Genomic DNA, 284,276 nt, shown 5'->3' with positions numbered 1-284,276 from the left:
GGAGGTATTATGTAGTCGATCGCGTGTGTTTGTTACTTGGCAAATTTATCATTCTGAATTTTTTGGTGTAGATAGGTATATACTTTCAGACCATGCCTTTTGAAAATCAAGAAAATTGATTTATTAATAACTTCACAAATAACAAAAACAAAAATTATTTTCTGACCGGCTAGTGTTAAAAGAGACAATTTTCAAAAGCCGGCGAGCAGTCTTAAAGTAACAAGTGTACTGAAATTGCATTTTCTCGAGAACTACTTATCCAAAAAACATTTTTGGACAAGAGGCAATTAGGGTTATAAAGTGATACGAGTAGTATCTATTTCTTTTAAAATCCACCCGCTTGTTTTTCGCGTTGCTGATCCATTGTTAGTCAAATTAAACTATTGTTATTTGGTAATTAGTTTTTTGACACATGTGAGTCCAACAAACAAATACAAGGAAACCAGTATTGGTTAGCACTAGAAACCATCATTTGACCACAGAGAAATGGGGTTTGCCCAGAAGCAGAAGTTTTTTTTTTTCAGGACGAACGTGGGCAGAAATCATGAATAATTAATGAATAATTATGACATAATAGGAAATATTATAGAGGGCGCTATATCATCATGCAGAGAGATTAAATAATTAGTGTAAACAGCGTTTGCCAACCGAAATGTTTGGTCTAGTGGTAAAGGAGTAACCTATTACACTGGAGCCCTCGGTTCAAGGTCTTTCATGAACATGTTTTTTTTTTATAGTTGAGAGAGATTATTTAGAGGGTTAGGTAGTCCAGTAAAATATCACCTTCACCATTGCACAACGTTAGTAGTTAGACATTCTCACCGTAGGTTCTATTCTGTTGCGTCGCGTAAAAGTTGGGATTTGCGGAGAAAATGAAGTTTTTATACGCAGTTTTTGCTTCCTTTCGTCGTTTACATCGAAAATGACGTCATGAGCCAAAAGTGAATGACACGCCATTGTCGATATTTGCGTTCGTATTAAAAAGTGAATTTTAAATGTACAAATATGGTATTAATTATCTGTATTACATTGTATTATTATGTATCACATATATAACAAGTCATTTTGATAAAAAATAAGTCAAATAAATATGAAAAACAAAAGAAAATTGTGATTTTTGCATGTCATCTAAAATGACCTTCCATACAATGTGATAGCGCCCTCTATAAGTATTGATACACTCGCACTTCACACTGCAAGCTTTCTGTTGTTATTCATTCATTCAGAAATACAATTTAGGGAAGGAATTGAATGTGTTGTACATCAAAGGGCATTATTACTTGTTTACTATATTATATTTATGATGTTTTCCCCAAAAATAATTACTAGTATGTACATTTTGCGAATTGTAGATGTAGGCCTACCTGTATGGTATGAAATTTAAAAAAGCTGTCTGCGCGGTCTGTTTTCGGTAATTAATCGTCTTCTTCGCTCTCACTATCTGATTCGTCACTGTTCTCATCATCCGAGTTAAAGGAGTCGTTCTCAGCAATCACATCGATCAGTTCTGTTGGAAGAATCTCGCTTTCACACCACAAAGGCCCCATTAAATCGTTATCGCCAACACACCATCCGTTATTGTCTTGGGGTTGCGGTGTTAGTGCTGGTCGTGTCGCACTAAATCGGTGTTAGCGAGCTTCCAGATCCTGACTCGATAGTTCGATCGTGCGTCGTATATGTTGATGCAAGCATCTACGCGACGGTGGAAAGTTAGCTAAATCAATGTTTTTTTTAACACTGATTATTCCGTCTTTTTCCTTGCATTTCCTGCGAAGAAAGTCAAATCTAAGTTCATCGGTACTCCTTGCTTTCGATCGGGATCCATATAACAGGCACGTGAACTCTTCCAGTTCCAACATTAACTCTTCTTCTACTTTCTCCTACTTTCTTGAAAACCTCTTCAAATGTTGGATATTTTTCGACAAGTTTAATGGCCTTTAAATTTCCTTTTCCCTTGAACGCGCTGGTCGTGTCGCACTTTGTGAACGCATGCAGCCCTAGAATGGCATTACATCGACTTGGGGTGATTTCAGTGGTTAAACTGGTGAGATCGGTTATTCGTCGATTCCTGCCACTGCCTGTATCGAATAGGACCTTTGCATTAATGGACGAAACAAAATGTAACAATATAAGAAAAACATCGCTGTCTGGAGATCGAACAATAATGCGATCATGTCCGTTGTCTGATGGTAATCTGTTGACAGCGTGAGGTGAAGAGGATGAGATGCTCACGCGCGCTGTCAAAAGATGATTACGCCCCACGATCACGTGATTTTAGTACCAGCGCGCGTGTGTCCTTCCTTATTTCATTCTGTAGGCCTACATACGTATATTATACTTACAGAACATGCCTATTGATTTTCAGGAAAATTGATATTGGTCATGTCACAAAAGCTTATCTTCCATCGATGTATTAAATAGCACACTCTGTATTCTTTTAACATGGACATATTCTTTGACATGGACCAAAATATTAGTCGACTGGCCGAGCGTTTATAAGCCATAAGTGCCATTAAAACATTTGAACACTCAAAATGACATCGCAAACATTTCTTCTTATTTGAAATGTTTTCTAAAATAAATTGTCGTCACCACGTGTTGTTTTATAATTTAAATTGTTTGTAACAATGCGTCTAATTTGTGTATTTTCATTTGATTCTCTATGCTACAATTACCCCAAACTTAGATACCATAGTCCATACATGGTTGTATTGTGGCTAGGTATAATTTTATCAATAAATGTTTATTTAAATTGTATGAAATCCTAGATAGTAAATTTAATTTTGCACGGACAGCTTTTGTTACCGTTGTAATATAGTGCTTCCAAGATAGCTTGTCCTTAATTTCGAGTCCTAGGCACCTGACATGTGAAACATTTTCAATACACTGGTTTTCTAAAAGAACTTCAAGTTTACAATATGGAATATTTTTATTTTTAATTAACATGCATTTAGTTTTTTATTTATTTTTAATTTATTCTTTAACATTAACTGTCCTTTGTAGAATATATTTAATAATATCAATTGATTTTTCCGAAAAATATATAACAACATCATCAGCATATATACAGTACAGCAAGAAGCATTTGTTACAGATTGTGATATGTCGTTAATGAAGATCAAAAAGAGAACTGGGCCGACACCACAATTTCAATGTTTCTTTTTTTCTGATATCTTATTATCATATTTAAAAACCTGTTTTCTTTCACTGAGGTAAACTATTTAATATCATTATTCATAATACCGTAGTTACGTAATTTTTCCAAAAGAAGGGCGTGATCAACAGTATCAAAACATGTGGAGATATCTAAAAAACATGTTCCGATTATTTTATGCTCATTTAAAGATTCAATCCATTTATCAATAAACCTATGCAAGCAAGTCATTGTTGAGTGATCTTTTCTAAATGCATATTGGTCTATATTTATTATTATTATAAATGAAAGTAAATTGTAATACTAGAAAACGATAGCTTTACTCATTCGAATGCTTGTCTGTGTCTTTGAGTGGATTTCCAGGCAATGATCTCGTTTTCGGGTCGTAGTACGCCGAGTTTGGGTCGAGATTACACAAATACTTTGGTATATCTTCCCGAATACGCAGTTTTCTCTTCGTGACACGTCTGAAATTAAGCAAAAAGTAATTTTATTTTACATTTTTTGAAAACTTATCTTCCTCTTGGTATAGACTATTTGATCAAACGAGTGTTTTTTTTTACTTACTACTAATGCTGTACTAATAGTAGGCACGGGTTAGATTTTTCTTTATTTGACTAGTGGATCCTCCTCTTTATATCCTTGCAATTTAATTACCTTTTTGGTAAATTATGTGCGTCGCCTCGTTAACATAAATCAAGTCAATCTTTAATTGAATAAAATGTTCTTACCATCCAACTCATAAACATTCATTATTTGTATACTTACTGACTGTACTCTTAACATTACAATCAAATAATTAATCATCTATAATTTACGTACAATTTTCAGTAAGGTACCAACAATAAATTATTAGGCCTATCGTTGCTTAATTTAAAAGTTTGAACGAACCTTTTGCTTTGAAAGTTTGTACCAGCCACATCATCCGAATTGTCATTATCTTCACTATTTCCAATGTCTGTCTTAAAAAATCAAAATGTATGTGTCAATGAAAATCTGAAACTGTCTACAAAGTCATGAGGCTTATTATAGTCATTTATCATCAAAACAAAGATGCAAAATGTTTTTCTAATTTTAATAATTACTTTTTCTTTTGTTTGCATTTTTGTTATCATTTCATCTTCAAATTGAGCAGCTTTCAGTTCTTTATTGGCCTGCGACAAAAAAGACAATACATGAAACTGGGTCTGGTGTAAAGCCTTGTCTACACTTTCAAACTTTTGTGACAAAAAAATGTGATGTTCCCATACATGGACACGATGTCATATCAGTATATATTACTATAACCCATATTTGGGCATACCACTACCATATTTGGGCACATCACACTTTATTATCACTAGTTTGATAGTAGCCTAGGCATAGCTTAAGTGAAGTATATGTACAAAAATGTAAATGTACAACAACAAGAGAAATGAAGGGTACATTAAAAACGTGTACAAGACGGCGACTACAAGTAGGTCGGCTTCTTGAAAGGCGGATACAACTGCCGGTAAGGTTTTATATTTGATGGTGCGTGGGCAGAAGGAAAAGTTATAGTAGTAAATAAGTACAACAGGAAGATAGTATTTCAGTATTGGTAATTATTCTAAAACGTATGAAGTCCATACTGTATCTTGTAAAACATACAACATTATCGTCAGTAGGTCCAGATGTTGTTGGGGAATATAAGCGTTTGTGAACAGGATCTCTCTACAAATAATTCTGTCATCTGCACACATTTCGCTTTTGGATATTTCTCGGATTATGCTATGCAGAGAAGGAATAGTGTTAGCCCAACATCGCGTGGCACCCCAGACGTATGTTCTGACCAAAACAGAATGTGTCGATCCCCTAAAAATGAAATAGTGGTACGAGTGGTGCCACTGAGGCCATAGTAGCTGAGCTAGTGGATAACCGTGTGTTTAATCTAATTTAAGAATAATGCGTTGCACAGTGCTGTAGGAAAAACTGTAGCAACACTGGACCGTAATAAATAGGAGTTGAGTGTATATATAATTAATTGAAAAAGAAAGAGTAATTTCGGGTACAACAACCTCATGTATTCAATACATTAAACCAGTATCAGTATTTTGTAATACTGTACTGATTTAATATACTGAAAACATGAGGTTGGTATATACTCAGTACCAATACGACATGCAGAGTTTGAACTGAATATAATAATGCAAAATAAATAATGTAAAATATTTTGTGAAATTGTGCAGATATTAATCCTGTTTTTACCCCCTTTTTGTACCACTGATCAACACCACTGTAAACATCCTTTTTCTCTTCCTTCACCTGATTTAAGGTCAGATGATCTACACCGGTAACATAACATTGTACTGCTGATATATTCTGTGGAATATGTGGATTGATATCTCTGAAAAATAGTTTTTAAAATATTAAGCTTTGTAATAGTAAATAAGCAGTATTGAACGCACTTTAATTGTTCTTTATTGAAATATTAAACGTTTGTTTATGGAAAAGGAAATTATTATGAAATTATCAATTCCAATTTTAGTACAGTACTACATTTGATAAATTATTTAATTCATAAAATTAGAAGTTTTGCATACTGTCCCTCTTCATCCACAAAAGCAGAAGTAGTTCCTGTTTCTTTTGCTTCTTCTAATTCTCTTACTTTTCTCCATTCTTCTCGTTTGTACTCAGAAGATGGTTTGACATGCTGCTCATCAGAACTTTGATTTGCCCTTGAAGGCTGTATATGAATATGATGAGACTTTGACATTTAAGCCTACTGTTTGTTTACAAAACTATATAACAAAAAATATATTTTAAATTGAAAGTAGACCTGGACAGCTTGGCTCATGACTTTTCTTGGTGACTGAATATGCACATCGCGCTTTTTGATGATGTTCCAGTTTAGTCGGGCACGAATTGGACAAAGGCACGTTTTCAATCATTTATACGGGCAAAGTACAGTTACCTAATTCGTTCGATGTTGGGAGTACTAATTAGTAACGGCCACAGATTTGGCCTATATTATACCTACAGTAGGTGCCTCTATGCCAGGAACACGCAAGGTATACAGTTAACAAATTCCAGTTATAATTTCATTCATACCATGACCCTCCAGAATAAGCAACTGAAATGATCGCTTCGCCAAAAACATTGACTACTACTACTGTACTATATTTACCTACCTGTGAGCTCAAGGTTGCAGGTAAATGTCGGTCGCGTTTCGTATCGGTCACATGTCGATGGCACACTATTTATGCCCACCATTATAGCGTATTCAATACGTTATCTGATTGGAAGATAAAAAGCGTTCCTTGTTTACACGAGATTACACATCGTGGCAAAAGGTCTATAATGTTTCATAAAATGACTCATAGTCTATAGGTCTAGTTGCGTTGGAATCAAAATGTTATAGCGATTATACCATACGGTACTCCTTTCCCAGTTTACAATAATAATTTATTTGGTAGCAGAATCTGGTCGAATTATGCACTCACTCCATATATAGGCCTACAGTTAAACCAAGTAAATCCAACAATAGTGGACGCTGAGCCCACCTTGCCAAGATAGGATATTGTAACATTCGTTAGTTTTTATGTCTGGCTGCGACAAATACCGACAGTACAGTACATATTCTCCACGGCGTCTATTAAGGGGCGCGCAGCAGCAGATCGTGTCGCAGCCACAGAGTAATATTTTGATCTCTGGAGCTCAGGATCCTGTTATTAGATTGCCTTAGTTAAACAAACAGCAAAACAATATACAAAATACAGGCGCTAACTACTGTATACTCATCGTGCAATAAGTGTTTCGTCAGAGCAGCCATGTATTGAAAATTAATGGACTTTCTGTGTAACTTGGTATCACTCCATAGTATAGGGAAGAAAACATAAATAGTTACCAAGACATTTAAAATACCTGAGACGTCTCAGAAAATACTGAATACGAAATATTATTTACAATGTCATTATAATGGTCTATTAATATCCACAATATAAAGGGATCCAAACCTGACACTCCTGAATAAATTCTGTACACTGTGTTGATCTTTATTTATGTCTATTTATAGTATACAAATTGTATATTAAAGGATTCCAACACCTTGCAAATAACATATGAGTAATCTCTATGGCTAAGCATGGAGTAACCATGTGCTAAGTAACAGAATATAATGTCAACCCAGAATTGTGTTATAGCTTTGTATTAATTTAAAAATCTCGATGTTGATTGCTGAGTAATTTATTTTTTAAACATTCTCTAGGCTACTATAATGAATAATTTGTTTTCTTCAGGTACTACATTCTTGGCCCATTTATATTTTCTTTGTACAAAGATATTTTTATTTCTGGTGTTATCCAGAAAAAAAAGCGCCTTTTTACATTTCTTAATTGGTACAGATTTTAAAGTAGCAGAATTGATATTTTAGACTTAACTTAAATTCAAAATTACAGTTTCTTTTTTTGGATTGGATTGTTTTTTTACAAAGACATTAACATGGTTTAAAAAAAGGGCAGTATTTATACGGACGTGTTATAAACGTAATTTCAACCAATCAGAAGTCTTCAAAATCAATTCTATGACTTAATTAATTATATGCAGTATTAATAATAATTGTTCTAAATAAATGTTAATGTTTAAATTGAGGAATACAGTAAGTGATTACCGCGGAAATATTGTTGCCATGTAATATGAGTATACTCTAATTTTGTTTTATTTACATCCTGTATAATGTAATATTTTATTACAAAGAGCAAGATCTAGAGGAATATTATACAGTTGTTAAACTATGTACCGGTACGGTACAAAAATGTTCTTTCACTAGAAAGAAAAGGATAATTCAAGGTAGATATATTTGAGAAAATGGTAAGAATACAGATTACAGACAAAAATATATTGAAACATAATAAATATCTAATTAAAATAACATTTAGATCATCTTTTGTTTATGGTTTCTGTTATAGGTTCCACATGAATACACACCCTTCTTCATCTTCATGACAAGTGAATACCGATGCAGCTGCACCAGGCAGCAAACTTCATTTCCAAACTTTTCTTTTTAAACAATTATTTACGAATCCTCATTTTATGATGGACGTGCACTGGTTAAATACATTACTCAGTCGTACCTGTGCGATGCGTGCTTCGAGAAAGGAACGCGAACAGTGTGCGCTCACAGGCGACATTTGGTACCGGAACACATTGATGGAAACGACGGTAATGTCGTTCAGCAGATGATGAACCTCATAGCCACCGGAAGCTATGAACTAGAGTGTATGGGCATTCCGGTCTGTTCACCGTCTTCACTCGCCGAGCGACTTTTTTCCGGTAAACTGCTAACCAAACTGTTTTCAGACGAAAGAAGATCGACTACAAGATCTGGCTTCTCATCGGGTCTGTTAATTGCCGTCGATCCAACTCCATCGGACGTGTCCGGCATTGGATTGGTTGCCGGTGTGTTAACGACGTCGGACGTTAGACAGGTAAGTCGAACGGGTGGTATTTTGCACGCGGTGCTTCTTCTCTCCATAATTCTTCGAAGCGCGTACGTAGCGTGCCCTGGGAGCCCGGCCCGAATCGTAGACAGACCACGACAACTGGTATTCTGTACTCGATTTCGAATCGTTGCAACGGCCACGGCCAACGGTGATCCGCATCCGACAGAATGCCACATTGGCTGATCGTACGTGTTGGTCAACAGCTGTACGATGATCTTGCGAACGCTATCTATTATCCAATGTTTATCGGTTGGCGTTGATGCTCTGTACTCACGTTCTACATCTGGTAAAAATGTCAAATTGAACATTTCTATTGCCTGTAAGAGAAACGTGTTCAATTGCGATATCTCTCGTTGTCGACCCATTTCAAATTGCGTGGCGGCCATCATTGCCGTTCTTGTGTAAGCAAGAATCGATTGTTTTTGTCGTTGTTCGACCATATCTTGTACGGTTGCATCATTCATTTCCACCAACAACACTGTCTCTCTACCACACGTTCTCACAATCTTTTCGACAATAGGTAATGCGGATGCATTAATCTCGTCCGTTATAGCCGCCTTGTCTATAGCGCTCTTCCATTCGAAAAACATTCTTTGTCGTTCTTGTAGAAATTCCAGATTGCAATACACGGGATGAAATGCATTCGTCAACAATACGCTACCAATTGATTCTCTTTTTCCTTTTCTTTTTCTTTTATATATGTAGCAGGATAGCGAGTTTCTGATGGTCTAAGTCCTCGGCTAGCGTAAGCAAGGACGTGTTGTACCCCGTCATGCATTTGAGACAACACTGCTCCCAACCCCGTTCCCGATGCATCCGTTTCCAGGATAAATGGTTGCGAATAATCTGGATAAGCAAGTATCGGAGCAGTAGTTAAACGGGTCTTTAGTAATGTAAATGCTCGGTCACAATCAGAAGTCCAATTAAATACAGTAGGCGATTTACGGGCATAACTACGTTTATGTTTCTTTGTGTTACAATCCCCTGATGTAAGTGAATATAAGGGTGCTGCTAATGAAGAAAAATTTGAAATAAAACGACGATAGTAACCACAAAATCCCAAGAAACGTTGAACCTCCTTGCGATTCGTAGGTTTAGGCCAAGTTGAAACTTTAGATATTTTTTCTGGGTCGGTTGATATACCATCTGCAGACACGATATGTCCCAAATAGTTAACTTTAGGTTTTAAAAATGAACACTTACTAGGTTTTACTTTCAATCCATGCAGACGAAGACGCTGGAATACCATTTCCAGTCGCATAAGATGTTGTTCAAAAGTTTTAGAAAAAACAATAATATCGTCCAAATAAATAAGTAATGAAGAAAAATTTTGATCACCAAAACATGACATCATCAATCGCTGAAAAGTGGCTGGTGCATTTTGCAACCCGAAAGGCATTCTGTTGAATTGAAAAAGTCCCATTGGCGTTGTAAAGGCAGTCTTTTGCTTATCAGCATCGGCTACCTCAACTTGCCAATAGCCACTTGTTAAGTCTAAAGTTGAAAAATATTTTGAAGAACCCAAAGCGTCCAGTGCTTCATCAATTCTAGGAATGGGGAAAGCATCCCTAATTGTTTTAGAATTTAATTTTCGAAAGTCAACGCAAAGTCTCAACGAACCATCCTTTTTATACACAATAACCATAGGTGAAGCATATGGACTGTCGCTAGGTGTAATAACGTCCGCGTCTAACATTTTGTTGATTTCCTCACGAACTGCAGAGTATTGGGCTGGGGGTATGCGTCGAAATGGTAATCGGAAGGGTTGATTGTCAATTAATGGAATATGGTGTTTAACAGATTTAGTATGTCCAAAGTCTTTATCCGAAGTTGAAAAAACATCGGCATACTGTTCCAAAAGGTTTTTAAGTGCAGAGTGTTGTTCATTTGACGTATCAGAATTTGTTAAATCAATATTCGGTGCTTGGCTTATAACTTGCTGACTACATAAATTATCAACACAGGCAATCTGTGTTAAATTTGCAATTGGTGTATTTTGTTTAATAAAAATAGGGGAATCAGAAACATTTAAAATTCGAACAGTTACCTTGTTTCCTTCAAAAATATGTGAAATAGAGCGTCCAATTAATAGTCCGTCAGGAGTACCGGAACACATTGGCTCAACTAAAACTGTCCCACAGGAATTGCTATACCACTGCACAGAACATCCTACATTAATTTGTTCCCCTGGTCGTAAACGGGTAGTTTTCCGATATCTGTAGACAGCTTTTCCTAACAATGATGAATTTTCTTTTTGCGTATGATTAAAATTAGAATGTAAGCGAAGAATATTAGTTCCAATAAGAACGGGTACATTTTTTCGAAAGTCAGTTGAAGGTACAATAAAAACAGGAACAGAACAATATTTCTCACCGCTCAATTCAATATCCACAGCTGCGGTTCCCAAATGAGGCATTGATTCTCCGCTTGCAGTTAAAATTTCCAAAGAAGATGGTTGAATTTGTACTTTGTAATCAGTGTGTCCAAAAATAGATTTTAAAGTATCGACAGTAATAGTTGTGATTTGGGAGCCAGTATCAAGTAAGGACATTTTCTCAGCTCCATTGATCTTTACCACCATGGTATTCGTTGGACCTACCAATGGTGGTATTCGCTTTACGCTGCCTACTGTTGCGGCAGCGGTCCCTCGTTTTTTGGAATCTGGGGGCAAAACCTCTTTATATGTCCGGGTTGATTACAGCCATAGCACAACCGGACCTCACGCCGGTTATCCTTTCTGACGTTTGTCAGAGCAGAAATTTGGTTTTGTAGTGTTGCAATTGACTGTTGCATTTCTACGAACTCAGATGACGGTTGGCGCACATTTTGCGCTTGGGTTCGGGCCACTATCATGGTATTTTCTTTCTCAAATACCCGAACCTCACCAATTAGTTGACGGAATGTCGTTAACATAGGTCTCATCGGCGCAATTCTATTGCGAAGTTCAATGCTCCCTATGCCTCGCAAAAACTGGTTTATTAAAATTCGGTCCCTGTCTGGCATTGGACCTCTGCCCATGATCGTTTCGGCTCGCCTTAGTTTGGAATCCAATTCAATTGCGAATATGGATCCGCTTTCATTGGGTCCTTGGAACCGAGCATAGAAATTAGCGAGTGGGTCCCCACTGCAAATATCGCCAAACTGCTGCTTTAATTCGGCAAATGCTGTCTGGGGATTTTGCCATTCTACCGGGATGTTCAAAACCAATTTTCTTGCTGAGCCCCCTAAGTTCCTTACGATTGTTGCAAATTGTAATGTCACTGTAATGGTACTACAGAACGTTGGAATCGTACATTGTTAAGCATGTTAGGCTCTTTACCAGCAGAGAAGAAACTAAACTGGAAGGATTATGTAGGTCCCATGGCTCATGCGTATAATTGCACAAAACACGAAACCACTGGTTATGCCCCTTTTTATCTTATGTTTGGACGACATGCGAGATTACCTGTTGATATTCTATTTGGTATAGTAAATAATAATGGTCCAACAGATGGGGAACAATATGACGATTATGTAATTAAGTTACTTGAACAACTGAATCATGCTTATGTCACATCCCAAAATTCAGCTAGTGAAGCCAAGGCTAGGCAAAAACATAATTATGATAAACGAACTACCACCAATTCAGTACTTAAAATAGGTGACAGGGTACTTGTTCAAAAGAAAGCTATAGTTGGTAAACAGAAACTCGCTGACCAATGGGAAGAGAAACCATATGTTATTGTTAATAAACACCCCACTCTACCTGTGTATACAGTTGAGAATGATACACATAAGCGTACCCTTCATAGGAATCTCCTCACCCCTTGTATGTTTCTGCCTATTGAAGACCCTATCGATGTTAATGTAAACCAACACATTATTAAGTCACGTAGTTGGAAAATTAAGAAGGGTCGTGAACTTTTTGAATCTTGGAAAAGAAAACAAGCTCATCTTACTGATTCATAGATTTTTAATGTTGATGCTAATTTTTGTTATTTACGCATGATTATACTTAATTTTTCTTTTATCACTTGACGTTATGTTATAGCGGCCCCTCAAAACATTTTGTATTATAACTTTACTTACTATATATTCATTATTTACGTTTGATTAATTTTGCTTTAATTTCTTTTAATAATTTAAGATTGATTTAATTCTTTTGCTTTATATTTGTTTGAAACATGTTTGTTTTGATGTTTATGTACGGGTAATACGTACGTGCCTTGAACACGCTGTATTGTCAGTGGTTTAGTGTGGCACTTGTTTCTGGAATGAGATGTTCGTTCCTGTTATATTTTGTATGCCAAATTTTTTTGTTCTTTCTTTTGATTTTGCCAATATGCCGCTGTTAGTGGGTTGTCCTGCGACATGAATACGGCTCTACAAACGTGTATTTTTCTAGTTTGTTGTATCTTATCTATTGGTGTTGCCTATTCCGTTAATGTTTAGATGCTTGAACATACGGCAGCGGACAGTTATGTTAATTTTTCTTACTTAAGTTTCCTTGTACTTTAATTTGATTTTTGTCTTAATTTTGTAGTTTTCTAAGTTGTTTTAATATTTTATACTGTTTTAGCTTAAGATTGATGTTTTTTATGTAACATCGAGGGCGATGTTCAGAAAGCCAGGGTGGATGTAGCAGGTCACTCACTCTCCTGGAATTCATGTGGTTTTCCATATATACTAATGTAGACTATAGACCTGGGCTGTAACCACTAAGGTGTCAACTCATAATAATTAATTGCCTTATTCTATGGAATTGGTAATAACTTACTAATGATTACTTGGGTGTGATCTTAATGGATATACCAGCTCTTGGGAGGGGACAAGGAGGGTCACTGAACTGATAAGTCACCTCACTGGACTACTCCTTAAATAGTCATGTATGTTCTGTCACTAACACTTTTTAGATTAACTTGAACCGATAGCTTAACTTAATCACTCTCTGTGTACCTGTATATAGTGTAAATAAAGTACAATTGAGAGAATATAACAACAGTCTGTGTCATTTATATAAAGAGTGCTACAAATATATATATATATTTAAACTTTATTGATACAGTTTTTCTCTCTCTCTCTCCCTACTATACGTTGAGACGAACACAAGAAAAGAAAAGCATTTAATAATCGTAATAGCCTTTATTTTACTACGCAGATACTTGCTTTGAAACACCACGTTGCACATATGGATCGTATGGATTCTTTACTGGACATGCAGGCCCAACTAATAATAGACACGGTGAACAGGACATTGGCTACGTACAATCAGTTGACATTCATGCCAGTTCGTGTGTACGTAGAACGTAATACATCGCACGCGCACGCCGCTCGCATGGCCAAGCAAGTAACGGATCGTTTTGCCGGTACGTCAGTCGACATATCTTTCGAAAAGGAGAGACGTCGAACGGACGGGCGTAAGTGTGTCGGAATTTGGACAAGAGACAAAGGAAATCTGGTACATTTGTCACAAATGTTGCTGGAGAACGATCGAGTCGTGTTTGCACAAGACATCGATGACGAACAGATGAGCATTTTACAGGATCAACTGTGTAACTTCAGAAGACTCGTAAAATCCGACGGTAAAATCACGATAAGTGGAAAGACAGCTGGTGTTCGTGATGATCTTGCCATGACGTTTATTCTGTGGTTGGCGTGGACTTGCTTTCTTTCTAATAAAGTTTATCAATAAAAAACAGTTTCAACTTCATTTCTTTTGTCTACATCTCGAGTCTATTTGCTTTTAAAATCGGCACATGTCTATGTTCGATATTTCAAGAAGCCGATTCCAGCCACAAACACAATTATCATCATCTTAATCATCAATTTCGATCGTACTCGTTGTGCTGAGGAGAAGGAGGAGGAGGAGGAGGAGGACGTTCGTCGTTCGCGCACATTTACTGCAACGAACAGCTCAAGACCTTTCTCCGTTAATCTTGGTGCAATAATCAACTTTTGAAAGTTGACGCCAAACTTTTTCCGTAACTTTGAGATTATGGCTGGTAGCCAGAAAGAAGTGTGAACATAGAATTTATAATGTATAGTTTCTGGCGTTTCGTACGTACACTCGGCCATCTCTAATCCTTTAGTACCGTTCACACCCATCACCGCCTCCTCTTCCTCCTCCTCCTCCTCATCGTCGTCATCATCTTCTTCTTCTTCTTTTGAAGGTTCGATATATAAAATATATTTGATTTTCTTGTTTGTACTTTTTGGCTTGGATACGTTAATCGAAATTCCAGCCGATTTGGTGATGGCATACAATTGCGTGAGATCGATCTCTGTTCGACCGTCACCCGTCAGCGTTGCACCCCACAAGTCGTCCGTTATCAAGATAGGCTTTGACTTTTCGACAAGTCCACTAGGCAGACTATCCGTAAATCTTTTCCAAGCATCAATCAACATTTTTTTGACCGCTGCTGCTGCTGCTTTTGAAATGTGTGGTTATCGGCAAAGAATACTCAAAGTAGTCAATTGTTTGAAAGTGAATCGAATCGGTGGAAATCACATCACCTCTGGCCAAAATGAATCTTCTGGGTGGGAAAGTAATGCCTCTGACTACGGTCGATAGTAACGTGACCAAAAAGACTGTTGACAGCATTAGAGCATTCATTGATCAGAGATTCGAGACGCTAACATGTTCCTCGACGCAAAAGACTATGCACAACGTGTGTTTGAAAAACGCAAAACATGCATGACGGCCGTCAATAAAGAGTTTAAGAACAAAACGTTTTATCTACTCGACGAAGAGCACGCCAAACTATTGCGTCGAACGTTCGATCAGTTGCCAATGTGCATGTGTATACTCAACAGACTGTGTGCATCCATCTCGGTAAAATCAATGTTTGAACATGGAATGCGTGCTAGTGCCGAAGCGATCGTTAGAACGCAGTCCACAACAGTCGAAATACCATCGCCGTCTTCATGTACAGTTGCCGTCTTTTGTCAAACGTACAAAGAATCCATCGAACGTTTCATACGTGACACCATTCGATGTATATGGATCTATGGATTTGTGGTGACGACGTGTGTCGATGGTCGTCCGGTTGCCGTCGACATGGACGAATGTTTAGTGTTCAGAGACGGCGAAGGTGATCTGTATGCTAGATCGATTACGTGTTTGCGTGTTGTTGTCGTTCATCGGCCAGGCGTTGACGGTAGAATGCACAGCGCTCTATCAAATCTGCTCGCCAGCTGTGAAAACGTACGTCTCTTGACCGAATATCATTTGGCGGCCGTGCGCAATTCGGCCACGAACATTATTGTGACCGGTCCTAAAATTCAAGCGAAATCTAACCGCATGAATGATGGCGATGATGACGACAACAACAACAACAACAACACCACAGAAGACTTGGTAACCGGAGCAGCCGTAGCGAATCTGATCAAAGCCAGAACCATGGGCGTTCCAATGGCAACGTCTCTACTGGACGACGTTAACAAAACGAGCACAGTAGACGAAAAAGAGAAACTTATCGGCGATCTAGTCAGATGCAGAAAGGAGAAGGAAAACTTGAGAAAGAGTTTTCTTTTCGATAAAAGACGTGAACGACACTTGTTACCGGTTATGACGACCGAGGATATTGGTGACGAGAGAAGTATGTTGGCGTCCAGATTGGATGTAAAAACTCAATCGGGACTCGAACAGGCATCCGCCTATCTCGATGTTCTCGTCAGAAACGTTCTATTGGGATCAATACCGGTGTCGGGGGGAGGCGCCGGCAACGTTGCACGCCACGGAACAACGTCTGCGCTTCCAGCGAAAATGTTACAGCAGATTGTCAGCGATTGTTCGGCATCGTGGCAAGATTTCATCGTCAGTTCACTGCTCGACGATTGGATGAAAGAATACGGCGTACCGCTGAAACCATGGACAAAGAGAGCGTTTGAGGACATCGAAATGATGTTGCCTCTTCTGCCCTACTTTCGATCAGGCTGTGGACGGCGTATGCTCGCCGAAATGCTCGACGTTTCCGAATATGATTTCACGTCAGCTTTTCAGCTTACTACTACTACTACTACTACTACTACTACTTCTTATTGATCGTCGAAAGAGAGAGAATCTGTGTTGTTTCTTTATGGAATTCAAAACGGATGCATGCAGCACTGTCGGTCGCACTGCACCATCGGGAAAGAGAAGCGGTGCGCACGCAACAATAGTACCGTGCTCGAGTTTTATTTTTCTGTTGACAATCTGTATTTTAAATTCGTCGGCAGCAGCAGCAGCAGAAGCAGCAGCAACAGACTGTTTGAAAACAAATGTGTCTACAATGCCGTTACAGCCGATGCGTTGAACAGTGTTTTCGTGTTTAACCTCGCAGATCCATTCACCGGGCGTAGGATGCAATGGTGCCGTTGTTTTCACGAACCTTCCCGACGGTACGTGTACAGTGATGACGGTGTTGCCGTGGAACGCTACAATCGTGTTTGCGTCAAAGAACGAATGCACACTGGTACGTTTCACGTTCTTTTGCTTTTCGTTTTCGTCCATGGAAATTGGATGTCTGAGTAGGACGTGCCACGTTTTTCTGGTACGTCGCAACATCACCAGAAGATGATCATCCGCTTGATCCACGTACCATGCGCATAGGTCACGGCCGTGTTGACACGTTGCGTGCGACGTGTACAATTCACCAATGACGCCCGTATCCAACGACTGTTCCACGCTCCACGCACCACTATCCAAATCGAACGTTTCAAATTCTTTAGCTCCACCACCGCTTAGTATCAACAAATCTTCGTTCATTCTCGTCAGGCAAACCGATTCGTCTGTACGCTTCGTTGTAGAGTTTTGCAATCTTACAAAAGTTCCAACGATGGCGTTGTATCGATGAAGACGCATCGTCGAGTTCTCGTCGTCTGCTGGAGACACTGTGTACGCCAGATTCCGAACTACGGTACTTCGATAGAACGGTGCCGTCATGAACGAAGCGGTAACGTGTACGTATTCTTCCAGCTGCTGTTGAGGTATCGATGGTGGTGGAGGTGGCGTTGTTGTTCCGAAAGTGGCAATTTGTCGATGACAGTGACGAACACCCAACGCTGATTGCTCGTTCAATCGATGATGATGAAACACTTGTTTTACATAATGTCTCAAATCTTGAACCAGTTGATTGATGGAGGAGAGACGCACAAGCGCGATTCTGTACAGCATTTCCGATTCGTTCAGTAATCTGCCTCGTATGAGTTTAACGAGAGCGTGTTGTTTTCTTCGATGTTCCGTTTTGCCGTTTTTGTTAATCCATGTGTGCACAAGATGCCAAAGATACGATTCTGGCATATAGTACACACTGTCGTGCGATTTTACTTCTGTCGGCTGATCGTGTCTGGCCGTATCCAGCCATGTCATCAACTCTTCCCACTTGAGTTCCTGTTCGTGCAGTTTAATTTTGCCAAACGTTCTGCAAATGGCCGAGTCGACGACATTCGTCAACGACCAAGATGAAATTATGTCGGCAGTTCTTCTGGCTTTCAGCAGATCGTGCATGCACATCTCATACACGGCAGACGTAAACACGCAGATGGTGTCCTTGCAGCCAATCTTCTCGGCTATACTCAAGCAAGAGATTCGATCCTGATAGGAAAGAGTGGCGACAAAGTATGAGTTTCTATTTGTGTTCATGAACGTCAACAACGCATCAACAAGTTGATTGTTTGCCATTCCAATAATGTTTACGCACCCTTTAGGCTTTTTACTTTCGTACGTGGGTATTATCCAAACCATAATCGTTTTGTCTTTCGATGTACGTACTTGAATCTGTTCAGATCCTTTGTAGCCCAACGTTCTCGGTCGTTGACCGACGTATGCTAGGTCTTCACGCGCTTTGTGATGATTGACAAGCAAACGTTTCTCTTCCATCTTGTTGTTAACGTCCCGGTTTCTTTGTTTCTTTTCGTAAAACACACACATACACAAATAATAATGGTATCACGATTCCATCCTTACGCCGCCGGTGATGGTATTAGATGGTACACGGGCATACAGCCAAATTCACCGATCAAAGCGACTGAACGTCGTGGCGAGTACAGACTCGATGAGACAGACATGAAGGCCGGTACGTCGCGTATACCAAATTTCGGCGATAGAAGAAACTTTATGTATCCAACGTCAACTCACGCACAAAAGGATACGGACGGTGTTCGTGACATAACAACGTATCACGAATTCTTCAACAGATCCATTCAATTCAATCGAGGCGATATGCTGTTTCTTTACAACGGTCAAAGGAAAATGTCTACTGCAACACCGGCTCCTGTAAACTGTTACGCGTTACCCGAACCCAGTTTTAAAGCGAGTACGGACAAGGTAACGGTGCCGTTGCCTCACCTCCAAAACATCATCAAAGAAGAGGTTACACTCGACATCAACGACTGTTTCGATCGCGACGTGCCGCACAACGAATACATCAAAACGGTGTGTCAACGACGTGGATTCGACAGCTTTGGAGCCGTACTGGCACGCATGAAAACTCCTAGAGATTTCCTCTCTTACTTTCTGCCTATCGGCTATCAGCTTTCTTTCGGTGGCAATCAATGGTTTACGAACGAATCGTATCCGTGCATAACAACGCAACATTTCGGTAAGATGATTACAACACTGTCTGGAGTTCACGAATCGTGTCGATTGAATGCAAAAGCGGGTACTAAACTGTACTTGGCCGTAGGCATGCTACCCGGAGTAACCGACGCTCTTAACTATCCATATCCTTCGCTGTTCTTTAGCAACGATCATTATATTCCCAATCAACTAAAGTCTATGGGATTTGTTTGTCGATCGAGAAACGGTTGTGTGACGCCGTGTATGGTGAAAGCCATCGGAGAGTTTGCCACCGATTTCTACGGTAACGTTCGCAGTCCCGAGATTGAACTGTTTATGAACAGATACTTTCGACCGTATCACTTTTCTTGACGCAACACACACACACTATATAATAACGTGTCAGAACAAAAAAAGATTTATTCAGAATCGTTCGGTATGGGAAAGTCAAAGGATATGATTGCGGAATTGAAACAGGAACTTGAAGCTATGCAAGTTGATAAGTTGAGTATGTTACAAGAACAAGATCGACTGAGAGGAAGAGTAATCGCTGCCGAAAAGTACGCCAACTCTTTACCGCAAAACATGTACAAAGACTTGACACATGCCGCCATGGACGCGCATAGGGATGTGGTAAAGGAGGAGACACAACGATACGAGATAGACAGCCTAAAGGCAAGACTCGCTGAAATGACTGTGAAGTATGAACAGTTGCGAAGGAAACTGCCCGAAACTTTGGAATTATGTTCTAAATACAAGGGGGCGACCGAGATGATCAAACTTTTAAAAATTCAATGTGAAATCAACAAACAAGACTTTATGAAGGAGCAAGCGGATCGTCAAATGTTGGCCAGAAGATCAAACTTACCGTACAAACAAACCGTTACAGAAGTCATACGAAAGCTGAATCTATTGATCGGACAGGATTATGTTGATGGTGACCTTGAAACAGACTCTGCCGACGTCAATCAAATAGAAGAAAATGTTTGTCATGCAATTGAACCGGTGCAGTTTCCTGAAGATCCATTACTAGACACGTGCGATCAACTGATGGCCGAATACGGAGCAACGATGGTGTGAAACAAGTGTGTAAAATGCCATGTATAACATAAGAAAGTAACAATAAATGCACCACAAAACTAATGTCTTCTTCTTATTTCACTACTGTGCGCGTACAAATTCATTTCCTTCACAACAGAGAAATAAATCGATTTCAACTAACGTGCTTTCTGTATCTCGAGTACATTTTATTCGGTAGATTGTCTGTGTATGAATACAATGAATGTATATTGAACTCATAGTATTGAAAGTGCTCGTGTGTAAATTAAGCGTTTATTTGCTCAATCTCTTTGGCAAGTTTTTGTGTATCCTGACACACGGTTCTATACGTTTTAAAATCACTCGGTGACGGTACTTCGTCTTCCATCATCACCGTATCCGCCATGAATCTCTCTAAACGTCTGCAAATCAACAATTGCTCTTCACACACTCGACGGTAGCTGGGTATAATGTGCTGATCGAAATGAAGACGAACCTCGTCCAACGTGATATCGTTCATCGATTTGTCTATTGTAGCTATGCTGGTTGTGATACTCTGAAGGATCTCTTTCTGATTTCTACCGCCGTACTTTTCGAATATGTGCTCACCGTGCAACACGGGATGATAGTTTTGTGAACTAGGATCATTGTTGCAAAATTGTCTCTGCTTACTGTCAACGTCATACGAGCACAGTCTACACCCTGCTGCCATCACGGATGTTGCATCATACACACACACATATATATATATATATATATTATTAATCCATTAATCAACATAATGAATGCCAACAAACAAACCGTTCGAAATAAAGGTGAAGAGATAAGATATAAGCCGAATTCAATAGATTACTTTCGAATTCAATAGATTACTTCCGATAGATTATCAACAATTAGGATCATTGTTGCAAAATCATCATACACACACACACACACACACATATATATATATTATTTTTGTCAAGCAAAACACTATGAAGGACCTATCGATAGATTTTCTTTTTTGCTACGAAGATCCGCACGGTCTTCTCGAGTTCGAGGACGATTTTCTTTTTTGCTACGAGGATGCGCATGGTCTTCTCGAGTTCGAGGACGATTTTCTATTTTGCTACGAGGATCCGCACGGTCTTCTCGAGTTCGAGGACGATTTTCTTTTTTGCTACGAGGATCCGCATTGTTTGGGATACGAGGACGAATTTTCTAATTTGTTACGAGGAGGCTATTTGTAGTACTTAAAAAGAGGTAATGAGATGACATTAGTTAGTTGATCACGATCGTCGTATAAAGGTGCTGTTCGTTTGGGAGAGAAATATGGCAGAATTAACAGATCTCTTTCAATGCGAATATTGTTTACAGACATGGGAAGGAAACGGTCAATCTCCTTGTTGCAACTATATAGTGACTGAAAGGCAGTACGACGCTGGTGATGAAGAAAGTTTACATGACGAGGAATATCATGATGATGATGGTGAGGTGACAAGAAGATTGTACAATATTGATTTGCCAATTGATAACGATAGTATAAAGGTGCTGTTCGTTGGGGGAGAGAAGAAGGAGAGCTATATGGCAGAATTGACAGATCACTTTCAATGCGAACACTGTTTACAGACATTGGACGGAAACGGTCAATGTCCTTGTTGGTACACACGCAACGATACAGTGACTGAAATACAATACGAAATCGATCCAGTGTTGCAGTACGATAATGAAGAATTTTTACATGCCGACAACGCCCGGGAATATCATAATGATGATGATGACATCGTTGATCATGAGATAACAGGAAGGTTGAACAATATCGATTTGGATCCAATGTTATGTGAAGAAATGTATAGTAGTAATACATTGAATGACCAATCGATTACCGATTCGCCAATAATCTTCGTTGATTCACCACAATCGTCAGCGACCATGGTAAGCGACGAAGAAGACTATTTGATTACGTGTGACGCGTGCATGAACGTATGGGATGGATTCTCTCAGTGTCCGTGTCTACCTACCTAGCACGTTTAAACTTACTGTTGCCTTTACACAATAGAGATACGAACATGTTTGCCGTTACGACGACTGTGTTACTCAATAGTTGGTATCTTGGAATCATCGATGTGCTGTTTGTTTTGTTTTTTTATAGTGATTTTGAAGAATTAATAACGGGTATAAACGCTAGAGATCTTGAAACTGTGTTTTCATGATCTATCGGCATTCTATTACACCTGTTGTTTATTGGATTGTAAACTTTGATTCATGAATTGAAACAAATCTTTTACCATAATCTAAATTAAATAGTAGTAGTAGTAGTAGTAGCAACAAATAAAATCAAAAGCAAAGACGTGCGTTACCTTGTGTTCTTTTTTTATTATAATGACTCTTGGACGGAAAAAAAAAATGTTACAAGAATTAGTTTTATTTTATTTTTTTAATAATTGTTCTCAATATTCTCTTAGACAATAATGAATTAGACGAACGTGTTGGGCACGAGGTGAGGCCTCTATCGATCGTTTCTTCATTCTTCTCAATGTGTAACACCGAAATGAGTGAAATGAGAAGATTTATTGGAATTCGTTCGATGGGTACTCGTCTGTCGAAAAACATGCAGCACGTCCACTTTAACCGTTCATCTTCACGTTCGTAAAGTACAAGTTGATCGTGTTGCTTCAATCGACAATCGTTCCAATTGAATGTCCACGAAATAGGCTCCGATTGAATTGTAACGACGTTTCTTTTCGTCTTGACCGTTCGGTTATAGATTCCACATGATCGTCGAAACGACTGCACGATACCCGTCTCTGCTTCTGTCTCAAGAACTAACGGTTTCAGTAACGCTTTAACAAACTCGTTGGCTCTGCCACCTCTTGCCCAATCTCTCAGCACTCTTCCCACCAACGTGACACTCGTTCGTATGCGAGCGTTATACGTTGATTGTGCGACGTTAAACAAATGCATGTGGATAGCTGGTACGAAGGAGACAAAGAGACGATCGAAACACTTTATCGACGCCAAGTTATGTTTGTGTGCATGACTTCTGAAATCGGTGAGTACACGAACGCGATCGTTCAATCTGTTCCATAGACGATTGATAACGACAGATTCCAGGAACGGATATGGATCGTAGCCGACTCTTTCTCGTTCTCTCGCTTTTCGAACTACACCATCGCTCGTATGGAACTTCGGAAATTTAATCCAATTGAGTCGTGGTGGTGCTGCTGGTGGCTGTAACAGTACAGGCACCGTTTGGAATGTGACTAAAGACTCGTAAACGTACGCCGTATCGTTACGTTTGCAAGCCACGATTCTGTGCTGGTAATATTCGCGTTCTATTGCATCCGCGTCCAGATAGTATTCTGATAGCATGTCGCTAGAAAAGTACTTGGAGTGGAGACGCTACTGGACGTTTGACAGACACTTTTCTGACGCCTGCGATCGTGACGAGAATGTAATCGATAGAGTCGATGTTCGTGGTTATATGGCCATGCAAGATGATTTCGACCTACTCTGCAGAAGATCGACGTGCGAAGCTTGGCGAATTGTCAGTGAAAATTGCGACTATACGTTTCACATTATTTGCGACAAGATAGTTGCGGAAGAATTGATAACCGGTGGTGACGGTATAGTAGACGTTCCTCTTCTTCTCTATCCAAGATTTGAATATGGAGGAGGAGGAGGAGATTCACAACTAGACCACATACTCGTTCCTAAAGCTCTTATAAAACAGTTGCGAAAGGCATGGATCATGATCAATTTAGATTTGATTATAGAGTATAATATACTGGCAAAAGAGAGCAGTGTGAAAATAGCAAAATTTATTCATGGACTACAGTTGTTACCAGGACACAGATGATGAAGATGATGATACGATCATCGATCGCTTCACGCATCAGAACGGCGTTCAACAGCGCATCGTCAACTATTACAACACAGATCGATTCGCATCCGTCGGTCTGCTGGCCAGACACGCTAAACTTCCTCGTGCGTATACCGTGGCACAGGCGTACGCCCGATGTCAACCTCCTCCAGCCAGCCGGGACGTTGGAGCGTGGACTTGTTTCGCTCTCGACGTACCTAGACGTATATCCGTGTTGGCATCTCAGATGTGCCAAGCGGGCAGCGGCAGTAGAAGTTTTGTGGTTGCGTCACCGACCGCACTAGAGAGTAGTATTCAATCATGCTCGTCTTTGTCGTCGTACAGCGAAGTGTTCAACGAAAATCTTCACATTCACAACATACCAATCGACATCGACGATGCAAACAGACCTCAGTGCAGCGATGAATCTGCCATGAGAACGGCCGAAAGCATCAAGCGTGCACTTTCGGCCGAGCTCGGCCATTTGCCCGACAATCCGCACGTCTACTCGAGCCAAGGAAGCGAAAAGTTTTCTTTACACGTATACCAACGTTTACCGAGACCGATTGAAAACATTGACGTTCTTTCGTCCATGATGACAGCTTTGTGCAAAGTCTATCCGGAGATGAGATGCGTCGATCTGTCCATTTACGCCGGTGGTAGATCGTTGCGTTTGCCGGGATGTTACAAAATCTCATCGAAACCTATTAAACTTTTGCGTCGTGTAGGCAGCAGCGAAGGCGTCGACGTTCGTCGAGCATTGGCGCACTACTGCTCCGACAGCGTTTGTCAAACACCATACGATCTGTCACATTTGGTAAAAAAGCCAAAGAAAGATGTATCAACAACAACCACCACCACCACCACCGAAGAAGTTTTGTCCAAAGAGCAGTTGAGAAAAATTGTGGACGACGTGCAACGTGTCACCGGCATGGAAATAACGCGAACGACGAGACGAGGCAATCGTTTCTTCTTTGACACCAATGAAAGTTTCTGCCAAATGTCAGGTCGATGTCATCGTTCATCCAGACAGAAATTGCAATATACGTTGCGTTCAGGTTATGTGAGAAGGGAATGTTGGTCGTCGAAATGTGCTCACAAATTCTTGGACGTTGTCTGGGACACGACACGACCGTCAACGTAGATCATCGAATCGTTTGAAAACCTGTGTCCGTAATCGTTTGGCACCGGTGGATATCCAATGCTTATCTTGCCACTGTCCAAGTCTGTGCGCATGTAGACGGGTACTTGGTCGTCGTCAGCGTCGTAACCGGGTCCTTGCACCAGTATAACATTACCGCTATCGGTGTCGTTGAACAAGGTGAACACGTACGCATTTTTTGAGTACAATGACATTTTAGAAATGCACGTGAACTGTTGATGATCATCTTCGGATCCTCGACATGGTTCGGAAGGCATGCACGTTCGATCGATGGAGCGCATCAGAAGCGATTGCCCTTCGTCCGACACGATTCGATATCCCGTGTCCGAGGTGACGACAACGTCGCCAAAGTTCAGTCTACATTTGTGATCATCCAACGAACGATAGGCACGTTTCAGATGAACGTGAATCGTGCACACGAGAATTATGAGCACGATTTGGATGCCGCAGAGAAGTAGGCAAAACTTGTCGTTACGTCTATCATCATGATGGACGTCACTCCTAACTTTGCTTCTATCGGACCTACGAGTAGTGATTCTGCCAGCCAACCGACCCTTCTTCTTTTCACTGGAGCCGATCGACTCGGTGTCGTCGCCGCTGTACAGATCACTGCGAGTAACGGATTGTCTTCCCTCCATCCGTCTTCGTCGTATAAGATATTCGCGCTGGTTCTCTCACTAAAGTCTTTTACGAGCAAATCGTCTATCGATGACAATTTCTTAAAGCCAACGTGTATGTCGTGCACGAGAATAGACAAGCACGATAATAGAAGGATTGAAAAAAGGGCGACAGAAACGTACATGTCATCATCATCACCACCACCACCACCATTGTCCACGTTAACGTTGTTTACATTGTCGTTAAAGAAACAACGATGATCGTAGAGACTGTTACTGCACCCTTTAAGGTACTTTCAAAGACAACGTAGTATGCTACTGTCACACAGCCGCAATTACGGCTCTTTCGGACATGTAATTGCTGGTAACCAACGGTGAACAACGGTAAATAGCCACAACTGTACACATATAAATGTAAAAAGTAAAATTTAATAATAATCTTCGACAACCAATTCTTTCTTTTATAATTCAAACCCCCCAAAAAAAAACCCACAAAAAAAAAACCCAACCAATTCTCAAACAATGATACCGTGTTCCTATTCCCCACAAACTTTATGCAATTCCCCAAATTTCCCAATCCTCCCAAACCAAATATCAACAATCTTCTTATTTTTAAATAAATCCCCGAAACCCCCCCTTTCAAATACAATAATATCACAAGATGAATAATTAAACAATACTAAATGTCCACAATATCGTTCCTTCTTGCCTTCTCTCCTACGCTGACACAAAACAAATTAGAAAGATAAAAGTTAAAACGATTCTGCAAATAAACAACTCCCACGCCTCTGCTCCCGTTCTGCTTGTATTATCAATTATAATTCTTCCTATTTTCTGACATATAAATAAATCAAATATAAAGTTAAAATGTTTCTTGATGTCGTTCTGCCCTGCAATCCGCTCCCCGACCACCACGTAAAATAATATCAGTATCAATCCAGTTACTCTTCAATATTTCCAAACAATTCTTTACATGCAACAACGTCTGCTGTTTCCAACAGTTATTTCTTCCGTCAATTTACATTCACAATTTAAATTAATCCTCAGGAATCTCAACAATTAACAGTTCTACATTTAAGTACAGCCTTATAGTATTACTTCCAACTCACAATTTATTAACTTCATGTATATCACTTTATTTCCTTTCTGCTTCAACTCTATATCACCATAATTATCTCCAACTCACAATTTATTAACTTCATGTATATCTCTTTATTTCCTTTCTGCTTCAGCTCTATATCACCATAATTCAATTACTTCTTCTCCTGTACGTCTTAGTTTCTCATATCAATATTCACCTATCCCTTTCTGGCTTAACATAACATAGCCCTCCTTCTCTGTCTCCTCTCAATTTCCATCTACCTCAAAATTCCCTCAATTATCCACATATCACCACCTTATCCTTCTCCACCAATCAGCAACTCACACACTAACTTAACCCTTATACCTCTCCTCCAATCAGCAAACACCACACAATCCTTCTCTGCAACACAACAACTCTGCTCCACTGGCTTCACACAATAGCTTCCTAAAACAAAAGAAAGGTTCAAATAGTGAAAACAAAAGGAAAAGTAAGAATGACTTGCAAAATATATACACAACTTTATGTCACTTGTGACATTTACTCCCCTCTAAAAGAATAATGTATCAACATTTTCTCCATACCGTGACGGGTCCTATTTACACTCGACTTAAATAATCAGCTCCTACATTTTCACTGCCTTTAATCGCCTCTATTCGGAACTTGTACGGTTGTAGAGCCAGGGCCCATCTCATAATTCGCCCATTGGACAATTTCGCTCTGTGCATAAACACAAGCGGCTGGTGATCAGTTTCCAACGTGAAGTTTCGTCCATATAAATAAGACTCAAATTTTCGTACACTCCATACAATGGCTAAGCATTCTTTTTCCATCACTGAATATGCTTTTTCTCGAGGAAGCAGTTTCTTGCTAGCGTACGCCACGGGAAACTTCACGTCACCATACTGCTGCATTAGAACCGCTCCCACTCCATATTCGGACGCATCTGTTCTCAAAATAAAATCTTTGTTTAAATTAGGAAGGCATAAAATTGGAGTACTGTTTAATTTTTCCTTAAGTTTAACAAACGCACTTTCCTGGGCCTTCTCCCAACATACTCGGTTAGGTTCCCGATTCTTCGTTTTGTCGGTTAATGGACAAGCAATCACAGAGTAATTAGGAATGAACTTTCTATAGTAGTTGGTCATCCCAAGGAATGACCGGAGTTGTTTCTTTGTTTCTGGTTGTTTGGCTGACAAGATGCTTTGTATCTTCTCCACTCGAGGTTGAACATTTCCTTTCCCTACCACATGGCCAAGAAACTCGATTGTTTCATAACCAATGAAACATTTGCTTGGTCGAGCAGTTAGATTGGCCCTGCGGAGACGTCCAAACAATTCAGACAAACATTTCATATGTTGATCCCAAGAAGCTGTGTGAATTAGAATGTCATCAATATAATTAAGTGTATTATCCATTCCTTTGAGTAATTTTCTCATGATACGACTGAAAGTAGCCGGTGCATTGACTAAGCCGAACGGCATGACATTAAATTGAAACAAACCATCTGGTGTTAGAAAGGCTGTTAAAGGTTTTGACGCTTCAACCATGGGAACTTGCCAATACCCTTTACTTAAATCTATCTTAGTAAAATAATGATCATGGGCCAACTTTGTGAACAGTTCCTCTTGGTCCGGAATCGGTTCGGCGTCAAAAACTGTAACCTGATTAAGTTTTCGAAAGTCCACGCAGAATCGATTTGACCCATCCGGTTTCTTTACCAATACTATTGGAGAGGCAAACGGTGCCCCTGAAGGCTCCACTACACCCAGATTTAACATCATATTTACCTCATCCTTAATGGTACCTCGCAACGCATGTGGAAGTGGATAGGGCTTGGAACGGATTGTATCATCAGTTTCCAGCTTGATTTCATGCTGCCCAAGTGTAGTCTTACCCGGTAAATCCGTCAGTACATCTTTGTAGTTTCCGATAAGTCGGTGCACCTCATGCTTTAGTGTATCATCCAGGCTTTCGTTGATGTGGATGTCGGCTGTTGTTTCTTTTGCTAGTAGAGGGTGGAGCTGTAAAAGATTCTCATTAGATAGATGATAATTTTGGTTATTTGTAAATGTTTCATTAGGTTCGCATTCAATAACAGCGGTGCTAGCTAATTCAAGGATACCAGAAGGCTCGGATACCCCTAAGGCAGCACTAATGTCTGCGGTTCGCTCATAATACTTTTTCAAGAGATTGGCGTGAAATATTTTGAATTTCCCGTTAAGGTCAATTTGGTAGTCTAGATACCCAAATTTCTTTACAACCTTAAAAGGACCTTTCCATTGAAGCAATAGTTTGTTTTTGTCTGTGGGTAATAAAAGTAGTACCTTATCCCCAACCTCAAATTCCCGGGACTTACTCTTTTTGTCATAATATTGTTTGTACCTGACCTTAGATTTTTGTAGATTCTTCTGAGCCATCTGACAGGTTTCATGTAGTCGTTCCCGTAAATCCATAACGTACTGGTAGGTGGTTTTTGTTTCTGGTGTTTCGATTTCTTCGGTCCACAATTCCCTTAGGATGGACATGGGTCCTCGTACGGTACGGCCATATAACAGTTCAAAAGGAGAAAACCCTAAACTTTCCTGTGAAGATTCCCTAACCGCAAAAAGTAGTGGGTCAATGTAACGATCCCAATCAGTAGGCCTTTCTGCACACATACGTTTCAGCATTTGTTTGAGTGTTCCATTGAACCGTTCGACCAAACCATTACAAGCTGGGTGATATGGAGATGTCATTACCTGACGTATAGACAACAACTTACTAACTTGCCTCATGACTTCAGATGTAAATTGTGATCCCCTATCGGTAAGCATTTCTTTCGGGATACCAAGTCTAGAGAAAACACCAACCAAGGCCTCAGCAACCCGTTCAGCTTCAATATTTGGTAGAGGCACTGCCTCTGGATAACGAGTAGCAAAATCTATTATTGTGAGTATATAACGATTACGACCTTTAGACATGGGGAAAATGGGACCAACTATATCAACGGCAATCCGTTCAAACGGCACCTCGATCAAAGGCATGCTTCCTAGAGGCACTTTCGTAACTCTACCTTTTTGTACAGTTCTCTGACAAATGTCACAGGATCGACAATATCGAGTAATATCTGCAGTTACCCCAGGCCACCAAAATGTTGTCAACACTTTATCTGTCGTCTTTTTTACCCCTTGGTGTCCTCCTAATAAGGTTTCATGGGCTTGGCGCATTACCTGGCGTCGATAGTCAGCTGGCACTACTAGTTGGGTAAACTTATCCCCGTGTTCAATATTAGGAGAGGAAAATTGCCTATATAATAGGTCTTTATGATAAATAAACCTAGCCTCGGCTTGTTTGTTACCCACAGTTGTAGTTTGTTTCTCTGCAAGATCCTTGAATTTTGCAAGGCTGATATCTTGTTGCTGGGCGGTTTTCATAATTCCCGCTGTGATGATTTGCTTGTGTATTTCTGTAGTTTTAAGTGTTCTGAATGGTTTATCTATAGTGTTAGCTTGAGACCGGGTAACAACAGAACATCCTTGAAGATTTCGCTCTGTCCATGTGGGATCTGGATTTCCTGGTGCTCGTACTCCTGCAATATTACCTAATATCAAGTCATAAATAGGGTTATTCATACATAGTGCATACGTCTTTCCTGAAAAAAATGGAGTATTAACATGTATTAATGCAACCGGTAAGTTGCGGACCGTGCCATCAATCAGCACACAGGTTTTCTCCTTACCAGTAAGTTGTTCGGCTGATACAAGATCTTTCTTCACAACCACCCCACTACAGCCACTGTCACGAAGAACAGAGACGCAGCGTGACCCAACAAACCTGTATAAACGGGCATTTTACTAATTGAATTATTTAGAGCCGCTGTCATAATTGGAAGACAGTGCCCACATTGAAGAGTGACCTTATCACCATCATTATTGATACAACATTGATTTAAAGACTCTGACATTTTCGTAACCATACTGGCCCCCACATCGGGAATTTCTTCTTTGGCTTTACATTCGTGTTGGTTTGTACATTTCTGGCAATCAGACTCTGTTTGTGGTGAAGTAGACAACCCAGCGCAACTGTTGGCGTCCTGTCTACAATTTCTGGCAATATGTCCTGTTTTTAAGCATCGGTAACATTTTGGAGGAGAGTTTGGCTTATGCATAGTTGAGGCTCTGCAATTTCTAGCTAGGTGACCTACACGATGACATATAAAACAAGTTGGACTACGGAAACTAGAAGGGCTTTGTGATGAGGATGTACTGGGAACATTATTAGAGGAGAGTTGAGGAGAATTTGGCTCTTTTTGTTTAAACTCTATTGGTTTACCAAATAATCCCCCACGAGCTTCCAAATATTGCTCCGCAATTTCAGCCATCGCTTGTATCGTTTTCGGTTGACGTTCCCTTAGGAACAGAGCTAGGTCCTTCCCACACCCATCGGTAAACTGCTCTCGCAGCAATAAATCTTTTAACCCCTGAAAGGTTTTTTCCCCCTCTGCTAGGTCAATCCACCTATCAAGATAATTGCTTATCCTCGCAGCAAATTGCGGGCCGCTTTCTCCGTATTCGGGCTTAGCTGTTCGTAACTTATGTCGAAATCCATCGGCGGTTAACTGAAACCGTTTTAGAAGAGCCAATTTCAACAGTTTGTAATCGTTAGCTTCAGCTGACGACAACCTGGAATAAACCTCGAGAGCCTTCCCAGTTAGTAGGGCACTTAAGTTAACCGGCCACTCAATTTCTTTCCACTCCTGACTAGTCGCATACCGTTCAAACCTTTTCAGATAGGCATCTAGGTCATCTGTTCGATCATGGAAAGGGGGTAATTTAGGTTTACTGGCCTTAACCCGTGACTCAGGATTGGGTAATACTCTACCACCCGGCCGTGCCCGATTCTTTTCTTGTTCTAATTGGATTTCTAACCTTCGCATTTCTATAAGATAGGCCTGATTCTCAGCTTCTTTCGCCCTTTCGTTTTCTCTCTCTTTTTCTTCACTCGCTCTTTTTCTCTCTGCTTCGTCCCTCTCTAGTACCTCTCTTCTCTCTCTCTCTTCCTTCTCTAGTGCCTCTCTTCTCTCTCTCTCTTCCTTCTCTAGTGCCTCTCTTCTCTCTCTCTCTTCCTTCTCTAGTGCTCTCTCTTCCCTGTCTCTGTTTCGCTCCATTTCTTCTCTCTCCCTATCCCTGTTTCGCTGTTTTTCTTCTCTCTCCCTGTTTCTCTCTTCTCTCTCTAGTGCTCTCTCTTCTCTCTCTCGTGCTCTCTCTTCTCTCTCTCTGGCAGCTTCCTCTCTCTTTTCCACAAACTCTCTTAATTCCACTCCATCTAACCCCAACGCTTTTCCTGCGTCAACAATTTTAGTGAGATCCATTTCTTAAGAAAAAAAAAAAATATATATATATATAAGTATCCAATATAAGTATACAGTATGCCAATAATATGGCAAATAGACAATCCAAGAATCACGTACAATTGTTTCATCTACCAATGTTCACGCTAGGTTACAAAGTTTCCCGGACGAGCCCCCATAAATGTCACACAGCCGCAATTACGGCTCTTTCGGACATGTAATTGCTGGTAACCAACGGTGAACAACGGTAAATAGCCACAACTGTACACATATAAATGTAAAAAGTAAAATTTAATAATAATCTTCGACAACCAATTCTTTCTTTTATAATTCAAACCCCCCCAAAAAAAACCCACAAAAAAAAAACCCAACCAATTCTCAAACAATGATACCGTGTTCCTATTCCCCACAAACTTTATGCAATTCCCCAAATTTCCCAATCCTCCCAAACCAAATATCAACAATCTTCTTATTTTTAAATAAATCCCCGAAACCCCCCCTTTCAAATACAATAATATCACAAGATGAATAATTAAACAATACTAAATGTCCACAATATCGTTCCTTCTTGCCTTCTCTCCTACGCTGACACAAAACAAATTAGAAAGATAAAAGTTAAAACGATTCTGCAAATAAACAACTCCCACGCCTCTGCTCTCGTTCTGCTTGTATTATCAATTATAATTCTTCCTATTTTCTGACATATAAATAAATCAAATATAAAGTTAAAATGTTTCTTGATGTCGTTCTGCCCTGCAATCCGCTCCCCGACCAATTATTTCTTTCTCCTTTCCACGTAAAATAATATCAGTATCAATCCAGTTACTCTTCAATATTTCCAAACAATTCTTTACATGCAACAACGTCTGCTGTTTCCAACAGTTATTTCTTCCGTCAATTTACATTCACAATTTAAATTAATCCTCAGGAATCTCAACAATTAACAGTTCTACATTTAAGTACAGCCTTATAGTATTACTTCCAACTCACAATTTATTAACTTCATGTATATCACTTTATTTCCTTTCTGCTTCAACTCTATATCACCATAATTATCTCCAACTCACAATTTATTAACTTCATGTATATCTCTTTATTTCCTTTCTGCTTCAGCTCTATATCACCATAATTCAATTACTTCTTCTCCTGTACGTCTTAGTTTCTCATATCAATATTCACCTATCCCTTTCTGGCTTAACATAACATAGCCCTCCTTCTCTGTCTCCTCTCAATTTCCATCTACCTCAAAATTCCCTCAATTATCCACATATCACCACCTTATCCTTCTCCACCAATCAGCAACTCACACACTAACTTAACCCTTATACCTCTCCTCCAATCAGCAAACACCACACAATCCTTCTCTGCAACACAACAACTCTGCTCCACTGGCTTCACACAATAGCTTCCTAAAACAAAAGAAAGGTTCAAATAGTGAAAACAAAAGGAAAAGTAAGAATGACTTGCAAAATATATACACAACTTTATGTCACTTGTGACAGCTACATACACGAGCCTAGATAGGGAAGATCTGTACTGTCGTTCATTGCGAGAGGAGGGGGAAGTCCGGTAATGTGTCATGAAAAATGTAACAAGCCAGAGATGAAATAAACATTTAGCTGATTGTCGTTGTTTTAGTCGTCGTCAGAAGTTTATCGACCGACATCTATTTCTCATGTGTAGTAGAGCGTTTCTTTGATTGAATACTTTTGTTTGTATTATAACACAAGTTTATTTTGGATTTTCAGTAAATTACCAATGGTTTATTCAAAGTCAAACTGTAACTAATCCCTCACTATTCAATCAAAATGTTATTATTATACTACTATATTGTTGAAAAATGGATTGCGTGATATGAAAATGGATTGATAGTTAAACGTAATAAAGATACGTTCTTGTCTGGTTATTAGGTATTCATGCTCTGATGAAGCAGAGGATTATTTTTGTAGCGTTCCATTTAAAATAAATTTTATTACAGAAATATTTTGGTTGTGAAGGTCGTTTTAACAATTAGGCTAATATCAAAACATTCAACAATGATAAAATGCCTTGCAACTCTGTAACTACTTTATGACTAAGCCTATCAAGTTCCGGGTCGGGATGGATATTGTATACGATGAAATGGAACTCGATTTTAATTTAGTGGCAGAAACAACATTTAGTATGAAATTAAGGGTGTTGCCCGGGCCACAAGGGAAACACCCCTGGGTTCGCCCCTGGCTATAATAAGCATTGAATTTGCCTTCTCACCCAAATTGTGCTTTTTTTGGGGGCTTGTAACTTGAACGCAAAACAAAATACCGAGTGAATGATCAAACAATCGGCGGTGGTTTCGCACATAGAGCACGCGCATCTAACATACGGCAACAAATGTTATCGTCCTTTAAATAGTCCACGTGTGTGAGGAGGAGGAAAAAAGTACGATCGTTTTGTTTAATGGTAGCATGCTGCATGAGAGTGTTTTTTCCGGCCAATTAGAGGTGCCATTTATCATGAATGTTATGTGCGAGAGTACCATTTCCGGCCATCAAGGGGTGTCATTTAACCAAATTCGCCTCAGACCCCACCGGGTTGTGGGGAGGGGGCAGTGACCCAAATACTTAGTGTCCGAACCCCCCCCCCCCCCTTGACACTGATCCTGGCTAAGGCCCTGATTGAGTTAAGATTAACCTAGGCCTAATGTTTAATGTCGTCATCAACTATGAAACCATTTTGGGTTTGGTAACGTCACCCACGAGGACGGACATTCGAAGTTACTGGGAGAAATTATGAAAATTACGAAAATAAATTTGGTTTCTTACATTTTTATTTTTAATTTCTTCACTTTGAGAAAATAATATCGAATCTCTTTCAATAGTTGATATCCACTTGTTACTGTTTACATCAGTCGATCCCACAATACACCAGCCAAGACACCACGTTAGACCAAGTAAACCTAATAATAATGACAGACATTATAATAAAATAAAACAAAGACTTAACGGTACATCGACCATATAAAACAGACATACCGAGTGACATGGACGATAGAGGCAATCCTGATGTCAAAGTCTGCGATAGGAGTCAAATGTATCTAGCGAAAGAAGAACATTCGAACCTGGATTCAAATGACTTCCCACGTCGACTGATATCTATAGACAGCGATGACTGCCGTAAAGACCCTCTTGGACAGGACCAATCTTTTACAGGTGCAATAAATGCCTCGTTCGATGACCGCAATCCTGATGGTCAGAGAAACCATAGATATTCATTTCACAGTGATGGTAGTCGGAGTAGCTTTCAAATCAAGTACACAATGCGAGAAGGACCGTCTGGATATTCCCGTCAAGCCTCGATCAATAGCTGTGATTCTTCTAACACTCTACCATCAAACTTTCAATTCGCTGCCCCTTATGTCAACCGAGAAGGAAATCTCACACCACTCGGGTTTGCAATTTCAAGAAGTTTAAGTCTTTGTCATGAGAAAGACAACCCATTGGTTGGAAACCAAGATCAGCAGAGGTCACAGAGCACTTGTGGTATTACAGATATACTTCCAGAAACTCACTTGGTAAGTGGTACAGACGGGGATAGACAAACGACACCCACATCGACACAAGTGGTTGTTCACTCGGAAAAAACGAATAGCGATACTAGGAGTCCTACAAGTCGTGTTCCACGAAAACTACCAGCGGCTCCCAGACCAGCTTTCTATGAATTCCAAATTGAACAACCTGATCAGAATTCACCTCAACGTACTGTTACTCCAACTCGGCAAAAGAATTCGAAAACACGTCGACTAAGTTCAAACAAAAACGCGGTTATGACAATCAATGAAGAACCATCAGAAAGTGCAGAGAGATTAGATTCGGAGACAATGAGTCCGTCAGAAAGTGTCGCTAGCCATATGTCCTTGACAAGAGAGTCTCCACCCGGTGGACCAGTACGACGTCTGAAGCAAAAAGCCGCCAAACGTCAACGGAAATCAACTGAATGTCTTTCGTCAGCAGAGTCAGATTTGAATCCAATGAGACTATCTTTTTACAGTACAAGTTCCCAAGAGTATATATTCAGTGATGAACAACCATCACCGATACGAAAACTTGAAAAGAAAGACGATAGACATATGTGGAGACAAGTATTTATTAGCGATGAAAGTCTGTCAAAGACAATTTCTGGTGGCAGCGCAGATTCTAGCCCCACGCGGAGAAGATTACCAGAAACTCCTACTAAACGACCAAATTCATTCAATAATAACCAGTTCCCATCAAATACACAAATTATTGGTGATATGATAATATATCAGGAAGAAAATGAACTAGAGTTTGATAACTACATGCCAAACTTACCAGGATCTTATTTTGAAGGAAATTTCAATTACCCAGCCGGAGATTTAGGTTCCGATATGGATTTGTTTGAGGGCCTAGAAATTTCAAAAGTTTAAACAGTTGTGGAACTACAATTGTTTGGACATGACAATATAACCGTGCTCCAATTCCAGCAATTGGATTTTCGGCTTTTTTCCACCGAATTGTGATGTTCTTGACTTCACTTACCAGCTGTTTGTAAAATGTTAAAAATGAAAACATTTTAACTATTTGTATTTAGTTTAATATTTAGAATGGTTGTATTTATTATCTTTATTACCAGTTGTAAATAATTATCTGCAAATGTGCCAATTATTTAGAAAAATTAAGTACAGTATATAAACAAATATTATTTTTAAACACTATATTTCGAATTATAAAAGTTATTTTTATTATTTTCGTTTTGTAATTTGTCTTATTGTCAATCCATTTTATTGTATAGAAATAAATGTTAAATCACCGCAAATATTGAATCTTATATGGTTGTAGATTGTATAGAGATAATGTGATTTTTTTTTTATTCATAAAATATATATCAGTGTATACTATAAATTACCTCTTATGAAGATTGTACTATTTCTACTGATATTTATTAATATAAATGAATATTATTATAAAATAATGGTAATTATCTTCGTAAAGTGTAATCATTTGGTGTTATCTTGTAGCACAAAATTGATATTTTTTAAACGTTAACGATTCTGTGTGTTTGCAAATGATCATAATTACAGTACCGGTATTTCATACGTATCAAACAACAGCAAACATCAACTATATAATAACATGGAGTCGCCATTTAAGTGTCATAATGATATTTAATCTATTACGTAATTATTCACTCAACGATTGAATTTGTTTTTATATTTCATCATCATTTATACGCACACATGTGCTTATAAATGATCAATTGAAGACGCGCGTACCAATCATTATTTGAACGCGTGCGTACTGTACCAACCAGAATGCTAACGCGTGTGAATAATGAGTGCGTACCAATGATCATTTGACATTTGAACCCGTAAGTATCAGAGTATGTCTGTGATGAGACATACATAAACAGTGTCATACAAAACCCAAAATAACGATGAATAAAAGTGAACACAAAAAGTACAGTAATTGTACACACTATTTCTATTTGAATAAAATGTAAATTTACTGTATGTCAATTTTGATGTAAAATAAAGAGCTGTTATTGTGATTATTGTCGAGTGTACGCACTTAGTGATCAATTGTAAAAAAAAACACCAATAGGCCTACTTAAAGATGTATTGTCTCCCTGAAAAAAGAAATTGTTTAATTTTTGTTTAACATGCCATTTTAATGTCACATATAATTATCCACTTTGAACAAAAATTGAATCGAAAAAAAATGATTTACCTGAAAAAACAGTAATTTAAAGCAAAAACTAGCCAATGGGTTTTTGGTTGATTCAATTTGACCATTTATTTTGTCATTTTATATGAGAAAACATATACAAAATAACCAAATCAAAATCTAATTTAATTAATCTTCATTTTTCATGTTTTTCGGGGACAAAACATCTTTAAAGATATTACGAATTACAGACCTACACATTACTGCAATTTGAAGTAACTTTTAGCTTAACGACGATCACATGCAATAGGCTAATATGAAATGATTGTAGAAAGATTCTAGTAATTTAGTCATTGCTGTTTCACAGTCGCTATAATGTATTGCTGTAGGCCCCTAAGTGGTTTTTCATTCTCTTACACCGTACCTTCAATTTGATCAAAATGCTCAGTGTTGGCAATTTGAGAGGTGTAGAGTAACATGGTACTATAATTACGTTCTTTTCAAAATGAAAATAAAATAATTACAAAAAAATCTTTGTTGATGATTGGTGTATCTATTTAGATAACATGTAACGTTGGTTTAATTCAACAATGTATTTAATATTTAAGCCTTCGGACCTTCTTTTTCAATCTCTCGGATCTACAGTACCACTGGCTGCTTGTCCTGCAGGCCTAATTTCTTCTAACTCAAGACAGGGAACCAGTTCACTGTCAGGGGTTTTGGACCATTCTTGTACCTCACTAGTACCAAAGATGAGAAAACTCACTAATCCAAACACTTTTACACCGGCTATCATCCAAAACACTTTCCTCCATTGATAAACTGTGTTCTAAAAGACAAGTACAACAAGCGTGATACATTTGTTGTACATTTGCTATATTATTTTCACTTGTGCCGAGTGGTTACCAAATCAATTATCCGGATTAAAAAAATAATAATTATTAAACATCATACTTACACCACTTCTAGTTAAAAGTCCTACCACCGACGGGGCAATGAATCCAGACACGTTCGATATACCCATAATTCCAATTATTAATCCGGAATGGTTAGGTGCAATATCTATCGCAGCTGCTTCGATAGATGGTATGTACAATCCGTACACACCGAAAACAGCAATTATTAAGATGACAGAAAGTGTCGCATTGCTAACAACATAAACAGAGCAGACCAGAAAAAATGATGAGCTCCCAAGAGCTGAAAGAGAAGAAGAAATTGCAAAAATGAAAATAAATGATAATATATAATATATAAATGCGAAACCAGAACACGGGGTAGGCCTACAGTAGGTCTACTCATCTAAACAATGGATACTTGATACGACATTTTCTGCCACCTCATAAATCATTCAATTTATTATGTTCTTACCAAAACACGCTAATAATTTCCGTGTGTTTATAACAGATAATATGTTATGAGACATCAAGGCATCAGCAAGAACTCCTCCAAACAGAATAACAATAAAGAATACAAAATGAGGTAATGTGCTTAGTAACCCAGTCTGAGGAATTAAGAAGAGATTTGTATACGTCACTAGTTTAGTATTAAAAAGTTGAAACAATATGATAATAGGCCTACATATGCTTACCTTTTTCAATTCAAATCCTAAAATCGTATCGAAAAATATAGGAATATCTGTTAATAGAAGATAAAATCCGAAATGGAATCCAAAGGCGCAAAGGCAGAGTGACCAAACAACAGGTGACTTGGCGATCGCTTTCCACGGCACTGCATATACCCTTACCTGAAACAAACAGCATAAGTAACGATTACGGAAATCTATGTAATGTAGGCCTATATAGAACAAAATAGGGTGCAAGATGTGAAAAATAGTCACTTGGGTTGAGCTTGACCAACCATTTTGGGTTTGGTCAACCAAGAGGACGCGGACATTTGAAGTTACTGGAAGAAATTATGAAATTTGGTTTCTTACATTTTTATTTTTAATTTCTTCACTTTGAGAAAATAATATCGAATCTCTTTCAATAGTTGATATCCACCTGTTACTGTTTACGTCAGTCGATCCCACAATGCACCAACCAAGACACCACACTAGCCCAATTATACCTAATAATAACAATAACAATAATAATAATAATAATAATAATAATAATAATAATATTGTAAATCTTAAGAAAAAACAAATAGGCCTACTCAATGACTAGGTAAGAATAAATGATACGCACTTGAATAATCAAGTTATATACGAGGCATGTGGTGGCTCTCTGAATCTCTTTTCCTGATTTAATTTTTGTTTGTTGAGCCATAAATAATGCCTCTATCCTTGCCACAAATTCCAAATTCGTAACACGGCACTTCTTAAACAAATTATTGCACCATCACATCAATGTTTCGTCCAAGATGTAGTAAAAAAATACAGTATGCTGTTACCAAATAGATAAAATGTAGATGGCCATCCGCCTAAGAAATCAGTTGAACAAAGCGAAGCAGATATATAACTCGCCAACACTGGACCAAAACCAAGTCCTTTAAAAGAAGTCAAATTAAATCTAAAGTATCTGATAAGATCATATATAAATATATACCTTCACTAACAGAGTTAGTGAGAAGTTGAATAAATAAATAAAATAAATAAATACAACGAAATATTATTTAATGAAACTGAGAAAATAAGCGGGCGGTTTAGAATTTGTTCTATGCCTGTTTTGTTTTTATGTATGTGTGTATGTATGTATGTATGTATGTATGTATGTATGTATAGATTGGTAAGTTATTCTTCCTCGGTCACATTTGCCTCATTTGGCAACATATCACACCTGTGCTGAGACAGCTTCACTGGCTTCCGGTAACACAAAGAATTACATTCAAGATCCTGCTCTTTGTTTTCAAAGCTCTTCATAATTCTTCATCTAAGTTCATTTCTGAACTTATTCAACCTTATGTTCCTAAGCGGTCTCTGAGATCTAGATCTGAGTCTCTTCTTGCCCATATTTTTCATCCCTCCACTAAGTTTTATGGAAATCGTTCATTTTCTTCGGCATCCGTTTCTCTATGGAATGCGTTGCCTATTGAAATCCGTCAGGCTACTTCCACCAGTGTCTTCAAATCTCTCCTCAAAACCCACCTTTTTAATTTGTAATTTTTCAAAATTTTCTGTCTTTGTAAAGCGCATTGAGGCTTTCAGCATAATGCGCTATATCAAGTACCAGTTATTATTATTATTATTATTTGAATACACGGTCACACTAGACTGAACAGCCATGCCATCATAGTCAATTGACGTGACTATCCCAACCGAAATGTTTGGTCGAGTGGTAACGGGTTTACTCTATGACACTGGAACCCTGGGTTCGAGGTCTATCAATAGCGTGTTTTTTTTTAATAGTTGAGAGAGATTATTCAGAGGGTTAGGTTAAGTACATTTAGAAAGGTAATCTCTTCTTCTGTCTAGGCTATTGTGACCGAGGAAGAAGAGATTACCGTATAGATTGCCTTGGCATACTAAAATAAAACAAAAGGTATTTATTACCTGCTACCGAAAGTGACAAAAATGTACTACGTTCGTTCAATTTCGACCAGTTTGTAACCAGATTAAACACAGCTGGATAAACAGAGCCCTTAAAAACCACAACAAAAAAGAAAAAAAAAATACTTATGACAAATAATTTTATTTTAAAATTAATATTTTAACTTTTAATACAATTAATTCCAAAAGATGGAACTTTAAAGTCGTAATTGGTTGGTCACTTAAATCCATCAAACGCTCCAATCATAAAATCCTAGTTGTAGACATGAGTCCAATATAGAAGTATTGTATTTACATTATTTCAATATTATTCATTACTATAGTAATTACCTGTGCAATTCCATCAATGATTCTAGTTATTACCAATAACCATACTCCTACTTCTGCAGCAACTGGTGTCAATAATATCATCAAAGACGTCACCAAGATTCCCAGTAGAATAATGGGTGAGCCACCAAATACTCCAACCATCCATCCACCAAAAATAGGAGAAATGGTCTTTCCATAATAGATAGAACTAAAGATAAATTGTTGAGTTGCAAGACTCCAATCAAACATCTGTAGAATCAATTTACAACGTTATTATTACTAAATGGTCGTACGCACTCCACCGTAAAAAAAACAAAGCAACGTCAACGCCCAGTCTAGTCTGGGTTCCAGACTGAGTTTTGACTTAATATTAGTAAAAATATAAATATTTTGGCACATATGGCGTGTCATACGTATACTACTTTAGCTTTATTTCAGGACAAAAATCAAAACGTCAACATAAACAGAGACAATAACACCATGGAGGTATGATAATACGCCCAGTCAACTAATACTATAGGGAGTTTTTTATTTGGCGACCGACGATCTGAACAAGTTACAGTCGGTATGCCTAACGCATGTTTATTGTGCGCATCTGAATGTTTTCACTGCAATTTTGTATCCCATTCCATTATCTTATTATTTGTATTGTATTTGTATATGTTTTTATTTGGATTATGGAATAAAAATGTCGATGAATTGAATTGAATTGAATTCCTCGACACAGTTTGTTTGTAGTTAAAGCTCTGTCTAAACTATCAAACTTGATATGGCAAAAAAGTGTAGTGGTCCCAAATATGGTAGTGATATGTCCAAAATATGGTAGTGATATGTCCAAATATGGTAGTGATATGTCCAAATATGGTAGTGATATGATCATCATCATGTTCATATTATATGGCACATCACATTTTTTTGTCACATAAAGTTTGATAGTTCAGATAGAACTTTAGGTTCAGACGACACATCAATGCGTAGGTCTGAATTATTATTAATTAAAATCCAACTATATATTCTCATATCTTTAACACCTTACCGTCATGTCAATGCATGCATTGTTTGCCGTTATTTTTATCCGAAAAAAACCAACATTACTATTTTATATTAAAATAATTACCAATTTGCTTATATCTGGTGACGTCGTAGATAGGTTTGAACCTGTTCCATTCCCATCGTTTGATACCATGGCCAACATGGCAACACTCAAGTTCATTCGTGTAGCATAGTTCAGTGTGACGGCCAAAAAGCACATGAACACAATTATATAACGAATCGACAGGAAGAGAGGTGTTTCTTTACTACCGCCTTTCTTCAAAATTGGTTTCTTTTCAGCTGTTTTATTGCATTTACCGATCATATTGAGGTCTTCAATAAAATAAAAATTAAACATGTTATTGTGTCATTTTTACGAAAAAAGATATTTTGACTTAGGTCTAAAAGTGTGCCTATTATTTCTACATTGACCTCTAAAATATATGATATATGATTATGTGAATAAGATATTGGAAAACTAAGAACTCTACAAATAATATTTAGGCCTACCTTCAATATTTCCGGCCTACCACCCGTCTTTTTCAAATCAACTGCACAAAGCTGATGACAATTAAATTGGTTGTAACTTTACACAGACCAGTAGACCTACGCAAAATAAATATGTGAGCTTTTATTCTATTCATAATTTTAGCTTTATGCCTACTGTATCTAACAATACATATGAGACCTACAAACTTTACTTTAAAATGCCATAAAATGTATTCAGTCAAGTAGAACAAATTACTTTAAAAGTATGATTCAGTCAATAAAAATACACAAAATAATATAAATCATTGTAAGCTTAAGAGTTCAATTTCCTTTATTTTTATAAGGCTATATAGCCTTGATTTGACAAAAGGGAACTATTTTTGTAAAGTCGTTGAAAGCATTTTATATTATATATATATATATATATATATTCAGGTTGAAATTATCAGACCGTTAGGATAGAGTGCTCAATACCAAGGTAGAGCATAAATAAATAAATAAATAAATAAATTATTTATATATATATATATATATATATAAACAAATCAGGCAAAGAACATTAATTCTAAACCGCCCGGTGATATACTGAAATTTAATTAATTAATTTGAAACGATAAAGATGAGGAAATCTGTGAGAATATATATTGTGTATTTGCTATAAACATTCTGTTTTCTATCAATTATTTTTATTAAAAACATAATAATTAATACACATCATACTTACACCACTTCTAGTTAAAAGTCCTACTATCGACGGGGCAATGAATCCACAAGCGTGCGATATAGCCATAATTCCAATTATTAATCCGGAATGGTTAGGTGCAATATCTATCGCAACTGCCTCAATTGTTGAGGGCGCTTTATATTGTTGAGGGCGCTTTATAGCTGTCGCCATTCTTAATTAGTTTACAGATTTTTGGCTCTGGAATTCCTCTTTTGTGACTGGTTTTTTGTTGTTTTGTGGACATCTGTTGCTTTAGTAGTAAAATTTGTGCATTGTACTGTGGATTGAATGCTACATGTTATGCTTAAAAATTGCAATCTGAACATTAACTTGCTAAGCCCACAACTGAAACTATAACCAGGATACTGGCTGGGCTCGCCGCGACCTATCGTCGGACGGTTGTCGGCGGAGAATTCAGGCAAGCCGAGTGGGCAGCCTAGCCTAGGCCCAGACTTTGTTAACTTTGTGCAAGTACTTTTTCTTTTCATGTTTTGATGTGGAACCACTTTTTAACATTTTAACTGTACTGTTGGTGTTGGATTGAGATAATTTCCCTTTTTAACATTGTATCCGTACTGCTGTTGTTGGGGTGAGATAAGTTCTCAAATTTTAACGAAAAGGGATTTAATTCTTATCTTAGAATGATACACAAGCCACTGAGCAAGCCAAAATGACTCGTTATTCCAGACATGAGCTATTTTATATTGGATCAGCCTTCATTAAACGTCGTAATAAGGTGCAATACCTACCTAAGGGAACCCTCGCTATGCTGAATAATCTTGGCATCTATCGTAAAAGTAGAGGTAGAAGAGGTGGTGTAAATATACGCAGAAAAATTCCCACTATTATCACTGTTACACGTGCTTCTGATTATATAGACAACAAGCGAGGGCGTTTTCTAAGTAGTTTATTCCCTAATTCACTTCGTAAAGTCAACTATACAAAGTTACAGCCATCACTCCCATCGATTTTCCTGACTAACCCGCGTTCTTTAATCTACCGTGTGGACGAACTAGAAACCCTTCTACTTCAAAATTGTATTGATTTAGCAGTTGTCACAGAAACTTGGCAAACACCCCAAATAACAGATGATGCACTGATGATTAACAACTTCAATATTTATACCTATCATAGAACGCATAAGAAGGGTGGTGGAGTGGCCGTATATGTTAATTCTGAATTTCTGTCGCGAAGAATACCTGAAATAGTAGTACCCGAAGAGCTAGAGTGTGTTTGGGTTTTTATAAGACCGAAGAGGCTCCCCAGAGCTGTATCCTCTATTATAGTTTGTGGAATATATATTCCACCTAATTCTTCTGACCAACAACTGCTTTTGGATCATATTATTAAATCTCTTGACAGTCTTAAACTTAAACACCCAGACGCTGGCTTCATTATTATGGGGGACCTGAACAGAACTGACCTAGCCCCACTATGCCGTGCACATAACCTAAAACAAATTGTGAAAGAACCAACGCGAGGGGATGCAATACTAGATATTATAGCCACCAATCTGAAGCAGTATTATTGCAATCCCCGAATTGTGTCGCCGATGGGTGCTAGCGATCATAATTGTGTTCTGTTGTCAGCAACTACAAGGACGAATAGCAACAAAATCGAAAAGCGTGTAATCAGACCAATGAAAGCGAGAAGTGTTGAAGAATTTGGCCGTTGGATAACTACCCATGACTGGAACGAGGTTATTAACGCGAGTAATACTGAACAGAAAACGCAATCATTTTATTTGTCATTGACTTCTGCTATCAACACTTTCTTCCCGGTTAAATCCATTAAGATACATCCAACTGATAAGCCATGGATTTCGCAACAAGCAAAGGATCTTATAATGAAACGTCAACACGCTTTTACTAATCATGGTAAATCGCTGCAATGGAAATTCTATAGGAATATGGTACAAAAAGTGATCAAGAAAGACAAAATGAACTTTTACAATGAACGTTTATTAAACTTAAAAGCCACTAATCTCCATAAATGGCACCAAGGAGTGCAGATGTTAGCTAATAAAACAAAACCCCAACCACTTATTAGTGTAGAGGATATTCCGCAGGATGACTATCATGGTATAAGTAATTTTGTAAACAACCATTTTGCTATAACTTCCCAAAGCAGACCTAGTATTGATTTATGTAAGCTTCCTACGTATCTACCTGCCAATAAACCCCCTAATGTAAAAGAATGGGAAATGTACAATCAATTAAGAAAAGTTAAAGTAAATAAGTCCCCGGGCCCTGATAATGTGCCTAACAGATTAATAAGAGATTTTGCATGCGAACTAAGCATCCCTATGACTAATATCTTAAATGCCTCCCTCAGTGAGGGTCATGTCCCAACTATGTGGAAGGATGCTATTGTTACTCCGGTTCCCAAAGAAAATGGTTGTACTAGGGTTGACAAATTTCGACCAATCTCGCTTACATGTATCCTAGCTAAGGTAGCTGAGGGCTTCATTAAAAAATGGCTCTTAACAGATATCGAGAAAAATCTTGATAACAACCAATATGGTTGCCGTAAACACTTTTCTACAACCCATAATTTGGTTGATCTACTAAATGTGTTCTATGAAGGTAGTAACATTCCCAAATCTGTTGGTCAGTTAGTTTTAACTGACTTTAGTAAAGCATTCGATTGTGTTGACCACACAATAGCAGTTTCTAAATTAGTAACACTTGGCTGTAGACCTGAAATTGTACCGTGGTTAATTAGCTTTTTGTCAAACAGAACCCAACAAGTACGCTATAAATCCACATTATCAATGAGTGTTAATCTAACATGTGGCGTCCCTCAAGGCACACTCCTTGGGCCTATGATCTTTCTTGCTCTAATTAATGATGCCATGCAAGACTCGCCATGTAAAACTTGGAAATATGTAGATGATTTGTGCATAGGACAGATAGTAAAAAAGGATGAAATTTCCTCAATTCAGAATGATGTTGCTTTACTGAATGTATGGTCTAATGAAAACAAACTAAAACTTAACCCAACTAAATGTAAAACTATGTATTTTAACTTTCAAAGAAATCAATATGGACATGAACCCCTTTTGATTGGTAATGCTACAATTGAAATTGTTAATGAAACTAAGTTACTAGGTTTATGGATACAAGCCAACCTCAAATGGGACCGTAATGTTAAAGAAATTGTATCCAAAGCCAGCAGACGTCTGCATATATTGTGTAGATTAAGAAAGTTCAATCTTCCGAAATTTGATCTTGTAGATGTATTTAAGAGTTACATAAGACCAAGTGTTGAATATGCTGTCCCAGTATGGCATTCTAGTCTTACTAAGAAACAAAGTGATATGATAGAATCTGTCCAAAAAAGGGCTTGCAGAATAATATTGTGTAATGACTACATATGTTATGACCAAGCACTCAATGATCTTTCTTTAGACACTTTATCTGATAGAAGGCGTAATCTATGCTATAAGTTTGCTCTGAATTGTTCAAAAAGTATTCATTTTGGAAAATGGTTTCCAGTGAAGAATGTAAGTAACATGAAACTAAGACGTGTAAAGTATCAACAACCCAAATGCAGAGTTGAAAGATATAGAAAAAGTGCAATACCATACCTTATCTCGCTTCTAAATGAATAATCATTATATATCACCCAGTACAGCTATGCAATTCTTATTGGTCCTTTTTGGTGTTTTTTTTTTTTAATATTTTAATGCTAAACTTGTTGAATGTTCCTGTATTGTATTTCTTGTGTAAATTGCCTCCTTTTTTATATATAATTATCATTGGTTTTATACTTTTATACAAATTTTAATATTGAGAAAATGTAAATATCTTTGTAATTCAGCTAAGGCTGCGATGATGATAGTGAAATAAATGAAATGAAATGAAAAAAAATCGATGGTATAAATAATCCATACATACCAAAAACAGCAATTATTAAGATGACAGAAAGTGTCGCATTGCTAACAACATAACCAACGCACACCAGAAAAAATGATGAGCTCCCAAGAGCTGAATGAGAAGACAATTGTAGAAAATATTCATAGTTTAATTGTGTTATTTTCAATAAAAATCTTAACTTATTTTGTATTATTTATTTATAAAATTAGAATACAAAGCAGTAGCGGAGCTAAATACTTGAATTGAAAAATATAAAAAGACAGAACAAATACATACAAATATCACAAAGAACGTAACAGTATTCACAGAGTGGAGTACCTAATATTTCACATTATCATATAAATGAATGAATATAGGCTATATTTCGTTTGTCGATGATTTTTTTTTGACGCAAAGTTCATGTGTGAATGCTTGTTCCATTAGAGCATGGAGAAATATAACTTATTTCTCTATGATTAGAGGTACGTAATCTGTGATGGCGCTAGTAACACTGCTATGCGTGGGTAATTTGTGAATGACGTAGTAGGCTACATACACGAGCCTATATAGGGAAGATCTGTACTGCCGTTCATTGCGAGAGGAGGGGGAAGTCCGGTAATGTGTCATGATAATGTAACAAGCCAGAGATGAAATAAAATCACGAATACGTTTAGCTGATTTATTATTTATTTTCGTCTCGTCAGAAGTTTATCGACCGACATCTATTTCTCATGTGTAGAGCGTTTCTTTGATCTTTGATTGAATAATTTTGTTTGTATTATAGGCCTAATACAAGTTCATTTTGGATTTTCAGTAAATTTCCAATGGTGTATTCAAAGTCAACAATGTAACAAATCCCTCACTATTCAATCAAAATGTTATTATACTACCATATTGTTGAAAAATAAATTGCGTGATAATGAAAATGGATTGATAGTAAAGCGTAACAAAGATACGTTCTTGTCTGGTTATTAGGTATTCATGCACTGATTAAGCGGAGGATTATTTTTGTTACAAAGAAATATTTTGGTTGTGGAGGTCGTTAATTTCGTTGGCGCCAGCATTCGGCCTACTTCTTTTACCAATTTTAACAATTAAGCTAACATCAAAACATTCAACAGTGATAAAATGCCCTGCAACTCTGTAACTACGTTATGACTAAGCCAATCAAGTTCCGGGTCCGGAGAAGATAAATAGGGTACTACACGAAAAAAACAAAACTATACGCCAAAATTATGATTTGGCCTTAAATTATAGAAAAACGCAATAATTATGAACAAATCGACGACCCATATGATGGGTTTTTCCCGAACACAGTGTGTGTTGGCCTCCTTTCGTACCTCTCATCAGGAGAGAGATACATCTCCCTGCTCTTATGACGCGCGCACCACAAGCAACTAGCCAATCAGAAATTCATTCTGCGCATGCCCAAAAACTTATCTACACTTATCTGTGCGCGGTATATAATAGTAGCCTATTGGGTGACTGCTGTGCATTCTGCCAATTTACAAATATTCTCTCCAGACTGGACTTCTATAACGCATAAATATGGATATTGTATGCGATGAAATGGGACTCAATTTTAATTTAGTGGTAGAAACAAAATTTAGTATGAAATTAAGGGTGTTGCCCGGGCCACTAGGGCAACACCCCTGGGTCCGCCCCTGACAGGGGCGGTCGCAGGACTATTTTAAGAGGGTTGCCCAAAGACTCCATGCGTGCGTGGGTAGGTATGCGTGGGTAATTTGTGAATAACGTAGTATGCTACATACACGAGCCTAGATAGGGAAGATCTGTACTGTCGTTCATTGCGAGAGGAGGGGGAAGTCCGGTAATGTGTCATGAAAAAAAAATGTAACAAGCCAGAGATGAAATAAAATCACTAACATTTAGCTGATTGTCGTTGTTTTAGTCGTCGTCAGAAGTTTATCGACCGACATCTATTTCTCATGTGTAGTAGAGCGTTTCTTTGATTGAATACTTTTGTTTGTATTATAACACAAGTTCATTTTGGATTTTCAGTAAATTACCAATGGTTTATTCAAAGTCAAACTGTAACTAATCCCTCACTATTCAATCAAAATGTTATTATTATACTACTATATTGTTGAAAAATGGATTGCGTGATATGAAAATGGATTGATAGTTAAACGTAATAAAGATACGTTCTTGTCTGGTTATTAGGTATTCATGCTCTGATGAAGCAGAGGATTATTTTTGTAGCGTTCCATTTAAAGTAAATTTTATTACAGAAATATTTTGGTTGTGAAGGTCGTTTTAACAATTAGGCTAATATCAAAACATTCAACAATGATAAAATGCCCTGCAACTCTGTAACTACTTTATGACTAAGCCTATCAAGTTCCGGGTCCGGATGGATATTGTATACGATGAAATGGAACTCAATTTTAATTTAGTGGCAGAAACAACATTTAGTATGAAATTAAGGGTGTTGCCCGGGCCACAAGGAAAACACCCCTGGGTTCGCCCCTGGCTATAATAAGCATTGAATTTGCCTTCTCACCCAAATTGTGCTTTTTTGGGGGGCTTGTAACTTGAACGCAAAACAAAATACCGAGTGAATGATCAAACAATCGGCGGTGGTTCCGCACATAGAGCACGCGCATCTAACATACGGCAACAAATGTTATCGTCTTGAGAAAATGTTTTTTAATTCTGTTCTTAGAGAACTGAAAACGGTCGTTGTAAGAGTATGCCAAGGAAACACTGAAATTACAACTTCATTCTTCCCTGGTATTTCATTCTATATATCTATTCATTCAGATTAACATGACCCTTCATTTTTACTCTATTTCTATGCATAAAGCTGATTGCCCGTTGAAATAAAAACTGGGAGGTGGCCTCAGCAGCAGCCAATCGAAATAGTGCGCGCTTTTTAAAGGCATGTCCAACCATGGAGTGGAGCTATTAGCTCCATAGTGGTACAATCATCTAGTTTCAGATCACGTATAGTTTATGATCATTCTATCAATTTGCATCATCGTAAATACATAACGTAAATATGATCAATGACTCTAAGCATCATTACTCAAGCGAAAACCATGAACTGTGTTCTAATCAAAATTCATTCAAGGAAGTTTCGCGTACAGAAGTTCCTCCAGTAGCAAGAAATACCGACTGTCAGCGAAAACCATGGGAAGTTTCAACAACCGACGTCGATACTGATGATGATATAACAGAATCACATAACTGTAAGTACAATAATGTATTTAAATTTACTTTGTGGGTAAGTTAACAAAACTAGGCCTATTGGGTTATTGAATTAATTATTTATGTTAATTCGATGTTGACACAGTATTATTTGATGTTCCATTATGGCTATTATTTCTATTACATTCTATTCTTTTTCCAATAATACGGTTTTTGTAATTCACTTAGCAAAAAATACCGATTGTCAGCGCAAAACATTGGAGGTTTCAACAACCGACGTCGATACTGATGATGATGATATAACAGAATCACGTAACTGTAAGTACAATAATTTATTTAAATTTACTTTGGGTAAGTTAACAAAACTAGGCCTATTATTAATTTATTTATGTTAATTCGCTGTTGATACAGTATTATTCGATATAGAACATTAATAACGTTCATTTTTTTATTGCTTAACACTGATAAACCACTAATGTATGTTGCTAATGATTTGAAAGCTGAAAATGTTCATACCACACCCAATGATTCATCTATTGTTAAATAAACAATTAGGTTGGCATAGATAATAGGATTCTTATTGACAAGCAGGATGTGCTTTAACAATTTGAAAACAAAAGGAAAGTTTTAAAAAAGCTAGTGAGCCTAATGGAATCTGCGTATTAACTATATAAAAATGGCAAGGAAGAGTTGTTTGATAATTGTTATAGCCTACCTCTCAAGAAAATGATTGCTTAAAATTTATAAAAGTGACAAGGAAAAGTTGTCAAATTGTATACTTCTCAATAAAATGAAAACTATATTTTGATATATTAATGAAGAATGTGAAGATATTTTTAATAAAAATAAAAAACGAGCAAAAGCAATTTGCATTAGGTTTAGGAAATCAATGTACTGTATACTCTGAAATATCTATACTCGTATTTTACCATTATGGGCAATTGAATTGAAAGAATTATCTATATGGGTGTATATATTTAGCATGAACCTATAAATGAGAAACTACAGCATTACTGCTTCTTTCATATTCTTATTTTGTTTAAATGATGCAATTTCTTTACAAAAATAAGTGTGCCTCTAATTTTAAAGTTTATGTCCAAACTGCGATTGTTGATCAGGTAATCGTAGAGATTATTTCGAATGAAGTAGGCCTACCATACGGGTAGTATCTAGAATTATAGTTACAGTTAGGCCTACTTTAGGAGAATGTTTTGCTGTGGTGATAGAACACAGTCTTGAAGTACTGTAGGCCTACTATGAAACCCACGCATGATAGGAACAATTCTGTAAATCTTCCATTCCATTATCCAGACTGCACTTGCTGAAATTGTATCACGCCTGTATATGTTTTCAAGAACCTTTTTGACAAACTGAATCTAATGCTTTCCCACAAAGTACCGGTAACAACACAAACAAGTTGTAGTTGTTTTATTCTGTAATAATGTTGATAGATACCTGCAATAATATTCTATTTCTCTTTTAGTCTCGTGCAGGGGAAATATAGAGACTTTAGAAACTGACTATAGTAAATCAGAATCAAGAAGTAATGCTGAAATTAAAACATCTCGTCATAAAAATAATGGTAAGTTGATAAATTAAATATAATTTTGTTATTTAATTTAGAAAATATAACTGCAGTCCTGTACCTTTTTAGTTACATAACATAGTATTTCATAAAGGTTTACCCGATTCTGCAGACGTCACTAGGTAGATTAACTTAACTGAATGTTGACAGTCATCTTGATACGAATCTAAGTGTATTACGTACGTTTAATACATGTCATCTGTCACTAGGTTAGTATGTATAGACAATGTTTGTATTAATAATATTCAATGGCAGTGGCGTCGTATTGTAAAATCATTTTTCCTGGTTGGCTAACACGATTGGAAAAGTTTACCATGGATTCTGCCAATCACTGATAAAGACCAAAATGTATTATTAATTAATGCGATAATAATGGAACGCCCATATGAATTTTATGTAATTTTTTAATTTGTACATAATTATATAATAGTTTGATGGTAACTAAGATACAATTCATTTTTTTTCTGCTGATAAATTTTACGAATTAGTGAAATTCTATGTTTATATGCATGTTTATGTATTATTGAATACGATATACCAGTGATATAATGATGGGTGCCTATGCCGTGTAATATTTACAAAATGTCTCTATGTCAATGCATGCTTGAATTAGTTCAGACAAATTTACCCAGTAAAATTCATGCTTCGACATACAATGTAAATAATATTAACATTTGCTATGTTCCTGTAGAAAATAAAACGAGGGATAACATAAGTTTTTGTTGTTTCTCTAGGCAGGAAAAGAAATCACCTACAGCCAATACACAGATTGTATTTAAACTGCTGTTGTACATTAATGTGCATTGGTATGCTAACTTTCAAAGAAATGAATCAGACACGGGAAGAGTTCCAAGCGAAGACTGAATACGAACAGCGTAGTTGGATGCTAGAATATTTCAATGAACATCTCAGCACGTCTGGAGGAGCTAAACAAATCTGTCTACTTGTCGGCGCTAACAATGTTTGTGCAAAAGCATGGATGCTAGTACACGGTATTGGCAGGTCAACGTTTTACAAAATAAGGAAGCAAGCTATTGGTAATAGATTATTATAAATTATTATTTTCGCCATACAGAGTTCATTTAAGTACAACTACCACCTCTCTTTTGCGACACTTTCAAAAGAAAACACTATTAAAGGGACACAGGCCAACCCTGATTCAGAGGACACCACTATTAGGAGAACACTTGGTTGGGTACCGAATGTGTTTATTTTGCTAGATACGCCATGTATGTTCTTGACATAATCTAAATCGATTTATAATAATCAATAATTTTCCTATTACAGTACTAAGCATCACGATTACTTTAATTTGAAAATAGCATTAAATATCTATTAGCAGCCAGTTTACTGTAGCATTAATGGATAGATAACATTAGAACGTATTTTAGACAAATACATTTTATTTCTTTTTCAGAAGGGTGTCGTTATATTTTACCACCAAACTTCTCAAGAAAGATGGTGTATAGCAACTCAACGCAGCAGTGTCGAGCTTGGTTCATCAAGTTTTGTAATGAACACGCTGATCTAATATCAACTAATGGTAAAATGTATCTACCATCGACGCTTACCAAACACGATGTGTACATGTACATGAAAGATGAATTTGAGCTAAAAAATGAAGATGTGTGCGCATTGGCAACGTTTTACAAGATATGGGCTTCTGAATTCAAGAACATTGTAATACCTGAGGTAATTTTACTTTTACACTTATCTGGATTGAGTACAAATAACATTCCTCTTCGGCTTAATTTAAAATAAATTATTGCGAAAACACAGACAGATAATTTAGTAGCCGCTTTGTACAATGGCCTATTATATTACGCACATTGCCTCTACAAAGTAGAGCAATGAAAGCAGTGTATCGGGACTTATGCTGATGGAATAAGAATAAATTATTGTAAACCATTCAGATTGATATAAGTAAAATATAAAGCAGTGATAAAAGCCTCTATTTTAAATTTTATCTTCTTTGTAATTTTAGATTGTTATTATGAAATGTTATTTCTTTAAATTATTCAAAATTACATATTTATTTATTCTGTTAAAGAAAAATCTGATTTAGTTCGTTTCTGATAATCCTTGTCATGACGTAGTTTACATGACTGTATGATTGTAATTTATGTCATGCTGAAATTGAATAAATCAAATAGTTTGAGCCTTAATCACCTAGACACGTTCTTAATTTCAAAAAGTCTAGTAGTAGTTACGATACATGTAGAAAGAAAAAAAAATTTCCAGTAACTCTCAATGCACTACGCTGTAAATAAGCAGTGACCTACATCCGAAAGTAATTGTATCTCATAATGAGAGCTATGCAGAGTACGTTGGTACCCTAATAACTCAGTTTCCTACTTTTAGTAATGAATGAAGAGTCTAAAATATCCTGGGAATATCCTTAAACTTTGTATACTATTTTACATTACTGCTTTACAACTTCATAAATAGGAAAATTTTGCAAAATGTGGCAAATGTATACGAATCAAATGTGAGCTTCATAAGGAGCATCAAAAGCAAAAGCGGAAAATACTGCTGATGGAGAGAGAGAAGCATTTACGAAAACAAAAGTAAGTAGGCCTACATAATTTAGAACTAGTAATAGTTACAAAGACAATTGGGTTGGGTAGAGGGAAAGGCGATCAACAAAAACATAGAGAATGACTAAAGCACGTTATATAAATGTTTAGGTCTACTATTACACATATCTTTACACCATCCGATTATCGTATCTAGATAACAGCACCCGCAGTGCCCGTGTGTGCTGCTACAACATGGAGTGTCAAAATGATGACCGAACTGGAGAGTCCTGGGAAGGTTTTAAAGTACATTAAAAAATTATCCGCCACCTTGAATAAAAAATGGCGTCTCCTGCCATGTGATTGGTCTTTTTTAAAGAATTCTTAGAGGCTATCCTGTGTAAATAAAATCGAACGGCACATTAGAATAGTCTTTTTAGGGATTTTGCAGGGTTGCCTAAACATAATCAATAAATCTTATAGTTGTATGATTATCCTTTTTTCAGTATTGAGCGTCGAAAGTACTACAAGCATATAAAGAAAGACCGCCAAAATCCGAACAAGTATTTATCAATGATTATCGACGAAATGGACCAAAATAAAACCAGTTTGCCATCTTTTGGTGGTGGATCAACGGATATTACATCTAATATGTGGGAACTAGGTACACATGTAACCGGTGTCTTGGTTCATAGGCGACATGGACGCTGCTTTATTGACCTAAAGCAGTTTGCAGACGATTGCAATTTAACCTGCAATATCATTCTGAGGGTATTGTCAGAAATACAACCTTTACCACCAGTGCTATATCTACAGCTGGATAAAGTTGGCAAGGGAATCAAACATCGATTCGTCTGGGGACTGTGTGCTCTTCTCGTAGAGTTAAAGATTTTTCGAAAGGTATGAATATACATTACTATATCAAATGCTAACACCACCGTCAATGTCATACACAATTTCAGTCACATCCACACTTGACTTTGTACATTGTATAAAAATTTGAAAACAAATATAAATTATAATAATATAATACAAAATTAATTTTTATATTATCTTATCATTTACGATTACCTTACGATTTTATCAAAATGAATGGTATTTTGACGCTCATGATGTAAACCTATTTTATTTAAGTTGAACCCAAATCACAGTTTGTCATGGACGGTTACACGCGCCCAAATTTGCCACACGTAAAGTTTGTGTTTGACAGTCACAACTTATTTTACTCTTTATTACAGATAAAGTTAGGATTTCTGATGGCGGGTCATACTCACGAAGATATCGATCAGTTATTTTCATGCGTGGCCAAACATATGGATACAAATCAAGCTTGTACACTTGACCACCTTCAAAAGGCAGTTGAAACTTCCGTCAAAAAGTTTACCATCAAGTCAAGAGTTATTAAGAACTGGTTAATGCCGTATATGCAGGACAATATACGCTTCCACAGTAAACCACACCAGTTTAAATTTGTTTTGGACCAAAAAGGAAAATGTGTTATGTCTTTCAAGAACTGGTCAACAGATTCTTCTTGGTCTGAGTGCGCACGGGACAAGACAATTCCATATCTGCTAAAGAATAGGCCTACGGATGTACCACTTTTATGCACTCCTGATTTCAGCAATGCTGATTTGTCAAGATTAAAGAAAACCATTTTTACTATTGCCACATTTTTTAAATCAGAAGAACGTGCCTGGTGGGATAGATTTCTCAATAACATTGAAGACAACATAAGAGGTATGTCAAACTAGGAGTAATGCTACACCATAAAAACATGCGAAACAATATATATATAAATTTACGTATTGACAAATTTTGCGTAACTTCTAGAATTTTCACTATATATAGAATATATATATATATTTCAATATATAGAAATTTGGTACATACTTTCGGTACTGAGTACCAGTATAAACTAATTAACTTTGGTTAGATAATTAGTTATTGACGATTAAAACGAATTTAGGTAAAACGTCATCAAAAATCGTACCACATTCAGAAAATACCCCTTTCGGGTATTTTTGTAATTGTCGATGATAATTTATAATTTATTTACTATAGCTTTATTATATATTTTAGATTATGAAAAGAAAGACAAATTTCCACTTCACAACATCATGTTTACGGACAAGAATGCTAGCGCGATGGAGGTATCTGTTAGCAGTGGAGAAGAAGGAGACATAAGTGAATCGGACAATGAAGATGAAAAGATAAAATAAGACTGTTATAATACTGTAAAAAGTGGAAGCGATTGTAACATCAGACTATAAAGCTTTCATCTGGAAATGTTATTAAATACAACTTAGGTATAATTTAAGGCGCAATTTAAGGTACAATAGATACAAAGTTCAATACAAGTCGAAGTAAACTCTAATTAATTAAAATGAAATTGTACATTTTTGTAATAAATCTAAAGCAAATGCAACATAATTCCATTAAAACAACATGGAAATACAGAAATCAAATAGTTTGCCATAAAGAGGGTGGGCATGCAATTGATTTATAGTAACCTTATAGGTAACAATATATTAGAATTACTATTTTGTAGACATGTCTTTAATATTTGTTATCATCATATTTCGTTAATTAGTAATTGTCGTTATTTTTATAAATTTCGTAAATTAGTAATTGTAGAGGTACGTCAAACTAAAATTGTCGTTATTATTACAAATTTCGTAAATTAGTAATTGTCGTTATTATTACAAATTTCGTAAATTAATAATTGTCGTTATAATTATAGGCATACTTTTATGGCTATATCATATAATGTTTTATTTTCATAAGTGCATATATGATCAATATAAATATTATTATGACCAATGAATGCAAAAACGTATTGTGTTGCAACAATTATGTTTAAACCTGATGGGAACACAGCAAATAAAGTATGTAAACGTACATCATTAAAACACTTCTTACTGATTAACCTTGAGCAAATCAATAATTGTAGCTGCTAACAAATGAGACAGCAATTCAGTTTCTTTATTTCGGTATGGATGCTTGACTGACTTTATAACAAACAAAACAAATGTTAAACTTTAGTACCAACATAAAGTGCAGCAAAGTAATACCTGGTACTGTAGGCCTACATCGCTACATAAGAATATTATTATATTATTACTGTTGATATAAAGTTTGCGGTACACCACGTATATATTAGTTCTGAAAAGAACTGTCGAGTTTCTCGACGTTTCGAGCAATATGCTGAGTCAATAAAATACACTAACTTTGTGTACACAGTGGATGCTTGACAATTTCCTAATGTAGATTGCTTTACAATTATATTACACATTTTAATCAATTCAATACAACTTTACTATCCGAAACTCCGGGGAAATTCATTTAATATGAAAATGCTATTATTACAGTAGAACCGATCTCTCCACTGCCTACTGTAGTGACACCCTTATTATGTGGACACTTTCCAGTGGAAAAAAGAGGAATATTATGTTTAAACATTTTTAAGAGTGAAATGGAACACTTTGTTGGGTTCTGGTAGTATTAGGAGTTCTACTGTATCTTTATTAAAAAACGTAAAGGTATTTCTCAATATAAATAGAGAAATATTATGAAGTACAAGCCCACACAGAAGAATCAATGAAATAGGCAAAATTGATCTCAGAGAATCAGAACTTTATTAGTAAAAACCATTTTCTGTTATGGTTCTTCAACGAAACAAATCGGCATATGAGAGACCGAGGGCAAAACAAACTACATGAGTATATCGCAAAACACAACACAGCGCAGTTTCCCTCTACTGTCAATTCTTAAACAAGCAATTTAACCTTTCTACTTATTATAAATAATGAATGTATTTGAATTGCATTGTGCTTAATATAAGAACGGTTATAAACCTTATATTTAATATTTAAAACACATACCCAGAAAAAAACATGCTAACTTTACAACCATGAAAAGAAGTTAGAAAATAGGTTGCTGAATCCGAATGCAGTCTGTTAAAAGCATTCTTATGGCTACACTTAAGGTGGCAATGAGTTCTATAATAAGGAAGCATGACTTAATTTGCATATAGATAAAAAGTGATGGATGCTTGCTTTACTTCTTTGGTAATGCTAATTCAATTACGCGTATTAGTGTGATTTGAATAATAAATAAAGATGTGTAGAAATTGAACAATCTTGCTGAAGTTATCATCAAAAGATGTTTGTACCTATATGTTATTCCAATATGCCAAGGTAACCCTCAAGCAAAAATTCCAGTTAAAACCAGTTTAAATTAACTGTAATCTAGTTACTGGTTTACTGGTGTGATAACTGGTTTTACAGGTGTCAAACTTGAATGTTCTTTGGCCAGCAGATTAGGTATAATCTATTATAGAGAAAGGTATATTATAAATTGGTGACAGGATGTGTGTGTTTGATTAAACAGTTTTACTAAAATTATTTAAAGAAAACCTTTTAAATCAGGTAATTGTAACATACAAAATGTATGAAAAATATTAACATTGACAATAAATAACATTGATATCTGAGATTTGTGAAATCAGTATCTAGGCCTCGGGATGGTATAACACATTCAATAGTTAGCAACAACTATTTTAGTACAAGGTATAGTATATTTTTTAAAGTAGAATTATTTAATTTAAAATAAATATATAAAAATGAATTTGGGCCTGTAAAGATATTAAAAAATAATGCCCATATAAAAGTGTGTTTCTTTGTGTTTGAAAAACTAAGATCTTTACAAAAACAATGTAATTTTTAAAAATAAACTAATAAGCACTTTAAACGTTCTAGTTAAAAAACTTTATATGAAACTAAAATATTAGATAACCTAAAAGGACGATCCAAAAGCAATTCATAGTGACACATTTATAGCATACGACAATTGTTATACAATATCGTTTCATACATTATTCACACACATATTTTGATATAGTGATCATTATTATGTCTAATATTGGTTCGTTCAGTCTTTTTTTTTTTGTCACAGACATTACACATTAGAAAATTGCTATGTATGGTAAACGAGACAATGAAAACAGTATATATCCTATTTCTTTATGCAGAACAGTGTCAAAACAGAAGAAACCAATTTCAGAAGGAGAGTTTACAGACATTTCATCACCAATCCGCCAAAGATTGATTTAAGTACAAGCCTTCTGAAAACTAAAGTGTTACACTCACTGTTCAGCAAATAGAAGAGGACCAGTGGCTGTATTCACCAATCACGCTAAGTTAATGAAAGATTTTCCTTAAGTGGTATTCATTTAGATACTGTAGGATCATTTTTAAATTTTAAGTGCAAGTATTTCCATAATAGCCTAAGTGTGAATGGTGAATACAGCTTAAGTGGCCGTAATCACACTTAAGTGTGATATTTCACATAAATATTAAGTATTTCACTCAATTTAATAAATATTTAAGTGTTTCCATTTAAATTGTATTCAATTAAATAGGAGATACTTAATTTTACAGGTTAGATGCCAGAACATGCTATTGACATCCATGTCTTTGATTCCTAATAAGAGATAAACCTTATTATAAGGCATAACATACAAATAAGCTTACCACAACCAGTACACATCTGTGTATTAGACAAACAAATATTCCCAATGACAGTTACAATACATTAAGGCACATATAAAATGGAGTTAAAATTTAATTATAAAACTCAAAGTGCATAGATTATCAAGTATTTCAGTTACATTCACAATTGATATAAAATACCTTTGAATAATAAATTAATAAAGGTTTTCACTTGGATAGTAAACGTCTAGCCGCATCATTATTGTAAAGGAACATTTGTTTATCTTGGATCTTTTCCCCTGAACATATTATTTGGTTTAATTTTATAACCATATAAAAATCATAGAAAAACTCTGTGACCAATTTTAGTATAAACTAGACCAGGTGACAAATATATCAGATTTTTTTTGTTTGCAACTGGTAGAATTTAAAGTGTTGGAAAACGGCTGAAAACAGAAAATAAAAAAGTACACAAATCCAGCAAAAAGGTTATTTTACCAGGGAAGAACATATGGGTATTAAAAAGTAGAGTAATGTTTGCATCAAATATCCTTTACAATTACATGCAGAGTTTCTTTATTGCAATGTAAGAACTTTTATTAAAATGCAAGAACTATGCAATATTTACACAATTTAAAACACATTAACTTTCTAAAAGCAGCATACCTATTTTTCTTAAAATAGACATAGAAAACAAAGCATTTAAATAAATACAAATTATGTTAAATTATATTCTGTTACATAAATAATACCATAAATGTTTAAGCGAAATACTTGAATGTTTCCCATAATATATGCAGAAGATTCCTCAATTTTCAACTTGTCAAAATTATATACATCAAAATTCATGTGACCACTTTTGATGCTTTATTTTGACCAATTTCATTGACCACAATGCTCTAAATATGGTTTCATCTGTCCAATATCTAGGTCAATATTAGATTGGTAACTACTAAACAACCAAATTTTATTTGAAAAGACATCAGTAAAATAAAGAATGCTACCAGTACCATAGTTAAGGTAAATCAATCAGTTTATATAATCATATCTGGATCCTTTTCCATTACGTTTCTAATTGTTCGGGGAAAGGGGGATGGAGCTTGGAATGAACTCCTATTTTGCATGAAGTGTTCATTTCAACTAGAGACCAGCTGCGGAAGTACAGTATAGTTAAAATCCTTCAAATATTTCATTTGTCCAAGTTGGGAGGTGTGGGTAAATATACCTAGCTTGTGATAATTACATTGTGAACAGACTATAAAACCATTTAAATTCAATGTAAACAGGCTATAAAACCATTTAAATTCATTGTGAACAGACTATAAAACCATTTAAATTCAATGTGAACAGGCTATAAAACCATTTAAATTCAATTTTAAATAACCATTTCCATTTCTGCATCATATTCCTGTTCAGGTAATTTCTCAGATTTTACCTCTACGTCACTCTCAGAATTATTAATCTCTGCTTCCGTCTTCAAATTACTCTCATTAATTTGTTGTAGAGACATTTCTTCAACATCTGAGATTTCTTCATTTGTTTGTCTAGTTGGTTGTCTATTCTCATTTTTTTTGTGTTTCTGTTTAACCCCTCGAATCGATAACGTTTTCCTTTTTACCTTTTTACCGGCACTTGACAACAAATCGGAAACATGAGCAAGGAGGAGAATGAAGTAAACTAAGCCGAAGAGAATCCAAACATAAATGGCAATGCGGTAAAAAACATTGTAGTTCTTGTCAGAATTAGATCCTGAAAAAAATCAATGAACATTTCAATATAAATGTTGAAAGTATAAAACTATAGTAAAATTATACATCAAATACACACAAACATGCACTTTTTAAAAATAGAAATATGTCTATATATTGTGTACAATAAAATAATTGCTTGATGTCAATATTGTCATTATCATTTCTAGCCATTTTCAACAAGCTGCAGGGTGAAGGCCTCTCCAATTTGACTCCAATTGTTTTGTGCCATTCTCATCCATTTATACCAATTGTGTTGGAAGTTTCAAGTATTTTCCATAATATATTGGGCAGGACACAGTTTCCACTCTATTATATTAGCCTGTTCCATGCCATATTTATTTTATTATTCAGGCTTCGGAAAATATGTCCTTTCCATTTACAGTATGTATTGTATTTCTTTAAGTGAACATTGGAAATAAGTATTGAATGAATAGATGGTGGTATTCTATGGATTGTTAAAAGAAAAACTATATAAATACCTGCAACATAATCACCAAATCCTATGGTACTGAGAGTAATGAAGGTGTAGTAAAAGGAAATGTGGTACGACCATCCCTCAAAGTAAGAAAATACCACCGAAGGAATCAAGAAGAATATGAAAAACCCACTGATGCAAATCATGGCCATATAGAACACATCTGCTTTCTTGAACCTCTTCTGGCAATGCTCCTTAAATTTCAAGGAACGATTCTTGATTCGTTCTCCCAGAGCAGCCAAGACAAAGCCGCAAAGAGGAATACCGATGAGGGCGTAGCATATGCAGAACTGTTGACCCGACCTAGAAGCTGGTGTGATTGTGCCATAACCTTTGAATAATTAAAAAAAAACATATATTATGTAAAAAGAATGAAACGATATATTATTATTATAATTAAATGATTATTAAAAATATGACTGCTATTATTTCCATGACAATTATTTTCTAATATCGAACAAATATAATCCCAAACAAAACCATGGGAAATAGAATTTTATACAAAATAAAGACATAAATGTCATACATAGCCCTAACAAATTAAGAAGAAATTTAAATAAGAAGTGTTTATAAAAATAAATTATTACAAAATTGAACTAAAAAATATGTTGATTTAAAACTGTATTGCTTAAATAAAAATAATGAATTATTTAACTACATCCTAGCAAGATGGTCCCAAGGTCATTGGAATTACTTGGCCTTTGAAATTGCATCTTGTATCCTATACAAGACAATTAATTTACCGTCCCAAGATATGCTGAGGCCTGTACAGTAGGAGCTAATATCTCGCCTATTAATGTAATGCTGCCCTCTTTGTATTGACTAGTTTTTAGGGGAATTCCCTATTGTTGACGTAAAAAGACAACAGCAATCAAAATGACAAAAAAGAGCAATTATTTAAAACATCAATGATGAACCAATAATTAATCTACTCGATTATGACCGTGAAAATGAAAATATTGATCATCTCGATCAATATTATGCATCTTCTGTCATTTTCTGTAAGTGTAAAATAAATCTATTTAGTCATACTGTAGTTCCAACTGAAAAGATGTCTTCATGAGGTTTAGTGATTAGACATAGGATTATAATACTGTTCATACACGTCTCGAGGATTTGGCGTGAGGCTCATGCTTTTTCACGAATCTCAAACTTTTTTGTTCACATTACTTGAAAACGTTATTGTTATGTTGTTTGCCATGCCAAGATGCATCCATATGTCGTTGACATTAAACTCGCATTAGATATAGTGGAATCTGCTATCTACCAACAAAAAAGCAACAAATCTGCTAAATCTAACAATATATCAAATAAATTGCTAAAAAAACAGTGAGCCAATTTTAAATAGATTAATTTTATCACTATTCAAAAGAATTGCAAGTCTTGAAAAGGTACCGTCGGACAAACAAACGTTGACAAGCAACTGTCACTAATAAAGTTTGAAACTGAAGTGTCACCGATTTGGGCGAATATCTGGTATGCAGGAGTAAATTTGATTGGTTAGTCAAAATCATTGATGACTTTCATATTATTGTATTATTGTATTATTATGACTTTCACTAATATTGTACCTTGAGCTGCACCATACGCATGTGTGCTTCTGGTAAAAAAGTGTTGATTCAAATAAATATTAATATTATTATTATTATTATTATTATTATTATTATGACCTTTTTTTGTCACTTTAATTCAAATATATTGTAATGATACAATATAACAAGAAAAAACAATAAAGAATATACTTTAGTGTATAATTTATTGGATTATTAATACACAACTTTAATAATTAAAACAAATATTGATTGAATGATATTAGACAACTGTTGATAATAATCGTTGATCTATACTGTTAATTCTCAGAAGCAATTCAGGGACGTGTGTTCAAATCCTGCCTATTACTACAAAATCAGTGAATCCACAAACATGGAACTCATGGCATGAGTACAGTTATATTTTTCGTAAAATTATAAAGTGGATCTTCCGTTATTCACAAAAAAAAGACTTTAGCTCTGTTGGTTGATCTGAACCACTCTACATTTAATGACAATGTGGGTATCAAGGGTGAAAAGTGTGGGACAATGTGTGAAATGAAAATGTTCAACATATGCATTTCAATTTTGTGAACAGTGCTTCATGACAGTGTTTTCTATTGAGAGTCTTAAATAGAAAAAAACACCACTCATTCTACATTTGCTTTTGCTCTAATTGTTCTAATGTACGTTACATTATCAAATTTATTGCGGAATAAAAAATATAATACATAAATTTAATAATAACATTGAAAATGTTTTAAATTGCATACATATACTGTATAATTTACACAAAGTTTATAATAAAATATATAGTAGTTTACAATTTACTTTGGTATAAGCAGCTTATCAGCAATCATATTATTCTTACTGATTTCAAAACCAACTGTTATTATAAGTACTTAAAACACACACAATTCAAATACCCAATTAAACCTACATTATAATTAAATTAAACTATACAATTGTTTGTATTTAAATTTAGATTTGATGATGATTGCATTTGATGAAAGAATATTTGAATCAATTTATTCAAAGATAACAATTTTGAATAGTGATGAATATGAAAAAACCTTTTTCTATATGTATTCGTCTTTTACCAATATTCTATCAGTACCTGATGATGACCTATGGTCGAAAGTACTCGTACAATAAATATTTTATTTTGAGGCAGATACAAGAAATTTGTCTGTTTTATGAATATGAAACTAAATACAGTAGGCCTAATTGTGATACTAGATTGTGTTATACTGTATACTGTACAGTATACTGTACTATGTATCATGATACCATACTGTACTATGTATCATGATACCATACTGTACTATGTATCATGATACCATACTGTACTATGTATCATGATACCATACTGTACTATGTATCATGATATCATACTGTACTATGTATCATGATACCATACTGTACTATGTATCATGATACCATACTGTACTATGTATCATGATACCATACTGTACTATGTATCATGATACCATACTGTACTATGTATCATGATATCATACTGTACTATGTATCATGATACCATACTGTACTATGTATCATGATACCATACTGTACTATGTATCATGATACCATACTGTACTATGTATCATGATACCATACTGTACTATGTATCATGATACCATACTGTACTATGTATCATGATACCATACTGTACTATGTATCATGATACCATACTGTACTATGTATCATGATACCATACTGTACTATGTATCATGATATCATACTGTACTATGTATCATGATACCATACTGTACTATGTATCATGATACCATACTGTACTATGTATCATGATACCATACTGTACTATGTATCATGATACCATACTGTACTATGTATCATAGGTGCTACTGTTGTGGAAAATTAAATTAAATTTCCTATTTACAATCCAATTTTTTTTTTAAATTACCAATGCTAATTTGATGCAAAATCTACCAATTAAATAGAAATGATATTCTGGTTATCAAATAATAACAATTTGCCTGTATCAAATCAGAAAATATTGAAAATGAATTACAATTATTGTCTAGATATAATTTTTTTAAAGGGTTTGCATATTAATGCTGTTGATTATAGTTATATTATTATTACTATTATAAAGCAATTACAGGCACAAGACCAGAATATTTATAACAAAATTCATAATAATCTGGAGAATATTGTGATTTCTAAAACACTCAGATTAAAACAAATAGTCGAAAATGAATGTTACCATATTAATTCAGGAAATGATAATAGAAATTTGAACATCTGCTGATGATAAAAATGTATACATTAGACATGTGGAATGGAAGCCATAATTATTCTGTAGTCACGAATTAACAATCCTTTTCTATTTCCAAACAGTATTTAAAAATCAATACTCTAAACTAGTATTAATATAAAAAATGCTTTAAAAAGAAATTAAATGAACAGGACATTTCCTATTCATTTAAAAATGAATTTGAAATTTAGAATGAGGACATTTAGAGAACGAGGAAATTTAAAGAAATAGGAAATTTAAAGTATAGGAAATTTAAAGAATGTTATAAAAAAAAACAAACATCATCATCATTATGAGAATGTGCACAGGGAGTTTCAACTGTATACCACTATATTACTATACTATTTCTGGTATAAGCCCACCCCTTACTTTTGATAAATTTTGGTGCGAAGGGGGTTCTATATCTATTCATTATGAGATGTGATTGCAGAGTAAAACACTGTTTCATCATTAGACCAAACTGTTGTACGCATAGGTTAGTAAAGTCTGAGAGTTGTTTAGGAATCAAAGTTACTATTAGTATTTCTACTAAAATCTTCTACAATAATGGCCTCCATTGTGTATGTATATTACAATAAAGAAAGAATGATAAAATCCTACTTTTATTAGGTCTAAAATAATTAGCACAATTCTGGAGCATAATTTTGGAATGAAGTATATAAAACCTTGGAATTTCTGCAAATTGTTATTATCTAGCCTACATATTTAGATCTTATGTCAGTACAGTATATTATGGATGAAATATAAAGCTTCATGTGATTCAATGTGATACTATCATCACTAATTGTGGTGACACCTCCCATAGTTTTAACCAGAAACGCAAACAATATTCTGTATATTCCTGTAGGCCTATGGTTAAGTACTGAATTTTTAACATTCATTAATAACGAATGAAGCGTGACATGTCTATTATTAAGATAAAAAACATGTCACATGTTTGATATTGTATCCATGACAACCAAATTACCATTGGTTCTTACTACCTTCTACATAAAGATTAATTTATTAATCTATAATATTAAATTGACGAAAATTGATATTCTTAACTCATTGTCAAAAGACAGGTTTTTTTGTCATTCCAAAATTCTCAATATTTTTAATTGCAATTAAATCGTTAAAATTGTTATATTATTAAAATAATAATTTTTTGCAATTGCAATTTGTTTATTCCATCTCTGTCTTATCTATGCTATCTTGACAAAAGTATGGTAGTGATAAGCCCAAATATGGTAGTGATAAGTCCAAATATGGTAGTGATATATCATTTCAATATATGAACACATCACATTTTTTGTCACATCAAGTTTGATAGTGTAGACAGTGCTTTAGACTTTCAGATTAAACAAATATTTTATTGGATTTACATAATGCATTACAAGATTTATCAGCTTTCCTTTATGAAAACTTTATTTTGTCTTGTATCAATTAATTTCTTTTTAAACCTAGATTTTATTTGAATTAAACAAGTTTATTCTGAAATATATGAGCTACATTTTAGTATTGAAATGCATACAATTAATACATCTAAAACATTTCAACATATATTTAGCAATTTAATAATGTGTTCAAGCATGGATTTAAGTAGCATCATCATTTTTTAATTGGTGCAATATAAATGTTTGATTATTGATAATGTGAAAAAAAAGCAATGGGTTTAATTTTTTTCCATCTGTTTCAAGTTGACTTAGACTGTGTTCGTAGATTGTGTTCGGACTCAATTTGTAATGTGTAACCTAAGTAGGACTAAACCTCTGTTGATTAATCAACATTTTATGTATCAATTTCAATCAAGTATATCACTAGTATTTAAAACCAGTTCACATCTGGTTTTAGGCTGTGTATCCACCTAAATGTTATACCTTATGCAAAAGATATCTTACTAAGTAAGAGGTGATGTTTTATATCAGAAGCATATACTCACATAAAAAGTTATGCACTTTATAAAAAAGATTGTGAAATAGTTTAAACCGTGGGAAGCACAACACCAGCAGATATTCGGGGAGGCTTTGAATTTTGAATGAATCCTACTTTTCTGAAATGCTCTTTTAAAACTACTAAATAGCCTAAGATCAGTTTAGGACTATAGGTCTATAAGGTTTTTGCCCTTTTTTGGAAATAACTAAAAATCCTGACTTGAACACCAATTATCATGTGTTAACAAAAAATGGATGGAATATGCTGAAAAATGTCCATAAATGTTTTTGAGATGTTTTTTAAGATGTATTGCCCCCCAAAATCATGAAAAATAAAGATTTATAAAACCAGACTTTGAATTTGCAATTTAAATTAAGTTATTCACTTCCATAGAAAAAAAATTGATTTCTTATATAAAAAGACAATGGAATATTCAAGAAAACAATTTTAAAAATATCTTTTTCAGGGTGACAATTATATCTTTAAAATTTGCATATGGAATATATACAGTATATTCCCATGTGTATACCCATTCGCACATTAATACAATATGTTAATATGCATATGCAACAGATGGCCCAATAAATATAGTACACATACTTGAAAGTGATAGCTTGTCCTAGTTTTAAAATTTCAAATTAATTACTTTATTACTACTACTACTACTACTACTTATTTTTAATACTAAGAGGTAGACAATTAATATATTTCAAACTGTTGTGATCAATTTTAAATTTATCCAAACATAGAATATGTAAATTAATATGCATCACATATTAATGAAATTATTAAAATGCCTGTTTTATGAAGTTGTTAAATACAGAAAAAATTAATATTCCTATGGCTTTAACCCTACATATTATGGGTACGGTATTTATTCAAATAAACGCCCCGCTTTGATTAAATACAGTAAATGTTTTTATAGATTCATCAACATTCATGCAAGTAATCAATACATTATACATGTTACTATCGATTATGAAAATAGTAAAGATATAGAATATGCAAGCTCATTTCCCCATAGGAAGTTTCACTTCATGAATTTAGAAATTTATTTTTACTTCATGATAATTTCTTGATTCATTGAACATACAAATATCAAATTTGCATTATGAATAAATAAAGGTTAAAACAACAGTATCAACTTTCTAAATTTGATATATTATGTGCAATTTATCAGTTTGTTAGATTACTCTGTGTAGAATCATAACAGTCTTTCAATTACCATGAAAAAAACAGGGGCATATCACTTACCATAGCCTGGTCAGGGTGTATTTACGAAACTTGAAGTTCCAGGTATGTCCAGGTAAACTATTTTAAATTGCTGTAAATCTGGATTTAGCAGGGCATGTTACAGCCACTAAAGTAAAAAACACCAACTAATGCTGTAACCATAAATGTAAACCAATCCACCGCTTATGTAGTAAAACATCAAGCTAATGTACAAACACCAACTGCTTATGTAGTAAATCAATTCTAATGTAACATAGTCAACACTTGTTAGTAATGATTGCCTCACAGGTGTTACATTCACATGTTATTGCTTTCAGATTTACTACAGAAGTTGTTAGTGTTTCTACAGTGGTGGATTGCGGTGGATTGTTCTACATTAATGGTTGTTACATTATCTGGCATTGTCTATTTTAGCGGTTGTAACAGGATTTCGGAAGCCAGCAAATTTGCAGAGCACACACCAGTCTTTTTGAGACTGTGTAGTGACTTAAAAATGTGCTTAAAAACAGTGACTGATCTGGATGTATGCAATAAATGAATGTGCAAATTACAATCATAAATCGAACAAAAATCTGGCATTAAAATTGATAAGAATTGTTTTTTCCGCATAGAGGAATATACAACCCTATAAAATATATCGGTATAGTACTTTAATTCAACATCAAAATATTTGCACGAATTACAAATTTGTGAGCAATTTGGCTGCGTAACTTACCTTGTGTGACATTGCCAATGTCTGTGGCATTAGAGAGCTTTTATACAAAATATTAATCTGTGGATGTGTAAAGCCAAATACACTCCATTCATTTAGGTCCAATAGACGGAGAAAAGTTTATGACATCATTTTGAAACTTTTCAACAATAAATTAGTTTAGAGATAGATTAGTATGCAAAGCGAATGCAAATGGTAGGCCTAAGTTTTTCATTTTTTAGTTGTTATGAACCTAATCAAAACGTCAAATTTTATGTATTTATAGGATGTGTAAGGTTGTGTGTGATTCTTAGATTCATTAAAATAATAAGAATCCTCGCAAGCCCCTTTTAAGGTTTTGATTAGGTGTTTTTTTGTTCATTATTTTTAAAGACCAGTCACGCACTACTAATTAATTACCATCTCTTTCATTTTACCATGGATTTCCTGCATGAAAATGGACCTATAAATGAATTCATAGATTCATGGTCACAAGTATAGAAACATGATATAATTTAATCAGTAATATCCTGGATTAATAAAAACACAAGGTAGTCCTTTCTACTTAATTATGCTCCAAAATTAATTATAAACAGATTTGCTCACATAAATTATATCTAATTGTATCTATAGCAACTGTCATTGACTTTAATATACACCAGGAAAATGAACCTTCAATAGAGTTGAAATGAAACAGATAAATATTTGCTCATCGAATGCTTTCATATGTAAAAGATAGATTAAATACAGTATGTGGTTGTATATTCAATGATCAATAAAAATGAATTATGAATGCAAAAGAAAAGACGTATTAGTAGGTTCATTCCACCATTTTTCCAGGCCCAGGACCATCCATTTTAGAAATCATGGATCAGCCAGCCAAGAAACACAAGAAATAGACAATCCTCAAACAAGATTTCACATTAAAAATTATGGTTACAGCATGTAACTTCATTTCTGTCATGCAACCGCTATAACGCCGGGGTTTACCCACACCAGGGCACCAACACAGATGTACTGTAATGGTGTGAGTGGAAAGAAGCTATTAAGACTTTAGAGAGGTTTCGCAACGCTACGAATACGATAACGAAAACGAATACGTCACGCACATGTATTCGTTTTCGTAAGCCTGCAAAAATCGAGGGCGCCGTCGATCCAAAAAAAAATATGTGACTGCGGTAAATTCGAAGCGCAGCAGGTACGTGTTGCTTGGCTGCCTAGGCCTAGCGTAACATCAAAGCGAGTGAGCACTTTAAAAACTGCTATTTATCAAAATCGACTTGTTATTTTAGTAAATTACTTTTAGTAAATTACTTTCAATAAATCTATAATTATATTATAATCATGAATCATTTCTGATTCAAATGCAAAATGTGGAAAATAATCAAAAACTATACTCGTTTTGTAGTTACGAATATGACTGTTGATATTCGTCAACACAAATACGCTTTACGAATATGAAATGGGGATCAGCTCAAAAGTTTCATAAATGTATGACGTATCCGTTTTCGTTATCGTATTCGTAGCGTTGCGAAACCTCCCTTTTGTTGTTCTTGCTGATTTTGTTTTATTATTTCCTGTTGTTCATTTCACTGGAAGTTGTGAGGTGTGCTAAAGGGGAGGGGTAATTCTAATAACATCTGTATTTAAAAAATAATTATATTCAATTTTATTTCAAATATCAAAAATTGACCAAAATTACAACTCGTGGCTAAGAGCCAAATTGCGTGTAAAATACATGTCATAGCAAATATATATATATAAAATATAAAAAAAAAAACAAAGAAGGGGAGAGAGAAATTAAGAATTTAATAATTTGATGAAGTAGGGTATAGGGCTATTAGTAAATCTGGATGTTTTAGACGCTAGCTGGGTAATTTTGTTTTTATTTCTTAAATTCTTACCATGACAGCTATGTCTGGTCGGTGGGATTAAATCAGTATACAGTATCTAATATTCTATCAATTTAATTTTTAATGTCTATGTGTTTGATCCAATGGCCCAGGTAATAATATAAAGAGGCTCTAGATAAGAAGATTTGAGCATTAATCACTGAAGGTTATCATTTTATAACCATAGATGAAAAAATGAATTTGAACACAAACCCGAGGATCATTGATAGTCAAGTATCTTAATACTACCAACTACTGTACAACTCTACTTTCTACCAGCAATTAAAATTGATACTGTGACCTTTATTTTAGATTTCTTAAAATCTTATTCTTACCAATATAATTTCCATAAACATTGCACTTTTAGTCAACGTGTACTGTGTACTATGGTAAGCCAGCATCATATTACCATACTGTATAAAAAATATGGAATATTAATATGTTTTGAAACGACAACAAATGATCTATCATGTTATGATGTCATATGACACTCTGCATTTAATACCATCATTTATCATCACAGAATACCAAAATAAAACCATCAGGACAATTATTATAGACTGGTAATCTGTTGATTTTAAGTAGAGAATTTAATATTCCAGTACATAGATGTTTATATAGGTAGATACGCACAGTCCATAGTAGGATGGACGTCCATTGTCAGTTGATTACAACATCAAAGGCTGGTGAATTAATTTTGTTCCTACGTTTGTGGCTGTTGAAAAATTCAATTGTTCGATATAAAAAAATAACCAAAATTAATGTATGAAACACACCACACAAATGATTTTCAGATTATATCAATCTCAATCAGTCTTGTACGCCATAGTTTGTGGAACATGGGTTTGAGTTTTGTGTATGCGTGTATGTAGGGCCTAGAGTACTTTCTGCTACCACAAACAAACCAAATGAAAAAACCTTCTGTCCCTGATGATACAAAGTCCTCTCAGCCAGTTTCAGCAATAAATTTCATAGGTTTTATATCAAACTTCAGTTTTCAACTTTCTATTTAATTTCAATAGTTTTTTAGGCATTTATCATAGTAATTATGGATGCCCACAGTACTTAAGAACCCTTGGTATCTGGTACTTTGTAGTGTATGCTAACTATCTTTGTTCAGATTGATTTTTGGTAAAGCGCCTATCACTGCCGATAAGTTGAATAAGTTCCAGTAAATTCAGGTAAAATCAAAATCTTTATCACATAGAATTGAATTGGTATTCACTATATATCTTCATTTAGGCCTATTGAACTTACGTACAAAGCAGAACCTTCATAGCTAGTAAAATAACGTGCTAGGTGGTAAAATATAATAAGTGTAATATGGGTTATAGGTAGTGAAGCGTAATAAATATTACCAGTATTATATTGGTGGTATAATTCAACACATGCCATTCAACAAATAATGCATTATGAAATAGTATATTCATCAATATCAATTCAAATATGCAATTAAAAAAAAAAGAAAGCAATATCAAGAGAACAATGTGTTAAAATGTAAAAAAAAACATTTTCTAATGTTTTATTATCTGCATTCAAATAGTGAGATTGCATTGTGACATAATTATGACATTGCATTGTCACTACATTGTGACACAATAGTGAAATAGTTGTCACTAAGTTGTGACATTGTGTTGTCACTACATTGTGACAAAATAGTGACATAGCATTGTCAATATGTTGTGACATTGTGTTGTCACTACATTGTGACACAATAGTGACATAGCATTGTCACTATGTTGTGACATTGACATTGTGTTGTCACTACATTGTGACACAATAGTGACATAGCATTGTCACTATGTTGTGACATTGTGTTGTCACTACATTGTGACACAATAGTGACATAGCATTGTCACTATGTTGTGACATTGTGTTGTCACTACATTGTAGTTCCTTTTTGATGTAATTTGATGATTTTTTATGTTAGTAACTGTACCCGATTGTGCTGTCTCGTGTTTTTTAGTCTTGTGAACTGTTTTTTGCGTGTTATACTCTCCGACCAACAACCTACAACATAGGCTAGGCTACCCCGCTTCCAACGACCGCTACAATGTGCAAGCAGAATTCCACCGGCACTCGCTATGATTTAACAACATCTGGAAGCGTGTTCAGAGCTAGGCCTAGAGGAAGGAGAGCAGGGCGGAAAGCACGGCGAAGGATTCCTGTCATATTTAATGTATTAAGGGTAATAAAACACCTGTGAGAACTATTATTCATATTGCAATTTTACCAAAGCAGGATAACAATAGACTAGCGATAGAGAAGAATAAGCAACAACTTTTGCCTAATTTTTTATTAACGAACGCCCAATCGCTGATCAATAAGCGTGATGAATTTCATCTGTTGATGAATAAGGAATCAGTTAATGTTGGTTTTCTACCATCCACCATCAAGACCAACTGGACATACCTGGTTATGCCCTATTCTCCAAATGTCGTGAAGACCGACGTGGGGGTGGAGTAGCAATCTACACCAAAGATGGCCTCAATGCTCAAGAACTTATGGTTGCAGCCCCCCCTGAGTTGGAGATTCTTTGGATCAGACTACCTAGAGGACTATCGCAAATTGTAGTGTGTGGTATATATATAGTCACAGATTCACCAAATCAACAGTTATTGAAAGAACATCTAATCAACACAATTGATGAAATTCGCACACGGTCCCCAGATACTGGATTTTGCATAGCTGGTGATTTCAACCATATGGTGATTGGTGACATTCTTAAAGGCAACAATTTTCGTCAAATTGTTAAATTTAACACGCGTAATAATGCTGTTCTTGATCTAATCATCACAAATATGGATGACACGTTTTATACAGCACCATCTGCATTAGCGCCTATTGGTATGAGTGATCATGTGTGTGTACTATGGAAACCAAAGATCAGACTGCGACTCAACTCTACAAAGAACATAGTGGTTCGTCCATTTTATGAATCAAGAAAATGTGAGTTTGGAAGATGGTTATTAACACAGGATTGGCTTGAGGTGATCAATAGCACTTGCAATAGATAAGTATTTTCCGACAAAAAAAGTAAAAATACACTGTGCTGATAGACCCTGGAGAACTAATTGCATTAGAGACCTAATAGCTAAGAGGCAGGCCGCTTTTGCTAGGGGGGACACCACACTTTTTAAGAAGTTACGAAATAAAGTAAAGCGAGAAATTGAAGTTGCCAAAACTAAGTATTTTTCAACTAGAATAAGACACCTACGGCACAACGACCCACGAAAATGGCACTCGCAAATTAAAGATTTAACATCATCTAAAATGGGTCGAGATCTAAATATTAATGTTACAGACATATCCACCTCTGATCACATAGGTATCGCTAATGCAATTAATTCCCAGTTTGCTAGCATTAATAATGACATACCCCCACTAGACTATTGTATTTTACCGGCATATTTGCCATGTAACAGCCCTGTACCGCAAGTTAAAGAATGGGAGGCTTATAATAAGTTAAGAAAAACCAACCCACATAAATCAGTAGGACCTGATAAAATACCACCCTTAATTCTTAAAGAGTTTGCCCTTGAGTTAAGTGAACCCCTTACTAATATTTTAAATTGCTCATTTAGGGAAGGAAGTCTCCCTTCCCAATGGAAATCAGCTGTGACTGTTCCTATCCCCAAGGTACACCCACCAAAAATTGATAAGTTGAGACCTATCTCGTTAACATCCTTTGCAAAAGGGCAATTTGTTTGTGAATAGGCGGTATCTGATATCCAGAATAAATTAGATGTAAGACAGTATGGCAATGTCAAAGGGGCATAACTAGCCACTACTTAGTACGTCTAGTTCATGATATGTGTGCTGCAGCTGAGGAAGCTCATAACATAGGGACGATTGTCCTTACGGACTTCACTAAGGCCTTTGATCGAATTGAACACAACACCTTAATCAATAAAACCATCGACATTGGAGTCCGTGGGTCAATCGTCCCTTGGATTTGCAGCTTCCTCAGCTGCAGAGAACACTGTGTAAAATATAACAACTCTCTATCAAGTGCTATCACGTTAAAAGCTGGTGTCCCCCAGGGGACTAAACTTGGTCCCATTGCATTTCAAATCATGATCAATGATGCTGTTAAGGGTGCTAAAACGAATGCTTTAAAATACGTTGATGACCTATCTGTTTATGAAAATCGTAAGATAACACAACCAGGTCACTTGCAGCATGATCTTAATGAGTTTCATGATTGGTGTAAAAAGGAATGTTATGGACCTGAACCCTGCTAAATGCCAGGCACTACAAATATGTTTTAGTAAAAGGAATATTCCTGAAAATAAAATTTATATCGGGGGTAACGAACTAGCATTTGTCACCCATGCTAAAATACTTGGAGTCACGTTACAAAATAACTTAAAATGGGACCAGCATATTGGGGATATTATCCTCAAGGCTAATAGGAAGCTTTTTATTTTAAGGAGTCTAAAAAAATTTGGCTTCAACCCTGATGAACTATGCTCTGTCTACTGTGGGTATATTAGACCCCTCCTTGAATATGCCGATGTCTTATGGCACCCCGGCTTAACCAAATCGCTTAGCAACTCTATCGAATCTGTCCAACGCAGAGCATGCCGTACCATATTGGGAAGGAATTTTAGTTCGTATGACAAAGCTCTAAAGGTCTGTAACATTTCATCCCTCACTGATAGGAGAATAGCTCACCGTCTCAAATTCGCCAAGGGAATATCTGAGACTGTTCATCCTGCTGACCTTTTACCGGTGACACGGTCTGAAAGTCATGGGTGGTTGCTCCGTAATAGTAACAAAATTTCACAATTACCATCCAGAACCGCCCGTTTCAGTAACAGTCCAATCCCTTATTTTATCCGCCTGTTTAACGCCTGATCTACACTCATCTTTGTATAATTTATTATTTTGTATGTTTCAAATTTTGTATATTTTTTATTGGTCTAAGGTACATGCATGTAAGTTACCCACAACCTAGCCTTTGGCCACTAGTGGTAACTTGTGGCATGGTGGTTTTTAATGTTTTTAATGTTTTATATGAAATAAAGAAATAATAATAAAAAAACAATAGTGACATTGTGTTGTCACTACATTGTGACACAATAGTGACATTGAATTGTAACTAAGAAGTTATGACATAATGGTGACATTGTTATATGCATTATCATGTAATATAACCTGACTTATTTTGTCTGAATCTTTATTTATTTATTCCTTAGCATTAGTTTGTCTGTCAATTATCTTGCGATCAATTTCAGCTAGAAACATCAATTTTTCAGAGTATATTATATTTGTCCTTTAAAGCGAAATCATTATATGTGTTTATTTCTTATTAAAACTAAAATAATGGCTCTTTCAAGTTTTGATGTACATTTGATGAATAATACATCTTTAAAAATACGACAAAACTATAATCAGTAGTAAGGCACAGCAAATATATCACTTTTTTTCTCGTTTAGTGAAGGTAATCAATAAACCTTGTAAGCATCAATGAATATTACAACACCATGTTTCCACTCTGACCACTCATGGTAAATATCGTATTGTCATTCTCTTCACATTTATAAACTTCAACAGGTTTATCCTTTCCTTTTCTCGTTGTTCTTCTTTTTCGTAGTTCATCCAATTGTAAATCAATTTTCTGTGACTTTTGTTTGATTTCTAATTCTATCTTCCTTGCAATTTTCCTTTCTTTTCTACCGATTCCTGTGATGATAATCGATAAATATCCAAGACCAAATGTATACCAAATAACAAGGCATATTTCATAAATGATTTCCTTCCATTCTTCATTTAGGACTTCTGCTGTTGCAGCGACATAATCACCAAAACCAATAGTTGTAAGAGTAATGAATGAATAATAATGAGCTATATGAAAACTCCATCCTTCAAGAAACATAAAAACAAATGCAGGAATGATCAACAAGAAGAAATAGCAAGCCAACAGTATTATAACAACTGCGCATGACCGACAAAGGCGTTTGGAAAGATGTTTCCTAATAACCTGTTCAAGAAATGACCATATGACATGAAATCTACTGTGATAGAAATCGCCAACTACGCTCAACAACCAGCCGGTGAATGGAATGCCAATTAAAGCATACAAAACACAAATAATTTGACCCTCTTGAGTTTTTGGAGATCCATGGCCATAACCTGCAAACAAATAAAAGGAAAACATTACTGTATTTTGGAGGCAATAAAAAAAGAGGAAGAATGCACATTAATTAATAAAGCATATAGGCCTATTTCAAATTATTATTATTACTATGGGCATATGCTATTTGCGAACATATTTTATAATATAATATCAATATCATTAATATATTTTATATTTTTAATATTATACAATATAAGATTTTGACACAAATAGTGTATGTAAATTATAGTAACATTTGTATAATAAGAAAAGTTGGGAGAAGAGGAGCAAGGAAGTGGGAATGTATAGATGGAAAGTTTTAAAAAGTGTGGAAGATTGAAATTTGAGATTAGTCTGTATTTGAGATAGATGTGACTCTGAGAAGAGAAAAGCCCCTTTTAAATACTGTAGGCCTCTATTTAAGAACCTTATGTGCTTTTTCTATTCAGGATTTTAGTTTAGACTATAACAAGGGTGATATATTATCATGCATATATTATCTTTACCAGTAAATGTATAAGTTGAGAGCATGTGATATTGTATATTGTCACTCATACTTTTTTGTTTGTTAATTTGTTGTTAATATCAATATGTTATTTTCTATGGACCAAAAATAAATTCCAAAATAAAAGATTGAATTGAATAATATTAATACCAACGACAATATTAACTAGAATCCCAAATAGAAGTGAATGTTGCCATAGATATGACAACTGGTTAAAAATCCCTAGTATAGTGGACAAATCAGTAAAGCTGTCATTTTTTTTCGCACACAGGATATCTGATTATTGGAGGTACAATTGTATTTTTAAAAAAAAAACAAATTAGATGTTCAGACTTGCAAGTTACCAAAAGGCAATTTTGAGTAAAATTTCAAATTTATTGAAATAATGATTTCATTCAACATTTTAATGCGGAAGAAATTTAGTGTAAAAGATTGTTTGTTCATACCACAGTTATGGTATATTAGCATATGACGTTATGCATGATCATATTCTAATAAAAATATAGTGTTACGCTGCAGAGTAACAACACTTGTATAGTGAATGAATATCCATCTCCTTTACACTGAACGGCACCATTCATTATTTGGAATGCCAAAGCTGGCTGCGCTTTTCTGAAAGCCTTTTGAAACCTGCATCTACAGTAAAATTGCTAATCGCAAAATGCTGATATAGAGCAAGTTTAAAATAGAGCAAGATTTTAAAGTATTGGAAGACTATGAATTAATTAGCACAAGACGCTGAATTAGAATATGATACTAAATTAACAAAAGATGCTGAATTACATCATTGTCTTTCACTAATCTTGTACACTGAAATTTGTGGAAGCTGTGACTACTCAGACACAAAACTTGTCACACCATATGCTGAAACACCGTAACACTGTGGTCTGTTTAATTTTAACAATGGCAACACAGCAAGTCTGAAGATACTAATAAATACTTCAAAATAAATTATAAATAGAATGTTTACCTTACCTGTTTTTGGAAGACATTAAAGATTAGCAATACAATGATGTTCTTTCACCAGGTTGGACAAAACAGTAGAATGAAAATGTTCCAAGATGCCACAACAATAAAAAGTAGGCCGCTTTCAATGAAGAAACACCAAACAACATAACAGCTTTCACGTGTTGTCATGCAATTATCATGCTTAATTTATTAAAGTGAAGTTGTGTAAAATGTCATGCAACCAACCACATATATAACAAACAGATAAACAATTACAGTAAAAGATAAAGTTGATTCTTATTCTTAAAATATTATATTTTTAAATATTTTTAAAATCTTAATTATGAACCTTGTTAGTTTGTTAGATGAAAGTACCAACATTTCATTTTTTGGAGTGAAATCAGTCTACACTCTTACTACTCCAGGTCCTTAATTAATTAATAAAGTAATAAAACAACTTAAATTATTATATACAAAGGCAAATTACTGAAAAAATTGTGTTGCGCAAGTGTAATCAATATACTGTAACTACATTTAATGAACCATAAACTCTTTTTATAGTAAGTCCTTTTCAGTGGTAAAGAAATATTTGGAAAACAAAACACTTCTTGAAATAGGATCACTTAAATTTAAATTAAACAATAATGTTTTACACAGTAAATAAGCAAGAATAACTAAAATCACCAGCCAGAAAGTACAATAATGTCAAGCTTTAGGAAAGGGCTGTATGTTAGGTTAAGTAGACAACTTGCAAGTATAATCAAATATTAATAGGGGTTGGCTAGTGTTAAATATTATACATGGCCCCTTGTACAATAGTTCCACAGGAAAGTGTTCCCAAAGAGGGGTCCTAATGTATATACCATTTTGATATGGGCTTCCCTGTTCTCTTGATCGTTTCAAACACAAGTATAGTAAGGTCCTTGCCATAACCCTTTATACTGTTCACAACAATTAATCCATTATTTGAAGTCTTTTACCGTGATGGTAGGCCGTTTGATGGCTGGAAATCATTACTCTTACTCATCACAACCATCAAAATGTATAAATTATAAAATGGTTTTGAGTTAACAAGAAAGAGAGGAAATTAAAGTTTATTATTTACAGATTCAAGGAAAGACGACACTCTTTTTGAAACTATACAAGCATATTTTATTTAGACCATAACTTAATCCAAAAGATAATGGCAATAAAATCTTGCATGGAAACAGACAGGTCTCGAAAGTCTTTGCATACCTGTCGGATTCCAATAACTTTGTCCCATAATGCTCACTACATTTATTATTAAGCTCTGTCTACACTATCAAACTTTGTGTGACCAAAGAATGTGATGTGCCCATATGGACACAATGACATCATATCACTACCAAATTTGGGCACATCATACTTTTTTTGTCAAACTACTAAAGTTTGATAGTGTAGACAGAGCTTTAAGTTTGTTAATGTTCTCAATAAACACTCGTAATGAACCCTGTGCCCTTTCTTGTCTCAATTATGCACTTTGATACCAATTCAAACAATAATAACTCAGAAACAGCTATTAAACATGAAGCCACTTAGGAATTATTGACAGATTCACTGGGTGGATATTATTACTAATATTTGCATGTTCCAATATTTATTGCATTACAATAAAGACAAACAAAGGGCTTATGAAAATTGCAGGCGAACTAAAAATAGTGATACGTCTGATAGTAAAAGAATGTTAATGGTGGGTCTGATTGCTAGGTTGAGAATACCTCATGATGAGCTATTTTTACCACCCTCAAAATTATCCAATCAGCATTTTATTGAATTTTCAGAAATGTACCTTCACATTAATTGTAAATCTTTTCATGTGCAAGATAGTAGCGGCGCTGTAGCTTGGTGGTTAACATGCTTGCCTTCCAATCCCAAAGTCTAGGGTTCAATCATGACCTAGTGCCAGGGTTGTAACTCACAACTCTTTCAATTCCACCCCAATTCAAATGAGACTTACATTAGTTTTTAAGCATGATAAATTATCAAATAGTTGTAATTGGCAAGTTGCTCGTGTATGAATGTTGGATGCGTATGAAATGAATGAAAATAAAAAATTATTAAAAATATCTTTTGCTAGAAGGGTATACTGTACGAAACTTAATAAGTTTGATAAGCGATAATATAGAGAGTGTTGTTAAATGGGCCAGTGGTCAACTGTATATAAAGAAATGTTGTAGGTCATGTGCATGAGAAAGAAAGTAGGTGTGCAATTAATAACAAACCTTGATAACACAGTTGACTTGATGATAATATATAGTTGAATAATTGCAAACCAACAAAGTCATATATCTCTGTAGTCTGAAGATGCCAATTAAACCATATTTAATAGAAGACAGACTGTTTGTCTTGCATTCTTTAATGATTCAGACACAAAGTAATTAGACTGATTTATGTTTACCCACTAGCGGGTAAACATTTACCTGAATATAAAAATTAAATCTTAATCAATGAGATCAATTAATGCGAGATATATTGCATATGATGTTTAAATATGAATAGTTAATCAAACTTCAAAGATCTAGCCAGTTTGTATGTGACAATGGAAAGTATTGGATGAACACACAATGACTGGCAGCAATTCATATCAATACAGTACCTGCTATTAACAAGTCCTTACACACAGAAATTACAGCAATATTGCAGAAAAAACAAGCCAGAGTTTATGGCTAAATATAACCACTTTAATATAGCATTGCAATAATTTAGTTTTCTATGTAAAAGTGGTCCTCACTACTGTAAATACACAAAATAGATGCTTAAAGAATAGGAGGACGTGAATAACTGTTGACCAAATAATAATGTTATAATAATGATTTCTATTTATATAGCGCCATGAGCAATGATCGTTGGACTTATCAACTACATTCTTCTCTTTAAGGGTCACGTCATGTTAGTGCTGCCAATTTCATGACAGTGGCGTAGACAATTTTTTTAAATGTTAAAATTGTTGACGAATAAAGTTTATCTATGTCTATGTAGTACACCGGGATAACCACCTACTCATCTCGAATGTACTAGGTTCTGCACACAAGCATTTTCTGTACACTGGACCTATATGGTTTATCTGAGGAGAATTGTTGTACCACAAAAACCATGCAGCATCTGAGCATCGAACTTTTGCCGATGTTATGTACAGTATTACGGGTCCACTGTATTAACCACTTGGGACTTTACTCACTCAGATGCTACCTCAACAGGAATATAGAGCATTTCCTTTCTCACAAATCAAGAACTGTGACAGTAATTAGGCCAAATGAAAGGAATGCGACTATAGGTCCAAAAGTGGTCTTACACAGGAGACATAGCTTGGACAAATCACCTCAATACCACCATCTCACAGCTCTCTGTATGAAAGGGGTTATTATAAGAAGATAATGCACAGCACATGATACAAATCAATCAATTAAATTTTGAAGACACATGTTATGCAATCAAGCTAAATTTTCAATAATCCTAAAATGTTCATTCATACAGTATGTCCGACTCCAAGTACCACTTGCTATCAATACTAACAGCAACTGTAAATACTGTGTGACCATATACATGAAAACTTTAATAATTTGATTATGTCCTATATTTATATTAATGCCAACCCATCAAATGACGCTTTTAAATTGCGCAAACATTCATTGAGGAGTATAAAAAACCTGATATACATGCTGAAGAAAAGATACAGATCTGTCAACATTAGCTTTTAAGATGCTGTGCTACTGTAAATGTTATAATTCTGTGTAAAGTATGAAGTTGACATGGTCAGATTGAATCATGACATTTCCCAAAGGCAAAGTAAATAATGAAATTGCAATCTATTATTACATTGATAAAGGATGCGGTATGAAATAGATAGGCATTCTAAATTAATATATTTTGATTGTAACTACCAGGATTGGAAATGCTGATATAATTAGGTTTTGGATAAGTACAGTACAAAATGCATGAGAGACCAAATTGGACTCCTTAATCACTTATTAAACATAATATGATGACAGGCTGGATGGTGGAACATTTTATGTGGAATTAAAAAAACTTAATTTCAATGTTAAAAGCGTATAAATCATTTCTATCGCATTTTATCTCTATTGTTTAAATGATTTCAATGAATAAGTTATTTTTAAAATGATTCATTATTTTTACACATAACTAGAATAGCATTTAAACAAACTTTTTTAAACAAAGTTTTTATTAAACATAAAAAGTAATTTATGTATGTACATTGTTCCATTAAACCAAACTTGAAAGTAATATATAACTGGTTATACATATAATTCAATAAAATCCATCATTGATTATTGAAAATGACATGCAAACCAAAAAATAAACAATAAAATACAAACCAACAACACAGAAATGATGGAATAAAATTGTTTAGCAATGATAATATATGGTAAAACTTGAATTTGAATCAAACTCACCAATAGTTGTAACTACAGTTCCACTAAAGAATAGAGAACTTGTAAAATCCCACTTGGATGGGGATGTAGCATTTCCACGTGGATCCACACCGTTGCTTTGAATAACCAGCAGAGAATCAATCAGTTCTTCTAACGCTTCCGAATCTATACAAGTGTAATTGTTCAAAAAACTTTGTTTGACAAGTCTTGCTATTTCTCTCTGCTCATCTTCGTTTTGTTTTTCTAACACATTAAAAATTAATCCACCAAGTAGAAGGTAACAGAAGAAAACCAGCCACAAAATAAACAATTTGCGCCCTGTAACGCTTCCACTGTTGGTATCTTCTTCCATTGTTGTAATGTATGAAAATTCTACATGCAGCTAATCATTAACCAATTGCCTGCAAAAAAAAAATAAATACATTTTTAAATTATTTGGTAAAAGTTCAATCATAGAAAGGTGATGCAATAATATAATATCTCTATGCAACATGAACAGTAGTTGAACTAATAAAGTAAACATAATCAATTTATAATGGCCGTATTTAAACTACTTGGCTTCATATAGCAGCATATCCAGTATTTCATCTATTGTAACAGCAAATCACTGTGTGCACTATTTATTGTATATTATAACACACCTAAGTAGAATCTTGTCATTCGATTGAAGGATTGTGGGTCATGTGCTATTCAATACATGTTATATTGAATTCTTAATTACATCACCGAGAGTGCAATGTCATTTAGCCTCTCGTTAAAAGTAGGTGTGTAATGTAAAACAAATAATTATGGCATCCCCAGCATCTAGTGTCTACATCAGATGTATTGGCCCATGCCTCTCCTGTGGTCAAGGTGGGCACTAGACGAGAGAAGCCCTTGATCAATGTTAGGACCAATCAAAGATGTGCTTTAAACAGTCCTAGTTTAGTTTCATCCACCATTCAGATGAATGTCAACTCTAATTGACATTGTCGTTCACAACAGACATCGGCCTAAACTAAAACTAAAACATCTCTGTGGTATAACATTCTGTAGTATTATCATGCAACTTTGACAATGTTTTGCATAATTCTTTTTGCCATATTCACTTGTTTTACCTAAACCATGAGAAAACGCTAACAGTCTGATTTATAGTAGATACATTCAAATATCTTCAAATATCTTCGTTGACATCAGCTTGTAACTATTAAGATGTACTACTGTTTATCACACTTGAGGGTTCCCATCAATTTGTTCTTTGTGTAGTTAATCTATTTCCATATATCTATAGTTTCCATAGTAACTTATGTGCATTCTGTACCTATTCTACATGTTATTTACTGTACGTTTATGGTTTATATTATCAATCAATACACTAAGTACTTTATCTTTTTATTAATCAATACTGTTTTATTAGCCGATAACAACAAATTGTGTATAGGCTATAATAAGTCTGTAGTTCCAGTATAACAAAGGGTAATTATAAACACAGCACAAATTTCTTTTCTATTTCTTTGATCTTAAAAGGAAAGTTCTACACAAAACTTTACACTTCTAAAACTGCTTTTAATTAATTGAATTCTAGTCTTGATGAAAGATTTCCGTAGTATTAAAATACAAAATGTCTGTGTCAATTTTTTACGTTTGTGTGAAACAGACAAGAGAGATCTGACAACGTTGGTGTGAAATGAGTTAGTTGAGCCACAGCCCTTCTCATGGTGGCGAGGTGAATTTAGTTAAATGACACCCCTGTATAGCTGGAAAATGATATTCACATAAAGTAATAATAAATGGCCATTACGACATTTCTATTCGTATGTAGAGTGCTAACAATGATTATCAAAACGATTATCATACTTTTTCTGCCGGTAAACACACATGACTATAACTGTGGGAAAATAAATTTTGCGTAAAGTATGTTAGATGCCCAGTGTTCTGTGCAACAGCCGATTGTTTTGATTTGCATTGATGCGAACTTCTAGGAAAACGCAGGCATTAAAGGTCGGCACTTTTTCAAAAATGTTATATACTTATGTACAGTATAATGTTTAAGCACAAATAGCTTGATTTCACAAGGAACGTCATTGCACAATGCATGATGGGAAGGGTTTGGGAGCAAATGTCACGAAGTGTACGTACAAAAAACAAACCATGTATGTACGTGTTGTGACGTTTGCCCCCAAACCTTTCCCATCATGCACGCTATTTGCGAATAAACCTTATTGTTAATTTCTTTTGTAGGAAAATACCCTATTCCTGTCTACCTTTCTTAACACAAAATATTGTGAGAAAATTTAATAATAGGGAGGTTTCGCAATCTTACGAATACGATAACGAAAACGGATACGTCACGCACACGTATTCGTTTTTCGTAAGCCACTAAAAATATGTTTCGCATGGCAACGAAATATTGAGGGCGCCGTCCAAAATATGACTGCGGTAAATTTGAGCGAAGCGCAGGTACGTGTTGCTTGGTGCTTGGCTGCCTAGGCCTAGCGTAACATCAAAGCGAGTGAGGACTTTAAAAACTGCTATTTATCAAAATTGACCTGGTATTTTAGTAAATTACTTTAATAAATTACTTTCAATAAATCTATAATTATATTATAATCATGAATCATTCCTGATTCAAATGCAAAATGTGCAAAATAGATCAAAATTTATACTCGTTTTGTAGTTACGAATATGACTGGTGATATTCGTCAACACGAATACGCTTTACGAATATGAAATGGGGATCAGCTTCGTTATCGTATTCGTAAGGTTGCGAAACCTCCCTTATGCCTATCGCATTTATCTTCACCATTGATAAAAAGCCAGCCTTCATTTTTTTTAAACCGGAAAGCTAAATGTTAGTGTTGTTCATTAACAACATTAAGATATCAATTTTCAGTTTAGTATTACAACTAATACTCAGGTGTATTATACCAACACCAAAATCAATTGGCAAGGAAGGAAGTGCATTAAAGTATATTATATAACACCTAAATAAATTCCTGTCATTTGATTGGACGAATGTGGGTCACATGGCGTGCAATAGTATGCACTATTAAACGATCGTTTAATAGTACTTTTTAAAACATTTTTGTGTACGAAAAAAAAAACGTTTCGCGGATGAAAAAAAAATCTAGTATCTATTTTTACTGTGAAATACAACAGCGCCACCTGTCGTCTGGTCTCAGTTTTGTTTGTAAACACAACCGCGAGATATGCAGCAGCAGCAGATTTTTGTGTACGATTTGGAGATATATATACGTACTAATTTCATTCAAAAAGGCATTTAAATTAGCTTTAGATCATTTTTAGGATTTTGATTAATTAATGGGAACATCTCTACAAGACGTGGAATCGTTGGAAAAAACATAATTAGCCTGGATTAATTCCAGTTGCCTGTCGAAGTTTCGTATTTCTGTCTTTCAGCCTAGCTAGGCCTAGTAAGTAGTAGGTAGTAGGCCTAGGCTAGGCCTGTTAGTATTAGGCTGGCCTAGGCATTTTAGCCTTGCTAGGCCTAGGATTGTTTGTTGACATAATTAACACTAACAGTAAGTGCATTTATAAAATCCATATAAATAATAATATCTAAATATAATTATTAAAAACCAAATGTTACTGTTAATCAATGTGAAACAAATGTAGGCCTTGGCTAGGCCTACCTTTTATTTGATTCAAAATGACAGGAATTTATTTAGATGTTATATAAAACAAATAATGAATGTTTTATATTCGTGTAATGGTACAAATAATGGCATTTGGTGAATGATGAAAGGTTATATCAACTCGGCGTTGCCTCGTTGATAACCTTTTATCATTCACCTCATGCCATTATTTGTACCATTACACTCATAAACATTCATTATTTGTATAAAATACCATCATATAATACCAAACAACTAAAGCCTATCCTATTATTATTATTTATTTATGTACATCATTTAACAATATACATGAATAATCTTATGCTTTATGATACATATCAATTAACAACTAACACAATGATGTCCGCACATATATAGCAAAATGAATTACCTAATATGATACATATCAATTAACAACTAACACAATGATGTCCGCACATATATAGCAAAATGAATTACCTCATATGATACATATCAATTAACAACTAACACAATGATGTCCGCACATATATAGCAAAATGAATTACCTAATATGATACATATCAATTAACAACTAACACAATAATGTCCGCACATATTATTATTATTCAACACTAATCATGAATAATTTCATGCTTTATATGATACATAAAAATGATGAATTGACTAACAACTACTGTAAAGCACATTATAGAATGAATAGTTTTATTTTTAAAATTAATTTTTACACACATGTAATGGAATTATGTCTTTACCTATAAATTAAAACGTATTACAATGTTTAATATAACAATTGAAAGTGATCTATACAAAACATTATAATGTTAAATATATTTTTATTTTAAATCTACATCAAACATGGAAGGATAAAAAACTAAATTTACAAAAAAACACTTAAATTAATTTTAAAAATAATAATTCAAAACTGATGACAGGGGATGTGACTTTCACTAAAATTATAATGTATGCATCTAGATAAACAATTTGTGTAATATTGATTAGAAAATGTATTCTTACTATAGTGGGTATACAAGTAAGTAAATACTATACACTTACCAATTCTTTCTTATTTTACATGTGTGCTCACATACACCGTAGCTTGATAATGCTAAAACTTTAATTTCAACATACTGAAAATTATGCAGTATTTTACTTTATTAAATTAATATTGACATACTTTGCATTTAATTTTTAATTACTTTTCATGTTTCTGTCCATTCATTTCAATATTTGAAATGCCCTGGGCCCCACTATTTCAAAATCCTGGTTCCACCCTCATGACAAATAATGCTTTTATACAGTTGTTGACATGGTGGCTTGGCTCGAAAACAGATTGCTTGTGAGCAACTGAGATAACAATTCATCATTAAAATGTCATCTCTGCATCAGAAAGTTGGCCATGAATATGATTGGCTGGCTCCGACAGTTGACTGTTACTGTAGATACTGTATTATAGTTCACTATATACAGTATGTAACATGGATTAGAAATACTGTACCATGGAGATAGCTCCATGGAGATACTGTAAATTTAATCACATCAGGGTAGTCAATCACCTACTGTATTCTCTGAAAGATGCAGTGAGTTCTTTAGAGTGCGCACATGAGCCAGATATTGATGTGTACCCTGGACCTCTGGCTTCAAGCAAGAAAACTTTCAACAATAATATGGATGAGAAGAACCTATATTACAATACACAGCTTTATTGTAGGTTGTGGTGACTTTGCCTTAAACCATTTGTTGGCCACTTGAATCGATTTGGAATCAACTGAAGATTTTTAAAGCTTCCATTGGATTCGTAGTAAAACCTTTTTAATCTCAATGGATTATTGAAGATAGTTTTAAGTAAACATCAATTTACGGTAATTTTAGTTTCCTTGACACAAATTACATTAACAATAAATCAATTAGACTTTAATTGTCAAGATCTATTTAAAAATCGAAGTTAGTCAACAAATAAAAAATAGACAATAGGAAACATGTAGAGTTTATATACTGTACCCTAGGAATTTTAGTCATAGGAAAAGCCCATGTTTTCCAAGTAATAAGGTTGGCTCTAGAAACCCATTAGTATGTATAGCCTGTACACTCAACCTTAGGGCCTGTTGCAAAATATTGTAAAAATATACAATGTAATATTGGTATCTTTAATGTACTGTATACAGTAAAGTTTTATGATCCATGATTTCTGCTGCCAAAAAATATACCAACTATATACATTTATTATCAGAATGTTTTATTTTTGAAAAAGGTGCCTTCCCAATTACAAGTACCTCTGAATCTTTATGTTTGGGAAAGCCGGTCAGTATTTTAAGGTTATACTGTATATAATATATATCTATTTTATACTTTTATTTGATCAAATGCAATAGGCATGGCCTCCTAATCAAATTAACATTAGACATAAGGTTATAGCATACCGTATACAGTATGTAAACATATATATATATCTATTTTATACTTTATTTGATCAAACGCAATATGCATGGCCTCTTAAACAATCAAATTAACATTAGCCATGGTTATAGTATACCGTATATGTAAACATTGGCTGTTTACTGTATATTTATGAATGGAGATACAAGAGCAAAGCTAACAGGTATTTATCATAAACAAATTGTTTAACAACTTTTGTTTGTGATAACGTCTATCTATTGAGAATTAGAGTACTTATTTCTCCATGATCTGTCAAAGAGTACAAGGAGTGAAGTACAGTATTAACTGGTATTAACCATTTAATTTTGCAAGACGAGAGATGAAATTTATATTGGACATTTAAGACTAATACAGTACTTTAAGGACAACAAGTAATTAATACTATATACACTATACTGTATGTTTATACTGTGATCAATTACAATTGCATAAGTTAAACAGATTAATTGAATTTAAAACATAAAACAAAATAATTTTGCTGACTTACCTGTCGCTACCACCAGCCAATAATTTTAATTAAACGATAATCCGTATGAATTGAAAGCATTCTTTTACATAATGTGTATATTTCTATTTTCTTTTATTATGAGAACAATTTTATAACCAATTCAGATCTCAAGAATTTTTTGAATGGGAACATGGCTTCACAGCAGTCTTCTTCAAAGAACCTGTCTGTATAAAGAGCTCCCTGTCGTGGGTCATACCCTCATGACAGACATGATCAATTTGACATAAGATGATAATGAGATGTATCTTTCTTGTGTGGAAACAAATTTTCTTTCATCACAGGAAGGGTATAGGTACCAAAGTTATTATGCATTCACAGAACTTAAAGTCGGTATGTTCATTTTGTCAAAACTGATTTGCACTGTATAAAGTTTTGAAATTCTAAATTAAACAAGAAATATTTCTTACAAAAAACGCTGCTCGCTTATTGAAAAATTTTTTTTATTTCAAATTTGCTTTTGAATGTGTCATTTTATTGTCACATAATAGTTATTTTTACCTGAAAAAATGTAATTTAAAGCAACAAATACTTAAATTGTCTGTTATAGGCATTGGTTTTTGGGTTTCTTTTCTCTTTTTATATGTGAATAAATATTATTTTTTGGTTACAGAAGTGAATACTCAATTTCTGTCACTTTAGTTAATTTTATTGCTAAGGTCAAGTCTGGGGGTCACTTCATCACCCTAGATATTTCAAGTGTGAAGTATCTATTACAAACACAAACTTTAATGGACTGTTTTGATAATAATTCAATTAATATCTGACAGTGAATTACAGCCAAAAGTCAGTATTATAGTCAAATGGGACTCATAAATACAAGAAATGCTTTGGGATTTGTAATTTTAGCATGACATGTCCTAATAGACTCTTTTTGGTCTAGCAGCTGGAATCTATAAATTATAGTGGAGTTTACATTTTCGCATTTCTGTCATCCTTAGATACTATAACTGCTGCTTGCTTTAGCTTCTGATTGAGTAGTCCTAATGGGACGTAGCGGGCTAGAGCAGCAGCGTGAAAATCTGTAGACTATGACATCATTGCAAAGGTTTCGCCTTAGGTGGTTTTGTGGGTCATTTTGTCCCAGTTTGCTGCAAGCAGCAATGCAAAAAATTCTAATAATTATTCCAAATTGCAATTTCCTATTTGCTGCCAAGCTCAATGGGTCACTGTGTACAGTATATCATGGAATGCCTAATGGAAGGAAGTCCTTGTAGCGCAAATCGTTGTTGTGCATAACAAAGACACTAAGGAGAAATATTTATGACCGTTATAGATGGTTTTTTGGCCGTTATATATGAATATGGCCAATAAAGAGTGAAATGTAATAACCATCACAATTTTTTGTGTGATAACAATCATGTTTGGTTTCAGTATTAATTACTGAATATTGGTCAATATTACCTAAGATCGCTCAAAGGTTGCCAACATTATGTCTTCTAATTAATTATAAATGGTTAAATATGTATTGTCCTCCTAAAAAAATTCAACTGTTTATTTTTTTTCTACCGAAGTGATTAACTACATTAAAACTACGAAATGACCTATTCAGAAGTGTTTTTTCATTAATCTTCATGTTTTATGTTTCATGTGTTTGGCAATAAATAAGAAATCTGTGAGAATGAGAAAAAGCTGCTCCCAACCAAAATTCGAACACGGAACCTTCTGCTTGATATGTTGATGTATAATTATTAACTAGAACGGCACTCCGAGAGTGCATACCTCTCAGCCTACTCTGTACTGTAAAATTCTGCTACATAAGATTTCTCCGGAAAAAAAAAATTTATTTTAGTGTTTTAATACTGCGTGTGATAAAGGCTAATTTCACTACAATTGCTAGTTTGGTGTAATGGTTACATAACCAGCCTTTCAACTAACAATAGAACAGCAACGCCAAAAACAATGAAAGGGTGAATGAAAAGAAATAGGTTTTTTAAAACTACTCGTATCAACAAACCTGTACATTATATCAAATTATGTTTTAAAATTAGAAATCACAAATTATAACTCAATTGCCTTTTGTACAAAAATGAAGTTTTTTGGACAAGAAAAAGAAAATGCAATTTCAGTTTACTTGTTACTTTAAGCGACTGCTCGCCGGCTTTTGCAAATTGTCTATCTTTTAACACTAGCAGGTCTGAAAATAATAGTAAAATTAATTAAAATTTAATTTTGGTAAAGATCTTACAATAACTTTTAGATTAATCAAACAAACAGACACACGCAATCAACTACATATACCTCCTTGGCGGAGGTAAATAACAGTTTTATATTTCGTGTTCGAATTGGGCATAGTATTAAATTGCTGTTCCTTTCCTGAATTTGTAAAGTACAAGGACATTTGGGTTCCATTACTTTCTATATAGTACTTAGGCCTACAACTGTTAGCATATATTATACAGTAGTAAGTATGCAAAATCAATTTGATTGAGTCAGTTACCAGCCAGGTTTTTTTTTAAACTGTTGGTTAATCATTTTCACAGTGGACATTAATCTGATAATATTATTAATTTTAATCCGATATTAGGATCGATCGCAATATTAATCTCAGGATTTAAGTAGGCTAACCCACACCACCAACCTGTAACCAATGGTCTACCACCACCAGACATGACACTTACTTACGACTTTAGATTAGGGAATGCTTTCCTTTAGATAGGCTAGCTTAAACATGTCTTCTTTCCAATGACAGAATCAAACTTTTTCTTGACAATTTCTATGATTAAATTCCGTTATCAGTAACTTGCTTTATTTGAACTTACCATAGTAAAACTGTCATGCCTGGTGTAGTGTATTTTCGTCAGTAATTGATCTGTATGTTCACAACTAACTCACCTCCTGTGTGCAATCGTCTGCCAAACTAGACTACAACAACTGTTGATACGCACGAATTGTTGGGTTGTTTCATGATACGCTACAGTGAGTTTATTCAAACTGGTAATTCAACGCGAATTCTAATTTACAGTAAATTGATCTTCAATAATAATAAGAAATTATCCATGTATTTGGAAATGATAAAATACGATATACAATCAATAAATCCATCATAATAGTTATAACAAAATTATTATTAACGATTATTGTACACCCTTAAAGTAAAATGGAAGAGTCTTCATTTAAGACAAGTGATTCCTTTTTAAACATTGAACATACATTTTTTTTAAAGATATTTAAAATCAGCATGAAGATATGGTTTCTTAAAAACACTTCACGATAGGAAGGGATGTCTACATAAAATGAGGACTAATCAAAGGCCTATTCAGGATTTTCAAAGCTAATTGCATCTAATTTTAAAATAATTTGTCTACACTATCAAACTAGTTTGACAAAAACGTGCCCAAATATGGTGATATGCTTAAATATGGTATTGACATCATCCACATATGGGCACATCACATTTCTTTTTCACATAAAGTTTGATAGTGTAGACAGAGCTTTAGAAATTATAGAAACAATATCTGAATTGTGAATCTGTCACTATTGCCGTTACTCTTGGCTGTTGTCCATAGAACTTATTGCATACACTTCTCAGGGCACAACTCATTCATGATGGTTATTGACAACAACACACAAACACATTACTTACTTACGTCATTGTGGTTATTAGTAGCCTGCTTACATCGCAAAAGCACACAAAAAAATCACTATTTTTGCATTTCTGGAATGTTCAAATTTTATATAATATGACATGTTGTGAACATGTTATATACAATGTTATTTCGGGAATTGTAAATGTTATTTTGACTACAAAAATCATATAAAAAAGTAAACATTTTCATTCCTGCAACAAAACCTTTTCATAAACAAAAAAATCTTAAAATATTATATCAAAAATTGTTAGCTGGGATTGTTATAATTGAGCATTTGAGACCGTGACTGTCATTGATATTTAACATAATTTATTCATACAATTTGCATAATTTACATTTACGTATTTGGCACATATATAATTTCACTTAATTAAAGACAACCATTAACAATACAATATACTTGTATTTGGTTTAACAACTACAAACTTTTAAATAAAAATGTAAACATTATTTACATTCACGCATTTGGCACACATACTGTATATGATTTCATATAATTTGACTTTATTAAAGAGTGACTAATAATTGTATAAAGAAAAATAAATAACACAATATATCTTTATTTGGTTTAACAAGGTCATTTATTAATTTATAAATGAAAATGTAAAAAAATCATACAATTTACATAATTTAAGCATTTGGCACATATATATGATTACATACAATTTTACTTAATTAAAGACTAAAATACTTTTATAAAGAAAAATAAATAACACAATACAGTATACTTTAATTTGGTTTAACAAGGTCATTTATCAACCTGAACTTATAAATAAACTTACATTCATAAATATATGATTTCATAATTTGACTTTAGAGACTAATGCAAAACTGAAAATTGAACAAAGCAATATAGTTTTATTTGATTTAACAAGGCCATTTATCAACTTGGAGCAACTATAAAGAAAAGGTTAACATTTGTGTAACTGTATCATTGATATTGAACATATTTAACAATTTATTCAATTTCTATAAATTACATTCACTGCATTTGGCACATATGATTGCATACAATTTGACTTTTAAAGATTACTAATATAAACTTTTATTTGGTTGATTTATTCAATTTCGATATTCAATTTCAATAATTTATATTCACTTATTTTAAGAGATTTTAATAATATAAACTTTTATTTGGTTAACAATCATTTATCAAGGTATCAACTTTTAAATAAAAAAATGATGACTTTCCAACAATCTCTAATTTAATAGCATAGAGTTATTCCTCAGGTTCTGGAACATTCAACCAATCACATTCTGTTAAAGCTTGACTGAACCAATCATCATTTGTTAATGTCTCTGATGCCTGAAACTAACAAAGACATACATTTAAACATGAATTGTCCTCCAAAAACATGAACAATCAAGATGAATAAAATCAGATTTTCAATAGGCCATTTCATAGTTTTAATAAAGTTAATAAATCCAGCTGAAAAAAAAATGTTTTCACTTATAAAAAGACAAAACAAATGCCACCAATTGGCTTTGGAAGCCAATTTTGACTATTTTTTGCTTTAAATTACAGTTTTTCAGGTAAATATTTTTCTTTTGGGTCCAATTTTTGGTCAAAGTAAATAACTATTATGGAACATTTTTATCTTTAACAAAATCATAATTACGAATAATAATAATAAAAAATTAAGTTCAAATTTACCAGGTACTATTATTATTATTATTTTGCCTATAAAATTATATTATATAAGCATAATAAGAATTTTCTGCAGCAACCTTTTTGTCAAGTAAAAATATTAATAATGTCTATGCAATCAGCTCTCAAAACACTCTATTATGCACAACTGCTCTATATAGTTACAAAACTGAATATATTACTGTTATTGAGTAACTCATGGGGGAAATGATTTCTCATTACGGTAATAACCAACAATATAATAAATAAATAATATTATCATTAAGATCCTGAGTTAATCTGCTGCTTACAGTGTCATGAATATTAATTTGGTAATTAAACACAGTAATTGTTAACACTGAAGGGTCTGCTACTTTAATTGCATACTCAAGGCAATGAATTACATGCGATAACACTATATTCAATAATTTGACAATGCGTAAGAGATCATTATGCATTTTTTCAACTCTTGATATATAGTCTTACTTTCTTATTATGACCTATTGACTATTTCAAAAGCAAAATTGTGTTAATGGCAGATATAGGGTTATGCTTGGGGCATGCACTCCCCTATTTGACAGCTAAACTTATGATATCTATTTGTGAACAGACCATATGTTAGCGCTACCATATTTAAAAATCCTGGATCCACCTTGTTGTGAAATGTATTTTAAAGTTTTTACTATTTTATCACAAATCTAGGGATATAAATGTCTTCTTTTCTTACGTAACACTTAATAAGTAACTGTGACTATTAAGGCAATGTCAACTTGAGGTACGATTCAAATCTAGCCAAGAAAAACTCTGACAAACATGCCTAGTGTTACAGTAATTCATTTAAATGAAAAATGGAACACAAATTTAACTAATTCAAACTTTTAAACAAATTTGTTTTTACTTTTTGCACATACAAATACTTTTAATTACTTTTCTGGTAATATAATTGTGCTGCATCATAGGTAGGAATATTGTAATGATGGTTACTTATATATTATCACAGGAACCATTTATTTTGACTGATCAATAGGTTCCTAGAAAATTGTGGATGGGAGATTGGGACATGTGCAGTATAGGCAGGGCTTACTGTGAATTGCCGTAGTCATCCAGTGCTTCCCGTCCTGGTGCATATTTCATTTCATTTCATTTCATTTATTTCGTCTCACATACTTATAACAAAAAATAACAAACAATAGAGAGAGACAGGATTCCCAAAAGCGAACTAAATCAAACTATCAAGTGGGTCTCCATAAAGAGTAGATTAAGAAAAAGGCAGCAATCTGATGATGTGGAGTTACAGAAACACCCTCTCAAAAAATCCAAATTTCCAAATCTGCTTCAAGAAATGTTAAAGAGAAATATAAGCATACAGTGCACTTGATGGCTAATTAATTGTTTATATTGAAAGTTAATAACTTATTTATTATTATTTTTTTGTTTAATTGAAAGTTAATAACTTATTTATTACAGTATGGTCAATTGAAATTCCAACGTAGTTAAGTCAAGATTGGTAACCACACACAAATATGACATTTATTCTAAATTAAATTGATATTATTACTGGTAGGCCTAAGTAATATTGTGAGAGGCTGTCATTATTATTAAAGCACTCGTGTATAATCTTTAAAGAGACAATATGATTAGAAAAGGCACTTTAGAAGATTATGAGACAGAGGATTTCTGCAATCACAAAATAATTTTAATACTCATTACTACTTAATGTTTTTTAATTTAAAAAAAAAGAAGATATCAATGATGTGAAGTGCAATTTGGTTGTAAATATTTATGTTTTTATTTTTCATCGAAAAATGTTTTCATCTGTTTTTAAAAATAAATTGTGCTAAATTACAGTATGTTACTCAATCTAGCAAATTGAAAACAAGAGTATACTTTTCAGTACTTTCAAACCAAATAACAAATAACAAGTCATTTTTAATTAATATATTTATTTTTGTTATATTTATGTGTTAACGCAATAATTAGTAATTTTTAGATTATTTATTTTAGATTATAAAAGTATCCCAACAGAAATAAGCTAATAAGCCTTTTGGACTATATGTATTTATTTTCAATGTCAGAATGTTATCACTAGTGTTATGTAATTTTTATAATTTTCGAAATAAATTAAAATCAAATCATTGACTTGCAGTTTCATTATTTTAAAGACACATAAGTAAAAGCAAACTTTTAGGCTGTACTGGGCTTTTTTCAATGCGACGACACAATTGTTGCCTGCAACTGGCAAATTAGTAATGGCCTGGAGTATAGTGTTAGTAATTTCACTCCATTTGAAATTCAGTTGAACCAACTGTTCTAGGACAGCACCGTAGCAAGTTTGAGGGCAATATTAGGACAATGGGAATTCTAACTTGAAATTAATGTCGACGCTACATCATCAGTTGCATTTGTATCAGACATGCAAAATTAACATGCATTCAAGCACTTCATTGGTCAAGCACTTCAAAGCAAATTTCTTCTCACAGCTAAAAGACAAGTGAAGGAAGGCGGATAGAGAAAAATAGTTCAGACACGAACTGTACAAGACAAAGGCGATTTTGGCAAGCCACAATTTGTGAAGGCATACTGTAGTAACCTTTGAAGAGAAAGAAGCAAAAAGCAACCTGGCTAGTGACAAAAGTTTTAGGCCAGAATCAGACTCATATAATATGAGTTGTTAAGCTTAGTTGAACCGTTATTCATAGCGATATCGGCAAGAATTCAAGTTCACTAGCTTCATGGTTCTGTTGGTGGATAGAGAAGAGAGTGCTTTGGCTACACTCACATGATATGACACTTAGGGAAGAAGCATGTAGTTGTTTCAACAGAGTATTTTACTTAACTTTTTAATCACGAAAAAAGTCTGATGTGATGTCATAAAAAAAACCAATATAACTTGCGACTATGTAGAAACATTTGCTCATTGCTCAATGAAGTTAAAAATTATTTTATTGTATTGAACTTTGGAGTAACTTCAATGAAGGCTGTACCATTAACCATAGAGATACTAATTAACTCATTTAGAGTGTGGTGTTTGTTAACAATGGAGTACTTTCCTTTTATGAATATTTGAGAAACTCTGTATTTTATAGCTCATAAAACGAATCGATTCTAGCGATGTCTTGATTAGAACAATCAATAGCATTGTTAAAGAGTCAAAATTGTACCATATGTAGATGGTGTAAAATTTCTATTTAGTCTCATTAGGGAGGTATAAACCTCCCTGGTCAGATACACTTATTTTTGTTATGATAGTATGTGTTCTCTCTCTATGGATATTTATCTGAAATAAAGAATGAATTAATGAATAAACCATCCAAGAGTCCACAGGCAATCATCGTCCACATTGAGGAATAGCTCTTAGCATAGACAATTAATGAGTCTTGTTATGTTGTTATTGATGCTTCAGTTTCCCATATTGAACATTACTCGTGTGTTTAATTACTTATCTCTATAATAGGTATCAAGCAAATTGACATTTACATGTAGGAGGTTATTATAAGCACACATCATGGATATGGTATTTATGGTTATTGTATATTTTAATCAAATTCGATTCAATACGAAAAAAAATGAAAAAGAACCAGCTTCTGCAATAGCAATTATAGTTAGAAATTAATTTATGAAATTATTAAAGCATGTTATTAGTGACACGCACGCAAGGTAGTACAAAATAAGCGCAGTGTGCCTAGATAAAGACGTGTGTCAAGGTTAGACAGCATTCAAGATTATATAAAATGAAATTATTATCGACCGAATTTATGTTTTTAATCGGTATAGATATACAACAATATATAAATCCAAAGGCAAATTAATGACAAAATGACAATGTTGTGGAGATGGAGATATACCAAATTAGTTTTCTACATTAATTTGATATTTTTAGTTATGTAATAATTAAGGATCAAAATGTCCAAATAAAGAAATAAGAAATAAACAGACAAAAGGTGCTCTAATTTTCAACGCTATGCATATTGTAAATTTGCATATTATATGTATAACAGAATTTTGTGAACAATAGAAAACGTGGACAAGTTGCAAAGCTGTACACTCCATGGTGTAATTTTATACAAGAATACAATGATGATAATAATGATAAAATCAATGATTACACCATAAATAATAAATAAGACCCCCTGTTTGTTGGTATTTTAAACGCTCGTCCAGACATTACTTTGTCCAATTTACCGGATTGTACAATAATGTCTGTCGTACCCCTCAAATTACCCAATTCATTCCTATTTTGGTTTCATTGATAATAAAGTATATGAATTGTTTAATTACAGTGTTTTCAGTATCTTCTGAATCTTGTATACCGAGTTCAGAATTGTGCACAATGTCATCTGCCAGTTCTGTCATTTGATCCCAAACTAATAGTCCAATATCACCAAATTCATCAAAAGTTGTTGCATCCTGCAAGACAATGAATTACTGTGTGGGCATATCTATTTGATCTCTGCTGCCCACTTTAGTGATGTTCCACCATACACGTACAGTAGATGGTGTTAAAGTGCCTGTTTCTGCTGAGCATGGGAAATACGTATTTAAAAACGGTACTGGCTTGCCAGCAGAAACGGGTCCACATATAATAACTGGTTATAAAAACCCCAATTGATTTCAGTCTCAATCGTCAAATACTGATTTTAAAAAATGGTTTCCGTGGAGCCGCATTTTAGCTGCAATGTGATCTTTTTATAAAACAGTTTGGCAGGCTATCCAATCCACTTTAAACAATAAATGGAAAGCTGAAGTGGTATTTAATTACTTAGTTAGAATCAAATTTACTGTCACCTAAATAAGTGTATAAATGATGACGTGTAGCACAATTACTTACATCCGATACATGACTAACTTGGCTGCAGTTGGAAGATGAATGTTTTGTTGAGGAGGCACTTTTGGATCCTGAAGTATTTGGTTGCACAACACTGAATCTTCTCTTAGCAATACACCACAGACGTCCTGTCATCTCTGCTTGTAATTCTCTGCTATTTGACACCTGTAATATGTTAATAAGTTTTATACAGATTTCACATTATATTTTTCTTATAACTTCAAACAGATGGTACTATAAAATTACAAATACTGTGGAGAGAAAGAATGAAAAGAACATTAATAATAAATATATTAAAGGCAGAAAAAAGGAATGAATAGAGGTTTGTAATGAGGATATGGGCTACTGACAGATTAAGAGATTAAATTAAAGAGATTATGAAAGGTAGAGACAAATTTAAAAAAAAAACAACAAATTGAGAAGCACTATTACTGAACAGTTGACAGAGAACAGAAGAAGATAGTTTCAATAAAACTTACTTTTAACTTGTCCAAACATCGTCGTCTAAACTCTTCATTTGTACTATGCTTAAATACACACCCTATTGCTTTCACTGTCACTGGAATTGCATGTTCCAATATTTTCTGCTTCTGTAGTGTAAAGAGACAACAAATATATGGACATTTATTGCGTTGAAACACCGGTTGCACCCAGTTGTGTTCCTGAATGAGAGACCGTCTAGGAATACTGTGGATGCTGTATAGACTGGAGACTAATTGTGTAATGATAAGGGAATCAGACTAGCATAGGCATGGGTTCGAACCCCAACTGTACCATACTGATTGCATCCTTAGGCAAGATGCTTTACTCTCATTGCCTCATTCTTCAGATGGGATGTAAAGCTGTTGGTCCTGTGTACATATTATAATGCATGTTAAAGAACTTGGTACTAAAAAAAGAAAAAAATAGTGGTCTTCCGGTATGCAGATCTGGTAATCTGCTAATCCGAATTTTCTCAGTTTCTAGAAGCTCGAGGAACCTTTACCTTCTACTTTTACCTTTAAAGGGAATAGTACTGAAAAAAACTGATATATACAGTAGAGTTACGATTTAGTAGGAAAAAAAAACAATAGAATTTAAGTATCAAAAATCAATTTCTCCATTTGAAAATGATTTACAACACCTTGTACATACATCTCTAGACTTGGACTTGTTCATCCACAGTTTATTCAGTGCTCTGTGTGTGGCTCTTTTAAACTTGTCTGCTTGATTAGTAATTAAGTTACTTAAATTTGAACGAATAGCATCCAAAATTTCTGTGAACAAACAATAACTTTGAAAATTAACCATTTGTTATAAAATAATGGTTTTTTTTCTTTAAATCTACAATTGGAATAGTATATTAAACTTTAATTAGTTTATAAACTGATTTATCTTTTAATATTTTTGTCTGTTTTAAATACTACCTCTGACTTTCTGTTTTTTTACCTTATCTTACCTTATGACATTCCCTTTCGTATTCTATTTCATGGTTTTTGCTGTATACTGACGCGACGTTTCTGTTTCTTTACTCTTAAATTTAATAGTTGACATGGTTTTATAACGGCATCATGAGTATCGTGGATAGTATGATTGGTGTAGATCCCAGTGAACATAGTCATAGTGGTCCAACTTTGTGATATTATGATGGGTTTTTGATTGCGATATTGTAATAAGTGTAGTGTAAGTGTGATATGGTTTTGTGTTTCATTGCAGGTGATGGTGGATTGTTAAGTTTATGCGGTTAGGTATGATGTTGAGTGTTGGTAATTTGATGTTTGAGTTCCGTAGCCATTTCATAATTATGTTGATTTCTGTAATGTTATGTTTTCAGGTCGTTTTGTATTGTGGTTTTTTTAGTTTTGTGATGGATTTCTTACCGTTAATGATATTTATGTATTCACTGTTTAACTTTTTTTAACTTTCTTTTGTATTCTTGTACCATTTCATTGAATTTATGCATAAACCTACACTTTAGTCAGCAGTATGACATTTAGGTTTTATTTATTTCTTCTTTTAATTTTAATTGTTTTATTTCTTTTTATTTTTATGTGGTACTTTTATGTTTGGGTGTGCAATTAATTTGTGAATTTGCGTTATGTGTTTTTTTTACGGATTGATAGTTGTTTATCTAAGTTGTGTTGAGTTTGTGTATATGTTGTTTTAAGTAGTGATGTGATTGATGATTTGAGAATTCGGTTTAATTTTGTGTCCATTTTTGCAAGTTTTTGGGATGATTAAAATAAATTGGAAAACTTGCCTTTTTTTTCTACTATGCTATGATGAGTGTTGTAATCTATTAGTACTAAAACCTGAAGTGCTTGCCATTCATTTGAACAAAGTGAATCAGATATTCTTATTATGCGGTAAGATTGGTCAGGTAACACAAGTCCTGAAATGAAAATAACAAAAACAATATTCCAGGATCCAGTGTTTATATTGAAAAGTAAAAAAAAAAACTAAAACAAACTAAGTTGAAGGCAACATCCTAAAAAAATGTAACACTGGAAACCTTGGGCTAGACTAAGGTTTGTTGGAAAGTCTATTTCCACGAGTTGAAAGATTAAAATAAAGTTGTGCATTCAGTGAATACAAATAAATTGAATGTCAGCGAATAATGTGTATTTGTTCGTTTTGTATCTTTTTTATTTTTGATTCCTTGTTGAGTGTTTTGTTTGTATTTTTTTATATGTGATATTTTATGTTCAACTTCAATTCATTTATATATTCACTAAATTATTCACTGTGATAATTAATTTTGAATTTAGCATACTACTGTATATTCTGTTAATCATTTCAATTCAAATAAATTGAATTTGAAATTGAAACACAATTGAAATTACTCAGCCTTAAACCACAATGGAAATTACTCAGTCTTAAAGCCCTTTTTGGCTTATTTGAGTTTCCACACATAAACAAATAATTAACCAGGTTTTTAATTTTTCTTTGTCTTATTGTCTTTGTCTAATCTTTTACTTATTTTATGTGGAACAATAAAATGAATTAAAAAAATGAAATACAGTAAGTTGCTTGAGGGAAACTATGCTAAATCAAGAAAATAAAGTGTGAGCCTACCATGGTTTGAGTTATGTCTTTGTACTTGCTGGCCAACTTGAAGTCCAAACTCTTCCCATTTTGCCAGCTGAAATGGAAGTACATTGCACTGGGAAACACTTTGGAAACCCAATGGAAGTCCACCTGGACCAAAGAAATAGATGTAAACAAAGTTAAGAAAATAATTAATCAATCAAACTACAATATCTATTAAAATTAAAATAACAAATTTGTCAAAATATAACTACAGTCAACCTTCTCATTTACATGTTATTTTACATGAGTCCTCAATGATGGCATTGCTACATTTTGTAAACAAAGGAACTTTGAGGTAACAATACAATACAACTACAATTTTAATACGTATTGAGTATTTATAAGTATTGATATTGATAAGTATTGATATTGATAAGTAATTGATATTGATAAGTATTGATATTGATAATATAATTTGTGTTTGAACTTCTCATTTACACACTTTCTCATTTATAACCTGCTTTCAGACCAAGGGGTAATTAGTAAATGAGAAGGTTGGTTTGTTGTATGAACAAAAGTAATTCCCTTTAAATTATTGATAAACTGATAGAGAATTATAGCCACATAACATGACTATATATTCAAAACCTACATTCTTCAATAAATTACCACCAAACCTCTTAAACTCTATTTCTCGTAATTCTTTTACTTCAAAACTAAACAATTTCAAGTTACTAGATTTAACAAAATGTTGTTCCTGTTTCGTTATTTGCTGCTTTCTGTGCTCGATTTCTGCTTAATTTATATACACTTTATCAATTTTTTCTTTTTTTTCTTTTATTTTTTTAATGAAATATTATTATTGCATATAATGTAATCAAAACATATATTTACCCTATCTATTTTTTCATAATTTTGTTACTATGTCACTTTATATTATGTTATGTTATGTTACTTTGTCATAATATGTATCACCTTTTATTTTGTTACCATGACATTGAAAGTAAATAAATGTTTAAATGCAATGCAAAAAAGCCATGTAAAAATTGGAAGAATACTATAAATGTGTGCTGAATTTTTTTCAAGCAGTTGGAAAATAACAGTGATCTTCCTCATTTCATATTTAAAAAGAATTTAGGGACGTTCAGACGAGTCGGAAGTAAGCTCTGAAATAGCAGTTTGTTTGTTGTAAACCCTGGGTATAATGTGCCTGCCTGCGCTCTTTACTTCAACCTCTACAGACAGTTTACTCTCGAGATTTCTTAATGAGCTACTTCCAAGTACACAAATTGTGTAGACGCAATTACTTCAAAGCTCGCTAGTGAAATGTATTAAGCATCGTGTGGTTGTCATCGGAAGTAAGTAAACATACACATATAATTCATGTTTGACATTACTTTACCTCAGATGTCTGAACATAACTTTTGATGGTTTGATATCAGAAGTGTACATATTGTTTAAGTATATAACAATATTTTTGGTGTATATTAATTTTTTTTAAAGGATATATTGAGGGTTTTTGCTGTATGGTTTTCAGCAGATGCAGGTATAGTGATGGCAGAGACAAATAACTTGAGTGATGGTTGATCTCCAGATGACAACACAGGACACGTTAGGAGAAACTTGGGACTTGCGTTATGACAAACACGAGTGTGTTCACTGATTTCTGATGATTCAACCCTGTAAATACAACACAACATTATCAATGGCTACAAATACAGTTATTTACCTTGAAAATCCATTTCAATATACAGTAAATATATAAAAAGTAATTATAAATTCAAAGGCATTCAATTATATAATCAGTCAAAATAAATTATGTGGAACGCTTTCATTAACAAAAAAAGTTTTACCTTCTGAAATAAAAAGCGTCAGTAACTATGCGTCTACCACAGCAATTGATGCGATTTTTTGCTTCACATCTGTGACAAAAATAGAAAAGATTTTCAAAGTAAGTAAAATATAGATCTATTATTATTTATCTTTATATTACAAATTAATTTTTAAAAATTCAACTTAAAAATGCTACATTATAAGTTATATGTTTTCTAAATTTATCGATCACTTTTGAATATAAAAAATATTAATTTTTATTTTATTTCAATTGTACATTCAACTGGCATGGCCAAATATAGAGTCAGTAAAAAATTATTACAATATACTATAAGCCAGTAATAACAATTAAACAGATGGTTTAGACAGAATAAATCATTAATCATAACTAATTGAATTATCAATTATAATTCCTGTCAAAATTAATAAACAAAATAATAATATATTATAACATATACGAGCAAGAGATAACTAGATCATCTGATTACAGTGCTCGATACCACTACAGTAGATATGTATCAGAAATAAAAATAAAACTTGGTTACTTCATGGTACTTTATTACACGACAAATTTGTTTCGTGTCATGCTAGCACGGCTAACACACTCATCAGGTAAAAATACAAACATAAATGGCACAGCTACAGGGTCACATGACATGAATGGACAGGAAGTTGAATTTTATTTGTTTATTATTGCCTATTGTTTGTGGTTCTTTATTTATATTACTTAACATAGCCCTACATTAATAATAATACAACAATTGAAGTTTGAACAATACCATGAAAGCCCCAGTGTCTAATGGTTAGGACATCTGCATATCAAGCAGAAGGTTCCGGGTTCGAATCACGGTTGGCGACTTTTTCTCATTCTTACAGATTTCCTCATCGTTTCAAATTAATTAAATTACAGTATATCACCAGGTAGTTTAGAATTTATTCTGTGTCTGTGATGTTTATATAATAATTACAGTATATATACTACAGTCTTACAAATCAATCATATATTATATATATTGAATATTATAAGAATTATGCATTTTATATAATGTTGAACACTTCATAAGCCATCAATCGTTATCAACTGTTTCAATAACTTTTATTTCTGTTAAAATAAATTAATATATTGTACAGTGAATGTTTTTCTTCACCGACAAATGGTAGAAAATAACAATTTAACATAGTCTTGCATACATAAAATGCGCATCTAATTGGTAATGTATACCTCACACTATGTTATGGTGGTAAAAAACCATACCTTGATCTAGATACATTATTGGTAATTTACTATCCTTATTATACTACAGTATAGAGGGCGGCCTACATTCACATTGGCTGAAAAACCTGAACTAATAATATTTAAAATGTTGCTGCAGGTCCATAGAAAAGCTAGAGGTTTACTGATTGTATTTTATCGTTTAACTAGATATTGTGTTTCAGCCAGAGCTACACACAATATGATATCCAGTTGCAGTGGTGTTATGATTAGCTCGCTTTAAATAGGGTTACAGAAGCCAGGGCTAGGTGTATAGATGCTCTAACATTGGAAACCATAATATTGGCAAGAGATGACTCATTACATGGTCCTGGTGGTAGAACAAGTCTTCTAGAATAAGAACAAAAACCATAGGCTTGTTGGCACTTTAAGGAATCTATACATCTTTCAAGAGGAGGGGTTAGTACTAGTTCACACACAGCTACTTAAGTTAAGAACTTAAGTTCTTTAAGTAGGCTACTGGTCCCTGTGGCAGAACAGTCTTTGACTGAAGAGGTTCCCAGTATAAAGTAGAAACAAACAAGAATCTAGTTTGTTACAATAAGGTGGGATCTTCAAGAATCTATAGTTTTTTATATTGTAAAAATTAGGTGAATCTTACCCAAACTTTGTCTTTTCTGAATGTTGTGATGTTTCTACATTTAGGTCAACCAAAGGCTATAAAAGTAACAAAAGTCTAAAATTGTTTTTAAAACATTTCTTTCTATCTTTTGTTTACTTCTACTTCAGTCACTAAAAGTATAAAATGTTTCCAAATTGTTGAATAACTGCAGAAGACATAATTGTGTTAACAAAAAAACTGAACACATACCAAGTTATTAAGCACGAAGACAGAGTGGATATAGCTCTTGAGCTCTACCAACAATTGCAACAGGTTTTTTCTTGTAATAACAATCTGAAAAAATATCCTTTATAAAAACGATTTCAGTTATGCTCTCAATACTGAAACTAGCATTTTACAATTTATTAGGTACATATTCACATTAGATAATAATTGTAACCACATATGATAATTAATAAAAATTAATTAAAAGCTTATTTCAATGGTGGTCAAATGAACCAAGCAGTCAGTCAGCTAGTTCAATCTTCAGGTAAAACAGAAACAGAATGTAGTGCAAATACTTTTGCAACTTCTGATTAATACCCGATAAATTTAATCAAAAGTGAAATGATCATTAGGAAGAGTGACTCAAGCTTGTTTATGTGAGTTAGAAAGTTAAAGATGTATTGTCCCTTTGACTAATTCCAAAAAAATAAAAAATAACAGATTTCGAAAAAAGGTGGGTCATTTTGAAGTATCATAATAGTTATTAACTATCGCCAAAAATTTGTCGAAAAAAAAATCATTTAACTGAAATACAGACGTTTTTTTGTTAAAAAAATGACTCTGACTTCCAGTCAAAGTTTTCGATCAAAACATACCCCATAATGAAACGCGCTTGTTTGGCTACTCTGTATGCATAATCATAAAACTTCCTCACGATCTGTGTGAAAATACCTTCTCAACCATGACGAGTTGTAAACAATCCTAATTAGCATATGCATAATGCGTACTCGTGGTTTGAAATCTTTGTTTACTTTCGCTCGCGACGATTTTCCAGACGAAATGTAATCAAACTAATTTACCTGTTAATTACGTAAACTTGTTGCTTTTGGCTCGAATTTTCGACTTAAAGTGAATAACTTTAATATTACTTTGATATGGCCAATTTAAATTTAGAATATTTTGCTCTTCATTTTTTTGTGTTTCAAGGGACAATACATCTTTAAAGAACAGCAAAAGTCAGTTAAATACCAGCTAGACATAGAGTAAATGGTGACCCAAAGCCCTCCAAATAGTTGATTTCACCATGGCTCTCATAAAACTAACCAACACAATTAATTGATTGGTTAGATAGATATGTGTCAAGTCAACTAACAAGTCAACTGCCAAATTTGGCGGTGTTAGTGGGATTTTGCTGTTTTGCCTCTGCCTGAGATACAGAAGTTTACCAAAATCATGTTGTGGAGTTCAAAACTCAAATCAAAAACTCTCTATATAGTTGAAACATACCAGATATTTGCAGTGGAAATCATTCTCATCACCAGTACAATCTGTTTGTGAGAACTTAATAGCTATATCATCACCATCTTCTACTGAAACGTTAGCATGTCTCATTTGATTCTCCTCATGAACTTTTACATCAATTTCAAAAGTTCCAACAGTGGCTAGTATAACAGACAATAATGGTTCAATCTCTCCTATTATAACAAAAAAAAAAAGAACCAAAAGGTTACAATTTGGTAAAATACAGATAAAACACATCGTTTAAAAAACAGATCATAATTACATTGTTTAAAATACAAAAAACGATTGGTGTGTGTAAGTGTATAGCATAAAATGATCAACATGTCCATGTTTCATTTATTTGCCTAATTGCATTGGTTTTCCATCTTGGGTACACTAAACAACCAGACTTACTAAAGACAAGGTATTGGAGAGGGTAATACTCATCCGACATAATTACTTTAAATGTGTTACTTATGGCACTGTTAACAATATTTTTAGCGTTCTTACTATCTTTAGTTCCTATTATTCTGTAATATAAGCTGTTTTACTGATTTTCTCTACTCTCTTCATACTTTGATTATCGAGGCTGTAAAACCAAGCTATTGCACAAATATGAATACTTATATATATGAATAACACAATCATTTTTATCAGCTCCTCAATTAAGTGTTCGATTATAATATTGTTATTTGAAAATTGAAAAACTTGATAACAGCATTTTAAAAAGCTCGCTTCACTTTCATATAAGTTACAAAGCAAACAACAAATACAACAAAATCAAAATCGAAAGCAAAGTTAAAATGAACAGATTATAACAATACTTGAGTCAATGGTATTTATAGTGCAAACAGTTAAAAGACAAGTGAAACCATGACAATCAAAACAGGGGTTTTTAAAACCAAAAACCCCTAAATTATTGGTTTATGATTGTGTTTTTACATTCATACACTTGGAGCTGTTTTAATATTAATGATTGTCAGCCCCCAAAAACATGAAAACTGAAGATTAATAAAATTGGACTTTGAATAGGCCATTTTGTAGTTTTAATCAAGTTATTTCATAGAAAAAAAATATTATTTGATGGTTTCACTTATAAAAAGACAAAATAAACTGTTAATTAAATCAAAAACTCATTGTCTGACAGAGCAATTTGACTTTTTTTTAATTTTAATTAAAATTTTTTCAGGTAAATATCTTTTCAGGGGGACAATCTTTTACATGGATTATCTCCTTGAAATGAAAAAAAATTTTTTTTTATTCAGTGTCTGGTTTAGAAACCTCAAGAATGTTGGTAGGCCTAGTATTGTTATTTATAACATTTAATATATCACAAAATGATAAGTTTATATTTATTATGGGTGCAAATGATCTTGATATCATCAAGCCAGTTATGAAGTATGTATGTTCGGCTTTGAAAGGCGCTCGACTACTCAGGCCTCCACCTGATACTGATCGACCTTTATGCAACATACATGTTCATTGAACGCTTTATTATTGCTTTTTCTTCTATATCTTTGTTTATTTTTGTAAATGTTGTTGTTAACCATACCTTGATGTTAAGGTGAATGTTAATAAATTTGAATTTATACAGTATTACATTCTTTGAATGAACAAGAACTTACTGTGAGTTCATACTTTTATACATGCGGATATAGATTCATATTGATATAATTTGGTGTTGATATTGATCAAGTTGTAACAGGGCTTCAGAACTAAATCATATCTTGTAACTTTAGCTATAAGTAATTTATTTAGGGTTTTATTACATCTTCTCCATACTGTACACATTCTTCTGAACTCATCAAATAGAAAAAAGTCTTAAGTACCCTATTTGAATAACACATTTTTACTTGACATGATCACTGAAAACACTTTGGACACACATACTGTAATACCCTTGTCATCACATTGTGTTGTGCCATTTCTAATATACAGTGTTTTTATAGTTGGTATTATTTATGCACTTGTCAACTGTATGACACTAGGTGTGTCATTTACAAATAATTTGTGTACGTCACATCAATGAATAATGGTGTATCTATGTCTGCCACTTTACCACCCACCAAATCATGAACAACATGGTCACAATGCATCAAAATGGGTGCGTCATGGTCACTTAAAGGAAAGTCAATTTCTTAATGCAGGGGTGCGTCATGGTATTCATAATTTAAAGTACTTGCTTATTACCATAACATAAATGTTTGAGTAAGAATATGAAAGTTAGCAAATGTCTAGATACCTGTAAATAATTGTTCAACATCAAAGTGTTGTGTCCATTCACCATCACCTTCAATTTCAACAATACAACACATTGTTGTTGCTGATGAAATGGTTGCATCTTCTGTCATGTTAATACTCAATACTGAGCCTCTACTGTTTTTGTATTGTGTTTGCAGCAAAAAGATAAACTCCAAAACCTGTAACAAATAATCATATATATGCTCTAATTTGATTAGAAACTGAGAAGAAGAATTTTTAAATTCATGCGTACACATACATTTTGAGTGTTCGATTCAAGCTGGCATACCTTAGATATCTCGTTGGTCTTCTTTATTGCCCAGTTTACATAATCCATTTTTTCTGGCAATGGAGATCTTGTATCTGTTGAATCACAAGCCATAATAGTAATACTGGACTAACATTCAATATACGGCAGACTAGAACAGCTAAATAAAAATTTTCATTCAATCAATATCCATTCATCATATCCAATTTTACCATTTCTGACCATCTAGGGGTGCAAATTAAATTTTGCCACAGGCCCCACCATGGGGAGGGGACTTAGTGTCGCACAGATGCTAAGCTGATTCTGACCTAATATAGAATATATAGTCATTACAATTTGTTTGTTTTTTTGGCCCATTTAATATTAATGCGTTATGTTCTTATCAGCTGATCTTGATCATCTCCCTAAGACAGTGGTGCTTAATGAACCATGCAGGGCCATACCACTACCATGAAATAAACAATGACACATTATGCTGGTACTAAAAAAATACTGAAAATAGTAACAGAATAACATTAATTGTATCAACTAATAATAATTTATATTGACTAACAATAGAACAATTATCAACTGTGAAAATTGTAAAAAAAAGTCAAAGGGGTGGGGACTGTTCACTATAGAATAATGGACGGCCTGTCAAAATGGCACAAACAAGCGGGTGAATTTGTTTTAAAAATGGGTTTTTTTAAACTAGTTTTAGTATGTTTTAAAATTACAAATCACAAATTATAAGTAGTTCTCGAGAAAATGCAATTTCAGTTTACTTGTTATGTTAAGACTGCTCATTAGGCCTACCAGATCGCTGGCTTTTGAAATGTCTCCTATTTTTAACACTAGCAGGTTACTGAAAATCAAAGAGACTGCTTCAAAGAAAGGGCTAGCAATATCAACCAATCTAATTATTTTTTAGCTCATATAAAAGTTTGATTGGTCAGTTTTTGCATGGTCAAACAGCCATCAAATCGGAGAACTCAAAAGTTATAGACATTTTTGTATCAGGATCAGAAAATTTTACGAATGTGCCTAGGCCCTAGGACTATACTTTAATTAACATAAAATAGGACGATTTTAGGATGTTTCATGAAATTAAGAATTAAAAATAATTATAGGTAATTAATTATTCATTACAGTGCCGAAACAGCCATAAAAATCGGTAAAATAAGAACAGAGTTACATTGAAAAAACCTGCCTAAAATAGTATTTAGTAATTTTCTGGATTTCGCGCCGTTCAGCAGAAATCATGCAGATTTTTGGCTACATAAAACAAATTGTAATGCTCGTCACCATAGGCCCCTAGCTAGGCTAGGCCTAGTGAGTGTTAATTTTATTAATATAGAGTAGTTTAGTGATAAAAATCGAAATGACACCATAAAACCACCCATCTCAATGAATGAATGTGAAATGTTGTGGCAAACTCAGAAAAAACTGACTACCCTACTAGCTAGGCCTAGGCCTGCTGGCCCTCTAGATAGCTATTTAGATAGGGCCTACTAGGCCTAGCCTAGTAGGGCCAGGCTAGCCTTAGCCTACTAGCCTAGTAGGTAGCCTACCTAGAAGTAGAGGCCTAGCTAGGTAGCCTACTACTAGGCCTAGGCTAGTACGCCTAGGCCTAGGCTTGGCCCTAGCTAGTATTAGTAGGCCTAGGCCTACTACTACTACTAGGCCTAGGGTAGGCCTAGCCTAGGCTAGGCCTAGTACTAGAGTAGGAGTAGGCTCTGTCCTCCCTCTAGCCTGTGTGTGGAAAACAATATTCTAAATTAAATTTGAGATCACTTCTTGTTGAGCTAATGAACTAGGCCTAGTAATTGAATAACGTACCACACACATTCCACCATACCTACCTTCCTTTTTGCCACACGACGTACACACACACATTATGCACACGCACACGCGTGTACGTACGTACTGTGTGTCAAAAAAACGGAGAGATGTGTTGATCGCGTGTGTATCACAGGCACAACTTCTGGCCATTCACGTGCGAATAGACCATACGTCACACAAAAACAAGTACAGTGCTTATCTATGGAGCGCGATGAATGTCTAAAAGTTGCGGTTGAAGTTTGATTTGGGCATCGGTACGTAATAATATATGTACTGTATATGTATATGTATGTCGTAATTTACATCCATTTTCTAACTCAACAGCCCGATAACCCTATTTCGACATTAATATTTTAAAGAGGAAACTACTTTTGTTCCGGGTACAATTCTGTTCCCTCTCAATCGGGGTTCCACTGTACCGTGATTATTATACATTTGGAAAGAAAGTTCAGTTGGCGCACTGATTTAATAAAGAATACGGTAGGGCTACTTTTAGCGTCGCATCCCGGTTTAAAAGGAGAAAGGGTTTTTTTTAACTGCACAGATTTATATAACGCGATGTCAATCAATTATTAGGTTAAAACAAATATTTATTAGGTTAATAACCTTATTGATCGATGTGGTTATGTTTTCACAGTGCGCAATCAATGCGTACGCGCGCTTAAAATTTTCAAACTTGGCAACATTTATTTTCGATGAAATTAGAGAACGTTTCAGGCAATTTAAAGCCTTTCAAAATTTGCCATGAGTCGAGTGCGAAGATTTGTGCACGCACACTGCGCGTTAAACGTTAATGTGCACTCTTTTTGCCCGATTTTTGTTTAAAAACCTTTCTTTAATAATATCATCATACTTGATTCACTTATCAACTCGAAATTGCGTTATACGAGCACGTCAAAAGGCTACGCACGTGTAAGTTAAAAACTTAATGGTGAAAATATGCTACTTTTAAAAATTAATATAGATCGTCAGAATGCTCGGGACCTATAATTCGTCATAGTGACGAATTAAAACTTACATATAGTTCCTACCTGTCCTCCTGAGCTTTATATTAATTTAATGTTTTTGTCATTCAATCCTTCCAACAATATATAATACTGTACGTACTTTATATATAATATTAAATTATTTGATATTTTCACACTCAATAAGTGGCCTACATCCGTGACAGCACAAATGTGTGGTATAGTGTACTATTGGTACAAGATGCGTGATGCTGTTAGCCATCTTGGTACCAGTTTGGTTACCAATGATGTTGACACCAGTCTACCACGATGAGGTAGCATCTCCGACTTCAGACTGGGATGTTTTTTTTTTTTTGGTTTTTTTTTATAAATTCCTTATCGAGCTCAAACTTATATTAACTTAAATAAGTTAAGATTATTGAACAAATAATTACTTATTTTAATTATTTACTATACAATAATATAGGCCTAAATCCGAAATTAATAAGGGAAAATATTTTAATAATTACAATATTAGTTATTTTCATTATTTCTTACTAACTAAATCAAAGTTAGTTAGTTAGTTAAAATTTATTATTAAAATATAGACTCGTAAATTTTTTTTTAAATTCTTACTAACTAAAAACTTAGCCTATATCAACTAAATATCATTATAACAATGTTTTTTTAAACTAATTAAATAATGTTGTTTTTCCCCTTCTTTTTTTGTATTGCTTACTATAACTAAAAATTTACATTAACTTAATAACGGGAATATTACTGAAACAAATTACTTATCAATAATCTATTTTTTATTAATATTATTGGTATTATTAATATCCTCCTTAGAGCTTATCATTATAATGTTACAATAGCAATATTTTAAATAAATCAATGTTAACTTTTTGGTTAAACCAGTTGACAAGTACTTACTTGCTACGTTTCAGCTACTTTCAGTCATTTGCGTGATCAAGGCTACTGAAAGTAGCTGAAACGTAGCAAGTAAGTACTTGTCAACTGGTTTAACCAAAAAGTTAACATTGATTTATTTAATATATATTTGAAACCAGATGAAATTTTTTGAGAATAGCAATATTGTTTTTAATTCACATTACTTATCTTACTTTGTTTTTCTGTAATAATCTACATTTTTAAAAGTTATTTTATATACTTATTACCTTACATAATACTTAGATATTGCACATCTTAGGCTAAACAATTTAATCGTCTTTACATTCCTATACCTATCTTCTAGATCTAATCCCTTAAAATGTTTTGTCTTTGGTAATTGGCTACTTAAATTATGTTTTAAATTATCTTAATTTCTTTAAGAACTATCGTCATTATTCTCAAAGTAGAATGAGTCTTGTAATTCAAGTTTCTCAAGAATTGCGTTAATTATTAAGTAAGCTATTGCGGATGGCTTTACTGTTGTAAGAGATATTTTATTTGTAATCAAATATTTGACAGATTCGTGTCTCACTCTTTCTATTCTACGTTTGTTGTTGTTGGTTGTAGCTTTACTGATAGCAATATCGCAATAAATGTGAACAAAATCAAGACAAGTGACACTATTGATATTAAATTTTACTATCTGTAATATTTTAAATTCTATTTGGGCAATTTTTTTAGGATTAAAGAAGCCAAGATTCCGGAGGCGGTCACAAGCATAAGGGATGATGTGTTTAGATTGGTATCGTTCAGCACATTTCAATGCAAGGCAAAATGATGCAATTGCTAATTCTTCGAGATCTCCAAGTTTAAATGCTGTGTTATCACATATTAGTACATTTTCTATAATTGTTAGGCTACGATGAACTATATCATAATCGATTATGTATTCATAACGTATGAGTTCAGATCGAATATTACATAAAAATTCTACCATATGATCTTTGACTGATTGTGATTCAAAATGTGCCCATGGATTTTCAGAAATTTGTTCACGATTAATTAATGAATTAAAATATTCTTTATTAGATTCAAGTTCAAAATTTTCATTTGAAATGTCGTTAGAATTGTTATCACTACTACCTGGAAAATGAAACAAAACATCACCATTTCCTACTACTACAACAGTGCTACTATTACTACTTCTAGACTTTTCTCCTATGCTGCTACTGCCACTGCTGTTGCTACTAATACTACTACTAGTACTGTCACCACTACTGCTACTACTGCTATTGGGCATAGTGCTACTACTACTACTACTACTACTACTACTACTACTACTACTACTACTACTACTACTACTACTACTACTAATACTACTACTACTACTACTACTACTACTACTACTACTACTGCTACTACTACTACTACTACTACTACTACTACTACTACTACTACTACTACTACTACTACTACTACTGCTACTACTACTACTACTACTACTACTACTACTACTACTACTACTACTACTACTACTACTACTACCAGCTTCACTGCTACTACTACTACTACTACTACTACTACTACTACTACTACTACTACTACTACTACTACTACTACTATTACTACTACTACTACGATCACCATCACTGCTGCTACTACTAATGATGTCACTGTCACTACTCCTATCACTACTTATTATAATAGGCATATCATTTGTATTTGGAGACAACATTTGATCCTCACTAGTCCAACTACTACTATCACCATCACTGCTGCTACTAATAATGATGTCACTATCACTACTTATTATAATAGGCATATCATTTGTATTTGGAGACAACATTTGATCTTCACTAGGCCAACTACTACTATCACTATCACTGCTGCTACTAATAATGATGTCACTATCACTACTCCTATCACTACTTATTATGATAGGCATATCATTTGTATTTGGAGACAACATTTGGTCTTCACTAGGCCAACTACTAATATCACTATCACTGCTGCTGCTACTAATAATGATGTCACTATCACTACTTATTATGATAGGCATATCATTTGTATTTGGAGACAACATTTGGTCATCACTAGTAGGGCTATTTAATTCATGATTAAAATGACAATAATGAATATCAGCTGATTTGTTTTCCGTTTTTATAAGTGTATCTAGGCCTAATTCGTGTAACTTACAAGTTGGGTTAACATTAGCGTTTCTTCTGACATAAGGACACCCCCTGTTTCTCGTAGGCCTAGCCCTTCTATTCCTCACCTGGAGGAACCTAGCGTACTTAGCGGCGGGATACTCATTTGATCTCACCGCATTCTGGGCTTCTTCTAAAGAAGCATTATATCTTCTTTTAAATATCAACTTTGCCATAGCAGATGATGTAAGTATAGCAAACGTAATAGGAAATAGATGTATAGTATTTCCAAACTGAATTGCACGGTAAAAGCGGTTTTATTTCGTTTTAATGAAGAGCAATTTGAAATCACTGTTCATCGATTGAAAGAATTTTTCATTCTGACTTAAATTTGGAATATTCGTTAGTTATTTTCGAATATTTGATGACGTAACAATGGTTGCGCTGTTCTAATTGTAAGCGCAGTGAGCGCACTAACTAGCCAATTGAATACCGGTATGTTACTAGCTCTTGGAAACTATATCTCTTAAATGCGCGCACTACACAGCGTCATCTCTCTGCTGTATACATTGATTAGAAAGGGGGCATTTTTCTTTAAATAAAAACATAGTTCAACATTGGTTCATGTTAATATATTATTAGGTTATATGCATTATAATGCATATTATTTATTCTTTCCTTAGCACTATTTTGTCCGCCAATTATCTTGATATCAGTTTCAGCTAGCTAAGTCAATTTTTCAGAGTATATTCCTTATGGCCAGGAATCGATGTGGTTATGTTTTCACGGTGCGCAATCAAAAATTACGCGGTCTACGCACGATTTAACGAAATCACGTTTGTAATCATATCTTCACAAACATGAATCACAATTAAACAAAATTTGGTACTCATACATTTCAGGTCATATTTCATCATGGCAATACACGTGTGTAGCACATATAACGTCAACATTTATTTTCGATGAAATTAGAGTACGTTTCAGGCAATTTTAAGCCTTAAAAATGTTGCCATGATCGAATGCGAAGATTACTGCGCGTTAAACGTTAATGTGCACTCTTTTTGCCCTTCTTTAATAATATCATCATATTTGATTCACTTTTCAACTCGAAATTGCGTTATACGAGCACGTCAAAAATGACAGGCTACGCGTGTAAGTTAACAAAATGGTGAAAATATGCTAAAATTTAAAATTAATATAGATCGTTAGAATGCTCGGGAACACCTATTTTGCATTTCATTTTCTTAAAGTGTATGTATCATATGTATGATTTATTATGAAATTAAGAGAACAAAAGTTGATTATGTCATCATTAATTGTGCATATTCAATTTAACAAAATTAATTTCGACAATCAAACGAAGTATGTCATTTTCTTGGGCCGAACTAACAAACTTAATACTAACTTTATTCTTTAAAATGTTCATATATTAAAGTTAAAAGTATATACTTTGACAGTGCGTCATTTTTTCAAATCTTTAAAGATGTCATCATAGTAAACAATTATAATTCATTGCGGTATGCAATGATCTACTGTTATCTGCACCAACGTGGTTACTGCATTACTATTTAGTATTTCTAATAGTAAATACACGGAGGAATCTTTCTTCAACTTTTAGTCAGTTGTGTATGGCTCGGTGGTCTGTGCTCGTATCTATCAGCACTCAAGGTACCGAGATCAAGTCTCACCTTGGGAAACGAAACGAAATAAGATTTTTTTTTATTATCCGTATTATCTGTTCAATTTTATTTCTTAGTGTATAGATTATACACATGATTTATAATGAAATTTAGTTAAAAAGTAACTTATTATTATGTAACAATGTGGTTTATGATGTTATACACAAAGGGATCTTTGGTCGGATTGTGTGATACCGGCTACTGTATTTGAGTTAGCAAGATCCTATCATATAATATTATAAATCATTAAAGATTCTGACAAAATCAATAAATCAATATACCTTTTAAAAATCAATTATCTTTATTTCAATGCATATAACCTATAATTCGTCATAGTGACGAATTAAATATAGTTAATATTCGTTGGTTAGTAAAGATGAATAAAAATGAGCTGCTAGGTCCTCAAATTGCACACTTATATTTATTGAGGATGTTATGTATATATATGTTGTTGCATACTGTGTTGTATTTTTTCGAATATTTGCATTGCAAAATTAAGCTCAAACAATAATATGAAGCAAAATGGCAATGTGTTTTATCTATTAGTGTCATGACAATACATCATATTCTTACAGTATTTCTCATAATAGACAAGGCATTAATAATACTGAATACTGAAATACCTATATAAATAATAGCCTAATAATTGATGATTTTTTCAGATGGTAGCGAAAGTGGTTAAAAACCAGAGATGATATATTAGCCATTATTTCGGCGATACCATTGTTTTCGGGGTATAACAATAGAAAAGAAAAAAAACAGGTAAGAAAGAATTAGAAATAAGAACACATTAGCCAATCACAAAACTATATAGGCGATCCATCCACGATAATCATTTTCACATAAATCACTAAAAACATTATTAAAATGTTTATATAATTATACAAATATTCAAAGTTTATAAATGGACTTATTGTAAATGTGAGATTGGTAATTCTTGGATCCCGCGCAACGAACTAGTATTGTTTCTAGAAAAGGTTTACTCAAGCAACAACATCAAGTCAAAAATTGAGTCGTAAATAATTTGCGTAAATGGCGTTCCATAATCAAATTGAAGTTGGAAAAGGGAAATCCCCTTGCTTTCCCAGACGAGCTACATTGTTGTCAGTGTCATAAATAAAAGAAGACTCACAAACCCCTCACAATCATACAAGATCGGTTATTCCGTTTTCAACGAAATTAACTGAAGCACACAGGGTTAAAGACTTAAAACATGATTCAACTACCGTGTTTCTTTTTGATTTTGACTTTGTTGGGTAGTAGGCCTATAGACGGTGAATGGAATCCACAATGCCAATCCAATTGTTCTTGGACGGTAAGTTGTTGTAGACTTTAGACTCTGGCCTAGGCTAGGTGGAACTCAGATCATGCTTAGTTGTTGTAGGCCTGAGTATTACTTACTAATTGGTGCACTTCCATCGAAAACATGTCGATTGCGAAACCCTGGGAAATTATTCAATTACAATTGAAAAAGGAATTATGTAAGAAAAATGTTTAAATTTAGTTTAAAAAAATCCTCTGCAGCAGGTACTTCTTTTTGCTTGTTTTTTATTTTTTTTAAAGCGCCTTGAATTGATTTGATTAACTATTTTAAAATGTTAATTCATTCTAATTTACTGTAAGTGTAAATTAGGATTTTCAGTTTTTTAATTAAACTCTTGTTGTTAATTGTTAATTTAATTTTTGTATGATGTCTTACGGCCTTGTGGAAAAACGTGATACCGTGATTAAATAAAGTTTTATTATTAATATTCTAGCTATATATGCCTACTTATTTTTCCGTCATTTTATTAATCCGGCATTCATTCTCACACAATGCCTGTGACACATTACGGGGAAAATTTATAGGAATATTAGTATTACCACTGTACAGTAGGTCTTGAGTAGGTCTGGTTGACCTGTTGTATTATATTCCGCGTATCTTCTTGGCACACAGTTCTGAGAGAAAAGAACTAATAGTGACAAGAAGTTATTTCATGGGTCAATAAAAACACTTAAGTTTGAGATTCTACAAGGTTTGATTTTCAAGTTATGTCCAGTCTTATTCTGTATTTTGTATCGTCACTGTTACTTTTGAATTGAATAATAGGGAGCTTTCGATATGCGACGACCGAGTAGCGACGATATAGGTTAAGTCAATCGATGTGTTGTCGGTCGTTGCCCTGGTGGACCTAGAAACCATCAATCCTATATCGACGAGTATCGACACACGGCCGAGTATTCCCACATTTGCACAATGAACTAACATGTAGTTGAAAGCTTCCTAATAACTCTCTTCATAAAATGAAGATTAAGAAAATCATACTTTGAATAGGTTTTGTAGTTTTAACAAAGTTAATCACTTCTGTAGAAGAAAAAAAGACAAAATTAATGGTTAAATTTAACCAAAAACTATTTTTTGCTTTAAATTACATTTTTTCATGTAAAAAAGTAAATAACTTTTATGTGACATTACATTGGCATATTCCACAAAAACATTAAACATTTTTTTTTTCAAGGGAAAATATATATCATTGATTGTATTCATAAATCCTGTGATTCTGTAACCATCTCACACTGTTTTCAACCTTATTATACAGATATTGCCTGCTTAGAGGTGAAATATAAGATTTGACTTCCCAGAGGGAATGATATTTTGCTCTCAGGAATATATTTCCAAACAACAGGACTGTGATAATCCATTGATGGTCTTAATATTCTTATAGAACCGACGGTTAAGATCTGTTAATAATACCACGCTTCTGGTTGCCTTTAATAACAACTATTCAAAGTTTAGTTTATCATCAATTACTATGCCTAAGATCTGAGATTTTGGGAACATATTGTAGATATTTCCTGTTAAAAAAAGGAAATTGAAATTAGAAGCATTCAAATTCAGGCATTTTAATTTTAATCTTTAGCTCTTGGCATACAGCCACTGATGAACAAGAAAGGAACCAAAGGCAGCCAAGAGTACAATTTACAACTTCAACTTGTCTAAATCAATTTACTGTGCTACTGTATTCTGTTAATGAATTAAATTTACTCTTATCTAAGCACTAGGCCAGCATTCTGCAAACTTTTTATTCCAAATTTGGACCTCTAGGCCTCTGGAAATTGCACTTATTTGTTTTTGGAGAGTAAAAATTGAGCTGATCTACTGACCAATTTCAAGTAAAAAATCATCACAGCCCAGAGTCTCCCCTTTTTAAAACACACACAATATGTACAGTTTAGTTTTCTGAGTGCGTCATGTCAGTATATTGGAGGATTTTACATTTGCAATCACTAGTACTGTAACTCGCCCTGTCCATATCATGTGAGCGACCCAGTTAATTAGACAATGGCTCTTTTTTTAGTTCAACTCGGTAACTAACACCATTCATTGTATCAACGCTACACTGTTTGTTGTAAGCTACATATACAAACAAAGATGTTCAATTTCAATTTAGATTGTTTGCAGAACATCTAATTATACAACACATTTTTTATGTCGATAATAAGACATTAACTCATTATAAATTCTTTCTATTTTTGTTTAGGCCATGTCATTTCATGATGACTTACAGAGATTGAGCTATTCCGTATGTGGGTGTGTGATAGGAGTGAGAGCTGATGGAAACACCCTTACAAATAGTATTCAAATCATTCAATTAGATTCAAAATATGTATTATTAACAAGAAATGAGTGACTTCATTGAATTCATTGTATTTGAACTAGGAACAAGGAACTAGAAACTAATACTGTAGTGTACATTAAAAGTATAATAGGGCTCTTATATTCATAGCACCTATACACAATTTAATCAATGACTTAATAGGCAGAACTGTGTTTACAATTTAGATGAATGTACCAGATTGACGTACTCTGGTTTTTCTCATTGGAGGATCAGGAAGTTATATTATTATTAAAAGGTTTACCATAACAATTCTTTGTAATTTTAAAATGAATGTAATAACAACTATTGATCATTCTGAACCACAATCATATTTATTTGTTACTTGGAAAAGTGCCAAAATATACTCCCTTTAGTGTAGTATTTATGTTTTTAACAATAATAATTTTTCAAGCTTTTTTGTTATAGCTATTAACAGATATAAATTTGTAAGGTCGCACACAAAGTATTGGCTGAAATAATAAATAGCACGCCCTCTGTCAATCTCTTTTGTGTTACGCTTAGTTTATAAGCACAATAGTTTATTTATTTATTTTTTTGTCAAATCCAAGGGTGTGTTTCACTCACTTCTATTTCATTTTTGTTCTTTTTTATTTCTAACACCATGTCATACTAAAACATTTTAGTGGGTAAGCTACCTTTTTCATATAAAATAGGCCTAATTAGGTTCATGCATTATTCATGATTTTTGCCATAACATGTTGATACATAAAATATTGCAATATGAGATAGAAACAGTATTATCAATTCTTTTACTTTTTATCTAAAGAACTTTGTTGGAGAAATGCAATCATGTTCACAAGAAAGTGAAAGTAAAACAAATATCAGTAAGTTCTAATGTTATATTAAAGCTAATTATTTAAATCATGCTGTCATCAGTAAATTGTTTTTGCTTTTTTATAGACGGAATTGAAATAATTTCTGAATCAATTCATATCAATTTATTTTTCACAAAAAAAACAAACAAGAGCAATTGGAGAGTTGCAACATCTTCTAGGGGTAAAAAGTGTAAACACATCCGAAATGTGCTTCAGATATTGAGTCCTGTCAAAAGTTTAATTCCTGCGCAAATATTTGCGCATCCATGAGAATGTATAGTTTGAAACATTATTTAATATTGTCAAACGACCACCTATTATATAATTCTACTGCAGACTACCGTGCACCCCACCCATCATTAAATACAAACAACTGGACTTACATAATTGGGTGTGGTAACAACATTTTTATGAAGTTCCATCAAAATTTGAAATGGTTGATGAGAAACCTCTGGTTGATTTGAGTCATTGCATTGTCACAAACTATGATTTTTCTATACTGATCATTTTTGTTTTATTATCAGTATACAAAAAACCTAATTTGACTGCTATCCAAAAATGGATGTGACATAAATAATAATGAATAAATTGTGTTTTCTCAGATTTGTTTATTAATATTGTTTTCCTAGATGTTTGCTCAACAGATAAATATAACAACAACATTGGAACAGTACCTCAAGCTGAAAATATTTCTGTTGATTATTATGATGCAACTTGGGCAGGAGGATCCACATCTTACACAAAACTAAACATTTCATTTGACTTAAATATGAAAGGTATGGAAATTATTCACAAGATGAATACATTCTTTGCACATAGTATTTCAAAGTTCAAAGTATGGGAAATTGGGAATGTTGAAATTATAGCACTTTATCATACAAATGTATCAGTTAAATTATAAGGTAAAGCGACATTTGGCCCAGTTGCGTTATTGGATTGAAGAGATTGATTGTATCCTTAAGCGTGGTTCACACTAGCGACGCAACGCAAAGACGTAACGCAACGCAAGTGAATTTGACCAATCACAAGCGATGGCTTATTCGCTTATGATTGCTAACTGTCTATAACTTCGCTTGTCATTGGTTAAAACGCTTGCGTTGCGTTTACGTCCTTGCGTTACGTTCTAGTGGGAACCAAGCTTCAGGCAAGATGCTTTACTCTCATTGCCTCGTCCTGCACTGCACTGCTGGCTGCCATGGCTTCGTAGAGGGCCTAATCCAAATTTCCTCCAGTTAAGCTTGATGACAATAATAAATACCTTTACCTAATTATTATGTGTTTGTATTTCAGGTTCTGAGATATACATTGGAGCGGTAATAGAAATAACAGATCTAGACAACTCAAGACTGTATTGTAATTACTTAAACTTTAACGGCGATTTCATAACTGACAATGACCTTCTAACTGAAAATGGTTCAATTGTAAATATTCTTTTTGTTTCTATTATATATGACATTCATCACCTTCATACTGATAGTAAATTACAATATTATATTAGGGCCTACAATGGTAAGTTTACGTACCAGTTCACTGTATATTTGCCAGATGAGCAACATTTTGAAACAAGTATTGATTGAAACTTTAAAATATGTTATAATCCTATCTTGTTCAAAAAAGTAAAAACAATTATTTTATTACATTATTGCCATTCAAGCCTGCAGCCAGGAATTTTTCAGGGGAGTTCTTTTTCGGCAAAAAAGGGGCAATTGTAAGCGTAAGCAACTGATTGAAAAATAATATATTTTGGCTTAGTCTATACGAGGAAAGTAATTTGTCTGCTAGCATGTACAGTAGGATTGGCCAAAAAAGTTCATGAGTTAGGCCTATTTACTAAAACTGCTGCTTATTTTTAGTTTGAAAAGGGCACTGGCTACAGCTTTCCATTTATTTGAATGACCTTTTAAATCATTTCACTCACTTAGGTTTGTCACATAATAATTGTCTAATAATTTACTGAGCTCCACAACTTTTCCAATAGAAACGGATATTCTTTGACTGCACATCATATTTTCAACCAGGTGGAGGGTATTTGATCGTTGTTAAAACATTGCCAAATACTGATGGATTAAAACCAACAATCTTATATTATCAGATACCAAGTAAGTATAATGCTGCATTTATAAATGATTCATTAATTAAAGAAGTGATTTGAATAATGGTTAATGGTTTTAAATTTATATAGTGCAAAATACAAATAGTCTCTATGCGCTGTAAATAAGATATAACAATACTGTGTCATGGACACATAATACATAATAAACTATGATAAATATGTATTAAAAAGTAATAATACAAGAAATAAACGTATATCACATTTGGACATAACTATTTCATCATTAATGCATCATGCTTGTTATGTTTTATAAAGGTTGCTTTTATAGAAGAAATGATGGTTTATGTTTAACCGCTGAAGAAGGTAATGTAAATTATATATTAAAGAAAACTTTACCGGTAACCATAATATGACAGATTTTCCCCATTACATTACATGTGCACTCGCTATACAGCTATTGTAGTGAATTGTTTCATTGTTATGAACATATAAGTAACAGTGGTTTCGGAGGAGATACGTAAATTACGCGACAAATTTAGTAGCATTAATATATAGATGCTCCTCCCCTAAGGTTCACTATGAACTATATCAGTGCAGCCACTTTTAGGTGCTCTCTCATCTGTCCACATGACATGCTGTGTGTGAACTAGTACACCGTGGTAACCCCCTACTTGTTTTGAAAGATATACTAGGTTCTTTAAAGTGCACATAAGCGATATGTGTACACCGGACCTATAGTTTATATACCACCAGAACCATAGAGCTATTGATGCCTTGCCGATGTTATGGCTATAGATTACGGTTCCACTGTCTTAAAGACACCTTCAATTTGTGACTTTTTGTAAAAGTAATACATATATATTATTTTAAAAACATTAAACCAGGTCATTCCTTGTCTTAAATGTACGTTTTATAGTAAATTATAATAAAAAGTAAGAAACAATGCACTACCTAAGTAGCACGCGGTGACTGACCTCTCGTGGACGGTCTTTAGGCCTAGCCTAGCTAGGCTTAGTTTTGTAGGCCTAGCTGGTAAACATCGGTAACGTACGAACATCGTACGCTAGCTATATACCTAGCCCGACGTTGTATAGTTGCTGCATTAATTGTCTTTCTATTTTTGCCAGACTCTGTTGATACAAATTGGGGGAAAACCCGGTATTTTTGCTGAAAAGTCTTCCATTTGTTTAGGCCTCACGATCCAGTGGGTGAATTACAGAAGAAAAACAGAAATATCAATGCATTTTGGGATTTATAGCGGGCCGCTATAATAATTATTAGAATCAACTTATTTTTCACATTTTTAACCATTTAAAGACGAAAAAAGTTATCGCAATAGGACCATATAGTATTATTTTTACATTAAATATAGTTTGTGATCTTAAAATAGATCTAAAAAACGTAGGGAAGGTGTCTTTAAACACTCTGCCACTCACTCTCTCAAAATATAGTACTTACAACTACAGACAGTATTATATTTTTTGTGAATGCTCCATTCAATTTCTCAAGTAGATTGTAGATTTGTATTGTATTGTATTTCCATTTGTCAAATTCAAATTCAAATATTCTTTATTCATCATCAATCATGAAAATATACAACAATATATGAGAACATAAAATAAAGATGAAAAGGAAACACATAAAAACTCAAAAGAGCTTGATTAATTGTGTCCCCCTACATCCCTAACTAGCCTAAAAACTAAAACATAAATAATAAAAAAAAAAAAAAAAAAAAAAAAATTTCTGATGTCACCTCAATTTTGTTAAGGGAGCTGTGTTTCATTCCAACATTGAAGTAATGTAAGCTTTACATTAAAAAAACAGGAAGAGCCCTCAAAATAAAAATTTTAAATTGATTCACAAATGAGGCACTACAGACCATGCCATTTAACTCAACCACATTCCAAAATTGGGACATTATCATTGATAAAACAGTGAAACACTGTGCCCTCAGACCAGTTCTGTACACTAATTGGCTTGTATCATGTTTAAGTTGGATTTTTTCTCCTAAAAAATATAGATTTACCTAGTGTGTGGACGCCATATGTGTATAAACTTGATGGTCGTGGACATAAGCGAGTTGAATTGGTCTTCAACCTTGCTCCGTACAATTTTGATATGTACATAGTATATTTTATACAGAAAGAACTTGATGGACACGTAACCATAGCAAGCCATTTATACTGTCTTCAAATATATGTGGTAAGAAAGTATTATAATATTTGTTGTGTCAGTTCCTACCAAATATATCATTTTATTTTACCTCTTAGTGTAAAACATGTAATGTAATTAGGTAATGATACCTGACAGCTAGAGGCGGATTCAGTGGGGAAGGGGTGGGGGGAACCTTTAATTGCAAATTGTAATGCAACAAATAGAAAAATAAAATTAAGTTCAGCACTTCATTTCACTATTTTTAGGCCCTGGGCCCCCACCTATTAATTTCAGGATTCTGGATCCACCACTGATAGCCCACATTCACTCAACAGTTATGGCATTGAGTAATTCATTTCTCCAGAACTGTCAATGGGGTTTTAATCTGGAAGAAAGTTTATTAACAAGACAAAAGGGCCAAGGCCTGTCTTTATTATGAAACAATAACTATGTGTTTTAAATAATAATAAAAAAAAATCTGTTTGATATTCATTGAATTGATTAAAAACACATTGAAGTATCATTTTATTATTAATTGATTTTTCATAGTATGCTGCAGAAAATGTTTACAATAGGCCTGCTCAGAGGTGCAGCCGGATTCTGTGAGAGAAGCGAGAAAAAACGCGCACACAAATATTACAATGTTAACAATAATAAACTGCAACAACAAACAAACATAACAACCACATATATTATTCTTTCTTGCTTGTCTGAGATGGTGGTAAACACCCCACATACCCAACCGCTATGTACTATGTTTCTCTCCAGTGTTCTTGCATTGTGTTCGTTGCGTGACATCAAACGAATTCGATGGCCTGGCCATAACCATGGTTTTCCCACTAGCAACACAACCTACACGCAACGTAAACACTACGCAAGGACATAAACGCAACATAAGCAATTTGACCATTCACAAGCGTTTGATTATTCAAACTCTTGCTTGTCGACTCATTGTCAACTAGATTTTTAAGTTGATAAAATTGTGATTTGACGATTTGTTGTGAAGGGTTTGATGTGTTCATATTGTTTACACAAATATCAGATGGGGTAAATCTTTGACCACGCTGATCGTAACAGTGTACCTAGAGTTCTATGTTATGCATTCATTTCTGCCTTGTCTGGTATAAAAAACAAATATCGACTAGGCTTTTATTGAAAAATATAGCCCTCTGTGATCGGGACTAAACTATATCTCTTAAGTTCTTCTCAGCCCAGTCAATATTTGTACCATACAAAATGAGATGTCAAAGTCAGTTTTGAGTTTTAAAAAATGTTTAGCAAAAATCTTATAGCCTAAATTGGTTTGACATTTGTTTTTTCAGGAGAATATAAATTCTACAGAACGATGTCCAAGTCAAGAGAATTTTCAGGTAGGAAAAATAAAACAGTAAAATATAGAAATCATATTTGTAATAAAAAACAGATGCCGGTTTTCGGGCATTATAATGAATGCTCTAAAGATAGGTATTCTTTGAAAAAATGTAACAAAAATCAATGCTTTCCCAAAATTTAATGATTCATGAATCATAAAATAGATATATTGTAATTTATTATAATAAATTTGAAATTGCGAAATTGCATAGTTTCTACTTGTTGCTCTGTTTCAGAGATGAAACCCAAAGAGATGATTGTTTGAGCCAATCATAATTGATGTCAGTTTTGAACACTGCTAAATGAATGCTTGCTATTGCTTGCTATAATGTTTTTTTCATGAATCATTTTTAATTTTTACCTGAAAACTATGCTTGTATGCTATTTTAGACAATTGTATTTTGATTTTTACAATAGTAAATTAAAAATTCAATTCCTATCTAAACATGCTCTTACAGTTTGAGGTCAGTAGCCGGAAGGATAACAATGAAACTTTTGTTACAGTTATTTGGACTGACGTTCAAGAGGCTTTCTATTATGTTGAGGTAAAAAAAAAAGGCTGACCCTAGATTTGATCAAATTTTGAATATTACCCCAAAAGACTTTACTTATTTCAAGAACCAAGTCCACCTCACATTTGCTATAAAGTTCTGGAAATAAAATAGTATGTGCTGTAATAATAAACAAATTAAATAATTTTACACCACCGTATATTGCAGGCCCTTCCCAATGGTCTCTCCACAGTGTAACGCTTTTTTGTTGTTGAAGTAACCCAACTTCTGAAATACCATGTTTGCTGTAGGTCATCTTTCAGATCCAAAAGTTGCAATAAAAACTGTGAAAATAATGAAATCAAATTACCTTTATATAGTCTTAAAAATACAATAAAGTATTTTACTGTTAATAAGAAATTGCAAAATAAATTAATATTCAATTTTACTTGAAGTTGCAACCACGGCCAACCACTAATGGACAACAGTGTTCAACAAAAACTGAAGTTAACTGTGCAATAAAGACAGGAGACATTTATGTGAAAGGTATACAGATTCAATTATTATGTTATATGACAAATATGCACGGTCAATGATATATAGTATAGAACATGATGGAAGAGAATAGAGGATGATGAACGAGAATAGAACATGATGGAAGAGTATACAGCGTGATGGAAGAGAATAGAGCATGATAAAAGAGAATAGAACATGATGGAAGAGTATACAGCGTGATGGAAGAGAATAGAGCATGATGAAAGAGAATAGAACATGATGGAAGATTATACAGCATGATGGAAGAGAATAGAGCATGATGAAAGAGAATAGAACATGATGGAAGAGTATACAGCGTGATGGAAGAGAATAGAGCATGATGAAAGAGAATAGAACATGATGGAAGATTATACAGCATGATGGAAGAGAATAGAGCATGATGAAAGAGAATAGAACATGATTGAAGAGAATAGAACATGATGGAAGAGTATACAGCATGATGGAAGAGAATAGAGCATGATGAAAGAGAATAGAACATGATTGAAGAGAATAGAGCATGATGTAAGAGTATAAAGCATGATGAAAGAGAATAGAGCATGATGGAAGAGTATACAGCATGATGGAAGAGAATAGAGCATGATGAAAGAGAATAGAACATGATTGAAGAGAATAGAGCATGATGAAAGAGAATAGAGCATGATGGAAGAGTATAGAGCATGATGGAAGAGTATAGAGCATAATGAAAGAGAATAGAGCATGATGAAAGAGTATAGAACATGATGGAAGAGTATAGAGCATAATGAAAGAGAATAGAGCATGATGAAAGAGTATAGAACATGATGGAAGAGAATAGAACATGATGAAAGAGAATAAAGTATGATGGAAGAGTATAGAGCATAATGAAAGAGAATAGAGCATGATGAAAGAGTATAGAACATGATGGAAGAGAATAGAGCATGATGGAAGAGTATAAAGCACGATGAAAGAGTATAAAGCATGATGAAAGAGAATAGAACATGATGAAAGAGTATAGAACATGATGAAAGAGTATAGAACATGATGGAAGAGTATACAGCATGATGAAAGAGAATAGAACATGATGAAAGAGTATAGAGCATGATGAAAGAGAATAGAGCATGATGTAAGAGAATAGAGCATGATGTAAGAGAATAGAGCATGATGGAAGAGAATAGAGCATGATGGAAGAGTATAAAGCATGATGAAAGAGAATAGAGCATGATGGAAGAGTATAAAGCATGATGAAAGAGAATAGAGCATGATGGAAGAGTATAAAGCATGATGAAAGAGAATAGAGCATGATGAAAGAGTATAAAGCATGATGAAAGAGAATAGAGCATGATGAAGAGTATAGAGCATGATGAAAGAGAATAGAGCATGATAAAAGAGAATAGAGCATGATGGAAGAGTATAGAACATGATGGAAGAGTATAAAGCATGATGGAAGAGAATAGAACATGATGGAAGATTATACAGCATGATGGAAGAGAATAAAGCATGATGAAAGAGAATAGAGCATGATGAAAGAGTATAGAACATGATGGAAGTGTATAGAGCATGATGAAAGAGAATAGAGCATGATGGAAGAGTATAAAGCATGATGGAAGAGTATAGAGCATGATGAAAGAGAATAGACATGATGAAAGAGTATAGAACATGATGGAAGAGTATAAAGCATGATGGAAGAGATAGAACATGATGGAAGAGAATAGAGCATGATGAAAGAGAATAGAGCATGATGAAAGAGAATAGAACATGATGGAAGAGTATAGAGCATGATGGAAGAGTATAGAGCATGATGGAAGAGAATAGAGCATGATGGAAGAGTATAGAGCATGATGGAAGAGAATAGAGCATGATGGAAGAGAATAGAGCATGATGGAAGTGTATAGAGAGCATGATGAAAGTGTATAGAACATGATGGAAGTGTATAGAGAGCATGATGTAAGAGAATAGAGCATGATGTAAGAGAATAGAGCATGATGGAAGAGAATAGAGCATGATGGAAGAGAATAGAGCATGATGTAAGAGAATAGAGCATGATGGAAGTGTATAGAGAGCATGATGGAAGAGAATAGAACATGATGGAAGTGTATAGAGCATGATGTAAGAGAATAGAGCATGATGGAAGTGTATAGAGAGCATGATGAAAGAGTATTGAACATGATGGAAGTGTATAGAGAGCATGATGTAAGAGAATAGAGCATGATGGAAGAGTATAGAGCATGATGGAAAAGTATAGAGCATGATGGAAGAGAATAGAACATGATGGAAGAGAATAGAACATGATGGAAGAGAATAGAGCATGATGGAAGAGAATAGAGCATGATGAAAGAGAATAGAGCATGATGAAAGAGTATAGAGCATGATGGAAGAGTATAGAGCATGATGGAAGAGAATAGAGCATGATGGAAGAGTATAGAGCATGATGGAAGAGAATAGAGCATGATGAAAGAGAATAGAGCATGATGAAAGAGAATAGAACATGATAGTAAGTAAGTAAGTAATATTTATTGCTTTCCAAATACAGTACAAATATATAAAACAGTATAATGTAAATGAAATAAAAAGAGAAACATTAAATATAAAAATACAAGACTAGACAAAAAAATAAGCATGGAAAGCAGGGGATGGCCCTTTAAGCCCAGAGGCTTGTTTCCAAAGGGGTCCCCAACATAATAAAACAAAATTACAATAATTTTACAAAAATATAGATCAATTATAATTTTATACAGTATTACAAATTAATTTAATTACATTGATTTATGCCGAATTCTGATAATCATTATTATTATAAAAATATCTACTATTATTTACAAGAAAAGTCAATCATAATTTAGGTCTATATAATTTGCATATTTGTTAATAAAAATTTCTTAAGAGTCCTTTTAAAACTATTGTGTGTAAAAATATTTTTTATTTCTATTGGTAATTTGTTCCACAGTGTGATTGCATTAAAAAAAAAGGTCTTACTAACAGTATAGTTATTCATTGGAACAATAAAATTACAATCTTTACCTCTAGTACCATGGTTATGGTTTATCCTATTAAAATTATTTAACATAAAGTCTGGACAACTTTTTGTCCAGGAAGAGTATAGAGCATGATGGAAGAGTATAGAGCATGATGGAAGAGAATAGAGCATGATGGAAGAGTATAGAGCATGATGGAAGAGAATAGAGCATGATGGAAGAGAATAGAGCATGATGGAAGTGTATAGAGAGCATGATGAAAGTGTATAGAACATGATGGAAGTGTATAGAGAGCATGATGTAAGAGAATAGAGCATGATGTAAGAGAATAGAGCATGATGGAAGAGAATAGAGCATGATGGAAGAGAATAGAGCATGATGTAAGAGAATAGAGCATGATGGAAGTGTATAGAGAGCATGATGGAAGAGAATAGAACATGATGGAAGTGTATAGAGCATGATGTAAGAGAATAGAGCATGATGGAAGTGTATAGAGAGCATGATGAAAGAGTATAGAACATGATGGAAGTGTATAGAGAGCATGATGAAAGAGAATAGAGCATGATGGAAGAGTATAGAGCATGATGGAAAAGTATAGAGCATGATGGAAGAGAATAGAACATGATGGAAGAGAATAGAACATGATGGAAGAGAATAGAGCATGATGGAAGAGAATAGAGCATGATGAAAGAGAATAGAGCATGATGAAAGAGAATAGAGCATGATGTAAGAGAATAGAGCATGATGTAAGAGAATAGAGCATGATGGAAGAGAATAGAGCATGATGGAAGAGTATAGAGCATGATGTAAGAGTATCAAGCATGATGTAAGAGAATAGAGCATGATGGAAGAGAGTAGAGCATGATGGAAGAGAATAGAGCATGATGTAAGAGAATAGAGCATGATGTAAGAGTATAGAACATGATGTAAGAGAATAGAGCATGATGTAAGAGAATAGAGCATGATGGAAGAGAATAGAGCATGATGGAAGAGAATAGAGCATGATGTAAGAGAATAGAGCATGATGTAAGAGTATAGAGCATGATGGAAGAGAATAGAACATGATGTAAGAGAATAGAGCATGATGGAAGAGAATAGAGCATGATGGAAGAGAATAGAGCATGATGGAAGAGTATAGAGCATGATGTAAGAGTATAGAGCATGATGTAAGAGAATAGAGCATGATGGAAGAGAATAGAGCATGATGTAAGAGAATAGAGCATGATGGAAGAGAATAGAGCATGATGTAAGAGTATAGAGCATGATGTAAGAGAATAGAGCATGATGGAAGAGAATAGAGCATGATGGAAGAGAATAGAACATGATGGAAGAGTATAGAGCATGATGTAAGAGTATAAAGCATGATTTAAGAGAATAGAGCATAATGGAAGAGAATAGAGTATGATGAAAGAATATAGAACATGATTAAAGCATATAGAGCAATACAGCTAGGCATTCAAAAGGCAATGCTCCAATTTGGTCACAGAGTAGAGCAGTTATACACGGCGGACTGCAAAGCTTGTTTTTCAAACAGGGATGAAACAAAAAATGTATATAAAGCTGAACGTTCAATAGTAACGTCCATCATTAGTACAAAATAATGAATGGCACGTAATGTAGTTAACCAATCAAATAGCAAGAATACAATCAGGTGTGTTATAATATACAAATAATGAATGTTTAATGAGTGTAACGGTACAAATAATGGCATGAGGTGAATGATGAAAGGCTATATATCAACAAGGCGACAGCCGAGTTGATATTTTACCTTTCATCATCTAGCTAGGCCTAGACTGAAAGACAGCAATACGAAATTTCAACAGGCAACTGGAAATCATCTAGGCTAATTATGTTTTTTTCAACAAGTCTTGTAGGGATGTCCCCATTAATAATCAAAATCCTAAAAACAATCTAAAGCAAATTTAAATGCCTTTTTGAATGAAATTAGTACATATATATCTCTAAATCGTACACAAAAATCTGCTGCTGCTACATAAATAGGATTGTGTTTACAAAAAGGGGCAAGACAACAGGTGGCATTGTTGTATTTTACAGTAATTTGTACACTAGATTTTTTTTTCATCCGCGAAACATTTTTTTTTTCTTCGTACACAAAAATGTTTAAAAAGTACTATTAAACGATCATTTAATAGTGGGTACTATTGCACGCCATGTGACCCACAAGTGCCCAATCAAATGACAGGAATTTATTTAGGTGTTATATAATAAATAATAATATGTACAATATTATGCTAAGCGAAATTTTAATCATTCTATCTTTATAAATATTGGTTTGATTTGAAGAACGCCCGTGTGAAAATGTTCCAGACCCTTGTGGAGGAGAAAATATGCTATGTAACGTTGAAGATGGTGAGCCTGTTTGTTCCTGTGAAGATCACTTTGAGATGGTAAATGGAACGTGCTTAGGTAGGCTTACAATTACATTTTTTTTTTCATCTGTAAAACGTTTTTTTTTTCGTACACAAAAAATGTTTAAAAAGTACTATTAAACGATCGTTTAATAGTGCATACTATTGCACGCCATGTGACCCACAATCGTCCAATCAAATGACAGTAATTTATTTAGGTGTTATATAATAAATATTAATATGTACAATATTATGCTGAGTGAAATATTAATCATTCTATCTTTATAAATATTGGTTTGATTTAAAGAACACCCTTGTGAAAATGTTCCAGACCCTTGTGGAGGAGAAAATATGCTATGTAACGTTGAAGATGGTGAGCCTGTTTGTTCCTGTAAAGATGGCTTTGAGATTGATAATGGAATATGCTCAGGTAGGCCTACAGTTACATTTAATATTTTGGAATACTACAGAATACACTGCATTGTGCATTAACCATTTGAATACGCGAGGTTTCTACCCTAAGTGACTGAAGCTAAATAAGGTATTTTTAATAGGTTTAGGAAAAATGCAAAATACATTTTTGTGACTGTAACTTTCTGCAATTACGGGCCTCGTGTCCTTTGACAGTAAATTACCCTCTATGGGATATGGGCCATGTCTTCAAAGGGTTAACATTAAACAAACACACGGAACTGCAAAGGATAAAAAATGAATGAGGCCAACATTGCAATGAGGAATAAAAGAATATACCAGCAAATACATAACGAAATTTATGCCAAAATTCATTTTGTCTTTTTAGAAAAACCTTGTAAAATATTATATTGGAATACTACAAAATACACTGCATTTCATTTTGTGAAAATTAATTTTCACTCACTGTGCCATTTATAATTTGTTTATATCTGTCAAATGTATAAATGTTTTTTAAGATTTACTTTTTTTTATTTTTAGAGAAACAAGATGTTAATCAAAATGGTAAAGTAAACTACTATAATTATTACAAAGCATTTTTTGGTGTAAAGACATTCTATGTCGACACAGAATTGTAAATGTAACTCACTCAACTTAACTGTATCAACATAAGCGCTCTAAGCAACTAAACGCAACTGACCTTACTTTCACTTCACTGACTTTTCTGGACATTTTAAAATTCTCTATCTAAAGTTCACTCATTAAACCTGACGAAGAAAATATAATCATTTTGTGAAAAATAATTTTCAGTCTCTGTGCGGTTTAGAATTTGTTTATATCTGTCAAATTTATAAATGTTTAAGATTTCTTTTTTTTTTTTATTTTTAGAGGGTCAAACAGGTAGGGAAACTACTTTAATTATTACAAAGCATTTGTTGGTATAAAGGTAGTCTTAGGGTCTGTTTCTGCTGAAAAAATAAAAATAATCTATTTTTCCTAAGTACCAAAAATCACAGAATTGACCGGTTTGCAACTGAAAATGTTCTCCGACGTTAATCGGTTATCTGGTAAGCGCTTTTTAAAAATCATGTCATCCATCATCCAAAAATAATTGATTAAAAAAATAATCGGTTAATAATTGATTATTTCTGCTCAGCAGAAACAGGCCCTTACAGTATGTTGGCATTTAAAATATTTGTTTGAAAAACTTTGTAGGCTTGCACTTCGCAATTTCTAGTATTTATGTTGTTTGCTATGGTAATTTGTAATTGAAATATTTATTTAAAGATTATGTTATTCCTGCTGTGATTGGTAGCTTGATTGGACTTATTGCCATCATAATTGTTGTGTGGCTAGTATACAAAAATGGAGGTAAGATTCCATGTAGCCATTATTTTTTTGGTTTCCTAGTCCTGTAGTAATAATAACTATTGTACAGGTAGTAATGATTTAATCAATCAATCATTCATAACATGGCTGGACAGGACCTTTTCTGATATATTCAGACAATTCAGCACTTTAGATGATCTGATTTACCATAGGTCAGTAGTAATTTAAAGTAAGATGTATATCTGTTTACTGTATAAGATATACAAATTTGTTTGTTCCCGTTAATATTAAAATTATATTTGGCATAATTATGTTGGAAAAAATGAAATTGAACTTATTATGTAAAATACTTTTATTTTCAGATGTTAATGACGAAAAACCAATATATGGAGGTAGGTAGCAATTGATTTTGAATGTAAAAAACTCTGTCAAGGTGGGGAGCGAGAAAGCATGTTGCATCACCCCCGTGATATAGATTAGGTCGGAAAGTTTCCTAATTTGTTTGCTTGATTGTAACAACATTAAAAAATACTTCACAAAGAGTAGGCTAAACTTTAACAGTAGGCATTTGAATGTCTCTGTTACCAGTTTAAATGACTATATAAAAATATGTATATATTATTCAACATTGCAAGTGGTTACTGCTTTATTTTAAATGATTTTTCTGAAACCTGAAAATTGAATGTACTTGGGAAAAAATCAAAAACATACTTGCATAATGTACAATGTAGCCTTCTGCATTCTTTTCTAAGTTACTGTATGTACTACAGCGGGTGATTTGCCACCTTAGCAAAGATTACTCAGTTATTAATAGTGATCCTTCTCTAAATCAATGTAAAAACATTGAATTCCGAAGAAGCTAGATTTAATGAAGAGATTATCCATCTAATTGTTTAACTTCACCTCCAAAAACTCCCAATAATCGTTAATGTTTACCAATATTTTGAGTCAACTTAAGGTGCAATTTCTCTTGATTATTTTTGATAAAAAAAATTTACATATAATAATTAATAAATAAACTGCCTAGCCATTGTTAATGATAGATGCTGATGCTTAAAATTGTTTTAAAAGTGCACTCTATAGTTATATAGTGTTTTTACAATTTTTGCTAAATTTCCCAATATATTTTGCTTTTTAAAAGTTGATACCTCTGCCAAATAAAAAAACCACTATTTTACCTTCGTATTTGATTGGTAGTATCCTGTTGATAAATCAAATTTGTTTTAAACTTATAATATCAATATTTTTTTAATTACAGATAATGAAGGGCAAAACGAAGGTAATTTAATCATTCATCGATTTTGTCAAATTACAAAGTTTGAGAAACTTGATTACTGCGTAGAAGTTATTTATATTCTTGACAGAAATTTCACCTCCCATTACGCTTCATTGCTTGTCAGATCCAAAAGGTCATGGTTTGTCTACAAAAAAATTGGCCTAAGATGACCTAGGCTAAGTTTACGGCTTTAACTCTCTGTCGGTAAAATCAATTATTGTGTATTTAGGGAGCCTGCAGCGTCATCAAAACTATGTTATGCCACCAGCACTCTGTGTATCTGTGTAGTAATTGAGCCTTAATTTAGACTGAAATTACGATTACTATAATATGATACACCTTATTGTATCCTTGCCATTTGATTGGTTAAATATTTATCCCATGTCATTGGGTATTAGCTCTATTGAAAGAAGAAATCTAAAGTTGATAATTAACACGGCACTTATTAAAGCACTTTCAGCATTTTGTTACTGTATGATGAACTTCCAAAAATCAACCTGTAGTAATATGCGGCATCTACAATTGATCTACTTTGTGCCCAAAATGTGCTGCCTTTTTAAATGGTGGCTTAGATCTTTCCTCCCATTTTAGAATGTCACAACATTATACAATGTGTCAATTTTGTGATTACAAAAATGAAAAGTTCAATGCTATAAAACTGCGATTTGTGAATGGTAAACATGGTTTTTCAGTGCAGGCACAGAAGCTTCATGATCCATTGATTATCTGTGGCCATGTACATACTTAAATCACCATGTTGCGTGAAATCGACAATAATGTTTAAGATCTTAGCATCCGATTAATTTGTAGGTGTGTATAATAATATATAATAATGAATGTTTTGCATTTGTTGTGTGGGGAGAATATTTCATTACTTGAAAGATTGACTGCTCTATTTAACAAGGCGGAGCTGAGTCAATCTTTTAATGAATGAAGTATTCTCACCGTTCACCTCGTAAACATTCATTACAAGAAAAAATAAATGTTACCCATGTAAATCAATCATTTGGTTCCAGATAAAATTAATAGATAGTGAAAGCATGATATTGATCACATTTTAGTTTGTTATAAATAAAAATAGCTATTATAGTAAAACCCTTCATTAAAATTTAAAAAAACCAAAACATTGAAACTTCTTATCTTACAGAAATTTATATGAGACGCGTGTTTGTAATCCACTCCTATGATCATGAATATCACAATGAGGTCGTTCTGAAACTCTGTGTGTTTCTTAAAAACCTCTGCAAGTTAAATGTGCGCACTGCCCTTTGGAGTTCCAATGAAATTGGCATCGGAGTAAATGAATGGATGAACCGAGAATGCGAAGAAGCTGATAAAGTTATCATATTGTGCTCTCAAGGAACTCAAATAAAATGGAGGGCCATGTCCCGGCAAATAGAAATTGATGTTTGCGAGGATAACATGGGGGATTTATTTTTACCGTTCATGCGGCTTCAAACACCTGAATTTCTGAAAAACTCACAGAAATTCATTGTGTCGTACATGAGCTATTCGTCTGAAGAACACATACCGCAACCATTAAGGTTTTTACCAAAGTATCGGTTGATGGATCATGTAGAAAAAATGTTCTATCGTGTCAATGACCTGGAGAAATACAATGCAACACAAGATCACTATTGCAAAGCACTACAGGAGTGGGATACATATAGTGATGCAGGTGTTGAACTGAAGAAGGCCATTGAAGAGATGAAGAAAGTTCATTCAGATCCAGACTGGTTCTTTCACATGAACAAAATATCAGCTGATAAAAAGCGACAAATATTGGCAAAAAAGACCAATATTGACGACAAACCGAATCCCGACATTAGTATAATCTCTATGCCAGATGTCTCGCCTACTGTGGATCCTGTCAGCGACAATGAATACCAAATGTCTGCACTGAATTCACTACGACAACTTACCTCACGAAGCAGTTCTTCGTTTGGAGAGGGATGTCCAAGTAACGATTCTGGAGTCAATGATATATCTGGTAACTTACAGGGTACTGTTAATATCCCCCTTTCAGCTTCATTTTATGATCCTAGTGCCACAAATGTTTGATTGTATGTGCTGTAAAGCCTATTTTACTGTCCACGTTGAATTGTGCCAAGTGTCGTTGAGTCTTCAATATTTAAATCTTTGAATTTGGTGCACTCAACGCAACTCAGCCATTTAAACAAAAACAAGTTTACATGCAACATTCTATATTATGTTCATATTTGTTGTTTTGTTCTAGAAACTTAGGATAGGATTTGTGATTTGTTGAGGTACATTTACACATTTTAATTTCTTCTGTTTTCCTATTGTTTCTTTTTATATTTTGATGTTTTGTATTGTGATAATTGTTGAGATACATTTTTAATTTAGCTTATTGTTTCTTGCTTTATAGATTGTTTAGCTTTACATATTTTTGCTTTGCAATACTGTTGTAAATAAAATGAGAAATATTTTTGTAAATACTCTGTTACTTTTAAGAGAACCTTTGTGAGCGCCCTTGAATCATTTTACACTTTTTATAACCACCCAATCAATCAAATATTTTTGGTATAGATTTATTATAAATTTTACACCCAATAAGACAAAACTTTTTCCCCTTATGTAGAAACATTTTTTAAACTGTAAAAAAATCATATTTTCATATATTTTTCCAAGAATGTTTACAATAGAATCCCCTTGGTGGATTCTCATATTAAAGGGACATTTTCCCCTAAAGGAATTCGGGGCAATACAGTAGAAAACCGCTGGGACCCTAAAATATGGAAAAAGAGTAGACACTACCAAAAAAAAACACCAAAAAACTATAGCAAAATGGACACTAACTGATTTGGACCAGGGGGTGCCCCAAAGGAGGGGGTTTACTGTATATTTTAACACTATTCAGGGGACACTTTAGTGGGTTCTGAATAAAGGTTCTACTGTTGATTAATTTTACTTGTCATAAACGATCAATACAATAAATAAATCAATCAATTTTGTTTTCAACTTTTTGTATCAAGTTACTGTAAAAATATTTTATATATATTTATGATACCCACAGCATTGTCATTTTTTAAGTACTTTGCCTTTTGATTTATATATAAATTAATATAAATTTAATAATCAAATGTGTTGCGTTACTGTCAAATGATCATATTCTGAACATGATCTCATAATCACGTCAAGCATAGCTCAACAGTGAAAGTTCCATATTTTTTAGTTGTATGAGATCATGTTCTGAAAATGAGCACTGTTTGTGAAAGCATTTTTTAAGTCAGAATCTATGGTACTAATAAACGTATTCACATAATTTTATTTTACTGTCTGTTTGGTGCAATGAAAGTTCAAATAAATTTGTATTAATGGATATTCAATAGTGAAAAAAACTAGTTATAAAAAGTAACCAGTGACTGTATATTTCTTTTCATTTCATCTTTATTCACTTTCATAGATAACATAACTGTACAAAATATATATAATATACTGTATTCAGTAAATACAAAAAACCCTATTTAAGAGTATTTAGTTTAGATGTTGGAAGGCATGAACTCTAATACATATAATTCAAGAGAATTAGTATTTTTGTCTATCACTAGTTTATACAACTTACAAGTCTTTCTGATATATAAAATTAAGGTAAACCAATCTAAATTATGATATAATTCAACAATTTTTTATAACTCATTTATTCTTGTCTTATCAAATAATATGAAGCCTTAACAGGAAAATCTATAAAAAGTCATTAAATTAAGTTTGAAATTACATGAATTCAATTACATAGTATTCAAAAATAAATATTGTAAAATTAATTCTAAGTAAAATACCAAAATAAAAATCAATCATAAAAGTGATATTGTCAATTAAACTAGCTTTCGTCACAGTCTGCACTGAATTCCTAGTGTAATATTCATGTGGTGATCACAAACGCAATGTGTTTAACAATTTATACATCAATTTATGTGTATTTTTAATGTTTATACTATATCTTTTTATATACTCAGTCTTGTATGAATAAAAGTATTGATAATTATGTAACTACCATTAATCAGGTATGATCAGCTATCTATTGTTCCTAACAGTTTGATGTGTTGCCTGCTAACAACAACATTAATATAATAAATATAATCGGTATTAAACTTTCACAATTATTCCAATGTTTTTGTTTAATGTGTGTTCATAAAAAGCTTTTACATTACAATTATAAAACTTTGGGTGACGGAACCATAGCATGAAAAATCTGAAGGGGTCAAAATTCAGGTAAACAATCCATCCACTTAAGTTCTATTCCTAAAGAAGTAAACTGTGTCACAGTGGTCTTCAAGATATTAAGGAAGCAGAGTTGTTTTCTACAAGCATAATTGTACTATTGATTTCAGTGATCATCATCCAGCCAGCCAAGGAAATGTTTAACAATTCCTTGAATAAAAGTTGCAGTATGCCGAAGTTGTTTACAATGGGGATTAATAATAACCAAATGACAAAAAGCAGTTTGGGGTGTCAGAACAATGTGACGATAATAATAATTGTTTCCAGTCTCTACATTACGGTTGGGGGAACGACACCTTTCTCTTCTAAAACATCATGAACTAGAACACCATATCACCTGGTTCTAATTTCTCTTTGGATTTGTCATGTATCTTCCAAAGTGCATGTTTGTGACCATTCACATATACAGTTAGCCAGGTTTACCACAATGAAATCATGAAATTAGATGGTAAATTTGTTTCCAGCATTAGACCTGGGAAGAGAGCAGGTGATCCAACAGTACATGACCTCAGAAATACACTTCAGGGCAGATTGATTACAAGCTAAGATTCGCTAACGATTCTAATTGGATTTCTTTGCCTCAAAAAATTGCCACACCTGATCAATTGGGTCAGATTTTCTGATTCTAGAAGGCCTATTACTCTAAGACAATTTAAAGATCTACAGGCCATGAAGAATGTATTGCCTCAATGCTCCCATGCAAGCCATTTAATCAATCGAACATTTAAAAGTTAATCCATAAAAAAGTCTGTGTAACTTTAATATTTTAAAATGTCTTAGTTACAGCTGTAACCTGTAGGCCTAATGAGTTAACATTACATAGAAATCTTGTGTATGACAACAATAATAGTGTTACTAAATTAGTCATTTTTTTTATTTTAACAGATGTCGTCGATGGCCGTTTACGTTCATTCGAATCAAACTTTACACAGGAAAATTTCTTTTCCTATACCATGGACGAACATTTTGACGTTTATGAGACAACGCTCTCATCAAATATAGGCCTACAGCACAAAATCTCCAAAGGAAGATTCGTAAGAATGATTAAACATACAGTAACAAAAAAGTCTAATGTAAACTATATCCGTTTAACGGAAAATTCAAAGGTATGTATTTAACTTTTAAACACAGTATGCCTACCCTATGTACCATTATAACAATCCACAATTTTTATATATAACATTTTTTTTTCTAGATTTTTCTAACATCTGGGTTTGAAATACCCGCAGACAAGCTAAATCAATTTTACAATCCTCCGTATATGCCATAGCAGAAACTTTTGGTTTGCCAGAAAAAAAAGAATTGGACTAAAGGCAACAATAGGTGAGGTGCAGTATAATTGTAGTTATATAGATTCACATTTTTTTTTAACTAATAAGGTCAAATGTATGAAACATATTGAGCATAAGAAAATGAAAGTATTACACATCACATTCTTACAGGTTTTTCCAATACGAGAGGGGCAAGGCTGGAAGAGACGTAGAAATCTTTTGTACGACAACAATAATAGTGTTATTAAATTAGTCATTTTTTTTTATTTTAACAGACGTCGATATCCGTTTATGTTCTTTCGAATCCAACTTTACACAGAAAAAATTTCTTTTCCTATACCATGGACGAACATGTCAACGTTTATGAGACAACGATCTCATCAAATATAGGCCTACAGCACAAAATCTCCAAAGGAAGATTCTTAAGAATGATTAAACACACAGTAACAAAAAAGCCTAATGTACTGTAAACTATATCCGTTTAACGGAAAATTCAAAGGTATGTATTTAACTTTTAAATACAGTATGCCTACCCTATGTACCATTATAACAATCTACATTTTTTATATATAACAATTTTTTTTCCTAGATTTTTCAAACGTCTGGGTTTGAAATACCCGCAGGTTTTTCCAATACGAGAGGGGCAAAGCTGGAAGAGACGTAGAAATCTTGTGTACGACAACAATAATAGTGTTATTAAATTAGTCATTTTTTTTATTTTAACAGATGTCGTCGATAGCCGTTTATGTTCTTTCGAATCCAACTTTACACAGAAAAAATTTCTTTTCCTATACCATGGACGAACATGTCAACGATCTCATCAAATATAGGCCTACAGCACAAAATCTCCAAAGGAATATTCGTAAGAATGATTAAACATACAGTAACAAAAAAGCCTAATACAAACTATATCCGTTTAACAGAAAATTCAAAGGTATGTATTTAACTTTTAAACACAGTATGCCTACCCTATGTACCATTATAACAATCCACAATTTTTATATAAAACATTTTTTTTTCTAGATTTTTCAAACGTCTGTGTTTGAAATACCCGAATACAAGCTAAATCAATTTTACAATCCTCCGGAATATACCATAGCAGAAACTTTTGGTTTGCCAGAAAAAAAGAAAGAATTGGACTAAAGGCAACAATAGGTGAGGTGCAATAATTGTAGAATACATAGATTCACATTTTTTTAAAACTAATAATGTTATATCTATGAAATATATTGAGCATAAGAAAATGAAAGTATTACACATCACATTCTTACAGGTTTTTCCAATACGAGAGAGGCAAGGCTGGAAGAGACGGGACATCTTTCTAGTAGACGGCGACGATAGACTGTCAAAAAAAAAAAAATACTGTGTACCCTTGTTTGCTGTACTTAGAATGGGCAGGACATTAATTAACAAACAATTTATCAACTAAGGTTTTATATTTTTAAATGTGTTATAATGTTGTTGTATACTCTTTTAAATCTTTTTTGTAATGTTTACGTTCTTTCGAATCCAACTTTACACGGGAAAAATTTCTTTTCCTATACCATGTACGAACATGTCTACGTTTATGAGACAACGCTCTCATCAAATATAGGCCTACAGCACAAATCTCCAATGGAATATTCGTAAGAATGATTAAACATACAGTAACAAAAAAGCCTAATGTAAACTATATCCATTTAACGGAAAATTCAAAGGTATGTATTTAACTTTTAAACACAGTATGCCTACCCTATGTACCATTATAACAATCCACAATTTTTATATAAAACATTTTTTTTTCTAGATTTTTCAAACGTCTGTGTTTGAAATACCCGAATACAAGCTAAATCAATTTTACAATCCTCCGGAATATACCATAGCAGAAACTTTTGGTTTGCCAGAAAAAAAAGAAACAAGGTCAATGATTCGGTCGGAGTAAGAGGCTTACACAACGAGCTCCTGAAACCCACTACTTAGCATATTAATTTTCTCTAGGCCAATCACGACAAGCCATGTAACGATCTACACATGCAAATACCAAGCCCGCTGAATTCGAAAGCAAAGACCAGCTATCGTTTGAATCGTTTGTTAAAAAAAAACTTCAATCTATTTTAAAGGGCCAAGAATCTAATAAAGCTGAGCTTTACGAAGCAATATCGTTTAATTCTGCTAGAATAGATGCCCTTGAAGATGAAAACAAGGAATTAAAAACGACTGTCACAGAGCTGAAAACAACAGTTGCTAATTTACAAGGTAGTACAACTAACCTGTTGGCAAAAATTAACAAGTTGGAACGCTTTTCTCGTCGTAATAACGTAAGAATTGTTGGTGTGGAAGAGAACACAAAAGAAAACTGTAAGTTAATCTTTGAGAAAATTCTTTCCGATTTTTTCACACTCGATCCCAGGCCAACGATCGAACGGTAAGCCAAGGCATATCATTGTCCATTTTTTCTCATACGCTCCTAAGATTGAAGTTATGAAACAACGAAGTTCTGTGCTAGATAGCCAGAAATTTTATATCATAGATGATCTTACTGCTGGTAAAAATTGAGCTGCAACGCCCTAACACCTAAATGGGCGATGATTGTGTTTTGATTGACTACATGTCTATTGTTTAATTGTAAATAAATGTTAATTAATTTTACAAAGTTTTTTGTGTTTTTCTCAAAGTATGTTAATTAGGCAATTATCGTAATTGTAATATCAAAATTCAAAAACCATTTTTGTTTATTTAGGTTGCTTACTGGGGCTTTTCAATTCCCTTCATTAACTTCAGAAATATTTTCTTCACCTTCAAATAATGGCATCGTTCAGTTTTTCACATATTAGTAACCTAAAAACATAAAAGAAAAAAAATGTCAATATTAAACAATTCACACAAAATGGAGCGAAAAACAGGACAGGATTTCAATCACATAATCATAACAAGGCAAATTAAAATGTATTGAACAACGGTGTATATGAATGTGTATATATGCAGGATCCTTGCCATCATTTATATTATGTAACTATATTTATAAACGATGAGTAAATAAATGTGAATTGAATATGAATGTGAATCAATGATGTTCCACATATAAATGTATTTGGAACATCGGTGTATATGAATGTGAATCAATGATGTTCCAGGTATAAATGTATTGAACATCGGTGTATATGAATGTGAATTAATGATGTTCCAGATATAAATGTATTGAACATCGGTGTATATGAATGTGAATCAATGATGTTCCAGGTATAAATGTATTGAACATCGGTGTATATGAATGTGAATCAATGATGTTCGAGGTATAAATGTATTGAACATCGGTGTATATGAATGTGAATCGATGATGTTCCAGATATAAATGTATTGAACGTCGGTGTATATGAATGTGAATCAATGATGTTCGAGGTATAAATGTATTGAACATCGGTGTACTGTATATGAATGTGAATCAATGATGTTCCAGATATAAATGTATTGAACATCGGTGTATATGAATATGAATCAATGATGTTCCAGATATAAATGTATTGAACATCGGTGTATATAAATGTGAATCAATGATGTTCCAGATATAAATGTATTGAACATCGGTGTATATGAATGTGAATCAATGATGTTCCAGGTATCAATGTATTGTCAAACATCGGTGTATATGAATGTGAATCAATGATGTTCCAGATATAAATGTATTTTGAACATCGGTGTATATGAATGTGAATCAATGATGTTCCAGGTATAAATGTATTGAACATCGGTGTATATGAATGTGAATTAATGATGTTCCAGATATAAATGTATTGAACATCGGTGTATATGAATGTGAATCAATGATGTTCCAGGTATAAATGTATTGAACATTGGTGTATATGAATGTGAATCAATGATGTTCCAGATATAAATGTATTGAACATCTGTGTATATGAATGTGAATCGATGATGTTCCAGATATAAATGTATAGAACATCGGTGTATAATGAATGTGAATCAATGATGTTCCAGATATAAATGTATTGAACATCGGTGTATATGAATGTGAATCAATGATGTTCCAGATATAAATGTATTGAACATCGGTGTATATGAATGTGAATCAATGACGTTCCAGGTATAAATGTATTGAACATCGGTGTATATGAAGTTCATTATTAACATTTTGTTAAATAATTATATTTTTGTCGTAGCCTACAATGTATTGTTCGTATCGTAGTCAGCTGCGTACTATGATGTTTATGATAAATTACACGTTGATCGTACAGTAGGTTAGTTGGTTCGTAGAGTAATAAAGTCCACTGTTATCGTCTTTTTAGAAGCATGGACAATGCGCGCACACACAATGTTTCTTTCACTAAATAAAATTCTACCTAAATTTTGTAGCCACCCTATGCACCGGTTAGCCTGATTTGGTCGGACAGACGTTCGCCGACGGTGTGGGTCTCATTGACATAAGACTCAAACCTAGGAGGCTAGGCCTAGACGGCCTACGCTCTAAATTATTTAATTCTAACTTTAGGTTAGAAAGTTATAAAAACACCAACGCCTAGGCTAGGAACAAAATAAATATAAATTCCATGTTAAGATTTAAAATACAACATGTGTAACAGTAAACTAACAGTTTCGTGTCATGTGACACAAAATCATGTACATCTTTTGTTTAGCATGCGATCGACTGAACGTTCTGATATTATATTTAGAATTAATCAGTAGAAAATTAATTGAAGTTGAATATACCGGAAGAAACTGAATAATTTAGGGTGGGCGGATCAGAAATTAGCTTTACACCGGTCGGGAAGCTTTTAGACAGGGCGGCCCCACCTGGCCTTGCACAATTATATCACTGCAGTACTTGAAACATGGTGAACGTTGCAGATATTATAGTTGTACAGTACAGTAAATCCTATAGTAATCCCATCTCCTAATGTTCTCTAAATGTTGAATTCAGAGTGGTATATTTATTTTATAATTCATTTCACTACTTTATTTTTAAGATTGTATAATGTATGCAGTATTTTGAATCTACAGGCAGTGGTATAATACAGTGGGCAAATGTTTAGCACTCCACCAATGCTGGGTAGTTGCATTGGACTTCTCATGCTCTGGTGCCCCTTAAGCGATTTAGCCAATGAGCGCTCATCTATCCAGATGGTCAAATGGGTGATTTGTTTAAGTGTGAACATGCACTAGTCAGCTCTGGTGAGAACCCTGATCAAGTTACAATGTAAATTTATATACTTACAACTGAATCTTTATTTAATGGATCCTCTATTTGCAATGCATACTCTTATTAACGTCTCATAATCATATCTGTATTGTATGCTATCAGCTGCACTCTATGGTTAGTCTTCTTGATGATATCAAGCACTTTGATCATCGTAGTCTTCTCAGCTTGTACAGTATGCAGTTCCATTGTAAAAATAGATGGATTATCAGTGGTGAAATTTTTCTTTTCTAAAATAAATAAAAAAAAAATTGTAATTACCATATTTAAGATATTAGTAATTAATATTCATCACACTGGTTGGCCTTGTTCGGCACTCAGAACTTCCAACCACCACAAACAGGCTACTAATCGTCTCTATTAATTTTTTTTAAAAATCCATCAAATAGTGTTAAATTGTGTTAAACAAAAGAATATGCGGTGTTGAATACTAGCTTCCTGGACAATGAACATGTTAGTGACAATAGATTTAAGAAAAAGCATTTAATTTGTGGCATTAAATTGGCCACAGAAGGCCTAGGTTACACAAACCAGTAGTGGTGTTAGTAGTCTATGAGTGCTAGCTTACCTGTATAAACCGACAATAGCCCGTGCTCTCCAGAGGGAGGGCTTAGATACGAAAGTGAAAAGTTCTTAGAACACCCCTGTATTATAATGGACCAGTCCGCAACCACGCCCTCATGTGGGAACGTACCAACGTCATCATTTTCTTTCGTAACGTGAGAACGTTACGACGTGTGAGAAAAGGATACGCTAAGTGTTAGCCTTGTTGTACATTGTACATGCTATACTAGCCTACTTACGACACCTTATAGAAACGCCGGTTGCAGTTCAGCTTTGGATATAGTTTGATACTGTAGATCGTTTTTTTGCTTTGGATCCGTTTTAAATCGGGGTCTTCCTTATTTCGGGAAGAAATAAGATTGAAACAAGGAAAATACCAGTTTTATTGGATTTTAGGCCACTTAACGGCCACGCTACCAAACACAAAGGAAAGGAATTTGCATTGTCACCTGGACTGCCTCACCTGAGGCGTGGACGCACTGTTGCGTGAGACAACAACAAAGGTTGTATTGTTCCTTATCTTGCTAGGTTGCGTACTGTGTCCGCCGATATGCCTAAGTCTGAGTGTTTGCAATGCAGGGGCCAGCGTGCGACAGTCAAGTACGTAATGCCAAATCGTGACCACTTCTTAAGCTGAATGAAAAGCAAAACATGAGGTCAACTGAATGTTGCTGGGTGGGTCTAGCGAGGGTATAATATGCAAGTAAATCCAACCTTTTATTTAAAAAAGTTTACCTAGGCCACCGGTAACAAGGCACATCATGTTTGTAATTTATTGTGGGAAATTCCTATTGATATTTTCCATTGAGTATGTACTGTAACAAAACACCCGAAAAAGAAATGATTAACAAAAATTCTAGTGAGTTATTAAAAACAAACATCGCTTATTATTGAGAAATTCTTTAAGATTACAAATTTATGAACGTAGCCCATTTGATACCTGAGATTGGCACCACAGGGAACGAAAACCGGTTCTCACTACAGTGACTACTACTGACTACACATAAAAAAACACCATCACCACCAAACTACCAACCACCACTATTAAAAAAAAAATACTGAAATAAAAATATCCTGGATTTACAAAGCACCCAATGCTGTGAAACCGCTGTACTGTACATATTATTACACCAGACATTTTTGAAACCAATACATAGATCCATACATGGAAACATACTCCCATAATGCAGCTAGTAATCAGTGCAAAGTTGTGTCTTGACCTTATCAGGTGCCCATTTGTACATCTGGGTGGAGAGAGGCAAATGTACAGTAAGTCAAGTGTCTTGACCAAGGAAACGACGAGCATTGGATTTGAACCCACGATCTGTAGTCCAACATTCAACAGACACACTGCGCCACATGCCCATACAGAAACAAAGATCAGTGTACAGTATACTGATAACCCTCATGGATCAGAATATACTGATCTTGATCTGTCTATGTTCCATTCTAAATATCCTAGAGTGACTTCATCACCAATCTTGAAACTAGATCACTAGCATTGAGGCCTTGTTAAAAAAACCAGCTTCGATGGGCAGGACATGTACATCCAGTGTTTGCCCAAAAATGTACCGTATGGAGAACTCTGCCCAGGTAAACATAGCATATAATTGGAGATATTATTACCTGTTATCCTTCTTGATGATAAAGTCATAAATGTTGATATACCGCCGATGTTCCTAATCACATACCAGTTGGAGTGACGCTTGGCCATATAACAACATCCATTGTGAAAGATAGCTTGATGGTGCCAACATTGTATACTGTATCATTTCACTGCAGGAGCTCAAAACAAATATGCTGCAGCTCTACCAACAACTTAATCACCTGCAAAATCAGAAGTACATTAAACATTTATTAATAAAGAATAATTAATCATTATATAATTTCTTTTTATATTGGCAAATATTATCAGTATATACAGTATACTGTACTTGATAACGATTTGTTAAACCACAAATAAATCATTTGACACCAAGTACTGTAATATGGAAATTAAATTGGCCAGCGATGTAATTGTGTTATTATACCAAGTACTGTACATTGAGAACACTTGCACATTTTTTTTGCAAGTATTTCTCGGGTCGGCTCGAACCCACGACCTCCAGATCACGGTCATTCATACCTCTAAACAATCTTAAAAAACTAGCAGTTGCATTTGATCTGCAAATTAGTTATTCGGATTTTCCGTTGAGCACGGAAGTTCCAATTCAAATACAACAATTGCTAAATTAATTGTGTTTCATTAATCCGTTAATACAAATTGGAGAAAACCTGGTATTTTCGCTGAAAAGTTACGGTTCTTTTGTTTGTTTACCTTTCATGCGATCGATCGAAGTGGGTGCATCACATCACAATATGAAAATATCAATCCGCGCTTAATGCATGTTGGGATTTATAGCAGGCCGCTATAATTATTAGAATCGCCTTATTTTTTACATTTTTAACCGTTTAAAGATGAAAACAATTATCGCAATAGGTTAATATAGTATTTATTTTTACATAAAATGTAGTGTGTAACTAACCTTAAATTAGGTAAAAAAAAACGTAGGTCTAGGCCTAGTGTCTTTAAAAAAAAAGTTATGAATCAAAAGTCGACAATCAATTACAAAAAGTGTTTTTGTATTGTTGCATGCAATTACATTGCATGAATGCCTGTCTGTACAGAAAATGTACATTTATTATTAATATTAAATTAAAATCTGGAAACACTTGGCCTACATATCAACACATAGGCCTAGCCTAGGCATCATAGGTCTGCCCTAAACTGTAAAATTGTTGACAGTTCCAAAGTCTTCGTGTACAGATAATACAGAGTGCAGGGTTCACACTGATGCTGTAGCCTGACAAAGTATACAGATTCCAGGGTCCTCATTACGTATGCAAGTTTCCGGAAAGAGAAGAGCTTCTGTTTTAAAAAGTATCAAAAATGTTATCTTTAGTCATTCTTTAATAAAAATTAAAACCATCAATTATACCTAAAATATCTAAACTAAATAGATACCTTATAATACAATCAATATTAAGTCGTCCTGAGGTACATTGACCGTTCATTTGCCTATCATTTCCGAATTTTCTCTCTTTGTTCGCCATATTTTGTTCAATGACACGCTATGTCGTTTGAACCTACAGGTCAACAAATAACCTTTTTGGAATTTACAATTTGTTTACGGGTGATAATACTGTAATATATTATATCATTACCTCTTATATGTATTATTGTCAACATTTCTTTACATTTTTAAAAAATCATATAATTTAAAATAAAATTTGATTAAAATACTACACAATGTACAGATATTGCAGCCATAAATCATGATTTTTAAAACTTAAAACCCTATTCATTAATTGCGTATTCTATGTGCCACGTGACCATAAGCCAATCAGAGTCTTCGACCCCCCATGACAAGTTGTTGTCTTTCCACGGATTCCGTTTTTGAGCTTGCCTAACGAGAATGTTAGAAAAGTGATGCTTGAAAATTGGTTGAATTTACAGTGTTTTAGCCACGATTTTAGACAGATTGGTCACATTACATTAAGTGTATGTCAGTGATCTCAAGGACGTTGATTTGTTATTTTCCAGAATGGTAAGTACGAATTATGTGTAGTTTTGTCCTACCCCTCTCCGAGAGTTCTACACAGAGTAGGAGACAAACATGAGGATTCTGTCGGCGGGGTGCATGCAGTTGATTGAGTCTTTACTGTAATACTCACTGTATCCGTTTGCTACTCAACCCTCAGTTATGTTAGAGCTTAACATTTCACTCAATTTTAGTTTAATATTAATGTGGTTTAAGATACATACTAAATGATTTCTAACACCATTTTGCTTTTGTTACAGTCAGTGCATGTTGAAATTGAAAGAAGTGTTTTTTGTTTCAACCCACCCACTCACTTTGCTGTCATTCTAACTGCTGCATAATATAGAGTAGCAAAAAAGGAAAACAGTGTTTTCCATATTGTAGGATTATGTGTGAGCTACAATATTATACATAGACTAGGCCTAGGTTATTAACTAGACTAGTAGCCTAGGCCTAGTATTCCATTCCAGCTTTGGCTACGGTCATTTCAGATCAATAAAAATAAAATATAATATAAATAAAACTTTTAGCAACCTTGGCCGGATTGATCCACCTAGGCCTAATTCAGGATTTTCTTTGGCCAAAACAAATTTTATTTTTTAAACACAATAATAATGATTATTTAAGGTACAGTCAACTCTCCCAATAACAGACACTTTGGCCTGGGCTGACCTATTCTATAATATGTCATGTGTTCGGAATGTGTTTTTAATGGTAAAAATGAATTTCGAACCTTTCCTTTTGAAAAAAAATGTCTGGTTTTCAGAGAGTCCGGTATTGGTAGATTTGACTGTATTATATTGTTTTGTGTTAATTAAATATAAATAAAATGCTGTGGCTATGGACACAGTTTTGTATTAAAGCTTGTGGCTGCTAAAAGGTACAGTAAATTGCTAGGCAAATGGTGAGTAAAACCAGCCTTTTTTGGGCGTTGTCCGCAAGACAATGGTGGGTAAAAATAACCCTAAAAAATGTTAAAAGGTCTTTCACTATTGGAACCCCACACCAGCTGACCCAAGACAAAACATAGTATTGTGGAATTTGTATTCCGTCAATATTGAAACATGGTCTATTAAAAATTTTTTCGTCTACCACTTGGAATGATTACCTTAGTAATATCGGTATGGTGCATTGGTTACTGCCTCCCACCAGTGACTGAACAAAAGCCATGCTAGCCAAATTTTAAAAGGGTACACTCCTATATGCCTATATTACACATAATCTACATTATGAATCTAGGCCTAGATATTTGGTTGAAATTGTACATATTGTTAATGTTAAGTATATGTACTGAAGATTTACTGAAGATTAAGTAAAGGAAAAATCATGATTGAATACTGATAATTCAACTAGTATTCTTTGAATGAATTTAAAAAAGAATATAGATTCGTGTGTACAGTAATCATGCACTGTACATTTTAAATCAATGAAAATAGTGTTATTTATAATTATATATATAGATGGCATGATACAGTACATTACTGTACTATGTTTTTTCTTTTCCTCAACCTACAGTATGTTGTATTGTAGCCTTGTCATCCATTTTGACAGATGTCAGGCTCTGTAGGAGAAATCTATTTCTGTTCTTACAGTTATTAAAATACTCATTTTGCCAAGTAAGCAACATTTGGCAACTAGCCAGATAATGCTTCATGGAGAAATTGAAGGCTGAAGTTTTGTACTGCTCAGTAAATTGCAATCATAATCGCTGACCCATAAAAGGTCAATGTATGCAATGTCTTTCTGTTTCCTATGGTATACAAATACATAGCATTTCTCCATACTGTGATATTGAGGCGTGTTCGTTGCTATATTTAAACAAATGCAGTTACTGTCTGAACTCACTTGCATAATGCTTTTTATACATTATCTTTTTATAGGCAAGATACTTTGCTGTGTGTAGCTAAATTGTTAATATGTATTGTTTTCATTTTTTGAGTTTGTTCATGAATACACTTAGGCTACATTTAGGTTAAGCTTAAAAATAAGTTGAACTTTATTTATTTCACTAAAATGTTTTGAAGCTTGCAATTATTTTGTAACTGATATTTAATTATTTTTGCCCATTGTTATTATTTTGTCTGCTCTCTTATTTGCTTGTAGGATAGAGACTGTCCAGCATATTTGACAGTGGGCACTGATGTTAGTGCCAAGTACAGAGGGGCTTTCTGTGAAGCCAAAGTGAAAACTACATCAAAGCATGTCAAATGCAAAGTAAGTTTGGGCTAAATCCATAGTTTTGCTTTCTATGTATGAAAACTCTTCAACACTATACAGATAAAATGATAAAATTTAAGCAGTTTGTTTATTGGTTTTGGAAATTTTGAATGGACATATTTTTAATGGTAATACTGGCAGTAAGTTATGATTATTGCTTGTCCATTCAAGCATAGAAACATCTGGTCGCAATGCTAGTCCTATGTCTAGCCATGGAACTATAAGGAACTTCCTATAGCATATTTAATTCTAAACCTTTATTTTTTGAATGATTAAAATAAGCAAGAAGCAATTTCCTTGCTTTACATCACATTAAATTATAACAAATATTTTTTTACTGTACATAATTTAAAAACCAATTAAATACCTTTCAATTTTTGGAAATCTACTATAATATCTAAATCATTTATACTTATTTTTCTTTATAGATAAATTTTAAGGGACTTTCTGCGGCTATTGTTAGTGATGAATTTGTAAATGGTACACTAAAGGTAAGACTGACCTAAAACTTTTTAATATTGTCCATCCAGCCAATGCTGATTATAACAGTAGGTATCCTCAGAACAATACAGACAATTTATAAATAATGTAATAATCATTCTCACTCTTGGGACGAAGAATGTTGAGAAACTCAACAGTTTGTTTCAGGACCGCATACTTTACGTGTACCACAAACTTTGTATTAAAATATAATGATTTAATTATGTTAATGAATTTAGGGGTTAGGGATTTCAAATTAAAAATTGGATTAAAAATAATCGGCCATACTGGTTTTAAAGGAAATATTTGAAGGAAGAGTAAGATGAAGCATGTTGTATCTAAAGAAAGAGAAAGGAAGATGCTTTATATTCAACATATTCATTCTCAGTCTTAGAATTACATGGTAATAATAAGCTGAATAATTTGAACAACAACCATTTTACTGAGTATAGTCATGTGTTTCATTTTTAATGTTTCTGTATGTTACTTTTCGTTAAAAAAAGATTGGAGCTGGAGTTAGTGCAAGGCATCCAGAGCAAGGCATTTACCTTGAGGGTGTTATCACAAAACTTACCGATGCTAGCATGTATACAGTGGGTAAGTCTTTAGATGGTTTACATGCTGTAGCAATTTTTTGATTCAACAACATGCCAACTATACAGTTGTTGAGTTTAAAGGCCTATTTACACTAGGACGATAACGATCGACAATAAATAAACATACATTTTTCTTACATAAAACAAAATAAAGTGGAAAAGTTTTCGTTTTAGAACTATAGGATAATCATTTATGCTGTCTTTGATAAAAATAATATTTTAAAAAGTCCAATCAAATGACGTCATCAATGAAAACAATAGCATCGCCGTATTGTCACGATATTATTGCTCTTACTAATCATGTCATTTGATTGGATATGTGATATTATTTTCATCAAAGGAAGCATAGATGTTTTTCCTATAGTTTTAGGATGAAAACTTTTTAGATATCCTATGTTTTATGTATGAAAAATGCATATTTATCGTCGATTGTTATCGTCCTAGTGTAAATGGGCATGCTAAATTACTTTGACTATAGCTGAATACAGTAGCCTGGAATTGAAAAGTCTGTATAATTTACTCATAAAGTGATTGTAAATGTTATTGTATGTAGGTTTTCATGAAGATTGTAGATAGCGGGTACAATAAGGTGCTGTCCACAAGTTGAGTCATTTGTCATAAATAATTTTTTTTTTAAATAACTACTTTTTAATAATTCATATAGTTTTTGATGATGGAGATGAGAAGACACTTAGAAGATCATCTCTTTGCCTTCAAGGTGAACGCCACTTTAATGAAAGCGAGGTAAGCCTAATGATAGTGTATTATCATTATATTATTTCAAAATCTTTATATTATAAGCTTTCTTTGATTTTTCTAGCGTTTTTCCTTTTATTTAATTTTAATTTTTATTTTAAATGGTAAGGTTTTAGAATATTTATCTTAATTTAATATTGTTGACAATTATCATTGGAAGTTTCTGTATTCTTTCTTTTACTTTTAATCACAGACTAATGTATCAATAATTCTTTGAATCAAAACAAGACAGTGGCATACAAAGTGGTGCATTCAAATATTAAAAATAAACATATTAAAAATATCTAATTCAAATATTTTAAACAACGTCTTTTATTTAAAATCATTTTAAACAAATTCTGCATAAAATGTCATTTCATGGTAGTAATTTTTGTTACCTATAACAAGTTGGTAGTTTAAGCCTTCATTGCTGGGTTTGTTGTTTTGTACACAAATAAGGATATTGCGATTTCCTTGATGGTTTTGTATTACTCATTCCCTGTGTCTCTCTCTACAGTTTCCTGTCCTCCACTGACACCAATAACAATGTCAAGTTTATAATTACTTTTATGTTTCATTACTTAGATAAATTAATCAAGCTATTCTAAACAATTTCGGGAAAAAAAGAGTTTATAGTACTGTAGCATATTGGCAGATATTGTACTTGCCCTGACAACATTTGTGAACAGATGTGGGCGGTGATTGTGTGTTTATTTTCAAACATTCAACCATGGAGGAGGATAATTCCTCTATGATTTGACAACTACATTCCAAGTGTAATCTGAATATGGGCTACACTTAATTTAATGCCAATACATGGCATAGTGCAAAATTAGTATCTTGAAAATTCTTTAAAAACTTCCTTCCATTAGCATTGATAATGATTGTCATGTCACAGACATTTTTTTGCAAAAACATTTGACTTGTCTATACCATTATCATAGTCTTCTTGGGCTATCGGATGGAGACTTTTTAATATAATTAATAATGTAAATATATAAATATTATACTAATCGCGACATGACAATGAGATCCTTAAACGAGTTCTTTGCAACGAACTATTGGAAGTGTAATGATACTGTATATCATAACCATGATGTTGGGATTTTAGATTTCGCCTTTATGAGTGTTTTTGTTTTATAAGGAACATTTTTGTCTGATACTGTAGTTAAATAGTTCTTGTAGTTTACCTAATAAAATCTTCAGGGGATCTCATAATACCCATATTGTATGTTTCTTTTAGACTTTGGATCATCTACCACTAACAGATCCTGAGAATTTTGGAACACCTGTTGTCAGAGATGCGAAGAAGAGAAAGAAACGAAAACCCATGTAAGTACCATTGAATACAAAATCTATGATCCAAAACAAAAGATTCACTTGTCTACTATTTAATGATTGGCTATTCTAATAATAGGAAGCTTTTGCACGAGCATCATATGTATGTTAACTTTAATGCCATTTCCCAACATGCAATGTGCATGCTCTGCCAACTTTGTAAACAAATCGATCTGACTGTGCGCAAGTATAAGCGACTTCGATAACGCCAGAGGACGCCATATTTACAAGGTAAATCGACAAAAATATCTATCGAGGTCGCTTATTACGAAAAACCTTGTTATGTGTGTCAAGAACCTTTTTTCTGAAAAATAGTTTCTAGGCCCAAGACTTTCCATTATTTGCTTTATGCGAGTTCTGTATGATGCGTCGTTTTCTACACTTGCCGTCGAAGCCAAATCAAAAGGAATAAGCATATTGACGCAAACTACGCTGTTATGCAAATGAGTAGAATGTTGAGCCATTAGATTAAGGTGCTTAAAATATGTTATAAACTTAAAGAATATCTGAGATCCTGACGTATTTGAAAATGTGTGTTATTCTTTACAGAGAAATAGATGAAGAGCAAATGCATAGTGGTGTGTCACCCAGCTCACGGAAAGGAACTGCCACTGTTGCAACTAGAGACAGAGGCTCAGCGGACATTGGGAAAGTTGTTATTGTTGATATTAATGAAAAAAGGAAAAACAGTTGGTTTCCAGCTCTGGTAAGTTGTAGAAGAAATGATTTATTTTGTTTTTCTTTTGTAAATTCTGTGAAGCAGTCATTAATTTTGAACATTAATCAAATGTACAGTATTTTCCAGGAAGTTGTGTGGCGTTCTCAGACTGTGTTAATGCTTCACAATTATATTAAATTAAACAAATTTGTATTGCTTCGATAAAATCAAATTGTATGATAATAAAAGATTTCAATTAAATTTTTATTATAGTTTTATATTTCAAATTACCAGCCAAATTTGGAGTGAAATGATTAATAAGGTTTAATCTTTCATACTGTAAACAATGTGTTGATTATTATTTTTGTATTATTTTTTTTTAGGTTATTCACCCAAAGAGAACAAAAGAGGTTTTAAAAAATAAAGAACATTTTATTTTGAAGTCCTTCAAAGACAACAAAATGTAAGAACATTTCACTTTTTCTTAGTATTACTAATTATTGAATTATCTGGGATAGGTTGGGGTCCACAGCTATAATTAACATGTCATTCTTATTACAGCGTTTTGTGCACAATGCACGCAAGTGCTTCATACTATTACACCAGTCATTTTTGGATCAAACACGGCAATATACTCCCATGGTGTTGCAGCCTCAGCACAGTTGTGGATAACTGCTTAGGCCCCAAGCTCCTTAAAGTTTTCTGATTTTTCCGATCACTATTTTCCCTGCCTCCTATTTTTTATTTTTCTCTGGAAATCTGACGATTTAGCCATTGACTAAAAATTCAACAGACCAACATAACTGTATACTTTAAAAATTATTACTATATTCTTTATTTCAGATACAACATTGCAAAGAACAATACTAAAGCTTTCACAACAAAAGATCATTTGTATAAAGGTGACAACAACACCCTAAAATCAGGTAATTTATTCAGTAATTGTTATCGTATTTTATGTCTAAACATATCTGTTAATTGTTGTAATTTTATATGTCCTGAAGTTTATTTTTCTTATTGTACAACAAAATTGATAATAACAACAATATGTCATTCTTATATGTGACCCGATCTGGCAAAACCCTACTTTTGTCGGAAATATTCATTTTGTATTTTTTTATATATTTGGATTATTTGAATCATAAGCTTTGTAGTGGTGTTTATTTCATAAAAATTGAGTAAATATTTAAAAAGTTATTACATTTTAAAAACTTACAAATCATTCAATTTGTTTACGAGAAAATCGCGTTTGAAGTTTGCAATGAAATTCTTTTTGATACGCGCTGAAAACTTACTCCGTAGCAACGCTGTATTTTGGTCTAAGGCACAATGACGTCATACCAGGAAGTGTGTGCGATATAATAGCAGCGTGCACATCATAGTCAATTTGACTGATTTCAGACGCCGAATTAACTATTTTGCACTATTGAAAAACAGCATTTATAACGTCAAGCTTATTTTAACTGGTTTCGGAGGTGTTTACGATATCAACAGCGAAAAACCAAGCAGGCCTAGCTAGGCCTAGGCCTATTCAGATTTTCGTCATCACCGCCTGTATTAGACCTACTGATGGGTGTTCGTCAGGCCGTATATGGCAGCGGTGCATCGACACTGGGGCTGGCGTTAGTAGTAAACTAGTCTAGACAAGTTTTGCGCCTTGCAGAGTCACAGCTTGCTAGCTACTAACATTGTATTGACGATTTAATACATTTGTTTTTTTTTATAATGAACGTGGAAGATTCGCTGTAATGTTGGACTTGAATGATTTAAAAAAACATTTAATATGAAAGGACTGGACAATAAATTAAATAAATAATTGCCGATTGGATATATAAAATGTATAAAGAAAACTATTTATTGACAATAAAGCTAGGCCCAGTAGTAGTAGGCCTACAACCATAATAAAATTAAGGCCTAGCCCAAAAAAATATAGAAAATACAATTGAATTTATGACGTGAATTGTTTTTAACTTGTCTATTTCACTATGGAATAAACAAATACAGGCTACAGCTATTGCAGAACACTTTACTTTGAATATTAAAATCGTTTTTATTCCAATTTACGACATGCTGTGTAAAATGAAAATAACCTCACAAAAATGTAAACAACTTTTTATTTCCGCGCGTAGTGCGTATAACATCTAGCGCGTTGACCAATAACGTTTGTTTTTGTGATGATGCGCCATAGCAACACACGCAGTTCGCTGTTCCAGAAACTTCGAAGAACCGAATTTTCTGAAATTATGTCATAGTAAATCAAAGTTTTCATTGGTTCCTTCTTTAAACTCCGCCCTAAAACTTCCATATTTGGAATGTCAAATGGATGAGCTTTATTTTGATGTGTGACCTTTCAACATTGTGCAGCGAACTGGCGATCAAAACGTCGGCAACTTTCAACTGAATTTACGCAAAATTTTATCGTAGATCGTGAATAAATTGTTAGGCTTGAGGAAAATACATGTTTTTAAAACTCTCTTTTTTCATGATTTTAATTAAATTTCGGGAGTTTAAATCAGGTAAACGTATTCTTAAATAGTGAAATATTTCGAAAATACAAAAACATGTAATCTGCCAGGGTAGTCGATTTGGACGTATTTTGACTGATTACGTGAATTATGAATTGCCGACAAAGAGAGGGTTTTGCCAGATCGGGTCACATATAGCACTTCATGCCCAAAGCCTCTAAAGTGCTTCACATTATTACCCCCAGTCATATTTGGATCAAACACATATGGAAATATACTTCCCTAGTGTTGCAGACTCAGGCACTTGATCTGCTTCAATTTCTGAAAATATTTTTTCATGAACATTTTGTTTTACGTTTTGTTTTCATGTTAGCTGTTAGTAAAGCAGTATCATACATTGAGACTGGTAACCTGCCAAATAACTGGGATAGTAGCGTCATCACAGAGGAGGACTTTGTATTTGAATCGGATGATGAAGTAGATAGTGATGAAGAAAGTGATGAGGATTTTGATGTTGAAACTGATGCCTGGCTAGCATCCTTATATAAATTCATGGAAGAAAGAGGTCAGTAATTTCTTGTATGCTGGTTACACATGTTCCATAACCAAGGCTTATTTAGGTTTTAGCAATTTCTACTGTTGTTTTCCAGAATTTAAATAATCTATTCTCCATACATATTTTTTCTAAAAATATAATTTCTTCACTTTGATTTACCTAGGCATCTGTAAATAATTATTTCTGGAAATAAATTATTTAAAATATAAATTACAAGTAAGGATCTATTGAATGAATTCTCTTTGAATTAAAGTTTCTGAAATTTATGTTAGATTTCATCTTATTTATCTTATTTATTTGTCTTTAGTGCTACACATTCAGAACCACCTCTTGTAAATTTCTTCGGTTTTGAGATCAGAGTTTTTGGCTTAAAGACCCCTTCCCTACAATTTGTGACGTTTTGTAAAAATAATACTTTAAAACTTTAAAAACATTAAGCTGTTTACATATACATATACTCTTTGTCATCATGAAAATGAGAATATTTCAATTTATGTTTTGACAAAAGGCCATGGTTTTTACTAATTGTATTTCTATTTTGTTCACTTTTCAATAGGAACACCTATCAATAAACCACCTGTGCTTGGATATCAAGACTTAAACCTGTTCAAACTATTCAAGTTAGTACAAGATCTTGGTGGATTTCGCAAGGTTACAGATCAGCAGAAGTGGCGTGAGATCTCATTCAAAATGGGTATACCAGTCATCAACTCTTCCAGTCATCATAACATTAAAGCATCGTATATGAAGTAAGTTAACTAAAAGACTAAATATTATACTTATAGTGAACTTATACTAAATGGCATGTGATACAATGTTAATCAATCAAATTGCACAGTTACACTCGGGTGTATTGTGCCTTAAAAGTTAACAGATTTACAGGCCCACAATGCTATCAACTCATTTATTGTGTTTTAGATATCTACATGCATTTGAAGAATACAATCGAAAACTCGGGCCTGGCTTACCCGGCCCATTAACTCGTACAACTAGAAGGCGCTCATCATTTGAACGTCCAACACTTTCTCCTATAAGACCACGCACTACAAGAACAATAGATGAAGATGGAGAAAGTGATACTGAGCGAGAACCTCCGATGCTAAAAAGAAGGGTATGTATTTTATTTACAGTATCTTTCACTAATTAAAAACAAATTAAACTAGAAGGACACTCACAGAGCGCAAACCTCCGTCTAAGCATATGAAAATCCATCTATGAAACAATCCATTAACATTTTTATGAAAATCGGGCAATAACTTTTTGGGTAATCCTGCTAACTAACAAATATAGAAAAAAAGAAACAAACACACCCGATTGACTTCATAACCTCTCCCCATTTTGGTAGAGGTAGTAAGGAATTATCAGGGTTAAAAATTTACTTTTTTATCCTCTAGTAAACCTTTGCTAGTTGTAAAAATGAACAACCTAACCAAATTTGTTGGTAAATTAATTAATTTTATAAAGCCTAGAAATTCCCAGATTAACTTCAAGGCACAAGTACCTATTTATTCACAAACCCCAACCAGCAAACATTAGCTAGTTGTTAGCAATTACGCTACTTTAACCTTAATTATGGCCATGACAATATGTGTACAAAGCATTATCAATGTGTGAACACATGAATATTAAGCCATACTTCTCAATCATGCACTGCAACTTACTGCTTGTGCTCATTTGTAGTTTTACATTTAATTTTAGCATGGCATTTGTTATTGAAACAACATGGATCAGTCATCAGGAATCCATATTATTTGTGGATTGCATGTAATTTGGAAAATCCAAGACCACCAAATGGTTATTTCCTACCAACGAAAAAGAAGAAATTCTTGATTACGTTGAAAATGAGGGAATATATAATGATAATTTATGTTTTTTAACAGGTAACAATTACTGAACTTGAAGAAGAAGAGGAGAAACCTGTCAAAAGACAAAACAAGAAAGAGGAAAAACAAAAGGCAAAAGATATCAAGAAAGAGGAATTAGATAAAGAAGATGATACTGAAGGAAAGATTAATGTAAAGAGTAAAGCAAGTGATAGTAGCAAGAAAGGCAAAGAAAAGCATAACACAGAGACTGAAGAGTAAGTATGCAATGATAATACGCATCAACCACTGTCCTGTTTAAAGATGTAGACCTATTGTCCCTCAAAAACATGAAAAATTAATTTAAAAAATACTTCGAATAGGCCATTTTGCAGTTTTTATAAGGTTAATCACTTCTGTAGAACTTTTATAAAAAGCAATAAACAGTTAAATTCAACCACAAGCATTGTCTTTCAGCCAATTGGACTATTTTTTGCTTTAAATTATAGTTTTTTCAGGTAAATAATTTTTTTAAATCCAGTTTTTGGTCAAAGTAAATTATTATTCGACATTAAAATGGCATATTCAACATAAACATTGTAAAAAATTGTTTTAAGGGAGATATATCTTCAAAAAGAAATCGAAATTTTAATAACAAGATTACGTAAACTTTTCTTTACAAAAAATATCTATAAGTATTGTCCCATGTATGAATTAAAATTTGGTATTATACTCGGATTCCATTAATAATTAATTTACCTTATCAATTTAGTCTAACAGTTGAAATTTTACTCAAGCATAAAATTGTTTTATATACTGTCATTTATTTAATTTTTTTCCCCAAAACTTTTTGTAGACAGTACATTTTAACCTAGCAATTTTTTACATTAGCTTATTAATGGGTACAAAAATGTATTTCAAAAAGGTTTTTAGCCTCCAATTCTTTGAATTTCAATTTACAGCAAACAACTGTTATTATACCATGTTTAAAATCTTATTTTAAAGCTTTTTAAAGTAATATGTTTGTCTTGGTGTAGAGAGTGGTAATAAAGACCTGTTTTCAGATCTAGTATCATAGTCAAAGCTTTTTTTTTAAATGTATGGTTCATAGTTATAACTTGCTATTCATTAAAATTTAATTGTAAGCAAATATTTATATTTTTTTGTAGTTCGAGCCAAATACACGAGACTGATACAGATTATCAACTTGGTGAGAAGATTAAAGTTTTATATGGTAGAGGAAGAACACAAAAAGTTTATGAAGCTAAAGTAAGTAGTGTAGTTATTTATTGCCTGTCTCAGGAATGAGTATATTCCATAACTACTAGTCAACTATGTAGAACGGAAGTGATTCCAACAGGGGGAACCAGTAAAAAAATACCATGTCTACTGTATTTGAGCTTTGAAATATAACTGACTTATTTAAAGCCTTGTCACTTGGCAAGAAGTCTGTGTACTTCTACTCACCGCCCTTGACATACACATTTTCTCTCCATTCTTTTCTGTTTTGTGCAATTTTTTAAAATATTTGAATGTGAACAATTAATAAAAGATAACTTTTTGTATTGCTTTTTATACTATAGTCAATCTTATATTAGTTCAATGCATTTAAATATAATTTTTTAATTTTTATATAGATAATTGAAATTGATGTTGAAGCACACTGGCAAAAGATGTATCGAGTTCATTATGTTGGGTGGAATATACGACATGACGAATGGATTGGTAACAACCGGATAGTTGGCTCGGAAGACAGAGTGAAAATGAGGAAAAAACAGAAGCAAGATAAAGATAAAGAAAAAGAAAAAAAATTGAAGGAGAAAGAGAAGAAAGAAAAGGAAGAAAAAGAAAGAATACAGCGAGAAGAGAAAGAGCGAATACAGAAAGAACATGAAAAACTATTAAAAGACAAAAAGGAAAAAGAAAAGCAGGAAAAGGAAAAAGAGCGATTAGAAAAGGAACGGATCAAAAAGGAGAAAGAAAAAATGGAAAAGGAAAAGAAAGAAAAACAGGAAAAGGAAATTCGAGAAAAAGAAAGACTTGAAAAAGAACGTGAAAAACAGGAAAAGGAGGTAAAGAAGAAAGATAAAGAAAAACTGGAACAAGAGAAAAAAGAAAAGGAAGACGAGCAACCAAGATTGAAAGATTCGGAAATAGCGGACAGTTCAGAAAGCAAGAAAAAAGAAAAGAAGGATGAGAAGGGTAAAGGAAAGGGAAAGAGATCAAGAGAAGAACTAGAAACAGGCAGTACAGATAAGGTAGAAAAAGAGGACCAAACTGAGAAAAGCGAAGTAGAACGGCCAAAGACTCCAGGCAAAAGAGGACGACCTTCATTAAAGTCTAGTACAACTCCTGTCGCTCGTAGCAATAGTGTAACACGTAAAGTTCCTTCACCTGTCTCGTCAACAAAGCTAACAAGAACTCGTCGATCAGATCGAAATAGCTTGAGTGAATCTCCCTTCGCAGCAGGTCTTGATGGTAAATATGACTAAATATTATTGTTTTTCTGGTTTCTCAATTATGATGTGTTTTTTTTAAAATTTTTAGTTACACAAATTTTAAGTTTAATTATTAAATCTTGTTTATTTTTCTTTTCTTTAAGTCAAACCAAGGACACGGAGAACCTCAATACACTCTGATACTAAACTAAAACAAGAGTATGGTAAGTTACAGAAAATACTGAATAATAAAGATTTATAAAATCAAACTTTGAATAGGCCATTTTGAAGTTTAATGAAGTAATTCACATCCATCTTATAAACAATATAAATAACCCATTTACATTGTCTGACACAATTTTTTGCTTGAAACTATTTTTTTTTCAGGTAAATAATTTTATAATTGAATTTTTTAAATAATTATTATGTGACATTAAAATGGCATATTCAATAAAAATAATTTTATTGTTTATTCAGTAAATAACAAATTGTGCCAGTCGGGAGCCTGTTTTTTAAGTGCCAAATGGGCTGACCCGGCCGAAAAATGTGGTGAGAACTCTGCAAAAGATATCCTATCTTTATCAAATTTGTTTAACTTTACATGACAAATTTTCACCATTTAAAATTTTGAGCTGTCATCCTTAAACTGATTATATTGCTGTTTCTGCTAATGTCTTTCTATTTATAACACTAATCACATTTAATAAAATTAGTAAAATATTTCATTTCATGTTTTAAAAACATTTTAGATTCGGAAAGTGAAAGTTCAATCTCTGTTAAAGATGAAGGAGAAAAGACTGAAGAAGTTAAAGATGCAGATCAACAACAAGAGGAGGAACCTGTAAAAGAAAGTGAAGACATTAAGGTGCAGATAGAAGAAAATGAAGTTGAAAAGGAGGAAGTAAAAGAAAATTATGAGGAAAGCAAAGATGAAATGGAAGAACCTGTGAAAGATAGCTTTGAAATGAAACAGGAAAACATTGCAAATGAAGTGCCTGTGGTTGAAGAAGAGCAATCAGAACAACCTCATATAGATGTACCAGTTGAAATAGCAACACCAAAGGGTAAAGAAAAGAAGAAAGAGAAAAAGGAAGGAAAAATTAAAAAGAAGAAGGAAGGAAAAGGTAAAAAGGAGAAAAAAGACCACACTGTTGAAAAGTCGCTAGAAAACATCACAACTGTAGTATTAGAATCAACTAGTGGTTATCAGGAAAATCTGGAAAGTGTACAGGACATGCAAGAAGAGAAAACACTGTCTTGCAAGATTGAAATTGAAGAAAAACCAAAGAAAGAAAGCAAATCGGAAGGCAAGAAATCTAGGAAGCGAAGACGGTCGAAGAGTATATCAGAACGGAAATCAAAAGAAACAGAAAATGTTGATTTTAAAGACAAGGATGAAAGTAAAGAATATAAGAAGATGTCAGTGCCACGTTCAAAAGAGGAAGAGGGTGCAGCAGCCTTAATGGACATTTACAACCCTAGTACTGCTTTTCAAGAGAAGTGCAAGTCACTTACACCTCCAACTACCCCAGAAAATTCACCTCCAAACCCTTCATCTCCTGCTGACCAATCAGTGAATATGGAAGTTCACCATGATGAACCAAGCAATAGGAGTGATAGCGATGGATTAATTGACGTAGCTGGTGTCACTGATGTACAACCCATTGGCAATCGGTCACCACATTGCGATGCTAGTGTCAGTTCAAATACTAGCGCAGACAGTCTGAATGGCACCAGCCAAGAGAAGCGATCAGGTAGTTCCAAGAAGCGGCGTCGTACCATTTCAGGTGATACACCAAGCAAGAGAAAGAAACGGAGTCATAAACATTCCAGCCACGATGAAAAAAAGAAACGCCACAGTAAAGAGCCAATAAGACACAGTAGTAGTGACACTGATGATACCTCAAACAATGATAACAAAACAAGGGCAGAAAAGATAGTCCCCAAAACACCGACAGATCACAATGGAAGGCCTATAATCAGATCTGGGCGCACACCAAAGTACAACTTTAGAGTTGGTAAGTTCATTAGCATACTGTATAAATAAATTGATAACATTATCAATTTCATATTTGTAAAGTAACCAAGCAACCAACACATTACAAAGAACATTAAAAAATCTTTCCAGTTTTCTTTCATAGATGTTTTCAGTTACATTTTTGATAACAAGTATAGTTAAGTCTTAATTATATTTTGGCCAGTTACTGCTTAATAAGAGCCTAGCTGCATATACCATATTTTATGGATGGAAATATTTGTTTTTAAGTATGAATAACAGTGGCGGATCAAAGGTTTTGAAATGGGGTTTGTGCCATGGCATACAAATAATGAAATGAAATGAGTTTAATTTAATTTTGAAATTTAAGGGGAGGACGGTTGGGGCTGCCTAGGCTCCCACTTGAATCAGCCCCTGAATAACTTATATTATGAGAGGAAGAATAGAGAACACTAATAATAATTGTCTCTGGTCCAGAAACAATAACTAAAAGTTTTCCATTTTCTTATAGACTTGACAAATATTCACGATCCAGAAGAAAGAATATCCATTATTCAACATCAGTTAAATGAAATGCGTAAAATTTACATGAGCCTCAAAAGTGAAGTTGCAAGCATTGATAGACGGAGAAAGAAGTTACGAAGGAAAGAGAGAGAAAACAAAGGTATGTGACATTTATTCACCGTATGTGGTCAACCTATCGATTTGTTGGCCAAAGATTTAATAGAATGTAAACATTTAACAAACAAAATGGTAAAATATATCCTGCAGATGTGAAAGCACCTTAAATCAACCAAAACAATTTTTAAAATGTTACAATTATGTTGCTATTACTAAAAATGAGGTAGACACATTCAGTGTCACTGCTTATGTCACTTTCACAAATTATCTAGCGTGAAATTCTAACCTTACAATCTTCATTTTTTTCAGCTGCTGCTGCCACTGCTGTTGTGACACCCAACGGATCATCAGACCGCAAGTCATCGGATAGAAATAGCAATGATGGCTTATGACACCAGTAACCAACAGCAAATATCCTTGCCATCTGAAAGCCTTCCATATATAGTATTCTGTGGTAGGCAACTGACTTGTATAAATGCCTGCATTTTTTGGCCATATTTTGTATTAAGTATTATATAATATTATGTAAAATGGTTTTTTTACTTATGTGAATAGTGGTCAATAACCTGTAAATACAACCCTACAAAATGTATACAAACATACATGAATTGTTTGTTATGGCATGTTATGTTTCATAGATGTATTACAGTTATGGTGATATGTACAAAAATGTTGTTTACTCATGATATTTTGAACTTAAAATGGCATTGTCAATTTGTACATTTATGTACATACTGTTTAAATATTACAATTACTCATGTTTAACTAATTTTAGAATGTCTTTTTAAATAAGTACTGTATTGTATACCTTACTAGGAATTGAATAAGCCATTTTCTGCACATTTTGCTTATCTGCAATAATATTTCTTTTTAAACTGAAACTGTTTATTTGTCAATATCGTGAAATTTTAAAAGCACAAATTGTTTTCAGAAAATGAATTAATATTCTTATAGATAATTGTTTACCTTAAAATTTGCATTTGATTAATGAAAACAAATGAAATATGGTGGTTGTGAAAATTGGATAAAATAATGTGATCATTGCAATGTATTAACTTGTTTTATCACTAAAATGTTTTAACTATGTAAATACAAAATTTAGTAAAGTTCCTTTGCTTATATATTTCAAGAACGTTTTGTTTATGGCATAAATTCTTAGTAATTTTATTTTATTATAATTTATATGATCTGGTAAACATTAGCTCCACATTTCAATGGCATTTAAAGTATTTATAATTAAATGATTAATTGTCACTGTTTTAAGTTGTTATTCTTTATTTTCAAATAGTACAATTTCAACTCAGTTTCCATAATTTAATTATTGTGATAATTATAAATCAAAATAATTTTAATATTGCGAACCAGAAGCAGAAAGGTGGAGTTTAAAAGCACCAATGTTTAAAGTGTCAAACCCCAATAGGTTATAATGAAGAATATTTTAATTCACCAAAAACAATTGCATATATTCTGTAAGTGAAATCATTTTTTTGCAATTCTTAATAATAGTAATAATAAGCCAGTGAGGGCACTGTGTAAAGGGTCTTTTACACTTGTTCTGGAACAGGTATGGCACCGGCAAATCAAATCGAACATTGATGTTTGATTTGTCGGCACCGAACCATGCCGGAACAAGTGTGAAGGACCCTTAAATGAGTTCTCTTTTATGGTTTAAAAAAAAAAAAATTAACATTGTCATTCCCAAAGATCAAAGATAAGTGCTTTACATGGCAAGAAAATACTGTTCTTGAAACTATTGTTTCAAAAACTTATTGTTTAACTCTTGTTTAATCGAAATAGGCCCTTAGTGTCAACAAGTATTTATGGAATATTTGTTGCAAACTTATGTACCTTTGTAGTAAAAGAACAGATTTCATTGAAATTTGTGCTTTTTAAATTCAGGGAATCTTTGATTGCTGCTATTATTCAAGAAAACAAAATGCCTTTTAAAACCTGCCAATTATGTTGTAGTCTTTATCTCAATAATATTTTTATCATTACAATGTACAGTAAACATTAAGTATTTTTTTTATTTATTAAACATTGTTCAGATGAAAACAAGTTTGAATTATAATCAAACCTATGTAATGAGGTTGTATTCTTCTATTTCAAAACTCATAGTGTACTAAAGGAGGATTTGTAAATATCTTGTAATTTTTGTTTTTTATTTTTTTAAAGATATAAACTGAACTATGGACATAATATTTTAAGTTATATAACTGATCTGAAGATATTTTACATTGATTATTGACTATTCTATCAATTTTGATGAGTTAAAATATATTCTAATGCAATATGTACTGTTTGTAGATATTTTTGTAATCAATTAACTATCATGGTTTTTACTATGCATAACTCATATGTTTGTATGGTTTACAAACATTACGTCGATAATGACAACATCAATGGTAACATTAATGTAGCACAGCAGTATCTGCACATACTTGTTATGTTATGACTATGGGATATGTTATTGTTTAAATGGTGCCAAGAACAGTATGATTCAAGTAAACTGATACATTTTGTGAAATTTTAAAAAGCAAGCAAATATAATAATTTTAATTTCAACAAGTCTTGCTTTACAAACTATCCTGCATTTTTTCAATATTGTGGTTATATATTTTATTGTTATTGTGACAAACATAGCATTTTGTACAGTATTATAAAATATTTGGTGCTTCTTCAAGAGCAGTTGCTTCCAATCCAATAAAAGCAGTAGCTCATGCTTGTACTAAATTACAGTGAGTACTGACTCTAGTATAAGGTCTCTTTTTTGGGGCCTGGGTTGGCTTTCTGATGACCAACATATCCAGGCTGGGCCTATAGTTGCATCAATGCAGGAGAATGACTAAATTTAAGATTAAGCTTAAACCCACAATAGTACCATGTATTCTTAATCAAGTGCAAACATACCGTAATAATTATATAAATAAATAAATATGATTTGATACAGAGAGGGTAGTGCAAGAAGTTCTTGAAATATTTTAAATCTGCAGCAATCTGAAATGTCTGTAGATTCTGTTGAAGGAATATTTTTTATCTCATGTTTCAATCTGTGCTTACTATTGGTTGCATTTCAAAACAATCACAAAGTGATATGATTAGTGTATGTTATAGGGTCTATTTTGTATATACAGTATTTCCAAAATGAAGAATATATGTGCTTGTGCGTTGGTGCCATTTATATTTGTTTGCTTTCTTTTGTCATTGTATGTTTATACAGATAATTTACAGTATATAATTAATTGACATTAATAAAAAAAAATTCAATAAAAATCTGAAAGCCCAGGATCCAATTTTCGGTTTATTTATCACCTGGTATATTAAAGCCATATTAAAACCATAGTAGGTCTTGTGGAAAAGTTGCATTAGATTTCAATCATTTTTCTTAGCGTCTAGATAAGCATAAATTTTGAATACAAATTAAATTAATTAATGGCAAAATTATTTACCTGTAAAAAATAGGTGTGCCTATACTCTATTCCCAGAAATATTGGGGGAATATTCATTGCATGGGAGACTCAATTTTAAAATGCTGTACGTTAGAACATGGAGGACTCCCTCTTTTTTTTATCATCTTTTTTAACCACACCAACAATACAACCCCACCACCAAAGATCGTATAGCGCCACGTAGTGGCGCAAGATATGGAACTGACGCTCGAAAAATGATAATTGCATGGGCAGCCATTCCGGCAAGCGGATTACCCAGAAGGCAATGTGGCACAACACCGAAATCAATGTAAACAAATAGGGTTTACATCTTCGCGATAAACAGTACGACTTTATTTTATCTTTTGCGTCAAAATGAAAGAACATTTATATAAAATTCGATTATATAAAGTTACTCCATTTGTTATTACACTTACATATGCGTATATCACTGTCCAATCTCAAACGGCTACAGAATAAACACTGACTGCATGGAGGCCGAATTTTGTAGGCAGTCGGTTGAGGCATAGTTATAAATGGTGTCGCGGGGTGCAGAGCGATGCGACCCACTTCACGCCCAAGATCGGCCGCGTTTGGCCTAGGCTGGGACGATGGCACAGTTTATGTGCGAGAGAAGCATTTTTTGGAGATGAATTGTAATAATTGCCAAATATATTGTCCACAACTGTATTTTTATTTATTTATTTTTTAAATTAATGGTGGGGGACGTGTTCTTTTCCCTGTTTGGACCCTCTCTATTTTGTGTGCTTCAGGCCTACAAAGTTATTTCATTGTAATGTAAGGGGAATTTTACAACGATCTGCCACAACTGTAGTATAGTACTGTACATACATTACAAGATACAAAAACAATTGTTAATTTTTTTTATTCATAGAAATATTTAATGAATTAAAGAAATTATATAGTTGTCAAAAAAGTAAAAGTATTAAATATTATTTAAAAAAATTCATAATCATAATTTGTTGTTTTGTGGGGAAACCCACTTTTATTAGCTCAACTTTCAATATTACGGACGGGATTAGAATGCAATAAAAAGACTGAAAAATTCTAACTTCAAAGTTGTTTATACACAATTAAATAATGATATGGAATAAAAATACACTCAATCAATTACGAATGTATGGTTTAGCCTTCTTAAATACAAGGAAAATTCTATAATTATTTTGATTTCTTAATGTATTACAAAAGAAGCCAATTCTCATATTACTAATACTGATTATTTCCTTTCACTTTAAAGTGATCCATGGGGTGTGTGAAAATAGTGATTTTATTTGTAATCACATAGGCCTACTGCTCCTTTTCAACAATCAAAACTATAAATTATTATTACTAATATATATTAATTGTCCATCAGTTCTGGCCTTTGTATTTAATTCTTGTCTAAAATGTCACTGTGCACTCAATCATCCATCTTCTCAATAGTAACACAGTATGATGACAGACTTTCTTATATCTTTCTGAAATAGGGAAAAATATATTAAATTAATAGTCAATTTTTGAACTGTTACATAATCATTTGATTACTTATTATAGTATTTTAAAATACTACAGTATATATTTTTAAATTCAAAACAAAAGTCAATATACTATTTGTAATAAAATGTGTGAAAACCTAGATAGTTCAGTTCAGAAATATGGCAATACAAATAATAATAATTAAGGAGTAGTGAGTATTCAAAAATGTTTACATTAACTAAATATTTTTTAAATAAATATGAAGAACAAAATAAATATGGGGATCAAATTTATAATTATAATTTATATTTATAATTATTATTTTAAAAAAAACCAATATCATCATCAATGTTTTGGTTTAGAATAGTTAGTAGGCCTACCTATGCTTTTATTGTTTTTTAGGCCCCTATAACAATTTTTTATTTCATTACATTTAATTATTTCTGTTAATGTTATTACTGTATTAATAAAACGCCTAATTCTAAAAATTCCCGAACAGCCTTTAGCTTTTTTCTTAATCTTATGATTATTCCATCCATCCATCCAAGCCTTGTTTGATCCATCTTCAAGGCGCCAATATCATTCATCCTCCCAGACTTTTTTTGTATAATATTATAGGCCTAGTTCGGCATTAAAATATGCCTAGGCCTACGCCTACTACTATCTAGGCCCTAGATCGGATTGCACAGAAACGCCCGCCTAAACTACCTTTATCCAACAATTTAATAATTTTGTTAATGTTTACAAAAAAATATATATTCTAAAAACTTACCACTACAATTTACCCGATACAACACGAGAAAATGTCCCGAACAAACACTCAACACGTCACACGTGGATGTGGTTCAATGGTTTTTTATACACTTCCGGGGTATGTGATCGCGTAACTTGCTTGCCGGAATGGCTGCCCATGGAATTTCACTCATGCGCAGTGTATAAGAGATAGGACTTCCATATCTTGCGCCACTTCGTGGCGCTATAGTATCTTTGCCCACCACCACCCATACACTGCCGCCGCGCGCCGAGTAAAAAGATAAACACATTCGTCATCTGGAGATCGTAGTTAAAAAGAGGTGGCATAACTCTAGAAATGTGACAACACGATTTGATGTACTATAGGTGAGTTATGTTTAATTTAACAAAAATGGTATTTAAGACGTTAAATTGCCATACATACGTGTAATCTAAGGCTAGGCCCTAGGCCTAGCTTAGTTAGGCTAGTAAGAAAGGTCTGGCCTTGCGGCCTACTAGGTCTATAGGCCTAGGCCTATACTACTAGTAAGTAGGCTAGGACAGGCTACCTACCTGTGTTGTGTTGATATCTAGACTAGCCTAGCTTCTTTCTAGGCTTTCTAAAAACCTGTAACTTGGGCCTATCTAGTGGCCTAGGCCTAGAGTTTGAGTAGGCTAAGCCCTAGCTAGGGCCAATCAAGACTACTGAAATTAATTTGAGCAAGTTGAGAACTCGTCTGGATGGATCATCAGGGGCTGCATATATATAATATGCTTGCTATTCTCAATACTGTATTTTACTAACCATATGCATCCAAGAAAAAAGAACAACTTACCTGTTGTTACTCACTGCACATACAACAATTTATTCTGTTGAATATATTGCTGCTTAGCCTTTACTTTTTACCTCCATGGTTGGAAGAAGGCAATTTTAAAAAACAAATCTTCCACACAGACGGGCAAAGGTATTAAGGGTTAATTATATACAGGTCGTAGAGTAAGTATGGGTGAATTTTTTGAAAGGTTTATAATAATACCTTAAATATGTTATTAAAATAAAAAAAGTGGTATATAAACTTTGGCCATTAACGGATATATCCGTCAATGTGATGTAATACCACAAGTGTTTCAGTATGATATGGCTACTACTAATCAGTAATCCAATTGGTTGTTTGATTTGATGTGCAATGAACCACAAAAAGATATCACTCTTTACACAATACCATTGTGTTGAAAATTGGGATTATTGTTTTTATTACAGTACAGTACCATGACTTGGCCAACAATTTTGAGGCATTCAATAATTTGTCTTTTGATTCTATTTTACTATTACTGTAGCTTTCATTTTATCTTTTATTTCGGAAAAAAGAATACAGAGTATAAAATTCTCCATAGCTCAAGAACAAATTACAAATGTCTAACATTATTATAAATATAAAGGAAAAAAAAATATATATAAATAAACCGACGCCACATCACGTCACGTGGTTAATACAATAACTTCATCCATCTACCATGTAGATGATGGAAAAGCAAAATGCATTTCGTGGCCATATTGCCTGTCCTCCCCAACCTGCACAACAAAGGCCCTTTTTCTTAAAAATGTTGTCAAAAAAAATTATTTAAAAGCTTAAATGAGTAACATTAACAAAATTTGTATGGTTGTCATACTGACTGTTATTTTTACACTACAAAATACAGTTATTAAACTTGGTTCCCACTATGGCGCACACACGGTGAGCTAATTGGCCAACTCAATTGCGTTGTATGTACACCCTTTAAAGTTGAAATAAGTTTTGATTTAAAGTTGGAACTACTATCTCAAGTAATTATTTTTTTTGGACACAGTATTTCAGATAATAAACACAAAAAACTAATTTGTGAAAATCAATCAATCAATTTGACATTTATTTTCTACAATATAAAAAGCATAGTATGCGCATACCATCTGTTCAATATTTTGTGATCTAAAATATCATTTCGTATTCTATTGTTCATGGTTTCTCTAGCATGCAAAATATTAGTCAGAGATACTAATGATTGTTTAAATATTACACAAATTTAATTGACAGTATCATATTGAGGAGCACATCTACAGTAGGTGGTAGTGCAAGGGGTTTGCGCTCCACTCATTTGGACAGTATCCTATTCAGGAGCACATCTACAGTAAGTGGTAGTGCTACTAGAGGTTTGCTCTCCACTTATTTGCCACCTAAAATGAAATTATGAATTACTTGTTGATTTATATTTAAAAATATCAATGTATGCACTGCCCATGCTATTTATTACTGTAATAAAATAATTATTCTTGAATTTTATTGTTTGACATATTGTGAGTGACTGTATCTTGCATCTATTTTTGTGGTTTGTGCTTTGATTTCTCTGAGCTGGTTATAGTGTCAAACTAGATTTAATAGACAGTTGCCCCGCCTTCCTAATTTCCTTTAAATTGTGTGTAACAGTCAGGGATATCTTGTCTATAAATTGTTATAAAAATTAATTATGCAGAATATTCTTTCAGGTCAAGTCAATTAACATTTAAAATTACAGTATTGTGGTACAGTATGTTGCTAAATGTAGGCCTACTGTGGTATAGGCACACAGTAGCTGTTAACACAATAAATATAATTGATTGATTTGATCTGTAATCTTTTATTTCAATAACAACATCAAAAACAATATAACAAATGCCATGGTTGAATTTGGGTAATCATTCACTCAGTCAGACAAGAAAATATAAAATAACAAAGGTCTCAACCAAAAGAGGACTCCAGCCAGGTATTACTTATATTTTATTCTCCTTTTTGTACTGTAATGGTATTGATAGGGAACTGTGTTGGATTTATGCTATAACTTTTAAATAATTAGGTTAAAAATACAGTACATGGATATTATGGCCGAAAAAGCTAAATCAATATCAGTTTGTAATGAATTCTCAACAATGCATACTTTTAATTTATTTATCATTATTTAAAAATGTCATGATTTGATATGTGTCATGTTACGTTAAACCTAATACTCATTGGTCATGGGCTTTATTTCCTTAACACTAACAGTTATTAAAATAGAATAGACTGTCATTGTCAATAAATTTTTTATTTTCTTTACAATTTTATTTGTATTGGAAATTCGGTATCTTTACAGTAGGCAACAACAGGATATTCAGTGAAAGGATTCCACGCCTGAAAGATTTCTGATTTCCTTGTGCATTCAACTACAACACTATATAATAGAAAGAGAAATACTTTTATTTTTATTGATCAATATTATAAAATATCTTATTACAGTTGTGGAATTTATACTGTATACCTGTACTTAATAATAAGGTAATTCGTTGATTAAATTTGTTTTAGATACTGTCCTTTATACACTTACTTGTTACTGTACAACTTGCGCTTAAAATATTAAATACAGTAGTTGTGACACTGACAGTGTAGGCCTAAATATCCCAAGATACTTTATGTAGTTTTCACACACATTACATACCCTCCTGTGAAATCTTGGTATCACAGTAGCCTAACAATTTGTTTACAGTCACATAATGTACCAGTGTTTGGTAAATTGAACAACTCAAACATACAAAGTCTTAGATTTTCCACAATAAAGGATAGGCCTACAACTTGGTACTGTATAATTGGAAAACGTTGTTGATATGAAAGTTTAAAACAGTACAGTTTTTTATGATGATTTTTGTTGATACAGATGAATTGTGAATAAATTGTAAAAACAAAACTGCGGCACTGTCGTCTAAATTAAAAAGGAAGTTTACAGTAGACAATGATGGCAACACTTTAAACATACATGTCAAGTACCATGCATCCCGTGTGAGGCTTGCTCTTTTTGGCCCAACCTCAAGCTTGTATGTTTGAATGAAAGTGTTGAAATCTCATCTCATTTTTTTTTATTAGGCTAATTGAAATGTGTATTAAAATTAATTTAGGTCTGAACATAGATTCTCACCAGTATTTTCTTTTCTTCTGGATCGCAGATTGTAATTTGTTCCTTCTAATACTTTTAGTGTAAACATAAACTTTGCTGGATGACTGGAAGGCATTTTACAAGTTATGGGTTGCCATACAACTTTAATCCTCAGTAGTATGTAGGAATTTTAAAAAGATGAAACCAATTTCTAAGGTTTCAGCCCCAGAGAAAAACATTTGAATCAGTAGAAGGTTGATGACATTGATAAATAGGTATAACATTGCTAGTGAGCTTTCACATTTGAATGGTAAATGAAAAGAGACGGTCATATATGATTAAACTGTGCATGCGTAAGCCCTGTATATTCCGTTCATTATCGGGACTGTTTTTAGTTGATTTAACATACCTGGGTATTCTTTTAATTAGCAGTGTGTTTACTGTTCAGCTGACACCCTTTAACATAGAGGCCTATTACAATAGCATTCCAACTGAATGAAACAATGCTATCACATGTTGCTTTTAAGCTGTACAATTGTTTAAAAAGTGACCCACCTTTGTCTGTTGATAGGCCAGCTTAATCGTAGTCAAAGGTATGTTGATAACTAGGGACAATAGAGTACCTCAGTAAAACATTTACCATCTAGTGATTGGTTGAAAGAGCAACACATGATTAAGATTCTACTAATAAAAGTAGTAAATAAATTAACAGTAGGTATAGATTTAATGTTTAATTAAACAATATATTGGTTCTGTGCCTAACAAATTTATATTATACTTTGCCTATTTCTGGTTTTAAAACTAAGGGCCTCACTGTGCCTCCAAAATAATCATCATTCCTAAATGTGTTTTTAATGGATGTTGTTCGTCTGGATTTAGCACGACTTTAGAGCCCGTAGTTGACTGACAAATTTGTATGGTACACACTGGTTCTTCGGGACTTTGTAGTGACCTTTCAGATATAGAATATTAAGGATTTTGTAATTTTATGCGAAAATTATAATACGTTCGCGCACAATTAAAATGGCTATTGTTATACTGTAGTTCAGTTTTTGTGAACGGCTGACTAGATTCAAGGATGTTTTTTTTTTTTTATGCCAGCAGCATATTCCAGCCAAGCTTAAAAATTTCACTTTTTACAAATCTAACACTAACATAACAGTATTCTAAACAGCTACTATTACTTATGAATAATAAAGTAGGTAAATTTATTTTTTATGAGTGTCTTCTGATGCAGTAAAGAATACTTGATGAGATAACCACCATATGACAACATGTACAGTATTGTACGTATAAGCAGGTATATTCATTATTGGTTCAAACTAACAGTATGCCCTAAGCTTTCATGTATTTGTATATCTTTTCCGCGACATTTTTTTCTGGTTATACCCTTTCCTTTTAATTTTTAAAAAGAATAGAAAATGTCTGTCCATCTAAAATTAAATAGTGTCAAGCATGTAAATCCACCTATAATACTGTACTTAGTCAAAAAACCTTTATTTTTTACGTGCCGTAGCATAAATAAATATACCTGTAGTACTTCCTTATAATAGAATATCCATCTCTTGGATACTATATTATCATGTCGGATTTCTTTTGTTAAATTAGATAATTATGCAAATTAATTTCATCACCATTGGTTTGCGCTCTGTTGATTATTCATGATAATAAGCAATGTGTGCGATGTAAATTGTATCTTTGTTTCAGAAATAATTTGTTAAACATTGTTACTAGTAAAGAATAATGGGAACATTTGTGGTACAGTGCAGCTAGAGTGTTTGAACTGAAGGAAACATGTCTATACCTTCCCCAACAAAATGAGAGGGCCAAAAGCAATTCATGTTATGTTTTGCTATGGCATATGATTAGGTATCCCAATGAAGCGGATTTTCGTTAAGGCGATTTTAACACGTTCATGAAATTTCAAAAAGTGACATGTCTTTGAAGTTAAAAATAAACTATTTCTTATGTAGCCATGTGAATAAAATTTATATGTCTAGAAAGATCTTGTTTAAGAGTTTATTTATATATATTTTTAATCTATGTTTATTAAATATTTTAATAGAAAACGCGAGTTAAAAAGAGGTACAAAAGCCGGCGAGCCGAAATCCGCGCGCTAAAAATAACTTCGGAAAACACCTACCCATTTTCAAAACACGATCGCTCGGCGACCATAATAGGTGGTGGAGTAATTTTTGTTGCATGTTATCAGGCTTTAAATACTCTTTATTTTGATATGTAAATCGGTTGTTATTATTATGTACATCCACCTCAAATGTCAATTTTTCCGATAAAAATTAAATGTTTGAGTCTTTCTCATTATCAAAATCTGGGGAATTTAGTATTGAATTGAAGCTAATTTATATTTCTGTTTGATAAACTACATTGTTTTATTTGTCTTTGCGTGGTCGTCGTGCGAAGAGACCAACAAGACCAACCACTTAAAAAAATAATCCCTATCGAAAATAAAAGTATTTACCATTTTCCTTGCAGGGGGGGTTTCAGTTCTCAGCTTATTACTAAATTACCGACGCCCAGGCAATTTGCATAGTATGCATGTATTAGCGCGTTAAATTATGATTGGATACCCCCGCAGTGGACTGTTCCATTTTCGGAACAAGTCTTTACTGCACACACGAGGCATGGCGAAGAATGTCGCTTCTCGTGGAATATTTGCTTCGAAACGTCAATTTTACCTATTTATTAAAGTATTTAATAAGTGGAGTATTTATCAAGCTACTATATAAAGCAAGTACGTTAGAAATAAATGTACCAAAGGAATTTAAGAAGCTTTAAATTTGCTATGCAGCGGCCGTAACCCATTCTATGTAGGCGGCCGAAAGGCGCTTTTGACAGGGTTGCCGTTATATGTATACGCTGTATCATGGCCTAAACTTGATTCCGTATTTCAATTTAAAGTGCACCTTACGCTTAGAATATTTGAAAAGGAAATAAAATTAAACATACTAATATATACTATTGAAGTAATTACTTAGTTAAATTTGAAATTCGTCTGCTTTCCTCCCGATATTTCTTCGGCAGAATTTAGTGGTGTTAGGCTTTAGGCCTATAAACTTAACTTGTAGGCGCGGCCGAGTTTACGCCCGGAATGGAATCGAACGCATAATAAGCAAGGGCTTAATTCTAATTTTTAGCGGTTCGAAAATCAATTAAAATAATATTTATGATTATAATTAAAAATTTAAATTCTAGAATTATAAAAAAATGTATACTTACGAAAAATAATATTTAAAAAAAAAGAAACAATAGCCACAGTTTTTTAACACAATATATATTTTTTTACATTTTAACATTTTTTAACAATATTTATGTTGTATTTCAGAAATACCTACCCGTCAATATAAATAATCTTACTAAAATACATATTACATTCTATGCAATGCAAAAAAAAAGAAGTCAATTCATACACTGGTTCAAAAGTTACGAATCATTTAAAGACAGGAACTTTTTGGGCATTTTTGAGACATTTGGAAAAAATTAGCGCAAAAAGCCCTAAGACTAATTTTGGAGGGCGATATCTCAAAAAAAAATTTTGAGGACCCCCCCAAAAAAAATAGTCTTGTACAACTCTGTGGTATCTATGGGTTTAGCAAAAATTAGAACTTTCAAGTTATTAATATAAAAGTTATAACCCTTCAAAAATGGTTCCAAATATAATTGGAAAAAATGCCAATTTTCAACCAAAAATCATTGTTTTTTGGCAACTTCAACGGACGATAACTTTTGAATGGATAATCCGATTTCAATCATTTAAATTGCAAAAGTTTATGTTCAGTAAGTTCCTTTTGATTAACTGAAAGAAAAAGTACCATCATTAATTTGAAATTTTACATTGGGATACCTAATATGATATGAACCTGTACAGTATGTGACTTACCGTATTACAACCAGGGTTTATTGAATTTCTGTTTTATTTTTCCATTTTAATGCTGAACAAGCAAAACCTCAAACTTGCCTGTATTTAACTCTGATATTAGAAAAATAAACATACAGTACCGTACCATTTATTATACTTTCTTTCAAAGTTATACACTTAATTATACAAAGAGCTAAACACCATCTGTTTCTCCTCTGCTGTAACTATTCTTTGCTCCTCAAACCCATGTGATTTTCATTCTACCTTGCTTGGTGCATAATGATGAGCCTTCCTCCACCTACCACACCTAGTAGACAGTATGCTGTATACTGTACCTGTACTGTACATGACATTATTGTCTGGAAAGTCATGGACAGTTCATATATTTATGAATTAGACCTTGCTAGTTCTGTGAAATTAAATTTCATGGATTATATACTAATTTGGATTTGATTAGTACCATAGCATTTCAACTCACCGCTATTTAATTTAGAAAAATCCTTCAAATTTAATGTGTTTTATTTTGAAAGGGAAGCACAAATTGTTTTTGATTATTAGAAAATGTATTAAAATTGATTATGCTTCTATTTTAATACTGTATCTAAATGTGGTATGAGTGCTTAACAGTAGAGTTCTATGCTACAAATTTTTGTTTTTTTTGTGTGTGAACCATAATGTGGTTAGCTTTAGCTCAACACATTGACACCAGAATTCATAATGCAAGGATTAGGTCTAGACAATACTGACACTATACCAGTTGACTCTGGCCATGATCAATTATCACACAGCTTGACGTGGTATAGCAATATAACATTAAGAAAGTTAATAATAATAGTAGTATCTTGACTTTTGCAAATCTAGTGCTGTAGTGTCAGTCTGAACCAGAAAGAAGAAGTATTTTGGAAGATTTAACCTTGATATTTGACAGTTCAGATTTACACTGTAGGCCAAGAAAGTTGTCAGGAAACCCTTGAACCATAGTAGTTTCATCAGTCTACAACAGTCCCAAGACCCTCAATTAGTACATCCTATAGGAAGTTTGTGACTAGGACTGATGCAAGGTCTGTATATACACAGTAAACCAAGGCTAGCTGATTTAATTATTCAATGCCATTACTAAATTTAACAAACTGTCAATTAAATGTTGTTTAATCTATTGGAAATTAAAGTGGAAGACAAACAGTAGGCACACTTTTTATCATCCCATTCCTGACAGTTATAAAGCAGTGCATACAGTTTGGGGTAATAAAAATCCAAATCAAGCACTATCATCAACTGAACCAAAACAAGCATGTTATAAGCACTCATTACAGAACATACAATAAGAAAAACTATCAAAACAAAGCTGGTCTAAGGTACAATTTTTTTAATACTAATAGTAATCTAAAACGTGAATTGTTTGATTTACTGAGTAGTGGTCAAATTCTGCCAGATTTGTTGCTATTCATTGTGTAATGGATGAAAGTGGTTTTTCATAATTTTATTAACTTCCTCAGTGTTTGTTATTCTAGAGGCTGTTTTGCACACTCTTCCTAACTTCTTCTCTCACTGCTAATTCTAAAAACAGTGATTTTGTTATTGCATTCAAACTCTGTTTATTTTAACAAGCAAGATGTTGAAAGACGTCATAACAGTATCATATGTTCACATTTGATTCAATGTTGCTAATTTTAGGTTGTGTAAGAGTTGTTAACCTTCACATATTAATGTTTTTCTTTAGGGCTTATTTTTATGCTGTAAGTGAATTGCTTTAATTTGTCTTGGTAGCAGAAATAATCAATTAATTTTACTATTTAGCTGTACTCATCAGAGTAAACCTTGGTTCTCACTAGAAGGCAACGTAAGCGAATTGACCAATCACAAGTGACAATTCGAATAATCAATCGCTTTTGATTGGTCAATTCCCTGTGTTGTGTTTTAGTGGAAAACAAGCTTTAAAGAATGTGTTGCAACTTTTGCAGTAGACTTGCCTTAAGTCTGTAGCTGTCATGGACTTTTTTAAATTTTGAGTTGTTGAGCACAATATTAAGGTCCTCCTTTTTTTTTTTTTTTTTGGTATTCCATTCTTATAATTTTTGTGTTCCAGCTCTTAAATATTATGTATGAAATGCCATGTGTGCCAAAATATTCATCTTTATTAGAAATATTACTGTATGTTGAAATGCTATCTAGGTTGTACTAACCAAAATGCAAATTGGTTTGTTTTCAACAACCATTTTTCTGTTTGAGTAAAATTTAGCAGAGAAATGCTTGTCTTTGTAGTTGGAAGTCTGATCAGTGTCCATCTATTGTCCTTGACCATACAGTACATTTAAATTAATTAATTGCTTTCCCTTGAGTGTGTGATGTATGGTTTCTATGAACTTGAAATGTATAAAATCAATTGATTGTTTGAAATAATCAACTTTAGGATTTATTGTATGAATTGTTGTTTAATATAGTTTCCAGTATTAAAACTTGTTAAACATGTTCTGCTAGATATCCTCACAAAATAGGGTGACTATATTTGCTGAAATTCTGAAATTTTATTTACCCAAAATGCTTTTCATAATAATTAACAAGTATTTATAGTTACATAATTTAATGGTGGTTTTTCACAATTTAAAGAAAAAAGGTTGTTGATAGTCAGGGTAATTATCAACCATACCCTACATAGAAATTGAATATTCGGGTAGGCTGACAATTCCGATAATTCTACAATTTGAAAACTATCCCGGATTCGCAACATTATCACCAATCATTATAGAATACACAGTAGTAGTTGGAAATTTTAATCTTGTATGCAATGGTGAATTGTTTGCATGGATACAGTGCTTATCTATTTGTACACAGATACCATATCAGGAGTGGTGCCAGTTGGAATAATGATAATGTACAGCTTTCCAATAAGTTATTGTGAAATCTCGGGAAGAAAAACACACCAACAAGAAGCCTTTTTGTTCTGAGATGTTTCGAGTTCTTACTTCGCGCACATGTATTGCCCTGGTATTAATCATAGTAGTCAAATAGCGCGCAACTATTCTATACTCCCGAGAATTCACTAGGTTCGCGTATACGTGTGTGAAAACGTCAGGAGATCAAACCTGGTTACAAGTTGTTACAAGTTGTAACAATAATAACAATAACAAAGACACTAAGGCTAAATATTGGTCGAAAGTAGGAAAATAAATAAATAAAATAAAAAAGGAGTTCCTTATTGAAGCTATATAGTTGTACAGTAATGTCATATGTATAATGCAGTCTTCATTCACAGGAGTTTATTAACATGTGTTTGTAACTTACTTTGATAGTACTGTGCTCACAATTGTAAGTTCTATTCTAATATTATTTTAGGATTATATCCACTCATATGATTAAGCCCTCCTAGAGTTAACAAAAACAAGTCCATAAGAATACATGTTTACATAAACCTAACTATTATAGTTGAACTCTGTGAAAGTTAGCATTCCAGACCTCTGTAATGTGCTAAACACAGCATATAATTATTCCAGATGAGAAAGCAGTTTGCCTTTAATTTGAGGCTTGTGCCAAAATCCAAATCACACTCATAGAGTCATATCTTTCTCTAAGGCCCTGTTTCTGCTGCCAAGAAAATACCGTATTTTATACGGTATTTTTTGAATACCGTATTTTTACCGTATTTTGTTGGCAGCAGAAACTGCGCTCATAAAAAAAATACCGTATTTTCCCCACAAAATTTGTGGATAAAATACGGTATTTACAAATTTATACCGTATTTTTTGTACCCTTTTCTGCTGCCAATAAAAAATACCGTATTTTGTTTGACCTACGACATGAGGTCAACATCGTCTTTTTATTTTCTGTTAGCTGTATAGATATATTTGGCGAAAATGTGGAGCGAAAGACGTCACAGTATTTACTATATAATTCTGTGTGGGGAAGGAGGGTGTGGGGAAGGAGGGGGAGGGGAAGCTAAATGTCCGGCCAACTAAAAGGTAATAAAAGGGACAACCACATTTATAAAGACATTTCTAAAAAAATAAAGCAGGAGTACGGAATAGACTTGTCTCCAAAGCACGTAAACTCAAAGCTAGGAGCCTGCGAAAGCAGTACAACATTGCAAAAGACAATAACTCGGGGAGGAACGAATTTAGTTGTCCCCATTACGATGTTTTCTGTGCTCTCACAACATCCCTATTATCACTAGGGCTAGCCTGTTGAAAGTGAGTAAAACTTCCTTTATTGCGACTTTTAATTATCGACCAAATTAAAATGAATGGCAATTTGGGTAATGTCGTGGTTCGGGAATCCTTAATATTGATTTGCTAGGTTTAGACCATTAAGGTTTGGTTTGTGAAGCCATGTATCCCATGCAACAAAACAATACGCAAGATGAGGCTGCATTTACTCTGTATCATTTATTTTTCTAAACAGGAACAAACCCTGTATAAAACAACGTCATAATTATTATTTTTCCAGCAGTGTAATATAATTTAACAATAAAAACAATCACAAGCAAGCTTACTATAATTATGGTCACTTCACTAATTATCAATTAGTATTACTGTATATAACATTTAACGAACTTATACCTGGATCCAATACACCAATTTCATACTACTAATCACATCAACCTGGTAAGTTATCCAATTAACTTCAACATGGTATGTGATACAACTAACTTCAACATGGTATGTGATACAACTAACTTCAACATGTATGCTATCTAATAAGACAAAGCTGTATATCAAAGAGAAATTAAAAACAGTGAATTCATTGTCGTTACAAATAATGAACGATAACAACTTAACTCGGTTATGCACATGGAGTAATACTGTAAAACATTATGGTTGTATAGAAAATAATTATCTACTCACAGTATTGGCGAGAATCCACACTTAAAAGAAATACAGTATATAACATGTCTTACTCAGACAACAACTAAAACAACTTCTGCAGAACCAACGCTCACGCAGCCTATTCGATATAATCATTCACCTGATATGCAAATACGCCGCGAATACCAGTAGTGAACAATAGCAATGCAATGCAATATATTGCGCCACCAATAATGTAGGTATAAGAAACTTCGGAAGCTTTCCGATCCATTACAATTTCCCCGCTTGGATGCCCTTTTGACCCAAAAGGAGCGAAACAAACAAATTTATTTTTGAAGAGTGGACATGGGTAAACGATATCGATTTTTGTGAACACCTTTTGTAGAACGAGATGATCGCCTTGGAATTACTCCCGAATCATCACGCTCAACATCTATTTGTTTATCAGAATTCACATCTACAACAATCTTAAAACTTTCAACATCATCGTCAGATTCAGACTCACAACTTTCATCTTTATAGTTTACATCCGCTTCTAGACCATCATACGGCAACCACTCATTCCAATCAAAATGTACCGGTTCTTCCACCACACTCCTAGGATCTGATCGCAATCGTCTGCGGTTAACATAATTCAAAGGACCCCCAACTGCAGAGCGGATACCAAAAACGTCTGCTTCTTTGTTAATAGTCTCAACAATATATGAGTGCTCCTCGAACTTATTAGCCAATTTATGTCTAGTATTAAAATGTCTTCGGCGAAGTAAAACCCGATCACCAATTTCTAATATTTCCTTCGGAGAACAAGACTTATAACGATGCTCTTCTTTAGCTGCTGCTGATTTGATTCTACGTGAAACCACTTCATATGCCCTCTTCATGAGATCAGCTTCTTTAGTCAAATAATCCTCAGACCAATCTTGTTCCGCACCTCCAATAAAGTGATCTAATGGAATTAATGGTTCACGACCAAACATAAGAAGATACGGTGTTACACCTGTAACGGTATGAGGGGTGGAATTATACATAAACACAATATGCTGCAGCAATTCGGGCCATTTGTGTCGATCTTTCGGGCTTAAAGAACGCAATAAACTGCATAAGGTCTTGTTGAAACGTTCGCACTGCCCATTACTTGCAGGCCAATACGCCGTAGTGCGAGATTTTGTCATGCCATAAAGACCACATATACCTCGAATAATTTTACCCTCAAAGGATCTACCTTGATCCGAATGTAACCGTGCTGGCACACCATAATGGGAAAACCAATTATCTCTCAATACACGAGCCACTGTATCAGCCGTCTGATCTTTACATGGGACCGCTAGTGAAAACTTACTAAACACATCAGTCATAACAAGAATGTCCTCATAGCCTCCCTTTCCACGATCCATCTTTAAGAAATCTATAGCAAGAATCTCTTCGGGACGAAAGGCTAGAATATGACGAAGAGGGGGTTTGACCGTTGGTGTAGGGACTTTACTAGATACACAACTAAAACACTTGGAAATATGCGTACGTACATCACCGTTCATACCTGGCCAGAAACATCGACGCTTTAGAAGTTGTATAGTCCGTTGAACTCCTTGATGAGCCCATTTATCATGACATAAATCTATAAAAAGATTGCGCAAATTAGTAGGCACTAACAATTGATGAATTTTACCATGGATATCTTCATTGATCTCTCTATACAGAACTCCACAAATCTCTCTATAACTTGTCCACTGTCTCAACCAGCCCAACATTCTAGAATTATCTGTATTGTAGCGGTCACCAGGACACCATTTTTCCATCCATAATTTCCAGATTTCTCCCAATTCCCTATCTTTCTTCTGACATTCTGCCAACTGCTCATGAGAGTAAGAAGGAAAAATAGACAATGCCTTGTTAATACTACGTGATGATTGATCAATTTCAATACGTGGTTTACACTTATTAATTGAGGGATGAGAATCAACATATATATTAAGACATGAAGCGATAACTCCTAGATCTGACTTAAAATCTGTACACACGCTAATCGGACGACGACTTAAAGTATCGGCACATTTGTTGCTAGAACCTGGCTTATATTTGATTTCAATATCGAACATAGCTAACTGAGAGACCCATCTCATTTCTGTAGCGCCAAGCTTTGCAGTTTTTAAATGCGCTAAAGGATTATGATCAGTAAAAATGGTAACCTTTGAACCCTGAATGTAAGAAGCGAATTTATCCACCACTGCCCATTTTAGCCCCAACAACTCCAACTTAAAACTCGATAAATCAGGGTATCGGCATTCAGCACCACGAAGACTTCTACTTGCATAAGCAATTGGATGAAGAGAACCATTAGAGTCCTGCAACAAGCAAGCACCTAAACCTTTCAAACTGGCATCTACTTCAATAACAAATGGTTCATCAAATTTGGGATATACAAGAACTGGGGGTTTAGTTAAAGCATTTTTTAATTCAACAAATACAGCTTCTTCAATTTCAGTCCAACGAAACCTGTAGGCCTTCCCCGCTTGTGTGTCAGACAACCGGGTTACCAAATGCAAAGGCGCAGCAATTTTGGCATAATTACAAATAAACTTTCGATAGTATGAAGAGAGTCCCAGAAATGATTTAAGTTCAGTAATGCTTTTTGGCGTTGGCCAGGTCAGTATCTTTTCTATTTTCCCATAGTCTACAGCAACTCCAGCAGATGAAATAACATGACCCAAATAGGTTACCTCCGTCTTAAAGAAATCGCACTTCTTGCCCTTAACCTTTAACCCATACTTATACAATCTAGACAACACATTTTCTAATCTAGATAAATGTTGTTTAAACGAAGAAGAAAATATCAAAATGTCATCCAAGTACAACACAATCTGAGTCAAATTCATGTCGCCTAATACATATTCCATTACACGTTGAAATGTTCCCGGGCTATTAGACAGACCCTGCGGCATACGAACAAATTCATACAGTCCCCAAGGAACCCTAAATGCAGTTTTATTAATAGATTCGTCTGCCATTATAATTTGGAAAAATCCATGAGATAAATCTAAGGTAGAAAAATAACAAGACCCAGTGAGTACTTCTAAAACCTCATCAATGCGTGGTAGGGGAAATGAATCTTTCAACGTTTGGAAATTCAACTTCCTATAATCAACGCACATGCGCAAAGACCCGTCTTTCTTTTTGACCAACACAATGGGACTTGCAAATTCGCTCTTGGACGGCCTAATTATTCCCTGGTCTAACATTTCTTGTAACATAGACTTAACACTTGATATAGAATGAGGAGGAATACGACGATATGGTAGTCTAATTGGAGTTTCATCTTTTAAATTGATAACATGAGGAATAACATCACACTTTCCAACATCAAAAGCACTATGAGAAAAAACATGATTATATTTGGACAATAGGTTAGTCACTAGTTGAGTTTCCACACAATCAAGGTTACCGTTGATAATTACCCCAGGCGGTAACTGCTGGCTCTCAGAATTTAACTCGGTACCACAAAAAGAATTAGAATAAGAGTGATTAATGTCATATAACTTACGCACAGAACCGACGGATACGAGTCGACTTTGGGTGTGGTCACTAAATTTACAATCATCAATATCAGATTTTACACTACCGTCAACAATGTCTGAATGTGAATCACAAGGAACAGTCACGTCAGAATGTTGCAAAGAAACTAAGATACTTGATTCATCCTCATCTACTTGCAAAAGAATTTCAGCCTTTCTATTCCATGGAGCATCAACATGTGTAGCTGTTACCTGTGAAAGATCACGTAATAGATGGAAACCTTGTAATTCGCGTAAAATGTTACACCCAATCAAAACAGGATATTCATTACTATGATTAGTTACAGTGACAGCATCTGAAACTACCAAAAAGCTACCAGTTAACTTTTGTTCACCTATAACAATGGGAATTTCTACATATCCTTCGATTGGAACCTCCACCCCACAAACACCGATAACATTCATGAAAAGTCCATTAACAGATCCCAGCTCTCCAACAATTGACTTTAACTGCTTATTATAGACCGATGACGGAATTATTGAAGCTTCAGCCCCTGTATCCAAGATACAACCTAACTCAGTTGAGCCTATTCTAACGATAGTACATGGACTTCTGGCTACTAATTTATCTACTAAAACAGCATCGGAACATTTCAAGGATTGGGCGTTAGACATATTTCCATTATTGTCCGTGGCAACAACAGGGATATGAACTTCACGTTCAACATTACCAGTTGGAATTGGATGATTGGCTTGTGACTTAGAAACAGTATTAATTATATCTTGAGTAGGCGTATCTGAATCACTACGTTGGATACCCGGAGTATTAGAATTACTACTACGATTCTTATGTGGACATGCATATGAATAATGACCTCTTCCTCTACAAAACCAACACAACCCAGAAGGTATTTCACAATCAGATTTGGTATGACCATTTTTACCGCAATTGTAACATTTTAAAGGACCTGTAGAATTTTGATTAAACTTAGGTGGACTAGATATAAATTGGGAACGCTGAATTTCGCTAATTTGTTTCTTTAATGCTTGCAATTCTCGCTTTACTTCTGATAGTTCTGAGGGCCGTTCATTACATTCTACGCCATGTGCACGCGGATTTGTCCTAACAATATCAATTTTATACAACTCAAGAACTTCTTCGCGCATATCAAAAAAAGATTTTCCTCTAAAAGCTAGCTCAATGCGACGTAATTCACGCTTAACTGTAGGATCACGAACACCGTCCACTAAACGCTGCTTTAAAGTAGTATCTTGAAGATGTCTCAAAGCGGATTGCTCAGAGGGGCGAGACGCTTCGACAAGTTGGGAGTACAATTTCATTAAAGAAAGGCTATATTCAGCCAAGGTTTCACCCGGTAACAATTGCCTAGAATAGAATGCTGAACTATATGATGCAACAGAATCCTCCGATTTAAAAGCGAGTTCTAAAATTCTTATAGCCGCTTTCACATTCTTCCCATTTTCACACATGCTCATACTGCATTTAACCTCATCCTTCGCACAGCCACCAAGATGACTAATCAGGGTATCGTATCGATCATCATCGCCCAACGAATAATGATCACAATAAATTCGAAAATCTTCAAGCCATTCTTTTAACGTAAGGTCCCCAGGAGATCTTGGAACACCCTTAAATTTTACTAACTTAATCGGAGGAGCTTTCTGAACCGAAACGCCTTTTAAAACATTAGTTAATGCCGCAATCATATCATTAACGCCATCGCCGCTTGCAGCTGCTTCAGATTTAGATTCGCCTAGCGACATTGCAGAAGGTGAATTTGTGACAATATTATAGTAACTACAAATACTTTAAACACTACTACAATAAACAGAGTTTCAATACAAAAAATAAGTATCGTAAATGTAATACAAAAGTAACAATATTTCATATAAGGTAAGTATAAGCATCAATTCACAACATCATCTTAAATAACAACACACTGGCTGCCATGTCCATCGGAACAAAGATTCTGTAATATATATAAAACCATACACTTTCCGTTCTAAAATTAAATTAAGTTCATAAATCTTATCTGTCCAATACTCCTTGTCTTATGCACGATCCAGGGTTTGGTAAAACAATTGTTGAAAATACACAATGCAATCCTCCTTCAGGAACGCTTGAAACGTTGCATCCATCCTGTCCGTGACGCCAATTTGTCGTGGTTCGGGAATCCTTAATATTGATTTGCTAGGTTTAGACCATTAAGGTTTGGTTTGTGAAGCCATGTATCCCATGCAACAAAACAATACGCAAGATGAGGCTGCATTTACTCTGTATCATTTATTTTTCTAAACAGGAACAAACCCTGTATAAAACAACGTCATAATTATTATTTTTCCAGCAGTGTAATATAATTTAACAATAAAAACAATCACAAGCAAGCTTACTATAATTATGGTCACTTCACTAATTATCAATTAGTATTACTGTATATAACATTTAACGAACTTATACCTGGATCCAATACACCAATTTCATACTACTAATCACATCAACCTGGTAAGTTATCCAATTAACTTCAACATGGTATGTGATACAACTAACTTCAACATGGTATGTGATACAACTAACTTCAACATGTATGCTATCTAATAAGACAAAGCTGTATATCAAAGAGAAATTAAAAACAGTGAATTCATTGTCGTTACAAATAATGAACGATAACAACTTAACTCGGTTATGCACATGGAGTAATACTGTAAAACATTATGGTTGTATAGAAAATAATTATCTACTCACAGTATTGGCGAGAATCCACACTTAAAAGAAATACAGTATATAACATGTCTTACTCAGACAACAACTAAAACAACTTCTGCAGAACCAACGCTCACGCAGCCTATTCGATATAATCATTCACCTGATATGCAAATACGCCGCGAATACCAGTAGTGAACAATAGCAATGCAATGCAATATATTGCGCCACCAATAATGTAGGTATAAGAAACTTCGGAAGCTTTCCGATCCATTACAGTAAAAAGGATGAAATTTAACACGACCACCCAAGAAGTATTGTTAGCAGAAACGGGGTACTAAAAAATACGGTATAAAAAATACCGTATTTTTATACCGTATTTTGAGCAGTTGCAGCAGAAACAGGCCCTAAGAACCCTTTTCACACAGCCGAGTAATAACCGTGTGAATAAATTACCCCCATACGATTGGAAGTGAGAACACCATTTAACCGGTTATCGATGTTGTTAACAGGTTAATAGATTTGAAAGGCAGATTTGGATACTAGTCTAAACTGGGGTCTAAACTCTATATAGTTTATTCTCAATTAACATTCTCAGGGATAACTTTAAGTCTCAAGACATCTGGATCTTAAAATCTATCAGCAGAAAATGGAATTTTATTTTGTATTATTTCCAGGGAAATTGAATTAAGTTTGTTATAATTGAATAATTTAAGTACATACTTGACACTTAGTCAGTTCATTGACTACTGTACGTTTCACAAAAATAGAATTGTGACGTCCACAGTATCAAGAATTGCTAATTTGTTTTCTTATCAATTGCCCATATCCTAGGTAGACAGGTTAGGAATTCATGTTACGAACTAAATGTGTGGTTCCCTCTACTGTAGCACAAAACACATGGACTGCATGTCATTATGAAGTTTGACCAATCAAAAAAGATAGGTTGTCAAATTACTTGTGTTGCAAGGCTAGTGGAAAACCAGCTTAAATTTATGAATAGTAGTGGGTCCATTTGTAATAGGGATTTTATGCATCAGGATGAGAAGAGTTGGATGATGGCAATTTACATTAAGCCCCACCTACTTTTAGACAGTGCCCAGTCTCCCTTCCACAATTTTCTATGAAAAAAACTGATTTGTAGAGGGTAAACAGTGCTTAGTGGGATGGTTATTTGCCGACCACTTGTCTTATAATATAAATAACATTTCAGGCTCGTTGATGAACACAGACGCTCTGTTCACCACCTCCTGTCTCTTATAGGTTTTTTTTTTTGGTGATACCCATTTTGTTAATATTTACACACTACAAAATGAAAGTACTAGTATGACTAGGTATTCACTTCATTCAATGTGGTTTCTCCACAGGGCATTAGTCAACAATTTAAAGCCTTCCATTGTGGTCCTCTATTGTGAAAATGAATTTTTATTGATGACTGTTTTTGTGGTTTATACTGCCTATGGACTGGGCTTTTATTCTCTGAATTTCTTTCACTTGTGGCCTAACCTACGCCTGTGATCTTATATATTTTTTTACCTTGAATGGTCCATTGTTTCCACCTGTGTTGTTGATTACCCAGCTATACCATTACATAATTTTACAGAAATTTGACCTATAAAATATTGAAAACATTGTATAAACTTACTACTACATCTACAAGCTCTATTAACTTTAATTAGAATTTACAAAAGTTAAACAATTTCAGGGATAGTATTTCCAATAGATATAGAAAATTTGAATGGTATAGTACAATGGTACAATACTATTTTTCTTTTACAAAGTACATTATATTAAATTATTATAATCTAAGTTAAGAAAGAGAGCCTGTGTAAATTTGTTTCTTTTAAAACCCATTGCTTTGAGGTATGGGTACTCTGTAACTTTTGACCTCTTTTTTTGGTCTTCAAACCTTGTATATTACACAGTACGAAATATCATTTTATACAGACCCACTTTCTTGCTAAATGCTCTTTAAATAATTGAAATATATCACACATCATATTCAACTTTTCAACACAAACTATCAAAAGACTACGTTTAGTACTATCGACCATAACATTACTTAAACAAGTTAAAACTTGTTAAAATATAATTCAAACATAGCACAATGAAGAACACTATTTAAAAAAAAAATTATTTTATTCCTTGATCGTCTTTATTTGTTAAAACTTGACAGTAAAAGAGACATTAAAAAAACACAATGTCACTTATGAATAATTCTAATATAGAAGCATTGTATCACTATTAGTAGCAGCAGGTGTGCTTTAGCAAATTGAATGTTTATGGACAATTAATAAGTTGTTGACAACTGTGATCATATTCCTGTCATTTTGTTTTATGAGGAGGATTATTGCAAATAAATTATATTTAATTCAGTTATCAATATAGATAAAGAGAATTATACATTTGAACAATAGATACACTAAACAAAAAACCCAGAAAATAACAATTAACACAAACTGATCCTATTGAACATGACATCACACCCATTTTTGTGTGTGGGAGGGATGGAAGTTTTGTATATTTTGCTTAATATTTCATTTTGTATTCAAACCATTAATAATAATTATAATGCATGGCTGTTTTACTAACTGTTTACAACTAAATTTAGTTGTTCAGTTTGTTTGTTTTGAATAAAGATAGTATTTTCCCAAACAAGCCTGAAAGAGCTGTATAATCACACACTACACTAGCTCATTATGCATTACTGTGGACAGGCAGGCGAACAAGTGTAAATGTGATCTTTGTTCTTTGCAGTCTGTGCTTTCTTCTCTCCCAGCTGCAATGAATTGTGTTTTACATTTGTCTGTAGGCATCTTGTATATAATGGTATGCATTGTGTGCCTCAATGATCTTCATTTCATAAAGCATCACTCATAGTGTGAAATCTGACAAAGTTAAAAACACTAGAAGCTTTTACTGGCAAACATCAACATAATTAATAGCATGTTTTGTCACTAACCAGAGTAATAATAATAATGTACATTATATTACTCTGTGAGTAGACATAACCTACTGTACTATACACTGGAATTTAATTTGTCAATTCAACTAAAAATGTTTGTTATGTTTTTCTAACTTTTTAGTATCCAACTTTATTCATATTATCTACACAATTAATACAAGATACAATTTTCTCAAAATAAAAATGGTGATATTTTTAGAATCAGGATACATTTTGATAATAGTAAAATAAATTTATAATGCAAATTTCTATCGGGTGAATTTTTGATTGTATTGGTGTTGAGTATCTGAAATGTTTTGTGGAGATTTTGGTGTGCTGGTCTAGCCCTGCCTGATCTACTGTACTCATTTCGACCAGCATAAAATCAATACAATATATAAAAAAGAGATGAAAAAATGCAGGGGCAGCTTAATCAAAATACATCGTTGTAACTCAAATGAGTCAGCTACCCCTCAATGTAGTCTGAATGTAATGCATGGGGTTTGTTTTGCATTTACAGTATTGAGTTAATTTTTTTAATTGTGCTGCGAACATTTTAAACATCCAGGTTTTTCAGTTTGCTAGTTTGTATTACTGTAGCATTATAAAAAGATGTCATTCTTCATTGTAATTTATTAACTGTACACATTTGGCCTACTTTACTCGTATTATGTAGGTCTTATAATATCCGTAGCCATTGGGTATTTTGCTATCAATGCTCAACGCTCTCTAAGATTACATTACATGGATGTCTTAGCAATTTTAAGCATTTTACGAAGTGGCTCTGCCGATAAGTAAAAGCTAAATTTGAGACCACCATGTCAAGTCAGTGATGTTGGAATGACACCAGTATCCAGGATTTTATAATAGGAGGATGGAAGAAAGAAGGTGCCTAACAGTAACAATTGTGATATGAAGTGTAATGTCCTATGTTTTGCCATTTAGTTTTGTCATTTTAATTTAGTGTGTGCATGTGTTGGATGGAGAGAGAGGGTGGGTGGGGGTGTTGAGGTTGTTACCCATGTACCTGTTACCATCTGGTTCTCCTTTTGGATCTGCCTACAGACACACTTCTCTGCAGCAGCGTCTAAACACCCTGACATTAATGTTTCCTTATTGGAACAATACTTCGTTATATCATTATGCCTTGTTTTTTTTAATAGAACATTATAGTTTTAATAGGTTAACTATTTAGTAGACTACATCCTATTCTTGTCAGCTGCTATCAGCTGTATAAAGACATTTCCATTTCTAATAACAGCTTCCTTCCAAAAGGAAGGTCAGACATCCCTCTAATTAAATAGACTATTCCAATCTGATTGGTCCAAGTGTGCATACACAACACAAGTTTACAGCAGTTAGACCTACACTTTGAGATCTACAACTGTGTGCCTGCCACATTGATGGCCAAATATTAATAGCAATTATTGCTACTGTACCTTGCATTATTCAATAATATATTTTAATCATTTTTGGTGGATTTATATAAACACAAGGTAGGGATGATTTTAAACATTTTTTTTTAATATGGTTATTAATATTCACATTCTTTGTCTCCAATATTTTGATATGAGGGGAAGATACTTTCTCCTGTGTGTCTGACAAGTTAATTTGCATCAATACTTTATGCACTGGTGCTTTTTTCACACTTTAGCAATTATTGCCAAAACAGAAGGTAATTTTTACTCTTGCTGATGTCATGATCTGTAAACTAAAAGATCTCAAAAATTGAAATAAATAGCTATCAAATACCATGTCTAAAAATAGACTACAAAGCTATTAAATGTACAATTGTTGTGAACCCCTACTGTTGGTGGTTAATTCAGATAGGTCAAGTTATTGAAATAATCCAATTAGGTTTAAATTAAAAATGTAGGTGCTATAGAAGTGTTCTCCATGCGAGTAGATGATTGATAGTGATCACCATCAAAGTCATCAGAAATTGATATGAATGTTCAGATTATTGGGAAGATAAACGACATGGTCAAGAGACACTTGATAACCATCAATATGGAACCCAAGCTGATCCACTAAAACTTAATACTCTTTCCATTATTGAGGATACTGTACTTTTGTCATTTTTATAGTGAACTTTTAATTATTTTCTATGTAGAACATATTCGGTGAATGAAATAAATTGCAGAGAATATCAACCATTGATTCCAACCTGCTGAGCTAAATATGTTCGTAATAATCTTTCCAATTCTTACTTGACTCTTGAAAATTAAACCTGAATATGTCAAAACAAAACATTCTTTATAGAACCTATGGTAAAATAGCAAAGAAAATACTATGCATATAGATACAAACCACCATAGACCCTGTTTACGCTTGCGATTTGGCTCTTAGGCTGCTCCATTATTGGGGTTAGATTTAATTGTTGTTCTCAGTACATACAGCCTACTTGTATTGCAGGAGATGGGTTTTTCCATTCCATTTTTTGTGAGTGACAAAAAAGGCAAACAATTTACTTTATTATCATCACCTTCAAATCTGTTTATTTTTTAGTGAATAATTTATGAAAAACAATATTGTTATATTATGAATTATCAATTTGAATTATAATATCTAAGTAGATTTTGATGCTGGCATGAAATTACTCTCAGACATTTTGTGTGAGTCATAATCTATTTTTAGCATTACAGTAGATTGATTTTGAACGGCTTGAGATTTGAACTTTGATTTGCATACAGAGCAGCTTCCTTCATTCATAAAGTTCACAATGATTAACTATTTAAAGCATGATTGATTTACAGCCTAATCAATTTACTTGTAAAGATAAAAGGTTGTCTGTTGGTTATCATTGAAATTACATCATAGTTAGTATGTTTATTTTGCTATTACAAAGCTCTATGGTTATACCATGGAGAAACTATACAGTAACTACTGTACTGTATTATTTAAAAAAATGCCTTGTGTTATTCGAGTTAGCAAATTTGTTTTTCGAGGGAGGCGTTTTTTTTTGTGGTGTAATGTGGTATGGTAACATCAAATAAATTCCTCTTTACATTAAATATATAACACAATATCAAGAATATTGCAGGTGGGTTGTTATGTTTGGTATACTGTAGTTATGAGTATAAATGTGTCAAATTTTATAGACAAAACAAAAGAAATTATGAAATAAATACAGTATAATCCTTCAAAAATCTGATAACCAACCATGATTTATGGATGTTAAATCAGACTCCTAATTGTTACCTACCACTTTACAAAAAACCAGAGTGCATAGGATATGTATGATATTTTTTTTGGTGTTGCAATCAGTGGATTCCTGTTTAAACGATCAACAGTAAATGTCTATTTTTTAGAATTGCACACATAACATTGAACAGAATTTCTCTAGATTAATGAAAAAATGAGTTACAAACCAAAACAAGAATGTTCACTCACTGATGGCAAGGTCATTGTTACAAATTATTCACTCACTCACAAGGTCATTGATAGGAAGTACATTTGACATTGCAAAGTGCTAGCTAGATCCTGTATTAGTCTCTTGTACTTTAATTGTATTAATGGAGATGATTGTATTATAATTATCAAATATGAAGATATAAGTTGTGTGTTATTTCTTTAGGTTATGACAGCTAGACTTCATGTGTGCAGTGACTAATATGGCCTGACACTGTTAGAAAAATCTTTGAATTTGATGGCGAAAAACGGTGGCCTAAAAATTGTAAATGAGGTGCTGAAGTTAACCTAAAGTCCTATATTTTACAGTGCAATTGTCAAACTGTAATAATTAAATAGAGCAGTAAAATGAACCTTTTTAAGATAAGAAAAAATGAAATAAAGCAAGTATTGGGATATCCATTTAAATCCTAATTTATATATTATTTTTATTTTCAATTAGTATTGGTTTAATTTCTTTCAGGTTGAAACATTGTTGACAACAGACAGTCTTCAAGCATAATCTTTTCAAGATGTTCTGTTGTTTTGGAAGAGATACACCAGAAATCAAATATGATACAGAAAATGGAATGGCACTCCATCAATTGGAGAATGCAGAACCCATGCCATCAATGGAAGAACTCAATGCAAAGTTTATTGAACTTGTGGTAAGTTATTGAAAATCTTTATAATAATAATATAAAAATTTAACAATGCAATATCCTTGGGGTACATTCACACATATTCAGTATTCATTATAAAGACTGGCGTGTTTTATGTAATCATAAGGTAATCCACAATTTGAAATACCAAGGTGTTTACACGTACTGTGTTTAAATCAAAGTACGTTTTAAAAGTATTTGGATTTTACAGTCATGATGGCTAACTTTTGTTTTTGTGGCCATTACTTGAAGTACATATTGAAATATAATAATATAATTCTTAATTATTGCATGGCACCAGTGCTTGATTTATAATTCCTGAGTTCAACTCTTTCCCGAAAGTTGCTCTGCTTTTAGACCTTAAGTTTTGAATAATTTATACCGTTTAATTTCTGAATCTGCTGTCAGTGGTATAGTTGCCTTTATAGTAATATTTAATACAGAGATTATGCTAGACCTTGCATTCACAGATTATAGTATTATCTATCGTTGGGATGGTGGTAGGTAGGATTGGAATTTTAAGATGGTCTGTCATTCAATATTAAATTCCATTTTCATGTTTAGGAGACTAATTCTCAAAGAAGTTAAGAATCGTTTTCTAAACATCAAAACAAGTTTAGACTCTTTTGATATTTTTTATTGCGTGTATACCAATAAAGGCAGCTCCCCAAGGAATAATTAATTATATTATGAATGGATAGATAATTCGTTTATAAGAAATTAAACAATTAAATGTAAAAACATAAATGCTTGTTGACTAGACCTAAACATATCTAGCATTAAAAAAATGTCCGTATTTTAACATGAATTGTTTGTCATCATTTTATTTAGGATGAGCTGGACTTATCCGCTCCTCACAGAGAAGCAATGTTTAACTTGCCACCAGAAAAGAAGTGGCAAATTTACTGCAGTAAAAAGAAGGTAAGAACAATATAAAATACACACATACACATCAAAATACATAAAAATGTTCTGTCTGTTGTAGACAAAACATAATGGTGATAAAAGAGATTTCTTTTATTTTCATCAACAAAGCAACCCTACAAACCACATAAAACAAACAACATAGTACAATGATGATTAAAATATGAAAAACATTTAAACATGATTAATACATTAAAGAAGATAAAACATCTATACAAAATATTGGATTTAGTATTTAACAAGTATTGTGCAAGGATTTACTGTAGCAGTTGTCAAGACCTGATGGTGATGAGAGGAGGCCAATAGGCTCTTGTTTCTGAATCATATCCTAATCTGTATCCGTACACTGCAAATCCGTTTTTAAAACTAGGTTATTCTAAATTAAAATTATCACATGTCTATGTACACTTATTATATGAACAGAAAGTCATAGTTTTACGTCATTACTGTAGCTTAATCAGATGTGGCTTGCTCTAAACTGGTGGTTTTTGAAAACTTAATTAAATCTGGCTTTATCAGATACTGGTAGATGGTCTGACCTAATCCATCATGGTTATAAGACTGTCTTTACACATAATTATGATCGTTATCCATAACATGTTTTATGTTATTTTTTATTTGATTAATTTTGGCAAACACATTTATACAAACAAAACAAGACAAAAAATAGCTAGATTGCGCCAAGGAGTGGCAAAAGACAAAACAACTTCTGCCACTGATTAGGTGTGCCACTCCAACAAAAAAGCAAAAGCAAGTTGTTCTGGTCCGTCGTAGCAGACTTGGTAGACCATGATGATGCCAGTTGGTGGCAGCTCTATGACACGTGGTAACCTTAAAGGAAAATGAAAGTTATTTTCTTTGTTGTTCACACCTACCGTTTGTACAATTCAGGCTGCAGCAGTTCAAGTCATAGATTATTCTCCTACTACAACTACAACTCTTTTCTGAACTGGGAAAAAAACAAAAGTGTTGTGAACCATATAAATAATGCAAGAGTGACCTTGATTTTCATATAAAAACTCAGATTCGACTTTTAAAGTTAAATTACAAACCAATCAAATTGATTCCTTCATACCAGAGTTTTCCTTTGATCGGTGACACCTTCATTTGTAACAAAAGCATTTTTCTCTGTACGATACAAAACTGTAGGACTCGTATCCTAAATATTGTACTACTATGCAGAAATTGAAAATTTATTTTTATTGTTTTTTAAATATTAATTCTGTCAAACAAAGAATAACCAAAAGGCTTGATTTAGCCAAGGATAGGCAAAAGAGGCCAGAAGCTTCTTCAGATTAGGAGTGCCACCCCAAATTTATTAAATGTACCTGTTACACAGTCTCTAAATGAAAATATTTTGATTCATTTTACTGTAGAGCATTACATTGTTATTCTTGGGAGATTTGGCCAGTAACAACAATAAAGTGTATGCACCTGTGTATTACAACATGGTTGCTTTGGCAACTATAAACAAGGATGCTATGCAAAGTGCTATTAGTATTATATATTTTTTAAAGTAGTGATGTTAACCATTTTAGCGATGTTGTCAAGGCTGTATTGTATTGTATAAAAAAAACTTGTGAGTCAAGAAAGGAAATGAGAGAGTTTAAAAAGAGATTTGGAAATAGTTGGATAAATTGAATCACAAATGTGTCAAATTTAATATCATAAAATTATGGAGGTGACAAAATTGGTCTGTTTCATATAAATGAATTATTGCATTTACAAACAAGTTATGAATAACTGAATTGTGAAGGTTTTGCCATCTACTGTACTTACTTCATTCTTTTGTAAAATTAATGTAGTTTCCTTCTGTTTGTACTGTAATGTGTGTGAAAGACACTTTAGATGATTGTGAATACTGTATTACTTGTTTTGAAACAACCCAGGTCAGACTGAATGCCAAGGTCATGACATACACATTATGAAATATTAGGTGTTTTGGCAGTATTGTTTATTTATTAGTTTCCTCCAGTCTGATATTGGGTTTCTTATGGCATGTTTCTGAAGAAAAACACCAGAAGAATTGTGTTCTTGGAAACCACTTTGGGTAGTTTGTTTATAAACAAAGATCATATTGCAATTACCTACAGCAATTACTAAAAATAAAATCAGTCATTTCTTAGTGTTTTTGGTTTTTTAATGATATTATATATATATTTTATTTTATTTTATTCAAAACCAGAAATGGTGATAAGGTAAAAAAAGGAAAAGGTGATCGAGTCCCATGTTCATTCTGAACATAGGGGAATGAGCTGTTAGAAGCCTCAGCATTATGTGGTAGGGTGACCAGTTCCTTTCCATCCCAAACAAACCAGAACATGAGAATTAAATATCACCATTTGATGTAAAAAAGAAAGCTAACTATTAAAGTTGTGTGATTCACAATTTCACTATCTGTTATAAATTGTCCTTAAATGGTTGGAATAATAATTGAGATAGTATAGTAGTTTGTTAATGAGTTGTTAAATACAGAAAATGATAATGAATAAAGATTAGAGCTGATGGACTAATAATTGATTTGCTAATTATGAGGATTTTAAAGCTAATTCCATTTAATCTAGTCATGCATGAAGAGGGTAATTGCTAATAAATTAAACATTAATATGCACTAGTACTGTAAACATTAATATGCACTAGTACTGTAAACATTAATATGCAGTAGTACTGTAAACATTAATACAATCTCCATTACAGTTCGATTTTTAATATTTGAAACCATTTAAATTATAATTTAAGAATAAAATCGCGTACTCATGAATATCACCAGTCCATTTATTTTGTAATAAAAGACTGTATAAAGTTTAAATGATGTCTCAATTCATGCCTGTTGTTAGTGTTGGCACTAGATATACACAGTTGGTTAATTTCCTAATTAAATAGAATATGCCTTTGGTATAAAACATAAACAAATTGTAAATCATTAAAAAAAACCAAATTGTATAGACCAATGTTCATTCTCAATCTCATTCATTCATTCTCATTTATTCATTCTCATTCATTCATTCTCATTTATTCATCCTCATTTATTCATTCTCATTCATTCATTCTCATTCATTCATTCTCATTCATTCATTCATTTATTCATTCTAATTCATTCATTCTCATTCATTCTCATTTATTCATTCTCATTCATTCATTCTCATTCATTCATTCTCATTCATTCATTCTCATTTATTCATTCTCATTCATTCATTCTCATTCATTCATTCTCATTCATTCATTCTCATTCATTCATTCATTCTCATTCATTCATTCTCATTCATTCATTCTCATTCATTCATTCTCATTCATTCATTCTCATTCATTCATTCATTCATTCATTCTCATTCATTCATTCTCAATTATTCATTCTCATTCATTCATTCTCATTTATTCATTCTCATTTATTCATTCAGTTTATTACAATTAATTACATTATTATTTCCTTCATAAACAATGATATGATAACAAGGAGGCACTCCTACAAAATCAAAGCTTGTGTTGAAAGTGCCTTACAATACAATAGTTATAGATTAATAATATAACATTTCTGTACAAAAAACTGCTACAAAATAAACTAAATCTTTAAATAAATAAATTAAAATTAAAAGTAAGTAAGCTATATTCGGATATACAGTATCCTCACAATTAGGTGGTTCCAACGTTCAGGATTTTTTAATTGTTGAATGCTGTTGAATGTTGTGCCTTGAAAACCAAACTGTATTGTTCCCTTGCTTTACTTCCCAGACAAATTCATTGCCATATTTTTCTTAGGTCCTAGGGCTTGGCCTTAAAAAAGTACAGTACAGTACAGTACAGTATGTACTGCATCTTACGAATAATGTTTTGTATTCATGGATGGGATCGAACATTTTCAGTTGTTGAGTGATATACTTTGATTATTTAACTCATGAAACAATCATTCCACTCATAAAACATTCATTATTTGTATGATTTATTCTTTTTTTTATTATAAGAATTTAATAAATGTCTACCAATGGTTCTGTGTAAAATTTGACCTGTGTGAACTTTACTTCTTCAAGTTTAAGTGTTTTATTATTTCCACTTGTATCCAGTTACATTAGTTATGATATTAATTCAAACCAGTCTGTCAACATTGATAATGAATCATTTTGCAGAGGAAGTAGTTATCAAATGCACTCTCCTGCAACGAACATGATAAATGATAGCGTCATCCTCAGATGCTTCATTATGGCTTAGGTGTACAATAACATGAAACTACGTGACAAACTACATATCCTGTTTTGATGAATGCTATACATTGGTTACAACAACATTAAATCACAAATTATGGACTGCTAATTGAATACATTTCATGATGTACCATGCCAACATATAATATATACACAATTAAACATACTTATATAGGAAAAGTATGAGGAACATATCAGAAAAAATATTAATGGAAAGAAATATTGTATCAAACATGTTATCACAATTCTTTCAACAATTATATATACTTACCATTTGTATTATGTTTTTACAGGAACAAGATGATCCAAACTCAGCTTCATGGCCTGAACCATACCTAGATAAATTAAGATCAATGACAACAGTAAGTTATGTGATCAATGTACACATTATTGAACCCACCCACCGCACCATATCTAGATAAATTAAGATCAATGACAACAGTAAGTTATGTGATCAATGTACACATTATTGAACCCACCCACCGCACCATACCTAGATAAATTAAGATCAATGACAACAGTAAGTTATGTGATAAATGTACACATTATTGAACCCACCCACCGCACCGCACCATACCTAGATAAATTAAAATCAATGACAACAGTAAGTTATGTGATAAATGTACACATTATTGAACCCACCCACCGCACCATACCTAGATAAATAAGAACACCTTATTTTGCCAGATTGAAAACAGCGACTAAATGTTTTATAATTGTTTTTCCTCTATAGATGGTGATGTTAAGTCATGGAGAAGAAGATATTGATTCAAGAACGAAAATGGTTGACAGCCTGAAAACTGCTTTAAGAACTCAACCAATGAGGTAGCGATAAAGTCAAAATTACTCTGCAATTACTGCATTAACTATTGTGTTATTGTTATTTATTTTTAATGTATGATTTTAATTTGTTTAAATGTAGAATGTATAAGGCACTACTGCAATAAACAATGTGTACCATATAATTACCTCCAATAATAAATTGCATTAACAAACAAAGGATTACTGCAGAAACTGCAGTAGAAGAATTTGGAGATGGTCCTTAAGAGACTAGTAGTTAAGTATTTCTTATTGTTAGATCTTAAATTCAATGAAGAAAACTTGCTAATATCAGCTTAATACCAACCTCCAAAATGACAATTTAAACGATTGTCTGGTATGGGAGAGGTATTTATGTATGAAAGGTGTCGCATAGGAGGAGGCTAAATGTATATGGTAGATAATTGATAGTGATAGCAAAATGTATTCTGAAACTGTGTTCTTAATGTTATATCAATAGACCGAATATAAACAATGTTTAAACATTATTCTTAACAGATTTGTGACAAGGTTCATTGAGCTGGATGGCCTATCAGTGCTGTTAGATTTCCTGCAGAAAATGGATTTTGAAGTTACTGAAAGCTCCATACATACCTCAGCCATTGGCTGTGTTAAAGCTCTTATGAATAATTCAGTAAGTTTTAAACAGGAACAATGTGTGGTTTTGTTATCATTAACAAATAGGAAATACCCGTTTCAAAGTTGTCATCAAGATTTTTTTTTATATTACAGTATTTTTACCTAAAAGATTATTAAACAGCAAATTAAATCCTGAAATGTCTGAATTTAAAATAACATTTATTGTTAATTTATTTCCATACATTTTACATACAGTTTGATTGTTTTAGCAAATGAGTTGCTCATAAATCTTTTAGAATATTTTGATGTAGACACATGAATGTGTGTGATAGATGTGTGTTTATTTACAAATACCTCGTGAGACATCCAAAGTCTTGTCAAAATATACAAATTGTCTGGTGTATCAATAAAGCATTGATCATTTAAACACATTGTTTTAATAAGCAAGGGACTTCCTGATTGCTCTACTATTAGACTTTGATTGGTTTGTAGGATTGCTTTCAACTTAGTTCAATTGTTTTAACTTGAACTTGTTTGTAGGAATTTCAAAACTTTAAAGACAATCTTAAACTGATTACCAGAACAAAAGAATATGGGTCATGTACATAGTTATGAACTGATAAGGCTTGAAAAAAAAGACATACTGAGAATGACGAAATTATTTTCTATACTCTTGATATATACTTTCATAACCATTTATTTTGCACAAGTTTTTCCTCCAAGAGCACATTGACAATTTCAACTTTGGAAATTGTTTGGTATGATAAAATTATGTTAAAAATAAATTGAAAATTAAATGAAATTAAATATAAAACACAAATTTAAACTGAAAACGTTTCATACTAACAAACTTTGCCAGCCCATAAATTGGCAAGGATATTCCCTTATTTCAACCATGTGCCAAATAAAGGTATGGTCCAACAAAATGAGGTTACTAGAGTTTATTCTTTAGGAAAGACAGATTCTACAAACATCCATACATGCAATTAAACAAATACAATTAGAAAGGTTTACCCTCTTAATAAGAATGTCCCCTGGATAGGGGTTGGCCATGTTGTTATAATACGTCTTCCCTTTGATGGTTTCTCAGGAAATGTCTCCTCAATAGGGGTGTCCCCTGAATAGGGGTTGGATGTAGTGTTAAACTGATTTACTCTTTGTCGTTTCACAGGAAAGTATCCTCTCAAAAGGGGTGCCCCAAAGGTTTCTGATACTGTATGTTAAATTCATGATGTCATCAATTACAAAAACAACAATCTGTAAATGTATTATGTTTACATTTTCTAGCTTGGTAGATCACATGTGTTAGCTCATCCAACCGGTATCAAGATTATTACGCAAAGTTTAAGCACTGAGAATATTAGGACTAAAATAGCAGTGATGGAGATGCTGGGAGGCATGTGCCTTGTACCAGGAGGACAAAAGAAAGTTCTAGAAGCAATGACACATTTTCAAAAGTATGCCTGTGAAAGAACACGATTTCAGGTAAACTAAACAAATTTGCTCGTTTATGTAATTCACATATCAAATATATAATATATTTACTTTTAGGTGTTTTTTACAAACCAGTGAATAAAATCAATAAAGTCAAATCTGAAACATATTTTCATACAAGCAGTTTCAGTCCATTGAATACATATTATCAGCATCAACACTATTGTGATTATTATTTATCAATTTTAGTGTTAACATTGGTGATAGCCCTTATATTCTCCAGTACGTTACAGTACTACCACACCTCTAGTCTAGAGGAATCCCTTCTGCCCTTAAAAGCCTGCCTTTAAAAGCCATGCCATGATTGTTTCCCCCAAACTTTAGAAGGATTTTGAATATAAGACAGTTATCGTAATTTAAATTAAAAGTTATCGTAATTTAAATAAAGTTAAAATGGCTAGTTTTAGCTAACATGATTATTTTGCAAGATGAATGTATTATGTTCTTCTATCCATGATGTCTTGCACAGTTATGTACATGTTTTGTTTTAAATATAGCGGTTTTTAGGCACATCAGTTGAACAATAAAATAAATAATATATTTTTACTCCCCAGACCTTAGTGAATGATCTTGATAGGAGCACAGGGCGGTATCGTGAGGAAGTTAATCTTAAAACTTCCATCATGTCATTCATTAATGCTATCATTCGATACAGAACGGGAGAGGTAAGGCCTTTGTTGAAATTATAGATGAAATACATCTTCTGAATATAGATATTAAACGTTTATTTGTCTTCTACATTGTAAAGAATGCTTTTTTGTAAAAGCCTGCAACACATACAACAAGAACGTGTGGCGCAATGTCTTGGACGTTGGACTACTGATTGTGAAATCAGGAGTTCAAAGCTCGTCCCATTGCTTGTGTCCTTAGGCAAGACATTTCACTTTTGTCTTTACTTTACTCTCCACCCAAGTATACAAATGAGTACCTGGTAACACAACTGCACTAAGGCTGCATTATGGGAATATGTTTCCATTTGTGTTTGATCCAAAAATGACTGGGGGTAATAATGTGAAGCACTTTAGATGCTTTGTGCTATATTAAAATGACGTATCATTCTACACCCAACTGAGCTAACTAAAACTAAACTGAGGACTAAAACTAAAATGAGGATTGCAATACATTGGGTAAGTGTACCATGTACAAATTCATACAATCTTTTAGAGAGAATTTTGTTTTAGATTGAGAAAAAAAGATGTAATAATACAAAAAGTGATCAACCTTCCTTGTAATTGTTGATTTATTAATTTTATTTATTTATTTTTACTGTATCAATTATTTTCAAAATTAAAAGCTGAAACACAATATTTTATCTGTACTCTGTACTTAGTATAACATAGTTAAATTGGAAACTGTATTTAATGCAGCGTTGTCATAGATAACAGTCTTGAAGATACCGTAAAACCTGAAATAATGTTTTATTTATATCAACTTCAAAGACCCCCACCCCCAAACTATTATTAGTATCTCGCGTAGATGTTGTTTATGTAAATATTATTGTTACATATTTTATTCTTTCAGGACAACCTCGAGTTCAGAATTCATCTTCGTTATGAATTTTTAATGCTTGGTATTCAACCGATCATTGATAAATTAAAAACGCATGATAATGCAACGTTAGACAGGTAGGTCACATCGGTCATTGTATATGATTTAAAAAAGTAAGGAAACATATAAAACTTGTAATGATTATTAATATTGTTTTCAATTTTGTAAATAAAATCACATCTATCATGCATTTCGCAAGATAACTCATACATTTGTATTTATAACTATTGTCATATATTTATTAAAATACCCAATGGTGAGAGGAAAACAGTGGCTCTTCCCAGTAATTCAAACTGTGTGACTAATATAATCAATTTAAATTTACTTTTTTGTAGACATTTGGATATCTTTGATCTTGTTCGGAATGAAGATGAGCGTGAATTGGCCAAGAGATATGAGTTGGTAAGCATAACTTTAAAAATCTTTACTTTTACATTCTTTCAAAGTTATGTTTGTCAGTGCTTAGGATAATTAAATACCAATACATCACTGAATTTAGATACACAAATTAAGCCTATCTAGTCCCGCCTTATTAATTGTAGTTTGTGTGGCTAGCTGCGCCAGCCTGTCAAATCATGCATCTTTTAGATCTATAAATAAAATATTTGGAAGTAACGTTTGGTTGAAAATGAAGTACAATGTCTAATAAACCATTAAATTAAAGGCCGTAAATTGAACGCTTGCGTCTTTGCCAAGTCAAAAGTGAAAAAAAATTGTGATGTCAGAATACGATACACTGAGTTGACTCTATATACAGTAAAAAAAACAGTAAATAAAATTAATTAAAAACTTTAATAAATATACTTATTATAAAGCAATAAAATATTTTCTTGTTATTTGGTAGAATTATTACCATTAATAGTCATTGTTATTTTAAAAATGTTAGATCCATATTGACTCAAGGAATGCTAATACTATGTTTGAAGTTATTACTCGCAAGATCTCACACACACAGGCTTATCCACACCTTATGTCCATACTAGAACACTTCTTACTCCTTCCAAGTAAGTATATTTTATTCAAACTCAACTTAACGGAGATATAAATAGTTTTGTTGAGTTTCTTGTGGTTGTATAAATTAAATTTTTCTGGAACTCAATGCAACTAACCAATGCTGACAAGTTGGTTCTCACTTAAGTGGATTTGTTCAGGTTTTTTCAAATACCAATATTAGAATCCAAAAATAATTCATGATCTCTCTAAATTGAATTGACTGTCTATTCTCCCCTTGCAAAATCTGTCTATTCTTCCTTTGCATGATCTGTCTATTTTCCCCTTGCATAATACATCTATTCTTCCCTTGCATGATATGTCTATTTTTCCCTTGCATGCTATGTCTATTCTTCCCTTGCATGATCCATCTATTCTTCCCTTGCATAATACATCTATTCTTCCCTTGCGTGATCCATCTATTCTTCCCTTGCATGATCTGTCTATTCTTCCCTTGCATGATATATCTATTCTTCTCTTGCATGATATATCTATTCTTCTCTTGCATGATATATCTATTCTTCTCTTGCATGATATGTCTATTCTACATATGTCACGTATGTATTCTACCTTGTATGATCTGTCTATTACCCTTTTTAAAACTTTTTAAAACCGTTTTTTTCAGATGGCTCAGTGTCACAGAGTGCGCATATGTGGGCATTAGTAGACATGCTCATTCAACAGATTGTCCTCCAACATGAAGATGGCCATGATCCTGATGTATCTGTCGTAGATTTTAACTTTAAAACAATTATAGAAAAAGTTATTAATCAAGATGTTGTGCGTAAAAAACAGGCAAAAGAAATGCAGCAAAGTAAGTTTATATCTATAAAATTATGACAATCAAATTGATTTATCACCACAGAGTAGTTTTTAGGTGATAATGGTTGTCTGCCTATTGAAGTTATAGCATATTAGAATAGCACTGCTAGCATCAAAGTCAAATTATACTCCACAGAGAAAAAAAATGAGGTGTTCAGACACAAAGCAATCTTTAAAACGGAAGTTTCATAATTCAGAATACTTCTTACATACAGACACAAAATTTAACACTGTTTGCTAAAATGCTGTAACACTATCAATGTGAAGAGGGCCTTATAAATAGTAATAAAATTAATTGTTAGAAACTATATGCTTACCTCACAAACCTTCAGACAAACAATATAATTTATGAAAACAAGTTAAGAGTCATGCTGAGAAATTTCAATTACACACCATCAATTAATGGCTAAAAAAATGGTTGTTTATCATAACAGCAGGAATTAATTGCAATTGAAAGATATCTAGGCTTAGCCTTAAGCCTGTCTAAATCCATTGCTGGATAATAGCTGAGGATAAAAACATTGTACAGTACAACCTCTCCTTTAGACACAAATTAATAGGGAAATGTACTGCATGTTTTAATTTCCTATTCAGGAGAAAGTTCACCAGTAAGATGAACACATTTTGTCTCGAAGGTGTCCCCTTAATAGAGGTGCTGCTATTTATGAAACAAATTTCCAGAAAGAAATCAAGTGATGAGTATTAAGGCGTACAGTAGAACCTCTATTAAAGGGATGCCTTCAAGACCTAATAAGGTGTCCCCATAATAGAGGTGTACTGTCCCAAAGAAAGGCTTTAACTGTACTTTTATACTTGATTGATTTTCTATGTTTTCTTGTTTCAGAATGTGATGAGTTTCAAAGCCATCTTGATAGAAAAGATCGGGAGTTGGAAGCAACAACAGTTGAGAGAGTAATGCTTGTTTGTTTTCTTCACAATAAGATAATAATAATATGTAATATGTTAAATTAACAACCTTCGACTTGACATATGTAGCATCATGAAACAGAAGGTTTGATGTGTTGTGACACTCATATGGATGTGAAAATGTGAAAAACCTGGTATTAGGAACAATTATTGTGTTATTTATACGCTTTAGTGTTTCTCATTTGGCCAAATTATAATTTTGTAGTTTGTAGGTTATTTTATGTTTATCTCTGTTAGAATTGAACTGAATTTTCATATTAATTATGGAGATTCCGTATTTCTTGAGAATCCTTTGTAGATTACATTAAGAAAAATACTTAACATTAAATTTTTATGTTATCTGTAAGTATCTTGATGAACACAAGAATATGATATGTTATATAAATGCTTTGATTTTAGGACGATGCGATGAGTGCATTAAAATCAATGCAACAACAGTTGTACGAGACTAAATCAGAGCTTGAAAGGACCAAATATGAATATGAACAGAGATTACAAAGTATTCAAACTGAGGTATTTAATCTTTTTCATTGTTGGTATTATTGTGTGTTCATTTCAACATCGAAATAAAAATGCTTTTAAATCTCCCACAAAATTGGACATTCTCATGATTTTTTTTTTGAATGTTTGGTTGTCTGAAATGGCCTAAAATAATGTAGGACCTTAAGAAAATGTCTAGTTTTATCAATATGTTGATATGAAGTTAGCCGTACACCATGTATGTAGTTCTGAAAACAACTGCTGAGTTTCTCAACGTTTCGATCAGAAAAACCCAACAGGTCTTTTCATAAACCACATATGTGGCAAACATTATAACACTAACATGTTTCACTAAACTATTGAAGAATTAATTAAAAAGTTGTATGATGGATGGAAGATTATTCTTAGCCTAAAGGCCAACTACACAGAGGAAAAAGCATGTAGCTTGTTCCATGTAAAATCTGTATCTATTCTTAGTGGGTTTTCACTCAACTGCTTGTCCACATTTACTGTAACCGTTCGTCTGTGTAAATTGGCCATAAGTGTGATTTCGCCAATGGAAACTGCAAAGATAATCAAGCAGTTTTTGCTTTGTTAATTTGGGAAATATTCAAAGCTAAATTTATTCAAATGTGGGCCAATATGTAGAAAATAACAATTAGTTATGTTGGATAATGATTCTATTCCTTTCTGTGATTTATTACAATTGAGCTATGCTTCCAATATGATTGGTACTCCAACATATTATAAGATTCATGCACAATAAATTATTGTCTTAGCGAAGCATCTATGTTTGTTAAATGCACATTAAGACATTCTTGCACATTCTTTATGTAATCTTCGTTTCTGTGTTTTAAAATAACTTTAAGAAATAACCCCTCCTTCAAAGCTTAGTTGATAACACTTTCCATCACATCATTCTATAGGATGGCAAACCCTTCAAACTATCTTATGTTCACGTAAGTATTGAAAATCATCATTCAAAACAAGGATTTTTTTTCGTCTTCACATCCAAATATTTTTTTACAACATCAATTTTATGTTTTTAGCATAGATTATATTGAAATTTTAAATCGTTTTAGATTACATATTAATACTAACTCCATTTTACCTTTTCTTCACTAAGAACAGAATATCACCATAGTGGAAGCCTAGAAAAATGTCAGATGTTAAACCATTTTAAATTTTGTCATTTTAACCATTTAATACAAATAATGTTTTCTACTTTGATGGTACTCTGCCTTGAATTGTGAAGGCCAGCTTGGATATTCCTGGACTCTGTTTCCCAAACATGGTTTCTTGTGTTGGGATGAATTTTTATTGAGATATATTGTATGTTTTTAGTCAAATGCACATTTTGTGTGTACCATGGATATAATATTCGTATTAATACTGGCAAAGTTTTACCAGCAGTAGAGTTCACAATTTTCGGATTCACTGAAATAGCATTTCTTGCAATTAAATTCTTAATACATGTACAGGAATCTCTTTGATGTTAGTGTACAACACATTTCTTGGTTATTTCTTTCTTGATGTATAAACAAGGTTTCATAACATCTGATTAGTGGCAATGTCTTGTTCCAACGCTAATCCGCGACCTAGTTAAGACATAATAATATGTACGCCACATACATAACACCATGAAACTGAACATAGCTTTAGTTTGTTATTCATCCTTTGTCTTGTCCATCCTGTGTTTTGGGATAAATTGTAGATTAGTTTAGTAGTTGTATTTTTTGTGGACAGATAAATATTTAATCATTTTTGTTTTTGAAAGGCAAAAAGGGGATTTCTGGATTTAGAAAGATTTTCAAAATGATTTCAAAGCCTTTTGAGGACTAAGCATTAGTGTATGCTGGCCAATTAGATAGTATTTAGTATATTCTTAATTTAATTGCCTTATAAAATGTTGTTCTCAATAGAGAATCTGTGTTTAGGTTGTGTATTTGTGTTGTTTTCTTGGTGATACCCAGCTAGCATCATGTTGGTATAACATGATAACGATTGTTTGAGCTGACCTATAGTTGTGCAATGCGGCTTATATTTTTATTTAAATGCTTTCTTGTTTATGGATCTCTATTCTTAATACTTTTTCCACTTCACCATTTTTACCACACAATAACACATTTTATTTATATGGTTCACATTAATCTACTAAATTCATTAAAAATGTTCTAACATATTCTATGTTTCATCGATTGTTATTAGAACAACTCTCTTTTTAAATAGCACAATAGTAGTTGGTAAAACGTTTAGTCACTACCTTTTCATTTGCTATTTGCAATTTAAAATGTCTACAATTGAATACAAAATAAGTTTTTAAAGAGTACTCGCATTTATGATAACACCAGTTATTTCTGATAACAGTGAAGCATCATGGAATATATTCTTTAAAATTACAAGCACAATAGTAGTTGGTAAAACGTTTAGTCACTACCTTTTCATTTGCAATTTAAAATGTCTACAATTGAATACAAAATAAGTTTTAAAAGAGTACCCATATTTATGATAACACCAGTTATTTCTGATAACGTCTTTGACTGAAGAGGTCGGCCAGTATAAATAAATAATAACAAACAAACATGCTTACATGCTTTCAGAGTTAGTTGATGATCTTTCACTAGATATCATCAAGCAAGTTTTAATTGTTGTTTTTTGGTTTTATTTTAGGCTGATAGAGAAAAGGGAGAAAGGCAAAGATTGGAACATTTAGTAAAAGATGTATCAAGTATGTCACCAAGCCTATCTGACGAGCAGAAACTAAGCAACACTCCCAGTTCATCTGCACCAGGGCCGCCACCACCACCTGGTGGAGCACCACCACCACCACCTCCACCAGGTCCTCCTCCACCACCAGGAATGGGTGGAGCACCCCCTCCACCGCCACCATTCCCTGGTGCACCACCCCCACCCGGTGCACCACCCCCGCCAGGCTTTGGCAGACCTGGATTTGCGACCGTGCCAGGAAAAACAAAAAACATTCCAAAACCATCACAGCCACTGAAGTCTTTCAACTGGTCTAAAATACCTGATATGAAACTTGTTGGAACTGTATGGCAAGACCTAGATGAAATGAAGGTATTTTATTTATTTGATAAAATTTGGTGAACCTTCTGTGGAATTTGTCTATAATTTTGTACAAATACTACATAGTACAATTCAGCATTTTATGCTGCAAATATATTTTTTATGGATAAGGTTGCTCATATGATTGGCATTATGGCAATATTTGAGGGAAGATATAAGTTGTATTTATAATTGAATAAATTAATCATTATAGAAATGTGTTGGAACTGTATGATAATAAAATAATGTTAATTTATATTAATAAAGGTTGTCTAGTAAATTAATATATGACTTCTATTTAGTAACTCAATTGATGATCATCAAACACCTGGTGAAATGGTTTCCATTGTTCTTGGAGCACAATTCAAAATAATAGACAAATTCATGTTTTGATAGGTTATAAAAGTAATGGATTTGGAGGAATTTGATAAAACGTTTTCAGCATACCAGAAACCACGAACTGAAGAAGATGATCCAGGCTATGGCAGCTTCCGGGCACCCAAACCCAAGGAACTGTCTGTGATTGATGGCAGAAGGGCACAAAATTTATCCATCTTATTATCAAGAATAAAACTCACAAATAAAGAGTTGACAAAAGCTATATTGGAAATGGACAAAGGCGAGGATATTCCCAAAGATATGTTGGAACAGGTATTGTAATATGTTTGTTTAGAAGTTCTATATTGAAAGTTAAAAACAGAATTTGAAAAAAAAAAAAAATAATAAAATAACCTATTCAGAGTGTATTTGGTCTAGTGTTTATGACGCTCGCCTTATCAGTGAGAGGTCGCATGTTTGAGTCCTTTCGGAGCCTTTGGAGGCATTTTATCACATGGTCAATGTATGGGACTACGGTATATTCATTGTGAGCTATGCTATGCGGAACCATTGTTACAGTATCCCAAACTGTTAAACACTTTATTACTGTTTAATATGAATTCACAGTGTTAATGGCACATTTGATTTGTTATAATTATAGTACTGTACTGCCAACAATCATGTTTTGCCATTGAGTATTGCAATATAAAGGTGCACATCATTTTTCATTTGATTGTGATTTGATTGTATAGTCATTCTCACCTGGCAGCAAATGAGAGAATACATACATACATACAATTATTTTGAACAATTTGTTATAGTTACTGAAATACACTCCAACTCCAGAGGAAGTGAGTATGTTAAAAGAACACGAGAAAGACCAAGACAACATGGCCAGAGCTGACAAGTTTTTACTTGACATGAGCAGGTATGCCACCAAACTTCTTCCAACATTGTAGTTCTTGTCAATATACCCAAAAGTTTTGTCTCCTGAGAAATTACCAAGTATAATTTACCAATTAATAATTTCTCCTTTTTTTTTGTATTTTACTAATTTGTTCTTTAGGTCTATAATTTTATTTTAATATTTTTTTGTAGAATTGTGCACTACGAGCAGAGATTAAAATCTCTCTATTGTAAGAAGAAATTTCAAGAAAGAATGAATGATGTGAAACCTAAAGTTGAGGGTAATTGCAAAATTTGATTTTATTGTAGTTTCAGTACAATGACATTCTTAACAATTTAATAATACCTAACCCTGTTAATGCCAGTTTAGATAGTAGTTACTCTATTATACCAAGTCATAATTTTTAAACATTGTACTTTTTGAAGTTAAGAAATGTTTCTTTTTGTAATAATAAAGATATAAGTAATAGTAGTAATAATGCTTTTTATTTTTTTATTTTGACAGCGGTTTTAAAAGCATCAAAGCAGGTTATCAACAGTAAAAAGTTGAGACGTTTACTGGAGATAGTGTTAGCATATGGTAACTACATGAACAAAGGGTCAAGGGGCAATGCATCAGGATTTAAATTATCTAGTTTAAACAAGATTGTTGATACAAAATCAAGTATGAACAAGAACATGACCTTATTACACTACCTGCTACAAATGGTTGAGATTAAGGTAACTATTTGTGATTTTGTTATCATGTAAAACTCAATTGATATACAGTGAACTCTATCTGAAGGTATCGGTAACGGAAAGTGGAAAATCGTAGCTGAAAACCAAAAATATAGAATTTATATTATTTCTTATGACCATTTACACAAAATGCAGAGCGGGCGGGCAATTGAGCGGAAACATGATCAGGATATATACCGATTCTATGTGGACAAGCACATGGTTTTCTGCTTACCATAACTGCTCGTCTTGTGTAAATTTGTCTAACCAAATGTGCCTGACATAACAAATTTGAGTTATGCAAATTTCAACTATTAAACTTTTTTTTTTTAATGAAAACTGTGTTGATATAAAACAATAGCTCTGTCTACAGTTTTCTGCATATTTGACACATCTTCCTTTGCTACACTGTCACATTTGAGCCAGTGTTGAGAGAAACAATAAAGTCTGAAAAAAACTTTTCAAATATCTCTTTGAAATGATATTTAAAAATATATATATATATATATATTATAGCGACGAAAATGAATACATTCAAAATCAAATGCTAAGATATGGTAACACTGTAAACAACTGGGAAAGTTGCATTGACAATCCATGTTCATTCTTAATATTATTTATACTACACTGTATTTGCAATTTTATTGCAGTTTCCTGATGTGTATAGATTAGATGAAGAAATTCCAGATATTCTTATTGCTTGTAAAGTGAAGTGAGTGAAATAGAATCTTTTTTAATCTTAACATTTATATGAATCATAACAATAACCTTATATGACTGGGTATAATCTGTACCCAAATTTAGCCTACATTTGGACTCAATACCATCTATGCAAATCCAATGTTAATGTAATTTGAGTATAATCCCACTACCTAATTTTTCAGCAAATCTTGTCGGATATGGTACTTTTATGTGAGCATGATTTATGGTTAAAACTTGTTATTACATTCATATTCTTTGTTCTTACTCTTTACAAATATTATTGTTGTTTAGTATGGGTGAGTTGGAAGCTGAAATCAAACAAATAGGAACTGGACTACAACAAGTTAATAATGTAAGTGTTGTAATTTATATATTGAATGTTTCTCCTATGCAGATCTTGTCTAACATACATAATGTATAAAAAATGGTGAGAAATTCTTTACAAGTTGTGATATGTGCCTAAAATAGTCACAATTATATATAATGACATGATAACCTTGTCTCCGCTAGATTGATTAAATTGTCAAAAGTAAGTTCCTCAGTTAAAACAAAGCTGAATAACAACAGGGTGAAGTATGTTGACACAAATGCCTTTTCCTCAGCTATTGCCCAATATAGTGATTCTAAGTAACCTATTTTGTATCTGTTGTGAAGGAATTGGAATTCCAGAGAGGTAGGAATCCAGAACGAGGAGACAAGTTTGTTCCTGCAATGAGTGACTTCATAACACTAGCCACAATCAATTTTGACAAGCTAGAGACGCAAATGTCACAGGCAAAAATCAAGGTAAAAAATATATTTTACAAACATAAAATATAATATAATAATTTCCATTTGCGTATGCTTCTCCTCTTCAGCATCTACAACTGCGTAACCTCCTATTTAACTTGACAGAAGGCAATTGTATTTATTTAATATGAGGCCATGATCTGCTTTTATTTACAAAATCTCATTTCATCATGTTTAATAATACAACCCCTTGTCAATTTATTGGTTTATCTCGTATATGCCTCTCGTATTTCATGTTCAATTTTAAAAAAGATTGTTGATGCCTGTACCATGTGCTGTTGATCCTCTACTCCGCAGCCAAAATCTCACTTTTTTTTCCATTTGAATTTGTGTTTCTTGAATGAGGAGAATTTCATTTCCAATCCAGACTGTTCTATTTAACTCCCACTTACTTAAATGAATACCAGTCGATAATATTTGTATTTTAACTAGTTTTCTGAGGTTGTTGTAATGTTTGGTGAAGACCCAAGTACATCTCAACCTGAAAGCTTCTTTGGAACTTTTGCTGCATTCTTACAAGCATTTAATGATGCAAAAACAGACAATGTCAAATTCAAGAAGAAGCGAGAGGAGGAACAAAAGAGGGCGCAATTAGAAGTTGAGGTAAATGACATTAATTAAGTTCATGTTTTATATTTAGGCAGTGTTTTATATTTACCTTACCTAACGATCCAACATTATTGGCATGTGTTTTCGAGGCTGACTCGTTCCTAGTTCTGGTGGTGGAACAAGTCTTCTCAGATAATGATTATAAACTGTAGATCCAATGTACACAGTTTTCCTGTGTGGACTTAAGAAGTAAATTCAATGTTTTCTTGCTTAAAATTTTCTCTTGGTGAATTACTGATTTTAATTTAAATTTGACAGAAAATGGAAAAGGAAAGAAAGAAAAAGAACAAAAAGGGGCAGCAAGAAAACAAAGAAAAAGGCAAGAATGGTGTCGGTGAGTTTGATGATCTCATATCGGCCCTACGAACAGGAGATGTTTTTGGAGAGGATATGGCCAAGATCAAACGCAATAAACGACGAAACGTTAAAGATGCAGAAAATGGTAACAGCAGAGAACGAACAGGAAAGAAAAATATAACAGCTTAATATTAAAGTGTCTTTCAAAGTCATGTTTTTTGTAAAATAGTTAATGGTTTCATTCATGTGTGGGGTTAGAGGTCAAAGTGTACACAGCTTTCATTATTTATGCCCATATATTATTACTGCTAAAAATGCTATATATGATTTCATCTACTTAATATAATTATCAGGTCTTATTTACATTATATATCATAAATAATTTTCATATAATATACAATTAAAATACTAGTTTAATATTAAATTACTATTATTATTTTCTTTATTATATATCTTAGAAATGGTAGGTTTGTTTCAGACAGCATAATGTTGTGACATTTTCATTTTCATTTAATAATTTATTTATTGCTCCAATATGTATTCTAGGTCTCAAGATTTATTCATAATGCTTTTTTAGAAATTCATACTAAGAAAACCACATCAGGAATATTTCCCTATAAATTTTCTATTTAAAAAAAATGTACAACCTTTCATGCTTTCATGTTTTCTTAATTCAATCAATGACCGTCACCTGTAAAATGTGTCAGGTGCTAGAAATTGTAAAATGTGCAATGTATTTTCAACGCTTTCTTGATGTTGTGTATAGGTTTAGAAATATGAAAAATGTATCAATGATAGAAATCTTTTGTTTACGTTTGTTTTCTAAATGTAATGTAATGTATTTCGGTCATTTTGTAAAGTCTTTTGTGGAGAAATATACACCGTAAGTGTTATATATGTAAATATCTCTACCACCCTCAATGATTACATCATGAATGATGCAGTAGGGGTGTCCTTTAAATAGAGGAATCCCTGAATAGGGTGTCCCCTTATTTGAGCTGTCCCTAAATAGGGTGACCCTCGAATAGACATTCACTCATGACCAGTAAGTTATTTTTCACAAACATGTACAAGTATAAGTATTATGTTCATATAGTAAAAACCTTGTAATAATAATAATAAATATTAATAAGTTATTTAATTAATACATCATAATGTTTTGTATACTGTATTCCCTTATTATTTAACAATAATATTTGTATTAAATTATTGAATCAATACATCATAATTTAATATGCATTCAATTATAATATAGTTGGGTGTTCATTTGTATCATTGTGATATGAGAAAAATTGGGCTTATTTGAACAGAGCGCTTAAGCCTAGGATTTTACTAGGAAACTTGATCAAACTGAGATTTCTTTGTTTGCAAACTAAAGTTTGCTTGTGTAAACTAGGCTTGAGGAACATTATATTTTGACTATTACTGTCATAAAGTCTTTATGATAGAGTACAGTAAATTTTAATCAAGAATGTTTATCTGTTCATTGATAATAAGATATTTTGTAGACAAGAATAAAAGCATCCTCTAGATCTGGATGTATATTTGAAAGTGGAGATTGGCAATTGTTCCTATTAAGGTAGCGAGTGCACACTTATTCAAACCATGTTCAAACAGAGCGCCCATTCACAAAAATATGGTAATTATAAAGGCTAGACAAACTATGGTGAATTGTCATAATATGATATAACATATTAATTTCAATACACATATTTATATAATATTACATAATGTGTAATAATGTTATACATTTTCAAATCTATAGTAAACTATTTTGTATTATGCAAATTAACAATGATTTGTCAAAGAAACTTAATAAAAAGGATCTGTATTAATGAAATAAAAAAATCAAGATGCCATGAAACTATTGTATTTTCACATAGTTTGTATTGTTGCTTTCAAGTGCAAAGCAAAAGAAGAAAAGAACAATCAATGAATTTCATTTTGAAAACCATTGTGTTGATATTTTTTAGATGTAAATATTTTATGTTATTATATTTGTAAATATACACATTTATATGCAGTATATAATAAGCAAGTTTGTTGTTAGCACTTTTTAATATAAAGAACATAAAAAGGAATTCACATAATCATTATTTTTTACCTTATTCATGTAACACTATAAAACCAATGTAACATTTATAATTATTTATGACCTTTTGATGCTGTTTTATTATTCATTTTCTGTCCATTTCTTTTATTCTATCAGTAATAACATTAGATCAAAATGTTTGATGATAAGAAAAAACAGCCCCAGTTGTTGTACACTTCTTAATTGATACACGTGTAATTTTGATTACCCTGTGTGCAGAGGATATCTTCATGCAATTTGAAACAGAATTGAAGTTTACAGGTGGACTCTTTTTCATGAAAAAAATCTGTCATAATCTAGGCTACTCTATTTATCATCATTTCTGATGCTGGTCTCTAGTTTGAAAAACTCTCATGTGTACAGACTGGCATTTAACAACATGAACTGTAAATGTTTACATTGTCGCCTTGAATGTCCTTTTCTTCCTTTTTTTTCAAACTATTAAATCTTATGTAAGGTGAAGCATTTCTGTATTTGTGTCATTTTTTTATCCTAAAATTGATTTACAGTAATCTTCCCCTTGTTGACAGCTACAATCAAACTTTTCTATTTTATTAATTATGGAGAGACAGTCGACAGGTATTATATTCTTGTTATCATACAGGTATAACTACATGCACACATACTAGTACTATGACCAAAAGGTCTGGATGATTCTAATGTTTAACATTGGTTCATTTCATTTATTTATTCGACCAATAAACATTAAAATAATGCAGAACAGAAACAAAGCACAATGGTCAAGGGCAACTAAAGCAAAAATGTACTATAACTCAAAGAGTCAGTTGCCCCTAAAAAACATCATAATACAAAAAATATTGTACCAAGTTAAACATTTGTACTTTGTGAAGCTCCATTGGACTTAAAAATAAAAGAACACAAACTCAAATATCTCATCAATATTATATATTTTAATACTTTTATCAATAATACTATTTTATCATACATGATTTATAAGTACATTATGTATGGAAGACTTAAAAACATTTTATCCTAGTCAAAATATAGCTCAACTAGCAAATTATTGAGAATGAAGAGATTTATTGCTTTAGACATAAAATATAGTTAAACAGATTATACAAATTTGCTTGATAATATAAAATTTTTCTTGATAAAAAAAACTATTTAAAAGACTTTTAAAAGTATAGCTTTGTCTAGCTATGTTTATTTAGAGATTTCTAAATCTTTTTAAAATTTATGTATAAAATTAAAATCTTATTTGTTGAGAAAATCTCTCTAATCTACATAAATATAGAAAATTACTGAAATCATAAACAATAAAAAAATAATAAATTGGCAAAAACAAGGGACAAAAATTACAATTTAAAAGAAACAGATATAAAACAGAGCTCTATTTTTGTTATAATTTATTAATATATATTAATAAATTACTGTCAATTTTTGGTCAGTCAGCCTAAAAATTTGTATTATTAATTTCATGTCATTATATTAAGCAATTTTTCTTTAATTGTTAAGGCTGCACCTACAATACTGTAAGTATATTAGCTGAGATATTTTTCAGTATCCAGGAACCATTTCCATATAGTTTAAGTTCAGCACAGTGATATTGACGCAGGGAGTCACGATGGCCAACGCTAACTAGGGTGATGTCATAGGCTAAACACTGTTTATAAAGACTAGCTTCTGTAGTCACAGACAGAGCGCTTGTGGATTCATCTAAAACTGAAATTAAAAAATATTTTATGCAATTAATGATGTAGTCTAATGTAGTCAACAATCTTAATAGAAGATATTTTCAAGATGGCTTAAAGTATTTGGATTTCCTAAATGAAATATTAGTATATTATGAATTTTTGACATTTGCCGCTTGTAAGTATAATGGAAGAAAATGAAATGGATACTGTAGATCAGCATCATCCTGTTTTATCAATACTTACAGGCAAGTTTAGGCCTATGATAAAAGAGTCTTGCAAATGAGATTCTTTGCATTTCCCCTGGTGTAAGTACATTATTCCAGCTCCACGGCACTGGATCTTTTATGTCTTGTACACGAGATAATAACTTATCAAGTCCCACTAACTTTATTACATCCAGTAGATTTTCATTCCTCTTTTTCTTTTTATCTGGATAAATTATCTGTGTATTAACAAAATAAAAAAAGTCATAAAAAAATAGCCAAGAACTAAAATACAGTTAGAGTTAAAAGTATCATGCATTATCAGGTATCTGTATTACTAGAGACAAGCTAGTCCAAGATGTTTGCCCGATTTCATCATTCTCATGTCTTAAAGCTATATCCAGGCTAACAACCAGGTATACTGATTTTTTGTCGCATCAAATCACAGAATCTCGCTTACAACCTGGTCGACCAGAGAGCATCTAATTGCTCGTGATTGGTCAGGAATCATCTGGTACTAGCATAGTTAAATGCAAACAATTGTGTACAGTACAATAGAAAAATCATTTATGTAATAGTTATACTATTCAGTGTTTCCAAATTTTGCAAATTACTGATACAGCATTAAGTATGTGACAAAAAACAAAATGTAAAATTGAAATTGATGTTTAAGCTTATTAAACTATTTAATGAGGAACTGATTAAGATTACAATTCAACTACACTTTAGCTAAAATTTTAGCAGGCGTGCAAATAAAAAATATAAATGTTTTTTCTGAAGCTTTATCTTCTAAAAATGCCGTTTTTATCAAACACATTAAATTGAAGAACTGAAATGGCAAGTTACAAAAACAATGAGTGATTTTGAATAGTGAATTTACTACTGCATCACAATTGGACGACAGGCAGCAGAATTGAACTTGTATAGAATTATGTAAGTTGTGTATATATTTTTTTTTTTTTAAACTGAAATCAAACTTATTAAAGATGTATTTACCCACCAAAAAACATGAAAAATGAAGATTTATTGTATTATAGCCTTCTTGTATTTTTAATGTAGGTTAATCACCAAATTGTTCAGGGGGACAATTTAATATATCTTTATATATCTTTATTATCTTTATTTACCATAAATTGTTTACCATTTTTAATAAAGAACTGAACTTGACTGGGAGCAACTATCTAATTCTAAGTACATTTACGACTGCCTGGCATTATTACATGTCAAATTCTGATCATACATTACCACTTTGTGATACAGTCAAATACAAGCATCAAAAGCTAAACAACAATAAAATGTATATATAAAAAAATACAGTTTATAATAATAAAATAAGCTTTCATTACCAATTACTAGACCTTACCTGACGTTTCAGTGATCCAATATAAGATATGGCTTTTGGGGTAAAGCAAACATGTTCTTTATCATTGTATACATTTGATTTTTGAATTGTTCCCTGCATAATTATTACCAAGATGAGTTCTGATCAAATTACCAGATCTTACCTGATCTTCCAGCGATCCATTTATAAGGTACGGCTTTTGAGGTAAAGTAAACATGTTCTTTGTATTGAATAAATTTGATTTGTGAATTGTGCCTTGCACATGAGGCCACAGACCAAAGAGCAATCGCAACAATGATGTCTTCCCACTGCCTGTGTCGCCAGTTATCAAGATATTCCTTCCAAAGCTGATGACAAGAGAAAGGTCTGCAAAAATAATGACAATAAAACAACAATTCATTTTTCACGTTCCATGTCTTGCAGCTGTCCAGAAGGTAATTGTGTGTTGCATTGTGGGATGTATTGTATGGTGCTGCATGTACAAGGCAAACAGAATCCAATGTTTAGAGATGTATTTTCCCCCAGAAAAATTTTTAACATTTTTTTGTTGAATATGCCATTTTAATGTTAGTTCCATAGGCAGTTTATGACTATGTAGTTCAATGTCGAGTTATACTGTACAATTTACGCCTTACGGAAAGTTGTATAACCACTGGCAACACATTGTGAAATTAGAAAAAGTTTTTCTACAAAAACTTAAATGGTAAATGATTCCTGTAATGTCCAGCAATACTGTATAACTTTTTATTTTCAGGGTGGACTATTATTTACAAAAGATGCAGCATACGCACAGGCAAATACTGTATGAATCTATCTCTAGTCTATTCTTAGTAGCCTAAACCTATAGCTATAGGCTTTATGGTAGGCTTGGCCTGCAGTAAGGGTATTGAATCATGAAAGAATCATTTTTATGATTCTCCCATCTCATCATTGTTGTTGATTAATTTATAAAATTATGAATTAAGAAAATGGTATATTTAAAGTTATTATTTGTTCTCATAGTGCTTTCACCATATTACTGAAGTTTAAAGGTCAATGCTTCTGTCCTGAATAAAACAAAAGAACAACTGTTCGCTAAACTACACTGTCATATGCAAATTGAATGCGGACGTCATCCGTTAATGCTAAGGTTTACATGTTTGGGCGAAAACTGCCTACAGTGTAAACATACCTTTAATTAAGGCTTCTTTTCCATCTGGTGGGAAGACAGATACATTCATTAGCTCTATTACTGTATTCTGTCTCATTCTCTCATTATTTGGCAGCTTACTGTCATCCTCATCACTGTATTCATTAATTAACTTTTGGTGTTTGAAAATGGGTAAGGGATATTTTGGTGTTGATTCTTTTTGTGGTTTAACTTCATCTTTATCAAGTTCCTGCAAAACCTCCATCAATTCACCAATCCTAAAAAATAGTAATTTCATTTTCAAGAGTACACTTAAAGACCTGCTTTTTGACGATTAATTTTTTTTGGTAGATTTAATTGGTAGATGCTAACATAACTGAGAACTCCTGCGAGTGTGTATGTACTAGCCGATCTGTGCACCTTAAATTGCTGGTAAACTGAATGTAATTATGTGAGTTTTGTCTATCACATTGTTTCTACTTAACAACACATTAAAATTGCTTTTTTTCTTCTCATGCAACTTGATGTCACCTATTTCTTTTATTCATGAAAAAAACCCTCCCCACTCATTTCAGGTCTCTACAGCCAATGTAAACTAGAAATTACATACATAATATTTACCTATGAGAGAGACCTGCAATATCAGACACTTGATTTGAAAGATCAATGAGTTGAGTAAACGAATATATCAAATACATACAAACAAAAGAATTCTGAAAGAAAAAATGACATCATGAAACGTGTACTATACATTTTTTTATTTTTTTTCTATTTTGTCTTTATATTAGGCACAAGTGGTCAAGGATTACCAATAGTAAATTAATTGCTGTCCTATCAGATAGGGGTAATCCCCCTGATACAGGGGATATTTTGTGAACCAGTTCACCAGGGTAAGCCCTCGAAAGGTGAGATGAGAACTAGGAGCGAGTCGGTCTCTAACCCATTTATCAACCTCTACAACCATGAAACATTGCTAAAAACAATTTGCTCTGATTTATCTTATATCTTAAGCAATTACCTGGATGGATGAAAACTTACACGAACGTAAAAGTTTAAAAATTAGCATTGCACTTACAGCACTAACAAGACTGCTGATGTCTTGAGGACTAAGATGACTGTATTCACCTTTAAACACTGGTATGGCTATGATGATGTAGCTCACAATACTACCAATGTAATCACACACGTTCATTGAAACTATAGCAAAACATACAACATTTTTAATAATCATTAATATCAATGCATCAAAGCTATATTAATTGCCAAGTCAAAGCAGTGCACAAAAACCAAGACCATGAAAAACATTCCAACAGTTAAACCTTACCATCGTTTACACTTGGACTTGATCAGTTTCACGACCAGCAGTTTAAAACTAGTTAAGCCATAAACAAGTGACAATTGATGTAGCTAACCCAACTCCTTTTATTTCCACTAGCCTTTCCAGGATGGATAATCTCACTGGGTCAGTCTTCCTGGGCACATTTAACCTAGGAAAGACTAACTGGCTATAAGGGGCAAGTAGATTAATTACAGTGCAAATAAAAAATGTATTGTTTAACCTGAGTCTTCTTCTTGATATACCCTTACCATCACTACTAAGGCCGTTTTTTTCATTATATGATTGATATATTCACTCCAACCGTTATTTATTTACGTATATTGATAAAGTTTACCTTGCAACCAGAATTCGCGATTGACATAATTTCTCAATGTATTCAGGAGTGTGCTTAGTTTATGATCAGTACTACTATGTTCAACACTTGCAGCTTGGTAGAATGCAATGGTTTCGGAATGTGATCTTATTTGCATATGCTTAAACCTGTTGATAAAGAAAGACAAATTACTGATCAATCTAAATCTATCAATGATATTAGTTTATAGTTTTATACAATTTTTAACCAACATATAGCTTTAAATTTTTTTACAACAAAAGATGTGTTATCTGTGCAAGATATAGCACTGGGTTAATTAATCATGGTAATAGCCAGGTTTGATGTTTGGTTTATGTCAAGATTCAAAAATAATATTTCCATTCATTGACATTTCTATTCCAAAATCGAACACAAAATAATACATAACAAAACAAGAAAATGGAATGGGATACAAAATAAGAATATTAGCCTTATTATTACAGGTAAGCATACATTAAATACAAAATACAAAGATAGAGGAACTAGGACAAGTTGTAGTGAATGTGAATTTTTAAATATTTTTAGGCACACAGCCAAGGATTGACAAGAATGACAGATGCTCTATGCAAACTCTTGAAAAAAGGAATTGTTATAAAAAAAATCCTGACATCGACATGATTTGAACCAAGTTAGAAATTCACAATACAACACTCGATTATTGTAAAGCATTTGATGACATTCCAACCATATTTTTCATTGGTATCTATTATGTTATTTACCTCCTTGGCGGAGGTATATGTAATCGATCGTGTGTGTTTGTTTGTTTGTTAGCAGGATTACTCAAAAAGTAATTACAAGATCTTTCCTAAAATTTGTTAAAAGATAGGACAGAAATTTCAAAAGCCGGTGAGCGGCCTTAAAGTAACAAGTAAACTAAAATTGTATTTTCTCGAGAACTACTCGTCCAAAAAACTTCATTTTTGTACAAGAGGCAAGAATTATATTTTGTGATTTGTAATTTAAAAACATAATTACATTTAATGTACAAGTTTTTTGATGCGAGTAGTTTAAAAACCCTAATTCTTTTCAAATTTACTTAATTGTTTTTCGCGTTTCTGTTCTATTGTTAGTCGACTGAAGCTATTGTTAGTTGAAGTGCGGGTTACATAACCTTTACAACAAACTTGCATACAACATGCTTGTTGTGAAATTAGCCTAATCACACACAGCATTAAGACACACATTTTCCGGTGACTAAATCTGATGTAGATGATTTTACAGTAGGCGGAGGTATGCACTCTCGGAGTGGCTTTCTAGTTAATTGTGTAATTATGTGAACACCTCACAAACATAAATTTACTAACAGTGAAATACAATACAAAAGTCTGAATGTAGTTTTTGGATACCTATTTGTTGGTCATTTCAATGACAAAATGCATACCTGAATTCGCCTTCTTGTCGATCTAACTTCACTTTGAGGTTGACAACTGGAGACATAATAAACTTGTTGATGAAGTTTGTAAGAATGAAGAAGCTGTATATACACAGTGGTCCAACATAACCAGTTCTGTATTTGAAATATTTATTATATTATTTTTGAAATATATCATTATTATAACAGTAGTAATGTGTACCAATGGTTCTCAGACCAACGTTAGGTCTGGTTAAAACTTGAGATCAGCACACCGGTTGAAAATTATCAGTTGTTGTATTACTTTAGAATATCTCAGAGTATCCGGGTAGCACTTTATAGACTTTCAGAAAGTGATATAAATTCACAATGTATACTATACTTACACCTCAATTACTTTCACTGTGTAGTAAATGATGGTAAATGGAGATATAACTAGCAATGCCACCATTGAGCTGAATTTTGTGCATAGTTGGTTTACGTCATCAGCAATCCGTTGGTCCCTTTTATAATAAATGACATGCGCTAGTTTTATTTATTAGTAGTATTTTAATCGACATTTTAGGATTTTATATTTATATTTTTTATGGCTTTTATATCGTAATTTATATATTTTATGTACTGTATCCATTTTATATTTGTATGTACTGTATTTTGAAAAGGCCAACAGAGTTTCCCCATGGGTATAATAAAGTTTTAATTGAATTGAATTGAATTAAATGTTCAGATTAACAACTTCATAAAACATATCTATATTTATTAAAACATATTTATATTTATTAAAACATATTTATATTTATTAAAACATATTTATATTTACATTCAATCAATATTTAAAAAAAAAACGAACCACGATTTAGATAAGCAACCAGTGCAACTTGAAGCAACATAATTGTGCTTATTGACTAGCAAATCAAACACTAAACAACTACACACAATAGCATCATTTGTGTTGTTGTTTATAGCTTTGTATTTACACTTACGGATTATCAATCTGTCCAACTTGTAAAACATTGATCTTGTAATAATTAATATCTTTTAAATAAAAATGTTGAAGATAGCTGGTGAGGAGGTCTCGCCATTGCACGGCCAGCAACGAACTTATGTACTGCTTAGAGCTTTTTGCCTACAAATAAAAACAAACAAAAAATAAAGATATAAGTTCTATTATACAAAATCTGTATATATAAATTGATGGTTTATAAAAACACATCAATTTTAAGGTCACGGAGGGCATGTAGGTAAAATAAGGGTGCAGTTGAAAGAGAACATGTTTTAAAATTCTTTTGTATATAATAGCTTATTCGATTAAATTAAACGTCCTTCTTATTGGGGCCTTAGTCTGTACCAATCAATATTCCTATTATATTTACATGTACAAATGCACATGTCTCTAGAAATTAATAATTCTAGTAATAAACTACAGTCAACTTCTTCAATACTGGACACTCTTGGGATGCCCTAGCATGTCTGCTTTTCCAATTGTGTTTTTAATAGTGAAAAAGAATTTAAGACTTTTCAGACATCAAAAAAAAGTTTGGTTTTGGGAGATTTTTTTGTTTTCAGAGAGTATTGGTATTGGGAGAATTGACTACTAAACTTATTGAAGCAATTTTTTTATTTAAAAAACACTTCTTTTCTAATAAACAATTCCATTAAAACCCTCCTCCCCTTAAAAAATCAATTATAACGCATATTAATGTACGTACCAATGCAATGCAAATAATAAGAAGCAATGCTTTCCACGTCTCTTGAAGGAAACCAGCTAAATCTTGATATCCCAAAACATAATAAAACTTACTTGGAATCAGTCCAACAAAGTAGATAAAAAATTGTTCTAAAAAAAGATATATTTGTTAAGATAAAATTATTTGTGTACAAAATAAGTGATCATAAAAGTTTGAATATGTAAAGCACATAATTTTTTGCAAGCAGAAATGGGTCCAAAAAGTAATAATGTTGCAACTAGTAATCAGTGCAATTTGTGACCTTGCTAGGATCCTATTTGCAGAGGCAAACGTTAGTAAACCATCTAAGGCCTAGGACAAAGCAATGCGATGAATCTCCAGATCATGCAATCAGAAGTTCAACATCCAACACACTGCGACAATTGCATGTCTTTAATTCGGCATGCATCATGGTCGCATTTTTAGTCTATAAACTAATTAACTTACCACCTACTGCGCTGACAAGTAAAAGTAAAAATAAAGCAGATATTGATGACAATAATGATGGGAACAGAATCCTAAGTATGGCACAAAATCTTCTCCAACTTAACAGGTCAAATGTATACCTTTAAAAGAAAATGTTTTTTTAGGAAAATTCAGCCTGCGTTAAATTGAATTATAAATGGGACATAGGCCTAGACTAATAAACTACTGGTATATTTGTTTCACACGGCATATTTTTTCATAAGTTATGTAGTGAAATAAATGTTGATTATTTGATGATTACACATTGCTATTATATATTGTACGATTTGAACGAAGAGAACAGCTGCGATCCTCCCGGATGGATGGGTTATGAGCTAACTTGGCCAAAGATGTAGTGCGATCGGCCGGAGTGCAGAGAGGAGCAAATTACGACTGAGATTTCCCCATTTATGCACTTGTCAATTGTTTGACCCACTATACGACCCCCAAGGAGAGGTGCGTCATTTGTCCGTTATGAATACCATGAGGCACCTGTGCATAAAAAATGTGACTTACCTTTACTCTTTAGGTGACCATTACGGACCTATTTGTATGAAACATGTTTATGTTTTAAGGGGTAAAGTGACGTACCTTCTAGGTTTTTTGACGCCCCCCTGCGTCAGTAATTATTTGTACATGACGCACCTCTCCCGGGGTTGTATAGTGGGTCATACAATTGACAAGTGCATTATGCCTACTACGCTCCTTTTTCGCTGGCACGATTTGAATGACTTCCTTGTGTAATTACAAAGTGTTCGGGAACCCTTGCGCAATTACAAATTCCCGAACACTTTGTAAAATCAGAGGTTACAATCCTCCCGTTTTCTACATTCTGAATATTCGTACAATCTCTATTAAAAAAATCTCTGGAAACATTTTTCAATCCCACATTTACTGTCTGGTCTCTCTGGGATTGGAAATTCTTGCTTGCGCAATTTTAAAATGCACAAGCAAATAAATACTGTAGTTACCTGACCCAATTCTAAATTGCCAAAATCATTCAAATCGTAGGTAGAGGCCTAGTCTAAAGGGTCTTTCACACCTGTTCCGAATCAAACGTCAATGTTTCGTTTTTACGCGGCTACTCGCATATCGATTGGCGCATAGCCACGTGGAGCGTGGTGAAACGAAACATTGGCGTTCGCTCCGCTGTACCGGAACCGTGTCGGAACAGGTGTGAAAAAGGCCCTTAATTAGCTAGGTAGACCCCTATCTGTAGTATTATTATTACTTATAGACCTAGCCTGGGTACAACCACCCCTCCCCCTTCCCTGCTGCTCCTGCTCTCGGGTACCAGTTAGCAAAGTTCGGTACGAGTTGGCATGAGTTGGCTTGGTTTGGGTACGGGTTGACCAGCACCCATAGCGCAGCCGGGTATTCGCCTAGCTAGCTAGAGTAGGCCTAGTAGGCCCGGCCCCTAGTAGTACTACTAGCCTAGCCTAGCTACTGTCAACTCGTTTAATCCCTAATCCGAGTAGCCTATCCATCATAATCCTAATTTAAATATCGCCGCTTTATCTTGTTTTGTAAATAGAAAAGAACATATACTTTTGCTGAGGTTTTCCACTCTCGTGACAAACACTTGTTTCAACCATGTTTTTTTTTTTACATTTGTGTATGAAGCGCCGAAATCGCTTTCATTTAGTGAGAGGGGCTGCCTGCTGTTGAGAGGGCAGCAGTTCTTTTCGCCGTGAGATCTCGTGGTATTATCTATAGACCCTCTAAATAGACCCTTATAATGGCGGTCTGAGAGTGATTACATAAAAACCGCAATTTAAAATGAAACTTGATCATCACTTGATTGATTATGATGTTAACGTCCTTATCCATTGTTCAGAAGTTTCATAAAAATCTCTCATATTATAACACACCTGTTGTATTCTTGCAATTTGATTGTTCAATAATGCATCACGTGTAATTTGGAATTACCTCTATCTCATGGAAAATGGTTATAATGAACGTCTCTAATGCACATTCAGCTTTCTGTAAACATTTGGAGAATTTTTGCCACGACGTTGTTGACTAGACTGATCAACTTACTGTGCTCGGCTCCGTCTCGTTCCATATTCAGCTCATGTATAATATTATTATAATCAAAGATAGTGTGATCACCGCATCATTATATATAATAATTAATATTGTCATTTTCAAAGTAACTATCACCATCATCATTATCAATCATCTACATCATCAATATCATTATTTTCAATCATCTTCAACATCAATCTTCCGCACACGGGAACAAAGCGTCTAGACCATGCGGCGTCACGCCGTGTGGTCAATATTGACTATGGCATGGTCGAGTCACGCGCGAAGCTGTTGAGCGTTTGTTGTATCGGCTTGAACGCCTCGTGCGCGCGTGGAAGTTACTATGATACAGAACACGCAAATGCAATCGCCTTATCAACGAATCATATAACATAAACAGAAAACAAGTTTACTTTGAGATTAGCTCGTGCTTTACATTGTATACTAAGTAACATATAATGGGAAATACTTTCAGCTTATGCTCTTTTCGCCGCGACTCTGTTACGGAATTTAATTTGGATGAAGGAACTGATGTTGATTTTCCAAATGCTCAGTTGAAAAATGAAAGGTCAGAATCTAAGGACACAGTCGTCGATGATCCCCCAACACCAACAGCAACAATGGATTTAGAAAAACTGTCGCATAGTAGTGAGGATAGTAAAGACAAGAAAAAGAAGAAGACTTCCAGGTTTGCCAGAATTCGACGATCAATTAATTCGAAACGAAACCTTGATGTTAACGATAAACCTACTGATGCACAACCACTACCTACGGATGTTGAACTCGCGACAGACGATGCCAATGGTAATAGCAATGAAAGGTATGTCTATGTGGTGTTTTTGGCTATATATATGTAAATATTGGACTAGTTAATATCTATTTAGTATGTATTATTAAACAATTAATTTAATTTTAACTTGCTATTCTTTATTTTTTTAGAAAGGAACATAACTCTGAAGAGTTAGAGGACCTAGAAGAACAGCATGTTCTGTAACTATTACTTTGCACTTTTTCAATTTTATACTAAGATTAACTTTGCAAATTATATTTGATAAAAATGTTCTTACATATCTGTCTTAGATCGCAACGTCACCCAAAATATATAAGTTAAAAAAATTGAACTTAATTTTTATTTGAATTCAATAGAGATCAGCTCGAAGTGGTGGAAAATGTCGTAGAAGGTCAGGCGAAATTCAAACAGAGTTTTGCTTTGGACAATGACAACGCAAAGATGGTCCAAGAAGGTAATATAATATGATATTTTTTTTAAATTTCTGTTTACATTTAACTATATTCTATAGAGATTATTTTATCTCGAACGTTTTTGTTCACAGCTGACAATTGTGATTGTATTGCCGATGATGCCCAGGTTCAAACCAGTGATATTTGTATTAGAAGGTATGATATATCTTAATTATCTATCATCTTCAACATCACCATCATTTTGATTTTGTTCTTTTTAAATCTTGAATTTACCGTTTTTTCCTCATTTATTCAGCATTGCACAGGAAATGTCTTTAGACAGTCAGCTTACTGCACCGCCTCGTCGCCGCCGACCACCGTCACGTTTTGGACTTAAACATGAGCTGAAATTATCGTTGGGGAAGGGCGTGGAGCGAGAACTACCGACAATCTTTTCAAATGTCGAAAGCCATCCTCGTAATAACAGGCTCATGGAAGAAATTGCCTTTGCTAATAAGTACCACCAGGTAAGTGACAAAATACCACACAAAATCATTCAAAATAATCCTCGGAATGTTCTTCGCAATTTCAATGTTGGCGTGGATATATGTATGTTTTCAATATGTATTAATATGTATTTTTACAATAGAAGGACATATTGTTATTAAACTAGTTATTAATGTTGATTTCTTTCTATAGTACAAACTTAAAGAGAAAGAAAAGGAGAAGAAAAAGAATCTTTTTAGACTGGCCATGAGGCGTGAACGAGATATCCAGTATAAATTAAGGATGTGGGAAAACCGACAAAGAAAGAAGGAAAGACGGAATTACTTGGAGGTTATCTTTGAGTTGGACGAGAGGGGTAGCGAGGAAGTTGATGCCACGGAAGAGGGAGGTTGTCGTGGTCGATGCTGAAGATCACAAAGGATCTAGTCATTATACCTTTTATGGATTCAACGACCACTGGCGAAGATAAAAAAACAGATGAAGAAGTAATTTAACGATAATTATAATATGATAGCAATAAAGATTTTTATATTTTTTAACAGTTGCGTGTAGACCTACCGGTATTTTGTCAAATTGTGTATATTGAATAACAGGCTGTTTATAAAGCGTATACTTAAACACATTAGTGATGGATCATGAGGGGGTTGTAAGTGGTTGCAAGGTGTACTTCATTGTATTTGCTTTTTTTCAATGAAATCATCATCATTATCAATCATTATCATCAACATATAATCACCATCATCAGAAAAAAACAAATAGTTTTTAGTTGCCCAAGCCCGACCGACCCAAAATGTAAGGAAATCTATGGGTTTCTTTCTAAAGAATAGATATCAAGGCAAAATTGTATTTTCATCAGCAACTCTTGATACAGCCCGGCCCATGGATATCACGCTGGTAATCAGTAATTTCAGATCATCAGATCAGATGGCAGTTTTGGCCTACAGAAGCTTGGCTACGATCAATCTTTAGTCGCGTGAAACGCGACTCCACAGCTCACTATGTCGATCGGATGGTTGGTCAGTTGGTCGGTCGGTCGGTCGGTAAACACTTTCAATTCAAATTTGAGCACGCGACTGCAGCCATGTATATTGCCTTGTTTTCTTCAAGAAAGCCTAGCAACGAGACACTTAAGAGGTCATCTAAAAAAAAAGAGATTAATGGGCGTATTCACCATGTGGTATCACATCTTAAGCAAGATCATCCCTGAATTCACTCAGTTACACTCACGCACGTGTTACTTCTAAGCGCAGGGATAGAACCACGATTTGTCTAGTGTGTGGTGATCTTATAAATTTAAAATGTTGACTTTTAAGTTGTATGTTTTGGCTTAACAATATTAGGCTAGAGAGGTTTAGGCCTAGAGAGTATTCATTGGCTACTATTAATAGCTATCCATAGCCTAGGCTATGCCCTCTAGTAGTACTACTAGTACTAGCTTGACTGGGACTAGGGCTAGCTAGATTAACAGCAGGGCTAGACCATTAGCGTGCTTTTGAGATTTTCATTTAAAAAAATTGGCAAAACTGCGGGCCTTCACGAATTTCTGGTTGGCAAAATAAGATAAATAACTTTACAGGCCACTTTGCATGTTTTGACACATAATAGGCCTAACACCGAAAATCAGTAGCCTTGTATCTATTACCAAAAAAAACACCCCTACCTACCAACTCTGTTTGTTAATTTTCGGTGTGCTTGGGCAACTAACCCATTTTTGGCTTGTTATCAATCATCTACATCATCATTTTCAATCATCTTAACTTCTTCCGTCCACGAGAACAAAGCATCTAGACCGTGCGTCACGCGCGAAGCTGTTGGGCGTTGTATGTTGGCATGGATTGAACGCCTCGTGCGCGCTTGGTTACTGTGATACAGAACGCAAATGCAATCGCCTTATCAACGAATCATAACATAAACGCAAACAAGTTTACTGTGAGATTAGCTCCTGCTTTACATTGTATACTAAAGTAACATATAATGGGAAATACTTTCAGCTTATGCTCTTTTCGCCGCGACTCTGTTACCGAATTTAATTTGGATGAAGGAACTGATGTTGATTTTCCAAATGTTCAGGCAGTGGCAACTGAAAGGTCAGAATCTAAGGACACAGCCGTCGATGATCCACCAACACCACCTGCAACAATGGATTCAGAAAAACTGTCGCATAGTAGTGAGGAGGATAGTAAAGACAAGAAAAAGAAGAAGACTTCCAGGTTTGCCAGAATTCGACGATCAATTAAGTCGAAACGAAATCTTGATGTTAACGATCATCCTACTGATGCACAACCACTACCTACGGATGTTGAACTCGAGACAGACGATGCCGCCAATGGTAATAGCAATGGAAGGTATGTCTATGTGGTGATTTTGTCTAGATGTAAATATTGGACTAGTTAATATCTAATTAGTATTTATGATTAACAAAACCATTTCATTTTAACTTGCTATTCTTTATTTTTTTAGAAAGGAACATAACTTAGAAGAGTTAGAGGATCTAGAAGAACAGCATGTTCTGTAAGTATTTACTTTGCACTTTTTCAATTTTACACTAAGAATAACTTGTTTGCATTCTTATGTACAGATAATTCAAATATGTTGTATTGGGTAAAAAATGTTCTTACATATCTGTCTTAGATCGGAACGTCATCCATAAAAATTGAACTTAATTTTTATTTGAATTCAATAGAGATCAGCTCAATCTGTTGGAGAATGTCATAGAAGATCAGGCGAAATTCAAGCAGAGTTTTGCTTTGGACATTGACAACGAAAAGATGGTCCAAGAAGGTAATATTATATGATATTTTTTAAATTTATGTTTACATTTAACTATATTCTATAGAAATTATTTTATCTCTTAAAAATCGAACGTTTTTTGTTCACAGCTGACCATTGTGATTGTATTGCCGATGATGCCCAGGTTCAAACCAGTGATATTTGTATTAGAAGGTATTATATTATCATTTTTTCAATCATCTTGAACATCACCATCATTTTGATTTTGTTCATTTTAAACCTTGACTTTACCGTTTTTCCTAATTTATTCAGCATTGCCCAGGAAATGTCTGTAGACAGTCAGCTTACTGCACCGCCTCGTCGCCGCCGACCACCGTCACGTTTTGGACTTAAACATGAGCTGAAATTATCGTTGGGGAAGGGTGTGAAGCGAGAATTACCGACAATCTTTTCAAATGTCGAAAGCCATCCTCGTAATAACAGGCTCATGGAAGAAATTGCCTTTGCTAATAAGTACCACCAGGTAAGTGACAAAATACCACACACAATCATTCAAAATAATCCTCGGTATGTTCTTCGGAATTTCAATGTGGGCGTGGATATATGTATGTTTCCAATATGTATTAATATGTATTTTTACAATAGATGGACATATTGTTATTAAAACTAGTTATGTTGATTTCTTTCTATAGTACAAACTAAAGGAGAAAGAAAGGCAGAAGAAAAGGAGTCTTTTTAGACTGGCCATGAGGCGTGAACGAGACATCCAGTATAAATTAAGGATGTGGGAAAACCGACAAAAAAAGAAGGAAAGGCGGAATCACTTGGAGGTTATCTTTGAGTTGGACGAGAGGGGTAGCGAGGAAGTTGATGCCACGGAAGAGGGAGGTTGTCGTGGTCGATGCTGAAGATCACAAAGGATCTAGTCATTATACCTTTTATGGATTCAACGACCACTGGCGAAGATAAAAAAACAGACGAAGAAGTAATTTAACGATAATTATAGTATGATAGCAATAAAGATTTCCATATTTTTTAACAGTTGCGTGTAGACCTACCGGTATTTTGTCAAATTGTGTATATTGAATAACAGGCTGTTTATAAAGCGTATACTTAAACACATTAGTGATGGATCATGAGGGGGTTGTAAGTGGTTGCAAGGTGTACTTCATTGTATTTGCTTTTTTTCAATGAAATCATCATCATTATCAATCATTATCATCAACAAAACAAATAGTTTTTAGTTGCCCAAGCCCGACCGACCCAAAATGTAAGGAAATCTATAGGTTTCTTTCTAAAGAATAGATATCAAGGCAAAATTATATTTTCATCAGCAACTCTTGATACAGCCCGGCCCATAGATATCACGCTGGTAATCAGTAATTTCAGATCATCAGATCAGATGGCAGTTTTGGCCTACAGAAGCTTGGCTACGATCAATCTTTAGTCGCGTGAAACGCGACTCTACAGCTCACTATGTCGGTCGGATGGTTGGTCGGTCGGTCGGTAAACACTTTCAATTCAAATTTGAGCACGCGACTGCAGCCATGTATATGGCCTTGTTTTCTTTAAGAAAGCCTAGCAACGAGACACTTAAGAGGTCATCTAAAAAAAAAGAGATTAATGGGCGTATTCACCATGTGGTATCACATCTTAAGCAAGATCATCCCTGAATTCACTCAGTTACACTCACGCACGTGTTACTTCTAAGCGCAGGGATAGAACCACGATTTGTCTAGTGTGTGGTGATCTTATAAATTTAAAATGTTGACTTTTAAGTTGTATGTTTTGGCTTAACAATATTAGGCTAGAGAGGTTTAGGCCTAGATAGTATTCATTGGCTACTATTAATAGCTATCCATAGCCTAGGCTATGCCCTCTAGTAGTACTACTAGTACTAGCTTGACTGGGACTAGGGCTAGCTAGATTAACAGCAGGGCTAGACCATTAGCGTGCTTTTGAGATTTTCATAAAAAAAAATTGGCAAAACTGCGGGCCTTCACGAATTTCTGGTTGGCAAAATAAGATAAATAACTTTACAGGCCACTTTGCATGTTTTGACACATAATAGGCCTAACACCGAAAATCAGTAGCCTTGTATCTATTACCAAAAAAAACACCCCTACCTACCAACTCTGTTTGTTAATTTTCGGTGTGCTTGGGCAACTAACCCATTTTTGGCTTGTTATCAATCATCTACATCATCATTTTCAATCATCTTAACTTCTTCCGCACACGGGAACAAAGCATCTAGACCGTGCGTCACGCGCGAAGCTGTTGGGCGTTGTATGTTGGCATGGATTGAACGCCTCGTGCGCGCTTGGTTACTGTGATACAGAACGCAAATACAATCGCCTTATCAACGAATCATAACATAAACGCAAACAAGTTTACTGTGAGATTAGCTCCTGCTTTACATTGTATACTAAGTAACATATAATGGGAAATACTTTCAGCTTATGCTCTTTTCGCCGCGACTCTGTTACCGAATTTAATTTGGATGAAGGAACTGATGTTGATTTTCCAAATGTTCAGGCAGTGGCAACTGAAAGGTCAGAATCTAAGGACACAGCCGTCGATGATCCACCAACACCACCTGCAACAATGGATTCAGAAAAATTGTCGCATAGTAGTGAGGAGGATAGTAAAGACAAGAAAAAGAAGAAGACTTCCAGGTTTGCCAGAATTCGACGATCAATTAAGTCGAAACGAAATCTTGATGTTAACGATCATCCTACTGATGCACAACCACTACCTACGGATGTTGAACTCGAGACAGACGATGCCAATGGTAATAGCAATGGAAGGTATGTCTATGTGGTGATTTTGTCTAGATGTAAATATTGGACTAGTTAATATCTAATTAGTATTTATGATTAACAAAACCATTTAATTTTAACTTGCTATTCTTTATTTTTTTAGAAAGGAACATAACTTAGAGTTAAAGGATCTAGAAGAACAGCATGTTCTGTAAGTATTTACTTTGCACTTTTTCAATTTTACACTAAGAATAACTTGTTTTCATTCTTATGTACAGATAATTCCAATATGTTGTATTGGGTAAAAATGTTCTTACATATCTGTCTTAGATCGGAACGTCATCCATACAAATTGAACTTAATTTTTATTTGAATTCAATAGAGATCAGCTCAATCTGGTGGAGAATGTCGTAGAAGATCAGGCGAAATTCAAGCAGAGTTTTGCTTTGGACATTGACAACGAAAAGATGGTCCAAGAAGGTGATATTATATGATATTTTTTAAATTTATGTTTACATTTAACTACTATATTCTATAGAAATTATTTTATCTCTTAAAAATCGAACGTTTTTTGTTCACAGCTGACCATTGTGATTGTATTGCCGATGATGCCCAGGTTCAAACCAGTGATATTTGTATTAGAAGGTATTATATTATCATTTTTTCAATCATCTTGAACATCACCATCATTTTGATTTTGTTCATTTTAAACCTTGACTTTACCGTTTTTCCTAATTTATTCAGCATTGCCCAGGAAATGTCTGTAGACAGTCAGCTTACTGCACCGCCTCGTCGCCGCCGACCACCGTCACGTTTTGGACTTAAACATGAGCTGAAATTATCGTTGGGGAAGGGTGTGAAGCGAGAATTACCGACAATCTTTTCAAATGTCGAAAGCCATCCTCGTAATAACAGGCTCATGGAAGAAATTGCCTTTGCTAATAAGTACCACCAGGTAAGTGACAAAATACCACACACAATCATTCAAAATAATCCTCGGTATGTTCTTCGGAATTTCAATGTGGGCGTGGATATATGTATGTTTCCAATATGTATTAATATGTATTTTTACAATAGATGGACATATTGTTATTAAAACTAGTTATGTTGATTTCTTTCTATAGTACAAACTAAAAGAGAAAGAAAGGCAGAAGAAAAGGAGTCTTTTTAGACTGGCCATGAGGCGTGAACGAGACATCCAGTATAAATTAAGGATGTGGGAAAACCGACAAAAAAAGAAGGAAAGGCGGAATCACTTGGAGGTTATCTTTGAGTTGGACGAGAGGGGTAGCGAGGAAGTTGATGCCACGGAAGAGGGAGGTTGTCGTGGTCGATGCTGAAGATCACAAAGGATCTAGTCATTATACCTTTTATGGATTCAACGACCACTGGCGAAGATAAAAAAACAGATGAAGAAGTAATTTAACGATAATTATAGTATGATAGCAATAAAGATTTCCATATTTTTTAACAGTTGCGTGTAGACCTACCGGTATTTTGTCAAATTGTGTATATTGAATAACAGGCTGTTTATAAAGCGTATACTTAAACACATTAGTGATGGATCATGAGGGGGTTGTAAGTGGTTGCAAGGTGTACTTCATTGTATTTGCTTTTTTTCAATGAAATCATCATCATTATCAATCATTATCATCAACATATCATCACCATCATCAGGAAAAAACAAATAGTTTTTAGTTGCCCAAGCCCGACCGACCCAAAATGTAAGGAAATCTATGGGTTTCTTTCTAAAGAATAGATATCAAGGCAAAATTATATTTTCATCAGCAACTCTTGATACAGCCCGGCCCATGGATATCACGCTGGTAATCAGTAATTTCAGATCATCATATCAGATGGCAGTTTTGGCCTACAGAAGCTTGGCTACGATCAATCTTTAGTCGCGTGAAACGCGACTCTACAGCTCACTATGTCGGTCGGATGGTTGGTCGGTTGGTCGGTAAACACTTTCAATTCAAATTTGAGCACGCGACTGCAGCCATGTATATGGCCTTGTTTTCTTCAAGAAAGCCTAGCAACGAGACACTTAAGAGGTCATCTCAAAAAAAGAGATTAGTGGGCGTATTCACCATGTGGTATCACATCTTAAGCAAGATCATCCCTGAATTCACTCAGTTACACTCACGCACGTGTTACTTCTAAGCGCAGGGATAGAACCACGATTTGTCTAGTGTGTGGTGATCTTATAAATTTAAAGTGTTGACTTTTAAGTTGTATGTTTTGGCTTAACAATATTAGGCTAGAGAGGTTTAGGCCTAGATAGTATTCATTGGCTACTATTAATAGCTATCCATAGCCTAGGCTATGCCCTCTAGTAGTACTACTAGTACTAGCTTGACTGGGACTAGGGCTAGCTAGATTAACAGCAGGGCTAGACCATTAGCGTGCTTTTGAGATTTTCATTTAAAAAAATTGGCAAAACTGCGGGCCTTCACGAATTTCTGGTTGGCAAAATAAGATAAATAACTTTACAGGCCACTTTGCATGTTTTGACACATAATAGGCCTAACACCGAAAATCAGTAGCCTTGTATCTATTACCAAAAAAACACCCCTACCTACCAACTATGTTTGTTAATTTTCGGTGTGCTTGGGCAACTAACCCATTTTTGGCTTGTTATCAATCATCTACATCATCATTTTCAATCATCTTAACTTCTTCCGCACACGGGAACAAAGCATCTAGACCGTGCGTCACGCGCGAAGCTGTTGGGCGTTGTATGTTGGCATGGATTGAACGCCTCGTGCGCGCTTGGTTACTGTGATACAGAACGCAAATGCAATCGCCTTATCAACGAATCATAACATAAACGCAAACAAGTTTACTGTGAGATTAGCTCCTGCTTTACATTGTATACTAAGTAACATATAATGGGAAATACTTTCAGCTTATGCTCTTTTCGCCGCGACTCTGTTACCGAATTTAATTTGGATGAAGGAACTGATGTTGATTTTCCAAATGTTCAGGCAGTGGCAACTGAAAGGTCAGAATCTAAGGACACAGCCGTCGATGATCCACCAACACCACCTGCAACAATGGATTCAGAAAAACTGTCGCATAGTAGTGAGGAGGATAGTAAAGACAAGAAAAAGAAGAAGACTACCAGGTTTGCCAGAATTCGACGATCAATTAAGTCGAAACGAAATCTTGATGTTAACGATAAACCTACTGATGCACAACCACTACCTACGGATGTTGAACTCGAGACAGACGATGCCGCCAATGGTAATAGCAATGGAAGGTATGTCTATGTGGTGATTTTGTCTAGATGTAAATATTGGACTAGTTAATATCTAATTAGTATTTATGATTAACAAAACCATTTAATTTTAACTTGCTATTCTTTATTTTTTTAGAAAGAAACATAACTTAGAAGAGTTAGAGGATCTAGAAGAACAGCATGTTCTGTAAGTATTTACTTTGCACTTTTTCAATTTTATACTAAGAATAACTTGTTTGCATTCTTATGTACAGATAATTCAAATATGTTGTATTGGGTAAAAATGTTCTTACATATCTGTCTTAGATCGAAACGTCATCCATAAAAATTGAACTTAATTTTTATTTGAATTCAATAGAGATCAGCTCAATCTGGTGGAGAATGTCGTAGAAGATCAGGCGAAATTCAAGCAGAGTTTTGCTTTGGACATTGACAACGAAAAGATGGTCCAAGAAGGTAATATTATATGATATTTTTTAAATTTATGTTTACATTTAACTATATTCTATAGAAATTATTTTATCTCTTAAAAATCGAACGTTTTTTGTTCACAGCTGACCATTGTGATTGTATTGCCGATGATGCCCAGGTTCAAACCAGTGATATTTGTATTAGAAGGTATTATATTATCATTTTTTCAATCATCTTCAACGTCACCATCATTTTGATTTTGTTCTTTTTAAACCTTTAGTTTACCGTTTTTTCTCATATATTTAGCATTGCCCAGGAAATGTCTGTAGACAGTCAGCTTACTGCACCGCCTCGTCGCCGCCGACCACCGTCACGTTTTGGACTTAAAAATGAGCTGAAATTATCGTTGGGAAAGGGTGTGGAGCGAGAATTACCGACAATCTTTTCAAATGTCGAAAGCCATCCTCGTAATAACAGGCTCATGGAAGAAATTGCCTTTGCTAATAAGTACCACCAGGTAAGTGACAAAATACACACAGAATCATTTAAAATAATCCTCGGTATGTTCTTCGGAATTTCAATGTAGGCGTGGGTATATGTATGTTTCCAATATGTATTAGTATGCGCAATGTATTTTTACAATAGAAGGACATATTGTTATTAAAACTAGTTATTAATGTTGATTTTTTCTATAGTACAAGAAAGAAGAAGAGAAAGAAAAGGAGAAGAAAAGGAGTCTTTTTATACTGGCCATGAGGCGTGAACGAGATATCCAGTATAAATTAAGGATGTGGGAAAACCGACAAAGAAAGAAGGAAAGGCGGAATCACTTGGAAGTTATCTTTGAGTTGGACGAGAGGGGTAGCGAGGAAGTTGATGCCACGGAAGAGGGAGGTTTTCGTGGTCGATGCTGAAGATCACAAAGGATCTAGTCATTATACCTTTTATGGATTCAACGACCACTGGCGAAGATAAAAAACAGATGAAGAAGTAATTTAACGATAATTATAATATGATAGCAATAAAGATTTCCATATTTTTTAACAGTTGCGTGTAGACCTACCGGTATTTTGTCAAATTGTGTATATTGAATAACAGGCTGTTTATAAAGCGTATACTTAAACACATTAGTGATGGATCATGAGGGGGTTGTAAGTGGTTGCAAGGTGTACTTCATTGTATTTGCTTTTTTTCAATGAAATCATCATCATTATCAATCATTATCATCAACATATCATCACCATCATCAGGCCCAAGCCCGACCGACCCAAAATGTAAGGAAATCTATGGGTTTCTTTCTAAAGAATAGATATCAAGGCAAAATTGTATTTTCATCAGCAACTCTTGATACAGCCCGGCCCATGGATATCACGCTGGTAATCAGTAATTTCAGATCATCAGATCAGATGGCAGTTTTGGCCTACAGAAGCTTGGCTACGATCAATCTTTAGTCGCGTGAAACGCGACTCTACAGCTCACTATGTCGGTCGGATGGTTGGTCGGTTGGTCGGTAAACACTTTCAATTCAAATTTGAGCACGCGACTGCAGCCATGTATATGGCCTTGTTTTCTTCAAGAAAGCCTAGCAACGAGACACTTAAGAGGTCATCTCAAAAAAAGAGATTAATGGGCGTATTCACCATGTGGTATCACATCTTAAGCAAGATCATCCCTGAATTCACTCAGTTACACTCACGCACGTGTTACTTCTAAGCGCAGGGATAGAACCACGATTTGTCTAGTGTGTGGTGATCTTATAAATTTAAAGTGTTGACTTTTAAGTTGTATGTTTTGGCTTAACAATATTAGGCTAGAGAGGTTTAGGCCTAGATAGTATTCATTGGCTACTATTAATAGCTATCCATAGCCTAGGCTATGCCCTCTAGTAGTACTACTAGTACTAGCTTGACTGGGACTAGGGCTAGCTAGATTAACAGCAGGGCTAGACCATTAGCGTGCTTTTGAGATTTTCATTTAAAAAAATTGGCAAAACTGCGGGCCTTCACGAATTTCTGGTTGGCAAAATAAGATAAATAACTTTACAGGCCACTTTGCATGTTTTGACACATAATAGGCCTAACACCGAAAATCAGTAGCCTTGTATCTATTACCAAAAAAACACCCCTACCTACCAACTATGTTTGTTAATTTTCGGTGTGCTTGGGCAACTAACCCATTTTTGGCTTGTTATCAATCATCTACATCATCATTTTCAATCATCTTAACTTCTTCCGCACACGGGAACAAAGCATCTAGACCGTGCGTCACGCGCGAAGCTGTTGGGCGTTGTATGTTGGCATGGATTGAACGCCTCGTGCGCGCTTGGTTACTGTGATACAGAACGCAAATGCAATCGCCTTATCAACGAATCATAACATAAACGCAAACAAGTTTACTGTGAGATTAGCTCCTGCTTTACATTGTATACTAAGTAACATATAATGGGAAATACTTTCAGCTTATGCTCTTTTCGCCGCGACTCTGTTACCGAATTTAATTTGGATGAAGGAACTGATGTTGATTTTCCAAATGTTCAGGCAGTGGCAACTGAAAGGTCAGAATCTAAGGACACAGCCGTCGATGATCCACCAACACCACCTGCAACAATGGATTCAGAAAAACTGTCGCATAGTAGTGAGGAGGATAGTAAAGACAAGAAAAAGAAGAAGACTTCCAGGTTTGCCAGAATTCGACGATCAATTAAGTCGAAACGAAATCTTGATGTTAACGATCATCCTACTGATGCACAACCACTACCTACGGATGTTGAACTCGAGACAGACGATGCCGCCAATGGTAATAGCAATGGAAGGTATGTCTATGTGGTGATTTTGTCTAGATGTAAATATTGGACTAGTTAATATCTAATTAGTATTTATGATTAACAAAACCATTTAATTTTAACTTGCTATTCTTTATTTTTTTAGAAAGGAACATAACTTAGAAGAGTTAGAGGATCTAGAAGAACAGCATGTTCTGTAAGTATTTACTTTGCACTTTTTCAATTTTACACTAAGAATAACTTGTTTGCATTCTTATGTACAGATAATTCAAATCAATGTTCAAATCAATTCAATCAATGTTGTATTGGGTAAAAATGTTCTTACATATCTGTCTTAGATCGGAACGTCATCCATAAAAATTGAACTTAATTTTTATTTGAATTCAATAGAGATCAGCTCAATCTGGTGGAGAATGTCGTAGAAGATCAGGCGAAATTCAAGCAGAGTTTTGCTTTGGACATTGACAACGAAAAGATGGTCCAAGAAGGTAATATTATATGATATTTTTTAAATTTATGTTTACATTTAACTATATTCTATAGAAATTATTTTATCTCTTAAAAATCGAACGTTTTTTGTTCACAGCTGACCATTGTGATTGTATTGCCGATGATGCCCAGGTTCAAACCAGTGATATTTGTATTAGAAGGTATTATATTATCATTTTTTCAATCATCTTCAACATCACCATCATTTTGATTTTGTTCTTTTTAAACCTTTAGTTTACCGTTTTTTCTCATATATTTAGCATTGCCCAGGAAATGTCTGTAGACAGTCAGCTTACTGCACCGCCTCGTCGCCGCCGACCACCGTCACGTTTTGGACTTAAAAATGAGCTGAAATTATCGTTGGGGAAGGGTGTAGAGCGAGAATTACCGACAATCTTTTCAAATGTCGAAAGCCATCCTCGTAATAACAGGCTCATGGAAGAAATTGCCTTTGCTAATAAGTACCACCAGGTAAGTGACAAGATACACACAGAATCATTGAAAATAATCCTCGGTATGTTCTTCGGAATTTCAATGTAGGCGTGGGTATATGTATGTTTCCAATATGTATTAGTATGCGCAATGTATTTTTACAATAGAAGGACATATTGTTATTAAAACTAGTTATTAATGTTGATTTTTTTCTATAGTACAAGAGAGAAGAAGAGAAAGAAAAGGAGAAGAAAAGGAATCTTTTTAGACTGGCCATGAGGCGTGAACGAGATATCCAGTATAAATTAAGGATGTGGGAAAACCGACAAAGAAAGAAGGAAAGGCGGAATCACTTGGAGGTTATCTTTGAGTTGGACGAGATGGGTAGCGAGGAAGTTGTTGCTACGGAAGAGGGAGGTTGTCGTGGTCGATGCTGAAGATCACAAAGGATCTAGTCATTATACCTTTTATGGATTCAACTACCACTGGCGAAGATAAAAAAACAAATCAAGAAATAATTTAACGATACATTATGATGATAACAATAAAGACTTCCATATTTTTTAACAGTTGCGTGTAGACCTATTTTGTCAAATTTTGTATATTGAATAACAGTAGGAGGTTGAAGGGTGTACTTCATTGTATTTGCTTTTCAATGAAAATATCAATTAGCCAATGACAATTTTTATAACTAAAGAAATGAATGTATAAATAATAGAAATGGATTAATGAGTTCACGAATATGTTGTTGTCTACTGACTAATTCCAGCATCCCCTTCCCTATCGCCACTAATGATGACGTACGTAACAACGTAAATAAACAAATTAAATGCCGGCTTTGCGGTTGGTATGACATTCTATCGGCTCATTTGTTGACATTATGCTTACATGTGAACCTTTTTGTTTAAAAAATCTACATATTTAACATCAAATCAAACCACAACATTAACAACAAGTTAATCAAATCAAAATAGACTGTTTACTGTGGCTTTAGACAGGCTTTTTTTTATTACGCTAGGCCTATCTTAAGTCTACGCAACCAAACAAATTAGTGTGCATTGGATACGCCCGGTTTTCATTAATCATTAACTTTAATTGGATATTTCTGCACTTCAAATGTGTGTATATTGAGTCCAACATCCAAACGAAATAAATACTATTATCATTTAAGTAACGTTTGGATGAAGTTTACAGTTTATTGTTAGGGGAAAAGAAAAAGAATTGTAATAAAATTTTATTGTTATTATTTTGGAGAAACTAAAAGATGGCCACAGACACAAGAGCCGACTCAGGTGTACAATTGAGCAACAGGACTGATGAAGAAAAATCAAATTCCAGAAACGGTACCGCCCAAATTATTGATGGAGAGGATGAGAAGAAAGAAGGTACGTGTGGATGGCTAGGCTGGGAACCATCTTGCATTCAAGTATTTAACCGACCACAAGGATATTTGTTCTTTTGGTGTATGTATGCTCTAGCTCAGGGAATGGCTATTAGTGGACTAGTATACGCATCGATAACTAGCATAGAACGACGATTTAACCTTACTAGTATCAAAACTGGTACCATATCCAGCGCATACGATATCGCCGTACTTTCGGTAATATTGTTTGTAACATACTTTGGAGACCGAAGTCACAAACCACGTCTCCTTGGAATTGGAGCTGCACTATTTGCTGCTGGTTCTTTTATGTACGCATTACCTCATTTTCTGTCTGGTCCATACCAGGACAAAGACGAAATCGAACAGTTCTCGACGTGTGATGCGAATAGAACAGCCTTTGATGAATGCAATGAGGACATAACAGATGAAGAGGGAGTGTCGAGGTTTTACTGGATGTTTATATTTGCACAAGTCTTACATGGATTAGGTGCTTCACCTGTATACACTTTAGGATACACGTTTATGGATGATAGTGTTATGCCGGAAGATGCGCCATTCTATTATGGTGAGTAGACCACTATCCTCAGTTAGGCATAAACCATATTTATGTTACATTTTATATAATAAGCCTTTCTGCACACTTATTTTCGTGCTCACAGAGTGGTCACGTCAACCCCGTTAGTCACCCAATTTACACAAGTCCAACAGCGTCACAGATAATGTCCGATTTTGATATAGATAAAGCGGATTCTCTTTTTTTTTTAAAGCATTAGAATAAGTTGCAACCCGTCTTACAATCCTTAATATGTAAATCTGAAAAAAAAAATCAATATTGAAAAATGTTTTCATTTTCAACATACTCTGAATAGCACTAAACTTCTTAAATTGTGTACCTGACATTATAGACCGTGTATTTTTCATTTCAAGAAGGATATGTAGGGCCTATAGATGTTATTAATTGTGCTTTAATAAATGACGCTTTGGGCCCCAATCCGGTTATTGTCTGTACATTTTATTTTTATTGGCATATCTAGAATAAATTTGTTACTGTGAATAAAATTCTTTTATTTTGTATATATACTATTTAAAACAAATTATTTTATAAAATGTTCAAGGTATTTTCAACTGTATGGCAATACTTGGTCCGTCATTTGGTTATATATTTGGTGGACTTTTTCTGACTTTGTACACGGATTTATCAGTAGACGCAGAGAAAGAGTAAGTTATACTCTAAATCAATTAATAAACTAACTACTTAACTAACTAAATATTACAATCATAATTATCAGGAATTCAAACAAACAATAGAATACAAACAAAGTATAAATCAAACACAACCAACCACAGAGTTGTGCTATCAACAAAGTGTAGTGGATAATCTAAGCCATAAAGTTTCCAACTGGAAATTTACTCGCGGGAATCCAAAGTTTTCACACAGACAAATAATTCCACTACAAGAGCAAATAGCTTTTTTTCGGGTGTCTGCATGAGCGTGTGGCAACTCATTCACTGATTGGTGTACTGTAAAGTGCAATTTTAAATATAAATTATGTATATATTATATATTTCACTAATTATTTTATCAACGGTTCTTCATCTGTAAAGAGTCTAATTATCTTTATGTCAAAAATTTAACTTTATCGTTTTAAGAATGACATTTTATGAACATTATACATCGGTTTCAATTGATTGTAATAGAAATGTTCATAGTACCAAGTTATGTCATGTAGCCTAAATGAAAATAGAAGAATTTACAATAAAGATGGGTGATTTCCACGAAAAAGAAAAAAGTATTGTAATTGGTTGCGCAATTGTTGGTTTCGCAAGCTTTAGAAACCATTCGAAAAATAATAATAATTCATCGCAGAAAGAGATTTGGAAGATGGGAGAAATGGACAACTGACTTAAAGCTGAAATGGACATGGCACGGACATAAATTACCACATCATATAGAAATATCTAATTCTCAATTTTTTTAGACAAAATGGCACTCTTCAATACAGTCGTTGCATAGATTGTATTGTTTAATGTTTAACATTTTTATACGAATTCTTTTTTTGTCATTAGGTTTGGTATTACCCCAGAGAGTCCAACATGGGTTGGAGCATGGTGGATTGGTTTCCTAATTACAGGAGCTATCAGTTTATCTATCAGTATTCCTTTTCTTTGTTTCCCTAAATATCTCAAAGGTAACGACGCTATTATAACATGATTTAAAAGTTGATTGATAGATGACAAAACTAAATCTGGATAAAACAGCCTAACGAAAAGTAATGTGATGGCGCTAGTTATTCTCCGTTATGCGTGATGAATTAATGTAATGACGTAATACATAACGGTATAAATACGTAGCAAGCTGGGTACCCATTGTTCATTAAAAGGTTGGTCGATGAATCAGAGAAGAGTACGATTTGTAATTTTACTCTTCCTTATGGGTGAATGTACATGTAACATGAATAGTCCTTGCTGGAAAGTACGAATGAATTCAACTTGTTGATGTATAGAGATTAGGCCTGCTGATAGACAGCACAATATACAACAAAGACAATGTGTTTTGGTTAGAACATGAGCACTATTTTAGTAAATGCACATCTTGAACTCACTTCTCAGTTTCAACATATGATTAATTCTAATTATGTTTCTTAGGGCATGAGAAAATTGCAGCAGAAAGAAAATCACAATCGCACGGAGGTGTGGAGTTTAAAACCAGAGCTGGCTTCGGAAACAGCTTCAAAGATTTTCCAAAAGCTGTAGCAACTCTTTGTCGTAATGGCCCGTACATGTGTATAACGGTAGCAGCTATTTTAGAATTTGGTATTTTATCATCGTTGTCAACTTTTATTCCTAAGTTTTTGGAGTCACAGTTCAGTATTTCATCTAGCCAGGCTGCTATCATTATTGGTAAGAGTAATTATAATCGTATTTTTAACTTCAATGGTTTTAATCACTTACTTTGAATAGGATATGCTTTACATTTACAAGTTTGCACATGTTGGTGCTCCTTGGCGTGAAATATGAAATAAGTTTTATTTTGCCATTCTTATATTTTTGTAATACAAACCACATCTCATATTCTTGGTTATTTTGTGTTCTTTTTTTAAGGTTCCAGCATTTATGTTGTTGAAACAACGTTTCTTGTTAGAAAATTGCTGTTATTATTTTGTTCAGTGTTTAACGATGCACATGCTGTAAGCCTACTAAATTTGAAGCTAAACGCAATTTGTAGGATTTCCTATTCTAAGATTTTAACGTACAATACTTCACATGCTAATGGTTTGTTGGTGGAAGTTTCAACAACCTCGAAACGTTCACAGTTGTTTCATACTTTTGATGATTTGAATATGACCCTTTTCGTCTCAAAAGCTTTTTAAAAATCACAGATTTACTAGCAGTCTACCATTATCAGGTTCATCATACTGACTCTGCTTAATCTTGTTATTGTGTTTACATGACCTATAACAAAGAACTTATCTCCTATTGTTATATAATATCAGTTACTAGAAGGTTTTGGAGTCTGGAGTGAGGGAACCTGCTCAGCACACATTAACAATGGACTCTAGCATTTCTAACAAATATTTCTGAACATCCTGATAATGTTCTCAAAATTATCTCTAATTAGGTTTCATAGTGATACCGTGTGCATTGGTTGGTTCCATTCTTGGTGGATGGATTATGAAGACACTCAAGTTAGATGTTGGCGGTGCTCTGAAGTTTGTTCTAATATGTCTGAGTATTTCAACAGTGATGTTTCTTGCCTTCGTAGTATACTGCCCTAACGCCCAGTTTGCAGGCGTTACTGTGGATTACAATGACAAGTTAGTATAATTTGTTATTCGCAACGGATCTACAGTAAGATTGCTGAAACGGGAAGCGTTAATATCTTTATCACAGGGACATGAACAAGTTCATAATATTAATTGTCAACGTGGGAAGCAGGCACATAGCTGCTTTGTTTGACTGATCAAATTAAAATAAAGAATCGTGGTGGTGATGATGATGATGATGATGGTGGTGATGAAATGATGATGGTGATGATGATGATGGTAATGTTGGTGGTGGTGATGATGGTGATGTTGATGATAGTGGTGATGATTGAGGCGATGACGGTGGTGGTGATGATGGTAATGTTGTTGGTGGTGACAATGATGGTATAATGGTGGTGATGATATTGATGGTGGTGATGATGGTAAATGTTGGTTACGTTGTTGATGGTGGATGGTTGTTGGTGTTTGTGGCTTATGGATGCTTTTACTTAGTAAAACCAGGCTTGTGGTGGTATTGATGAGATAAAAGTAATTATTGTAGCAAAGTTAATACATATATAATTATACACATATAATATTTTTCATCTAACGTTATTACAGAACTATACAACTACCAGAAAGCTCACAAAATATAACATCTAATTGTAACGTTGATTGTAAGTGCTCCGGCTCATACGATCCAGTTTGTGGTGCAGATAACATAATGTACTATTCAGCCTGCCACGCCGGATGTAAAATACGAAATAAGCAGGATAAAGTAACGTTTTATCTTTATTAGCATTATCAACAGTTAATTCTTGTAACTTGGAGTTGTTAATTAGCTAATTAACAACGTCCTGCCTCATGCTTGGTTCCCAACGTTGCCAACGATGTAGCGCAACGATGGAATTGTCGCTTGCCATTGTCAAATTAATCGCGTGCGTTGCGTCTACGCACGCATGAATAAATAAGGGTCTACGTCATTGTGTTGCGTCTCTAGTGGGAACCAAGCTTTAGCAGAATGAAATATTCTTTATTTTATTCTTTAATTAAATTTCTTAAATATTCTATAATTAATATATAGGCCTAGGACTTTTAAAAACTGATTTTATATCTATGATTGTGTTTTGTCAGTTAATAACATATGAAGACTGTTCCTGCGTGACCCCTCCGGATGACTGGGATGCAACAACCCCTATTGCAAGCAATGAAGCATGTCCTGTGAGTTGTGACAACCAAGCTGCGTTCTTTGTTTTGATAACATTGATGGTTATGTCAGCACTTTTTGCTTTAGTTCCTGGGATGACTGGTGTCATAAGGTAAATATGTTAACAATTTAGTTATAAATCAAATGTTAACTGAATTGTATATCTCGTCATTTGACTAACCACTTAGTCATTAGTCATTAGTTAACTGTTAACCCAATGACGTAGTTTACCAGAATGATGCCAGACTACCGAAGACTACCAAGAACCGTTTACTAAATAGTCAGTTTTCAGTTGCTGGAACAGCTTACATAATAAGAGTGTTAATTTCTGTTTTTTTAAAGGTGTGTTCCATTGAATGAAAGGTCGTTTGCACTTGGAATAAGTTCACTTCTTGTCCGATTGCTAGGTAAGTTTCGAAATTGGTTGCACGTATGCCTTATGAATAGGCAGCCGATTCTTGATACTGTATCTATCATCCGAAGTATCATAGGAATATTTGGTAATACAACATCACATGTGTTGCACATGTAATAGTAACCTAACCTTACATGATACAGGTACAACATGTAATGCTGTGTTACCAAATAATTCCTATGATACCTATAGGAAATAAATAGTATGTGGAGATATTTTATACAATAATATCTTGTTGTTTAATGTTTTTACCAAATATTTCCTATGATACCTAGGAAATAGATAGTATGTGGAGATATTTTATACAATAATTTCTTGTTGTTTAATGTTTTTACCAAATAATTCCTATGATACCTAGGAAATAGATAGTATGTGGAGATATTTTATAAAATAATGTCTTGTTGTTTAATGTTTTTACCAAATATTTCCTATGATACCTAGGAAATAGATAGTATGTGGAGATATTTTATACAATAATTTCTTGTTGTTTAATGTTTTTACCAAATAATTCCTATGATACCTAGGAAATAGATAGTATGTGGAGATATTTTATACAATAATTTCTTGTTGTTTAATGTTTTTAGGCAATGTTCCCGGACCAATTTTGTACGGCGCCATTATCGATAGCCAGTGTCTGTTGTGGGAAACACAGTGTGACGGTTCCAAAACTTGCTGGTTGTACGACAACAAACGGTTTAGTCACTTAACTTTGGCAATAATGATAACCTTAAAATTAATATCATTATGCTTCTTTTCTCTGGCGTTATTTATTTACAAGCCACCGGGAAAAACTAGCTTTGATCTTGATAGACTCGAGGATGCAAGTTATGATAATGGCATGGTGACCGTACAAAGTATAAAGAAGTATGAAGTGAATTGATCGCATGATAATTCATAAGCACCCAGTTATCACTCTTCAAATACAAACTTTTCTGGAAATAAAAAAGATAATTTTAATGGTAAATATCATGCCAACATAAGTTATCATTTTAAATGAAAACCAGATAAAAATTATTTACAAGATACAGTAGTTATAATATCCATATAGGTCTTAATATCCAAAAAGTTATTATTTATAATGATCAGATCAATGTCGTGGGCCACTGGACTAGGAATCAGTGTGTAATATTACTGTGTAGGCGTAATGATGCTGGATTTGTTTTAATTGAAATATAAAAAAGAAAATATAATTGATATTATTTATTAATTTCAACAATTGTATATCCTCTATAAACCGGAAAAATGTATTGCTCAATTTGCTTGATTGATGGTTTACGCAGGCCTAGCTCCGTAGTACCTCTCATCATTATATTTTCCATCGTTTAACCGTTAAATAATCTTAATTATATACATTTTTATTATTGACTTTTTTCCAAACTTTTTGTATTCTATTTGGTGGTGTTTGCGCCTTATGTTTGTTTTATCTAATGTTTATGTAAAGGGCCCTCAATAAAGTTAAATAAAAAAAAGTTCACGAGTGGAGAGTGCTCATAGTCTTTAATATACGGCTTTAACCACTGAAGTTTATTAATAATGGTCATCACCGGATTTCGACAAAACCAACTTTCGGTAAAATTACAAATTACACAGTGAAACGTTTGGTTGTTGTACAGAATATTAAGACGGTATTTTGTAATATATTGTATTTTAGTATAAATATAGAAAGCATTAAGTACAAAGTTAAGCATCAAGTCTAAGTTGTTTCTAATAAATGGTTATGTAAATGTCAAAAGTGTAAGTTGATTCAACGTTTTTAAATGGATGAGTGGCCAGCTTACCAGACTGTCTCATTGATCCTGCTTTTTAATAGCCCTACGAAAGTACCACCACCACGGTTCATGATGGCTAACGAGTTTAGAGCGAGGACTGTCCATTGTTGACAAACTAATGATGTTTATCGTAAACAAATCCTGTAACACACGCGTTGCCACCATTCTCTTTGCATTATGTGGAGCGCACGCTACGGTATCTTGGTGAACATTTTATTAAAATATCGTTTAAAAAAAAAAGACAACTAAACCAGTGTGACACCGTCCTCCTTGGCAGAAGTATCGTAATGGAATTATTTGTCATGTAGGGGGGCCTACCATAGCCTACGTGGTCTATAAAATAAAAACTTGTAATCTAGCAAAATAAAAACAAGAATGACGAGAAGGAAAAACAGACAGACAAAGAAGAAGAGGAAAATTAACAAAACATAGCAAATGAACGGATCTATAAACCAACGGAGATGGGAGAATATCACACACACCATTCGCCAAAACTATTTATTATAGAAGAAGGATTTGACCCGATTATTCAATGATAAATGCCTACGTTAACAACCAAAATAAGGGTACGTTCACACGTACGGCGTAAGAATGGCGTGGCTTACGCAAGCGGTAAGGTCTTCACACGTACGGCGTTCGTTATACAAATGGCGTTAAACTTAATGGCGTTAAACAAAGAAGTCCAAGTATCGTTTACGTTTTAAAAGATAGTCTAGTGTTTTCCCTGTCATCATATTTAAAAGGGGCGTGATCAAAATGACGTCATTAAATTGTTCGAATTTTTATATATATTTATTATATATATATAATATTATATGTTATAACTCCCCTGATTTTTTGACGAGAAAGGCGTTTCATAACAATGGCTGAAATATGAATGATACCTTTGTACACTTTGTACTGAAAGTTAAACTGTTAAACTAGGCTTATACGGTCTGTACTCTAGTCTCTTCTAGTTTACTACTTCCTACTTAGCATATTCCTACTCTGAAATTATTTAGATTTCAAATAATTATGCAAAATCGCATGTTATCTGTTTAAACCAGGGACGTTGTTCTAAAATGTTAGCAATAGCTAAAATGTTCAGTATCCCGTGACAGATTGCACCCTTATCAGGTCACTTAGGTCCTATTTTGGCCATATTGTGCACTTTGTGACAAAAGCACTTCTTTAGGACCTAACTAACAATTCTAGAAGGGGTGCCCAAAAATTCGAACAATTTAACGACGTCATTTTGATCACGCCCCTTTTAAATAATATGAGGGAAAACACTAGACTATCTTTTGGAGAAGTTATTGAACAGACGTGGAAATGAATTAAAAATATTATAATGAGCAGAATTCATGGACAAATACTACAGAATTTAGGTTCCGCAAATTTTGAGTAATGTACCCCTCTATTGAAATATAAATGTTCTTATATAGAATTTTAGCGATAAAAGTAATTCCTAAAAACAAAAATCTATTTGAAGTAAGGAACATTTAAATAATCATTTTGTATCGTACGGGCATAGGAAAACATAATCTGGTGACCCTAAGCTGATTTTTGTCAAAATCCCTGACATATTGCATGGAGGGGTTAAACACACACCATGCAAGAACTCCGTATTCCAGAACTGGGCGGACGAGGCTAATATATAGTTTAACAATAAGTTTAGGATTTCCACATCCAACTGTTCTGATTATGAAACCTATCATCTTCGATGCTTTATTACTAGTTCGAAATACATGAGACCCCAGTCAAGTTTAGATGACAGGGTGACTCCAAGATACTTGAATTCAAAAGTTTCATCAACGGTATCCGAGCCAATATTATACGTTATTGTGTTTAAAAGTTTATTTTTTACTCTTAGTTACCCTAATAATTTTACACTTATTTTAATTTCATTCTATTAATTGTACTCCAATTTAATACACAATCCATATCTTTTTGAAGATTACAGTACATACATCGTTAGGCGATGTTATTGCACGATATAAGAGTGTCATCAGCGTACATTTTAACTGAAAAAGATAATAAAGCATTTAGATCAATAACAAACAAATAATAAATTATGGGTCCCAGCACCGAACCATGTGGAACGCCAGATAGCACTTGCTGGGAGAAGAGAGATGTATGCAGACACGTATTCAATAAACAATGTTTAAACGTATGATGACGTAACCGTGGCGTACGCCTCGCGTAGCCTACGCATTGCGTGTGAACTAGACAGTGGCGTTATTAACGCAAACCCCATCTTAACTAACGCCACGGAGCTAACTCCAGCGACGCTTGGATGATTTTGACTTTATTTCAAGATATTTACAAATTAATTCTTGTTTTTTACTGTAAATGTTATTGCTGATAATAAGCATTCATGGTGTGAATATCACTTGTTTTGATATCAATGCATGCAATACAGTACATAATCAATAATATACAGTATATTTTTATATTTTTAACTATTTTACTACTATCTGAAACTAGAGGGCATTATGGCATACTGTAAGCTGGTTTAGGCAAGGCCTAGGGAGATGAAACTAAAGTTTTGAAAATTGAATATATCATAAGCAAGGATGATACTACAGTGTATACAATAAAAATATGAGGAATAAATATAATAAATTAATAACACTGTTGTACTCTTATAGTGATTTCATAGTTCTGTCTATTCCGATTATTGAATATTATAATTTAAAATCTTAAAACTTTTAGATGTTTTTTAAAATATGGACTTTTGTAATCGTTATACCTAAATATCAAATTGTTGTTGTTCCCATAGGCAAAACATTGTTCATGAGGTCTTTTGGTAATTGACAACCAGTTGTCACAGAGGTTTAATTTTGCTCTTAAATTTTTCAAAATAATCCAAATGAACTAATTGTAACAAAACATGAATCACTTAGGAAGATCTAACCTGTTGAACTTGACGGTGTAGGTTTCACGTAACAATACATTTTGATCTACGGTACATTCTACTTTTGGTTTGTTTTCGCCTTTATTTCGTTCCTTTACGTTCTAAGTTATCTCTCAAACTACTAAAAGAAAAAAATCTGGTTGATGTTGAGGCATCAAACCCAGAGCTCCAGACTACGACACATTTCTTGGCAAACCAGTTGGCATTGGTATGCTTATATAGAGCCCCTTTAATTACTAATTTATGCCATAATTAATCTCATAAATTATTCATGATTTCTGACTTAGCCTTGTAGGAAAAAAATGAATGCATGCAGGACAACTTGAATTATACACAATGTACAATAATGTGCATATCTTAAATATTTATTTCAAGAAGAAAACAGCACTATTACTATTTCAAAACCATTTTTGTAACGGCAACAAACATAAAGCAGTATTTCATATAGAGTGACATTTTTCAATTTAACATATTACACTTAACCAGCTTGCCTTTTTCTTTAAAATAAACTGTACTGAGAAAGAAAAACCAAATGCGGGCCTTCAACCAGCGATACGTACAATTTAACATTGATCTAACATTTCAGCAATTGCATAGCTTTGTATCTTGTATGGCAAGACTTCACAATATCAATTAATTTTGCATAATACATTTCACATATCATATGTTCAATGTAATGTCTAATATCCCTTCATGGTAATACATAGTGCAATAATATCGGGGGTTAAATAGTTGCTTTCATAATAAATGTGATGAAACTACATAACAATTAAAACACATATAAATTTATTTTAAAAACTATTTTAAAGATATATTGTTCCCTTGAAGAAAATATTAAAAAACAATTTTGTTACATAATTATTCACTTTAAAGCAAATTAATTAAATTGTTGTTTTTTGTGTCTTGTTTTCTGGGCAAATCAATCAACTTTGTTTTTCATATTTTGGGAACAATACATCTTTCCATCAGTAGTGACATTAATATATTATATGGCTCATTTTATCAAAAACAATTTTAATTGTTAACTAATTTTATATAATATATATTAACTAATTAAATTTACTTTTAGCTATAATTAGATATTAAAATAACTAATTAATATAATAATTAATTAATTAAAAGTGAATTGAATATTAGTTAATAATCAAAACCAAATGGGCCTTTGACGCTCAAATCACCATCCATCCTTGAAATGTGCAATCTAAGTGAAAATCTTATTATTTATGGATTCACCCTCTATTCATTGGATCGTTTTAAAGTTAATACAATGTTCACTTTTTGAATGCAATAAATGAATATATCTTGAACCTAAATGGGTCATAATTGTACCCCTATTAAACATCTGGGTAATCAACAGCAATGCAATATTTATAATAAGCAAAATTAAGAAATTAATATTTACACTACATTTTAGAAATTATATAGCACACACTTTTATATTTGTTTTAATGTTAAGAAATTGAATAATTGTTTGCCTGCACAAAATAATAAGATGCAAAGTGTTCCTTTTGATGTGAAAGAGGATTTCTTGCATACAGTATCTGTCTGTAATCAGAACATAGGTAAAAGCAGGTTTTGTGAGAAGCCTATTTTATGCAGGGGGCTTATCTTATCCCCTGTATATTCCCTGATTGATAGTACCACCATACATTTACCATAATTTCAATGAAGATACAATATATATGTAAAGTTAAATCAACAAAATATATAAATATACAAAGTAATAAATATTGTGAACAGATGAAAATTGGTAATATATCTTAGTTTTTAATATTAATTAATACTGTAATTGAAAAAAAGAACAAACCAAAAACCTGACAATAGAAATAAAAACTTTCTACACTATTAAACTTTATGTGACAAAACAAAATGTGATGATTGCGCCCATACATGGAAACGATGATGTCATATCATCATCATATTTGGGCATGTCACATTACTTTTTTTGTCAAACTAGTTTAATACCTGTAGACAGAGCCTAAAGAAAACTAAATTACTACATAACTTCAGCAATCGGTATGGAAAAATGATAAGTACTTAAATAAATACAATTGTCATTTGACCCTATATACGGTAATACTGCAACCATTGACCTTTGTTTTAATTTCATATTTATTTAAAAAATTGTGAATGCATTTTAATTTAATTTATATACATTCAAATAAATAAATAAAATTATAAAATAACATTATAACAAGGGATTTATCTTAGCCATCAGCGCAAGCTTGGTGGTCTAGAGGTACAGTATGAACGGCAGGCTAGTGATCTGGATGTTTGTTGGTTGAGTACCTTGTAGATTTTGTTTTCTCAGAGGGTTTTCAATTTTACTGAGCATTCAGTACAATTAGTCAGAGTAGAGAAAATCATCTGAGTAGCTGGCCAAGTAAAATCAATGATAGTGTAATGCTGTATGTTCTAATCAGTCGTGGATTCAGGTGTTGGGGGGGGGGGGGGGGTGGGGGGGGGGGGGTGCGGTCGGGGGTGATTTGGGAAATTAAAATGCAAAAGATAGGATATCACAGCTGATTTTCGGTTCTGTATCATAGGAATATTTGGTAATACAACATCCCATGTGTTTCACATGTATATAATAGCAACCTAACCTTAAATAATACAGGCACCACATATAAATGAGATGCTGTATTACCAAATATTCCTATTATGATACTTCGGAAATGGATAGTATATGGAGATACAGCTGAGAATCGGGTGGATATCAGCAGGTATAAGTATATAAATTGTTACAGACCTAATGCCTGTTTTCCCACCCAACACAAATCAAAACATCGAGCTCTGTGAAGAATGATCAAACAATCAGCTGTTTCCAAACAGAACACACGCATCTAACATACACAAAAAATATTATGTCACATGTATTTATCGATTGCTAGCACACTACATGGGAATGTCATTTCGGGCCAACTGATCATGAATTTTATGTGCTATTTCTAAATCATGTAATTATACATACAGTATCTTAATAAGCATATCATATTCATAAACAAAAACATTAACACATGAAACTATTACTAATGTAAGTTAATGTCAAAAGACAGTGTTCACAATCATAAGGGTGAAGCCGTGTGGTTATTATTCCATGTTGCTATTGGAAAAGCAATTGAATGTGATTCTCGTAATTGTATTGCATACTAGATCTAAATCAATATTATACATCTCTTTTAAATGTTATAAAGGAACTACACAATCACAGATTCTGATCAGATCCAGAATAAAGTAAACTGTTGTATGTGAAAGCAATGAAGAACAGACAAATAAATAATTTCCATAATGGCAGTGGCATAATGGTATTTCACACTTTGGGACATATTTATTCATAAATAATACTGCCTCTAAATGGTATTTAATGATAATGCACATTTATATCTGGTGTGGATAGTATTGAGTTACTACACATACTGATGTATGATATGATTATATTACATGACCAATGTACCAATTGGTAGATATACAAGACAAGATACTATGGTACCCATGTAGGTTCAAGAATGTACCCATGAGGTACATTATCTGTAGTCAAATATACTGATGTACCCATGTACAATACTGAACTATCCATGGGTATTGGTACCTTCGGGTACAAGATACTAAAAGTACCCAAGGGTATAATGAGGTACAAGTTACTATAAGGTACCCATGGGTATTGGTATCTGCAGGTACAAGATGCAATTTAAAGTATCCATGGGTATTGGTATCTGCAGGTACAAGATACTAAAGTACCAATGGGTATCATGACAATGTAGCCATGGGTAATGAGGTGTCTCGTTTGAGAATGTATTGAATACTACATTTGTTAGTTGCATTAATAACAATATATTATTAAGCGTAATCAGCAGCAAATTAATTTCCTGAGATAATGATCTACAATTTTTTTTTACAATCAATAATTGTAAAAAGCAATAAAATAGAAAAATATTAGAAACAACAAATTTAAAAATAGTAATAAAAATAAATATATTATTAATTTAGTTAAACTATAATTATTTGCATTACATCTAGACAAGCAAGTTACACCATGATTACTAACACTATATTTGCACATACACCTCAGTGAAACATATTTACACACACTTCGGTTATTTCTATATTTACACTACGCAAAACTAAATTAAAAATCAGTATAAAAAGACATGCCAAGATTTACAAATGTGTACGAGTGACAACCATTGTAAACAAAATTGTTCATTAATAGTTTGTTTTTCTACAAGTTGGTAAACAGAGAAACGATAATTGTTTCAATTAATTAAAAAAATGTGTGATAACTTATTTTTATAATCAAAAAGTTTAAGTACTATGAACAATGTCATAAGTTTGTAAACCAATGAAAAATGTCATAAGTTTGTAAACCAATGACAACTGTCACAAGTTTGTAAACCAATGACAAATGTCACAAGTTTGTAAACCAATGACAAATGTCACAAGTTTGTAAACCAATGACAAATGTCACAAGTTTGTAAACCAATGACAAATGTCACAAGTTTGTAAACCAATGACAAATGTCACAAGTTTGTAAACCAATGACAAATGTCACAAGTTTGTAAAGCAATGACAAATGTCACAAGTTGGTAAAGCAATGACAAATGTCACAAGTTTGTAAACCAATGACAAATGTCACAAGTTTGTAAAGCAATGACAAATGTCACAAGTTTGTAAACCAATGACAAATGTCACAAGTGTGTAAACAAATGTCACAAGTTTGTAAACCAATGTCAAAATGTCACAAGTTTGTAAACCAATGGAAAATGTCACATGTTTGTAAACCAATGTTAAAATGTCACAAGTGTGTAAACAAATGCCACAAGTGTGTAAACAAATGTCACAAGTTTGTAAAGCAATGACAAATGTCACAAGTTTGTAAACCAATGACAAATGTCACAAGTTTGTAAACAAATGTCACAAGTTTGTAAACAAATGTCACAAGTTTGTAAACCAATGACAAATGTCACAAGTTTGTAAACCAATGACAAATGTCACAAGTTTGTAAACAAATGTCACAAATTTGTAAACAAATGTCACAAGTTTGTAAACCAATGACAAGTATTCCATTTTTTTAAACCAATGGCAAGTGTTACAAGTTTGTAAACTAACAACCAATGTCACATGCTTGTAAACCAATGACAATGTCACATTCTTGTAAACCAATGTCAATGTCAAAGTTTGTAAAGCGATGGCAAATGGTGCTAGTGTGTATACCAATGACAAATGACAACCATGATTGTATTATTTATATTTTTCAGCATTGACTTAAGTCATATGATGATTGTCATCATGAGTTGGTTCCGATTTCCTCAGAAATTGGAGTTCTTTGTAAAGTATCAATAATCTGATTTTCAGGATTATTATTACTGTCTTCCTTACAACTACAGAATGGGAATGTACCGCAACACGGCTGCTGCCATGGAATTGGTATAAGTCTAAGAGGATGGAATTGGTTTGGAACTGGAGTCAGTGTCTTCCTGTGTTCATCAATGGCTGCTAATGACTTCTTGATAATCTCCTGCACTTCAGGATCATTTGGATTTAGTGGGTTGTCTTCTGTGAGATCAGTTGTTATGTCAAAGACAAGTGGAGGGTTATGGTGGTCGACAGATGATCCATAGCATTGGCATACATAGGTCTTCCAACATCCTCTTTCTCCAAGTTCATTGACATTTAATTTGGTTGTAGTCATCATTACTTTGTAGACCTTGTCACCTTAAACAAAATAGCATATTTAACATATTTAATTGATTATTACATCATCATCTTCCTCCTATACTGTATAAATATATATCTTACTGTAGGAAACCATGTGTTTGATGAAAACAATATATTTTAAAAAAAATGATTAATAAGAACAATAAAATTGTTGTATTGTCACAGTATTATTGGACTTACTAATCATGATGTCTTTGATTAGCTGTGTGAAGTATCTTTTTTATAAATGACAGTATAAATGGTTATCCTATAGAATGAAAACTAATTCTTTTGTTTTAGTGTAATAAAAATGTTTAGCTTTTTATCACCGATTGTTATCGTCCTAGTGTAAGTGGGTCTTTAGAGAGTCACTTACTTCACTAATATATCTACTTAACAAAAAATCTTAAACAGGAAATAAATGAACTGGTTGGTAGTGGTAGGTATTAACTTTTTATTAACAATTATCAACATTAATGCTAGTAAAACAAGTTTCAACTTCATTTTAATTTTATTGCATACAGGTTGTGAAAGTTATTCTCAGAAAATTTCATTATAAGAGGTGAGATATTCAAATTTAATGTATATGGAAGTCAGTAATACATCGTAATAATGTTCTTGCGAGTATAATTTTTAGTGCCTGTCATAAAAATTAATTGTGTTTGACTTCACTTAATTGTTTCAAAACTTACTGTATGACATTATAATATTATTTTAATAATTCTCATTATTTTTTTTATTTCAATGTCTTGTCAAAAAATTGGTGATATAAATTTTACACAAAATAGTACTTAATTTAATTGTATTTGTTACTTTTAGTAGAAATTATGGTAGTTATACCAATTGTAAATTATACTACCAGTCTTTGATATTGACCTGAAATAAAACACTTTTATATTTCCTCAATCAATTATCAAAAGCCATGGATTGTTTATAATTGTATACGGGCATCTTTCAATTCATGGCATCTGATTAATAAACACCTGTTAATGTTAGTTTAATTAAATAATAGACAATCTATATAAATTATGGTTAATTCTGACATAGGCGAGCACAATGGAAAAACTTCGGGACAAATCTCTGCCTTGAAATACCTACCTGATCTATCTCAGATGGCCCGCGAAATGTAAATTTGATAACATTCGTTTTGACTATTACGATATTTCTGATTTCATCGGTAGATTTTCAACTCAATTTCAATTGTATGCGGTCAAAGTAATTTCCGGGTTTACGATGAGTTCACAAGTTCACCTAAGTTGGCCGTTAGTGGCTATAGCCATTTTAGTTTTTTGTTTATTTTCTGATCGGACCGCGCGTACAGTAGTTAAAAAATAAAAATTATACTGCAAACTAATAAAGATCAAATTAAATATACGTCATAAAGCATCGGAATATATTGTGGGGAATAGTATTATAAAATTACATAGGGAGATCTGATGATAAGACATTTTGTTTAAAATCGAGTGAAATCCCCGAGAATAGCCGAGTTTTATTGAGTAAGCTGGCAGGAATAACTGTAGGCTATCTGTGTCCCGTTAGGACCGGGATGTCTACCCATGTTGCAAGTCGTCTAAAACGTCTTTCTTCTTGGACCGAAACGGCCCACTCTGTCGCGGAAGTCAGTTTCAAAAGATGTTTAAATTAAATAATGTATTAATTATTAGGATGGTATAAACGCCTCCCCAATAAAACATCACTTTGAATAATAATTGCCTCCCCCCACCCCAACCCAACTATCTAGTAAACACCCATCCACATTTATACACAATATTGTATTGTATTTATAATAACACAATTATACTATTTGTAGTAGAATTCATGTTATGAATGTAATTAATCATCAGACAATGTGAAACAGAGAGTAGGTTTAGTTTTACGAATGTCAAGCATTTTCAATAATGGTAACCGACAGAAAACGTACAAGGAGAACGTCCTTCTAAAACCTTTTTACCCGAGTCATTATCATTCCAAGAACCATCGTCTACACTTCCTAGAGGGGAAGCGAGCGAAGCGAGCTCACCCTCTAGTATTCTTAAATTTTGCATCCCTCTCTAAGTTTAATCAACACTTTTACGACGTATGCAAAGAACACTAATGGTGTTTGAGTTGATGTGTCTTTGCGCTGCATTCTAGTGGGAACCAAGCTTAATCTAATGGTAATTAAGTACCATCAGATAAACCATTATTTGTGCCTAGCTTTGATTCTGACTAGTGTATAACTTCAAATAATAAATTGAAACTAGTAGTGCATATTGAGAATGTGTGAATATTACAATAAATTATCAAAATATGCACAGTTGATATTAACATTAGTTCTAATCAGAACTATAATGCAATCTATAGAACACAGTGTTGAAACAAAGTCATACCGTTAAGCTAATATAAAACATTTTGTGTGTTGACACCAGATTTCTGTACATGTACATTCTCCACATATGGCATCTTCATTATGATAGGAAAATTCTGTACAATAATGTCATATGTGGTACCTGTACAATGTTAAGGACAGGACGTGTATCACAGTTTTTATCTATAACACTGAACAATAATAAATACAGCACAGTTTAGCGTTACAGCGTGTGCTAGCTGCACACGCAGAATTAAACTAGGCAACAATAATATTTTTTTGAAGTGGTAGGCTACTGTTTAAATTAACATACATTTAAAAATGACATTCCTACCTGTTTTTGGTATATATCGTACACCATGCAAGTAACCACCACAATAATGAAACATGAAATCATGTGGAGAGGTTTTATTCTTTTCATTTAGTAATGGCAGTAAATCTTTTCCATCGATGACTCTATCAGAAGGCACAGGGACTTCTAGAAGTGATGCAATCGTAGGATACACGTCAAAGACATGGGTGGGTTCGGGTATGATTCGGTTGCTACGTACTACTCTAGGATAACGTATTATTGTTGGAACTCTCATACCACCTTCCCATGTGTTGGCTTTTCCACCTAAAAATAAAGTAATGGAAATCAAAAATTAATGTCCTAAAATATCTTTTGCATTGCAATTTTCTAAATTTGTGGGACACAAGTAATAAATGCTAATAAGTTGAATGGGGAGAATAAGTCAGGCTTTCAATGATGAAAATATTCTTCTCATTCAACAACTACAGAACATTCATTTATTGTTATAACTTATTTAGTGTTTTAGAGCAAACTTTGATTAAAACAGCTGCTTCCATCTTTACTCGATATCAAAGTCATGCACAGAGCAGTAACAGTAATACAAATATAGAATCTATTATTCTTTATGACCATTTACACAAAACGCGGAGCGGATGGGTGGTAATAATGCATATAAAATCAACTAATAAAATGGCAAGGATACACTAGGGGCGTTAAATGTTGACAACCATTTGAATGGTTAAGTTATGTATACTGTACTTTTATAAATTACTACCTTTAAATGGTCCGTTATAGCCACCTTGACGCTCGCCGTCATCTCCCCGTTCTTCCATAAACCCACCATTATCAGAAGTAAAATAAACAAATGTGTCATCACGAAGACCCAAACGATCGATAGTTGCTAGTACCTCTCCAATGCTCCAATCCATCTCTTCTACTGCATCACCATACCTGCCATGTTTGCTCTGGTTCTGAAACCTCTCAGATGCAAACAGCTCAGTGTGAGCTTGTGGGTACGACATGAACAACAAGAACGGATCCTTCTGATGTCTCTCCATAAAAGAGATGGCACGATTTGTCAGACGCTGTGTCAGGTTATCGTATGTTAGAGGCTGCTCTAACACTTTTTGATTCTCCATCAAAATACAGTTCATAATTTGAATAGAGTTTATAAAATAGTATGCGCTCCCTATCAATACCCAGGTAAACGCCAAACAGATAATCAAAGAACACTTATCAATGTAGACATGTCGATAGAGGGCGATAATAGAAATGGACAATAGTAACGCCATCAAAAAGAGATCACGATAGATGTGGTAATCCCAAGCGATAAATACATTAGTCTTTCCTCCACAATCTTTTAAGTTTGTTAGTGGAAGTCCATAGAAGTAGTTGAACCCTTGTCCATTCGGGTGAGAACAGTTTCCTTCACTTTCACAAGCATGTCCCAAATGCCACTTCCCTACATTTATTAAAAATTGGATAAAATAAAAGTTAAAATGGTTTAAACTTTGAAACAAAAATGGTAATGCTTTGTTCTCACTTAGATGCAATGCAACGATGTAGGTGCAACATAATTGAGTTACCAATCACAATCAACGGTTCAAGTGATCCATCGTGATTGGTCAATACTTGTGTCCTTTCATTGCATCCAAGTAGGAACCAATGAAACATATATATTAAATTAGATTTCCACAAACAACCCATTTAGTAAATAAGCAAGGTAACAACAACCAAATCTTCCTCAAATTGATTAAGATCACTGTAGCGTAACTAGTAAGCACCAGATATACTTCATGGCCAAATAGAAAACATTGTTAGCTTCACATCTAGGATTTGAATTTTTTTATGAGGGAGGGGTTTAACTATTAGCTATGATGTGCCAACATTAAACACAAGAATATAACTTGTAAGTGTCTAGTTGCTATTATACACTCCTCAAAACGATTCACTTTAGTACCTGCATTTTTTTTATGGAAAATTAAGTGATTCTTTAAATTTCTTTTACATTAACATAATTTTTCTTCCGATAAGAATACTGACAAATAGTTATAATACAGTCAAGCGGCGACATACATTTTATGATGAAGGGGACATGAAACTAACATTTTTTATTTGGCCTTAACAATTTGTTTTTTGATATTAGGGAAATGCTACATATTTTTTATTTTTTATTTAATTTTTTATACATTTTTTATTTGGCCTTATAATAATTCATGGTTTGTGGTTTTTGATATGAGGGAAATGCAATATATTCATACCATCTTGACATTTGGTCACATGGTATTAATTTATTCAAGCAAACTTGAACTTTACACCAAGGACAAGGATATTTAAACAATATGAAGATATCAACAGGTTTTAAATTCATTGTTTAGGTGGAAGTATTATTTACCTTTAAAGCAATAAAAATGAAAAATACTGGTACAATAAATTAGAAACCCAATGAATCACCTAAAAATGCACAATCATTTGTCAGTGGTAAACAATTATTATATTCTATAAACAATAGGAACTTAAACCCTGCAATTGCCCTTTTCGTGGCCAATAAAAACAGTTTGACAAATTTATTTTCTGTATTAAACCAGAATTAATATCTTTTGGTTTTATGTTCCAGCTTAAAGTGAAAGTGCATTGTTTCAAATATAATTATATATTGGTGCAAAATAAATGAACTGATCTAAGAATGCAGAAGGCTGTAGCAAAGAGAATGGCACTATAAATGCTAAATTAAAATGAAAAAGAGTCAATCTCAACATTTTTCATAAGTGTACAAAAAAAATGCGTCAGCCATATTGACTTGCATTGTAACATGGTTCCAAAATCCATAACTTATTTGTATTTAGATTAAAGTGGGTAAAAATTGAAAGAACTTGTATTGTAGATATTATGTATTCATTGATACATGCTCCTTAAAATATTAGTAAAACCAAAAATGGAACGGCACTATACAAAACAGAATGACTGATTAACTTGGACAATGTCTCAATGGTTTGACACCTCCTCTCCATATTTCAATTGTACACATTTGAAAATGTTAACAAATATCAACAATGCCTTGAAAAATATTTAATCATAAAAATGAGTAAATAAGTATGTTAAAATATTAAAACCAAATAAACAATTATGAAGAATGAAGTAAAGCAGTATAAAAGCATGGCACTGTATTATACAACATAAGATTATAATTTACAGAACCTTACATAAAAATAATGAATGCTGCATAACGAGTACTAATTGTACACGTGTAAATAAGTACTCATGAATGTACATTAATTTAACAGCCAAATCAACACTGTCTCATTATCTTCTATTGTTCAAGATAAAGCCATTTTTTCTTGTATTATACTGTTATTATTCTGCTAGGGTAACTCTATACCAAAGGTAATAGTTATTTAAGAAAACTCCAAATTTGAGCTATAGTTTCATTATAAGTGGAAATAATGGAATTATTAAATGTCTATTGTTTTTTTTTAACTTGAAAGAACATAATGTATGTATATGTATTGGCATGGTAGTTGAAAATTATGTAACAATAACATGACTACTACTGTATTTATTAATGTTTCTAGGCTGTTTGTGTTGTGTTTTATATTTACGTCAGTATTCCTTTACTTTACGAGCAAGTCAACTGGACAAGTTTATTCCTTTAAAATTGAGGTGATAAGTGCCAGTGTTACCAGCTCAAGTATGGCATGCTAAGTGTGTCAAAATGTTCTTTTTATGTTTTGTCTGTTTTTTCCAACGCATTTGTCGAAATTGCAAGGGTCTAGACAATATCACTCTGCCATTTCTGTTGAATATGCACACAAGGGCAGATTAGCTGCAATAATATTATTTGTTTGGGAGGATAAACTGGATTACCGGTAATAGAATGTATTTGTGACAGAACTACTCTAAAAAATCTAGAGGATCATTTTTAGATCCTTTGCCATTTCTATGATACAAATCAAGTTTTCTTTTGATGATAAAACTAATAAACTAAAATGAATATTTCAAAATAACCTGATAATATTAAAGAAATTATTAATTATTATTAGGTTTCTAATGACATCATAATACAGGGACATTTTGCAGGCTGTTAACATAACTAATCATATTAGAGATATATACTTTGTCTAGTCTAGACACTGGATAACAATCTTGGAGGCTGGTTCTTGATAACCATATCCAACAACTAAATGAATTAAAATCAGGTTATTCAAACAACAATAGATTGTACTTTTTAGTAGATTGGTTAAGAAAACATTAAATAGATCAATTTGCAGTCAACTAGACTTTAGCACATACATTAAGAGCTTATATTTCACTGTCAGTTATGACAATCTAATAATAAATCAATATGAACATCCTATTAAACATTTGTAATCGTTTACTTGTTCTTTTAATGAGAACAGAGTCAGTAAGAATTCTTTTCAATTCTAGTTTCTATCTTGCATCATAATAATATTGTTTTAAATATAATTTTACTTGATATTAATATTATATTTGTGTAAACAAATGTGATTAAATTGTGCTTTGAAGAGGTGGAAATGGACGGGATGTGGTTGAGGGAAAGAATAAGGTTGGAAATGGACGGGATGTGGCTGAGGGCAGCAATAAGGTTGGAAATGGACGGGATGTGGTTGAGGGCAGCAATAAAGTGGGTTGGGCTGCTGTAAAAAAAGTGTGATGTCCCAAAATGTGGTAGTGATATGCTAATGCAGTAGTAATATGACATCATCAGGTCCATATATGGGCACATGACATGTTTTTTTCTTTCTCCTCATAAGAGGCAAGTCCGATACTTGCGCCTTTCTCCTTTAGTCTATATATAATTATAATTTGTTTTTTAGAGTTCGGTTATTCTCGGACATTTTCCTACATCACAATTAGATCACTCAGGCACATGTGATCAGCGCAGCTGCAGTTACAGTATAGCAGCAGTGCTAACATTCAGTGAGCACTACTAGTACTATTATTTGTGATGAATCTTTACATTTGTATTTAAAATTGCTTGCTTTTAGAATTAAAACAAAATAGACACGGAAATATAAAGAAGAATACAGTATGCCTATTAACTTTATCTTCTTTCTAATATAAATGCTGTATAATGTACCGTTCGGCACTATACATCCATTTATAGATTTGTGTATACTGCATTGTACTATTACTATATTATATTTTTGATTCCCAAACCTTACAATCATTATAAGATGATGATAGTTTTATTAATAAGCATAAAGTATACTGATTTACAGGGGATAGTCCAGCTCAGGTCCTTTTGAAAGTGAATAATTTTTACAATATTTACCACAACTACAGTACAATCAAATGACCATTGCCTACTTAAGCCCCTTAGTCAAACTTAAAACTTCTGACCACTTCTTATCAGTCTCTGGCCCACGTCTATGGAACGGCATTGATGTCCAAATAAAAAATAGTATTTCTCTCCTTGTTTACAACAAGAACATTAGATTATAGATTATATTCCTTTATATTCAAACTGATACTTAGGCTCTGATATTGTTTGCACATTTTATCTGTAATTGTATTGTACTTGTCTTGTCTGTGTTATTTATTATTCATTCAAAAAAAATGTTTGTTTATTTGTTTGTTTATAGGGTAATCTCGAGACAAGGACTACTGTATTTCTTGGCATGACCCTGACTATATAAGTCGAAATAAATAACTGTCTTATTATTAATTGGTGGAAATATGACCATTTTCAGATCATCCCCTTCATTTTTTAATGTTTTTTTTTATGTTAAAAAAACATGAACAAACAAAATAAATATGAAGCTAAAGCTCTGTCTAAACAATCAAACTAGTTTGACAAAAAAAGTGTGATGTCCCAAAATGTGGTAGTGATATGCTAATGCAGTAGTGATATGACATCATCAGGTCCATATATGGGCACGACTTGTTTTTTTCACATAAAGTTTGATACTGATAGTGTAGACAGAGCTTAAAAGAGCAATAACAATTTTAAGTACAAACAACTATAATTTCTATACAACATAATTTCTATTGTCTACTTTTACAATAAAATACAAGATGAAAAATCCAGGAAATGAAGCAATATGAAATTTGTCAAGACAAATAAAGGATATCTCAAATAGTATTTCACTTTTGCTTTTTTTCAATGATTATGATACAATGATTATAACCACATTCAAAACAATTTTAATCAAATTTTACAAAGCATCGACAAGAAATTAAATGTGTAAAAATTTAAACCTTTTAAGTTTTTGTTCAACTTATCCTTTCTTTGAATTTAACATGTTTTATGATAAAGATGTAAATAGTAAAAACACTATTCTAAACAATTTTTAAAAACACATGTAAACAAAATGTATGTACTGTATGGAGTTGTATTTCTCAAAATATATAATCCAATATACAAGATTATGGTAATTACTGTTGTATGTAATTATTTTTAATTTTAATATTTGTGGATGAAATGATTTGTTTTATGTAAATGTATAATCACCGTCAAGTTTAAAAGGTAACTGAAGCTCTCTACAGATCAATGGCAGCCAGCAGTGCAGTGCCTACCCAGATGAACGTCAGGGGCTGGACCAGTGCATGGGGTAACCTCCCTACTCTTCCGCAAAATGTACTGGGTTTATTCAAAGTGCACATAAGCCAAAACTCCAGTTTTAAGTCCTTATTCGGGGAGACTTGTTCTACCACCAGGACATGGTCTAGGAGAGCCATCAACATTTGATATTCAAGTTATTTATTATCTTCATATATTTTGTATAATTTTGAAAGTTTTCAAGAGGACCAAATTGTTTGAACTGCTCTTTACTGGTCTTTCTTGCGTTCAGTCAAATGTAAATTTGATTTGATTAATATTTGAAAAAAACCAAAATCAAATGAAAATCATGTGCTAATCTATCAAATCGCAATATAAACTATGAAATAAAAAATCAGAAGTGAAAAAATGAGACAAAAGCATGCTAATTGAAGAATTATGAAAAACAGCATATGGCAGGCCCAGCAATGTTAATTACCATCACCACTCACCAATCAAACCAGTATTATAGCCTGCGGTTAAAGATAACTCGGCAAGAGTACTTTCATTGGGCGGTAGCCCTGAATCACTACTAAGGAAAGGTACTATCCTCAACATATTTAATGATGCCATGCCTGAAAATAAGAGTAAGAGTAAAACTGAAAGACACGTCAAACAAAACTTGAACACAATGAATGTGTGTCAAACTACTTACCAATCAAGGCAGTATTATATGACATGCTCTGTGCCAATTCTGCAATGGTTGTTTCATTGGCTGGTAAGCCAGCTTTGGCTGACACGAACGACACTACACGTATAATACTGTAAGCTACCATCCCTGTGTATTTATATCACACCAACATAAAATTCAAAGATGTTAAGGATGAAAACAATATTATTTATAATAGTCAACTAATAAGAGACACCATTGGAATGACCTCTATACTGTAGATAATTTCTGAAAAGTGTAGTTTTGTGAATGCACATCAATTACAGACAGAAAATCAGTTAAATATTACTGTCCCCAAAAACATAAGAAATTATTAGATTAATTAAATCAGACTTTGAATAGGCCATCATTTTTAAAAAAACAAACCTTTTTTACTTACAAAAGACAAATAGTTAAATTGAACAAATTTTTTTGCTTTGAAATTGAATTACTTTGATCAAATTGAAAATTTGAAGAGGGACTATATACAATATGGATGCAATCACATATACCAACATGCAAACCACTACATTTGCATTGTATTCCAGCATATTGAGCACATCAATGTGAGAATGTACTTTATATTAATAATGCAAAAGTTTATACTAGGAAAATAATAGAGTTGAATAAAAAAAACTATAATGTATTAAAAACTACATTGTTCACAAAAAAACATTTTTGAATTAATAGAGTGGCCATTTTCTGCCTGCCCAGCTGGAGTCAGCTTGTTGACTGTCTTAGTTCTTATAATATAATATGTTTATGATTTTCATAGTATAAATGAATTTATTTTGAAGACCTTTATGAAGCGGGCTTAACTTCAGTGATCTAATGAAAACTGGTGTTTCAACATAATGGACAAAGTTTAGTATCATCAGTCGATATTTCCACTTGAACTAGTACGGCCGGAAATAATCAAATTATAGAGCAATATTTATAAATAAAATAACAAAATTAAATATAATTCAAACCTGAACGTATCGGATATCTGCCAGTCAATAAACCTGCTCGACTTGGAGAGCACAATGGTGTTACTAAATGATGGGTAAGCTTCGCTCCGTCTCTAGCTAGACTGTCAATATGCGGTGTACTAAGGCTTGTATTACCAAAGCAACCGACATCACCATAGCCAATGTCATCTGCTAATAAAATAACAATATTTGGTTTCCTTTTGGCTATATCAGCCTCCAGACTTGCCACAAGAATAAGATGAGTTGTTAGAATGACTAAGAAATGCATTATTGCATATGGTGCTTGGAAGCTCATGATTGATAGTGAAGTTCCTTCTGTGGTAAGTTTCCAGGTGTGTCAACTTCCCTTCCTTTAGAAGCTTAGTATATCATGTAATTGGTTTTCCAGAAATCATTAATATCTATAAAAAAAAATCACAAAATGTAAAAAGCAAGTGAGTGGCCAAGAGAAGAAATAGCAATGTAATACATAGCCATAACATCGATGCCCACTCGCTCTATGGTGGTGGTAGAACTGGTATCAGGCTACGTCCACAAAGAGCAGATCATGATCGTCTTCGAAAGTCAATTCTTGTCATTTATATAACACAAATATTAAAAGATAGATTGAAAATGTAATTTTTCATAACTGTATATACTGCTAATATATTTTTTATACTTTTATATGTTTACGATACAGTGTTTTTTTTATTTTTGTCTATGTTCGATGTTTATTCGTAATTTTATAAGATCTTTTTATCACACTTGTATTTTTGTGTTCATGACTTTTTATATTTATGATTGTTTGAGCTTGTCAACGAAACAAATTTCCTTTTTGGACTAATAAAATTCTGTATTCCATATTCTGTAAAATCTTGATCATGTAAACTTTAAACAACCTAGTACACTTTTGAGACGAGTAGGAGGTTGCCCCGGTGTACTACTGCAGTGCACACACTGTCATTCACATCGTACCTGCAGTCTGTTAAACTGGGTTCTCTGGGACAGTCGTTGACTTCTGAAGAGGTCACCCAGTATAAAGAAAAATTAAAGACACTAGACCTGCAATTTTTGACATTTTGTAAAATAATACATTATAACTTTAAAAACATTAAACCTGGTCATTTCTTGTCTTAAATGTGCGTTCTAAGGTTAATTATGATAAAAAGAGAAAAACAATGCACTACCAAAAGTAGCTTATCTTTCCTTTTTAGGCAGAATCCGTTAAAACAAGTTGGGGAAGACCTGATATTTTTGCTGAAAAGTTTTGGTTCTTTAATTTGTTTACCCTTTCACGCGATCAATCGTAGTGGGTGCATCACATCACAATATGAGAATATCAATTCATGCGCGCTGTTGGGATTTTATAGCGGGCCGCAAAAATTATTAGAATCAACTTATTTCACATTTTTAACCATTTAAAGACGAAAAAAGATTATTGCAATAGGTCTATATAGTATTTATTTTTACATAAAATGTAGTGTGTGAATTAAATTAGGTCAAAAAACGTAGGTCTAATGTCTTTAAATAAATACAAATATTTAAAAAAAAATACCATAAAAAAATTGTGGGGTTTTATTATAGTGGTTAACATTATAAAATTTGACTGTTATGCATTCAAATTCAATCATTTATAAACTACTTCGCTACCAAAATCAAAGGATGTACAATACGAAGAAAGTCAGTACAGTACTTTGTTGCTTCTTGTTTGTTTATGGAAAGACACCTACTTATTGTATACTTGCAGTTGAAACAAAAAACACATGCTAACAGTAACACATACTAATTTGGTATTTGACCCTTAACAAGATAACTTATTGAAGTTTATAGTACTTTTGGAGTACTTCCTTATACATGCCCTTACATATCAAAAGGACATTGTTTGTACCTTACAAACCCTCTTCCTACTGTACCAATATTTATGATTGTTGTTATACTTTCAAACACAAAATATTCATTGACTCAAATTATGCGAATTCTGAAGATCATACATAGTACTTGGTCTTCAATGGGCCACTTTCATAATGAATTGGAGATCTTGGGTGTTTATAGAGAGGTACTCTTAAAACAAATGACGTGATCTGTACTCGGCATTGGTTGATTCGACCCACATAGCATTTAAGTGGATTAAGTGGATTTTACTGCGCCATCAAATTGTAAAAGTTCGCTATGTGATACTCTCAAATTAAAAACATGGTACCTTTAAATCAGTATGTGACTGCCTACCAATGCTGGTACAAAATTTGCATTTCTAGTTTTAACAAGTATCTTTTAGTATGTATATTTAAAATTTAATCCCATAATTTCTATGTTACTTTCTGGCAAATAAAAACAAAAATAATCAAGGGTAGGTTATAAACCCAGTCAGATACATTCACCACATCCACGGTCTTTAACGAAGAAGGGCTTCAGCATCGGTGAATCAAGTACACTTTAAGTTATGAACTTCTGGAATCTGAATCCAGTGCACGTGACATACCCTGTAGTAGTATTCTCTACATACAATATACATTTTCTTCAGCACTAAAAATAACTAACACATTTAAATCTGTTCTACAATGACAGATGTTAAATAAGCTTAGATAAATAATAAACGTTTCGGCAGTACTCCCGATAAATTGTTTTTTCTTGGGATATGATTGTTTGATTTCCCATAAATTATTTAGACTGATCAAGATTGAAACAAATTTTGTGTTAGAACTCTGACAATGCAACTGAACTTTTCTGTCTGGATATACTGGCAAGTATTATAAAGATTGCTGTTACAGGATGACTTTCGTGTAAATTGCAGCCATATTTTGGCCTTAATTAATGGAAGTCTCCCTGAGTCTTTCATATTTTTTTTACTTGATAGTATTTGTTTTAGGATAGAATAAATCGTGCTCATTCTTGATTCTAAGTAACCTTGTGTTTGTGCATGGAGTAATTCTTTACTCCATGATTTGTGTGAACATAACCCTAAAGTTACAGTAATCACAAAATGAATCAGTAAGGTTTAATGACTGCTACTATAAATTACTACATAGCTACAGTACAATGATGACCCTAAACAGGTTTAATGATTAAGTGGATCAGGTGTACGTACGATACCCTGTTGTGTAATAAAGTGTTAATTAAAACAACTTAGGTAAAAGGTTTGTCCTATATTCATTTATTTTTGTAGTGGTAATGTGTTTGCCTTCCAGGTCCAGTGTTCAATCCTGACCTAGTGACACTGCCCAATCCTGACCTTGTGACAGGATTGTAACTCCCTCCCTCAAATGAAAGGTTTATACAGTACTGTACACTGTAAATAAAGCATAATACATTATAAAATAGTTTTAAACTATAGTTTTAAATGGATAATATCCATCTTGTGGTAGTTTTTACACTGTCGGTTGCATATGAAACAAGAAAGCCACTCCGAGAGTGCATACCTTCGCCTACTGTAAAAATTTTCCTAAGATTTCTCTGGGAATATATATATAAACACATCAGGCAAAGAACATTAATTCTAAACCGCCCGGTGATATACTGAAATTTAATTAATTAATTTGAAACGATAAAGATGAGGAAATCTGTGAGAAAGAGATAATGCTGTGTGTGATTTAGGCTAATTTCACTACAAGCATGTGTATGCAAATTTGGTGTAATGGTTATGTAATAGTACTGTATCAGTTGACTAACAATAGAACAGCAATGCCAAAAACAAACGGGTGAATTTGAAAAGAAATAGGTTTTTTTAAAACTACTTGTATTAAAAAAACCTGTAAATTAAATCAAATTATGTTTTAAAATTACAAATCACAAATTATAACTCTTGCCTCTTGTACAAAAATGAAGGTTTTTGGACAAGTGGGTCTCGAGAAAATGCATTTTCAGTTTACTTGTTACTTTAAGACTGCTGTCGGCTTTTGAAAATTCTGTACTTATCTTTTAACACTAGCACTGCAGGTCTGAAAATTATACTAAAAAGAATTGGGAAAAATTTAATTTTCATTTTGGTAAAGATATTGTAATTACTTTTTGAGTAATCCTGCTAACAAACAAATAAACAGACAGACAGACAAAACTGCCTAATAATATCCTCCACTCCATTTCCACAAATCCTATTAAATACAATTGTAAACATAAATACCTGTAAAACTAACAAATAATTTGATTCCGGTATTATAAGCATACAGTACAGTACAGTAGGTAATAAACTAAGATGCTTTTAATCTCAAGTTAAGTATACACTGTAACTATTTCTACAAAAAGGTGATGTTTGTATGTTTTTCTATCCAATCAGAACTACACAATAAAACACCTCATAAAATAATCATCCAATCAGTACATACAGGAAGATTAAATAAATAAAACTCAAAAGGTAAATAGTAATTCACACATATTGTTCAAAGGGTATGGCTCACCAAAACTGAAACATAACACAATGAAAATGTCTATGAGCGTATCACTAGGTAAACCTAAAGTATTCAGTATTCATTTATGAACCATCATGGAAAAATAACTTTAATGATACGTTGTGGTGTCTCTCTATATTTTTCTTATCTTTTTCAGACAACATAGGCCTACTGTAGGCTAGACTTACAGTACTTAGGTAGGCCTATATCCAAATAATTAAAAATATAAAGCTAAAAACTTTACTCTAGTTATTCATAATAATGCCTACTTAGTTAAATAGTAATTTAGCGCCCTCTGGATCACGAGCTGGCAGAAATATCTAGCGCCCTCGGACCACAGACTGGCTGCATGTTTCATGCTGGCGTTTTTGCATTTGACAGGCATAATTTATTTAAATGCGGATCTTATACCAAAATGGCCTACTTGTTGCTACAATTTTGTTTGGTAACATTAACAAGGACAATTGGCAAAGTTCAGAATTTAAATTAAAAAAATAGAACCAAATAGGTCTGAGTTTCTCCATCCATAATATGACTAGGTTGTCATAATCACTAATATTAAAAATCTATGTTATCAATGAAGAGGGAGGGAATTTTACTTGTTTGAATAAAATGTGGCAGATGCAAGGGAAAGTCGGAATTTTCAAAATTTTCACAAATACTAAACAGAAGGGTATTTTAATTGTTTTATTTCAGTGAAACTTCACACCTTCGTTAATTAACTATTGTTCTATTATTATGCAAAATTTTCATTAAAAACAACCCACTAGAATAGAATTTAAGCATAAAACATGATAGGTTTTACTGTATGAAAATCATACATAATTTACACCATTTTTTAAACAACAATGCAAAGCAATGCCTTAAAATATGGGTCAAAGGTTAAAACTGGTACTTCCGGCCATTTTTTTCACAAATATTTCATTAGAGTAAATAGGAATTTTTATGTTCTGAACATTTTGAGCTAAAAATCAACTCTCTATGATCAGTAGTTTCAGAGATAATGAGCGTTTAAGTAAAAATGTCCGCAATTTTAAATTATGCAAATCAGGTGACCCAAGGGTCATTTTGCTTGGTGCTCATCAAAAATTGAATTCGTATAGGGTGGGCAACATGTATACCAAATTTGGTGCTTTTAGAAAAAAGTGAACCAAAATATTCCTAACAGACTCCACTATGTATGTTAGGCTGCAACAAATACCGACAGTACTGTACATATTCTCCGCAGCGCGCAGTGTCTCTAAGGGGTGTGGAACTGATCATGTAGCAGCCACAGATAAACCCTTTGATCTCCGGAGCTCAGCATCCTGCTTTAAATTGCCTTGGTAATACATAATTATCAATAAAAAGATGAAATACTGAGGAATGACATGTATCTGGTAATTGTTGATCAAATGGTCAATGCTAAAATTATGCAGTATTTTATTGTTTGGATTAGACTATTTGGACATGTTAAGCCACTTTCATAATCTGAGCATTTTTTAATTCCCACTTACTACAACAATCTTCATTTTTTCATCATTCATTTTGTTGTTTTTTTCTGTAGGCAAACCGTAGCGATATTTTTTTTTCTTTAAATTAACATTTTGATTAATAAAATGAAAAATATGTTCTTGAAATATGTAATTAATATGTTCATGAACGACTTTAATGAAACTGCTTTAATTTGCTTTTTATGACCTTGAACTTTGTGAGTGACATGTCATCCATTGATTGGTATTTGGCTAATTGCCAGTTTTAGTTTTAGATATTAGCAAACACTGATCTGTTTATGATCAATATTGATCAATTTGCTCTAATGATAAAGGTTGTGAGAATGAAAATGACATCAAGTGTGAAATTGCAGGGAGGCTAACATTCTTTTACCAAACAATGCATGTTCAATACTGCAATTCAAGTGGGATCATTTAATTTTTTGTTAAACATTTTACTAGAGCAGTGTGCAAAACAGTCTTACTATAGAATACCCTAGAAACCCCTAGAATAATTGGATCATTGGTTAAAGATATTAATGAAATGCATACAAAAAAACAACCTCTATCTAAAGAAAGTTACTAATATTATGAAAAACCACTCTCACTCACTTAATAATGATAACAAATCTGGGAGAATTAGACAACCTTAATCAACAATTTTCAAGAGAGAATTTTGAATTTTAAAAGTATTTTTATTTTTTAAATGCTTGTCGTATTCTATCTTATCTTGCCAAGGAAGACAATTTCAGACGATTTCATCACACATTTTTGATGAATAAAATATTATTAAAAAAGTATGTTTAGCTCAGCTATACATATTCCACAATGACCTACTACTGTAATACTAATAACTTTACTATTCCTAAAAATATATCATACTCAGGCAGTGCTTTGATATCAAACATTTATTTTAATATTATTTTATTTTTTTAAATGTTAATCACATTTTCAGCTGTACTTTTCTTTTACCATATTTAATGAGGGTGATCCATCCAGCAATTGCTGATCATTAGGGACCCTCATAGGACAAATATATACACAAGATGCTCTACATAAACAAAGTCTTATTACAAGTCTTTGGGAGTGGAGTTGTAATTTTGTCCTTAGAAAAAATCCTGACATGTGACGGGACTCGAACCTAGGACCCTTGAAGTGGTAGCCCAGCATCATAACCAGCAAGCCACCTGGATTCAGTTTTTTTTTAAATAAGGAAGCGAGGGTGCTTAGGCTGCCATGATATTGTTATAATTAGGGAATGAGTGAACATTTTACTAATGTAATTTTACACTTCCCTGATTATTAGCTTTAAAATGGCACTAATAAAATCAACCACTTAATCAGTCACTTAATCTACATTAGATATTTAAAGGTATGTTTTCGTAATTTTTAATGCTTTATTTGTAGATTAAATATTGCATGATTTGACAGGCTGGCGCAAGCGATCAGCCTATGTACAGCGGGGCTAGAATGGCCTGGCTACTACATCGACAAACATTT

The 284,276-nt window shown here is 33.4% G+C and overlaps 14 protein-coding genes across 23 annotated transcripts in view; 5 read left to right on the top strand and 9 right to left on the bottom strand.

Annotated features, from left to right (window-relative positions):
• Positions 1 to 3,473: 3,473 nt before the first annotated feature.
• LOC144852939 (pre-mRNA-splicing factor SLU7-like) lies at positions 3,474 to 5,888 on the bottom strand. The gene is made up of 5 exons (XM_078710995.1): positions 5,716 to 5,888; positions 5,381 to 5,519; positions 4,240 to 4,308; positions 4,046 to 4,116; positions 3,474 to 3,621 (listed from the first exon to the last, which is right to left on the bottom strand). Exons 1-5 carry the CDS (start codon positions 5,886 to 5,888, stop codon positions 3,474 to 3,476), a joined length of 600 nt encoding a protein of 199 aa, XP_078567121.1.
• A 3,371-nt stretch (positions 5,889 to 9,259) lies between these two features.
• Positions 9,260 to 9,862, bottom strand: LOC144852938 (uncharacterized). Its single transcript, XM_078710994.1, has one exon. The coding sequence runs from the start codon at positions 9,860 to 9,862 to the stop codon at positions 9,260 to 9,262; it is 603 nt and encodes a 200-aa protein (XP_078567120.1).
• A 2,054-nt stretch (positions 9,863 to 11,916) lies between these two features.
• LOC144852937 (uncharacterized) lies at positions 11,917 to 12,561 on the top strand. The gene has a single exon (XM_078710993.1). It carries the CDS (start codon positions 11,917 to 11,919, stop codon positions 12,559 to 12,561), a length of 645 nt encoding a protein of 214 aa, XP_078567119.1.
• Positions 12,562 to 26,019: 13,458 nt separating this feature from the next.
• LOC144852936 (uncharacterized) lies at positions 26,020 to 32,017 on the bottom strand. Its single transcript, XM_078710992.1, has 3 exons — positions 30,685 to 32,017; positions 27,472 to 30,502; positions 26,020 to 26,185 (listed from the first exon to the last, which is right to left on the bottom strand). Exons 1-3 carry the CDS (start codon positions 32,015 to 32,017, stop codon positions 26,020 to 26,022), a joined length of 4,530 nt encoding a protein of 1,509 aa, XP_078567118.1.
• Positions 32,018 to 38,254: 6,237 nt separating this feature from the next.
• LOC144852513 (sodium-dependent phosphate transport protein 4-like) lies at positions 38,255 to 38,957 on the bottom strand. Its single transcript, XM_078710359.1, has 2 exons — positions 38,819 to 38,957; positions 38,255 to 38,689 (listed from the first exon to the last, which is right to left on the bottom strand). Exons 1-2 carry the CDS (start codon positions 38,882 to 38,884, stop codon positions 38,486 to 38,488), a joined length of 270 nt encoding a protein of 89 aa, XP_078566485.1. The 5' UTR covers positions 38,885 to 38,957; the 3' UTR covers positions 38,255 to 38,485.
• On the bottom strand, positions 38,923 to 44,072 carry LOC144852935 (sialin-like). The gene is made up of 10 exons (XM_078710991.1): positions 43,898 to 44,072; positions 42,774 to 43,021; positions 41,678 to 41,905; positions 41,351 to 41,438; positions 40,252 to 40,347; positions 39,794 to 39,927; positions 39,449 to 39,604; positions 39,229 to 39,361; positions 39,032 to 39,057; positions 38,923 to 38,931 (listed from the first exon to the last, which is right to left on the bottom strand). Exons 1-10 carry the CDS (start codon positions 44,070 to 44,072, stop codon positions 38,923 to 38,925), a joined length of 1,293 nt encoding a protein of 430 aa, XP_078567117.1.
• A 14,504-nt stretch (positions 44,073 to 58,576) lies between these two features.
• Positions 58,577 to 93,661, bottom strand: LOC144852500 (potassium channel, subfamily K, member 16-like). Of its 2 annotated transcripts, XM_078710338.1 has the most exons (4): positions 93,568 to 93,661; positions 84,293 to 84,672; positions 62,750 to 63,076; positions 58,577 to 62,268 (listed from the first exon to the last, which is right to left on the bottom strand). In XM_078710338.1, the coding sequence occupies exons 2-4, from the start codon at positions 84,621 to 84,623 to the stop codon at positions 61,895 to 61,897; spliced, it is 1,032 nt and encodes a 343-aa protein (XP_078566464.1). In that variant the 5' UTR covers positions 84,624 to 84,672; positions 93,568 to 93,661; the 3' UTR covers positions 58,577 to 61,894. The 2 variants fall into 2 exon arrangements, with proteins under 2 accessions (XP_078566464.1, XP_078566465.1); XM_078710339.1 differs by lacking the exons at positions 58,577 to 62,268; positions 62,750 to 63,076 and adding an exon at positions 77,510 to 78,423.
• A 1,373-nt stretch (positions 93,662 to 95,034) lies between these two features.
• LOC144852491 (uncharacterized) lies at positions 95,035 to 121,830 on the bottom strand. Of its 5 annotated transcripts, none has more exons than XM_078710326.1 (15): positions 112,314 to 112,347; positions 111,540 to 111,678; positions 111,252 to 111,429; positions 109,016 to 109,203; positions 107,774 to 107,857; positions 107,564 to 107,619; positions 105,710 to 105,778; positions 105,365 to 105,536; positions 103,902 to 104,043; positions 103,087 to 103,218; positions 101,982 to 102,103; positions 101,327 to 101,437; positions 100,851 to 101,012; positions 100,333 to 100,429; positions 95,035 to 95,707 (listed from the first exon to the last, which is right to left on the bottom strand). In XM_078710326.1, exons 2-15 carry the CDS (start codon positions 111,630 to 111,632, stop codon positions 95,679 to 95,681), a joined length of 1,635 nt encoding a protein of 544 aa, XP_078566452.1. In that variant the 5' UTR covers positions 111,633 to 111,678; positions 112,314 to 112,347; the 3' UTR covers positions 95,035 to 95,678. The 5 variants fall into 5 exon arrangements, with proteins under 5 accessions (XP_078566452.1, XP_078566451.1, XP_078566450.1 ...); XM_078710325.1 differs by having other exon boundaries at positions 95,038 to 95,701; positions 100,301 to 100,429; XM_078710324.1 differs by lacking the exon at positions 112,314 to 112,347 and adding an exon at positions 112,283 to 112,309 and having other exon boundaries at positions 95,042 to 95,707; positions 100,301 to 100,429; positions 111,540 to 111,669.
• LOC144852486 (uncharacterized) lies at positions 120,109 to 141,626 on the top strand. The gene is made up of 17 exons (XM_078710314.1): positions 120,109 to 120,315; positions 123,426 to 123,483; positions 124,104 to 124,250; positions 124,765 to 124,895; positions 125,453 to 125,573; positions 125,843 to 125,890; positions 127,548 to 127,729; positions 129,004 to 129,051; positions 129,511 to 129,597; positions 129,999 to 130,089; positions 135,333 to 135,455; positions 135,705 to 135,827; positions 136,349 to 136,372; positions 137,096 to 137,179; positions 137,500 to 137,529; positions 138,396 to 138,416; positions 139,561 to 141,626. Exons 1-17 carry the CDS (start codon positions 120,214 to 120,216, stop codon positions 140,472 to 140,474), a joined length of 2,334 nt encoding a protein of 777 aa, XP_078566440.1. The 5' UTR covers positions 120,109 to 120,213; the 3' UTR covers positions 140,475 to 141,626.
• Positions 141,627 to 153,090: 11,464 nt separating this feature from the next.
• LOC144852708 (uncharacterized) lies at positions 153,091 to 172,359 on the top strand. Its single transcript, XM_078710662.1, has 19 exons — positions 153,091 to 153,265; positions 155,363 to 155,473; positions 155,905 to 155,967; positions 156,460 to 156,553; positions 157,217 to 157,296; positions 158,531 to 158,619; positions 159,175 to 159,331; positions 159,667 to 159,746; positions 160,127 to 160,209; positions 162,122 to 162,313; positions 162,861 to 163,053; positions 163,223 to 163,415; positions 164,185 to 164,384; positions 165,276 to 165,375; positions 165,744 to 166,584; positions 166,709 to 166,768; positions 167,294 to 168,562; positions 169,052 to 169,204; positions 169,471 to 172,359. Exons 1-19 carry the CDS (start codon positions 153,263 to 153,265, stop codon positions 169,551 to 169,553), a joined length of 4,044 nt encoding a protein of 1,347 aa, XP_078566788.1. The 5' UTR covers positions 153,091 to 153,262; the 3' UTR covers positions 169,554 to 172,359.
• Positions 172,360 to 175,078: 2,719 nt separating this feature from the next.
• Positions 175,079 to 223,358, top strand: LOC144852482 (disheveled-associated activator of morphogenesis 1-like). Of its 4 annotated transcripts, none has more exons than XM_078710306.1 (24): positions 175,079 to 175,184; positions 200,441 to 200,624; positions 201,450 to 201,539; positions 206,032 to 206,100; positions 206,472 to 206,563; positions 207,056 to 207,191; positions 208,424 to 208,621; positions 209,185 to 209,295; positions 210,152 to 210,255; positions 210,514 to 210,580; positions 211,065 to 211,182; positions 211,794 to 211,982; positions 212,835 to 212,902; positions 213,317 to 213,430; positions 216,068 to 216,475; positions 216,860 to 217,114; positions 217,603 to 217,709; positions 217,880 to 217,968; positions 218,193 to 218,407; positions 219,055 to 219,116; positions 219,398 to 219,458; positions 219,761 to 219,892; positions 220,328 to 220,498; positions 220,763 to 223,358. In XM_078710306.1, exons 2-24 carry the CDS (start codon positions 200,490 to 200,492, stop codon positions 220,988 to 220,990), a joined length of 3,219 nt encoding a protein of 1,072 aa, XP_078566432.1. In that variant the 5' UTR covers positions 175,079 to 175,184; positions 200,441 to 200,489; the 3' UTR covers positions 220,991 to 223,358. The 4 variants fall into 4 exon arrangements, with proteins under 4 accessions (XP_078566432.1, XP_078566433.1, XP_078566434.1 ...); XM_078710307.1 differs by lacking the exon at positions 175,079 to 175,184 and adding an exon at positions 178,105 to 178,123; XM_078710308.1 differs by lacking the exon at positions 175,079 to 175,184 and adding an exon at positions 198,044 to 198,062.
• Positions 223,359 to 224,068: 710 nt separating this feature from the next.
• LOC144852488 (lysosomal cobalamin transporter ABCD4-like) lies at positions 224,069 to 234,055 on the bottom strand. Its single transcript, XM_078710319.1, has 13 exons — positions 234,005 to 234,055; positions 232,439 to 232,557; positions 231,974 to 232,101; positions 231,248 to 231,390; positions 230,651 to 230,767; positions 230,295 to 230,420; positions 228,896 to 229,041; positions 228,298 to 228,419; positions 227,844 to 227,935; positions 227,265 to 227,500; positions 226,257 to 226,459; positions 224,792 to 224,990; positions 224,069 to 224,576 (listed from the first exon to the last, which is right to left on the bottom strand). Exons 1-13 carry the CDS (start codon positions 234,049 to 234,051, stop codon positions 224,377 to 224,379), a joined length of 1,878 nt encoding a protein of 625 aa, XP_078566445.1. The 5' UTR covers positions 234,052 to 234,055; the 3' UTR covers positions 224,069 to 224,376.
• A 16,448-nt stretch (positions 234,056 to 250,503) lies between these two features.
• LOC144852489 (solute carrier organic anion transporter family member 4A1-like) lies at positions 250,504 to 256,919 on the top strand. The gene is made up of 9 exons (XM_078710320.1): positions 250,504 to 250,966; positions 251,517 to 251,619; positions 252,469 to 252,590; positions 253,048 to 253,302; positions 254,021 to 254,216; positions 254,766 to 254,922; positions 255,279 to 255,463; positions 255,694 to 255,758; positions 256,351 to 256,919. The coding sequence occupies exons 1-9, from the start codon at positions 250,504 to 250,506 to the stop codon at positions 256,644 to 256,646; spliced, it is 1,842 nt and encodes a 613-aa protein (XP_078566446.1). The 3' UTR covers positions 256,647 to 256,919.
• Positions 256,920 to 265,503: 8,584 nt separating this feature from the next.
• Positions 265,504 to 284,276, bottom strand: part of LOC144852490 (steryl-sulfatase-like) — a 21,876-nt gene continuing 3,103 nt past the window's right edge. The window contains exons 2-6 of one of the 2 annotated variants that reach the window (XM_078710321.1): positions 276,944 to 277,344; positions 275,979 to 276,101; positions 269,540 to 270,226; positions 268,807 to 269,088; positions 265,504 to 266,143 (exon numbers count right to left, since the gene is read on the bottom strand). In XM_078710321.1, coding sequence (XP_078566447.1) covers positions 265,716 to 266,143; positions 268,807 to 269,088; positions 269,540 to 270,226; positions 275,979 to 276,101; positions 276,944 to 277,238 — 1,815 coding nt within the window. In that variant the 5' untranslated portion in view covers positions 277,239 to 277,344 and the 3' untranslated portion in view covers positions 265,504 to 265,715. Of the gene's footprint in view, positions 266,144 to 268,806; positions 269,089 to 269,539; positions 270,227 to 275,775; positions 275,899 to 275,978; positions 276,102 to 276,943; positions 277,345 to 284,276 lie in introns of both variants that reach the window. The other variant, XM_078710322.1, reaches the window with a different exon arrangement.

Source organism: Antedon bifida, chromosome 9 (genome assembly GCF_963402885.1).
Source record: "Antedon bifida chromosome 9, ecAntBifi1.1, whole genome shotgun sequence".
NCBI classification, from domain to species: domain Eukaryota; kingdom Metazoa; phylum Echinodermata; class Crinoidea; order Comatulida; family Antedonidae; genus Antedon; species Antedon bifida.
The sequence above is the reverse complement of the archived record's forward strand: the minus strand, read 5'-3'. Positions and strand labels throughout refer to the sequence as shown.

What these genes read in the sequence shown, in the direction of transcription:
- LOC144852938 (XM_078710994.1), bottom strand. Translation starts at nt 9,862, where the DNA reads ATGGTATTCCAGCGTCTTCGTCTGCATGGATTGAAAGTAAAACCTAGT.
- LOC144852939 (XM_078710995.1), bottom strand. Translation starts at nt 5,888, where the DNA reads ATGTCAAAGTCTCATCATATTCATATACAGCCTTCAAGGGCAAATCAA. An exon ending in ATCAGTGGTACAAAAAGGGG is followed by an intron (nt 4,309 to 5,380) that starts GTAAAAACAGGA and finishes TTTTTGTCGCAG; the next exon opens with GCCAATAAAGAACTGAAAGC. An exon ending in AAATGCAAACAAAAGAAAAA is followed by an intron (nt 4,117 to 4,239) that starts GTAATTATTAAA and finishes TGATTTTTTAAG; the next exon opens with ACAGACATTGGAAATAGTGA.
- LOC144852488 (XM_078710319.1), bottom strand. Translation starts at nt 234,051, where the DNA reads ATGGTTGAAACAAGTGTTTGTCACGAGAGTGGAAAACCTCAGCAAAA. An exon ending in TCAGCAGTCTTGTTAGTGCT is followed by an intron (nt 227,936 to 228,297) that starts GTAAGTGCAATG and finishes TTTTTCTTTCAG; the next exon opens with AATTCTTTTGTTTGTATGTA. An exon ending in AAAAGAAGCCTTAATTAAAG is followed by an intron (nt 226,460 to 227,264) that starts GTATGTTTACAC and finishes TTATTTTTGCAG; the next exon opens with ACCTTTCTCTTGTCATCAGC.
- LOC144852491 (XM_078710323.1), bottom strand. Translation starts at nt 111,632, where the DNA reads ATGGCTTGTGATTCAACAGATACAAGATCTCCATTGCCAGAAAAAATG. An exon ending in AAGACATAACTCAAACCATG is followed by an intron (nt 103,219 to 103,901) that starts GTAGGCTCACAC and finishes TTTTCATTTCAG; the next exon opens with GACTTGTGTTACCTGACCAA. An exon ending in CAGAAGATACTGAAAACACT is followed by an intron (nt 95,708 to 100,300) that starts GTAATTAAACAA and finishes TGTCTTTGTTAG; the next exon opens with TTTCAGGCATCAGAGACATT.
- LOC144852708 (XM_078710662.1), top strand. An exon ending in AAAAAGTTTATGAAGCTAAA is followed by an intron (nt 165,376 to 165,743) that starts GTAAGTAGTGTA and finishes ATTTTTATATAG; the next exon opens with ATAATTGAAATTGATGTTGA. An exon ending in AAAGTACAACTTTAGAGTTG is followed by an intron (nt 168,563 to 169,051) that starts GTAAGTTCATTA and finishes ATTTTCTTATAG; the next exon opens with ACTTGACAAATATTCACGAT.
- LOC144852486 (XM_078710314.1), top strand. Translation starts at nt 120,214, where the DNA reads ATGATTCAACTACCGTGTTTCTTTTTGATTTTGACTTTGTTGGGTAGT. An exon ending in ATTTGACTTAAATATGAAAG is followed by an intron (nt 124,251 to 124,764) that starts GTATGGAAATTA and finishes TTTGTATTTCAG; the next exon opens with GTTCTGAGATATACATTGGA. An exon ending in GGTAAATGGAACGTGCTTAG is followed by an intron (nt 135,456 to 135,704) that starts GTAGGCTTACAA and finishes TTTGATTTAAAG; the next exon opens with AACACCCTTGTGAAAATGTT.
- LOC144852936 (XM_078710992.1), bottom strand. Translation starts at nt 32,017, where the DNA reads ATGGAGCGAAACAGAGACAGGGAAGAGAGAGCACTAGAGAAGGAAGAG. An exon ending in TAAAATGCCCGTTTATACAG is followed by an intron (nt 30,503 to 30,684) that starts GTTTGTTGGGTC and finishes CATTTTTTTCAG; the next exon opens with GAAAGACGTATGCACTATGT. An exon ending in GCTGATTATTTAAGTCGAGT is followed by an intron (nt 26,186 to 27,471) that starts GTAAATAGGACC and finishes ATATGTGTACAG; the next exon opens with TTGTGGCTATTTACCGTTGT.
- LOC144852482 (XM_078710306.1), top strand. Translation starts at nt 200,490, where the DNA reads ATGTTCTGTTGTTTTGGAAGAGATACACCAGAAATCAAATATGATACA. An exon ending in GTGAAAGAACACGATTTCAG is followed by an intron (nt 208,622 to 209,184) that starts GTAAACTAAACA and finishes TTTACTCCCCAG; the next exon opens with ACCTTAGTGAATGATCTTGA. An exon ending in GGGCGCAATTAGAAGTTGAG is followed by an intron (nt 220,499 to 220,762) that starts GTAAATGACATT and finishes TAAATTTGACAG; the next exon opens with AAAATGGAAAAGGAAAGAAA.
- LOC144852935 (XM_078710991.1), bottom strand. Translation starts at nt 44,072, where the DNA reads ATGGCGACAGCTATAAAGCGCCCTCAACAATATAAAGCGCCCTCAACA. An exon ending in TTTGTCACTTTCGGTAGCAG is followed by an intron (nt 40,348 to 41,350) that starts GTAATAAATACC and finishes CTTCTTTTAAAG; the next exon opens with GACTTGGTTTTGGTCCAGTG. An exon ending in GAAATTATTAGCGTGTTTTG is followed by an intron (nt 39,058 to 39,228) that starts GTAAGAACATAA and finishes CTTCTCTTTCAG; the next exon opens with CTCTTGGGAGCTCATCATTT.
- LOC144852500 (XM_078710338.1), bottom strand. Translation starts at nt 84,623, where the DNA reads ATGGAAGAAGATACCAACAGTGGAAGCGTTACAGGGCGCAAATTGTTT. An exon ending in AACTGTAGTTACAACTATTG is followed by an intron (nt 63,077 to 84,292) that starts GTGAGTTTGATT and finishes AATTATTCAAAG; the next exon opens with GTTATGGCACAATCACACCA. An exon ending in ATTTGGTGATTATGTTGCAG is followed by an intron (nt 62,269 to 62,749) that starts GTATTTATATAG and finishes GATTTTTTTCAG; the next exon opens with GATCTAATTCTGACAAGAAC.
- LOC144852489 (XM_078710320.1), top strand. Translation starts at nt 250,504, where the DNA reads ATGGCTATTAGTGGACTAGTATACGCATCGATAACTAGCATAGAACGA. An exon ending in ACTGTGGATTACAATGACAA is followed by an intron (nt 254,217 to 254,765) that starts GTTAGTATAATT and finishes ACGTTATTACAG; the next exon opens with AACTATACAACTACCAGAAA. An exon ending in TACGAAATAAGCAGGATAAA is followed by an intron (nt 254,923 to 255,278) that starts GTAACGTTTTAT and finishes GTGTTTTGTCAG; the next exon opens with TTAATAACATATGAAGACTG.
- LOC144852513 (XM_078710359.1), bottom strand. Translation starts at nt 38,884, where the DNA reads ATGGGTATATCGAACGTGTCTGGATTCATTGCCCCGTCGGTGGTAGGA. An exon ending in GACTTTTAACTAGAAGTGGT is followed by an intron (nt 38,690 to 38,818) that starts GTAAGTATGATG and finishes CTTGTCTTTTAG; the next exon opens with AACACAGTTTATCAATGGAG.
- LOC144852937 (XM_078710993.1), top strand. Translation starts at nt 11,917, where the DNA reads ATGTTAGGCTCTTTACCAGCAGAGAAGAAACTAAACTGGAAGGATTAT.